Source organism: Anolis carolinensis, chromosome 2 (assembly GCF_035594765.1).
Source record: "Anolis carolinensis isolate JA03-04 chromosome 2, rAnoCar3.1.pri, whole genome shotgun sequence".
Classification (NCBI taxonomy): domain Eukaryota; kingdom Metazoa; phylum Chordata; class Lepidosauria; order Squamata; family Dactyloidae; genus Anolis; species Anolis carolinensis.
The window spans coordinates 75,414,118-75,662,088 of NC_085842.1; the positions used below are offsets into that span (position 1 = coordinate 75,414,118).

General features: G+C 39.3%; 1 protein-coding gene and 1 long non-coding RNA gene across 8 annotated transcripts in view; both read right to left on the reverse strand.

Moving 5' to 3' along the window:
• Nucleotides 1-10,718, reverse strand: part of LOC134296074 (uncharacterized) — a 19,630-nt gene extending 8,912 nt beyond the window's left edge. The window contains exon 1 of the long non-coding RNA XR_010002642.1: nt 9,915-10,718. This is a non-coding gene — a long non-coding RNA (uncharacterized LOC134296074). The remainder of the gene's footprint in view (nt 1-9,914) is intronic.
• A 76,965-nt stretch (nt 10,719-87,683) lies between these two features.
• slc6a1 (solute carrier family 6 member 1) lies at nt 87,684-206,658 on the reverse strand. 7 transcript variants are annotated; one of them, XM_062969995.1, is made up of 16 exons: nt 206,007-206,132; nt 153,141-153,297; nt 135,336-135,762; nt 133,605-133,736; nt 132,177-132,277; nt 105,037-105,146; nt 104,791-104,923; nt 103,483-103,617; nt 103,234-103,337; nt 101,491-101,615; nt 98,606-98,718; nt 95,640-95,771; nt 94,479-94,581; nt 93,049-93,149; nt 92,248-92,415; nt 87,684-90,103 (listed from the first exon to the last, which is right to left on the reverse strand). In XM_062969995.1, the coding sequence occupies exons 3-16, from the start codon at nt 135,571-135,573 to the stop codon at nt 89,999-90,001; spliced, it is 1,800 nt and encodes a 599-aa protein (XP_062826065.1). In that variant the 5' UTR covers nt 135,574-135,762; nt 153,141-153,297; nt 206,007-206,132; the 3' UTR covers nt 87,684-89,998. The 7 variants fall into 7 exon arrangements, with proteins under 7 accessions (XP_062826065.1, XP_062826066.1, XP_062826064.1 ...); XM_062969996.1 differs by lacking the exon at nt 206,007-206,132 and adding an exon at nt 159,416-159,527; XM_062969994.1 differs by lacking the exons at nt 153,141-153,297; nt 206,007-206,132 and adding an exon at nt 206,518-206,658.
• Between the last annotated feature and the right edge of the window lie 41,313 nt (nt 206,659-247,971).

A 247,971-nucleotide genomic window follows, 5' to 3' on the forward strand; every position in this document is an offset into this window, starting at 1 on the left:
GTTAAACAGGTTAATCAATGTGATTTCTTTGGTAGGGGGAGGGAAATAAAGAGGAACTTTCTGGAGATTCAGTTAGAAAGGAAGAACTGGGTTGGGGGAGGATGGGAAAGAAGAATATCAAAAATGGTGTTTAAATGGCATGGAGGGAAAAGGGAATAATTTATTTGCTTAGCAGATGATAAAGGCTTTCAACAATCAGAGCCCAAGTGTCCAGGCTTTTAAGGATAGGAATACAGGTGTCTCTGGGCCCTTCCACACAGTCATATAACCCAGGATATCAAGGCAGAAAATCCCACAATATCTGCTTTGAACTGAGAGAATCACCTCCTGTTTGAAAAGTCTAGATGTAACACTGTGATTCACCTCACTTGTTTGCACAGGAGGAAAATGTGTCTGGGGATGGAGACTCCTCTTTCCATGCCACCAACATATACACTTTGTTCTCTCTTGAAATTCCCCTCACCATTTCCAGGCCAATAATCATATTATGGACTTAATAATCCATGTGGAGAAAAATTCTAGGTTGAAGGAAGTCAACTTTAAATGGACAAAAAGACAACCTCCATGCCATTCTTTATATACCCCATGACCTGACCCAACTCTAATGTCTAAATAAATTAACCAATCTCAACTCAATTAATTGAAGTACTGAAATTATTAGTATTTTAGTAGAGATTTAATTTTCTGATTTAACTTTGTTGCAATCATTTTCATTTCTAATGTTCCAAGGCTCCAAAATTTTTCAAGTTTCTTCTATATAAATAAAAATGTAATGTCCGTTTGTGAGGACCTCATAGCTCCCAAACTATTTCACCAATTGCAACTAAATTTGAATACAACTTAGCATTTGAACTGATGAAGGTTTTAAGGTATTCAAATACCTACTATCACAAACCTGGCACACCTGAGACAGGTAAAACCATGCCCCTTAGCAACAGCTAATCAGTCTCCTCCTCCCTTAGCAACCATCAAAGCAGATGGCTCCTCCCCTTAGCAACAGCATTAGCAACAGCCAAGAAGTGTCCTCCCTTTAGCAACCATTATTTCAAGAGAACCCATACAGTGATGGGACTATAGCAGCAGGCCAAAAACTATCTACAGCCTTAGCTAATGCTAAGAAAGACCATTGGATAGAGCTGCTTGAGAACCTGGACATGTCCAAGAGTAGCCAAAAAGCCTGGCAATTGCTGAGACGCCTGGATAGTGACCCCCTGGTCAACCCTGGACTCGCGAACGTGACACCAGATCAGATAGCTCACCAGCTAATTCAGAATGGGAAAACCAACTGCAGCAGAGTAAAGATGAAAATCAACAGGGTGCCAGAACTTGAAACCCACCAGTTGTCTTCTCCTCTAAACCTGAAAGAACTCAGAGAAGCCATCAAGCGATGTAAGACTGGTAAAGCACCTGGCCTAGATGACCTGATGATGGAGCAAATCAAACACTTGGGGGCCAAAGCTGAAAACTGGCTTTTGAAATTCTACAATCAATGCCTGGCACACAAACAGATTCCCAGAGCATGGAGGAAAACTAAGATAATTGCCATCTTAAAACCTGGTAAAGATGCCTCCAATGCCAGGAACTACCGACCAATCTCCCTCTTATGTCATCTATATAAAGTCTATGAGAGGATGCTATTAAATCGACTAGGACCTGTTATCGAACCCAAGCTTATTGCACAACAAGCAGGTTTCAGACCAGGGAAAAACTGTACAGGTCAAATTCTTCATCTGACTGAGCATATCGAGGAAGGCTATGAGAAAGGCTGCATCAAGGGAACAGTCTTTGTGGACCTTACGGCAGCCTATGACACGGTGCAACATAGAAAAATTCTGCATAAAGTCTACCATATCACCCGGGACTTTGACTTTACAAAAACTGTCCAGACCCTCCTAGAAAACCGCAGCTTCTATGTGGAGTTTCAGGGCCAGAAAAGCAGATGGAGGAGGCAAAAGAATGGTTTACCCCAAGGCAGCGTTCTTGCACCAACCTTATTTAACATCTTCACAAACGATCAGCCACTACCACCACTCACAAAGAGCTTTATATATGCTGATGACCTTGGCCTTACAACACAAGCAAAAGATTTTGAAACAGTTGAAAAGCAACTCACCAATGCCTTGAAAGACCTCTCCAGCTACTACAAAGAGAACCACCTGAAGCCTAACCCTTCCAAGACACAAGTGTGTGCTTTCCACCTACGTAACCGCGAAGCCAACAGGAAACTGAAAGTTACTTGGGAAGGCCAAGAGCTCGAACACTGTTTCCATCCTAAATACCTTGGTGTCACCTTAGACCGAACACTAACATATAGGAAACACTGCACGAACACCAAGCACAAAGTAGCTGCACGCAATAACATCCTGCGGAAACTGACTGGCAGCGCATGGGGAGCAGACCCACAAGTAATAAGAACATCAGCCCTGGCCTTGTCTTTTTCAACTGCAGAGTATGCCTGTCCTGTTTGGCACAAGTCTGCCCATGCGAAGCAGGTGGACATAGCACTGAATGAAACATGCAGAATCATCACGGGATGCCTTAAACCTACACCTGTTGATAAACTCTACAAGTTAGCCGGCATTGCCCCTCCCGACGTGCGACGGGAAGTTGCTGCTAACGGTGAGAGAAAAAAGGTCGAACATTGTGAAAGCCACCCACTGCATGGCTATCACCCTCCTCCCACCAGACTCAAATCAAGGAAGGGCTTCATGAGAACCACCACTCCTCTTGATGTTCCTCCAGCAGCAGCAGCAAGGGTGTCTCTCTGGGCAGCTAAACCTGGCAATTCTAACTGGATGGCCCCCCAAGAGGGTCTTCCTCCAGGGGCAAACCAGGAATGGGCAACTTGGAAGTCCCTGAACAGACTCAGAAGTGGAGTGGGCAGATCAAAAGACAACTTGGCAAGGTGGCACTACCTGGAGGAATCCTCCACCTTGTGTGACTGTGGAGCTGAACAAACAACTCAGCATATGTATGCTTGCCCACAATGCCCTGCCTCATGTACGGAGGAGGAGTTGTTTAAAGCTACAGACAATGTGGTTGCTGTTGCCTGCTTTTGGTCCAAAACTATTTAGTTGCTTGTGATTTCTTTTCTTTTTTTATTTTATTTCCATTATTTGAAATGTATTTGCTGTACCAATGCTTTTGACACGAAATAAATAAAGCAACCAGGATGGGCGGGTGTCCAGCCACAAGGAACGGTTAAGCCCACCTCATCGCCACTCATTTCGGCTTGGTGAGTTACGTGAAGCTGAGGCTCTGTGGCCTAGTTATGGAAAAGAGGGATACTGAGAGTGAAAATCTTTTTCATGGGCTCCAGTGAGGTGAGTGAGAGACACCACTACTTATTATATTATAAATGTATTACATTATTATTACATTTTATTATTATACTTATTATATTATTATATTATAATATCATATTATAACAGTATCATAGTATAATATCATTACAATTGTATTACATTATTATATATTATTATAATTTTTTTAAATATATTGCACTATGCAACACTATGATTTTTGCTCCTAGGTTTATCAATGTCATTATTTCCTAGGGTTCTATCATAACAACATGGAAAAAGGTTTATTAAGCTGCAAAGAAAGTTGTTACTGTGGGACATCCTGCAGCACATTATATTATTAATTTATAATCATATTTTTATTGTCTTTTTTTTCCGTGTCAGGAGCGACTTGAGAAACTGCAAGTTGCTTCTGGTGTTAGAGAATTGGTTGTCCACAAGGATGTTGCCCAGGGTATGCCCAGATGTTGACAAATGAACATTAATATGTTTCATGTTCTAAAGTCACCAAACCAGACAATCTCCATATCTGCACAGACAATGGAACCATCAAAAATATTGCCTACCCACAAGCATTATGAAATCACATATATCTGAAACCTACTCTTTCTCTATCCTTTCTTTCCCATTGAACCAGACTGGGCTACAGCAACACGGCCACGGCAAATATTTTGTGTTGTTGCAGTGCCCATAACTATTGTGAATTCTACCATTTCAGCTTATTCCAGTTTTTGGCTTTGAATAATTTATCATTCACTTTAGAAAAAATGTTTTCCAAGTCATTGCAAAGGAATAGAATTTAATTATCCTTTTGAGCTCAGCTCCATATTCCGCAATGGACTCCCCTGTTTTTCTCATTGTATGATGGCATATAAAACACTCTACATTAATGTTCCGCTTTCAGGTGTAGTGTTCTGTTAAGATGTGTTATAGGGGCAAACTTCTGGCTTCTGAGGTTGCATCTGACATCTTAAGATGGCTTATGCTTTGTGGTCAAAGAGAGAAAATAAAATTGCTTTTTCTTGACCTCTGATGGGTCAAGGATCCTGTTTGCTGAAAAAGAGTTTCCTAGTTTCTCAATAGCTGACTACCAATCCTGGTTTTCTGAATCAAACTCCAATCTCACAGATAATGTCATGGTCAGGTTTTCCTGACACCCACCTTTTATAATACTTCTACTCCTCCACTTTACCATATAAATCAAAATGCTATTCACATTTATTGCAGTGCTAACAAATTTCCTACCAAATAAAACAAAATAAAAATTGAAGGTAGTGAGAAAAAATGCATAAGTGTGACGATTTACTCTAGTGCATAAGTATACATGACTCTTACTGTTGCAAGTATCTAAAACTTATTAAGTTGGAAAATTGGAAAACATATTTGTTGGCACTAAAAAGACAGCAAAAAGGGGTTCAGGTGAGCTTCCTCTGAAGAGAAAAGGGATGGAAAGAAATGTTATTGGACTTGACAGACTCAATGAAAGCAACGTTTTCCTTCCAGAGACTTGTTGCAAGAAAATATGAACTTCAACTTGGTCATAGTTTCCGAGAAATAAAGTGAGCACAAAACAGTGTATATATTGTCAAATGAGAATGTCTAAAATAAAGACAATTTAAAATAAAAACATGGACATATTTATTAGTAAAGGAAAATCTATACGCATTTGGTAAATTGTGCTAATACATTATAACTGTATAAATCTCAGTGCGGGGAGTAAACACAAAGTCTTACAGCTCAATATTAAAGGAAGGATGACAAAATAAAGAGCTTTGGAGAAAGATGGACTTTACAGCTTTGTAGATCTTTAGACAGGCTAATTGTTTTAGTTGCATATTATTGCATGACAAGGAGCTGGACTATATGGTTCTTGTGGACTTTTCCAACTTTAATATTTTGTGATTCTATGAAAATGAAGGAGAAGTTTGGAGAAATCCAACAAAACTGAGACTGAAATTTTCACATCCTTTGATGTACAACTCACAATTCAGATTTTGAAACGATTACTGAGATGGTGGAAACATCAATAAGGGACAATCTAAATATAACTGCAGTACATAATCAGGTTGGGAGCCCCTGGTGGTGCAGTGGGTTAAACCACTGAACTGCTGAACTTGCTGACTGAAAGGTTGGTAGTTCTAATGTGAGGAGCAGGGTGAGCTTCCCCTGTTAGCCCCAGCTTCTGCCACCCTAGTAGTTCAAAAACATGCAAATGTGAGTAGATCAATAGTTACCGCTCCAGACAGAAGGTAATAGTACTCCATGCAGTCATGTTGGCCACATGACCTTGGAGGCATCTACGGACAATGCTGGCTCATCAGCTTAGAAATGGAGATGAGCTCCAACCCCCAGAGCCAGACACGGCTAGACTTAATGTCAGGGGAAAAACTTTACCTTTAATCAGGTTCTTTTAGAAACAAAATTCTTTTAGGTTTCTAATCTAGTAAAATGGAAGCCACTAAGGATCTTTAATACTTAATATGGCAACACAGTTAAGGATAAAAACTGTTTGCTTAAGATGAAAGCCCATGCTAAATTTCAGTATTTCGGAAGATGCTGGTCTAATTGTCCATCATCATCTCAGTGGTCAGGAAAATCCTGAACTAATACAGTTAAATGTTGTGTTTCCCATAATTTTGATGTTGCTTTGTGTTTCAAATATTTGAAAATGTTGTATAAGTTGAGACATTGTTTTGTAGTCTGGTTTTCCAGTTTCAAAAGTTAATTCTAGACTAGGATGAGGGAAACTGAGCCTCAGAGTTTCTCTCTGTCATTTATTGAAGGAATTACCATATGAATTTCACTTTAGTGTAATTTGACCAATCACACACCTGGGAGATTTGAAGGAATTGCTAGGGGCAAGAATGAAGGCATTATACCCTAATAAGAATTCTACTTACCTAAATGAAATTTCCCTCCAGTTCCTAAATTCCTAGCACTGCAGAGGGCAAGACACTCAAAACCATGCACACCTTGCTCTTTGCATCCCCCTAGTTATTTTGCCTACTCCTTTTATTTGAGTGCATAGCTGTACCTCTAAATGATCAACACAAGTGTTAAATTACTGCAATGCTAGCAATGTGGATCTCAAATTTAATTGGAAGAGGAAATTCCTATTGGGGGCAATGCCCCCCCCCCCCCACATAGCTACACTGTGGTGTCCAACCACATCTTATTTATTTATTTATTTACTCATTTATATCTCACCCTTCTCACTCCGAAGGGGACTCAGAGCGGCTTACAAATAATATGTACATACAATAAGTTATATAGAATCATAGAATCATAGAATAGTAGAGTTGGAAGAGACCTCATGGGCCATCCAGTCCAACCGCATTCAAAGTACCCCGACAGATGGCCATCCAGCCTCTGTTTAAAAGCCTCCAAAGAAGGAGCCTCCACCATAGTCCGGGAGAGAGAGTTCCACTGTCGAACAGCCCTCACAGTGAGAAAGTCCTTTCCTGTAGTTTGAAGCCTAGTCTGCAGGGCAGCAGAAAACAAGCTTGCTCCCTCCTCCCTATGACTTCCCCTCACATATTTGTACATGGCTATCATGTCTCCTCTTAGCCTTCGCTTCTGCAGGCTAAACATGCCCAGTTCTTTAAGCTGCTCCTCATAGGACTTGTTCTCCAGACCTTTGATCATTTTAGTTACCCTCCTCTGGACGCATTCCAGCTTGTCAACATCTCCCTTCAATTGTGGTGCCCAGAATTGGACACAGTATTCCAGGTGTGGCCTGACCAAGGCAGAGTAGAGGGGAGCATGACTTCCCTGGATCTAGACACTATACTCCTATTGATGCAGGCCAAAATCCCGTTGGCTTTCTTAGCAGCCGCATCACATTGCTGGCTCATGTTTAACTTGTTGTCCACAAGGACTCAAAGATCTTTTTCACATGTACAGCTGTCTAGCCAGACGTCCCCCATTCTGTATCTTTGCATTCCATTTTTTCTGCCGAAGTGAAGTATCTTGCATTTGTCCCTGTTGAACTTCATTTTGTTAGTTTCGGCCCACCTCTCTAGTCTGTTAAGATCGTTTTGAATTCTGCTCCTGTCTTCTGGAGTGTTAGCTATCCCTCCCAGTTTGGTGTCATCTGCAAACTTGATGATCGTGCCTTCTAACCCTTCATCTAAGTCGTTAATAAAGATGTTAAACAGAACCGGGCCCGGGATGGAACCCTGTGGCACTCCACTTGTTATTTCTTTCCAAGATGAAGATGACGCATTGGTGAGCACCCTTTGGGTTCGTTCGCTTAGCCAATTACAGATCCACCTCACCGAAGTTTTGTCTAGCCCACATTTTACTAGTTTGTATGCCAGAAGGTCGTGGGGGACTTTGTTGAAGGCCTTACTGAAATCTAGGTACGCTACATCCACGGCATTCCTTGTATCGACCCAACTCGTAACTTTATCGAAAAAAGAGATCATATTAGTCTGGCATGACTTGTTTTTGGTAAATCCATGTTGACTATTAGCAATGACTGCATTTGTTTCTATTACCAGCATAGCACAACACCAGCAATACACATCACTATATTGTTCTACACGACCACATCACAACACTACTAGTAACATTACATGTAATATATAATATATAATACTGTAGAGCAGGGGTCCCCAAACTAAGACCCGGGGGCCGGATGCGGCCCTCTAAGGTAATTTACCTGGCCCCCGCCCTCATTTATAATATAATATTTTTATATCAGTTTTAATAATATAATATATTGTATATACATACAATATTGATAAGAATATTATCATTTTCTACAATATAATACTAACAATAATACCATATAATAATATTATGTTATATATTGCATATATATTACAGTATAGTGGTATAGTTCAATATAGTATAATGCTAATATTGTGCTATGCTAATAATATAATACATTGTATGTACATACAGCTGCTCTGAGTTCCCTTCGGGGTGAGAAGGGAATATAAATGTAGTAAATGAATAAATAAATAATTTTGGACTTAGGCTCGCCCAAAGTCTGAAATGACTTGAAGACACACAACAACAACAATCCTAATTAACCTGACTCTCTCATTGGCCAGAGGCAGGCCCACACTTCCTATTGAAATCCTGATAGGTTTATGTTGGTTAAAATTATTTTCATTTTTAAATATTGTTTTGTTCTTTCATTGTTATTATTGTTTTGCACTACAAATAAGACATGTGCATAGGAATTTGTTCATTTTTTCCCCCAAATGATAATTCGGCCCCTCAACAGTCTGAAGGATTGTGGACCGGCCCTCGGCTTAAGAAGTTTGAGGACCCCTGCTGTAGAGTCTTGCTTATCCAACCTTTGCTTATCCAACATTCTGTATTATCCAACGCAGTCTGCCTTTTAGAAGTCAGTGTTTTTGTAGTCAATGTTTTCAATACACTGTGATGTTTTGGTGCTAAATTCATAAATATAGTAATTACTACATAGTGTTACAGTGTATTGAACTGCTTTTTATGTCGATTTGTTGTAAAACAGGTTTTGGTGCTTAATTTGTAAAATCACAACGTGATATGACGTTTAATAGGCTTTTCCTTAATCCCTCCTTATTATCCAACATTTTTGCTTATCCAACGTTCTGCCGGCCCGTTTATGCTGGATAAGGGAGACTCTACTAGTAAATTGTATTATTATTAGAACCACACTGTATCACATTTATTTATTTATTTATTTCTCACATTTATATCCCGCCCTTCTCATCCGAAGGGACTCAGGGCGGCTCACAATAGTGGCAAAATTAGATGCCCATACAAATCAATATAAAAACAGTGCATAAAACAGTTAAAACTATTAAACTATCACATTGTAACAATATCATCAACAATGTCATTATTATATATCTTACATCACAATATCATACATCACAACCTGCACCCCAAGCAACACACACACAAAATGATAAAATATAAATATAATATATATGCCTCAGTTCTGGAAACAAAACTCTCTAATGATTAGAAGCTTTATTTAGAACAACGAGTCAGCAATAGGACATCATTTTTGTTAGGACCAATGGTTTTTGTCAATGGTTATTCAGCTGCCGATGGTTATTCAGCTTCTCTCCCATTTATTAGAAAATAAAAATACACAACTTTCCCAGAACTTTCATAACTCTTTCTCTAACCAGAAAGGCATGAGCAACTTTCAGTCTATGGCCAGAATGTGGCATATCTCATCATATAATATATAAAGCATGTACAAAGCATGGTTAAAAAGCATGGTAGGGCTTATGATACTGACATTAAATCAGACCTAAGCATTTTTAAAAGGTGTCCCTTCCTCCTCATCATTTAATGGCTGTCTGGACCCTCCAAGAGAGTTCTTTTAGAAAAGAAAGGGTGCCTAGTGTCACATATTTCCCTTGTAGGGATTTAATGGTACAATAGTTAATCTTTGCCTTTTTTAAATTTATGGATGAATAGGCTCTATTCCAAAAATTTCAAAGCAATGTGGCACTTCGAAGCTACTTTCTAATGGTCGGATATGCATCTCTAATAGCAGGGGCTGTGAAGAAAATCAGATTCCACTTATGGCACACATGCAGTTATCTCAACTGTGTCCAATTTCATTCGCTACTGCACGTGCGAGGTTGAAATACTTACAGTTGTATCTTATTTTTTGGCTGGGTGGGGGAAAAAACCCAATTCTCTCACAAGGAATATTTATGTCCTTTTCAATTCGTTTGTTGATTTCTCCTTTTAAAAATGCTCTTTCGAAGATCCTGGCCAGAAGCATATCTTGGCTAAGCAAGGGTAGAACTGTTTGCTTCAGTACAGAAGATGGAGATTTAATGTGGTATGAAAGACACTGGGCACCAAAGGGAAAAAAAGCTCTATTCTTGTCAGCATAATTTTGCCCTTGGAGTCTGTGTGTAAGAAGAGCGTAGATCATGTGAAGCAAATATGTTTCCTAGCAACTGGAAGTGAACAGACCTGTTTAGAAAAATGAAGGTTGGCAAAAGAGGGATTAAAATGCGTTGAGCCAAAAATTTTCCTGATATTCTGTTTTCATTTTAAAAACAAAGAAGTCCTCTTCCAAAACACACATTCTGAAAATGGATCATATTATAATTTGTTTAAGGAGAAAATTGATCTCAGTTTTTCTCACATCAGTAGCTGCAGGTGAAAATTATCCTCACAGATGCTGAAGAAGTCATGCAAATGGATAGAGGAATGAATATCTCTCTTATGGATCTCAAACAATTAATGTTACTGAGCAGGTAGCTCCTTATTTTCCCCTAGGAAAACTGCCACGTTTCTACTTTCTCCTCTAGAGGAGAGATAACTAGGTGGTAGTAGTTTTCTGAGAATAAAGCTTTTCTTTTTGTTTGCTGGGATGATGATGATGATGATGATGACGACGACGACGATGACGACGATGATGATGATGATTATTATCAATCTTTTAGAAGTATTTTCTGAAGGAGAGAAGGGGAGGAGAATAAGAAGCCAAAAGGGTGACTCTCTAAGCCCCCAAACACATGTGCACACCTCACCCACCTGTCCTCCAAGCCAGAGGCCAAGCCAAAAAAAAACCCCCTGAAGCCAGGATGCAACTGTGATACCGAATAGGGGAGGAGGAGCCATGATCGGCTCCCACATGGTCCTGTTCTGGACAGGAAAACGTGACAGGTAGGCTCTTGCAGCTATGGCCATTCAGCCAAGCCAAACAAGCCAGATTGGCCAAAGGGAACCAACCACTCCGAATCCATGCATAAGATTACTTAGATTACTGGATTATATGAATTTACACTGCCATATAATCCAGTTCAAAGCAGGTAATCTGGATTTTATATGGCAGTGTACTGAGCCTGAAATAAAGCTTTCTAACAAGGATTTTAAAACACAAGGCTTTTAGATAATCTGGACCCAAAGTGTGTGGGGCTTTACAACTCTTATCATTCACAATCAGTGGAGAGAGGTTAAGCTGTAATGCACAATTGATTGGTGAGTGAAAGAATCTGCAGAATCAAAGCAATTTTAATTATAAAATTATAGCTATGGACAGAGCATAATCAAGTTGGATCCTGTGCTGGGAGAAGGGTGGGATATAAATTAATAAGACAAAACCATTAAGACTGGTTTTCCAACTGAAAGTGGGTGCCTGAGTAGAGAGTTACTTGTAAGATAATCTCTATTGGACATCAGACAGAAAATTTAGGGTCTGATTTGGGCCAGATGACTTACAAATATCTCATATTAGGCATGTTTTATACAAAGGCAACCATGTATATATTCTCATCATTTCAGTGAAAGAAAATATAACAGTAGTTCCTGCAGAAATTCCAGAAACAAAAAGCGGACATCTTATTCATTAATTACAATGTTGTAGGTCTGCCTTATGGCATTATAGTCCCATTTTACAGCTATGGTGTGTGCAATGCCCAAAAGTCCATCGAAATCCTACCTTTTCAGCAGTGTACCTTCCCACTATGGCCATTTCTGTGTTGTTGGAGATGTATAAATGGACCCAACTCTCTTCCAATAGCAGGATAAACCTCCACTCATTTCTCCTATTTCCAGCAACATGCAAATGTTTGTGTGGTTGAAATAGTGCTACGCAGCTTAAAAGGTAAATGTGGGTGAGTTGGGAGATACAAATCTATTTCCCTAGCCATATCTTTAGAAGCAGGATCTCAGCCAGATATATTATTTTTGCAAATAAACTGTTACAGTAATCCTGGGTGCTTTTATCATCTGAACTATAAATCTTTCAGCTAGGGATATGTTTGACAGTGAATCCAATGTTGCAATCTGATTCTTTAAAGGCAACTGTGAGGACAGGATTTTTTTATTACACTTTATGTGGTTCCTTTTCACCATTGATTCTTGTTTCCATGACTCTTTATTCATTCACTTGCTTGCTTTGTTTTAATCTTCTGTAACCATCTTCTATAACTTTCCAACAAGCAGTGCTGCTAAAATCGTTCAGCCTTTATCAGAATCCAGCATTTGGAGAAGATTGCCAAAAAAATCTAATCCCTGATACCTCCCAGACCTGCTTTTACTCTTTTACAAGCCCTGTAGCCAATAGGTGGCACCATGGTTAATTCTCTCCCTCCAGGATTTTCCTCTCAGCTTTTCAAAAATATATGCAGCAAAACTTGAGGACACACTAAGGTCACTCCTTACACAGCAACAATAAAGTTTGTTCCCAAAGGCTTTAAAACTGCTTTGCAGATCTGACCCTGAAAGTACTGCTTATTTGAACATCCTACTGTTATTTTAATAACATATTTTTTAAACAATGAAAGTTAACAATTCTATTGAAAAGACTTTGCAAAATGGATTACTAATCTAAAGCTCCATTTCCATACTGATTTATCTGTGAACATGCCAAATGGAATAATAGATTCTCGAAGTTGGAAGACATCACAAGAGCCATCTAGTCCAACTCTCTGCCCTGTATAGCCTTGAAAGATGTCCATCCATTGTCTGTTCAAAGGCTTCCAAAGCAGAAGAGTCCACCACTCCTCCTCCAGGCAATCTATTCTACTATTGAACAGCTCGAGTTCTTCCTACTCTTTAGGTGGAATTTCTTTTCTTGTAATTTTAGTCAATTGATTCTCATTTTGATCCATCTTGCTCCTTGTTCAGTGTGACAGTCCTTCAGCTAGTTAAAGATGCTTATCATGTCATATCTCAGTCTTCTCTTTTCCAAGTAAAATATACTGAATTGTGGTGCCCAGAACTGGACAAAGTATGGCAGGTGAGTTCTGACCTATACAGAATAGAATGATACCATGGCTTCCCTCAATCTAGACATTATACTCCTAGTGCTGCAGGATAGTATCCAGATGGAGAGAAGTCATAGTGTCAAAGACAGAACGCCACAAGATAAAAGATAACAGAGTTTATTGGAGTTACAGAACCAAAAATGCCCGTAAAAGACAAGGGCTAGGCAAACACTGGCCTTAAAAGTAAAAAGAGACAAGAAAAACGTTCAAAAGATAAACTGAATTAAACCGGAGTTTAATTCGGACTAAATCAAAACAGCTTGCTTCAGCCTGGAATTAAACAAACAGAAGCTGGTGAACAAAAGGTTCAAAAGAATGCAACTAATTGGTAGCAGATGCTTCTCTGCTGCCAAAAACTATGTTTCAGTAACTTAGAGGTTACTCCTCCACACAGCAGGCAAGTTCCCAATACAAACACAGCAGACGAGGGTTGAAGCAGTCAGCGTAGTCCCAGTTCGTTTCGAAGGTCGTAAGGCAGATGCAGACGTTTGTAGTTCACCAGTTCCAACGACAGACACAGGTAGGAGAATCCGAGGCCGTAGTCAGTTCAGTCCGTAAATCCAGAGTAGCAGATGGCGTCCGTCAAGAAGACGACGGAAGGTCAAAGCTATTAAGATTAAGCAGAGGTTGCACAACAAAACCCCACACAATTCCTCCCGCCGTCTGAGCCCAATGTCCAGGATAACTTACGTAGTCAGCAAACGAATCACACCCGTCTTCAGGAAAACTTCCCACACAGATCCCAAGCGTTCGTCCAGATTACCTTGCCCAACGCAATTTGCTATTTCTCCCAAACCCCATTTTATGCCAGTTACAAGTCCTCATCGCTATCAGCTGTTCTCCTTAGCCCGGGCGTTTCCTCATCACTTTCCTCATCAGAACTGGAACACCTCTGACTACGCCCCACAGCATTCCCAGCTGTGGATCCCGTCCCATCCCTCCAGCTTGTCCACGGGTCTAATCCTGAAGGTCCCCAATCGCCTTCCATAGTATCATTGCCAGTGGCACCCAAATCCTCCCTTACCCGAGTCCATTCCATATCATCTTCTTCCGAGCTAACCACCTCTTCCTCCATTCTCTCAGTAAACCCCTCAAAAGAATCTTCGTCAGATGGTTCTGCAAAGATATCTCACAGCCGCTTCCTTTCTCGCTCCTCGAGAGTATCTGACTCTCGAGGAGTCTTACGCCCACGTCTCCCAGTAGTAGAGCCATGAGGCTCAACCATAACACTATCCCCTCTCACAAAGGCCTCCTCCTCCGAAGGCGGAGAGACGGCAGTGATGTCCTCCGCTACAGCACCACGACGACTGGAGGTATCTAACTTTAACAGAGAACGATGGAAAACTGGATGTATTTTAAAAGTAGAAGGTAAACGCAAACGAAAAGCTACGGAAGAAATCTTTTTAACAATAGGAAAGGGACCCAAATACCGAGGCGCAAACTTTCCCCCAGCCTGTTTAATGTACTTAGAAGCTAACCACACTAAATCCCCTTCTTCCAACTCTTCCCCTGCCTGCCTATGACGGTCGGCCTGAGTCTTTTGTGTTGCCTTGGCTTCCAATAGTAAACGACGGGCAACATCATGCAACGCAGCCATTTCAGAGGAACGGTACACCGGGTCAGAGGAAACTACATTGGTCGACGGCGCCACACCTCCCTGCGGATGAAAACCATACGTCAGTTCAAATGGGGTATGCTGACTAGACGTGTGCACAGCGTTGTTGTAGGCGAACTCAGCCACCGGTAGCCATTTTACCCAGGCAGTGGGTTGATCCAAACAAAAACAACGTAAATATTGTTCCAGCAACCCATTAACACTTTCCAATTGACCATCCGTTTGTGGATGAAACGCTGAGGAGACGTTCAATTTAGTACCTAAACACTCATGGAAGTGTCTCCAAAAGCGTGACACAAATTGTGGAGCCCTATCAGAAGTAATCACCTCAGGAGCTCCGTGCAAACGATAAATGTGTTTAGTAAACAATAAAGCCAACGTAGGGGCCGCCGGAATGGTCGAACAAGGAATAAAATGAGCCAGTTTAGAAAATAAATCCACCACCACCCAAATACATGTGTAACCCCCAGACTTAGGCAAATCAGAAATGAAATCCATGGAAATAATTTGCCATGGTCTCTCAGGAACAGGCAAAGACGACAACAACCCTCTAGGCCGCCCAACAGGCGTCTTACTCTGCTGGCAAACAGCGCAGCTATCACAAAAGCGAAGAATGTCTTGCCGCATCTTTGGCCACCAGTAGTTCCTGGTGATGAGCTGCACGGTCTTATATCTGCCAAAGTGCCCAGCCATGGGTTCGTCATGGTGGGCTCTAATAACCTCCAACCTGAGTGCCCCCACCGGTACATAGACCTGTCCCCTGCGTACCAATACTCCATTCTGATCTTGCAAGTGAGGCAGTATTGTACGATTCCCTGCTGACAACAGCATGAGTTGTTCTTGAGTCCACACATCTTCTTTCTGAGCCTCTATGATTTGATCATGCAACCCGATCTCACCTTCCACAACACATAAAGAGGTAGTAGGCAAAATGGTCTGGCATACTACCTGCTCGTTAGTCTTAAATTCAGGCTTGCGGGACAATGCGTCGGCCCGCAAGTTTGCCTTCCCTTCCACGAATTGAACTTTGAAATTAAACCTGGAGAAAAACAAAGCCCATCGGATTTGACGTTGGTTTAACTTCTTGGCCGTTTGCAAATGTTCTAGATTCTTGTGATCAGACCTGACCACGATTTGGTGCCGCGCCCCCTCTAGCCAGTGCCGCCACACCTCAAACGCCACCTTGATCGCCAATAATTCTTTCTCCCATATGGTATAGTTTTGCTCAAATGGTGTTAGTTGCCGAGAGTAAAATCCACAGGGACACAAAGTCCCTGATGAATCTCTTTGAGACAATACAGCCCCCAATGCGTAACTAGAAGCGTCTGCTTCTACTACGAACGGCTTGTCCACATCTGGATGTATTAGTATGTTGTCTGCCTGAAAGCTAGACTTTAATTGTAAAAACGCATCGTGAGCTTCCCGCCCCCACACAAATGGCTGTTTCTTACGCAGGAGCTGCGTCAAAGGCACTGTGAGCTTGGCAAAGTTTGGGATAAACTCCCGGTAGTAATTTGCGAAGCCTAAAAACCTCTGAACATCCTTTTTAGTCTTGAGCTCTTGCCATGAGTTGACTGCGTCAACTTTATGGGGATCCATTTTGAGTTCCCTTCCTGAAACTACATGACCTAGGAACTCAACTTCAGGTACATGAAAGACGCATTTAGAAGCCTTAGCGAAGAGCCCATTAGCCTGCAGACGATGTAGTACCTGCTTAACATGCTGACGATGTTCTCTTTCATCCTTAGAAAAAATTAAGATATCATCCAAATAAATCACCACAAATTGGTCAATTAAGTCTCTAAATACATCGTTTATGAACCTCTGGAAGACCGCAGGCGCATTGCAAAGTCCGAAAGGCATGACACGGAACTCGTGGCATCCGAAACACGTGTTAAATGCCGTCTTCCATTCATCACCTTCCCGTATTCTAATTAAGTTATACGCCCCCCGCAGGTCAAGCTTGGTAAAGACCTTAGCCCCTTGCACCCTCGATAGTAACTCCGAGATTAAAGGTAGCGGGTACCTATCCCGAATGGTGTGTTTGTTAAGGACCCGGTAATCACAAACCAACCTGAACTCTCCTGTCTTTTTGGCGACAAAGAACACAGGAGCAGCAGTTGGAGAACTAGATGGGCGAATAAACCCCTTAGCTAAGTTCTCATCGAGGAACTCTCTTAAAGCTTGCCTTTCTGGTACTGTCAAGGCGTACAACCTTCCTGCTGGCAATTTTGCACCCTCCGCTAGTCTAATGGCGCAATCGTATGGTCTATGCGGCGGTAGCTTATCCGCTTCATTTTTACAGAATACGTCTGAGAATTCCCCATACTCCGCAGGCACTCCCTCCATATCAGATTGAGTAGAGTTTAGAGTAAAACATTCCTGCCTGCTAAAAGTTATCTTACGCGTCACCCAATCCACTTGTGGATTTACTAAAGCCAGCCAATCCATTCCAAGGATCACATCGTATCTGGGTAAGCTCGTAATATCCCAAACAAACGTTCCCGTTACTCCCTGTACTTTCCACATTATTTCTGAGGTCTCATGATTAACCACCCCAGTCTCCAATAGTCTCCCATCCGCTCCTTCCACCCATACGTCGCATGCTTTACGCACTACAGGAATGCCATGCTTCCTGGCAAATTCAATATCTACATATGAGACCGTAGCCCCTGAGTCCAGCAGTGCCAAAGTAGAAACAAGTTCTTTTCCCCCAACAGATAACGAAATGGGTACAAACACATGTTTCTTTCCCTCAGTAGACTGCTTTAAAAGCCCTAATGCGTTGGACTCACGTCGCACTAGGGCTGGCCTTTTCCCGAAAGCTGGGAAGGTTTTACATTACAATTTTTGGCAAAATGCCCAGCATTCCCGCAATACAAACACAACCCCAGTTGTCTCCTACGATTTTTTTCTGTTATAGACAATTTCTTAAACACCCCGAGTTCCATAGGCTCGTCCCCCTTTACCACAGGTGCCTTAGATTCAGACATAGGTGGCGCACACATTGCTCTAGATTGTTTACGGGACTCGAACCTGGCGTCCAAACGCAACACTTTAGATATTAAGGCATCCCAATTTTCTGCCGGCTCCGAGCGTGCCAATTCGTCCTGGAGGTAATCATTTAAACCAGCAGTAAACATAAGCATAAATGCATTTTCCCCCCAGTCTAACTGATGCCGGTACGAATTAAACTTATTTAAATAATCCAACACAGTCCCCTTTCCCTGTTTCAACCGGTACAGAGCCCAACTAGCATTCTCCGTACGGAGGGGATCCCCAAAAGTATCAGTTAGTAGTTTTTTAAATTCTCTCAAATTGTCCTTGACTGGGTCATTTCCCAAAATTTAATTAGTGGCCCATTGTCCTGCAGGACCAGTCAACAAACTCAAAATAAATGCCACCTTGCTAGTGTCCGTAGGAAAAGCTTGTGCACTAAGCTGGGAAAAATAAAGCTCAATTTGTGCCAAAAAAGTTGGCAGTTTGCTCCTAGACCCATCAAAGTGTTCGGGAGTCATAACATGTCCTTTAACTGGCTGTGCCGCTTGCACAGCAATAAAAGCAGCTTGTAACTGATCAAAGCGAGCTTTTAACTCCTCCATCGTCTTCTTGACAGAAAAACTGTTTTAAGGGCGTTGGGCAATCTGTCAAAGACAGAACGCCACAAGATAAAAGATAACAGAGTTTATTGGAGTTACAGAACCAAAAATGCCCGTAAAAGACAAGGGCTAGTCAAACACTGGCCTTAAAAGTAAAAAGAGACAAGAAAAACGTTCAAAAGATAAACCGAATTAAACCGGAGTTTAATTCGGACTAAATCAAAACAGCTTGCTTCAGCCTGGAATTAAACAAACAGAAGCTGGTGAACAAAAGGTTCAAAAGAATGCAACTAATTGGCAGCAGATGCTTCTCTGCTGCCAAAAACTATGTTTGAGTAACTTAGAGGTTACTCCTCCACACAGCAGGCAAGTTCCCAATACAAACACAGCAGACGAGGGTTGAAGCAGTCAGCGTAGTCCCAGTTCGTTCCGAAGGTCGTAAGGCAGATGCAGACGTTTGTAGTTCACCAGTTCCAACGACAGACACAGGTAGGAGAATCCGAGGCCGTAGTCAGTTCAGTCCGTAAATCCAGAGTAGCAGATGGCGTCCGTCAAGAAGACGACGGAAGGTCAAAGCTATTAAGATTAAGCAGAGGTTGCACAACAAAACCCCACACAATTCCTCCCGCCGTCTGAGCCCAATGTCCAGGATAACTTACGTAGTCAGCAAACGAATCACACCCGTCTTCAGGAAAACTTCCCACACAGATCCCAAGCGTTCGTCCAGATTGTCACGACCCAGGCTACAGAGCACCAATAACCATACGCAGAGGCCAGATTCTATCTAATATCTTTATTAAGAAAATATATAAAGTTAGTAAAAGCAAATGTAAAAGTTAGTCCAGAAGCAGACCTTTCAGGAAAGGTCAAAATTAGTCCAAAGAAACAATGTCCAATATGAAATATTAAGGTCCAAAGTTGTAATCCAATAACCGAAACACTCACTTTGCCAGGCAAAGTGAGGGGAGATGACAAGGTCTTTTAGTCCATGAACTTGAGCAAAGCTAGGAAATAACTTGATACTTGAACAAGGCTTGAAACGTGGAACAAGGTAACGAGGAACAAGAACAAGGTCCGTGGAATAACTTGGTAAAATCCGTGAAACAAGGCAAGGGTTAGTCCTGGGAAACAAGGCAAGATCCGTAGGTAAACAAAGGCTGGAAATCAGGAGTGAAGGCTGGAAACAAGGCAAGGTTTGAGCAGGAACGAGGCTTGAATCGGAGCGCGCTGTCCAAACACAACTCGCTCCGGAGGCTGACGAATTGACTCCGCGAAGTTACTACGCGGGTAAAACACCTATATAGAGTCTAACTTTCCCGCCGAAGCAGTTCTCTGGGAACCAGAAACGAAAGCTAAACTCTGAGACCAGATGTCTGACTCCTTAAAGATTCTCACGAAAAGCAGACTTAATTGGGCACATTCTTAGCTGCTATCCTCGCACTCCTGCGCGAAGCTGCTTCTAAACTCCTCTGTTGTTTACAAAACTCATGGCGAGAGAACACGGGAGATGTAGGCTCAGGGTTTGTTTGACCTACTTCTGGGACACAACTTTCTTGCAGGTGCAAGGTTCCCAGATCTGCCTGGGAAAGATCTGGCTGAGAAGATTCCAGTTCTGACTGGGAAGGTAAAAAACCCAAGTTTTCTTCTTCATCAGGCATTACAATGTCATGAGCAGGACTACAAGGCCCATGAGTCATCACACTATCCCCCTCCTCAAGGCCCCTCCCAAACTGGGACTCTCTCCCCGAGGCGCGAGGTCGTGGCTTGGCGGGATAGGTCTGATGAAAGCGACGGGTTAGATCAGGAGCATGGACTGTGGAGGCGTCTTCCCAAGAGCGTTCCTCAGGGCCAAAACCCACCCAGTCAATGAGATATTGCAGGCGGCGGCGGTGAAAGCGAGAATCTAAAATGTCCTGAACCTCGAACTCGTCCTCCCCATCCACCAAAATAGGGACGGGGGCCGGCCGGTCTACATCTGGCCGCACACCATCCGCCGGAAGGAGCAGGGAGCGGTGAAACACTGGGTGAATGCGCATTGAACGTGGAAGTTGGAGTTTGAAAGTCACGGGGTTTAATTGCGCCACCACTGGATAGGGGCCAATGAAACGGGCATCTAACTTCCGGCAAGGGCGGTGGGAGGGCAAAAAGCGAGTGGACAGAAAAACCCGATCTCCTACCTTGATTTCGGGGCCCGGCTGGCGATGTTTGTCCGCGTGACGTTTATAGTCCTCCTTGGCTTGGTCCAGTTGCTGGAGCAAAAGTTGTTGCACCGCTGTGAGTTCCTGCAGCCAATCTTCTGCTGCGGGAACTTCTGAAGTTTCAATGATAGGGGGAAAGAAACGTGGATGGAAGCCGTAGTTTGCAAAGAACGGCGTTTCTTTTGTAGAAGCCTGGACTCCATTGTTGTAGGCAAATTCCGACAGTGGTAACAGAGAAGCCCAATTGTCCTGTTGGTAGTTTACATAACAGCGAAGGTACTGTTCCAAAGTGGCATTGGTGCGCTCCGTTTGCCCATCCGTTTGGGGATGATGAGCTGAAGATAAACGAGAGTCTATGCCCAATAGTTTTTGTAGTGCCTTCCAGAAACGAGAGGTGAATTGGGATCCACGGTCTGTGACCAAACTCTTGGGCAATCCATGTAGTCTGAAAACATGTTGGAGGAATAAATCTGCAGTCTCTTGGGCCGTGGGAAGGCCTTCACAGGGAATGAAATGGGCTAACTTGGTGAAAAGGTCCACCACCACTAGGATCGTGGTGAATCCACAGGAAGGTGGTAAGTCAGTGATAAAATCCGCAGAAATTATTTCCCATGGGCGAGATGGGTTAGGAAGGGGGTGTAGAAGCCCTGAGGGCTTCTCCCTTCTTATCTTGGAGCGCTGGCATACTGGGCAGGTGTTAACATATTTTTCCACATCCTTGCGGATCTTGGGCCACCAGAAATCTCTTAGGATCAAATGCATGGTTTTAAATAGTCCGAAATGCCCTGCTGGTTTGCAGTCATGACACAGACGTAGTACTTTTTCCCTGCCCGGTCCGGGTGGGATATAAACATGATTTCTATAGCAAAGCAGTCCATCTTTAAGCGAAAAGGGAAAGTGCAGACCTTGACGAAGTTGGTCCTGCGCCCAGGCATCTGCTTGCTGACTAGCCCTGATTTCTTGAGCACAGATGGGCCCTGGATTAGGGGGGGTTGAATCAATGGGAGTGGATTTGGTGTTCCCCACTGTGAGCGTGGCAAAGTTCTCGGGTTGTAGTAGTTGGGATTCAAAAGTCTCCTTGCGTCCTGCAGCGTATTCCGGTTTACGTGACAGGGCGTCTGCTTGCTTGGTTTGGGCTGGGGTCACATAATGAATCTGGAAGTTGAAACGTTCAAAGAATAAAGCCCAACGTTGCTGCCTTTGATTTAGCTTGCGGGCAGTTCTTAGATGTTCTAGATTCCGATGATCAGTGTGGACTTCAATGGGAAATTTGGCCCCTTCTAGCCAATGTCTCCAAGTTTCAAAAGCTGCCTTTATGGCTAATAGTTCTTTTTCCCAAATGGTATAGTTCCTCTCTGGTGCGGTTAGTTGACGAGAATAATAAGCACAAGGATGAAGGTGATCTCCCACCGGTTGTAGGAGCACAGCCCCAATTGCCACATCAGAGGCGTCCGCTTGCACCACAAAAAGGGTTTCAGGATCTGGATGCTGAAGGATTGGCTGGGATGTGAATAATTTCTTTAGTTGCTGGAACCCTTTCTCTGCTTGATCAGTCCAGCGGAAGGGCTGTTTTCCACGGATGCAGCTAGTGATTGGGTCAGACCAGCGGGCAAAATCTGGAATGAACTTACGGTAATAGTTCGCGAACCCCAAGAATCGCTGCACCTCCTTCTTGTTAGTTGGCGCCCGCCATTCCAATACTGCTGAAACCTTGGCTGGATCCATGGAGAGCCCTAGAGGCGAGATACGGTATCCAAGGAAATCTACCTCTTGTAGATCAAAAGCGCATTTTTCCAGCTTGGCATAAAGCCCATGATCCCGCAATCGTTGTAACACCATTTTGACGTGGTTCTCATGTTCTGATTGTGATCTAGAAAACACCAAAAAATCGTCCAGGTAGATTATCAAGAACCTATCTAGATAGTCCTGGAAAATGTCATTGACAAAATGCTGGAACGTTGCGGGAGCTCCGCATAATCCATAATTCATAACTCGGGACTCGAATAATCCGAATTTAGTCTGGAAGGCGGTCTTCCACTCGTCCCCTTCTCTGATGCGAACTAAGTTGTAAGCTCCCCGAAGATCCAGCTTGGTGTAAACCTTGGCTCCTCGAAGTCGGTCTAGTAGATCCGAGATTAAGGGCAGGGGATAGCTGTTCCGCTTGGTGATATTATTCAATGCTCTGTAGTCCACCACCAAGCGTAATTCCCCTGACTTCTTCTTCACAAACATCACTGGGGAGGCGGCTGGGGATTGAGAGGGTCTGATGAATCCCTTGCGAAGGTTTGTCTCTATGAATTCCCTGAGAGCTTCTTGCTCTGGTTCAGTCAGGGAGTAGAGATGCCCTCGCGGGATCGGGGCCCCCTCCACCAAGTCAATGGCACAGTCATAAGGTCTATGTGGGGGTAACCTTTCGGCTTCTTTTTCATTGAATACATCCCAATACTCGGAGTACTTCTTTGGCAAGGTGATAATGGGCTCGGTGTCTGTGGCATGGCAGACCTTGGCTACGAGGCAATGATTTTGGCAGTACTTTGAAGCAAACTGCAGTTCTCTGTTGGACCAGGAGATGCTTGGGTCGTGAAGTGTCAGCCATGGAATCCCCAAAATCACAGGGAAATGGGGAACCTCGGTAACAAAGAAGGAAATCTCTTCCATATGTTCCCTTATCCACATCCTGGTGGGTTCCGACCACTGGCTTACGGGGCCCGTCTTGAGAGGGCGGCCATCAATGGCTTGCACCACATGGGCATTCTTGAAGTCATGATATTGTAATCCCAGAGAGTCGGCATACTCTCTATCAATGAAATTGTTGGTAGCTCCTGAGTCTATCATGGCGTGGATCATGACGGGTCCCTTTTTTGCTGACCATAAGGTGACCACTAGAAGGAACAGGACCCCGGTTGGCGGCTCTTGAACGGGTTTCTTGACCGGGTTGGCGAGCCTCTCTACGCCCGGTCGTTGGCTTCCCCCGCCGGCTGTGTGCCAGCCGCCTCAGACGTCTTCGTCTCCGTGGAGGACGCCGCCGCAAGACGGGCGGCGGGCTTCCCTTTGGCTGGGCACTCTCTGGCGAAGTGGCCCCCATTCCCGCAATACCAGCAGAGATTTAGGCGTTGGCGGCGGGCCTTCTCGGCGGCATCTAATCTGGGACGCACATTGCCCAACTGCATCGGCACCTCCTCGCTCCCTCTGGGGTATGGGGATGGTGGTGGGGGTCTCCACACTGGACGCGGCTGAACGCTGGCGGGAGCGGGGGATTTTGCCCCAGCTCTACCGCTCTGGCCTCGGACCCACTGTTTTCTGTTGGCAATCATGACTTCAGCCCGTAAACATTGATCGATGAGTGCTTCCAGCGTTTGGGGAGGATCCACCTTGGAGATTTCCTCCAGCATTTCAATGTTGAGACCCTCCCGAAATTGTCCTCTGAGGGCAACATCGTTCCAGCCGGTGTTGTGGGCCAGCACTCGGAACTCGGCTATGTACTGAGACATGGGTCTGTCTCCTTGGAAGAGGCGGCGGAGTTTGTGCCCGGCGGCCTCCAAATTGTCCTCGATTCCCCAGGTCGCCTTAAGGTGGTCCAAGAAATGTTGCGCTGACCTTAGATGTGGGGAGGCTTGGTCGAACAGAGCCGTCGCCCAGTTAGCCGCTGGCCCGTCTAGGAGACTGTAAATCCACGCCACCTTGATGTCTTCCTGGGGAAACTCGGCATCACGGGCCTCTAGATAAGCTTGGCATTGGCGACGGAAAACATGAACCTTAGAAGCTTCTCCAGTAAACTTGGTTGGCAACGCCATGGCCGGAAGACGGATTCCGCGTTCCTTCAAACCCTTTATTTCCCCATCCTGTGCATTGAGCTTATCACGGATTCGGTCCACCTCATCCTTGTCGATGGTGTAGGTAATCGGCTGGCCGCTCGGCCCAGGTACGGTTCCGGTAGACATTCTGGCCGAGGTTAATTGGTGCTTAGGGTGGCGGAGTCAAACTGTCACGACCCAGGCTACAGAGCACCAATAACCATACGCAGAGGCCAGATTCTATCTAATATCTTTATTAAGAAAATATATAAAGTTAGTAAAAGCAAATGTAAAAGTTAGTCCAGAAGCAGACCTTTCAGGAAAGGTCAAAATTAGTCCAAAGAAACAATGTCCAATATGAAATATTAAGGTCCAAAGTTGTAATCCAATAACCGAAACACTCACTTTGCCAGGCAAAGTGAGGGGAGATGACAAGGTCTTTTAGTCCATGAACTTGAGCAAAGCTAGGAAATAACTTGATACTTGAACAAGGCTTGAAACGTGGAACAAGGTAACGAGGAACAAGAACAAGGTCCGTGGAATAACTTGGTAAAATCCGTGAAACAAGGCAAGGGTTAGTCCTGGGAAACAAGGCAAGATCCGTAGGTAAACAAAGGCTGGAAATCAGGAGTGAAGGCTGGAAACAAGGCAAGGTTTGAGCAGGAACGAGGCTTGAATCGGAGCGCGCTGTCCAAACACAACTCGCTCCGGAGGCTGACGAATTGACTCCGCGAAGTTACTACGCGGGTAAAACACCTATATAGAGTCTAACTTTCCCGCCGAAGCAGTTCTCTGGGAACCAGAAACGAAAGCTAAACTCTGAGACCAGATGTCTGACTCCTTAAAGATTCTCACGAAAAGCAGACTTAATTGGGCACATTCTTAGCTGCTATCCTCGCACTGCTGCGCGAAGCTGCTTCTAAACTCCTCTGTTGTTTACAAAACTCATGGCGAGAGAACACGGGAGATGTAGGCTCAGGGTTTGTTTGACCTACTTCTGGGACACAACTTTCTTGCAGGTGCAAGGTTCCCAGATCTGCCTGGGAAAGATCTGGCTGAGAAGATTCCAGTTCTGACTGGGAAGGTAAAAAACCCAAGTTTTCTTCTTCATCAGGCATTACAATGTCATGAGCAGGACTACAAGGCCCATGAGTCATCACACAGATTACCTTGCCCAACGCAATTTGCTATTGCTCCCAAACCCCATTTTATGCCAGTTACAAGTCCTCATCGCTATCAGCTGTTCTCCTTAGCCCGGGCGTTTCCTCATCACTTTCCTCATCAGAACTGGAACACCTCTGACTACGCCCCACAGCATTCCCAGCTGTGGATCCCGTCCCATCCCTCCAGCTTGTCCACGGGTCTAATCCTGAAGGTCCCCAATCGCCTTCCATAGTATCATTGCCAGTGGCACCCAAATCCTCCCTTACCCGAGTCCATTCCATATCATCTTCTTCCGAGCTAACCACCTCTTCCTCCATTCTCTCAGTAAACCCCTCAAAAGAATCTTCGTCAGATGGTTCTGCAAAGATATCTCGCAGCCGCTTCCTTTCTCGCTCCTCGAGAGTATCTGACTCTCGAGGAGTCTTACGCCCACGTCTCCCAGTAGTAGAGCCATGAGGCTCAACCATAACACATAGTTCCTCTCTATTCTGCTTTCGGCAGACCTCACCTGGAATACTGTGTCCAGTTCTGGGACAATTCAAGAAGGATATTGAGAAGTTGGAATGTGTTCAGAAAAGGCTTGCCTTTTTTTGTTTGTGCATCACATTGTTGACTTATGTTTAGGCTCCAGCTTGCTGGGATGTCTTATGTTCTCCAATAATTCTCAAAGTCTACTGCTAGCACAGCCCAACAAAATGTTTTTCTGTTGGGCTGTGCTATCTTGATGTCTTGGTTTTTAGGCCTGTTCCTGGGGTTATTTGAGGTGTTGATTCAGAAAATCTCATTGGATAGACCATATGAGCTCTAGTTTCTTAGATATGGTTATCATGATTTTCAATGAGTGAGCAGATGAAGACTGGTATATGGCATATGTTCTGTATCTCAAAAACTAGAACAGATAGGGGAAAACTGGTGCCATTTTTGGAATCAGCAGGTCAAATATACACCGAAACATTTGAAGCACCAAGATGTGTGTTAGCCAGACTCTGAGATTACATTGGCAAATTCCTTTAATACGCTTGGAGATGCTTTACTCTTGCCCTGTAGATTTCAGTTCATTAAGAGTAGATAGGTATTCCTTTACTATGTTTAATTATTCTGCACTATAGCCCCTTTACTGCATAATTTATTGTATTTTCACCAGTTAGGTAAAGGTAAAGGTTTCCCCTGACGTTAAGTCCAGTCATGTCTGACTCTGGGGGTTGGTGCTCATCTCCATTTCTAAGCCAAAAAGCTGGCGTTGTCCGTAGACACCTCCAAGGTCATGTGGCCGGCATGACTGCAGGGAGCGCCGTTACCTTCCCGCCGGAACGGTACCTATTGATCTACTCACATTGGCATGTTTTCGAACTGCTAGGTTGGCAGGAGCTGGAGCTAACAGCGGGCGCTCAAGCCGCTCCCGGGATTTGAACCTGGGACCTTTCGGTCTGCAAGTTCAGCAGCTCAGCGCTTTAACGCACTTCGCCACCGGGGCACTTTCCATTTTGGGTGATGACGGAGGCAAAGAAGATCTAAGACACTGATATTTTCTCTCTCCTTGTCAGCATTTCACAAAATTTTCTTGTTCTTCCTTTTGCTTTGAACATATAGAACCCACTAATATTGTTTTAACTTCTTGAGCTAGCCTGAACTTATTCTAAGTTTATGCACATTGTCCTATACACATTATTCTATAACATTGACTGCAATCTATTGGGAATTACACAGTTGGAAGATCTCCCTGAGACAATGGCAGTGTCACTTCATCTAACTCTTGTTCATACTGCAGGGGAAAAAAATCCCTGTAAGCTACTCCTGGATGCCTTTTACTTTGAAAACTTGATGGTGATGAAGTATTCCAATATGAAACAGGAAATAACATTGGAAGATGGGAGTCACAGGCTGGAAGACACTCAACCAGCTCTTCTAAAACTTAGTAAAGTGGAAGGGGTATAGATAGAGGAAGATCACATATGGATGGGCTGTCTCTATAGAGGCATCTTGAATTTGCAAAACTGTTGATAACCAGTTCTTATGGAAGCCTCTCATTCATAAAGCATTCCTGAGTCAAAATTGACTTGACAGCAAATAGCTATGTAGTGCTGCTTGGTTACTTCTGTCTATGTGGTACCATTGGCTCAGAAATAAAATACTTCTCAAAATATAAAGGAGATGTGTTCAATGCATTACATAACGGTAGTGTATACCTTAGAAACCAAAGTGTTCATCCAAGGAAGCAATAGAGAGGAGACCAGACCATTTCCAGACATGGATTTGGACAGCTTTGTATTCCAACCTGTTCCATCATACTATGGCATCGTCTCTGACCTGGGAAGCAAAAACAAAAACGTAAGTTGTGATACATGCAAGGTTTATGCAGATGATCTTGGATTTTTTTCAGGAAAAGATTTGCCAGCCTCCTTGGCAAATTGGCAGGACAGTGGGGCAATCCCAGTAGCCCATGCCCCGTCTCACCCGCAGTAACACTTCCACGTCCCATGTGGGAAACGTCACTGTGCAGCTTTCTCTCCCGCTGCCCCCGTTGTTTTGAATGGAACACTGGAAGCCTCCCATGTTCCGAGGGAAGTGTCCTACCTTACTGTCAAGATACTTCCTCCATGGATCCCCACTGGAAGTTGCTGTACATCATGTGATGTGTGGTTTGGGGCTCCAATGAAGAAACATCCTGACAGCGACCTAGGATGCTAAAATCATCTCATGTGATGTTGTATTTCAACACTGTTTTGGATTTCAGTATCCTACATCAGCCTTCATTTTCCTACATCCTAGGCTATGGAAAAGGAGGTCAAAGTAAGTTTGCTTGGCAGAACAACATAACTGATCACCAGCTGGATATAGAAAGCGTTGAGTTCACCATTTTGTGCTGGAGCAATTGGAAGAGTTGATTTCTTGACAATACTGACTACAATGCTCCATCATCTTTAGCAGATCAATTGACCTGCATGAAGCTACAAAACTAATGCTTGACATTTGAACAAATAACAATTGTAGCTGATGATCAGGTTGAGGAGTCCAGAAAGCTTTAGAAAGGAATTGATCACATCAGGGCTATTACTTGCAAAGGGCAGAACACAAGGTGATGGAAATTAGTCCTAAGATTGAGAACAGTTATTCTTTTCATACAAAAGTCAGTGGAGTCCTACTGAAAATTATTGTAGGAAATTCTTTCCTTTTTTTAAATATGTTCATTAGAAACTTTTAACCTGCATGAGGCTGTTCTGGGCATTTTCCACAGCCTTTCACAGTTTATAATAGCAGAACTGCTGTGAAAAATACTGGTGATTATTTTGTGAATGATTTAAAGACGTCAGCCCAAACAAGACTTAAGAAGATAAAGCTAGTCAATACATATAATTGCCTTTGAGCTGCAATGCTCTCAGCTAAAGCTGCATCTTTGCCACACTGAAAGAACAAACACTAGAAAAAAGGGGGTCAAGAAATGTCTATATTACTCCAGCCTCCATTTCTTGGTATGAAATACAGTCAGCTCTTCACATTAACTGGGGTTAGAGGAGCTGGACCCTTGAGAAAGTGACAAAATGCTTAAAAATGAGATTTTTAAAAGCTCAAAAGAATACTTTTGTAGGAATCTGTAGGTCTTCCAGCATTAATCTATGATTAACATCCACTGAAATTACACTGGAGAACCTCTAGAGATTCTTTGATTCCACTGGAAGCTGACCACAGAGTGATGTTGGAGGATCTGGAGGTTCTCAGAGGGGACACCTTTCTAAGGTTGGATTTACATTGCCCTATATCCCAGAATCTGATCCCAGATTATCTGATTATCCCAGATTACCTGGCAGTGAGACTCATATAATTCAGTTCAAAATAGATAATCTAGGATCAGATCGTAGGATACAGGGCAGTGCAGATCCATCCTATGATAGATAACTTTTTGCTAGCAATACCAGAACAAGCCAATATTGTCATTGTGAACTAATAAACATTGGCTGAACTATATCAAATTTGAAAATAAACTTCTGAAAATTGACATATTGATCCATTTTCTCCCATTTTTGGAAAGATGTTTCATATATTTCTGCTATTTAAAAAAGATTTAGATGAGTAATGTATTTCAGGTGCTTAGTTCAGTGTATTTAACTAAATAACCTCTCCTGGGCTGCCTGTCCTACAACCTGACAGAGATGTCATGAACTCAGGGTGTCTTTCTCTCTATACAACTGATGCCCAGTAAAGTAAGATGGGGAGGAGTTAGAAACACGGCGATAGCATCACATAACTAAGTAGCCACTGTGGATATAGAACAGTTACCTACATTTACTCATTTGTAACTATTCCGTATTTATAGTTGTTACTTAGTCATGATTGTGATACTATTGCCACTATCATAACTACTTTACTTATGGTGTATTAATTTAACTTGGGCTGTATGCATATTGCAGAATTAATATAGTTTAACACTACATGGCCTGCCATGGCTCAATGCTATGGAATGCTGGGTTTTATAGTTGTGTGTGATATACCCTTCACTGTCAAAGAATTGTGGTATCACAATCAACTACAAATTCCAGGATTCTATATGATAGAGCCATGGCTGTTAAAGTGGTGTCAAAGTGCTGTAATTCAGCAGTGTGGATATACTCATAGTATACTTAATTAAATAGCTTATACAGAATACTGACAGTATTTTATTCAAGCTTCTCAAGAAAAGGTTCAGAAATTACTAATAAGAAAGAGCAGCAATTTCAGAAATTAATAAGGTTTCCATGCCTCATTAAACTCCATGGGAGGAACCACTGGCAAAATTATGCTGCACAGTTTAATTTCTTCATTCTGAGCAAGAATTCTGCCAGTGCACTAATGTTTTTCAACAACCTCCCTTTGAGAATAATTGGAATTCAACAATTGGCTATCACCCCTTTCCTCTGTTAGTATTGGATGACATTTTCTACAATAGTAACCATTTGGAGAACACTTTGGCTGAGATCTAGCATTGCTGCTGCCAGGACCGGCCCAAGGTAATTTTCAAGTGTAAGCGAACAGAATTTTGCCCCCCCCCCCCCCGCCAAACTAATCACTGAAAAATAAAAGTGTTGGATAAGCGAAAATGTTGGATAATAAGGAGGGATTAAGGAAAAACCTATTAAACATCAAATTACATTATGATTTTAAAAATTAAGCACCAAAATATCATGTTTTACAACAAACTGACAGAAAAAGCAGTTCAATACATGGTAATCTTATGTAGGAATTACTATATTTGCGAATTTAGCACCAAACATTGAAATGGGATATAGGGCAGTGTGGACTCAGATAACCCAGTTCAAAGCAGATATTGTGGGTTATTCTGCTTTGATATTCTGGGTTATATGGCTGTGTGGAAGAGCTCTGAGGGTTCTTACGAATCCATAGGAATTAAAAGGCCACCAAAAGGGAATCTGGCCCCAGTTATTAAAAAAACCCTCTAAAATCAGGACAGTAAATAAAGAACAACACTCTGAAAACAGGGGAAATCCAGACAGGAAACAATCAGGGACAGCTAACACCTCCCAACCAAGGATGCCCCCAGGGAGGAAGCAACCAGGCTTTGAAACTGCTAGGCCATTACATGCTAATCAAGGTGGCCAATGGCAAAATCTACACCTGTCTCCAGCAGACAAGAGTTCTTCCTTTCTCCCATCCTGGACATAACAACAACAACAACAACAACAACAACAACAACAACAACAATGAATAATAGAAGTCTTATACAGTATATTCAGTTCCAGATATGTAACCTCACTTACATCGATTCCAACAGACCTCACAACCTCCGAGGATGCCTGTTATAGGTAGGGTTAACCATCAGGAAAGAAAGCTTCTGGAACATGGCCAGGCAGCCTAGAGATCTGGCCTCGAGGAGGAGGCGGGAGTGTACACACATGCGTGCATGCACGCATGCACGCACGTGGGAGGGGGAAGGTGAGACATGCCCCCTCCCAGCGGAGAGGGGAAAAAAGAAAAAAAAAGACAAAAAAGAAGCTGCTCATTAGGGGCACCCCCAAAGCATGGCGCCTTCGGCAACCACCTACTTCACCTAATGGTTGAACTGCTCCTGGCTGCTGCAAAGCATAAATAACTACCAGCAGATTTAGATTCTGCTTCCATTACATAACTCCTATATGGGATAGTACTGTAGTGCACTGTATCTGAATCGCTGCAACTTGGATATGGCTGACACACTTTTGCACAATTGCAATGCAAAAATTGATGCATGTTTATTTATTTATTTATTAGCGACATTTATATCCCACCCTTCTCACCCTGAAGGGGACTCAGGCGGTTTACAAGTATATATACATATATACATACAATATATTATACTATACGACTGTATTGCAATATTATTAGTAAAATTGCATGTAATATAAATATACAATTATAATAGTGAATTATAATTATTACATTGGTATATGTTGTATACATACATGTTGGTATGTGTTTTACCTGGGTCTCAGTGCACTCCACAGTTGGGCCTTATATAACTTTCAGAACAGTTTAGCTTAGTTCAACTTGGTTATGCACTTTCTTCTCTTTCAAAAGTATATTTCTCCTTAGCCTTCTAGCTGGATAACTTATAACTTATAGTCACTTTTTACCATAAATAATCTGACTGAAACTTAGTCTCAAAAGACTCTCTATCAGTTTCAAATGATTGAGGACTTAGACTCAAAATAGTCACTTTTTACTTCAATATATCAATGGAAGCTACAAACTTAAACACAGATCCTCTTTCCTCTAGCTCACCCAACTAGAGACTAAATAAACGTTAAATAATGTTCCCTCTTTTTCCTCTCAGCTAGTTCTGCCCCTTTTCTAGCTAGCCACTCTAAAATGGATACATTTCTACTGCATCCATGGTGATGCAATGACCAATCAAATGCAGCCAACTCCTGCCTGCTCTTGCCATATAACAACATCAATAAACATAGACAAAATTCCCATTATAATTACGTTTTCCGTTGCAATGTCGTTCTGGAGGGAGGAGCCGAGGTGGACAGTATAGAATGCTTTTTTCCATCATTATCTTTAGAACTGAGAAGGAAGAAATGGTAATTTATATCTTTTTTAACAATGTAAATTCAATAGAGTTACCTTTTGAATTGAGAGATATCTGTACATATAAATTGTAATACAGAATAATAGAAAATAAAGGAAATCCTGTTTAAGTATTTCACGTTAAAAAGTACTACTGTGAGAACAAACAGTAAAACAAGTAAAAGAAAGTGGGGGAGTAGAGAGTGTGAGAAGAATGTCCCCCATGTGTTGGAAAGGTAAACAGATAATTTGAAAAGAAAGCTGAACAAAGGAAAACATGTGATGGGGGTAAGAAAATCATTCATTTAATTTCCAAACGGGGCATTGCGAAGCTTAAGGGAAAAACAACGATCCTTAACACTTTACTTATTGTGTGGGATGAAGTCCAAAGTGTATCAAGTATCAGACCAAGGCTTTTGCTAGTGGAATCCTCTTAGCTGTTGACTCATGCATAATGGGACATCTTGGTCTCAGGCACTCCTCACCTGAATTCAGGTGAGAAAGACCAAGGCAAAGTGTGGGTGCATGGTATCATGGAGGCTAAATTTTAAGCAAGCACAATTTGTGACAGCACACACCTGATCACAGCACCCTTCTCTCAAGGAATAACCAACCTTCACTTACATTTTTCTGGCCTTGTGGCCAAAATAAGGTAGCCTCAATTGACAATGTTTTTTGAAATTGAAATATCTATCACACTTTGATAATTGTGGTTTTTTTCATGTATGATATATAATGTCTTCCCCTTTTTGCTTCAAATGCACGAACCCTTAAAAGCTTATAATACTTTCTGTGATGTTTGTAGTTTTTTGCTTTGACAACGTAAGCAGTATCTTGCTCTCTAAGGATGACAATTTGAATCTTTTTTTTTTAAAAAAAAACAATAATAACTATTGCAGTTTTCCAGAAACTTAAGATGAATTTATTTTCAATGGCAATGAAGCTCACATCTAGGCAAAGAGCTTGCAATGACCATAATAATTTCAAAGATTCTAGTTTCCAAACCCTTTATCCCAAAAACCTTGAACTTTATCTCTCGTTTCACATAAATGTCACACTTCTGAGTATGATTTTCTGATCCATCTTCTGATAAATCTCACATCTTGCAGTTTTATGTTATCTTTCACTGAACAACAACTTGGCTTCTGGATCATGAAACAGAATTCCTAAAAAGCACATAGGAGCTAATATCTGGTGTTAAAAGGGAAGTATTTTTCTCTGTCCTTTCTTCAAAAAGAAGGAAATATTGATTGACTCCGATCACATTCTCAGCCCTCTCGATTTCCCTTATCTTTCACTTTCCCCCTTATCTTCCTCTCATTTCTCACTGTTGGTCTTTCAGGATAAATTTCTCAAAACTCAAACTTCAGTGATTAAGATACAACAAGAGTCACAAACAGAAAGGAACAGGTCCTTGAATGAGGCAAACGTAATCCCGGTAAAGGAAAACCCTCTTTTCTGTTGTGCAATCCACCACATTAAAGTTTTAAGTGCATGTTGCACACATACACATTAAACTAATAGTTGTTCATGAATGAGAAAAGTCGCTTTGGAAGGAGCCAGTGGAAAATGGAAGAATTTAATGGAGAGATGCTTAATCTGTCATTTCTCCAGAGATTGCTGACTCAGATGAGAGTAGTGCAGTAAATCTGCTCTGGGTTATTCCCTGAACTTTAAAGGAGATATGCCAAGATGCTGAACCTTCTCAGACAGGCTCAACACCTTCCATAGCTCTTTTAAAATTGAGGGTAAAATGTCAGGAACAAATTCACCTCCTATTGATATTGAACTCACCAATCTCCACTGTGTGATGGGCTATATCATTCCAGCACTGTGAACCTAATCACCAATGGATCTGGACAAAACGTGGCACCATGACCAACAGAAAATACTGCAAGTGTTTGGAGGAAATTGACACTGGATGATGGAAGTTATAATTCATCCACAATCAAAGAGCACTGTGAACCAACTGACAATGGATCTGGACCAAACTTGGCTCCTATATCCAACACAACCAACTTTAAATACTGGCAGGGTTTTTTGTGGGGATTGACCCTGGATGATGGGATTTATCATTCACTCACAATCAAATGTCACTGTGAACCAGACTGGTGATGTATCTGAACCAAACCTAGCACATACAGTAGACCACCCTTCGCTTATTCAATGTTCTGTATTATCCAATGCAGTTTACGTACTGGCAGGGTTTTTTTGGGGGGGGGGGCAGTGACAGAGGACACTGGGAGTTTACCTATATGCAAAGTGCAGTTGGAATCCCACCAATTATGGATGTGTACCAAACTTGGCACACATGCACATCATGACCACATTTTGATGATAGTAGGATTTTTTGGCGGGGAGGGGGGAATTGAGCTTGGATGATAGGAGCTATAGTTCACGTACAATCAAAGAGGACCTGATGATGAATCTGGACCAAACTTGGCACACATACCCAACATGATGAATTTTAAATACTGTCAAACAAAGAGCACTGTGAAATGCGCCAATGATGGATCTGGATCAACCTTCGCACACATATCCATCATGACTAACTTTAATTATTGGTCAGGTTTTGAAGGCATTAACCCTGGATGATTGGAGTTATAGTTTACCCACACTCTTATGCATTTTCTAGCGGGTCTATTCATAAAATCCAAAACCAAATAATGACTATTTCTAATGTTTATCCTTCCAGAATACCTAATCTGGGCATTGGCAGGTACCTAAGCTAGTATACTTTAAAGATAAAGAGTTGCAAGAAGGGAGAGGATTCATAGAGGTTTTGTGGTTTCTCATTAACAACTAGCCCATGGACACCAGACTAGGACTAACTGTGATTTTCCCCACTAGGGCTAAGATTGTGCATCAAATACATAGTCACAATGTGTGGCTATGCTTTGTATTCTCATCTGACCAATGAAAGCCACTCATCAACAGAACACTATGCCATTGCTCTGAATGGCTGTCTTTTAAGGTGGGTTTCAGGTTTTTTTGTGATCATGGCAATAGTATCACAAAAACAAATGAAAATACAAAACAGTTATGATATCGTAACCTATGACATTATAATTGACTAACAGGATGCCAGCCATTTTATTTAAAATTACAGCACAGTGTACCTTCTGTGTGCTTGAAATCTGAAGTGGTAAAAGGGCTGAGTAGAGTTGCTTCAATTTGGAGAAGCATTGAATGGGGAAAATAATAGGCACACACTTTTGTAAAGCACGCACTTCGCTGCTGCACATCAGCTCTTCTTGACAGTTATGCATAGCTACACAATGTATCACTAAGCCGTTGATTTTTCAGATCTCAGTGCAGACTAGCCCTCCCCTATTTTCATGTTATGAGGATGGTAAGCAAGTAGGTACTTTATTAAAGACTATGATATAGCAGCTTAATGCATTGATGCATTAATCTGTTTTGACATTTCTTCAGCAGATTTTGGTGGATGCAGATACCTTTGACTGGGTCAGCATTCTGTCAGAAAAGCTAATCATTTTTGCAGGATTTGCATTTCTTCAGGGCTTATATACAGCTGACCCCTCTTAAAGTGCTCCATTTTCATGGAGGTGTGTGTGTATGTATCTCACAGAAACTGTAGGAAACAGGCTATTGAGCAAATTAATCACTGAAATAGGAACAGTTTGTGGATGAATCAGGGGACAAGAAGTGTGTGTGAAGTGGCAACTTCACCACAGCAACATGACTTTACATTGCCTATAGATCATCACTTCCTTTCTACTATCGTTGCACCCTCTTTATTCTGTTTCCCTTCGGCATCTGTATTTCCCTTATGATCCTCCTTCTCTTTCAACCAACTCACCTTTTCTATTTCCTCTTTTTCATTTACATCCCATCATTGTTACGCTTCCTTCCTTACTTTCTGATGTGAAAAGATAGCTTCCATTATCCATTGATTTTTTTTCTCTTGTTTCTCCTTTTCCTTTCTGGTTATCGCCTCTAAAATGCAATTCCTCAGAAACTGAGTCTTTCTTTCTAAAAATTCTTAAGCAAGAAAAGCTTGTAAGTATTGCGCTTTCTAGGCTGTTTATAAAAACATTAATCACCAAGTTTCCTGAGAAATAGAGTGAGCATATGACCTATTTAACTATCAGATAATTTCCCTCCACTTCAGAAATTGACAATGTGCCGCATGAAACACTATTACTTTTTTCTTACACAGACAAAAATACTGTACTCTAAAACAGGAAATGGGATCAGGAGCAATAATAGAGAGGAAACGATTTTATGCAGTTCACACCTGGTATTACCTTGTCCCAAGGACTTTCAGGGAAATAGTTTGTGCATGGAAACTGTTTCTTGCATAAAAACACTCCTCCCCCATTTCCAGAAAAATAAGGTGATGGTTGGCATCTCCTTCAGCAATTAGGTTGCCATAACTCTAATTTATGACATCACAATTCAATTTTACAGTTATTGTGCCAAGATTGTAATGACCCAAAGTTCTCCAAAATCCTGTCTTTTAAGAAGGCAGTTCTCCCAACTCAGCCACTTTCAAGTTGTCAGAACGAGGGAGGGTATGAAGGAATGACATGTTGAGCCCTCCTCATGTGTGGGTCTCTGCATGTGTGATGTAGTATGTCTGCCTGCAGAAAAAAGCCTGGATGCATCATCACTCCCCACTCCCACCCCTTGGAAATTGCAGCTTACCTGTCCGAACATATATATCTCTATGGACCATCTTGGAGTTTTAAATCATCTGGGGAGGTCCTGCTCTCAGTCCTGCCTCCTTTGCAAGCTTGACTGATGGGGACGAGAGACCGGTCCTTCTCAGTGGTGGCTCCTTGGCTATGGAACATCCTCCCCAATGAAATTAGATCAGCCCCCTCCCTCCTGGCCTTTAGAAAAAAAGTAAAAACCTGGTTATGGGACCAAGCTTTTGGGCAGTAAGCAATACAATGAATGATCAAGGATTATGTGTAATAGATAGGACATTTGGAACAGCCTGGACCATGATTGCTGGATTATGTGATTTTAAAGTTATATTGATATGTTTTAATTCTATGTTTTAATGTTATGATCTAATCAATTATTGTATACTACTATTGTTGTGTTAGGTCTCTGTATGTAAGGCATTTAATTTTGCCATAATTAAGTTGGAAACCACTTTGAGTCCCCACTGGGAGAGAAAAGCAGTTAACAAATGAAGCAAATGATGATGATGATGATGATATGGTAATTTGTGTAGGGAGACATAGTTACTAGATGTTGTCCCGTCTTTGTACCCCCATGTCCAAAATGTACCCTAAATTTTCATTTTGGATGTGCTCTGGGATTCAAAAGCAGCTGGGTTTGGTGTTTGATAACTCTGAGGAAAAACAGGTTGCTGGCAGTTAGTGGTTTGGTCAGTGCTGAAGATGCAGTGACTGCTCCCAAAGAATTAAATCAAATATCCATCTAATCTACTTTTCCAAAAGCATTTATTAAGTCATGGTCAGAGAGCAGGAGGGAGAAGAGTGTGGGGGCAGCAGGAATGAAGGCAGTAAGGCACTGGAAAAACATGCTGCTCAAAGCCATCACATTGTGTTTCTTTTCTCTTGTTCCCACTGAGGACCTCAGAAATAAAGATACATTCACCAGCATAATGCTGTAATACAGTTCTGGAAAAGGTTTTCAATAGTAAATGGTTGGAGCAAAAGTGTCAGTTCAGCACTCCTCTGCCCTATTGTTTGCCCCAGTTATATGATCTATCTATCTATCTATCTATCTATCTATCTATCTATCTATCTATCTATCTATCTGTGAAACTGGCATTGACATGATTCAAACTAGCTAACAGACCTGTCTGGCAAAACCCTGCCTAATCCATCCTTTGCCGTTAGTCCTTGATAGATGTGTTTGATGATAGACCCATCGTCCCGAGTCAGTGTGGCCATCATTACCCTTTCCACATTATCATCTCAATTGAACCCCATATTGTTCTGCATTTTCCTCTTTCAGTTCAGTTATGCCCTTTAAAAATCAAAATATGAGTCCACTTTTAATTTTAAGGAATATTTTGTAATACACATATCACAGTATGAAGAATTCCAATGATTCTTGGCAAACTGGACAAAACACTTTGTGCAGCAGTTTATCGTGAACTCAGTTGCTTGAGTGGATGGACTTGATGGATGGATATGAATTCAAGCATTTAAAATATGCATTTAGTGGCTGAGAAAAATGAGGACTGAACTGAAGCTATATGAAACTGTTGCCTGATGTCTCAGTTTTCACATAATGACATATCATTTAATTATACCCCTTGGTTGCTTCCCACTAATTGAACACCTCCCAGTGTGATGAATTTTACCTCCTCTTCTATCCCACCATGTCTTCCTCCCTAAATCTGCTATGAGATTATTTGAATGAATCTGAAAAATGCAGGTGTGAAGAAAGGAAGAGAAGCTAAATATCATATATGCAATGTTGGATTTAACCCGTTCTTAAATGTTGTATGCAAGACCCACACATTTATTTATTTATTTATTTATTTATTATTTACAGTATTTATATTCCGCCCTTCTCACCCTGAAGGGGACCCAGGGCGGATCACATTGCACACATAAATGCAAACATTCAATGCCATAACATAGAACAGAGACAAGACACAGGCCTCGAACTCATGACCTCTTGGTCAGAGTGATTTGTTGCAGCTGGCTTGCTTTCCAGCCTGCGCCACAGCCTTCCATCTATTCTACCCTTCCATCTTCTGATGCAGCTACAAAGAGGATATGAAGCACTTTTTTTTGTTATCTGGGTTTTGATGTTTTTCTGAGCTAGGAACTCTTGTTGTTAATAATTTGGGTTTATTGAAAGAAGCCAATATTATTAACCATGGGTTGAAGTTGGCTCATGTCCATAATCATAGTAAGCATCAACATGTTTTGTCTGGATTCTAACATAACAAAAATACTTTTGGTATTCTGTTAGGCAGTTATGATAGTATAAGCAATAATTATGACTTTGTAACTACTTTGCATTCACATTTGCTATTGTGGCACCATTTCCATGACTGCAAATGCTCCTGAAACCCACCTTAAAAGCTACTCAGCCAACCTGAGGGCTGGGTTCTGTGATGCTGGTGTGCATGCATGTGTGACTGGCAAACCATGATGTGAGAAGCAAAAGCAGGGACACTTGAGAAAACGAAGTAGGATTATATGCCTTTCATGTACATAGTGCCTAAGAGAAGAGTTTTGTGGATATCATGGAGGCATATGCAGGCAAACAACTACAGCCTCTGACCCTAAGTGTATAAGACCTGAGTAGAGTGGTTGAAGATAGGATGATTGTAAGGACTCTCATTCAAAATGTTGTCATACATTGAAGTTGACTTGATGGGAGTTAACAACAACAACAAATTTAAGGAAGGTTGAACATTTAAATAACCTGATTTTATACATGGCCAATTAAATTGTATACGTGTGTGGGGAGATGCCAGAAGGTTGTTTTCATTCCTAGTAATATGGGTTCACTGCTTTGAATACAGCCATTTGCCAAGGAAATGGAAGAAAGAAGAGAAACCTTTGCGATTAGATTGGCGGGTGATGGAAATGGTTAATTTCCACAACTTTAAATTTGTCCTTATGGGCTAATGCTGGTGTAACATAATGTGCTAAGGAATGGATGAAATGGGAGTTTTGCCACTGACTCTGAATAGGCTTTAGGCGGTGAAGCACCCACTCTTCCAGCAAACATATTTCTGGTGTTTTGTTTTTCAATACGCAGCTGGTGCCTAAGCTCTCAGATTTGTTCCAGCTGCAGTGCTCATGTGACATGGCTATTAGCTTGATTGGTAGGCAAAGCGAGATGTTTTAAGGACAGTTTAATGTGATAAATTATTGTGTTGCAGGCTGGGTTTAAAAATACTTTCGAGTGAAACAAACGTTTATAGAGCTCTGGAAAAGGCTGCTCTGTTAAGTAACCTCTTTCCCAGCTTTTTCTTTTAATGTCATGATCCCTGTTGGTTTCTAATAGCTCAAGAACACTCAAGAATACTGTTTTGTTTTATTTTTTTAAAAAAGAAATTGAAAATGCTATACCTGTATAAAAAGGAAAAACTAAAGGAAACCTGATCGCTTTCAAGGATCCTAAGTGCAACCTGACACATTCCTACAATAGGACATTAAAAGGCATAGGTAAAGATAAAGGTTTCCCCTGACGTTAAGTCCAGTCATGTCTGACTCTGGGGGTTGGCGCTCATCTCGAGTTTTAAGCCGAAGAGCCGGCGTTGTCTGTAGACACCTCCAAGGTCATGTGGCCGGCATGACTGCATGGAGCGCCGTTACCTTCCCGCCGGAGCGGTACTTATTGATCTACTCACATTGGCATGTTTTTGAACTGCTAGGTTGGCAGGAGCTGGAGATAACAGCAGCCACTCATGCCACTCCTGGGGTTTGAACCTGGGACCTTTCGGTCTCCAGCTCAGTGCTTTAATGCACTTCGCCACCAGGGCTCCCCTTAAAAGGCATGCTAGGTGTGATTTCTTGATCTTTGTAATAGGCTGGAACCAGAGGCGGTCCAACCATAAGGCGAAATAGGCATTTGCCTGTGGCGCCATCGTCCTGGGGGCACCATCGTCCTGGAAGGAGGGCACCACTCTCCACCTCCTTCTCTTTCGGGCCTTCCAGCGACCGCGCTGGGCCTTCCGGCCGGCGCAGACCCACCTTCGCACCACGCAAGCCCACCTTTGGGGCCTTCAGAGATTGTAAGGTCTGTAGGAACTTGGAAGCTAGGTATGTGGGGTTTATATATCTGTAGAAGGTCCAGGGTGGGAGAAAGAACTTTTCTTTGAAGCAGGTGTGAATGTTGTAATTAATCACCTTGATTAGCATTTAATGGCCCTGTGGCTTCAAGGCCTGGCTTCTTCTTGTCTGGGAGAATCTTCTTTTGGGAGGAGTTAGCTGTCCCTGATTGTTTACTGTCTGGATTTCTTCTGTTTTCAGAGTGTTGTTCTTTATTTATTGTCCTGATTTTAGAGGGTTTTTTTTTAATACTGAGGGCTATCTGGGTTATCTAAGTCCACACTGCCCTATATCCCTGTTCAATGTTTAGTGCTAAATTTGCAAATATAGTAATTCCTACATAACATTACCATGTATTGAACTGCTTTTTCTATTGATTTGTTGTAAAACATGATGTTTTGGTGGTTAATTTTTAAAATCATAATGTAATTTGATGTTTTATAGGCTTTTCCTTTATACTTCCTTATTATCCAACATTTTCGCTTATCCAACACTTTTATTTTTCAGTGATTGGTTTGGGGGGGGGGGGCGCCAAAATTCTGTTCGCCTACACTTGAAAAATACCTAGGGCCGGCTCTGGCTGGAACATGTGGCAGAGTGTGGACCTTCAGATGTTGCTCAACTGTAGCTCCTATCAGCCCCAGCCATTATACCCCATAATCGAATTGCTGTTCCTCTCAGGTTAGAAAGGCAGTTGGAATACCAGCTTCCTGAGTGTGAAAAGCCGTGGGAAAAATCACTTACACGGACTCTCAAATCTAATGGAATCTGAGAAAAACTGAATGTTCTTCTGTTTCTCTTTTACTAATCAGCAGCACTGCAGAGCTGATTTGGAAATCAGGGAACTTTTTTTCATGTCAAGAGTGACTTGAGAAACATCAGGGAACTGGTACTGGAGGATAAGGTGACTGTCATCCTGTCTGTGAATTACAATGGCATGTAAACCAGGGGTATGCCATTGCAGCTCGCTTTTTTATCATTGCAGAGGCTGGGATTCTGTTCAGAGCACACACCAAGCAAAATACCCTCCATGTGTTGTTGGAGAGCAGAGCAATGAGTGGAGACATATCTTGCTATTTCCCTCTACCATGGCCAGTTTATCACATCCTCTTTCTGATTCCCAGTCAGCGTCACACTACACCCTGGCACTCCTTCTGCTATTTGTATCATGATATACTCACTTTGCCTTTAGGCATCATCTCCCTCCTGTATCTCAGTCACCCCACTCACTCTCTGAGAACAAGGACATTTCTACATTGTTGTTCTGCTTACAGGGTGATGGTTCTTTTTTGGGGGGTGGGGGGCGTAGGGTAGCATATAGAGATGTAACTATGGAAATATATTAGCTATGTGATAGACATATGCATCCCAATGCAGGATCTTAAATGGTGCTTAATCCTTTGTATCTGATGATCTTTCTCTATATACATTCCCATTTATTTATTTACTTCATTTCTATCCTGCCTTTCTCCCTTGAGGGGACTCAAGGCGGAACCCTTCCACTTATGTAGATCTCTTGCTAAACAATTGAGCCAATCTCTACAGATTCATTGTGCTGTCATCATCCAGGGATTTTAGAACATGATTTCAGGCGATACATATTTTTAAAAAACTGGGCAGGCAGATGGGAGAATACCAGTTGTAAGCCTGGCTATATGGAGGTTACACAGAACATTGCTATTTCAGCTCCTCACTTGAATGGTGGAGGAAACAAAGGAAACTAGAACCCAACACAAGGAAGAAAAGGGGGAAAATAGGCAAAATTGGGAAATAGTGTTTGGAAATAGATTTGAATACAGTAGAAATATGGTTGAAAGTTTTTAGTAAGATCTTTTTCAATGAAATTTTTTTGTGTCTGGTGACTTTCCACTATATAAAAAACCCAAAATACAATTCTTAGTACTATTTAATCAATAGATCTTACTCAAAGTTTGACTAATAAAGTTCTCATTGATTCAGTGACTTATCTTAGTTGGACTAACAATTGCATTTAGACCCTACTCATATAAGCAAGGAAACACTTCTTAAATTGTAAAACAGGAATTGTATTCTTGTGCCCTAAAGAAAATATTTTGATGGAGAAAGCCTTAGTATTACAGAATGCATAAATACAGAAAAAGTCACGCCAATATACCTCTAGAAATGTACCTAACTGCAACATTTAGAAACAACTGGAAATATCATTATAAGCTTATTACCTCCAGATCACGAATATAACTGTAAATGTAAGGCAACTGTGTCTTGATGGTAGATGTAATGGATTTTGTCTACCTTACAAGGTTGGTAAGTGTCCCACCTTGCAAGACTGGTGTGCGGCCATTTTGTAAGCAGGGCTGATGGTGCAGCCATTTTGCAGGCCTTACTTGCAGAGGCTCAGGAGAGCAAAGGGGAGGAGCAGTCAAGTATCCATTACCATAAGTGCAGTCTGATTGGCTGAATGCAAATGAGAAGTTGCGTAGCAACTGGAGATGGGTGGAGCCAAAGTGACAGCTGAGCCAGGCAGCCAGAGAATTCTTTTTCAGTTAGAGTTTGAGTCAGTCAGTCAGTTAGGAGTTGGTCTTTGGGAATTCAGTCAGTTGGGAACTGTGTTTTTGATAAGGAAGCCTCTTTGAGGAATATAGTTAAAGTCTCCAGGAAAAGGGAGGGTTGAGAACTATATATTGTGAACTCTATAGTCTAGAGTATTGCTGTTTAAATCCCAGGAGAAGTGGATTTAAAAGTAAATTGTCGTGTTTGTGTTTCCTTGGTGAAGGAACATATTGAAACAGAAACCAACTTATATGAACATCCTTTGAAGAGAAAAGCATAAGCCTTTAATGAAACTGTTAAGCAACTCTGCTGTTCAATGTTAATGAAACCATTACACATATTTACTGTTCAAACTACAAATAAACAACAATTTCTCCTTATGTAAAGTGTCACATGTGTCTCTCTCAATATCCTAACCTAGAAGAGGCTCCTGAATAAAGCAGCATCGATAGAGGCAGCGAGTTCGAATCCTCTACATATTTGGTGGCAGCAGAAATAAAAGCCTTTGCAATTCTGGCAATTTGAAAAATCCTCTCTGTAATATATTGTTGAAACCCCCCAATCCTCCATAATAGAATACAATCTTTGTATGAAGAAAAGTCTTGGATTCAATCTATGGGATTTCCAGGTTGAGTTTTCCAAAGGATTACGTCTTTATTTCTGATTGTGAATGGACTTTGCATAACACTCTGCAGACCTGTTAACAATGCAGTAAATACTATTATAGTTAGATATAGATATTAAGTTACCTGTTATAAACCAGCTTTCATGTGCCTGTGACTTTTTCTGAGCCAAGTGGATTGCAGCTGAACAAAATTGCAACATGATTCTATAATAAACAATTCCAATCCTGATACTCCATTTCAATTAAAAGGGAAAACAACTGATGGCTAGGACTATTCTAACAGCAAGGCAGGAAACGATGATGGCAAAGCAATGTCACAGATCATTAGACATGCTAATAGGTTCATAAATGGATGAGCTTTGTTTGTTTATAAAGTTACTTTTAACTTCTCAACTGTATTCAAATGGATTAAAATATTATTCAATCCTGATCTTTAAAAGTTTAAACTATTAACATATTGAAAGGAACGTGTGTCATCCCATATTATTTAATCAAATTATATTTTCTAATTAACCTCTTTTAATTTGCAGATTTGTAAGCCATAGTTACATCATAAGACCTTTGTTGTTTTATCCTTATTTTCATAAATAAAGCAGTTGCACATGATCTGCATACTGCCAAATAATGAAATTTGATCAAACAGCTATTCTTTTGTAATGTGACTTTCTATTTTAATCCTGAATTGTAGCATTGATTTTGTTCCAATGGCTACACCTGATATAAAGTTGCCACATTCCTCTGTTCAAACAAAGCCAGGAGTGAAGAAATTAAGAAATTCAAACTTGAGTTGCTCTTCCATTCTACTGCCTCGGATAATACTTTTATGTTTGTATATGTTAGTTCTGTATTTTGCATTTTAATGTGTTGTACACCATGCAGAATTCTTTGGTTCTTGGAATTTGTAAATCATAAATCTTGCCTGTCATTTTTTGCAACAAAACCAGAAACTTTCTATGATCTGTCTTTGTTATTCCACCCTTTTGCTGACAGCTGATTCACAATACCTATAATGACAATGAGCTAGCTGGTAATTTAATTCAGTTTACACAAAGCTTACTACAAGGATTTGCTATTTGATCTCCTGTATATATTAGCTTTAGATGTTTGTGAAAAAGTGGTCTAAAATCTAGTTTGTCCTCTTTATGTGCTTCTTTTATTCCTGCTAATTTTAAAAATAACATCTGGACTCTGTTCAGCCTTTATGAAGGTGTAACTTAGAATCAATCCCTACATAGTCCTGTATTTAGGGGATACTTAGGGATGGTGAAAGTCCTCACATACAACACTGCGGATCAATGTGTATCTCTCCCCCCCCCCCCCCCCCATCTTTTGGAAAGCAGCTGGAATGATCTCTGGCATGAAAGGGATTTGCAGCAGGGATCTTGCTTCCTGTTCATCAGGGAAACAGATCCCCATCAATCGCAGCAGATGCTGACCAGTAAGTGGGGAGGTGGATCAGGGATTGTGAAGGGCATCACTTCATAGCACTATAACTATGGTGCTTTTCCACTCATAATGTCCAACAGGATTCCAGCCAATACTATTTAATTTAAAAAATATTTTTGTACATGAATTGATCAGGTTTTAACTCGTTTTCTAAATATGCTGAGGCAAGTTTTTAACAAGAAACAATCCCCCAAAACTGAGGGTATGGAAAAACCCAGCAGTGTTTCTAGAGGGGCGAGACTATTGATAACAATATTTCTCTGGGTGGATTATAGTTTTACTCACACTAGTGGTGCAAATTATCATTAGGAAGGGGAAAAATATCCAGACAAAGCTAACTCAAGGCTTTAAAGGCTACTTCAGCCTGGCAGAACACAACTGGCAACTTTCACCCAAAGGACTTTTTCATCCACCCTCCAAAAACTGTGGAACGACCTGCCGGAAGAGCTCCAACAGCTCTGAGAGCTAAATGAGCTGTCTGAATTTAAGACACAATTGAAGGCCCATCTCTTCTGACAGGCCTACCATACTTTTAATCATGAATTTTAAACTCACATCCTTTGTTTTAATCTTTGCTCTGTTTATTTTAATATGTATTTTATAGAAAGAATGTGTGTATTTTATAGAATGCTTACAATTATGTGTCTTTAACTATGTTGTAACCCACCTCAAGCCATGAGGAGAGGCGGGTAAGAAATATTATTATTACTAATATTATTATTATTGATACCAGTAAGATTAGATTTAAAGGAGGAAAGGGGATCTGAAATGTCCAGAGATGTAAATGGCATACATGTTTGTCATAACTACATCTCTTAAAACAAGATTTTTGATAGCAACTTCTGTTGCTATTCTGAGAGGCAATGCAGAAGAAAGCTGAGTTATTTGGACCTAGTATGGTATTCTTGGGTGTCTGTTGGATGGGTTTTCTCCCCCATGTTTTCATGTGTTTGGGAGGAACTTTCAATCTGGTTTGCAGGAGAGGAATATACTGTTTTGGGGGCTGGTGAGGGCTTCAGGGTCCTTGCTTTAGAAGAACATGTGCCTAGAGAGTATGAGGTCTGAGCAGCAGAGCTCAACTGAAAAGCATCAGAGAGATGACATCTAGTTAGAATCACTGTTGCTGGAAAACTTGGTTTTTAGGGTTACCAATCCTGAACCATGACAATAGATGATGTGATAATATTTTGTGAGGTCTAACATTACATATAAGAAAGCAATCTATCCGAGAGAGAGGGAGAGAGAGGGAGAGAGAGGGAGAGAGAGGGAAAGAAAGAAAGAAAGAAAGAAAGAAAGAAAGAAAGAAAGAAAGAAAGAAAGAAAGAAATTCATTATCTTGGGATCAAATTATTTCTAAGTAATGAGTACCTTATTTTAATTGCAACCACATTAGCATAAATTTGCAAAGCAATATCTGTTCATAAGTATTTCCGATAAGAGGCTGCTGAACAAATGCACATATGCTTTCATAGCCTCTTATGATGGCTTGCAAAGATGCATCTTGAAGGAAAAATCTAATTACAAATCAGTTTTCAATACATATGGTAAAATTTCAAAGTGAAAAAGAAGAGCCTGAATCCAGAGACGTTGTCTGCTAGGGACTCAGTTTGAAGCAGGATGTTCTGGATTTAATCCAATGTGACTGAGGTCCCATCTACACTATCATGCAGTTCAAACTGCATTATATGATCAGTGTACACTCATAATGCAGATTGAACTACATTGAACTGGATTATATTAGTCTACAGTCTGGGCCGGCCCAACATAGAGGCCATTGAAGTGCCCACTTTGGGCGCACGGTCCCCGGGGGCGCCGTCGAGGTTCCCCCCCCTGGCGGGGACCAGGGGCTCGCTCGCCGCCGAACAGGAAGGCCTGTTCGGTGACGAGCGAGCTCTCCCACTGCAGCCAGCCCAGGGTGAGTGGCGCGCGAGGTGGGGCCACATCTGGGCGGTGCTCCGCCTCCCACGTCGTGCAGCCATGCCACGCACCCTGGCTCTGCCTCCCACGCTGCGCAAGAGGTGGGGTCAGGGCGTGCTGCGTGGGAGGCGGGGCCAGGGTTGGCCCCCCCTCCTGCGCCACTCACCCTGGCCTGGCTGTCCTTGCCCTTGAAGGCCCAGCCAGCCTGGCTTGGTCTTCGCCGCAGCCTGGAAGGACTTTCCCACCGCTTCCTGGTCGGCTGGGACAGGCCACACTGTGCGAGAGGCGGGGTCAGGGCGCGTGATGTGGGAGGCGGGGCCAGGGCGGGGGAGGTGGGGCCAGGTCTGGCCACACCCCACCTCCCACGGCACATGGCCACACCTCCCGCGTAGGGGGGCACAAAGTTTTGTTTGGCTTAACATTTAAAATTACCTCGGGCCGGCTCTATCTACAGTGCCATACATTCTAGTTCAATGCAATTAATCTGCATTCTGAAACTGCATTATATGGCAGTGTAGATGGGACCTATCAACTTCTCCAAGCCCTTGAGACCCACATAGAAAGAAGTCATCAAGCAAACGAAATAGGAACACACAATCCCACACAGAAATAATGACGGAACTGTTTCACCTTACCTATTTGAAAATTATTAAACTTTAGTAAAGTGAGAATATTATAACAAAAGTCATTGTCCAGACCAAGCTACTGGTGATGCTAACCTACATTCTGTCAACTGGCTTCTAATCAACAGTAGGCTTTTGTTGTGTAGCATTTAAGGCCAGAAGACCAGATAAAAGTCCTTATTAATCTGGTAGAAAGCTGTGCTGACACAGACCACAAATATGGTGAAAAACTTGTTCTCTTTCCAAGGTCCCTTTCATATTAAAAAAAAGCTAACACTATGAGTCTGCTTCAACTATCATGACTATAGTCTATGGAATCTTGGGATTTGTAATTTGAGGAGGCAATAGAGGAGGCTCTCCAACTGACATTCTGATGGAAATATTACCATTGTGCATTTCCTCAAAGGAGAAAAGTCCACCAAGAAAGTCCTTTATATGGAGAGTGACTAACAGGCCAAAAATTGTCTTCACTTTTATTTGAAAACTGATATGTGCATTTAAGATGTCAGACTGAATAAGCATCATCCTGACCTTGACATTTGCAACATTCTCTTCTTCTTGGCAAACAAACAAGTTCTGTTTTGGCAGATTAAAGACACTATTCCTCTTTGACCAAATTTCTTACAGTATCTCCAGGTGAAAATGCCATTGTTTTGTTTCATGATTTAAATGCCTGGCTTCTGCAAATTGAAACCATATTATTTAAGCTATGTTCTCCAGGAAACGAAAATGTCAGTCCAAATCATAGAATAATAGAATCAAAGCATTGGAAGAAACCACCTGGGCCATCTAAACCAACCCCCTGTCATGCAGGAAAAGCACAATCAAAGTATCCCTGACAGATGGCCATCCAGCCTCTGTTAAAAAAGTTTCCAAAGAAGGAGCTTCCACCACACTCCAAGGCAGAGTGTTCTACTGCTGAACAGCTCTTACAGTCAAGAAGTTCTTCCTAATATTCAAGTGGAATCTCCTTTTTTGTAACTTGAACCCATTGCTCCGAGTCCTAGTTTCAAGGACAGAAGAAAATAAACCTGTTCCCGCTTCCTAATGACACCATTTCACATATTTATACATGGTGGCTATCATGTCTCTTCTCAACCTTCTCTTCTGCAGGCTAAACATACCCAATTCTTTAAGACACTCTTCATAGGGATGGTGTCCAGACCTTTGATCATTTTAGTTGCCCTCCTCTGAACATCTTCCAGCTTGTCAATATGTCATTTGAACTGTGGTGCCCGGGTTTGGACACAGTATCAAACCAAAGCAGAATACAAAGGCACAATGATTTCCTTTGATTTAGACACAATATTCCTTTGGCTTTTTTAGCTGCTGCATCACACTGTTGGCTCATGTTCAACTTGTCCACAAAGACTCCAAGATATTTCTCACATGGACTGTTGTCGAGCCAGGCATCACCCATTCTGTATCTTTACATTTCATTTTTTTCTGCCAAAGTGTAGTATCTTATATTTGCCCTTGTTGATATTCATTTTGTTAGTTTTGGCCCAGCTTTCTAATCTGTAAAGGTCATTTTGAATTCTGATCCTATCCTCTAGAGCAGGGGTCCCCAAACTAAGGCCCGGGGGCCGGATGCGGCCCTCCAAGGTCATTTACCTGGCCCCTGCCCTCAGTTTTATAATATAATATTTTATATCAGTTTTAATAATATAATACATTGTATATATATATGATATTGATAATAATCTTATGTTATACAATATAATACTAATAGTAATACCATATAATATTAATTATATGTTATATATTAGATATTATATAATAGTATAGTGGTATAGTTCAATATAGTAATATATAATGCTAATATTGTGTTATGCTAATAATATAATATATTGTATGTACATACAGCTGCTCTGAGTCCCCTTCGAGGTGAGAAGGGTGGGATATAAATGTAGTAAATAAATGCAGTAAATAAATAATTAATTTTAGACTTAGGCTCGGCCAAAGTCTGACATGACTTGAAGGCACACAACAACAACAACAATCCTAATTAACTTGACTATCTCATTGGCTAGTAGCTGGCCCACACTTTCCATTGAAATCCTAATAGGTTTATGTTGGTTAAAATTGTTTTCATTTTTAAATATTGTATTTGTATTGTTCTTTCGTTGTTGTTGCTGTTGTTGCACTACAAATAAGACATGTGCAGTATGCATAGGAATTTATCTGTATTTTTTTCAAATGATAATTCAGCCCCTCAACAGTCTGAAGGATTGTGGACCGGCCCTCTGCTTTAAAAGTTTGGGGACCCCTGCTCTAGAGTATTCGTTCTCCCTCCTAAATTTGGTGTCCTCTGCAAACTTGATACACACATGCAATAATAAGGATGTTGAACAGTACTGGGCCCAGGAACGAAGCCAGTAGTCACTTCTACATATACATCATACAAGATACAAAAACCAGTATAATAACAATTAACAACCATGTTTAAAATTCCAAACATTTAAAAACAATTAAACCAATACATAAAAACAATTTCAATTGTATTACTGTATATGCATGTATTTGACTAAGTTTCTGTGGGATCACTACTTGTGTATGTGTGTGCTAAGGGAAAAACACCTGGTCAATTACAACTCATAGTTGGGTAACTGGAGTAATCAAGGAGAACAAGCTTGAACCACTCCCTGAATGGGGTATAACTTGGGGAATGTTTGTAATGTTTTTGGGACTTACTGAATCCTGACTGAGAGTCTATTATGCTTGTCTCCTTGCACCATTGAAAAAATCTCCAAGAAGATGCATGAATTTAATGCAAAGAACTTTATGTGAGTTTTGTTGCTTCAAAGGGACTGAGTTATTTTGAAGCTGGAGGTTTTGTGTGTGTGTGTGTTTTTTTTTTTTTTTGAAGCTGCTTGTTTAATTTTTTCTCCTCGACTCTGCTACTTAAGAGTAAACTTTGTTTTTTCCATTTTCCTGGCTTGTTTCCTTTGCTCATTGTGGATGCACAAAAGGGCTGGATAAGTCTGGACAGGACTTGCATGCAGTTTGTTTTTCAACAAACCCATAACAAATTGCACCCTTGGGTGATTCTAGAGCCAATGGGTATAATATATAAAGTGAACAAGATGGCAATATGGGCCAGGGTAAAACTAACGTAATAAAATAGGAATAAGCCAGGGGGGAAGTGTGGCTGATAGCAAAGGAACCTGGACCAGGGTTACACCACTTCAGCCTACTATATAGCTATCAGATAAACTGAAAAACAAACAAAGATCAAGGAGCAGGAAAGGTGCAGGACAGAAGTCATGTAGTGGCCAGGGAGGCATCTAGGGATTACAGGATGATTGCTTCCAATATGTCTGGCTTCTCAGTAGCTATCGGTTTATTGAACACAGGCAATGATAACTTCAGGCAGGATTCTTGAATAATAAACCAAAATATAATAAAACAGAAACAAAGCTTGAAGATTGAGCTTAAACACACTGGAAATAAACTCTTTGATATAATATGAGGTAAAATCACTGAGATATGTCACTAGTAAATCAATATAATACAGAAGGCTGTAAGGTTGGTGCACAAGGTTATAAATCAATATACTTTTGGCTATGAGGTAAGTATAGAACTAAAAGCTATAAAGGCTATGAAGCGAGGTAAGCACTAGCTATGGTGGTAAATACAAGTTATGATATATACTATCTATACTATTGGTAAGTACGTGATATAGGTTGCCTGTTTGGTTTGCCAGGCCAAAATAAACCCAGACAATTCTCTGACCTAACTCTAAGAAGTTTTGGTCTGAAATGAAATTGGAGGGAAAAAAGACTTCTGAGATGAGTTCTCCGACAGCAGGGCTGAACTATCTTACCCAAACCTACAGGGGAGTTTTAAACTCCACCCCTAAAATAAGAGCAAATGGAACAGCAAACCATGAAAAGAGCAAAGGAGAGAAAAGCTAAGTAAGACATCAAACTAATCTAGACCCCAAGTTTCTATCTAATGGCTAAAAATAGTGTCTAGGGTTCAGATTAGTCATTTCCAAAAGCCTGTTGGAACCACCAAGTTTTCAAGTTCCTACGAAAAGATGTTATTGACGGAGCTAACCTTATCTCTTTGGGTAGGGCATTCCAGAGGCCTTCGCCACCGCTGAAAAGGTCCTCTCTCTCGTCCCCACTAGCCGTACTTGGGACAGTGGTGGGATCAAGAGGAGCACCTCACCAGGGGATCTAATGTCAAGGACAGAACGCCACAAGATTCAAGATAACAGAGTTTATTGGATTACAGAACTCAAAAATGCCCGTAAAATACAAGGGCCAGGCAGTATTAGCCTTTAGGAGCAAAAAGGGACAAGGAAAAACGTTCAAAAGATAAACCGGATTAAACCGGAGTTTAATCCGGGTAAAAACAAACTGCTTGCTTCAGCCTGGGGATAAACAAAACAAAAGCCGAGGAACAAAAGATACAAAAGAATGCAACTAATTGGCAGCAGATTCCTCTCTGCTGCCAACACTGTGCTTAGAGTAACTTGCGTCGCTCCCACACACACAGCAGACAGGATTTCCAACACGAACAGATCAGCCAAGGATTGTAGCAGTAGAGTAGACCCAGTTCCTTTCCGTAGATCAAAGCCAGAAGCAGACGTTTGTAGTTTCCAAGTCCAAGAAGGGGGAAGTCAAGCCGTGGTCAGTTCAGTCCGAGTTTTCAAAGCAGGAGATGGCGTCCGTCAAGAAGACGACGGAAGGTCAAGCTAATAAGAGTAAGCACAGGTTTGCACAAACAAATGCCCACACAATTCCTCCCGCCGTCTGACCCTGAATTCCAAAACAACTTACGTATCAGCACACGAAAACACACCAGTCTTCAGGAAAGCGTCCCACACAGATCCCAAGCGTTCGTCCAGATTACCTTGCCCAACGCAATTTGCAATTGCTCCCAAGCCCCATTTTATGCCAGTTACAAATCCTCATCACTGTCAGCTGTCCTCCTTAACCCGGGCGTTTCCTCATCACTTTCCTCATCAGAGCTGGAACACCTCTGACTACGCCCCACAGCATCTCCAGCTGTGGATCCCGTCCCATCCCTCCAGCTATACCATGGGTCTAATCCTGAAGGTCCCCATTCATCTTCTATCCCATCATGGCCAGTGGCACCCAATTCCTCCCTCACCCGAGTCCAATCCATCTCATCCTCCTCCGAGCTAACCAGCCCCTCCTCCATTCTCTCCGTAAACCCCTCAAAAGACTCTTCGTCAGATGGTGCTGCAAAAATGTCTCGCAGTCTTTTTCTTTCTCGCTCCTCGAGAGTATCTGACTCTCGAGGAGTCTTACGCCCACGTCTGTCAGTAACAGAGCCATGAGGCTCAATCATAACATCTAAGGGACCGCACTGGGGCATAGGGGGAGATGCGATTGCGAAGATAGGTGGGGCCCAAACTGTTAGAGATTTATAGGTCATAACCTGCACCTTGAATTGGGCCCGGCAGCTAATATGCAGCCAGTGGCATTCTTTTAGTAAGGGAGTTGTTCTGTCCCTGTAGCTAGTTCCTGTCAGGAGTCGGGCCGCGGCTCTTTAAACTAGCTGAAATTTCCGGACCGTCTTCAAGGGCAGCCCCACGTAGAGTGCATTAAAGTAATCCAGTTTCGATGTAACCAAGGAGTGGACCACCGTGGTAAAGTCAAGCTTCTCGAGGTATGGTCACAGCTGGTGCACTAGTTTTAACTGTGCAAAGGCCCTCCCGGCCACCGCTAACACCTGAGAATCAAGCGTCAGAGCTGAGTTCAGGAGGACCTGACAGCTGCAGACTTGCGCCCTCAGGGGGAGTGTAACCCCATCAAGCATAGGTTGCCACCCAATACCCCGATCAGCCCCACAACTGACCAGGAGGACCTCTGTCTTGTCTGGATTAAGTTTCAACTTGTTAACCCGCATCCAGTCCAACACAGCTGCCAGACACTGGTTTAAGGTCCGGGAGGCTTACTTGGAGTTTGGTGGAAAGGAGTAGCAGAGTTGGGTGTCATCTGCGTACAGATGGCACCCAACTCCAAAACTCCGGATGACCTCACCCAGTGGTTTCATGTAGATATTAAAAAGCAAAGGGGATAGAATGGAACCTTGCAGGATCCCACAGGTCAAAGGCCAGGGGTCCGAGCAGGTGTTCCCCAGCTTCACCAACTGCGAACGGCCCTCCAGGAAGGAGCGGAGCCACTGCAAAGCAATGCCCCCAATGCCCATTCCAGAGAGCCGCCCCAGAAGGATACCATGGTCGATGGTATCGAACGCTGCTGAGATATCCAGAAGAACCAACAGGGACACACTCTCCCTGTCTAGTTCTCTTCGGAGGTCATCCACCAGGGTGACCAAAGCCGTCTCCCTTCCATGGCCAGTAGGCTTGTCCGATCGATGGAAAAAATGTTTCAATTCTTGTTTCTAAAGTAGGGGGTGCCAGCTCTTCGATATAGAAATTATTTCTTAATTTTTCACCCAAAATTTTCGGATATTTCCGAAAATTCGTAATGTTTCTAAAATGTTTCTAAAATGGTGGACGCGCGTGCGCAATCGCCAAAAAACAGGAAACCGGGGGGGACTTTTCTGGGGGTCTCCTGCCCTCATTTCTTGAGCTATTCTCATCAAATTTGGTACAGTGGGAGAACACATTCCACACTCTTTGCTCAACAAATTGCAGAACGTTTCCTGTCTCCTATGATTTTTGGCGAATTTTCATAACTTTTTATAATACACTATTTTTCAATATTTGAAGAAACCTGTTCCTGGTTTGAAAGTCTTATTTCCTGTTCAATTGGGTTCTTATCACTGTAAAAGTCCCTCTTCTACTTGTGTAGACTTTGGATTAGAAATGCAGCACATGCCAAGCAATGCCTTGACAGGATTGGCAACGTCCTTTGGAAACTATAAATTGCCTTTGAACCTTTTGATCAATGGTGCCACTGGCTGACCTTGTGATTGCAAAAATGAAACTCTGGCTGAGGACTTTGGATTAGAAATGCAGCACATGCCAAGCAATGCCTTGACAGGATTGGCAACGTCCTTTGGAAACTATAAATTGCTGTGGACCCTCTATTGAATCAAATCAATGTCTGACTTTGTGATTGCAGAAATAAAACTCAGCCCAAGGCTTGGGAATAGAAATGGAGCGTGAGGGAAGCAATGCCTTGGCGGGTGCCCAACGTCCTTTGGAAACTATTTCTTCCAATGTACCCTTTAGGTTTGAAAACAATGTGTGTCTTTGTGATTGCTGCAATAACACTCAGCCCGGGGGCTTGGGATTACAAATGGAGCGGGAGGGAAGCAATGCACTTGCAGGAACGCAGACGTCCTTTGGAAACTATTATTTTCAAGTCCCCCCCCCTTTCAGGATTGCAAAGAAGGGCTGATGTGGTGATTGCTAAATTCCAAAAAAGAAAACAGAAAGGCAAAGGGACTCCCTCTGGAGTAGAAAAGTAAAGCACCCCAAGCTCTGCACTTGCAGGAACGCAGACGTCCTTTGGAAAATAAAAGTTCCCTAAAGCCACAGCAAGGACTCTGCCACAAGCCCCAAGCCAATTTGCCAAAAAAAAAAACACAACATCGAACCAGCAACAACAGACAGACACTCTACCCCCTATAGCCAGAACAGTCACTTAGCCCTCTCTCCCCCAAGCAAGCAAGCAGCTTCCCAGCACGCGCGAACCACCCTCTCTCCTCGGTATCCTAGCCCAGAATGGCTTGGCTCAGTTGGGATAGGGATTATTATAGAGATCCTCCACGTGGACGCGGAGGACGCTAGCCCCCACCTTTTTCAGCCATCGTGGAAGTCTCTGATTGGCCAGGGAGCGGTAGCCATGTTAGGCTGCGCTAGGCTCCCATTCATGTTGGGTTGCAGAAACAAAAAAAATTAATTTTTTTAAAAAAAAATATTTAAAAAAATTTGGAAGGAAAAAATTTAACAAAAATTTTAAGAAACAATTAGAGAATGGGCCAACGATGGTTTGAATTACATTGCCAGTTGTGCCCAGGGAAAACGTTTCAATACTCGTTTCAAAAAACGAGAACAATCCGAAATAATTACGAAACGAGAAACATAACGAAAATTTGGACAACCCTAATGGCCAGGCCTAAAACCAAACTGGGTCAGATCTAGATACTTGGTCTCAGCCAGGAACTCCTGAAGCTGCAATGTCACCACCTGCTCCAGAACCTTGCCCAAGAAAGGGAGATTAGAAATTGGCCGAATGTTGCTTAGTACTGAAGAATCTAGGGACACTTTCTTCAAACTAGGTCTTACTAATGCTTTTTAAAGACAAGATGGTATATGTCCCTGTTGTAAGGAAGCGTTAATAATAATAATAATAACAACAACAACAACAACAACAACAACAACAACAACAACAACAACAACAATAATAATAATTTATTTATACCCTGCCACCATCTCCCCACGGGGACTCGGGGCGGTTCACATGCGACAAGGCCCAACTAGCACAATTTACAAAAACAGCATAAATACATTTAACAATATACCAAAAAAAAAACACACAGTAAGACAGTAAAACAAGAGTTAATACAGCAGTAAATCAATCAACCACCAAGTACAATTCTCATGAACCATTCAGTCAACCCCTCCCCAGCAAGTTTGATTAGCCAAGATGGGCAAGGGTCTAGAGCACAGGTGGCTGATCTCTGAGCCCCAAAAGCCCTGTCAATGTCATTAGGGTGAACAAGTTGAAACGAATCCAACAAAATCGGACAGACAGGTACCTCAGTTACATCCTGTGGCACTGTACTAGAACTGGCATCTAAGTCAGAACGTATCCGAGCGACTTTATCTGCAAAATGATGGGTGAACTCGCCACATTGAGCCTTCGAGTGGTCAGCATTCCCCTCCTCCTGGTGGGGATGGAGGAGTTCCCTGACCACTTGAAACAACTCAGCTAGTCTATTATTTGCAGACGCAATGCGAGCAGTTGAGAAAGCCTTTCTGGCTGCCCCCATTGCCACGGAGTAGGCCTTATGAGATGCTCTAGCCCGTGTTCAATCAGATGTGCTTCCTCCAGTAGCACTCTAATCTCCATCTCACCTGCTTCATCACTGCCAGCTCCCCAGTAAACCAGGGAGCTGAGCTGGTTCTGTGCAGTGAGAAGAGACCTTCAGGGGTGATCGTGTCTATTGCCCTGGCCACCTCCAAATTATAGAAATCGACGAGGACATCAACAAGATCATCAGCCAGCATGACAGGAAACTCCCCAAGAGACATCAGGAATCCTTCTGGATCCATAAGTCTCCTGGGGCGGACAATCTTAATGGGTCCACCACCCCTGCAGAGGTCAGAGGCTATGGTGAGTCTAAAACTGATCAGATGATGGTCGATCCATGACAATGGAAGAATATTGAGCTCTTCCACACCAACATTTCCCTCGTCCGCATTAAAGACTAAGTCCACCGTGTGTCCTGCTACATGAGTGGGCCCAGATATCAATTAGGACAGTCCCATGGTTGTCATGGCAGCCATGAAATTCTGAGCTGCTCCAGAAAGGGTGGATTCTACGTGGATGTTGAAGTTTCCCCAGCACTATTAGCCATTGGGACTCCAACGCCAGGTCGGAAACCACCCCCACTAGTTCAGGCAGGGAGACTGCTGTGTCGTGGGCTAGTCGGTACACAAGCAGAATCCCCAAACTGTCCCGGTTCCCCACCTTCAGCAGGACACTCTCAGACCCAGAGATTTGACGAACGGGGCACCTAATTATGGAGATGGAATCTCGATAGACCACCGCAACCCTTCCTCCGCACCCCCTAGGTCTGACCTGCTGATGCACCCCGAAACCCATTGGACACAGCATGGTGAGTTTTACCCCCCCCCCCCAGCTCATCCAACCAGGTCTTGGTGATGCAAGCAAGGTCGGCATGTTCATCCAGGATCAAGTCCTGGATGGCAGCTGTTTTACCGTTTACTGACCTGACATTTAGCAGCAGGACCTTAAGTTCAGGGGGTCTGACATGATGGCTCTCCAACCTATATCGCCTATTGTTGCAATTACTCTGTTGAGCTTCTCCCTGAAATAGTATGTGCAATCGTTGTTTGGAAGGCTCAGCGGGGGAGATGGGGGTTGGGTGAATATTTATTTATTTATTTATTTACAGTATTTATATTTCGCCCTTCTCACCCCAAAGGGGACTCAGGGCGGATTACAATGAACACATATATGGCAAACATTCAATGCCAACAGACAAACATCATACATGTGATGTCTCATGGGCCTTGTAGTCCCGTTCCTAGTACTATTGTGGCAGACGAAGAGGAAAACATGGGATTTCCACCGGTTCAGCCAGAATCGGAGCCCCTGCACCTGGAGGATGTTTGCCCTCAAGAAGTCAGCCAAACAAGCCTTGGGCAGAATTCTCCCCCGTTTTCCCGAAAGGATAATTATAATAGAGATAGAGGAGCTAGGGAGGCTAATCGCCGGAGCGTCAGAATCGCAGCCAAACAATTAGCAGATTAGGTCTGCTTCCCTTGGGAAATTCTAAGGAGTCATGCATCTGGATGGAGTTGGGTTTCACTTCTAGTTCTCCAGGGAAAGTGTTCTTCTGGCGGGAAACGAGACCCTATTTAGGTGTTTTGCCGCAAGGGAAACCTTGCAGAGTCAACTCGTCAGCTTGAGGAGTGAGATCGTGTGTGGACTTCGTAACCCCAGTTCCTTGTTTTTCCGGACCAAGTTCCAAGCCTGCCTTGTTTCACGTTTCACCGCGGACCTCGCCACGGACCTTGTTCTTGCTTCTTGTTTGCCTCGTATCAAGTCTTGTCTAGCCAAGTATCAAGTTTGTTTTCCAGCCTTGTTGTCAAGCTTCAATGGACTAAAAGACCTTGTCATCTCCCCACACTATTGCTTGGCAAAGTGTGTGTTTCGGTTAATGGATTATAACTTTGGACTCTAATATCACATATTGGACATTATTTTCCTGGACTATATTTGACCTTTCCTGAAAGGTCTACTTCTGAACTATATTCTTCACTTGTTTTTATTGACTTTATATATTCCTTTAATAAAGATATTAGATAGAATCCGGCCTCTGCGCATGGTTATTGGTGTTCTGTAGCCTGGGTCTTGACAATACATTAGACAGACTCAGAGGCATTTTTAACATTTTTCCAGCTTCACGATTCCGGCCACAGGGGGAGCTGTTGCTTCACCGTCCAGTAGTGGCTGTACTTCCGCATTCCTTTCCTTGTGTTTTGCTGGCAGTTTTATGGTGTTGTAAATTAGCCTCCCGCATAAAGCGTCCCTAAATTTCCCTAATTGACAGGTGCAACTGTCTTTTGGGGCTGCATAGGTCAACAGCAAGCCGGGGCTATTAATGGTCGGAGGCTTAACTCGACCCGGGCTTCGAACTCATGACCTCTCGGTCAGTAGTGATTTATAGCAGCTGGTTACTAGCCAGCTGCGCCACAGCCCGGCCCCTTTCCTCAATTTCCAGGGGGAGGGTTTCCTTTTTGAGGGTGGGCTCATTGGAGCCATATCCTCTCTAAGGAGATCCTTTAGTATCAAAGAGGGCCAGTCAAGGGAGGTAATTGGCACACTTCCTGGTTGAACTTTGCAAGAGTGGAAAACCCCAAACAACCCTCTAAGTCTCTGTTGTGAACCTGAGGTACCACATTGGAAGATCCCTGCTTGAACTCCGGGATCTCAACTCGATAAGAAGCTCTCCTCAGTCCATCCAATAATGGATGAAGATCCAGGTCTTTAAAAATCCTTGTTACTCGGATTCCCCATCCCAATAAAATTGTTCTAAGGGAATATACCTCTCTTGTTATCGTGATGTCATCAACTAATAACCGAAGGGAATTGTGGTATCTATGGAGCCATATGGTTGAGTCAATTTTAATTTCTGTAAAAAGCCAACCAGAGAATTTGGGCTAGGGATAGCTTAACAGATTTAAAAGTATTCCATCTATTCCAAGTATTCCAATTTAGGTGGGTTTCTAGAATATCAAATACTAATTTATTGGGTTGCAAAGTTCTATGTTGTGTTTCAATTTCTTGATGACGATTTAGATGCCAGCTCACCCTCCTAGAGGGTTTGTGTTTGTTCTAGATGGTCCAACATATCCTTACCATCCTTAATTAATTTTTGACCCTGAGTTCTGTCAAAACCTCATTCTCCCAGAGTATTATTTTCCCCTCCCTCCTCACACCCATTTTGTACCCCCAAATCCCAAGTCTTCTCCTCTCCATTAGGTGACTGATCTTCCGTAGGGAGATATGAGGGTTCTCCCTCCTTCTCCCTGTACATATAAAATTTATTCATTGGATCAGCCGCAATTAAAGATAGTCCCGTAAACAAAAGGTCTAATTTCTTATTCAACGTCTCTAAATGTTAGAAGATGAGACACATAGACTGGCCCAGTAAGTCACATATGAGAGTTCGAAGTTCATAAAGTTGGAATACTTTTCCATAGTCCCCCAGTGATGTGTAAACAACGTCTCAATGACTTTAGATTATACCTAGTTCTCTCATTACTCTTCAGAGCTCTTCAATTAGATCTTCCAAGATGTTAATAAAAACAGGTAACAAGCTCTCTTTCTGATGGCCCAATAGGGTACAGCAATTCAGTAGAGGTCCGAACCACAAAAACAGACCTGTGGAAAACAACACGCAACACACTATTGTGCTTCGAACCAACCTCGTTAGCTGTACCAAATGTATACGTCTCAAACAACTGAGTGGAGAAGGGTCATAAAGACAATGAGGCAGTAGGGAAATTACAGTCTATCTTATTTCGAAGGGGTATAGATAATGGTGGCAGATGGTGATACCAACCTCCTTGTAGCTCCACGGTTGTTCTTCCTTAATCTCCCCCTCAGTCAGATGGTTCCGATTCAAGCCGCCCCCTGGTCCAGCAGGTCAGCAGTGGTGCTTTAATGTTTGAAGCGATAAGGAGGTGATGCTGGACGAGCTGTCATAGAGCTGGGTCTCCCGGTACGGCAAGGCAACAGCAGCAGCCGAGGGTAGACAGGCTGGTAAACTAGGCTGCCCCCGGTCTAGCGCGGCAGTAGTGATCACCTCCTGGGGGGCAGGGGAGGCAAGGAAAAGATGGTGGCTTCCCAGAGTCTAACTTACATCCGCCTCCCAAGACAGCACAATCGTGGTGTATGAAGGGGAGGGGCCAGAAAGGGCAGCTACCCTCCAAGCTAATCAGGGTCCGAGCAGCAGGAGAGTAAGCAGGCAAGGGTGGTGAGTGTCCAGCCAGCAGATGTTTTAAAGCCTCCTCATCCACTCTCTTCCCCTTCCTACCAGTGCATGGGGGAAGGGCAGCATGACAGGCTCATTCTCCTGAGCAAGCAGGCAAGTGTGGTGAACAGCAGGAAAGCAAGAAGGCAAGGGTATATGTATTGAATGTTTCATTATGTGTACACCGCTTTGAGTCTCACACGGGAGATAGAGTGGTATATAAATAAAGTTTTGTTGTTGTTTTTGTTCTTTCCAGGATGAAGAGGAACCATTGGTGAGCACCCTTTGGGTTCGGTCACTTAACCAATTACGGATCCACCTAATAGTAGCATTGCTTAGCCCAGATTTCACTAGTTTTCTTGCAAGAAGGTCATGGGGGACTTTGTTGAAGGCCTTACTGAAATCAAGATGTGCTACAGCCACAGCATTCCCTGCATACACCAAGCTTGTAATTCTATCAGAAAAAGAGATAGGATTAGTCTGGCATGACTTGTTTTTGAGAAATCCATGTTTCAGCATCAGCAACAGTAAATCCTTGTATTTCGCACAAAACCTTTGGCCTGTATTCCCTATCATCTAATGATTTTTTTCTGGCTATAGCCCTGTATGTGTGGTTGTGTTGGGAGGCTTTAGAGGCTGTATTGTAAGTGCAGCTATGTGGCTCACATGTGGAAACTACAATGCTATGCTGAACCATATAAGATTTTAGTCCATATGTGTTAGACCAAAAAACAGTCCTAGGCTGTCAAAAGGTAAAATTCTTATAATAAAAAATGAATTGTTTTCCAGGACAAAAATCCTACTTCTCTATAGTTTGAGATGGTGATTATACAACTATGAATAACAGTGTCCTGTTCAGTGTATTTGCTTTTTTTCCAGGAAGTATATCAGTTACTCAAGTAATCTTATGAGCAAACAACACATTATATGGAACTGCATGAAATGATTCCATGTTGATGTGTTTATTTCCTCAGTGAGGAGTGATCTCTAGGGTAGTGTTGACTGCTAATAGCTTTCCTTCTAGCCTTTTACCAATAAAAAATTCACATCATGGATTCCCTCAGGATTTCAGGTACATTTGTCACTGACTAGAGTGATTTTGAAATAGATATCTCCCTCCATGTACATCCAAGTAAGATTTGTCTTAATTATACTTGAGAACATCTTCAATAAGCATTTACCAGTCTCAGTGCAGAATAGAGACCAAATTACTTTTCTCTTCATTCATGTATCCGTTTTTATATACAGACGTTTCTCCAATATACATCATTATGTACCCAGTTTTTGAGCTATCGCTGATAGATAACTATGGGTTCAACCTATCCTATTAGTCTGGGAAGTCCAAATTTTCTCTAGATCATTCTCTTTTAAGTGCAACTTGTCATGCAGGATTGAGGAAATTTCATCTGCTGAAATTCAAGTATTATTATTCAAGGCACAAAAGACTTGGTGTCATCTGTACCTGGCCTTTTTTCCTTGTGCATAGATTGTAGACATAAAAGTTAAAAAATCTGATCAAAGAATAGATTACAGCAGAAAAAAAGGATGGCTTCACATTTAGCCCTCTTCACATTGGCTGATTTAAACTTTTTGTCTGGTTCTGTAACTTCATCTTACCATGAAAACCTTTTCAATAATGGTGCAAGAGTGGCCATAGAAAGGTTAAGATGCCACTTTAATGTGCTAAATTAAAATATGTCCATTTTCACGAGGAAGCCTGAGTTAGTTATGTAGTTGCCTTGGGGTGAAAGATGATGAAACGGTGGAGAATGTCACAGGGTCATTCTGAAAATTTAAGACTAGAGAAAGGTTAGGGATTGCTGGAAGGCACATAATTCAGGTCTACATTTATTTTACTGTCTTGTTTTGTTGTATCTTCTTTTATAGTGAATATGTTTTACCAAATATATTCCTCTGACATTTACTATATTTCAGAAATAAAAAAAATCAAAATATATAGAGCTGGATAAAGCAGTAAAGGGGATTATTTTTCTGTTGATCCTAAAACAAATATGAATACCTATCAGGCAGCAAGATAAATATCTTTTATTGAACCAATTTCATGATGAATAGAATGAATATGGATGTTTTTAAATTAAGCAAAACTTCTCCCCTCTCAAAGCAAAACATTTTTTTTTCCAAATACAAGATGATTAATTACATGTGCATAGAGTTTTAATCTATTTATGTGATATTGACTTACTGCATTTTTAAATATTACACAGACTCAGTAAGGCACATATAATTTCTCAGTCTTAAACATAGATGCACCTATTTTTCCCAACAAAACAAAAATACAATCCAAGGAGGAAAAAGTGGTCATGTGACATTCACAATCAACAGCCACAGAAGCTTTTCCTCTTCATCCTTGGAAGCTGTCAACAACCAAGAGTTGCTCCTACTGCTGCCTGGTACTTACTAATGGAGTGGACAAGGAAAGGATTTAGACCACAAAGTAGAGCTGGATCCAGTTACATGTGTGTCAGGAAATGAAGTTGTGCATATGGATGGAATGTGCCCTCCTTTTCCTTCCTCCATGAACCAAGAGCAGCTGTATTTTCATAGTCTGGATTGTCTCTCCCTTTGCTCACTAGTCAGCAATAGCAGCAGGCCTCACAGACAAACTGGGCTGTCTCTGTGTCAAGTTCATAAACTCCAATTAGTCCAAAACATTGCAACCAGATTAATCATAGGAACATCTAGGAGTTAGCATATCACATCTATATTAAAATCACTCCAATGGGTGCCAATCAGTTTCCAGGCAAAGTACAAAATGTTGGCTATAACCTTTAAAGCACTACATGATTTGGGGGCGGGTTACCTGTAGGATCACCTCCTCCTGTATTATCTGCCCTGCACATTTATGTCCTCTGTAAGTAAGTAAGTAAGTAACTTTATTTTTCTATCCCGCCACCTGTAGTGTCTCAGAGACCCCCAAGTCATGACCCCGTCGCTATTACGGAGCAGACCGAAGAAGAGATGGGGTTTCCGCCATTTCCACTTGATTCCGTCCCTTTCCAGGTGCCCACTGTGGACAGTTCTAGCCCACAGTTCACAAGAAAGGGCCTTGGCTCTCAGCTCGGTTCTCCAGAGAATGTTAGTTTTGACCGCCGGGTATTTTGGGAGGCTTCGCGCGCGGAAAAACAGATTTTGAGAAGGAGCACTCGTTTAGCAGAGAAAGCCAGCGTTAATTAGGCTGGTTCCCTTGAGAGTTTTCAGGGAGGACTGCATCTGGCAAAGTTGTTGACTTTGGTCATTTCCCTTGGGAAAGAGCTCGGACACCTGGCTGAGGAGGTGTCCCATAAAAGTTCTGGGCACCAAATAGATCTTGCGGTGTTCAACGTGTCAGTTGAGGGATTCACATCGACTCTAGTTCTGCAGCGCGCTACTCTCGAGTAGACCGGCTGCCTGTCGTCTTCCTGCCAAGCCTGGACAGCGATTCAGCTTTACCACGACTAACTTTGCCTAGCTTTGCATCCTATCCTCGGATTGAGCCCTGGAACTCTGGACAGATCTTGCCTTAATTCCCCACTCAAACAGCCTAAAGGTTTGAGTGTATTTTGGTTAATGGATTTAAAACTTTGAACTCTAATACTGGACATCTGCTTCCATATTACTGGACTATATTTGACATTTCCTGAAAGGTCTACTGCTGGACTATATACTCTGCTTATTTTTTGTTGTCTCCTTTATTTCCTTAATAAAGATATTAGATTGTTTATTGGCCTTCGTGCCTGATTCCCAGTGCTCACGCTGCCTGAGGTGTCACACCACCATCTCCCGGCTGGGACTTGGGGCGGCTAACATGGGACAAAGGCCCGAAAACAATAACCAAAGTACAACAATTAAAACATTACAAAGAGTAAAAACACAATAAAATGACATTATGCAGAACAATACATCAATCCATAAAAGCTCATTTAAAACATAAAATGAGTAACAATATAATAAAATAAGATGGATCACCAATTTGGTGGAGGGGGATAGCATGGAGGGACCATTTAAACTAAAGTGCAATAGTATGGTTATAAAGTGCTTTGGGGCAAGAGCACAAAGTGCAAACATATTTCTGTGGGATGCTTACTCCAACCAGCCAGGACCTGACTGGTGATCGTCACCAGAGGACTATCAGCTGCCCCAAGTCTGTGGAATATATTGCCAGAAAAGATTTGACAGCTAAATGAGCTGTCAGAATTTAAGACACTCTTTCAGCAGGTCTACCAAGTCAATTATAAACAATGAATGTTAACTTTATATTTTATTACGATAGGTGTGTTCCTCTTTGGTCTATGTATTTTAAAGGGATGGTGTTTTAATGGTGCGCTTTAACAATGTTGTGGCCCCCTTGAGCGGTGGGATGGGGAATAAATAAAAAAATATTTCGTTGTTATTATTATTATTATTATTATTATTATTACTACTACTACTACTACTACTACTACTACTACTACCAGCTGCCTGGAGGGAAGGTTATGGGATGCAAGGACAAGAGAATAGCTCCTGTGTCCACCCAAAAAGAACAGACACATCCATATGCTGCGCTTGGACACATGCATATCACTAAGAGAATTTTGGGCGTTGTCTGAAAACAACTGTATCACATCTAAATGGGGAGAAGAATATTTAAAAATGTTCAGAGAAATGATCAAAATGTTTTTTTGTTTTGTTTTGAGGAACATTGAAGTGAAAAAAATCTTTGCAATTTAAATCTTATTCTGTGCAAAATTCAGATATGATTTGTTTTGCACAAAAAACACTGTTTTCTGGGCAGGAATGAGGAAAACTGTTTTCAGGATTTATTCTATATAAAATTTACACATGATTTATATGCATAGAAAACAGCATTTTCTGCGCATAAACAGTGTTAAGACTTCAACTAACTACAGTCAGCCCTCCACATTTGCTAGGGTAAGGGATATGGGTCCTTCATGGAAGTGAAAAAATATGAATGAAGAAATTGCTGTTAGTAACATGAGATAACACTTCTCTAGGAATGTCTATATATTTCAACATGACTATGGTCATCTTCCACTGTAAACTGACCATAGAATTGCACTGGAGTACTGAGAGTTTCTTGTGGCGGTATTCTTTCTAGAAATCTCTAGGTCCTCCAGGTTGAGGAATCTGACCACAGAGTCATACTGGAGGCCTTAGAGATTCCTAGAGAGAATATTTTAATCAAATCTGTAAGCAAGTCTGCAAAAGTCAAAACTACATATGTGGATAGCTGTAGTACTTGCTGGTGATAATAGCAATCAATTGCATAGCACTAGATTGGAGAAGAATGAATTATTATAAAACAAATATTATACAAAGCAATTTTTCTAGTTGTTCCAAAAGAGAAGGAAAGTGAAGGAAAGAGAAGGAAATTCTGGGCATATATGCATATATTTATGCATAGAATTTTCATGAACGCAGAAGAAATAGATTACATGTTAGAGTCCTTATATCTAAATGTCTGTGTTAGCTTCATTATTATCCATTCAGAATTCTTAAATATTATTTCTAACCTTCTTTATTTCATTAACAAGACTGAGACTAGGATTTCCCTCTAATTAATCAGATCTTCTGGAAAAGCCACTTCATATCTCTGAGAGGAAGAGAGATACTGTAATGCAAATATGCCATGTTTAATCTTGTTTGTCACTGGCTTAAGACATTGCGGGTCAAAGTAGATGCCATGAGGAAAACATATTTTTGCTGGTTTCTCCTTTCTCAGTGACAGCTGTTTCAACAATCACATTTACATATTTTACCTGTGTTTACTTTCCAGTGACTAATAAAAAACATGCTAATGCAAGATAGGTATTTTGGATTGGAAAATTTGGAGTGTTGACAAGTAGTAAAAACAGATTTAGGAGACACAGGTGTATTTTACAAGTTGGGGGAGCACTTCTTTTAAAATTTACTAAGCATATGAGCCAGTGATCTTGAATTGACAGAAAAATAGTTTACTAAGAACATGGGGAAATTGATGTTAATTTGGTGGAATCAAGCTGTAATGTGGGTGAATCTAGTACATATTTCCTCTTAATGTACTCCACTAGATCCAGGCAAAGTAGCTTAAGATCTGAAAATGCCACCTCTGTAAAGCCAACTTTTATAGTCTGGTAGCAGCATATCCAAAGGGTTTCTGCGAAATGGAAGATCGTGGCACTGGGAACTAACATCTATGGTGCTCTTCCACTTGTGGGATACATGAAGAGCAGGCAGCAGGAGAGCTCCCTCAGGGTCCCTTGCAATTACTTTTCTCAGTGTGCCTTGTGACTGGAGGAGTGCTGTAGATGTCATTTCCCAGTCCCTCAATCTGCCAGGCTGAAAAGATAGAATATCAAATTCAGTTGTTAATGTCCTTAAACATGAATCCTCAGCAGTTACAAGAATGTAAGTCCAGCTAATGATCTTGTAAATCAGTGGTTCTCAACCTGTGGGTCCCCAGATGTCTTTGGTCTTCAACTCCCAGAAATCCTAACAGCTGGTAAACTGGCTGGGATTTCTGGGAGTTTATTTTATTTATTTATTACAGTATTTGTATCCCACCCTTTTCACCCAATAGGGGACTCAGGGCGGCTTACAGTAAAAGCACACATATAAAAATAATACAGTACATTTCAAATCAGTTAAAATTAAATTACTTAAGGCATTCATAAAAATACATATATAAATATACAATTGGTGCATTTCAAGTCTAAAAAAACCTGGGTCTGTTACTGAGTTCTAAAACACATAGTAGTAGTTGATGCTGCTATTTGAAGGCCTGGTCCCACAAGGCCAAAACTCCTGGGGACCCACAGGTTGAGAACTACTGTTGTAAATACTGAACAGGATGCAACATTAAGTACTCTTAACATTATAAAAATAAAATTTATGTGAATAATGAAGTCCTGCTAACTTTCATATAACATATCCATGCCTTGCCACAGGTTGTAATTTATACTAGCATGTTGCACTCCTGGACTACTCAAATGTCAGTCTTGGTATAAATATTTTAAATAAATATCTAGTTTATTGTAGTCAAGGAATCCATATTTGTTGTGGCCACTCTGTTTCCTGATCCAGTATCCTGAAAACCACCCCTAAAGTCAAGAAACTGTACCAACTGAAGAAGTTCTGAGTTTTGTGATCCACCTCTTCCTTCTCTAAGGTCCAGACCAATTGAGTAAGATCAGCTGCATCACCTTCTACTTTCATTCAACTCAAATGAAGAGAAACCCGGATCTACATTGATCTGGAAAAGAGTCAAAAGTTAAAGTACTACCCCTAGTTTTGTATTTTGGAAGAAGAAAAAGAAACAAAAATTAGTATAAAGACACATCTCAGAAAAAGTATACTTACCAGCAAAATCAGATGGCTTTATTTACACAGAAACGGGATGATGGGTAGCCATTTACAAGCAACTTTTGAAAATATAATACAACAGGATCATCATAATCACCACTGCCACTACTATGATTCTATAATGTTGTGTCTGCATTGTGTAACTTCACACATATATAGCTATGTAGCAGAGGCACTACGGAAACCCTATAATTGAGAAGGTACATGTCAGGACCCTGGCAAGATTGTCTTAATGCTCATTGGGCTCCACTGTTGTGAACTGACACTTGCTAGCTGTTTTAATGATGGACATCCAGAGCATCTGGTGGCATTGATGCCTTTTGCACATCAATCCCAATGTTCATCATCATCTGTGGTGCATTGGTTTCTACCTACAATAAAACAATTTGTAGTTGAAGTGAATCCTGGAAACATTCCCTGTCATACTAAGTGCTCTTCATTTAGGCTTATGAGACAAAATGGTTAGCAACATTTACATGGATTTGGAGCATCTTTCACAGCAAATAGAGGTACTATTGCTGAAGTAGTGCCATACCTATAATAATAAAGAACAGGGTGGAGTTCTAGGATTATTAATTTCCTGTTATTCACAAGAGTAGGCTAGCATGTCCAGATTTCATGCCATCTTCTGTTTTGGAGATTTAATCCATATATTCTTGTAGGACATTGAAAAACTGAAGTTTGTGGTCCTTAGCACAACGATGTTGTTAACAAATGAAGCCAATGAGTCCAACTCATGAATGGGCTAGTATGTTTCTATTGATGTTGTTGAACTGCAGTTCCCATTAGCCACACCCAGCATGGGAAGTTTGGCCAAATCTGGATGTAGGTGGACTACAACTGCTACAAATTAAGGTCAATTCCCCACAAGCTTCTTCAGTATTTCGTGTTGGCCATGGGGGTTCTGTGTGCCAAATGTGGTCCAAGTCCATTATCAGTAGGGGTCACAGTGCTCTGTCTTGTTGCAGAGTGGAGTTCAGCTTCCTGCATGTTGAGTCAGCTCCCAAAACCTCTTCAGTATGTTCCATTGCTGATCAATTCTGCTCTGTTTCTGTACACCATAGAAAGGAGTAGGAAAGAGTTATGGGAGAGGTAGTGGGTGGGCTCATGCAAATTCCCCACCAATGTTGAGAGTAAGAAACACAGGGATGTCTGTGGTGGAGGAAACACATAAAATCTAGGATGAAATTGTCCCTGTATAAAGCATTCACTTGGGTGGTGGGCAGTATTGTGTTTGTGGTGGACCTTGGCAGGGGTTGACGGTTTTTGTACATTTTCGCGGCACTCTCTATAACCTGCAATATCATTAGAGGGAAGGCCTTTGGTGGCTCCTGATTGGTGGGGACCATAGTTGTCTGGAGGTAGGAGCCTGTCTGTGGAAGTGGGAGACCCAGCCACATATAGATATAGTATATATATAGATATAGTAGTTGTTGCCAAAACATTTGATTATCCACTCCACATATCCATGTTAGTAATTTTGCCTACACTGGAATGTATCAATAATATATTTTTGTTATTAAACTTGGCATCAAATCTTTTTGTTGCAGCATTCTTCTATGTCCCAGTTATGGATTTCAAAGGCAAACTGATCACAGGGTTTTTTTTGGCAAAGATTTATTCAAAGGAGGTTTTCCAGCACCTTCCTCTGAAAATAAAAGACTGTGACTTGCCCAAGATCATACAGTTGGTCTCCATTGCCGAATGAGGATTTGAACCGTGGTCTCCAGGAGTCCTCACTGAACATCTTAACTACTATACCACACTGTCTCAATGCTGAATCTTAGCACAAAATAAACTTGAGAGCACTATGTTTTGTGTAAACTGCTACTCTTCCTTAGTATTTTGACTAATTTTGGTGGTTCAGTCAAGGAAAGTACATTCGACAGAGTGCAGCAAACAGTAATGACCTAGAAATAATTCTCCAGCAGAAACTGACACTTCTGTTTAACTCCAGATAGATAGTTATTGTTGTACTCATAGAAGATTTTTGTCAAAATACCACTGAGCCACTTTTTAGGATGATTATGTTCTCTCCTTGGAGGCAGTTATACTTAATCACTTTCTCTGGGGTCTGGCATGCAATTTGTCTTATAGGAATCAATAAGCCTGGGTTGCCAGGCAACAGAAAATGGCTGAAGCCAAGACAAAACAGCTTTCCAGGAATTTGTCAGGTTCAAAGCTTCCTTCCTATATATAGCCAGCTTTGCACCCTAAAAGGTGTATAAGAAAACGATTTTTTCTTCAGAATTCGTTTACTGGTTTCTGAACTCTATACTGCTTAAAAATCTAAATACTGTAGTAGCATTCCATTCACAATGAACTGATATGGTCTTAAATAACCTTTCGATTGAACTACTTCACATTGCTTGCCTCCACCTATGCATTTAATTTTACCACTAACCAAGATCTCTGATGCTGGGGGAAAATATATATTCAACTGTGAAGGCTGGTCATGGTTTACAACAGATTTGGGAATTTTGTGGCCCTCCAGATATTGTTAGAGTACAAGTTTTTCAATTACATTCTAGGGCTGTTTGTAGATTTTTAAAAATGGTTTTTTAAAAGACTTGTTTTAATGTACTCTCAAAATTTTATCTGTTGTGCATCACCTTGGGAACCCTTGTAGTATGCTAGGCAAAATATTAAAAAGCCTACATAAATAACAAGCTCCCATTAGCTCACATAGTCTGTGTTTAAGCCCAACAGTATCTGGAGGCCCCACACAATTAATATGGCTGGTTTATATTAGTACACATTTGTCACTCACAATCCTGCACCCCCTAAAATCTTAATCAATTGAAGGTGCTATTTGTTTCCTTATTTGAGAGAAGTGGGGAAAGCCTCAAATATCATGCACTACAGCAAAATTGTCTGTGGGCAGGCCTCCACTGAACCATAATACAGGGTGATCCAGTATGCAAAACAATGGATCAGTTCTGGGTATGATTACTCCCTCAGCCACTGCACAGGGACTGCTCTGCCCTCCGTGTTGCGGCAGTCTCTGTGTGCAACATATCACTTACCCTGTTTCCCCGAAAATAAGACAGGGTCTTATATTAATTTTTGCTCCCAAAGATGCACTAGGTCTTATTTTCAGGGGATGTCTTATTTTTCCATGAAGAAGAGCTCACATTTATTGTTGAACAACAAAATGAACATTTATTATATACTGTAAAGTAGTTGTCATCACAAACCAGCATAACAGACAAACTATGAATCCTATCAAGAATTTCTTGTTACTACCATTATTTACATGTGCAACAATCTATGGTACCTCTTGCAATTTAGGTTTCACAAGGTTTCCATGCTGATTTCTCTCTATTCTAGTTTCAACAAAGTCATGAATGATGAATAATATAATATACTATAATAATAATATGATAATATAATAATAATATAATTATATACAATATATTAATGAGATAATATAATATAGGATATAATAATAACAGAAAATGATAATAATATGGTATTAATAGGATAATATAATAATGGGATATAATAACAGAATAGCATAATAATATAATAATAATAGGATAATATAATAGAATAATAGAATGGAATAGAATGATATAAAATATATTAATAGGATAATATAAAATGGAATATAATAATAATAACAGAATATGCTAATAATAATAAAATAATAATATGATAATATAATAGAATAATAGTATAGAATATAATGATATAAAATATATTAATAGGGTAATATAAAATGGAATTTAATAATAACAGAATAATAATATAATAATATGAAAATATAATAGAATAATAATAGAATAATAATATAATGATATAATAATAATAATAGAAATATATAATATAATGATTTAAAATATATTAATAGGATAATATAATAATGGGATATAATAATAGTAACAGAATATGATGATAATAATATGGCAATAGAATAATAGTATAAAATAATCAGTTTCATGGCACAGGATAGGAAGATGAGAGGAGAATCCCAATGCATCCTGTACCTTTAAGGAGCAAAGCCTTGGGGAGGAGTGGAAAGCCCTCTTCCTTCCCACCCTCCCTTGCCCGGGCTCCAGGAGCCAATCAGAAGCCTCTGGGAAGCAAGGCAGCATGGCCAGGAGGGAGACGGAAGGAAGGAAGAAACGGCAGCAGCCACGGAAGGTTCTTCAAGCCTCGGCTGGGGGACAGGCAAGGAAAGGCCAGCCAGGGAGGGAGGGAGGGAGGCACAGAAAGCAAGCACTTTCCCTCCCTCCCTCCGGTGTATGAATGAGTGCTGCTTCTGCCCTGCAGCCATGCTTCCCAATGGAACTCTGCTGCAGCCTTAGTTGCTAGGTCTTACTTTCAGGGGAGGCCTTATATTTGGCAATCCCCCCAAAACCCTGCTAGGTCTTATTCTTTGGGGAGGTCTTATTTTCGGGGAAACACGGTACCTATCCTCTGTCATGTGCCGTGACATCAGCTAGAGTGATAAGCCACCAAGGGACAGGGGAAAGGAAGAAAGCCCCTCCCCCATCCTTTTGCAGTGCATCCTGTTGCCCTGACTGATGTTATGGCACACAGCAGTGGACAGATGGGACCTATGTTGCAGCCAGACTGCTGTGACAAAGAGGGCAGGGGTGACAGGGGGCTGTCATCCTGTGTCCGTGGGCTGGCTGATTCCAGAAGACGTGAGGTGGTTTGGAAACTCTCAACTGTTCCCACAGGCCCTAAGTTGGGGGATAGACCAAATTCTGTGCCAGAATTCATACTGTCCCCTGGCTTTGTCTAATGTGTGGCAATATCCTGGATTAGCCTCGTGTAAAGTTTACCCACAATGGGGCTGATTTACCTTAGTGGTTAGTGTAAGATGAGTTTAAAGACAAGTGCTTATATTCTACGTTGGATATTTAGTTACATATGTGTAAGTAAGTAATGTCACCTGGCTTGATTCTCCTTTTGAACCTAGCTTAGCAGTAGAAACTACATTAGGCAAAGGTGATCTTTTCAGTCTCTGATTGGGTTGCAAGGAGGGCGATGTTTCCACCACCCACTCCAATGAGTAAGGGACACTGTGATAAGAAATTGCATCAGTGGTCCCACTTCTGATTATCCCACCAGTGCTTACTGGTGGGAATGGGTTGGAAACATTATCCTGCTTGCACACTTATTGGCAGCTGAACAGCTGTCTTTAACTGGATGCAGCTATTGGATGTTAAGGCAGGTTGGAGGGCATTTATATAGTAAAGCTAGATAGCCTCACTTAATATGGAACAGTTATAGATCTGTAAATCTAGGTTAAATATACATTAATGCATTACAGAATGCCAGCCAGGATTCACAATAGTAATTTTGAAAGTCTTATCACTTCGCATTTGTGATTCGCCAAGATGTGCTGTAAAAAAATTCCATAGAGGGAAATCCACAAACAGAATAATAATAATAAAACTTTATTTATATCTCACCCTATCTCCCCGTGGGGACTCAGGGCGGTTTACAACAAGTTGCTGCAAACATTCAATGCCGTACAATACTGAACAGAGAATAGACTAACCAAAACCACCCAAATCCCACTGAAAACTGAATTTAATGTCATATGCCAAGCCTGCACAACTTGACAGTCACAAGGGGCCAAAATTAAATAGGCTAGGCATCTTTGGGATGCAGATAAGTTTTTAGTGCTTCACTCTGGGTTTGTGAGAGGGTGTCTTTCCCTCTAAGTAAGCAGTAAGTGAATTAGCTCCAATTTCCCCACCTCCCCTCAGCGTGGTGGTGAGTTGCCATCCTTTTCTGAGTTCCCTCTCTTGTTTACTTCTTTTATAGAAGTAAAAACTGCCAACTCTGAGCTGTTCATTTACCTCATTTGTGAGGGAGAAATTTAGCTTTGCTGTGAAGACCCCACAACAACTTCATGTTGAAGGCGTGTTTCTCCCTCAGAAGTGAGGGAATTGAATGACGGGGAGCTGGTGGTTTTTCCCACTGGAGGAGGAAGAGATGACAGAGGCAACCCAGTGTCAAAGAAAAAGGAAGAGTGGCCTAGCCAGGTTTCTCCCTCACAAGTAAACGGTGGAGAGTAGTGGTGGCCGTTTTGCCACCAGATGAGGAGACGACAGAGGCAAAGCGAAAGAAAGAGAAAGAACTGAGGCTTTTGTTCTTTATCACCTCCTTCTCCCTCTAAAATGACCAATCTAATGTTAAATTTTAACATAACCTGGAGCACAAGATTCCAACCTGCCTGAATAAAGGTTTGATATCCCTTACAGGGTTGTTGTGTGTTTTCCGGGCTGTATGGCCATGTTCCAGAAGTATTCTCTCCTGACGTTTCGCCCATATCTTTGGCAGGCATCCTCAGAGGTTGTGAGGTTGCCACTACTCCAACCTGAGTCCAACAATCTCCCCAGGCTGCATTTCCAACTGAAGACAGCACTTCTAGCATTCTGATTGGTGGTATCCCCTTTGTCACAGATTAATTTGGCAACTTTGATGCATACAGAAAGGAAACGTGTAGTGGTAAAAAATCTTGGCAGGTTCCGATTGCTACTCTGCTGTAGCACTGCATGTGACCTCCCTCTCTAAGGCTTTGGCTCACAATCCTCTGCCGGTTTGCACCAAATCCTTGTGAGGACCACATCTGGCACCCAGGTCGCATGTTATGCAGGCCTGCCCTATGCTGTTCTCTGAAATATAGAAAGCAGAATGATAATCTCATTTCTCTTTCTCTCTTTCCAGCAATCTGCAATTCAAACCTCTGGCAGAGGTTTTGAGGGAATACAATGATGTTGGTTTTGAAATGCTAAGTAGTAAGTACAACTTCAAATTGGGAATTTCAGTTAATCACTAGAACAGTGGTTCTAAACCTGTGTGTTCCCAGATGTTTTGGCCTTCAACTCCCAGAAATCCTAACAGCTGGTAAACTGGCTGGGATTTCTGGGAGTTGTAGACTAAAACACCTAGGGACCCACAGGGTGAGAACCATTGCACTAGAAGATTAATGATGTAAAACAATAAGAAATATGACATACTTTGTAAAAGTTTTGAAGCAATGTTGTAGCTTAGGGAACCTAAACTATATATGTCAGAACACACTTATGGGTGTGTCAAGATTTATAATTGTAATTATCCTGCCACCATAAAGTTTGTAAAGATGGGGAAGGAAATAGGCGACAGCCATGTTCTCGTTATCACAGTCTTATTGTTCTACTACAATAATAAAGTATTGGATTCTTTTTTTATGACAAAGAGTAGAAAGCTACGAATCTATGAAAAGTCAAATGGTGTAGTATGGAAACAGAAGCTTTTAAGAAAATAAAGGTTTTTGAGAAGATAATTTACACATAAGTATTCACACTACCTTATGCCTTATACGTACTTATGATTATATTGATGTAAAGAAAGCATAGGTATCCTGTTTATATAATGTCCTCACAGGGTACTCACTTTTATAATGACATCAATTATAACAAATGCGCACTGTTATAAGTCACACAAGAACATACATAAACACCTGTTTAGTCAATAACAGATTATATAAAGTCCGTATATGTTCACTATACTGATGCAGGTGGTATTCAAGAATTCAACAAAGGTGATAACGATGGTATCTTGTAGTTCAAGAGTAAACACAACAAGGTAATCCTAGGTACACAGTCCTTGTTTCTGTATCTCCTTCTTCAGGTGTTGTTCTTCCTTAGTATATTTTGAAAAGTACATAAAAGTCTCTAGTTTGTTGTGTGTCAATGGCTCTGCTGGGATTTCTCAGTACATCAGTACTCCTGTACTGTAAACATAGGAAAAGAAAAATCCAGAAATACAACTAGAAAACACCAAAATAGACATGCAAAAAGCACCCCCTATGATATATAACCATAATAATTACCTTGTTGTGTTTACTCTTGAACTACAAGATACCACCGTTATCACCTTTGTTGAACTCTTGAATACCACCTGCATCAGTCTAGTGAATATATATGGGCTTTATATCATCTATTATTGACTAAACAGGAGTTTATGTATGTTCTTATGTGACTTATAACAGTGCACATTTGTTATAATTGATGTCATTATAAAAGTGAGTACCCTGTGAGGACATTATATAAACAGGATACCTATGTTTTCTTTACATCAATATAATCATAAATACGTATAAGGCATAAGGTAGTGTGAATACCTATGTGTAAATTATCTTCTCAAAAACCTTTATTTTCTTAAAAACTTGTTTCTGTACTACACCATTTGACTTTTCAAAGAGTAGAAAGCCCCATTCTATCTGCTCTCTTGGCACCATACATAATTTTGCCAAGCTTCGTCATGTCTTTCCATATTTGCCTTTTTCTAATGTAAACAGTCTCAAGTTCTGGGTGGTGTAGTGACCTGAATGTTGAACTAGGACTTCAGGAGATGCAACTTGAGAATCCACTCAGCAATGGAAACCCACTGGGTGACCTTAGACAAATCATACTTTCTCAACCTGAGAAGGAGGCAAAACAAACTCTTTCTGAACAAATCTTGCCAAGAAAACCCTAACATAGTATCACCATAAGGTTTTCATAGGTTGAAAATACTACAAGGTACACAACAAGGACAACCATCTTTTCTCAAAGAAGAGTTAATCCCTTGTTGTCGAAGGCTTTCATGGCCGGAATCACTGGGTTGCTGTGAGTTTTCTGGGCTGTATGGCCATGTTCCAGAAGCATTAATTCCTGACATTTTGCCTACATCTATGGCAGGCATCCTCAGAGGTTAATCCCGCCTCAAATAAGTATGCTTACTTGGGAAGCAAAAGAGAGAGAATTCCAAACAAATTCTGAATAAGATTGGATGATTAATTTGTAAGATTTTAAGAAGAAAAGGAAAACATTATTATTTCCAAAAGCTTCTCATGTTTAGTTGCCTGTTAAACTTGTTGCCTATTTCTAGAATACCTTCACTCCAGGTTCCCCAGGTTTTATGGGTCTACCACGTTGCTAAGAAGCTATGCAGCTCAGGCTTTAGGTTAATAACTTATTTACATGCCAATAATTTTATTGCCAAGCAGGCTGAAATAATATGGTGAGTTATTTGTGAGTCATAAGATGACTATGGTGCTAAATGTGGCCCAAAGATGCCTCAGAGAAAGAGGACATAATAGATGAGGCACTGTCAGAAGAACTAAAAACTAATGCATTTTGCTAGCAATGGTATTTTGGGAATGCTCCAAAATCTTAATCACTTGTCATTAAATATTATATATGCTAGAACATATCTAGACTTGGCAAGTTACTAAACACATAAAATGTCTGTAGTTCCTTTAGATTTATACATGAGGGTATAGTTTTCCAAAGGGATATTTGTCTGAAATTTTATGTGTAAAATAAGATAATATAAAACAGTGCGATGTTACACTCAGGCTTGGAAAGTTACTGTTTACAATGAGTTAAAGTTATTGTACAATAGAGCCATAGCTGGAAGGGGCTGCAAAGGCCATCTAGTCCAATCCCCTGTCAGGCAGGAATACAGCACTTTCAAGAGGCAGTCATTCCAATTCCGCTCAAAGACCTCCCAAAAATAAGAGTTCACCACCCTCTGAGACAATCTTCTCCACCTTTAAAAAGAAAATTTCTTCCTTTTGTTTAGGTGGAATTCTATTCAATGTGCAACAGTAATCTGTGGTTTGTGTATCATCATCAGTCTTCAACTGGTTTCAGAATTTCCTATGTAATCACCTGCAAAGAAAACCACTTTCTTCTACACTGGTTTGAAGCTGCATTAAATGGTCAGTGTAGATAATATGAGATAATATTGGCAAAGTGAGATATAGGAACAAAATTGAATAATATATGGAGTGATAGCCTTCCTAGAAACAGATCAATGTTGCCCTTTTCCTAGCTTCCTCTTAGGGTGCTTCCACACTGCAGTTAAATGCGTGCTGAAGCTGGTTTTAAAAAATCCAGATTTTCCCAGTGGGGTGGCTACATGCCATCCCGGTAGTTACCCAAAAGGTGTGAGATGACAATGGGGACCCACCCCGGGTAGTCCCAGGACTACCCAGGGATGAGTCCCCACAGGCCCAATACCCCATTAGACCCAGGCCTTTCAGGATGCCCTGGATCTAATGGGGTATCTTATTAATTCTGGACAAAGCAGAGTTTACCTGCTTTGTCCCAAATTAATTAGCTTTTACCTGAGGCGTTGTTTGGATGCCTCAAGTAAAAGCACAACAGGCCCACATTTCTGGGCCTGTCTGGAAGGGCCCTTAGAAACTATTGGTTTTAGTAATCCCTTCTTGCAGATACAGATGAATTGGTGTTATGCTACAACAGAAATTTTAAGCACAATTCTGGGAGAGGAAGAGGGTAAATCCTATTAAACACAAAGGGACATGCATGCTTGTTACATCTAATAGGTGGAATGAGCTTTAGTTGTTACAAGCCTGAATGACAACTCAAAGGCTGCCATCCAACCCTAAAATCCATTTCAATGGGTCTCAACACTACCATGGTATAGATCATGGCCTTTCCTCCCCTCTTCTTCTTCTTTTTTGGCATTTTCTTTTTCTAATAAGCATTATTTTATTGATTTTGTTTTATTTATTTGCGAGATGCAGAGGAACTATACATCTTTAATCAGAGACATTTCAATGACTTTTTCATGATTTTCATTGTCCCACTTTTGACCACAGAGAAATCAATGTGATACGAGGCAAAGAACTGCTAACCACTGGAAGCTGCTCACATGATATGAATCTTTATGAAACCATTAATTTCATGATTATATTTTGTGACCTGCGGCAATTAAGATAGCCACCACAAACTCCATGGAGAAATATATGCTTACAGGATATTTGGCTCCAAATCAAAATCCTACTTCATAAATTTTCTTCACTTACAAGAACTTTGCTTTGGAAGAACTGTAACGTTTTCCTTTAGGGACAAATAAATTAGGTAATGTAAATTTAGCTATCTTGTTGTTATGTCATTGGCTTCTATCAGTTCAAGCACTTGTGTGTGTGTGCATATGAGTGTGCCTTCAAGATGCTTGTCAACTTATGACCTCATGATTTTGTAGTGGCTTTTTTGTTAAGGAAAAAGTATTTTTGCCAGTTTTTTTTCCTCTGAAATATAGCCATGACTTACAAGCTAATTTAAGCCTGTTCAAGCAAGCTCAAATGAAGGTAAATCAAATGGTTAGAAAAAGAAAGGAAGACTTAAGAGGAAATCAAAATGTGATATACATGTTCAAGTCCTCTTTTCATAAGCCTTCCAGATGATTTCTTATTTGGCATAATCACCCCTAATTGATTGACATAGTTAGAAACTTTGTGTGTACTCTGCCCAGATTCACAGAGTCCTTTGTAGAGTCCAAGAGAGCATATCTGAATCATTTTATGACTAAAGTCCTGGAGGCGAACATCCTTCTACTCAAACCAGAATCATCGCTATAAAAAGAGGCAAATAAAAAAGAAGCATGGAAGACAGAGGATTTATGAGGTGAAGAATTTATGTCTGGGCATGAGAAGATTTTGTTCTAAAACACTGGCTCATGAGAGCAAGCCTATAGCATGCAACAATGGCACTCTCTTGGGTGAACAAATGGGCCATTTATTGATCAGTGACATGTCCACCTACAGATGGGATGTTATCAAAAATGTAGTCATTAAGATAGCTTGCATCTAAGGCCCTATCTACACTGCCATATAATCCAGTTTCTCATGCCAGATTATCTGCTTTGAACTGGATTATATGGCAGTGTAGACTCATGTAATCCAGTTCAAAGCAGATAATCTGGGATCAAAAACTGTATTATATTGCAGTGTAGATCCAGCCTAAGATAGGTGAGCTAGAGCCAGATCCAGCTTTTCTTCTTTGCTCTCAAGTTACTTTGCTATTTTTTTTATTCACCAATTATATTTATTGTACGAGTTTGTAGGAGAAAGGAAAAAAAAATAGAAGGCAGGAGTTTTCTATAATATGAAAATCCCAGAAGTCATTCAAAGGAGATTCTTTTGACCTTCCTATGCATAACTGGCTGCTCTTAGAATGCTGAACAATTTTAGGAGAAGGTGGCAGCTACAAAGTTTTGTAAGCTATCTAATAAAAATCACCAACATTTTTATGTTGGGAAATGTATAATTATAGTAGTAGCCCACTCCATCCTCACATGCAGGTATACCAGAGGAATACATTAAATTTAGACTTTATTTGAAGGTTACAAGTAGTTTCACCCATGAATATTTGTGCATAATCAGCACAAATCCAACTTTTGAAGAATGGTAACGAAGATTCTATCTAATATTTGAAAGTTGGACCATCTGTAAACTGCAGATGGGTAGACGGTCTCGGGAAGTCTTGCTTTGTTCTCACAGAAAATGATTATATTCTGGAAATCCACATGATAGTTTCTTTATTTGAAGTAACATATGTTCAGTTACAGACACAATGAGTAGAAAAGCTTCCAACGGGTTAAAATCATTGATAAAATCATCCCTCCAAAGTAAATGCTACAGAGGCACAGCAAATTGAAAACAGCAAGAAAAGCAAAGCAGGGGTTTGCTAGCATCCGAAAGTGGGATGTAAATAATCTTATTAACTGGAAGTGCACTTAAATGATTTAGTATATTTATATATCCTGTTGCCTATTGCTTAAGTCATCTAACAATAGAATAGATTGCTTCCTTTCTACCTCCCCATTGGCTTGAAACTTTTTTTCAAAGTCAGAATACTGTTTGAAATATAAACTGAAGCAAAAAGAATATCCAAACTGATTCCCAGTCATCTTCATTGCATAATCATTGTTATTGCTGACACAGTTGGAGTCTGGAAACAGAGAGTTTTCTGAATCTCAGGGCAAAAGGTCAGCAGATGTTTGGTTGGGAGCCTTTCATTTGAAAACAGAAATACGATAAGAAAATTGTTTTCAAACTTTTTCCAAAATAATGTTTACATTCCCTGTAAAATTATATTGGGGTAATCTGTTGTCAACAGCTTTCAAGGCCGGAATCGCTAGTATATTGGGATATATTAGAAATCAGAAACATGTACCATTTGGGGAAAAAATATATTGTAATGTCCTTGTCTCTATCTATTTCTCTATCTATTATACAGACTCTCTGACTGAGATATCAACATTATTTTATGATTACTGCACAAGTGGCTGAACTAATGTTCCATATAAGTGAGAACATGAATCCCTTAAGGGAAGTCTTCTGATGCCATGGGAAATGAGTGACCTTCTTTGGATTTTCTTGTTCATTTGCTCTCACAATGTCTCAGTAGAGATGAAATCTCCTCTAGAAAAATATAGAAATGACATAATACAAACTAGACCCTATTCAGATGGGGTAGGGGCTAAAGTATACCCAACTAGAGCAAAGTTTCATCCCAACATTACTTAAATATACAAGCAACCTGTTTCACTGGAGCCACTTAAGATTGAATTAAATGACCAGTAAATTAATGGGATATGGGGAATTTAATGTGAAAGTCCACTCTAGGCAAGAAAAAAAGAGTCAAGAAAGGATTAATTCCAGTCACTGTCCAGCTCAGGCAAAGAATTTTTTAGAAAATATTTCTTATTGGATCTTTAGATTCAAAGTGGAGCTGGATTTAGATGTTCAAATGGAAATCTGAATGGAAATGGAAACTTTTAATGGTACCTGTTGTAAGTATGGTATTGTTTTATATCACGTGTTTAAGTTGGGTTGTTTTTGAATTATTATATAATGTTTTAGTTGATTATGTATTTGTATGTTGATGTATATGTATTGGTGTTTTTAAACTTTGTATGCTGCTTTGAGTCCCACCTATTGGAGAAAAGCAAGATAGAAATGAAATAATAATAATAATAATAATAATAATAATAATGACAAAGTAATGACAAAATAATGACAAATAATGACTGACAAAGTTCTGGAACACAACACACCAGATATCACAGTTGTGGAAAAGAAAAAGGTTTGGATCATTGATGTCGCCATCCCAGGTGACAGTCACATTGACGAAAAACAACAGGAAAAACTCAGCCGCTATCAGGACCTCAAGTTTGAACTTCAAAGACTCTGGCAGAAACCAGTACAGGTGGTCCAGGTGGTGATCAGCACATTGGGTGCCGTGCCAAAAGGCCACCCTACTGGGATCTGCACGCATCATCCGAAAATACATCACACAGTCCTAGACACTTGGGAAGTGTCCGACTTGTGATTTTGTGATATGAAATCCAGCATATCTGTCTTGTTTGCTGTGTCATAATAATAATAATAATAATAATAATAATAATAATAATAATAATAATAATAATAATAATAATCTGGTAAATCTACAATCTTGTGTAAATCCCAGAATGGGAAGCAGTGAGCTACAGAAAAGAGAAACTCTCTGTAAAAATCTCTTTATGTGAAAATGGGAAGAAATGTGTTATTTCTTGCTAGTTCAAAAAGCGGCTAAGACTGTAGTTTGGTGTCATAAATTGTTGGGTTTAAGCCTAGGTTGAGGACTGCTTGCAAAAAGTCTAGGACCTCTTTCACTCCTGTTGCGTGAGCTGTGGAATAAGATTCCCCTGAGTCCCACTGAGAAAACTTTCCAATTGGCCTCATATATCTCATTTACCATTTTCTCAGTATAATTTTCTCATAGGTAAGATCTCCATTCAATTGCCAACCCAGATCTAGGTATCTAACGGACCCTGACTGAGAAGGATGAAGACTGGGCTGAACCAGAATCAGAAATGGGTTTTGGATCACAAGTGCTAGGAGATAAGAGAACCAATTCCACTCCATTTTGACCAAAGAGGGTAAAGTATACTTTGAATATTTTCTTTGGTGGGACCAGCTCTATGGGCCCTACCTCAAAGAAGTCTGAAATGGCCTGATGCACTGCAAAGTTGTTTGACAGATTTTTGGAAACTAGTGACCTGAGAAAGCAATATCTGAGCTTTTGATTGAATTCTGTCATGATACTTTGCTTAGTGCCCTACTTCCATTGAAGAACTGGAGGAAGGGGTGATGAGGAATTTAGGGTGGCTTCCTCCCGCATATACATGCCTCCCTTCAAACTGTTTATTTGTGAAATGATCAGGAGAAATCAAGCAATCAAGAAATCAAGCAATGCTTTGGATACAGTGAGAACACAGGATTGGCTTGTTGACTTTACAGTCCCAGATACAGTGAGTGAGAACAATATGGTTACTAGCTCCTTGGAACCAGCTCAAAGGCACTAATGTGCAATCCAGTGTTGTTTAATAGAATAGAGTGTGGTGTTTAATTATGTGATGTACTAATGCTGTTTGAAACTGCATGATATGGTCAGTGTAAAGTCCTATAATGCAGTTTAACGGCATTGAACTGTATTATGTGAGTCTACACTGACCATATAATCCAGTTTCAAACGACGTTATATGGTAGTATAGATGGGGCCTAAAACAGAGGTGGGAATCTGTAGCCCATGAAGGATATCTGTATGCACTTCTGAAAATCTCCAGCTTCCAATCTCTTTGGAAAATACATTGAGAAAATGGAGATGCATCATCCTTGTCTAAAACTACCTTCTACCCATAACTTTAGGCTCAAAATGTAGTTTTGGAAAGCGTTGGTGCAGCCCATGAGGTTCTACGATGTGGGGAATAAGAAGGGCGCAGCTCCCTCTATAGCTGCTTATCACAGTTCTAAAGATGTAAAATATTAGCTGGTGCATTAAAATATATCTTTAATCATAATTTTTGAGAGTGAAAATATCTGCATTCATATTAATTGTAGAAAAACCCTGTCCTTAACTACCTCTTAGATTGTCCCAAAGAGCTTTATGGGCATTTGATTACCTCTCCTTTGGCATTCCAAAGCTTTATTCCTGATTGGAAGTGCTCAAAAGAGATTTTGGTAATTTTGGTCATTTTTTTTGCATTTTAGGTTATTTTGGTAAAACAAATTAATAAATGTGAGAAACTTAGAAAGAAGAAAAACTCAGTATGTTTTACATAAATAATAATGTTTTGTAAAAATGAATTTGTTACAATAAAGTTCTGAAATATAACAAATCTTTGGGTGGTTAGCCATGTTCTATTTGGGAATGCCCTTATGAGGATATAGGTCTTTACTACATCCCTAATATGAGCTCACTCAGTGAAGTATGGTAAGTGATCAATAAGTTCAGTTGTTAGGAGAGGAGTAAGGAAGAAAGCAATGTGTGAATCCACTTTCCTGCTTCCAAAGCTGATCACTATAATAAAAGTTAAATATGCTAATCTGTAAAGGCTGTATGTCTATTGGAAACCTGGTTGATGATTGTAATGAACTTGGTGCTCCTTTTTGCATGCAACACTTGTTTTTGGAAATGGGACTCTATGCAAAAGAAGGTGGCAAAGGTTAAATGTAATTTGTTATTTGGAAATGGAACATTTGAAAAAAGAGAAAAATTATCCTCAAAGTGGATCATGCAATTACATTATGTTTCTTAAAATATTAATACAAGGTTAGATTTTGCTCAACCCCACTAGTGAGATAAGGTTTGCATTGCTTCTGGCATAAATAATTAGTCCTATTTCAGGAACATTAGCATTCCATTTCATAATAATTTATGAAGAGTTTGAAGTGATTAGTAGATATTATAACATGTATTACAAGCATACGTAGAGCACATTTCCAGCTGGCTAACAGCGTATTTGGGAAAAAAAGAAAAGGAAAAAATTAAATACAATTAACATGCAAGCTATTGATAAATTGAATTCCATCTATACATCTATAATGGGAGAATGACTTAAGGCATCTCCTAATGATCCATAGCTTTGAATTAGTGGCAGATGATGTTTCCATATAAAGCATGAAAAATACAAAAGCACAGCATCTGTGCTGGTTAAAGTGAATGTGGACTTGGCTGCTTTCCTAGAATCACACATGCAGATAGAGATGCAATGAAGGAAGAACGGAAGATTGCAAGACCTTTTCTGCTCAGCAAGGAAAGAACAATGCCAATATTTAAAGATTACTTACTCCCCTATTCCCCTATTTTAAGACTATAAGTCTTTCAGACCAAAGTCACTACTCGATATTTTTAAGTTCCTTTTTCTTAAAGTCATGTTAATTGATAGTAGAGTTTTTTTCCAAACAAGATCTGAGGTATCAGCAAATGGTTCCCCATCCACCTTTTCTGATGTTGACACTCAGCCAACTGGGGATTATATCCATTTTAAAAAGATGTGGAAGGAGACATCTAGGGCAGTAGTTCTCAACCTGGGGTCCCCAGATGTTTTTACCTACAACTCCCAGAAATCCCAGCCAGTTTACCAGCTGATAGGATTTCTGGGCGTTGAAGGCCAAAAACATCTGGTAACCCCAGGCTGAGAACAACTGATCTAGTGCATCCTTGAGCCAAGACTCCATTCCAGTGTGCAACAACAGCTGCTCAGTGCAGATCTGATTGTCTGTGAAGGTGCAACCAGGCTTTTCTCCACTGCTCTTGAGCATCGAGAGAAGAAAGAGCAGCTTCCACTGGGGCGGAGGCTCTTCTTTCTTCCCCTAATGCTCATGTACAGCCAGTACAAACCCAGCTGCATCCCTGCAAGCCCACTGTACTTGGGGAAACAGAAGAACAGAGCGAAGAGCCTTTACTGCCTCACTTTTTCCTATTATTTTGCTGGTGGAAACTTAATGCCCCACCAGCACAATGTTGTATTGTAGCCATGGAATTTTCACTCATTTTCACCTGCATATGAAATTGTGGCATTTCTTTTCTCCACAAAGAACATGATTCAATTCTGTACGGCTTAGCACATCATAATATATAGTCATTCTATGTCTTGTATGGACTAGGAAGGATTAGAGAAGCCTATGTCCCTGTAGCCAGATGCAAAACAATTACAACATTGAAATCTATTTGGGTCCTCTATGCCTTAAATGAAAAAGCATCAACACTTGTATATAGAAAAATTAGGGACAAAGGGAACCCTGTAGTACATGCTTGCTGTTTTGTTTTTCACCTCTGTTTCCTAGATCTATGTAACTCAAAGTGTTTTGTTTCTTGCCTCCATGTAAAGATCACCTCCCCTTCTTCCCAGATGTCTTTGGTGTGTTTGATTCTCCTTTGTTTGAGAAGGAAGCACCATGAGGCTTCTCTGCCTCAAGTTGATTTAGACACATGCATTGGAGTCAGCATTAGGAACTCTTGTACCAAAGTTAGGTAACTCTCTTCTGTCTATCTACTCTTTCATTAGTGATGTATTACTATACTTGTAACAATAAAGTACGTTTTTACTTTTTTAAAACTTTACCAGAACATTCTTCATATTTCCTCTCCTGTTTCCTACCATAACCTTATACATAGCTCTGGCTATGCAGCACTTAGCTTTGCTAGATACCAAATATCTGTGTACTCTAGAGTTGTTAGTGTTACTTTGATTCTGCCTACTCCACAAGGAATGGCTGTAGGCAGGAAATTGGGCTTCATTTGTGGTACAGTAAGTCTAGAGGGAGGAATCATGTGATGTATAGGGAGGGAAAGAATGTCAAGCTCTGCAACAAGTGGACTAGGAAGAATTAGAGAAGCCTATATCCCTGTATGCAAGTGTAAGGAAATTGTACACCAACATGTGTCAAGATGTCAGCCAATGTGTGAAAACAAGCAGTCAGATATAAGCAGATGACTACTCAATAGATAGTAGCAGAATAAGATTGTGAATTTTGGCTGGGTGGGGGGCATCACATTACTTATCCAACTTGGAATGTCATGGGAAACCAGTTTCACAAACTAGATTGTCTCATCTGAAGCCCAGTGTACAGAATGAAATAAATGATGGAATATACAAGCTTTTCTCTAGTTTCTGCTCCAAAAATCAAAAGCTTGATTCACAACACATAAAATCTACCTAATTAAAGGATGAAATTTAAGCCACTTCATAGAATGTATAATATAATCTTTATTTTTTTCTAAGCTCTTGGAAAGTTACATAACAACCGTGCTTTAGTTAGGACACCATTTATAGACATTTAAAATGCATCTTAATTTATAAATATTTTACATTTGGTCCATAGAATGTTGCAGTTTTCTAAATTATACTGTACTCTCTCTTTTTTAAAACAGGCTCTATATATATTTTAGAATGTGTATATATTACATATATATTTTATATAGAGATAAATTTGCTTGGTGTTTAGAGAATAATTCATTATTGCAAAAATCATATATGATCATATATTCTTTCTTTTTTGAAGGGCAAATACTACAAAAAGATACAGCTATTCACAGTTTACACACAGTTCTACAACACTATTTTTGTGCTATATATGATAAGTTTGTGCAGAATTTTGCTAAATAGCAAATCTGTCTAACATCTGTCATAAGTGTTCTACAATCAAACATTGAATACTGCATTTTCCTTAGAACAACATGGGACTTGGTTACATAAACAATAAAGAGAAAGTTTGAATTTGTACGTTAAGTCTAATGGAGTTCACAGTTATAATGTATAATGAAGCATGTGAAGTATGACAAGTTCTCTTGTTCTTCTAAGCCCTGAAAATCTACAAGATGTTTGGATTTATTTGAGAGTTCATCTATAGACATTTAGCATGTATCATAGATTTCTGAATATTTTACAGTTGACCTACTGTATGAAACAGTTTAGAACCTACTAAACATTACTCTTTTTATGAGATTTTTTATTTGTTAGGTTGAAATATATGTATATATATATATTCTACAATAATGTGCTTGACATTCTGAGAATAATACCTTATTGCAAGAACATATGTTTGTCACCTTCAGACAAAAACAACAAAAAAACCCAACGTTTACAGTTAACAGGTTGTTCACAGAGAAGTTCTACACAAAGTGTGTGCTATCTAACATTGTACGTTGCACAAGGTTTTGCTGAAAAGCATGTTTCATTGCACAGTTCTGTCACAGTCATTTAAAATCAAATTATCACAGACCACTTTCCCCATGATTCTCACTCTCTTCTCTCATAGCTGCCAACAAGAATTGCCATTATGGACTCTTCAAGTTTGCAGTTTTCTACACAGGAAAAGCCCTATTAGCTAGAGACGCCTGTGTGGAAACTGCAGACCCGAGCCCAGCATGACACCATGTATGGCAAGACCGTTTCATCACATCACCATCTTTACCACAAAAAACACATCCCAAAGTAAGACCATAAAAATAAAATTCTTTCTTCAAAGTGCTTCATAACAGCTTTGCTAAACCAAAACTTTATTTTCGATAGACCTTCAACAGACTGACTAGAGCAGTGCCAATTTTAAAGCCCTAAATTTTATTCCTTGGGGGGCGTTTTGATCAAGAAGCAATTTGGTCCCGTTTCGGTGCTGAAGTATTACACCTGTTGGTGGTGCAACATAAAGGGAAACATAACCTGGCTTTAAATGAGAATGTGTACAGCTGTAAACATGGCAAACTTTAGAAGTGGCTTATCACAATTTGAAATAAGCACGTAGTCATATTACCATTTTTGTTTTGTTTTTAAAAAATGTCCAAATACTCTGGCAGGTACTTATTCTGAAAATAGTCTAAAAGACAAATAACTGTAAAATAATGTAACATATTAAATTCTAGAGGCCCAATAAATATAGGTAGTGGTGCAGTTTAGTCTGTGCTGTATATCTAGAAAGTGTTTGTTAATGGTAATTGTATAGGAATGATTTAAAATACTCTCGTAAGTAAGGAGAGGTTCAAGAAAGTTAGAAAAACCAACCCAAGAATGAAGTTGGTTAATACTTTTAGGGCAGTGTTTTCACTGTAAATTTTCTTTGTAAAAAATACTTTGCTGGTGAATACAAAACAGCATTCCAATTTAACTGTTCTCAGAAATAACAGTCTGGGATTCAAACAGTAAGAAAAATATTAATAAAAATCAGCTGCACAAAACTTTAAATTGTTGCACTAAAAGGTAGATTAAAAATGGCCTACATGTGTTGCCTATAAATCCCAAAGATAATCAACTCTTTGTGTGAGAGAATAAAAATGTTAACAGTCTATGGATTGCCAGAAAACACAAGCATTGTCAATAACTGAGCCCACAAAATGGTTTGATCATACCCACATTGCTTCCCTTATAGTGGTGATGGTCTTTTGTGCCACTAGAGGTAGGTAATTTTATTCTCAGACGTAAATTTGTGGTCGTTTTCAACCATGTTTCATTTGTGTATTTGTGTTTGCCCCCCAGAGGAAGGTTTGAATCATTTCCATGACCCAGGCATTATATGTATGCTTCTTTGTTTGCAGAGTTGCTCTGCTGGGCTTGTTCAGGTCCATTTTCAGGATGAGTAATGTCTTCACTTGGTTGAATCATTACTTGGATACGCTAAGTTTAATAGGAGAAAAAAGAAAGAATAGATCACATCATTTTTATTAGACCAAATATCTTTATATGATGCTCTTTAAATGTGTTATGTGTTTAGGAAAGGAAGAAAGAGAGGAGAAAAGAAATAAGGAAAGAGTCTGCAGTTTTCTTCATCTTCCATACAACATCAAAGAAGGCTTGGCATCGTAACTTCCTGCGTAAACTCAAAAATAAATTCCAAAACACTAATTTTGTCCAGCTATTCTTGTGAGTTGTGTGAAAACTAAGATTTGACCCATGATGTTGAGTAGAAATTATGGTGAAACTTTTTAATGTGATCTGTTTTCAGAACTTGTAAATGCTTGTTTCAGAGTAAAGGGAAGCAAAGGCTCCAAATTCCTTAGGTTAGAATGCAAATTCTAACTGAAGAAGAATTCCAGTTCTATGGAAACAGCCCTGGTTTATAAGTCAAATACCTGTTTAAATATGCCTGAGGGAGTGGGTGGTCTTCTCTCAGGTTTCCTAGGAACTTCTTCCTAATATTGAAGGGACTGGAGCAGATATCAGACACATGTTGGTTCAGTCAATTTTGCTCCTGCCAATCATTTTGAAATGCTTTCTGGGATGGCACATTCTCTAATATGTAGCAATGCCAGTTCCATTCATAAAGTTTTATTTTGGGCTTTCATGGATATTCTAAGATGGGATTGGCATTTTAATTATCCCTTATACTTCTATTAGTTTTGTGTGGGATATTAAAAAGCAACATCTTTGTTGTGGGCATTATCTTTGTTGCGCGCATCAGTACTCATTACCCCAAGCCTCTTCCTCAAGTCAAGGTATTACATGCCTAGGAGCAAAGATACCTGAAGTATGTGCCAGAGAAGCATTTCCTCTCTGGCATGCAGTGTATCTATACCAGTGCTTTTCAACCTGTGGGCCACAGCCTGGCAGTGGGCTGTGAGAACGAAAATCTGGTCTGTGAACCTCTTTCCTCTATTCATTTATTTCATTTCCGCTCCTTTCCACAGAGTTGACCATTGCATTGGATAGACCAAATCAGCTCTAGATTATTAAATATGTTTTTTTGTGAGTGAGCAGATGGTGACTACTGGATGGTGTATGTTCTGTATCAGAAACTAGAGCTGATGTGGTCTATCCAATGCAGTTTTCTGAATCAGCACCCCAAATAACAAAACCGAAACTAAAATTGACCTAAAACTGATTCGTAACCCTTTTGGTACTAATGTTGGAGAGTGGTCCCTGGTCAAAGTGGTCCCTGTTCAAGTGGGCCCTGATCAAAGTGGGCCCTGGTCAAATGGACCCTGGTCAAAAAATGTTGGGAACCACTGATCTATACTGTAGAATTAATGCAGCTTTATACCACATTATCTGCCATGGCTCAGTGCTATGGAATTTATAATTTGATGAGGCACTAGCATTCTTTGACAGAGAAAGCTAAACACCTTGTTAAATTACTACTTCCATGATTTCATAGCACTGAGCCATGGCAGGTAATGTGGTGTAAAGCAGTGTAAATGCACCCATGGCTGTAGGAATGAGAACAGCTGAATGGAGGGAAAGGGCTACAGAAACAAGGGACTAAAGAAAGGGAAAGATGGCTAATGAACAACAGTGAAGGTACCATGAGAGAAAAGAACAGAATGAAGAGATCTGTTTAGGATGAAAGAAAGTAGGTGAAAGTAATTTGGGAAGCCCACATATACAATTATAACCCTTCTTTCGAAGTGGGTAAATTATCTTGTTGTAAGTTCAGTTTACCATACTAAAATGTTATCTGAAAATTAGATCTAATCCTAACTACTTTCAAGAAGGCAACGGGAAAGGAAATGAGATGGAGAAGTCTGTAGAAAACTGTCAACACTGCAATACACTTTGAAGTCATGTGCAGATCTTTTATGGATTTTCTTTAAAAGAACATTCTCAGCTGGTAAGCTCTCAGGAAAGCAAATAGAATCATGGATTCTATGTATTTGATGATTGTTATTCTTCAGTTTGACAAAGTATGGGTTGCAACAACAACAAAAAGGGAGCAGTAGGTGACATTTCATTACACTTTAGATATATTCATGTTTACTTTTACACTGTAATTGAAGAACAAGAGCTTTTCCAGTTGTAGATATGATGTAATGTATATTGCTTACCTGTTTTAAGGAGCCTTTCAAGGTAAGGAACATGTATGCCATGTAACCTGGGATCAGCACCATCGATGAGAGAGCCATGAACCATCCGACTCCTTGGCCCCATTTGGGAAATACGTAATCTCCCAGAGTGAGAGGAGTCATTTGCACAGCGCTGAAGATAAATACTCCCTGTAAAATATATTTTGAAAGCTTGTTACTAGTTTGTTACAGTTTCTTTTAATAATTCTTCACTTGTACAAGAAAGCAAATGTTATACTTTTTAATCTCATCCACATAGACAATCTCTATCAGTATATATTTGTGCAGAGACCATTGTAGGTTTCAGCTACATTTTGTTATTATATCAATTAAGGGTTTCTTTGCAAAGTATATAAAATATTACATGTATAAGATGGATAGATAGTGTTATGGCTATCAATATGGCAGCAAATTAGAAAGGAAAGGAAAATAAGGTACAATTCCCCTTCTCTCATGTTGTCCTTTAACATTTTAGAAAAGTGTATGTGCAGATGCGGTATAGATAAGCACATCCCTGCACAAACTGTTGAGAGCCTCTACATGTCCCTAATGTTTTCTGTTTACAAAAGGATGTTTTAATGAGGTATGTTACTCTACTACTGTGTAAAGCACAAAAGAATCTGAATTTGAGTTTGAATGTCCTGTAATTTACTGTGAGAAAAATGAGGCAAGATATGAAAAAGTAAGTGAGCTCACTTTTTATCTCTCTAGCTAAACTGCATGCTACTTTATAATGTTATTAAATATATTTCATATTCCAAGGGAAATGTTTTTTTTTCTTACTGCCACAATGATTGGAGTAAAGAAAGACCAGCAGAGTTTCCACCAGATGCAGGGCCTGTACCCAACCATCTCCTGGATGTTATCATAAAATCTGTTTACACCTAAAGGAAAAGAAAAATACAAAAATAAAATGTGAGCTGAAGCCAATATTAAATGTAGGGAATACATAAAAACCCCTGTGTGTATATGTATGTCAGGCTTAAACAGATAAGCAAATCTATTCCAACATGTATCACAATCAAAGGCCAAAAGTTCTATTGTTTTGTCCTCACACAGTGAAAAGTTCGTAGTTGACTTGTTACTCGATAATGATCTTACTAATGAATAATAGCAAAACCAAGAGTTAGGGAGGAAGGAGGAGGATTTTCCTGTTGCAAAAATGGGGAGGGCAGGGAATTCTCTGGGTATCTCTCACCCAGGAATATAATTGAGCAGCATAAGAGCAGTAGACAGCTGTATTCATCCTTGTTGGAAACAGCCCTTATTCTCAAAATGAGATTTTTATATTATAGCATCTATCTGCCCAGTTAGGGATGGGCTCAATATGTAAAAAAAAAAAAAAAGATTCTGTCATCCAATCAGAGGTGAGATTTTACTGGTGCTTTTTCTGAGGCCACTTAGTGACTATCTTTGCGAGTATCTCTAAACATGGGCAGAAATTGCTCATTGCTTCGAAGAATTTATTTATTTATTTAAAACATTTATATTCCGCCCTTCTCACCCCGAAGGGGACTCAGGGCGGAGCACAACATATATACGGCAAACATTCAATGCCAGAACATAAAATAAATCATAAATATACATTAACACTAAAGTCAGTTATCTTCACATTAAAACCATTATTTAAAACCATCACAAATCAGCTGCACCGTATCCAGTCAGCAGGGTGAAATTTCCTATTGCTGCCGTTATAAGCAAAGAATGGCTTCCCCAATTAACAAAGTTTTTGAAAAGATAACATAGTAGCATTGTCTCACTAACCTTTCTATCGCTGATTAGCTTCAGGTCAACATGACAAACTCTTTACTTGATGTACAATCTTGTTACTTTCCGTGTTATAGTGTTACTGCTTACTGCAGTCTCTGTTGTAGCGAGCCCTTTCCTCAAAGGCTTAATTAGCATCAACACTGGTTGCATTTTAGTGCCAATTTTAAAACTGACTCTTTACCAATGCTTTCATGACTGAGTGAACATACATTTAGTGGGATATAGGATTTTTCTTTACATCCTGTAAATCCTGCCCCTACCAACCACACACAAACACTTTTTAAAACATCATTTTACATTGTGTTCAACCATATAATGTTATTTCCTTGTCTATATTCCACATAGAGATCTTTAAATTCAGAACAGGATATGATTATTTTAATGTTTTACTAAAAGAACACTACTTGTTTTAATAAATTTTAAGATACCAAAACACCACATACCATAGCACCAGGATATGGAGATACACTCAAAGAACACAAGAAATAACAGACTCATTCCACTTGCAGAATAGTAGTCAAAGAGCTTGAACACATACAGCCCGCCCTGCAATGTACAAGATGTGTTCAGTTCATCACATTTCTGATATTTATATCTTTCTTAAGTAATTGTAAAATTTTCTTCTTTTTTTCAGTCCTGAAGGTATATATTACTTAACATTACTTAAGCATTTATAGACTATTTGCCCTGAAGGAATTGAAACCTTTGGGACCAAGTAATTAATAAATTATTGACCTTTATAAATACGTAAACATGGCTCCTAATGTGTGGAAGATACCACAAATTCTCCCTTTACCGGCATAAAATCTCTGCCGGGGGCTCAGCAAACGCACATAAATAATGCAGTGCACATTTGGTATTTGGAGATGTTTAGTTCCAAGATCCCCCATGGATACCAAAATCCACTGATGTTCAAGTCCCACTATATGTATAATGGGTGAAGTAAAATAGTGTCCTTTATGGACAAAATCAAACATTGTTGTTGGGAATGCTTTAAAGTATTTTCATGCCATGGATCCAGAATCCATGGATAGAGAGAAGCAACTGTACAATTTTAAATGATGACACACCTTTCAATTTATGTAATAAAACACAACTGTCATTTCATGTATATAAAATGGTATTGTTTCTGAGCTTAGTGATTTTATGAAAGTTGTGGATCTGTGGATGGCATAACTGAGAACATCTCAGAGTTGGTGCTAAACATGGGATATTTAGTGACTATGAATTAATTGAATCAAAAAAGTGAAAGCCATGTAACATTCCTGCAACGTAGGTGTTATGCTCATGGGCATTATGCTAATCAAAAATCCATTAGTGCAGAAGTGGGAATCATTTAGCCCACCAGATGTTGCTTGACTACAAAAATTCCAGTAGCTAAAGTCAGCATAGCCAAAGCTAAGAAATTCTGGGGGATGTAAAACATCATTTGAAGGGATGCATAATTCCCATATCTGTGCTAGGGGATATTGACATGCAAAGATTTAGAAAAAGCTGGATTTCCCCTCTAAACCTCACCATCTTAAAATCATAATGCTAGAGAAAACTCTTATTGCTTAATGGGTAGAAACTAATTACAACAAGATACCAATACAATGTTTTACCTGAGTAATATTGGACAGTCCTATCAGATAGGAAACAACACACACAATGGCAATGAAGATTTCTCTTCGACTACGCAACAATCTTGGAAATTCATCCACTAGAGCTGTTATGAATCCTTCAACGGTACAGAACTGAAAGTGAAATTAGTTTACATATAAACCAACCCAATAACATTCAGTCCAGCTACACATACATTCATTATAACGCTTCTGGTGTTTTTTTACACTCAATAATTCTGTAGCTGTCATATATATGGACAATCTGTGCAGTTTTCATATACTTTAGAGGCAGGGAAGGTACAGTCTGTGGACCACATGAGACCCCAGAAGAATATTACAGACACAGGAGGGGCATTTTAAAACAGAAAATGATCGAGGATTTTACCTCCTAGATCCTGCCCCATGCTAAATTTCCCCTAAGAATGATGTTGAGGGTGGGGGCATTTAGCTTCTGGGGGTCCAGTTCAGTTCTCTTAACAAATTACAATTGCCCATCCCTTATATTTCATGTATAAAATGAACTAGATTTGTATTCCAGGTATACAATCCTGTTAAAACACTTGTAGACTTTAAGACATGCTTGATTAGTATATTAAAATATGTCACAAATAGAAACAATGGGAAGAGCATTATTTTCATCCAGCCTAATGAGCCACATACTTCTATCCCAACCATAATTAAAATAGCTGGGTCCTGCTGAGAACGCCTGCTAGCATTTAGGCTGACAGTAAAAATATTGATTCTGGTTAGCTTTTACTTGGCTTTAAACGTCTTTCCTTTTAACCCTGGTTTTATTTTGAATTATTTATAAATCTGTAAATTATTTAAATTGCTTTGGGGGCCCTTGCAAGGTATTAAATTGTTTTAACTGATTGAATTTATGCCTCAGGTTAGATATATAATAAATGGTTGACAAAGTTTATAAACTCTAATGAAACTACAAGAAACATCTGGAAAAGACTCTCTGGAGTTTTGAGGTCAGCAGTGTAGGGCTATGAATAGGCTATTGTTATTATATTTTCTTCCACCTAAATCTAAAGGATTTTTTTATAATCCATTTCCAATTAAATTGAGCCCCCAGTGGCACAATGGGTTAAAACCTTGTGCCGGCTGAACTGCTGACCGAAAAGTTGGTGGTTTGAATCCAGGGAGCGGTTTAAATCCAGGGAGCGGGGTGAGCTCCTGTCTGTCAGTTCCAGCTTCCCATGCGGGGACATGAGAGACTATTCCACAGGATGTTAAAACACCAAACATCCTGCCATTCCCTGGGCAAAGTCCTTGAAGATGGCCAATTTTCACCCAGAAGCGACTTGCAGTTTCTGAAGTCGCTCCTGACATGAAAAAAATTAAATTAAAGTGAAGAATATCAAAACTTTCCAAAGAAAAGGCTTTTCTATATAAAATAACAACAATTGTGCAGACAGATGTACTGGTAGAGCTTTGTGCTTGCTTTAGTGGAAGCTTATGTTTTTTCTTACAGTCAGATAAATATTTTGGTTCACATGCTGACAGTATTGAAAGTTTCATCTCTCTGGTGAGTGAGTGAGTGAGTGATCAATATGCCACTAAAAGTACTTTTTCTTTGTGGCTCTTTGTCATCAGATTATGACTGACCTACATTTCTGGTAGGCATTTGGAAGAATGTTAAGATTAGCAATGTGACAATAAGCGTTCCAGCGTGGTATAGGAGGGGGAAGGTTTGTACATTGCAGGAGACCACTTTCAGTGGTATGCCTGTGGTGACATTGGAGAGCAAATATTTTACATTATTATGTACTACCAATAGAGCAATTGGGCAGGGGGTGAAAGAAAGAGGCCACAATGCCCTCAGACATATTTAGTTTGCAAAAATATTAGGCTACTTTTCTCAGCTCTCCAAGTAGCCCTAAAGCCACAGTCAGTTAAGGATGTTTGACCCAATTAAATTCTCAGCAATTTCCCCAGAATAAATTATTAATGAGTTTTCCCCCTTCAAAAAAGAGTGTCAGGCTTCATGAAAGAATGAGCAAAATGTACGAGTATTGAACTTTATTTTCAATGCCATTATGTAATGCCACTGCTGTTGTTAATTTTAGTTTCCAATGTGTTTTCATCTCCCCTCTTCTCCCTCCTCCTTGGTTTGCTTCCTTTTTTTCTCTCCTCTCTGAGTTTCTGGCAAAATATCTCTCCCATCCCAGTCCTCTTTCTTTCTCCCTTCTCTTTGTCTTTCTGTCTGTCTATCATCTATCTCCTTGTCCCTCCTGCTCTAGTCCTCTCCATCTCCATGCCGGCAGCATGATCTTGGAGGTGTCTATGGACAACACCGGCTCTTTAGCTTAGAAATGGAGATGAGCACTAACCCCCAGAGTTGGACAAGACTAGACGTAATATCAGGGGAAAATCTTTACCTTTACCTTTTATGTTCCAATAAACCTAACAGGTCTTATTTCGAAACAGACATGTATTTGTTTCCATGTGTTTGTGTTTATTAGATGCTTTCCCTACCTCTTATATTCTATTTGTGAAACAGGGGAGAAGCCCAGTTTTTGGAGATTCCTGCAGAGACCATGACTTCAGAATGTGAACAAACCCAGAAGTTATGTTAGAAACCCACAAGTCAAGTTCTCTGCCAGAATCTCTCTTGGTAAGTTGAGGAAGTAGGAGAAGCAAGAAGTCGTGACTAGCTCACTGAACTGGCTGAGACTGAAAAAATGTTGAGGACTGCCAAGAGCTGTTTTTCCTCCTCCTCCTCTCTGGGAGGCAAGTGTACTTTTTCCTGTTTTAGGGCCTCCCAAAATACAAGATGGCATTAATTGCAAGACGCACCCAGTTTTTGAAACCACTAAAGAAGAAAAAAATTAATCATATAATTAGTGAGTTACTGTATATGATGAATCACTGACCTCTTGGTTTTGGTAAATGTGCTTTAAATAGCAGCAGCAGCAACAACAACAACAACAACAACAACAACAACACATCTATGTTACCTGACTGTCGATTCCAAGCATGAGCAACATGGAGAAGAAAAGTATTGCCCACAGTGGAGAAACAGGGAGTTGGGTCACAGCTTCTGGATAGGCTAAAAATGCAAGCCCAGGACCTGGTGATGGACAAAAAAGAATTCAAGAATTGTTGATGTTAAGAACAATGAAAGAGCTTATGGACTATTTTTGTTACTGATTTTTTAAATTATAATTTGTATATCGTATTTCAGAGTACAATAATATCAAAGGCGAAGAAGCTGGTAGTCAGGACTGAGAGCAGTATCTAGAAACATATAAACTAAAATCCAAGCCCATACCAAATTATATGATCTTCTTAATATTACAAATAATATAATAGTTTGAGAATTAGGTTCAACGAAGCAAAAGATGGAAAATGACATACAGGAAATTCAGAAAAAGAACTGTTCAAAATGAAAGCATTGCAGAATCCCATGACCTCATCAGACGGGGTAAATGTTGGTGATGTGGCAGCATGCACCGGTTCACCTTTGCTTTTGCCACGGAGCCTGCCGGTCCCATTCCATGACACACAGCTATTTCAGGTGGGGCTCCATGGTAAAACGGAAGTTGAGCTGGTGTTTAAATATAGAGGCAAGTTGTTATGGTTGAGCCTTATGGCTCCAATTCTGGGAGACGTGGTCGTAAGACTCCTCGAGAGTCAGACTCTCTTGAGGAGCGAGAGAGGAAACGGCTGCGGGACTTATTTGCAGAACCGACAGACGAAGATTCCTTTGAGGGTTTTACCGAGGGAATGGAGGAAGAGGTGGTTAGCTCAGAGGAGGATGACATGGAATGGACTCGTGTGAGGGAGGATTTGGGTGTTCCTGGTAATGATAGCATGGGAAGTGACTGGCGGGTTGCAGGATCAGACCCATGGACAAGTTGGAGGGATGGAACGGGATCCACAGCTGGGGATGCTGTGGGGCGTAGTCAAAGATGTTTTAGTTCTGATGAGGATGATGATGATGAGGCACCTGGAATTAGGGGAGCAGCTGATAGTGATGAGGAGTTGTAAACTGGCATAAAATGGGGTTTTGAATCCAGGGCTAATTGCGTTGGGCAAGGTAATCTGGACGAACGCTTGGGCTCTTGTTGGGAATTTCCTGAAGACGGGTGTGTTTCGTTTGCTGAATACGTAAGTTACCAAGGACATTGGGCATAGACGGCGGGAGGAACTGTGTGGGCTTTTGTTGTGCAACCTGTGTTTAATCTTATTAGCTTGGACCTCTGTCGTCTTCTTGACGGACATTATTTACCTACTCTGGATTGACGCTGGACTGACTGACTGACTGCGACCTTGGACTATCCTTTCTGTGGCTATCGGTGGAATTCGTGGAACCTTAGACGCCTGCACCTGGCTATCGACCTCGGACCGGATTGGGACCCCGCTGACCGCTGCAACCCTGATTGATGTGTTTGGACCCGGAGTTCGCCCGCTGCACGGAGGAGTAACAACTTAGTTACTCAACCACAGCTGCTGAGTAGCAGAGAGGAATCTGCTGCCAGTATTTATGTTTTATTGAGTCTTTGTTTACCAGCTTTTGTTTGTTTAAAGTGCCAGGCTGAAGTAAGCATTTTTGGTTTAACCCGGATTAAACTCCTGTTTAATCCGGTTAATCTTTTGAACCGTTTTTGAGTGACTTTTCATATTGAAGGCGAGTGTTTGCCTAGCCCTTTGTTTTTTACGAGCATTTTTTGGTTCTGTACCTTTAATAAACTGTGTTGAATCTTATCTGGTGGCGTTCTGTCTGTGACACAAGTGGAAAAGATCTTCTGCCATTTTGGTACTAATGGTGACCCATAATGCAACACTAGTGGCCTGAAAATATAAAATTTTCCTCTTTCCCATGAAAGTAGCTGAAATACTCCTCCATTTACATGAAAACACAAATGGCTCCATCCCATGAAAATATGTGTTATTGTGGTGTAGAACTTTGTCCTTGAACTAAAAAGTGTTGTCATGATGATGTGATAATAAGCAATTTTCATTCATCATTTTTTCCTTCTGGTTTACTACCCCTCCCTTCCTGTTTCCTCTTGCTTTATCTCTTTTGGATCTCTTGCCTCCCTTTATTGCTTTATTTGTATCTTTACTTTGGTGCTGTTTTTGTCATACTTCTCAGCATGCAATTCATCCAAAGAAGGGGAAGGTTTGAAAAGACTTTATGGTATAGCTTTACACTTTTTCTGATCATAGTATTTTTTGGAGAAAGCACCCTTACCCCCATAATTCCCCCATCTATTGGTTTTGTTTCTACACAGTAACACTGCTACAATTTGCACAATTTTTGTATGCCTACACTTATTCCATCCAGACCCTTTGCTTCCAGATCTCTTTAGTATAATATATGCTGATCTCTCTTTAGTGAGATCAGCAGGTAAACATGTATACTGGCATGAAAACATGTATTGGTAACTCACTTAAGCAAGTAAAAATAATCCTGTTTTCCTAGACAGCTCCTAGGAGAGAGTTTTCCACATATGTTTCCTATTACTCTCTCCATGTCAACTTTCAGACAACCTTTCTTTCCTTTTTCCATTAGCAAAGAAGTTTAGAAGGAAAAGAAGACAGTAGACAGAAACTGCAGGTCTTGGGGACAACAGAGTTAACATCAAAGTCAATTTCAAAGATTTTCTAAAGAAATTCGGGCCTACTGCTGCTGTTGTGAAACAAATCTGCTATAACTGTGAGAATAGTCAGTTCTTTGGCTTTCCCATTGAAAAGGATGGCTTCATTTCACTTTCAGGTGGCTGGACAGCAGGACAGCAAAATATTAGGCAAGAGTAACATTGTTCAGGAAATGTTTATGGCCCCAGCAACTATTTGCTGAGTCAAAATATACTGCAAGCATTAAAATGTACCGCACCTGATTTTGCAACTTCTTCGATAGGACGTTTGGTGACATAAGCCATAAATCCTACAATGGAGAATATCACAAAACCAGCAAACATACTCGTGCAAGAGTTTATGCAGCATACTATAATAGAATCCCTGAGAGAAGAGAGAGAGAGAGAAAAGGATAGTGACTGCATGAAATCAAGAGGTTTATCAATATTTTCACTGGCAGGGCAGTTTATTTAATGCATATAACATTACAGGCAATGATAACTGTTATGAATAACAACAGCAACAAATCAATATATTTAATCTGTAGTTAGTTCTTTGTCATTAGAAATACAAATTATTCCTCGGTCTGTCTCTTATTGCGTTTATTATATAAGATGCTACAGGGGAAAAGAGACTATTCCCACCACGTATTACAATGCTATGGGTGGATGAACAAGCTTCAGATTGCATTAACCTCTGTGCTGCAGTATATAGAGCTACCTTCTCTCCCTAGGCACTCTGAATTTGGAGAACCACCATGGAGCTTGCTCCTTTGACATTCCGAGTAGGGCTGTGCAGCTAATATCAAAGTGAATCACCATTACCCAAAAGTGCTCCTATTCTGGGTTCCCATTATGCTTCTAAGCCCTGCTTGCCCATGGTGCAAGCAGAGGTGACATATTTCACTTGGCATTGGTTGCATGAGCTGCAGCTCTGCTCTGGACCCAGGCCATGGCTAGAATGCAATTCATCCAAAGAAGGGGAAGGTTTGAGAAGACTTTATAATATAGATTTACTCTTTTTTCCCTCTCTGAAAACCTCCTCCTTCTGGTTGGCCAAATGCTGGGAAACTAAACTGGAATACTGTACTAATACAGAAATAGGAAAGGTAGAGGTGGGTGAGAGGAAGGGCAGACTGTGCAAAGCAGTGGAAGCCATAGGTCTCCATGTGTAGCTGTGAATCTATTCATGTTTTTCTTCCACTTCATAATACCCAATGAATTTTTAAGACTGTACTAACCTATGATATAGGATAGAAATCATTATTCCAACTAACTTCATTTTTTTTCTATTGAATGAAATGATGATTTCTATCTATATCATGCCTAGATAGGCTCTCTCCTTGAATAGTACAATTTTGAATCTCTTGTTAAACAATACAACTGTCACTCTGATTTTAATATGGAGAAGCCTTGATAGTGTCTTGTGCTCTATGTATAATTCGAGAGGATTCTTCCATTTTGGCTCTCTGCCTAGCAAATTATTATCACTTATTTTTTTACTTGTAGAAAGAGTGTTCCTCCACAAGAAATGGTAGGGCATAGTTCTCCATGTTTCTTACCACTGGCTAGGTCAGGGATCCTCAAACTTTTAAAGCAGAGGGCATTTCACAGTGCTGTAGACTGTTAGGGGGTTGAACTATAGTTTGAAAAAAACATAAACACATTTCTGTGCAAACTCCACATATTTTATTTGTAGTGCAAAAAACCATGAAAGAACAATACAATATTTAAAAAGAAGAACAATTTTAACTAACATGAACTTATCAGTATTTCAATGGGAAGTATGGCCCTGCTTTTGGCTAATGAGATAATCAAGTTAATTAAGATTGTTCTTGTGTGGCTTCACATAGTTTCAATCCTAAATCTAAAGTTTAGGGTGGGGCCAGGTAAATGGCCTTAGTTTAAGGACCCTTGGACTAGGCTGTTTAAGGCCAGTTATATCTGGAAGGCCACACAATTCCCATCCTTGTTTATACTGTGACAAATGTTTATTGTATTACCTGTAAACATTGTTGTTGAAAGGATTGTAACTTCCAAGAGCAATCAATGAACCAAGACCCAAACCATAGGAGAAAAAGATCTGTGTGGCAGCATCCAGCCAAACCTAATCATAAAGGATAGATACATTCCTGTAACCTTTTGATTTGTGGTTTCTAAAGATTTTCAAATGTGACAATATTGCTATCAATAAAAATTCATAAACATTACATAATAAAATTTTATGCAAGCTGCATAGCTTGAATGCTTACCTCGGAATCTGATAGCTTCTCAAATTTAGGAGTTATATAGAATAAAATGCCTTCTCTTGCTCCAGGCAATGTTACCCCACGGAAGAACAAGATAAGCAGCATGATATATGGATATGTGGCTGAGAAGTATACCACCTAATATAAAAAATAAGATGCTTAGTGTTTGAAACAAAGGCCATGCTTGATTTTCTTTGAGTCACTTTAGTATTGACTTAAGAAATACAGTAAGTAATAAATCAAATCTGCTGTTGTGAAGTCTGAAACACGATGGCATCCATATCTTCCTTCTTACATGTTAAGTGCACACCTTACAAATTCTCTGTTCAGTACCCTATATACTAATGTATAAGTCTTCAAATTTTAGTCAAAAAATCAACCTCAAAAATGGAGTCAACATATCTATGGCTCAGTGCTGAGTATACCATTCCCTTTTTTGAGTAGATGAAACCTTAGTCCAACCAGGGAGAACCTTTAAAAAAGTAGCAACTGCTTCTACTTTCTCCACTGCAACACCACTTCTGGCCTTTTTGAATGCCAGGGCAAGGAAATGGTAGTGGCAGCAGCCAGGAGTAGCTGGTCCTCTGAGGCAGCATTGCTGCTTTACGCTCTACATTTGCCTTATCCACGGGTCATATCAAATTCCATAATCTTGCCCCAACACTTGCCCTCAACTCATATTTGAGATCAACTTATACATAAGTACATAATAATATGTAATACTAAACTACATGCTCAGTTCTTGTCATCTTTATTTTCCCCCTCCCTTTTAATACCTACAATCCTAAGAATACTATCACCTTTTACTGCTCACTTAATTAAAGGTTTGATTTGCATTGTAAAAAAAGACAATGCAAACACATGCTAAGATCACTATAGTATAGCATAAATATCTGTATTATGCATCCTCTCAACGTAGCACAACTTATGGGGACTAATGGTCAATGCATATGGCACTTGCAACCCTTTTGCAGCTGCGATGTTCAAAGCAAGTACATAATGGCAATACATATTCACACATTACTTTGTATACTGTGTAACCATTTCAAATATGCAACTCTGCTTGCACCACTATTAGCTGGCTGCACATTATCCACAAAAACCGTTCCACATGTGTAGCACCACTTATATCCTGGATGTCAGCAACTTATTTAAATTTAATTATAAAGATATCCAAAGTATAAATAACAACTAAAAGTTGCTGTACCCAGTATATCCCTTTGGAAGATTAATTTATTTTAAATAAAGGCATTTTTAGAATACCGTGCTGATTCAGCATGCAATGTGTGGGTTTGTAAAATAAATTCTTACCTTTCCAGTCCATCCTACTCCTTTCCAGATGCAGAAATACACTAAAATCCAGGCAATTGCTAGAGTAATTGCTAATGGCCAGCGAATTTGTCCTGGTTTTTCCAGTCCATCTGTCATCTGGTGCATATTACGTCTGAAAACAAAGAGGGAATGTACAAAGTTACCTAATTTAACTGTTTAATTAAACAGATTAAGGAATTGAAAGTACATGTTCATAAGAATGAGAAAAAAATCTTTCTGGCTTACTCCCAGAATTCCAAAACAGCACTTGTCATGTTGGTAGTATTTGCTATACTGTAATTGGAGAAACAGTGGTCCGTGTTCCAGGGGTTATCACAGTGTCTCCATGGAAGATTCTAATTTAAAAGGTAGGGATGGGGGTGAGGGAAAGAAGAATAAAAACAATCAAAGTTTTAATAAGCCAGTATAACCTAAGGTATATTGGTTGTTCTTGAAATGACAACTGATGTAGAAATTAATTTTATTTTGTTTTTTCAATATATTTATTCTCCCTTAGGTATATGTCTGCCATGAGTTTGCTTTTTCAAGGAATATGGTTTTGCTGAGGAATGTCTGTTAAATAGTCTTTATTTTCTTTATACATTTATAGATCTAAAGAATATGGGTTTTTAATGGGCATAAAGGATGACTTCTGAGCTAATCTGTTCCCAGTATTTTGGAATTATCTTTTACCTCCAGAAAGCTATGTGGGCTTTGTTTCAGTTATATTCTTTTTATTGATAACTAGCTTGGGGACCCGGCAATGCCCGGGTTATTCATAGACGGCATTGAGTTGTTTCGGATATTTTGAATGGGCCCATTTGTGCAGATCTGTGGGTGATGGGGTTTTCAGTGGGAGACAATTTGGGTGAAGGTACTGCAAATCCCATAATCCTTTGTCCATCCTCGGCCAAACTGCTGCAGGGGGTAAAGTGTGTCATCTGGGATATGTGTGCTGAGTTTGGTTCAGTTCTGTCGTGTGTGGTAGTTGCAGTGATCTTGGGAAGTGAGTGAAGGTATTGTAAATCCCATCATCCATGGTCCGTTGTCCCCCAAACCACATCAAATGTAAAGTGGGTGAAAGGGAGTATGTGTGGCAAGTTTTGTCTTTATCAGTCATTGTTGTGGGTTGCTGTGGTCTCAGGAAGTGAGTGAAGGTACTGTAAATCCCATCATCCTTGGTCTGTTGACCTTCAAACTGCAGGAGGGTCATGTGGGGCATATGGGCCAAGCATGGTTATGAAGCGTCATTGGATAGAGTAACAATGGACAGCGGATGGGAAAACATTTGAAAGTACTGCAGATCCCATCATCCATGGTCCATCCTCCCCCACACCACACCAGGGTGTAAAGTGGGGCACATAGCATCAGTGTGCCAAAATTGGTGTAGTTGTTTCATTCATGCGCGTCTCAATGGTCTGTGGGAGGTGAATCAAGGGAAGGTACTGTAAATCCTATAATCCTTGGTCCATCCTCCTCCAATTGGCACCAGGATGTAAAGGGGGTCATGGGGGCTCTGTGTGTCAAATGTGGTCCAGATCCATCCCAGGTGGGCACCACAGTGGTCTGTGGGAGCTGAAGCATTTGAAACTACTGCAAATCCCATCATCCATTGTCCAGCCTGCACCAAATGGCATCAGGAGATAGAATGGGTCAAGGGGGTTATGTGTGCCAAGTTTAGTCCTAATCCGTCATTAGTTAGAGTAACAGTGGTCTGTCAGAGACAAAGTGTTTGAAAGTACTGCAAATCCCATAATCCTTGGTCCATCCTCCCCCAAACTGCTGCAGTGTGTGAAGTGTGTCATTTGGGATATGTGTGCCAAGTTTGGGTCTGTTCTGTGATTCGTGGCAGTTGCAGTGGACACTAGAAGTGGGTGAAGGTACTGGAAGTCCCATAATTCTTGGTCTGTCCTTCCCCAAACTGCCCCAGGACATAAAGGGAGTCATGGAAGTTCTGTGTGCCAAGTTTTGTCCAGTTCCGTGACTGGTGGGCATCGCAGTGGTCTGTGGAAGGCCAAGCAATTGAAAGTACTACAAATCCCATCCTCCATGGCCCATCATCCCCCAAATGGCACCAGGACATAAAATGGGTCATAGGGGTTATGTGTGCCAAGTTTGGGCCACGTCAGTGATTCCTGGTGGTCACAGTGGCCTGTGAAAGTGGTGGCCAATCAGAAAGCTGCCACATACTCGCAAACAAACATTGACTTTTATTATATACAGTAGAGTCTCACTTATCCAAGCCTCGCTTATCCAAGCCTCTGGATAATCCAAGCCATTTTTGTAGTCAATGTTTTCAATATATCGTGATATTTTGGTGCTAAATTTGTAAAGACAGTAATTACAACATAACATTACTGCGTATTGAACTGCTTTTACTGTCCAATTTGTTGTATAACATGATGTCTTGGTGCTTAATTTGTAAAATCATAACCTGATTTGATGTTTAATAGGCTTTTCCTTAATCCCTCCTTATTATCCAAGATATTCGCTTATCCAAGCTTCTGCCGGCCCGTTTAGCTTGGATAAGTGAGACTCTATTGTATATAGATATAGATTGTTATTCAGAAAAACACACCAAACCTACAATCAGACAGAAAAAGCAAGAATATAAACCATAAGACAAAAACAAAAGCAGCAAAGATACATTTTCTTAATATAATAAACACACTACTACATCCACTAGAGCCCCCCACCCAAACATTAATTACATATAAATCTATAGTACCTAATCTTAGAGCTTTACACTCTCTGCCTAGTGGTTTCATTGTTTAGATGTGTATACAACTGGAGTAAAGCAGTGCTAAATTCAATTACATAGGTCCTTTCCCCCAAAAAAGATGCACCTATATGGATTGTTGTTATTTGTCATGAAGTTGACCATGACTTATGATGATCTTATGAACAAGAGATCTTCAAGGTACCTTTTCATCGGCAGCCCTGCTCAGATATTGCAAGCTCAAGGGTGTGGTTTCTATGATTGACTAAATCTACCTGTAGTCTGGTCTCCTTTTCTTACTGACTTCCAGTTTATTGAGCATTATCTATTTTTCTAGTGACTCACACAGCCTCATGATGTATGATAGCTTCAGTTCAGTCATATTCACTTCTAGAAAGACATCTAATGATTTGAGACATTAGTCAATTGTTATTGTGTGACTACAAGTCATTTCTGACTTATGGCAATCCAAAGGTGACCCTATCATTGGCAGAATGTGTTCAGTTGGGACTTGCCTTTGCCTTCCTCTGAGGCAGAGAACATGACTAGCCCAAGCTCATCCAGTGGGTTTTCATGGTCGAACAAGGACTCCAACCCTGGTCTCCCGGTGTCTTAGTCCCAAACTCAAACCACTACATCACACTGGCTCTCTGTATTAGTCAATATTTTCTATTTAATGCTAGTCACTGAACAAAATAAAATACCCATTGATTTATATTTTCTATCAGGCTGGTAATTTGTGTACATGTCCTAAAAGTGACATAGGTTTGAGGGTACAGAGGAAAGACAACACTTCTGATTGAAATAATGTTGTATGCCAGTCCTTATTCTGGTTTTAGGAGTCAATATTATGGATATTCTGTTATTCTACATGCTACAATAATAGAAAACCTGAATAGTATAAATGGAATTTCTAGTAGTCAAGGAAACAATACAAGGTTCTGTAAAGTCCTTTTGTGTTGATACTCAGTTCTTATTCCCCAAAGGACTCAACAACACTTATGTCACATCCTTTTCTTCTGTTATCCTAGTACTTTCTGAAAATATACATACTGTATTTTAAAGTAAATCTCATGTCTTCTGATTATAATAACACAAATAAAATATATTTGAATTTCTGTGTAGGTGGAGGCTATATTGTTGTGTTCAGCAGTGTCTAGCAATGGCCCCAGGAGAAGAGGCATCAAATTCCAGCTCAGCCATAGACTCACCATGTAGCCTGCGCAAGTCATTAAACCTTAGGCTCAATTCCATATCTGTAAAAAGGGGACTATTCATGATAATTTCACAGGCTGTTTTGAAGAGAAATTGCAGATGACTGGAGACATTATTTATACCATTCACGTATAGTGTGAAAAGAATTAAATCTATTTGGTACCAATACACAAAACTAGCTCTGGCATCTATGAGTTATTTTACTGTTCTAGATGTTCTTTGCTTTCTTCCAGCTGGGTCATATAATTGTAATAGGTGCAATTAAATCAGCCATCACTGAATTCTTGCTCTGACACAGAGAAGCAGCAAAATCATCAATGCTCAGAGTAGACCACCTAGACCCATGGCTCATTCAGAGGGATTCTTGGAGGGCAAGGAAGTCTTGGACTTGCATCAGTTATGCTTTTTTAAAATGTTATACTTTTTTTTTTTTTAAAAGTGTATTTAATGGTGGTGTACAGATGCTGAGGCAGGGAGGAATCCTTTTTAATTATTATATATTTAACTATCCCACCATACAGTTACCACCAAAATGTAAAGATGTCTGGATGATGATTTTTTATATAACCGCTGCCACCACTTATGGAGATATCAGGCAGAGGATAATTTCTTCTTTTTAATCTTCTTATTTCTTTAGATGGTATCGTTGCTTAGTTTGAATATAGGTGTGACAGAGACTTAGATGGTTTAAAGAACAAAAACAAGTTTATTTCATGTACAAAGCTTGTGGTTGCAATAACTTCTTAAAGGCACTTAAATAACTGTTACAAATAGATGTTGAGGTGTTCTAACTTCCAAAATACTTTCTTCTCTCAGAACCCAACTATAAACCAATCACTTGGATCTACTGGGATTACTTCCCCTATTTCACAGCCTCTACAAATAACCCTAAACAAGTCACCCAACTTGCTTAGTCTGGCTCTACTAGAGGTCTGCCTCCCTGGTTTCCTTAATCCTGGAACCAGTCTATCTCCTGTGACTAAAAATCACAGACTGATATTTAAACTTCCCTGGTTTCCCTAAACCTGAAACCAGTCTGCCTCCTGTGACTCTCAGATCACAGACTGAGCTGGGTTTAAAACATTCCCTCCTTTTCTTTCCAAATGACGGTTGGCTCCGCCCCCGTTGCTATGGTAACCTGCCTCAGAATGCTGAGCTGGTTACCTTCCCCCATATATTGTCACTCTAATACTTACCCATTTTAAACTTAGCCAAACATGACTTCTAAAACAAATTCAAACAAACATGTCATCCATAAATCAAAACAAAACACACACTTCTTTACAGGTGGTAAAAGGGGTCACAAATTTAATCACAAAGATGTACTTGTGTGATCCTGCTGGAAGATTTGCATTATATCTAGAACAAATGTATAATAAAATAAATCCTAATAAGACATATGGGTAGAAGATGCTGAGTTTTCTCCTCTTCCTGGATCTTTTTACTAGAATACACCATATTAATAGGATGTTTTAAGAGGCTTGCAAGATGGGGATACTACCAGACAGTGTCAACATGCATGTGTTTTAAAAATGAAAATAAAAGGGTCTCAAAATTACAGAGTGCAACAGAGAAATGTGCAGGTGATTTTTCTGTTCTTTTGGTAAGTAGCAGCAGCAAATAAGTATTTCAGCAAACGGTTGCACCATTATGTAACACAGAGACATTACCATTTTTTCAGAAAAGAAAGATAATCTAACCCAAAAATGTAATTCACAAAATGACATGGGTATCAACAGAATTTTTCTGGTTCTTTCCAGTTTCATTATAAGGATTATCTGAACAAATGCAGGTGAGACATACAATATAATGATAATGATGGTAATTTATAACCCGCCTCTCCTATGGGCTCAAAGCAGGGTACAACATGGTTAAAACAGCGAGATGAAACAAAACACTATTAAATACATACAACAAATACATACAGGTAAAATGCAGATTAAAATTCACTGATAAAATGCAGGTAAAGTTAAAATTGATGTGGAAAGGCCTGCTGGAAGAGATAGGTTAAGTTGTGCCTTAAATTCTGATTGCTGGTTGAGCTGTCAAATCTCTTCTAGCAGGTCATTCCATAGTCGTTGGACAGGTGATGAAAAAGTCCTCTGGGTGATGGTCACCAGTTGGCTTCTGGCTGGATGGAGTAGACATCCCTCCAGAAGACTTAGGTTTCTAGGGTGGATTATACAGGAGAAGGTGATCCTGTAGGTAACCTGGACCCAAACCATGTAGGGCTTTAAAGATCAAAACCAACACTTAGTACTTTGCCCATAAACTAATTGGGAGAGTGACTGTAGTATAGATGTAATATGCTCACTCCTAGATGTTCCCAATCCCATAACCAATCTGGCTACTGTGATTTGAACTAATTGAAGTTTCTGAACTTAGTACAGAGGTAGCCAAATATAAAGCACATTACAGAAGTCACTAGCACATGCATTACCATCTTTAGGTCCTCCAACTCCAAGAAGGGGTGCAGTTGGTGTATCAGCTAAAGCTGATAGTAAACACTCCTGACAGTTGCATCTACCTGGGCTGACATTTGTTTGGATTCAGTTTCAATTTGCTTTTCTTCATCCAGGCCATTACCTCCTCCAAGCATTCATTTAGAAGAGACATGCTATTCTTAGGTAAGCGGTTTTTGAATGGGGAAATGCTCTAGTGAATTGAATCAAAAGCTAGTTCAGCATTTTGTCTCCACACTAGCCAACTAGATGTCTATGAACTGCCAATACAGAGAAGATTACAGTAGTATATTTATGTGCATTTTCTCCAGGAACTGGTTTTGACATGCATGCTTATTCAGACCCTAGCAGTAATATTTTGCCTTTATGATAATCTTCTTGTCTAAGAATTTCTGTAGTCATGATCTTCTTGACCACAACTATGTCTAATCCCTTATTAAAACCAGCCTGGTTGCAGACAGCACTATATCTTACAGAAACAAATAGTTCAACAAAATGTACATCATTTCGTTCAGAATTTAACCATGCAACTTTCTTGGATGGCCTCAAAGCAGCACTTCCTCACCCACTTTTCATGGCATAAATAATTCTCTTTCTCATTTTTCCTAACCTTAAAAACAATGCATATTGTATACTTTGCTCATAGTTGTTCCAACCCAGTCATTGTTTTCTGCACCTTTTCTAGATTTACATTTTTTTAAAAGGAAAGCACTCAAAAGTATAAACAGTACTACGTGTATAGTTTCATTCTATGAAGAAAAGACAATCACTCTTTCTGAATTAATTTGGATGCTCAGCCCTAAACAGTTCTGGCCCAGTTTACCTGTTCGAGTGCATTTTCCTCCATGAACCATCTAGGACAGTGGTTCTCAACCTGTGTGCCCCCAGATGTTCTGGCCTACAACTCCCAGAAATCCCAGTCAGTTCACCAGCTGTTAGGATTTTTGGGAGTTGAAGGCCAAAACATCTGGGGGCACACAGGTTGAGAACCACTAATCTAGAAGATTAAGATCTTTGGGGGAGGCTCTGCTCTTGGTCCTACCTCCTTTACAGGTGTGGTTGCTGGGGATGAGAGCAGGGCCTTCTCAGTGGTGGCCCCATGGCTTTGGAACTCCCCCCCCAGTGAAATTAGATGAGGACCCTTCCTCTTGGCCTTCAGAAAGAAAGCAAAGACATGGCTGTGAGACCAAGCCTTTGCTTAGTGAGCAGTGCAAGAAATGAATAGGGAATATGTGCAATTAACAATTGGAATGGCTTTGGATAATGATTCTGGATTATGTGATTTTAATGTTTATGCTAATATGTTTTAATTCAATGTTTTAATGTATAAATGTTGCCTATGTTTTATGGTTTTATATGGTCTTAATAGTTTTTATTTATAGTTACATGTTATTGTTTGATTTTCTTGTTCTGGTTTTTCACATGTATGCTCAGCATTGGATTTTGCCATGTTTCTGTTGGAAACCGCTTTATGTCCCCACAGGGGTGAAAAAGGTGGTATATAAATACAGCAAATAAATAAATAAATAAATAAATAAAAGTAATGATATCCTGACATAAAAGTAGCTTTAGGAAAATGACAATATAAACTTTGTGGAATATATGATACATATTTATTAAGACTATCTTTTGCATTTCCATATTAACACACTGTTTAATCTTTCCTTTTCCATTCTGAAATATAATATAGAAAAACATCAGCCCTGGTCCAAGGTCTTGCTTCTATGGAAGCATAATACTTCCTTCCTCTTTATATTGTAAAACATCTAATATGGGTCTTTCTCATGGAACCCTGACCTTATCTGCAGAGACACTATCAGCAAAACAGTTCTCCTCAAAAAGTATGAGGGGATTAGATTAGACAGTGCAATTTGATCTTTAAACTACATCAGTATATCTTTGGAACAATTATATACTATGCCAGTTTCACATTCTGAGTTATTTTGGGGAAGAAATTCTCATCAATAATAGATGAAGAGGAAATGCTTCTGAACTTAAAACCACAGGTAAGGGCCGATATGTCTGACCATCTTTCCTAATATGCCATCTGTTGTAGTAGGACTAGTTGTTGTAGTTATTATTATTATTATTATGCTTATTTATACCCTCCTTTTCTCTCCAACAAGGAGACTCAAATATTTTTGTAGAAATTTGTAGCTTTTCACAATCCTATCACATAAGAAAAAACTCCCCATCCCCCTGCATTTATGCCAACAAAGTTTTGATTTTTTTTGGTAATTTGGGCCAGTTAGTGTGGGGTTTGATACCATTTTGTTAATATTTTACATTGTGTTTCCTTAATCCTTAAGTGTTTAATTTCCCTAATTGCTCTTATCCAATTCTAATTTTCATTCTACTTATAATTTAATTCATCTTTCCATACCTCAATCAAAGTGTGTTTCATGTTGGGTGTGTGTGTGTGTGTGTGTGTGTGTGTGTGTGTGTGTGTGTGTGTATGTGTATATATATATATATATATATATATATATATATATATATATATATATATATCCCAATTCCTTTCTTCTTCTCAAATTTCCATTTTAAAATTTGGTCTAAGTCTGCTTCTGGGCTTTCCTTTCTTTACTATTCTGCTATCCCCTGGCTCATTTCATGCTATAATAGCCAGTTTCTTTCTCTGCACTTACTTTTTAACGCCTCTCAATTTTTGGGGGTCAATTAATAATTCTATACCAACCAACCTGTTCCTTTCCTTTGCCATATTTTGGCATCAACTGTACTACTAGTGTAGCACAAGTGTGGCAACTATTAAGTTTCATCCTGACAGCGATAAAAAAATTAGAAAGCCCAAAGTTCTCTGAGACTGATAGTGACTCGACCAAGGTGCCAAGATTGAAAAAAATCCCTAAAAATCAGTGGATGTGCAAATCTTTCTGAAACACTGGAGGAATGATGCTCTGGTTATGTTATGTCATTGTAGAGAAAGTCAAAGTAATAGCTCTTGTCATTTCTATTTTAAAAATATTATTTGTAAATCTATAAACATTTCCCAAAAATCAGTGGATGAGTGAAACATTCTGAAACCTGGGCAGCTTACAGTGTTAAATGTGTCTTACAAGCCTAGCAAGGTTCATTCTAATATCCATAAAATGACAGGAATAATAATGATTTTTTGGAATTTGGAATTTGAAACAAAATGGACCCCCTCAAGATAGTTTAGAAACACTTACAAAGCATATTAAATTTGTATTTTGAAACAAAACAGATTTTTGGCATTTCACACACCTCTATGATATTTTAAAAATCAGTAAAAATCTATAAAAACATAATGAAAGCCAAAAACCACAGCACCCCTTGAAATGATCTTGAAAACCATAATCTTTAAAAGAATAAAGAGATTTTAGCCTGCCACCAGAAGGATATTTTGGCTTCCCTGAGCAGAGAGCTCCAGAGTTGAGGGGCAGCCACTGAGAAGGAAGGCCTGCTCTCTCATTCCCACCAACCGAGCTTGAGATGGAGGTGGGACCGAGAGAAGGGCCTCTCCTGAAGATCTCAGGGCCCAGGCAGGTTTGTACAAGGAGATGCAATCAGCCAAACAGCCTGGACCTGAGCCATTGGTAGTATTGTTATCATTATCATTTTTATTTACATTCAGCCTTTCCCCATATTGAGTATCAAGACAACTTGAAACAGCTTAAAAATACACAAAAAATAGAAATAAAAATGGTTAAAAGCATAACAATGGAAAATAAAACAAATAAGCAGTATAACGCATTCTGAAAGGTCCAATTCTCCTGAGCAACCAGGAGGGTGCCAATCTAACTTCTGTAAAAGGGAGTTACAGAGCCTGGGAGCAGCCATTTAAAAAGCAATCACCTCTGTTCCTACCAGATAAACCTGTGAGAATATTGGGACAAAGAAAAGGAAATTTCTGGAAGATCTCAAATTATGGCCAGTCTATCTCTGTTTCAGTTGAAACACAAAACTCTTTGTTTGATTATAAAATAATATGAAGGATGCTGCCAATCTAAGTTCTACAGAAGGGAATTCTACAGAAGACCCTCACAGCATCCACTAAGAAATCTCTCTCCTTTATTTTCACCAGTTAAACCTGTGAAGGTGATGAGATAGAGAGAAGTACCTTTCTAGAAGATTTCAAACCATGGGCAGGCTCATATGAGACAACATGGGTTTTTTTTTAGATAACTTGGATTTTATCTTTATAGGGTACTTTGAATTGTTCCCATAAACACATCAACAGTTAGTGGAACTGCTGCAACAAGGGAGTGGTGTGCCTCTTGTAAGTTACCTACAGTGAGGGGGAGGTTTCCCTCTGTGGTAGATATCTTGTGCTGAACTTATCAATTTATGTACATACTACCATGACTAAGTTTTGGAGTGGCTTTGCACTTCTTGTGTACACATCTCATTATGAAGACAAATTATGTGAGCATGAGGCTCATTATGTACAGCATTTTATGTAGGAAACAGTGATGTCCCAGCAGGACCTGTATCACGAAGCAGAAATGTTCAAGTTTGTTAGTTGCTGCATGGTACTTCATGCAACAATAAAATAAGATTCCAAGAAATAATCTAAAATGTAAAATTAAAAGATAAAACATGTTTAATTCACTAATGTAAACATGTCATGTTCTCATCCCAGAAATACTCTGGAATTCTCAGTCATTTCCACTGTAATAATTAGAGATGTGCAAAATGGCTGAAATCCAATTAGTAATTCATTTTGGAGGTTCATATGACCCCTGTTTTAATTAGTAAAAATGTGGAGAAATACTGTTACAATTCGTAATCCAAATCTCCAACCCTTTGTAATTGCTTAGTTAAGATTTGTTCCATTAGCGACAATGGGGAAAATTGTGAGGCTTGTTTCTCATTTTATGGCTATCAGGATGAAACTGGATACACTTGTAGGCAACAAGTTTCAAAATGTTTTGGTCGTCCACTGATTTTTAGGAATTTTAAAAAGGTTTTACAAATAATCTTTTTAAAGCTACAAAAGGTCTCCCTAATGAGACAGCAATAAGCAGGGCATCAATCTTGCAAAGTTTCAGAAAGGTTAGTTCATCCACTGATTTTTAGGAATTTAAGAAGTTTTTTTCAATTAATAAATTCTTTTTTTAAAAAAAACTACAAGAGGTATCTACTCAAATTGTAGCACAGTGAGACAACATGAGCAGAGCAGATTCACAACAGTCTATCCACTCACTTTAAAGAAGTTTTTCAATTTATGCGCATGTGATTAACCTACACTAGGGCTATAATGCAAACAGCCCCGTTCTTCTGGCATAATCAAAATTCTGGAAAATGTAGTTTAAGATGGGATCTTTTGAATACTCTGCTACAGAGGTCAGAGCCTTTCCAAACAACATTTCCTGGAATTCTGCTCATACCAGAAGAACAGGCCTACAGTTTTAAGAGAACTGAGCAGAAGCTAAGGGCTTCCCTTCAGTTTGAGGAGGGAGTGGGAATTTGGAAAATTCTGAGAGTGCCTTGGACCACAAGAAGATCAAACCAGTCCATACTCAAGGAAATAATGCCAGATTGCTCACTGGAGGGAAGGATACTAGAGGCAAAGGTGAAGTATTTTGGCCACATAATGTGAAGACCGCTTGGAGAAGATCATGATGCTGGGGGAAATTGAAGGAAAAAGGAAGAGGGGCCGACCAAGCACACGATGGATGGATGGTATCCTTGAAGTGACTGGCTTATCCTTGAAGGAGCTGAGGGTGGCAACAGGGAGCTTTGGCATGGGCTGGTCCATGAGGTCACAAAGAGTTGAAAGTGACTGAATAAATAAACAACAAGCAAGACACACAGATGCTGAGGAGAGGCTGACAGTGAGGAGGAAGGGGCTACTAGGCCTCTCTCCCTCTGAATCGACAAATCTTTTACAAATCTCACAGAAAGTTTTAAAAGCTTGCACTTCAATTCATAAATGCTTTGGAGGGCTCCTTTCCAATTAGTAATTTGGAAGTTCGTATTTCCGAATTGTCTGAATATCTGAATTACGAAGTGGAGATCCAAAGCTTTGCACATCCCTAGCAATAATCAGTAATGTGGAATCAGTCTGACACAATGGCTACTTTATTAGACTACACTCAAGTCCATGGTATAAATGTTCAACTTAAGTGATTCAGCCTCTAATCCAATTTGAATACACATACATATTCCTATAGCATAAAGAACTAGTTTTCATAGGGTGAATAGCATCCAGGTATCTTTTGTCCTTCTATGTCCCAGATAGGATAAAATGTAAACAATTTTCAGGTGAGGGCTTCTTCTGTGTTATACCACTGACTGAAATGCACTGACTACTTTATTTTAGAATAATATCCAGGTTTTGGAACTGGCTGCCATTGTGGCCTGTTTTCAGTATCAAATCAAGACTACTGTTTAAACATGGTTTGGCAAAGGTTGATGATTTATTTTATGTTTCTTTACTGGTCTGATTATCATTGTGTGTTCTACCCTGCCTCGAGGATCCTTTAATTACAGAAATGTGAAAAACTCCAGAGATGTGGATAAAAAATTGATTGATAAAAGTCAGAGTAATATCCACAGCGAGAAATAATAATAATAATAATAATAATAATAACAACAACAACAACAACAGCTTTATTCTCCCCGAAGGCAAATCCAAACTAATTACTCATAGACTATACCAAATGCAATAGATAACAATGGAATGTCCATGGCATAAACTAGAATAAGGGTAGAAAAAATGTGCATACATGTAAGAACATTCAGATATAAGATTGTTAAAATTTCTCACAAAATTAGCCCTTTCACACAATGGAATATCCATTGGTATAAGCAGAAATGTAAAAAAAATGTATTCTATTTTTAAAATTTCAATTTAAAATACCCTTTCAACTTACAAAATTTCTCAGAAAACTAGCCATTTGACATCATTAAATCTCCCTTATGATCTATTGCCAATTCACTGAAGATTGTTGCTTCAATTTATTTTGAATGCATACATATACAATTTCATTTGATGACACCTATTGTCCTGCTCTTCACAAACCAGGTCAGCTATTGTAATTCTGAATTGGCTTTGCAACATGAAAGAAGAAAACCTCTCTGGTATGGGGCATACAGTAGGCAGCACATTAAACCCCCTACAAAATGACTGGTATTTACACAAAGATTTATTTATTTACTTACTTAATTTCCAACATTTATATCCCGCCCTTCTCACCTGAAGGGACTCACGGCGGCGTATACAATTGGCAACAATTCGATGCCTACACATAATTAAAACATAGCAATGAAGAACACTTCCGGTTGGCTGGTGATGGCGGCAGGCAGGTCCGACTGAGGCTCTGAGTCGGTCAACCGCTGCTGCGATCTGGTAGAGCACGTTTGCTCCCTCTCTCCTCGCGGTATGAGTTGGGGAGAGACGCTACAGCAACAGCAGCCTTAGAAACCCCAGCGCCCCTCACCCCTCAAGGGTGAGAGGCAGAGGGTTTGAGGCACAGCTGGGCTGGCGGATCGGCAATGGGAAGCAGGCTATAGTCTGCACGAGCTGCTAGCTACTGCCACGCCAAGGCAATAAAGACGAAGAAGGGGGGGAAGACCTAATACCCTCAGGAGGAAAGAACAAAAGCCAGTTCGACAAAAGCGACTAAGAGAACTGTGAGTGCTATCCTTAACTATATTGAAGATAAGGGGGAAAGAACTACCTAAAGGCCGGCTATAGGCTGGCAAGAGACACTGAAAGAAAGTCATTTGGAGAGGCAGCGGGAGAAGAAAATGCAGTTAAATTAGTGAAGAAGATCTGGGAATTGGGATAGATTCAACTGCAAACAGACGGGGTATTAAGAAAAGAAAAGAGGAACAAAGGGTCTCCGACCTTGAGCGCCATACTGTTTAGTCTATCCTAATCCTCTTCTTCCAAAACAACGAAAAGAGAACGCCCACTAAAAAGGTGGAGCCCAGAACTCTGGTGAAGCGGCAGAACTGAGTCACCACCGGAAGATATGGTAGCCCGGACGTAGATAGCTGTAAAAATAAAGAGGCGGGCAGGAAGGAACTGTGGCAGCTGGATCAGAGAGGCTAGCCATAGCAGAGAGTGTTACTGCCCTCTGCTGATGGATGAAAGAAAGTGCAAGCACAGAGAGGCTAGCCATAGCAGAGAGTGTTACTGCCCTCTGCTGACGGATGAAAGAAAGTGCAAGCACAGAGAGGCTAGCCATAGCAGAGAGTGTTACTGCCCTCTGCTGACGGATGAAAGAAAGTGCAAGCACAGATTCAAGAGGGAAAGGAAGGACAAGGGCAGGAAGAACAACGGAGCGCAGTGAGCCACTCTAACCCTCAACTCTGGAGATTCTTTTTTCTTTTTTTTCTTTTTCCTTTTTTTTTTTAAGAAAGAGAAAAGAGGGCTGGAAAGAAAAGAAGGCTGGAAGGAAGAGGAAATTGGAGAGAGTGTAAGGATCCAAGGAGCTGCAAGAACATTCCTGGGACTATCCAACCTCCCCCCCCCCTTTTTTTTTCTTCTTCTTCCCTGAACGGAGGCAAACAATGAACAATTCGGGAAGGATAATTAATTGAAACAAAAAACAAAAAGAAACCATCTAAAGAAGTTGCTAAATCCTTGGCAACCATTTGAATTAACTTTTTCTTTTTTGGATTTTATTTGATTTAGAAATACATATTTAGCGAACGTATTGATGTAATTAATTTCATAATTGATTCAATTTGCAGATAGGATGGGCCTCCTTTTCTTTTCTTTTCTTTTTTCTTTCTTCAGATTGAGATCAATATACCTATTAACTAATTTGAAGTATTGGCCGGCAATACTGAACAATTATCAAGATGTCCAGTATCAAACCGAGATCAGACAAAGATTCAAGAGAAATGAAGGACTACAAGTTTAATACTAGAAGATCGTCCATCCCAGAGGACAATTGTTGGAAAGACATTTTACGGGAGATCCATAAGATCTCTGAGAAACAGGATATACTCCAAAAAGAACTGCATTCCATAGCAGCAAAACAGGACTCCCAACAAAAAATGCTACAAGAGGAAATGTTAAACCTAAAGAAAGAGTTGCGTGAAGAGCTAGGCTCGATCAAAAAGGAAACTACCAAAAACTCAAATAATATAAATGAACTTAAAATAGAGAATAGAAAGCTGGACAAGATGAATTCCAAACTACAAATGAGAATCGATAACCTGGAGGAAAAAAACAAAATACTTGAAAAAGTACAGGAAAAAATGGAACACCAAACAATGGAGTTCCAATTAAGATATAGGAACGTACAGGAAGAGGCTGATGAAAACAGGATGGGTGATCACGCAGCTAACATCAAAAATACTGCAATGTACTGAACAGGAGGCATGCGGACAAATCGATAGGGTATATCGAATCCAAAATAGTTATACCAGGAAAAATAAAGCAATTAAAGACATAATAGTCCACTTTTTGAAAAAAAGTACTCGGGACGAGGTCCTGAGGAAAAGTGCCTCGAATCCAGTCACCTACAAGGAAAGGAGGGTGATCATTCTAAAAGAGTTTCCAAAAGTGGTACTTAAAAGGCGGAGGAAATACTTCTTTCTAACCGATGAATTGAAAAGACTCCAAATAAGATATAGGTGGGACAGATATGAAGGTTTGATGGCAACATATAAAGGTGAAAGAATTTGGGTTACATCAGAGGAAGAGGCAAAAGACTTTTATAAAATAATTAAAAGAGACATAAATAAAGAAACATCACCTCAACAATCGGGAGGAGGGAAATTTCCCAGAAACTCAAAGAAAAGGAGATTCGCCTCACCTAGAGAGGAGGAGTTAACAGTTGCTCAACTAGACCTGGCTGGGACCCTAGACCTGAATGAGGATTTGGAGGAAGAGTCATCGGAAGAAGAAGACAGGATCGAGGAGGATGAAGGAAACCTCAAAGATGAGTAATGTCAGTCTATCACTTAAATGCTTTTCAAACAATGTCAATGGGTTAAATTCTCCCATTAAGAGGAAAGTAATATTCAATAAACTAAAAAAGGAAAGATGTAGCATAATAGCCCTGCAGGAGACGCACATTTCCCAAAAATATAGCTATTTGTTAAAGAACGAAACTTTAGGGATGGAATTTATATCAGCTGACAAGGAAAAAAAAAGAGGGGTAGTAATTTATGTAGACCCAAAACTCAATGCGGCTGAACAATTTAAAGATACGGAAGGTAGAATGATCGCAGTAATGATAGATTCTATACTTGGAAAAATCCTTCTATGTAATGTTTATATGCCTAATGGCCCGAAGACAAAATTTGTTAAAGCATTAAGAGAAAATATTGAGAAAGTTGAATGTGATCAAATAGTTTTATTTGGAGATTTTAATAGGGTTTTGGACATACACAAAGATAAAACAAAACAAAAAACAAACAAAAAAATATCAGGGGCCCTTCCAAAAAACCTTCTTCTATTAAAAGAAGAATATGATTTGGTGGATGCGTGGAGAGAATGCAACCCAGAAGAAGCAGATTATACACATTATTCTAGTAGACATCAAACCTGGGCTAGAATTGATATGATCTGGGTCTCAAAATCAATTCTGCCTAAGATTAACAACATACAAATCCTTCCCAGGGAGGCATCAGACCACTGCCCAATTAGTATGCAGATTAATAAAGAACTGACTACAAAATATTGGAGACTAAATGAAAATTTATTGAGACAAGAAGAGGATATAAGTAAGATTAACAAGATGACGACCGAGTATTTCAGGTTCAATGATAATGGGGAGACCAGCCCGCAAATTGTCTGGGATGCTTACAAGGCGGTAGCAAGGGGTTTTTTGATTCAACTCAACTCTGGGAAAAAGAAAAAGAGAGAAGCAGAGGAGGAAAATCTGAAAAGAGAAATAATGAGGAGGGAAAAAGAACTGAAAAATAAGCCTAGAAATAAAAAATTAGTAAGAAGCTTAGAACTTCTAAAAAAACAAAAAAAGAGCCTGGAAATAGAGAACATGGCTAGACAATTAAAATGGGTTAAGCAAAACTCTTTCGAAAACGCAAACAAACCAGGGAGGTGGCTAGCTCGACTAATAAGAAAGAAGAAACAAAATCAACAAATAACGAAAATTAGAATACAAGATAGAATAACAACCATAGAGAAAGAGATAAAGGAAGCATTCAAGTTTTTCTATGAAAATTTGTATAAGGATGAAGGTATTAACCCCGAAAGAGTGATGGAGTATCTAGGTAAACAGAAACTAGAAAAGATATCAGAGGAACAAAGATTAAAACTCAATAAAGAAATTTCAGAAGAAGAAATCCTCAAAGTAATCAGAAAATTAGAAAGCAACAAAGCTCCAGGGCCTGATGGCTTTACAGGAGGATTTTATAAATTGGAACATAGTGAAGTAATTAGATATTTACGAAAATTAATGAATATAGCCTTACAAGAAGGAGTTGTCCCGGATTCATGGAAAGAAGCAAGGATTACAATGATCCCGAAAGAGGGATCAGATTTAACGGATGTTAAGAACTTCAGACCCATATCGCTATTAAATTCGGACTATAAAATCTTTACCAAAATTTTAGCAAACAGATTAAATGAATTTTTATCGGACTGGATAAGTGAAGAACAAACAGGGTTTTTGCCATCAAGAAATATTAAAGATAACGTACGCACAATAATTGATGCAATTGAATACTATGACCAAAACATTCAAAAAGAAGTAGGATTTTTAGCATTAGATGCCGAAAAGGCTTTTGATAATTTAAATTGGCAGTTTTTCAAATTAATGTTTCAGGAATTAGATATGGGCCTGCAATTCCAGAACGGGATCAATAGCATCTACAGCGACCAATGGGCTAGGATCATAATAAATGGGGATGTAACAGAGAAATTCAGAATTGAAAAAGGTACGAGACAGGGATGCCCGCTATCCCCTTTAATATTTATTTTTGCGCTAGAATTACTCCTTAAAGCGATCAATAGGGATGAGAAGTTACAAGGGATAAGAATTGATAAACAAAATTATAAATACAGGGCTTTTGCCGACGATGTTATATGTATTATTGAATATCCAAAACAGAATATACATAATTGGTTCGACAAAATTGGGGAATTTGGGAGGGTAGCAGGATTTAAGATTAACAAAAAGAAAACGATGATTCTCACTAAAAATATGTCCAAGGAAAAACAAAAGGAATTGAAAGACACTTCAGGACTAGAAATTCCATCTAAAATCAAATACTTGGGTATTTGGATCTCAGCCAAAAATAATCAACTATTAGACCTAAACTATACACTTAAATGGTCTGAAATCCAGCAAGACTTAAAGAAATGGACTAGCTTGAATCTCTCATTAATGGGAAGAATAGCAGCAATCAAAATGAATATTCTTCCCAGATTAATGTACCTATTCCAAAATATCCCGATTATTAGGAAACCCAAACTATTCAAAGATTGGCAGAAAGAAATAATGAAATTTATATGGAAAAATAAAAGACCCAGAATAAAGTATACCACAATGATATCCACAAAAAATACAGGAGGATTTGGTGTCCCTGACTTGAGATTATACCACGAAGCTAGTGCTTTGTATTGGATTAAAGACTGGATTAAATTGGAGGAAAAAAAATTATTAATTTTGGAAGGTCATGACCTAAGGAGAGGGTGGCATGGGTACCTCTGGTACGAAAAGTCAAAAATTTAAAAACAATTCGGAAATCACTACATTAGGTCAGCCCTGTTCAGAACTTGGGAAAAATATAAAAAATACTTTCACTCCAGAACTCCGATTTGGTTGTCACCATTAGAAGCCAACCACAGAAGGCTACTGGGCTGGTTAAAATGGCCCACATACAAAGAAATTTTGTTGGTTGAAACAGGGAATGTGGGAGCACCGAAACTAAAAGAGTTGGAGGAAATCCAAAGGATAAATAAGAATATAACATGGTATCACTATATCCAACTAAAAGAAGCCTACAAAAAAGATCTAATTATAGGATTCGATATGGAGCAAGGGTTTTGGGAAAAACTCCTTCAAATAGGAAAAAAAAATATTTCCATATTATATAACAAACTACTGAGCTGGATGACAGAATCAGAGATAATTACCAATTCTATGGTCCAGTGGGCTAGAAACATAGGAAGATCTATTTTAATACAGGAATGGGAATCAATTTGGCGAGTTAAAATGAAATACACCTATTCCACAGATCTGAAGGAAAATTGGTTGAAAACCATACATAGGTGGTATCTCACACCAAAAAAATTAGGACAAATGTATAAAAATGTTAATGCAAGCTGCTGGAGGTGTAGAGAACAAATAGGTTCATACATACATATGTGGTGGAGTTGCAAGAAAGTTAAAAAGTATTGGGAAATGATATTAGAGGAATGCAATAAAATTTTAGGAACACAATTCGAACTTAAACCCGAGCTTCTCCTACTAGGGCTATATGACCATCAGGATAATGTGGATTCTAATACAGATAAACTTTTCACCTTTTTCATCACGGCAGCAAGAATGGTAATCGCCAAGTACTGGAAATCCGAGAAACCATTGATGAAAGACTGGTGGGTTGACAAAGTGACTGATATAAAAGATATGGACAAATTAACCTTCTTATTAAAGAAGAAGGATGGCAGAAAAACAAAAGAGACGGACTGGTCCTGTTTGGAGGATTATTTAAAGAAATAAAGAGACTGTAAACAAGTGAAGGCAAAAACGACAGAAGAGTAGGAAGAGAGAAGCATGAAGACAGGAAGTCGCCACACTAACTGACGCCACACTATTCTCCCCTCTAACTGACCCGTACCTATCATACCTTAGATTCACCCAAACTCCCTTCTCCCTTCCCCTTCCTTCCTCCCCATTAGTCCTATCTACATACCCCTCCCTTATCAAAGTCAAAACCTTCTCTTTCCTTCCCTCACTTTCCACCCCCCCTTCCTCCCTCCTTTCCCTTTGTTTCTCCTTTCCCCCCATCCCCAATGTGTTTTGTTTTGTCAAAATTAATAAAAACTATTTTAAAAAAAACTTAAAAAAAAAACATAGCAATGAAAATCCAATTAAAATAATATAAAAATATAAAACATATGGTTAAAAATCCGTTCATTCAAAATCCTTGTGTTGTGGCTGTAAATAAGTCCTGGTCGTCTTTATCATTTAATCTTCGAAAGCCTGAGCACATAGCCATGTTTTCAGGGATTTTCTAAAACTCAAAAGGGTTGGGGCTTGTCGTACATCTCTGGGGAGGGTGTTCCACAACAGAGGAGCCATGACCGAAAAGGCCCTGTCCCTCGTTCCCACCAGCCGTGCTTGCGAGGCAGGCAGGACCGAGAGCAGGGCCTCACCAGATGACCTTAGGGATCTTCCTGGCTCATAGGGGGAGATAAGTTCGGACAAGTAGATTGGGCCAGAACCATTTAGGGCTTTACAGGTCAAAACCAGCACTTTGAATTGGGCTCGGTAGCATATCGGCAGCCAGTGGAGCTGGCTAAGTAGGGGGATGGTACGCTCCCTGTAAGTCGCCCCAGTTATTAATCTGGCTGCCGCCCGTTGTACTAGTTGGAGCTTCCGGGCCGTCTTCAAAGGCAACCCCACGTAGAGAGTGTTGCAGTAGTCCAAACGGGATGTAACCAGAGCATGGACCACCATGGCCAAGTCAGACCTCCCAAGGAACGGGCGCAGCTGGCCTATAGAGAGATGAAGGCATCTGCCATCCAAACTGACAGATAGCATCTGTTATAATTATAATTCTGTAAAGGCTTTCCTCAAAAGTGGATATGTAATACAGTAGTTGATTAACATCTTGGATGCAAGTGTATATTTAATGGTGGTAAACTACAGAGTAGTTATTAGTAGTAATCTATCTAGAGATTACTCCATTCAGTCATGCCGGCCACATGACCTTGGAGGTGTCTATGGACAACGCCGGCTCTTCGGCTTAGAAATGGAGATGAGCACCAACCCCCAGAGTCGAACATGACTGGACTTAATGTCAAAGGAAACCTTTACCTTTACCTATCTAGAGATAGATGAAATGCACTGAAATGAAACAATATTACCTTAGCCCCAGATCTTGGCTCCATAACAATTTTTGGGAACAATTTTCTTGCAAATATTTACTATCAGTGTCTATCAAATGGGCATCACCAGAGAAAAAGGATTTAAAGATCTATAATATGGTTCTGGAAACTATCAATTTAATCATATCAAGTGGTATCTGCCTTTCAAGGGTTGGGATTAGCTAGCCCTTGTGGTCTCTTCCTGCTCTATGTTTCTATGTTTCTAAGTATGTTCCAGTTAAATCTATGGTTTATATAAATAATTATACACTTTAATATGCTATACTGCACAACAGAATGGGTGTCCATTATTTTCTTCCATTGTTTAAGGCCTTTCCAAAAGACCAGTATTTTAGTGATTAAATAGTGAATAGATATTCAAATGCTCCTTACAATAAAGAAAATGAACGACCCACACTCATCATAAGTATATCAAGAGACGAGAACTCATTTGTCTACAGATATCAGAATTAGAACTTCATTTGATTCAAGGGTGAAGGGGGAAATACACTAATTTATCAACAAAGAAAATTAATAAGAAGGGTTCCAAAAACCTTGACAAACATTTATACCTCCTATACTATATTAAGTTAGTCCAAATCTGATCTGGATAGCATAGTTATATTTATTACTTAAGCAAACTAATATTTTATTAAAGGCAAGGTTCTCCCAGAGAAGGAACCTATTTACTGAATCAAAAGTTTATTAAATCAATAAAGGCTGCATACACATTTTACAGGGTTTTTGTGTAGATTTTTTTGAAGTGATGAAGGACAAAGCATTGACTTGGTGCTCCTCAGTCTTGTGAAATAGTACTTGTATGACACTATGTTAGTTTTCTTCCAAGCAATTTCTTTTGCAAAATGTTTTTGGAGTATAGTTGAAATATTTCCAAAATGTTTCACAGCTATGATGAAAAATAATGTTGTTCTGCAACTCTTGGGACCACTGTCATTATAATTTTAAATAGTCAATAGTTAGAGGACCAGTCTGTTTTTATGAGAGCTCTTGTATTAATAGGCTTTACAATTTAGCAGCACCAACCACAGATAGTTAGAAATAGTTTAATTTTCAGGTTATTTGTGGTTGTTTCTCTCTTTGATTTTGCTATGAGGGTTTTTTCATTTATTTCCTTTTCTTATTCTTTGTGTATGCTTTGCTTTAACCTTACTGAATGTACATAAAATTAGTAAAATTTCTTCAAAAAGGGAGTGATTTCAAATAACTTGTGGACTTACCATATTGCAACATGATGCTTTCTCTTTTAGTTAGTGCTGCAATATCATCACCACTTCCTCTGCTATCACTAGTTACAATCCAGGTAAAACCTGATTCATTGGATAGGGAGAGTAAAGGTAGGGGAATCCTCATCTGAAGTTTGCCCAAAGACCTTGCCTATTCGTAGTAAACAAAGCCTCCTCAGCAATGTTCCTCTTCTCTTGCCCAACTTTCATGGTCTTATTCAATTCCAACACCAACTGCCCCAATGCCTTCTAAGCCCTTCCAAAGAATACAGCTTTTGTTTCAGAAGATTTTTTACAGATTCTGTGTTGACACATGATAACTAGGTTGATTTTTCAGATGGCTATTGACCTTCTTCTTTGATACGTCTAGAAAGAATCTTTTCCCAATTCCTACATTCCTTTTACTATACAGATGGCGATACAATGCCTTTGTTTGTACTTCAGGCAGTGACTAAGAACAGTTGTAAAGAGACTACTTTGCAATCATTACTGTCAAAGATAATGTACATTTCAGTTAGTAAAAATGAGCCAATTTCCTTTCCGCATTCATTTGGCTAACCAGTGCAGTTCACTTTTCACCAACTGTGATTTCCACATGAATTGGGCACATTAGTAAGAACAGTTAAGGATAGAGCCAATTGGAAGACCATTTTCTGCTCTATTTTGTATAAGCAAATGTAAACATGAGACTAATAAACTGTCTATCATTCTAACACCTATATTTGAAAAGTAGGTAATATAAACCTTAGACTTCTCTTTAGGACTTTTATTTACATTTACCTTTGATGAAACAAAGCCTGAGATGACAATTCCTGTGCAGAATTCTCTCAATACAAAAGTTCATCCTCTCCCACATGAAATCAATTTTATGCTTGGATATTCTACTGATACATAAATTCTAATTTGGTTTATTCCAATCTTCATTACATGAAATATTATTATGGCTTGGGGGGGATCAATATTTAAATGTACAAATCTGTCAAAATCAAGGCAACTGAAAAGAGAAGCCTGGAAAAAACTAGTAAATCTATTTAAGTTCATAAGGTTAATATCTAATTCAGCTGAGACAGGCAATGCAAGTTCCTCTTCCCCAACCAACTCATAGCCTTTGGCTATTGGCATTTCTAATGTTTTCTAACACCCAACAAGGACACAGTTGGTCTCTAGCAACGATGTCTCCTAAATGGCAATAATACCAAACTTCTAGAGGGGGTTATAACATTTAAGGGTCCACTATTTTACTTTTCTGTCTAAGAAAGAATTTGAACACTAAAGTCCAATTGAGGAGTTTGTTTCTAAAAAGTACCAAATCCCCCCAAAATGAAAACTGAATTATTTCAAGCTCTCATGTGACTGTTTTACTTTTTGACAACTCATTTTTCAAACTATCTTGTTTATACAGGACAAGATCTTGTTGCAGTTGTTGAAGTTCTGAATTGGGAAGTATTGTGGAAATGCATTAGCTCCCTGTCCTCCAAACATCTCTGGGTAAAAACATTTCTGGTAGGGTGTTATAGAATAGAATTAATGTCATCGTGACATCACTGAGTCTTCAGAGTATCCTCTAGTATTAACTCTCATCCATTTTCCATCTCTATATTTGAAAAATGTGCTAGTGGAGCAAATGTTATTATACAAATGCTATCAAATCACATAACACAGAAATTTTAGCTTTTGCAACTGGATACTATTTGCTTGACTTGAGTTCCTTCATTAAAATGTGTTCATCAAGTGAAGATATCATAAGGCAAAAATTCCCTAACACAGTTAAGAGATCTACATTAGTCTCTACAATTGAATTATTGGAAAGCCAGTCTTCAATATCTGTCTTTAAAAATCAAAAACAAGGAAGCCATCTCTTTATATATCATTATTTCCAGGTCAAAACAAAGCATCGGAGTGAGGCATAGACCCATTTATCATGGTTTCAGAGTTTTCAATTTATGAAGATGCCTTGACTGCCCAACATTGCCTTGAGTATTCTCCTCATAGATAGTGTAACATTTATGGGTCCTTCCACACAGCCATATAACCCAGAATATGAAAGTAGAAAATCCACAATATCTGCTTTGAACTGGATTATCTGAGTCCACACTTCCATATAATCCAGTTCAATGTGTATTTTATACAGTTGTGTGGAAGGGTCTTATGTCTTTCCTAACCATGAAGGATACTATGATCTTCCTCTGTAAATAATCTCTCAGATCCTCTTTGTCCAAAGATCCCATTCAAATGCCTTCTTTTTCCATCTTTTTCTGAGTGAAAGCATATTCATCCAAATGGGCATAAACATTCCTTATTGTTCTTATGATTGAGGCATGCTTATATTATTATTGATGCCTTGAAGAAGTGATAATTGTCTCCTTGTCAAAAGCTTTATTAGACTTCACAAGTGATCTCAAATCCCAGCATCATAATTCCTTTCTTAGGCAGGAGATCTCTTGAAGTCAGCTGCAACAGCCATTGAATGGAGCTTTTTGTGTAAAAACCATGCAAGCCAGTGATGGATAATTGCACATACTTCTCCAGAATCACAGGTGGGGAGATGTCTCTCATTCATTACATCTTAGTTATATTAGCAATCTGTTTCCCCAGTTGCCCATGGATAAACTACCAAAAATACAAGAGATTTTAATTCTAAGCAGGATAGGTACACAAAAATATTCTACAAAACAGTTATTTCCAGGCTGAAAAGTTTATTTAATTTCTCAGTTTCTTTGTTCAATGCAATTCCTATGTTCATGAGATCTTAGGCATTTCAAAGGTACCAGACAGCTTCCTTAAAGGATAAAAAAGAGGGAGTAAAGTAGGATCGCTGACTTTTATTTTTGCATGTGCTTTTGTGGATACAAACCCACTTCTTTGGATACAGTATTGCCCTTCTTTCTTCCATCTCTTTATGTTGCAAGAGGGTAATACCTTTTTGAAAACTTCATTAAAAAACATGAAGCGATAGTATACCAGCAATTGAAACTTTAAGAAACAAAATATTTTGTTCCTCCTTCACAACTACTGTAAAAATATGAGTTATTTAAAATAAAGAGGCCTAAAATGTACAATTGCCAGTGTCATATTTGCAAAGGAATATGTCTAAACAGCTATTAAAATGAGAAAGATTCGGATTGAAAACCTACAGTTTCCTTACACAAGCTGCCTCAGAACTTCCTAATTCTCCCCTTTCAGCTATACAAATTCAAAAATCACACGTCCACTGATAGAAATAATACACTATCAGCTACATTATTTATTTCCTTCTCTCTTTGCTTCATATCCTTGCATCTATTAAGTCCTGAGCTCTACAAATACTTCCCTTTCTGGCTACTTTGAAGAATCAAGGGGCTACTGCCTTCTGAAGGCAAGAAAGTTCACCTATCCTGATGTAATTTCTGTGAAATTGTAGCCAAATGAGGAAAAAAACTAAACCAAACTAAAATCTTTAAATCTGTAGGTGTGAGTAAGCAAATGTTCTTTGAACAGTGTGTTTTAGAGATGCTCTCTGAAGTTTTAGTGACATAGTAAGAGCTCCTGATGGAGCCCCTGATGGCACAGTGGGTTAAACCGCTGAGCTGCTGAACTTGCTGACTGAAAGGTTGGTGGTTCAAATTCGGGGAGCGGGGTGAGATCCCTAGTTTCTGTTAACCTAGCAGTTCGAAAACATGCAAATGTGAGTAGATCAATAGGTACCACTCTGGCGGGAACGTAACTGCACTCCATGAAGTCATGCTAGCCACATAATCTTGGAGGAGTCTATGAACAACGCCAGCTCTTCGGCTTAGAAAAGGAGATCAGCAACAACCCCCACAGTTGGACACAACTAGACTTAATGTCAGAGGAAAACCTTTACCTTTACTTAGAGCTGATGAGGCATCTACACTCCCCTATAACCCCTGCAAGTCAGCAAGTCTGAGAGTTAGAATGAATTTCTTAGGATCTCATCCCATGGGTGGAGGGAAAGCAGGGAGAAAATTGAGGGAACCATCTTACTTCATTCCCTACTGCTGAAGTCCATCTTCTAAGATGGACAGCCACCCCACATCCTTTCCCCAGCTTTCCCTGTCTTCTCCCATTTTCCTCAGTTTTGAATTGGCTAGCACCTGACTCCTGTAGATGCATTCTGGGCTCTGTTTCCATGTGCTGCAGAAACAGAGTCCCAAGAGTCCCACCGGAAGTGCCCTTATGTCATGTAATGGCCTCCGAGGGGACTCCATTACAGAAGTGCATGGAAATGGAGCCCAGACTACGTGGGATGGGGTCCTTAATCTCCCTATCCTATTTTTCTTCATTAGCCTCTAGTTCTCTCCTTTTTTCTCCTTATCTGGGGTTTAGTCTCTCCTCCTCTAGGGCAGCTGACAGTCATGGTGATATTCACAGCAAGATCACTGCCATAAGTACAATGCAATATAAAATTATTGTTAAAAAACGATTACACAGAAATTGTGTATAATTTGAAGTTCACAATCAAAATGTATGTTATGTAAAAATACTACATTTCAAGAAGCCATAACTTTTGTGTGTGTGGGGCACTTGGGATAATATATGGCATATAAAGATCGCTTGTCTCTAGCCAATAAGATGGTGAGCAAGGGCACAGACTACTATATTAACTAGTCAAATGAAATCAAGCAAAATAAAATAGCTGGCCTTAAAAATCATGTATACTATGGCATTTTAAAGGTCTTCATTTAATCAAATTGAATTGAAAATATGATGTATAAAATGAGAGAAAGAAAATAACTTACTGTGGTAAAGGAGTTGTACAAGTAATATATTGCCCATGAAATTATCACAATGTAGTAAATATTAAGCCAGAAGGACAAGACTGCAGCAGCTAATCCTACACCTACAGGAAACAAAAATATGTCAGGATATTACAGATCACATATTTCTAGTTGCAAAATCATACTAGAAAGAATTTAGCCTAAAGGAGAACAAGAAATACTTCTCTTCTGAGCACTTATACTAGAATGAAAATAATTAGGCTGAGTACATCGATTGTTTTACTCATTCTTGAATAGCAAGGATCTCATGACCTTTAGTCTGGAATATTACTACAAAACTTGTTAATAACTCCTGAAAGTAAAATTACGCTCTTCATATAAGATTGTGTTGAAAGACATGGTTTCTTTGCCAGGGAACAATTGCAGGTAGGTTTATGGGAAAGATATTTAACAAGAAAGGCAGCTATGTTTACTGAAAACTACTAAACTCAGATTGCTGGAGAAAGGAAAGAAGATGGATAAAATGGTATTCAGTTACCAGATTAGTTTTATGTGGTTTAGAAAATTAGCTGACAGGTGGAAATTTGTCCATTGAGAAATAAATGCTGTGGATGTTGGATTGCAATATTGTCAAATATTGAAGGAATTAATATGGAACTATAGAGACTGTCCCACTTCCTGGTCAGCTGCAAAAACTGAATAGTTGAGAAGTCAACCCCTTCCTGTCTGACTTATATGCACACTTTCAAGGGGGAGCAGTAATAGCCCACAGGAACATTAGAAATACCATATACATGGCAATCTATTAACACATAATGAGTATGAAGGCAAAGTTATTATTAAACGGACAGTTTGCTTAGTCAAAAACACCAGACATCCTTGTTGAGAAGTTGATACTGTCTTCCCACAAATTCAGACAGATATGGAGTTGGAAAAATAGTGATGACTTCAATGTATTTTGACAGCTTGATATTTGTTTGAGGGATAAAAGTGCAAACATTGCAGCAACAAAGTGAAAATCTACAGCTATTCCTTCACAGATGTGCCAAATATATTTTGTCATATTTTATAAGTAGTAGTATTTTGATCAATTTGGAAATGTGCTAAAGTATGAAAGATGGGGGCATTATGACTGTAGCTGTAATGTTTGCACTCTGAAACTGCTGTTAATGCATGAGATGTGATAGTGTGTACATTACACTTATAGCTGAAATAATTTTTAAAATTAAAAAATCTTATTTTCTTTTGTTCCCTCAAGTTTTAAATAACAGATATTTAATCAGTAGTAACACTGATATCTCAACTTCATGATCATTTAAGTATTTTCATTATAAAACAGCTATAAATTTAATACAAACTTTAATTCTGTAGTGTAACCTTGAACTGCTAGTTGAGAAAAAAGACAGCAATAAATTAAATAATAATAATACAGCTAATTCAATACAGTACCTTTAAACATTGGAGCAAGCTTCCAAACTCCAAGACCTCCTATGGACGTGTATTGGCCAAGTGAACATTCCAAAAGAAACAGGGGAACTCCAGCAAAAATTAAAGTAAGGAAATATGGAATCAGGAATGCCCCTGAAAGGATACAGAAAAGGAACAATTTAAACAAAGAGTTTTTGTGATTTTACTAAGTGCAATGATGAGCATTGATTTCAATTTTCTCTTTAAATAAAGCAATCGTTTTAAAAAAAAAATTGCAATATTTGCTACCGTCACACATTTGCGGGACACTCTCCAAACTCTAAACTCTTACTATTGTCAGGAGTTGGAACTAAATTCAATGTTGTGCTAGAGTACTCTAACCCCATACTACTTTCTCCTTCTCTCCTCCTCAACTCATGCAACTCATGGAGGTCTAGCCTGCACCAAAATCTGCTTTGGAGAACTTCTCAGACCTCTATAGTAGATGTTGTCCTTTCAGAGCAGATTTATAAGGGCCTTATTGCCTTTTGTCTCCAAAATTCTGCTAATGGAACCTAGTAGTCCAAACTTAATCACTTTTTAGTTTCACTAATTTCTCTAGGACAAACCATTAACAGACTCCTTAGCTTCAGTAACATGGCTTGTTTCTCATTTGATACTATATGTTGTTGTTTACTGCTGTCATGTGGAATTTGATTTATGATGATCCTATGATAGAAAGACATGAGCTTATTAATATAACTATTTCAAGAGTTCTGCTATGTTTCTGTGATGTATGGCCCGAGTCACACATTGTACAGAGGATCTGTCATTCAGTGATACAGCACATGTTTTGCATGTAAGGTCTCAGATCCTATCCCTGGAAACTCTAAGAATTGGAAAAACCAATACTTGAAACAATGGAAAACCAGAACCAGTCAGCACCAATGACACTGGGTTAGCTGGACTAATTTCTGATTGAGTACATGGTAGTTTCCTAGGCTCTTGTGCACTGATACTGCATTTTTGTCTGGTTTTTCAATGCATGAGAGAAGATACATATTCACCAAGAATTATTATATTCAGTTTGCTACTGAACAGCCAGGTCTAAGCTAAACACAATAAAAGACTGTAGGCTTTTGAAATCAAATGAGACTTCCTTATTCTCATTGGCAGCTTTCTTCCAAAGGATAAAAGCAGATGTTCCCAAAGTAAACAACTGTGGTTATTTCAAAAAAGGCTGCCCGCCACAGCTGTTACCAGCGATAATGATATATAATTGTTTGAAGAATGAACCAAGGTAAATAGTAAGCGGATCAGTTCTCACTAAACTTTCTGGACTGCTCAAATTGTACTGGATGCTGGCAGAAGAGACTCAGCTTACTTCCCAAGGAATCTAAACAACTGGGTGGAGATATATATATATATATATATATATATATATATATATATGGATCAGGTCTGCAGTGCAGTAATGTTTTCAAATGTATTGGCTTTCCTTCATTGAAGTGACCACTTATTCTGATGAAGACATCCTGTGGCATACTGTCAATAATGCTCCAAACTGTAGATTGGCACAGATTTCAATCAAGGTATTGGCAGCAGTGTTCAAAAATGTTTAGCAAGTCTCTCTAAAGAGCATCTTCATAGCTTTCTAAGATCTATATTAGGAACTTTAGTCTGTCCTCATGTGTACCTTCTCTACTGCTGACATTGAGTGCTAATAGGAAGTCCTGAGTTATACTAAATAAGTTAATGAACCAAATTATATACCTCCTCCATTTTTTCCACAAAGGTAAGGGAATCTCCACACATTTCCTAAGCCAATAGCATAGCCGACACAGGACATAAGAAAGTCAAATCTCCCCTTCCAGGTGTCTCTGTCCGGAATGTCTCCTTTTGACTTCTGCACCTTCACTACCAATGTCTTAGGCTTGTCATTGGTGATTGAGGCATCACTGAGTTCTGTGGAGATTTGTCCATCAGCTACTTTTGTTCCATTTGTTGCCATGTCTCTAGGTTTAGACTGAGCGGCTCTCGCAGCTGGACGAGAAATGTCAGCACCAGTCCACGTGGACAGCAGCTTTGCGGCTCTTGACTGCCCAGTTAAAGATTGATGGGGTTGTCAAAATATCAGTAGAGATGGTGCTCCAAGTATTAAAATCCAAATAGGTATCTTGCAATAGGTGTCTTTATTAATCTGTAAAACAAGATTAGGAGACATTTATATTTGCTTGTCTAAAGATATTGCTTGCATGCAACAACATTCAAAGCCTTCAAGTAATTTGAATAGTCCTTCAATCTGCAACCTTGATTCAAAAACACCAAATGCAATTACATTTCTTATCTAACTACAGAAGCCCTTCTGGGAAATAATAAGAATTTACCTAATGGCCTCCATGAAAGAAATACATAGAGTAGGGAAAGGGATGCATGGAGCAGGGAATGCATAAACCTATACAGTACTTGTTTTCTTAAAGTTAAAAGTCTTTTAACTTTTAACTCCATTCATTATGAAGTGGGAGTGCCAGGAGAAGCAAAAAGAATGAAATAGAGATCAATTGAGGCACTTATTTAAAAATATTTTTGGTAAAGTATTACAGTCTTACTCATAACTAAAACACAGAAGATATTTTTCAGACGTTCACTGGCCCTTTAAACCAGGAAATATAACTTCATAGCCTGTGGGCTTAATCCAGCTCACCATTGTCTCCAGTCTGCTTCAGGTAGGTTTCCTGGTCAATCCTACCAAAAGTCCTATCATTTCAGAAAGGTAACAAGGCAGGAGAATGTTTGTAAATGCGTATATGTATTTGTTAGTTAATTAAGGTCAGATGTGATTTTATACACTGTATTGTAAATGAGCATTTAGGTCTTATAAAAGTTCTGTTGGAAGGTGGGAGAGACACTTGGAAAGTTAGAGATTAATTAAAATTAGAGGTTAATTAAAGGAGGGTTTTTGAGAAGATAGGTCTTTTTGACAGTGAGGATGCAGTCCAATTGGAGTGTGTTGATGCAGAGTTGAGGAGGTTATAGTAAGTTCAGTATTGTTTATTATTTCCAATGATGTTGGCTCACAAAGCTCCAACTTATGTTACCTGGCTTCACTACTACTTCAATTTCCACAGAATAGGAAATCTGACAGGGCCAATTCTCTCAAAAAGGAGCTACTATATGTATACATTTTACATGATTCTGAGACACTGTAAAAAGAGTCACCAATCGTTTATTCAGTTTCTATGATAGTCAGTGTAGGCAAAAATATTTCAATTTCCAAGTTAAGCTCTGGATTCGATCTCCCATCCAATCAGGCAGCCACCAAACCAATTAGTGTGAATTTTCCCACTTTAATAAATCAACAAACTTGGATCCAAACTGATTTTTTTATCATACCCTGAAAATGTTGCTACTACATATTTTACTAAGGTGACTGAAAATCTTAGCAGTGCATTAGACTTTGGCTCAAAACAGAAGTATGATAATCTTTTAAATCACATTATACATAAGTATGTCGAAGTACATCAGTGATTTTTCAAAATTGTTTTTGCTATGTACCATCAAGTTGTTTCTGACTTATGGAGGCCCTGTTATGGGGTTTTATTGGTAAGATTTGTACCGATGGGATTGCCTTTGCTTCCCTGTGAAGTTGAGAGAGTGACTTGCCCAAGGGGACTTCCATGGCCAAGTTTCTAGAACTCTGGCCTCCAGTGCTGAAGTACCATGCCACATTATAATATAACATCATAAATACAAAGCACAAGAATATCATTTCAATTTTTATTATTAAAAAATCTCTGGAAGATAGGAAACTATTTAGTATGATGAATGCAGTAATATTTGTTTAAAAACTAATGAAAACTTTAGTGATAAAATCCTAGCTAAATTGATCTCCCTCTACTCTTGAAGTGCAAAATTGTTCTCTTTCCTCTTCAGTTGCATCTTAGAGTAGAAATAGTACATTTGAACAAATAATCTTCAATTTGCTAACCCCAAATGTTAGCATGCTTGCATTTTGTTTCACAGATGTGTTCAGCCATCAACTATTTCAAAATTTGTGAATTTCTTTTTATAGTACAAGCTTTTAGCTATTGCTAGAACTATTTTACACAATGAAAACCACTTTATGCATAGAACCTAATGAAGCAAAACTTAGTAAAGACAAAATTATTAGGACAAGTTTAAATCATTTTGTGAGTCCCAGAAATTGTCTATAGTCTGGAGTATGATGACTTCTTTTGTACCTCATAATTCACACTTGATAAGTATTTCATTTTACTATTGTGAACTTTCATTTTGTTTTTTATGACAAACTCCCAACTCTATTAGCAAGTTTTATACATCTTTCATTAATTCCATTATATCGTTCCCAAGATAAAAATAATGAGCCAATGAAATTGAAAATAAAAAGGTGAAAGCTGAATTGATGATCAGTCTGGATTTTTAAGAATGTGCCAAGAATATCAGTTGCATTGTATCCATTTGGGTTTGTGAAGGATCATGGTCTAGAAATCAAAGCAGAATTCACTTTATCCTCTAGCACAGTGGTTCTTAACTTGGGGGTCCCTAGATTTTTTTGGCCTTCAACTCCCAGAAATCCTAACAGCTGGTAAACTGGCTGGGATTTCTGGGAGTTGAAGGCCAAAAACATCTGGGGACCCCAGGTTGAGAACCACTGCTCTAGCATTTACATGTTTTGCCACAAGTGGTGCTGATGTAATGCTATGGAACAATAACCACCTTAACTTGTCTGCAATGTCAGCTAATTTTAATGTCAAGAAAGAAAAATGAAAATAGAAAAAAAACTCCTTTTAAAAGAAAAACAACATAGTCATTTGAAGTTTGTTTATTTTTAAAAAAACTGAATGCAGATTTCAGAGTTGGGTTTTGTGCAGACAGTGGATAATCAAGAAATAGTCTTAGAAGAACCAGCCTGGTATAGTGGTTTAAGTATTGGATTATGATTCTGAAGACCAGGATTTCAAATCCACTTGTTGACCATGAGCAAGTCATATCCTTTATACTTCAGATGAAAGCAAGAGCAAAGCTCTTCTGAACAGATCTTGCCAAGAAAATTCCATGACAGGATGACCATAAGATGAAAATGATGCGAAGACATACAACAAAACAACTGTAAATATTAGTGTAATGTGTGTGATAATGGCACAGATGCAAGAATATCCAGCTTGAACATTAGAATAAACATGTGTTTTACAAATTGTATTGCCCTTGTTCTCAGGGACAATAATACATTATTTGTCTTCCCAAATTCAAATTAAGAACCGACATTCCAAATTTTAATTCAGAATATTGCATGTGCTGTTTTCTCTGGAATGCAGTCCCCTCTCCTGAACATCCATACACAGGTAATGAAACTCATTTCCATTTCCCAAAAAATACTGTAACACAATCCACAAGGAATGTACATTTTCTTGTCTGGGGGAACGATTAATGATGATCATAGAATAACACGATCAAAGCAGCCTGAAAGAGCTTAAACATTATTTTCTAGCACCACCTGCTGAAGGAAATAAAGAAGTGCTAATATGACATTTCTATTTTTGCAAAATATCCTAAAGGCATCAGATAGCCTGGTCTTAGCCCAGTCATAGCACATTTCTACATGGAACACTTTGAGAAAGAAGTCCTGGAAACAGCAACAAAGAAGCCCACTATATGGTTCAGATTTGTGGATGTGGCCATTTGGACCACAACAACATCATCCACCCAAACATTCAATTTATCATGAAGAAAGAAAACCAAGAAAATTTTGATTTCTATATGTTCTAGTCATCTGCAATCCAAATCAACAATTGGTTACACAGTTTAAATTCAAGCCCTGGTAGGCCATGCAAACCAAATCTGTGAACCCAATCTCCTCCAAGGTTAACCGAACCACCTAAACGGGGCTCTTCAGGCCAATGGGTATTCTACAAAAGACATCAGAAGAGCTGCAAGACCAAGAACAAGTCATGAGAGTAAAAACAAAAATCCATCTGGAGGAAAAGTGTTCTTACCATACATCAGGGGAACCACTGAACGCATAGGGAAGCTGATGAAGAAACACAACCTAGAAACAATCCACGGACTCACTAAGAAAATCCAATAAATGCTATGATCAGTAAAAGACAAGAGGGATCCTCACATCTCTGTGGTAGTCTCGTGTCAGACTCTGGGGGTTGGTACCCATCTCAATTTTTAAGCCGAAGAGTCAGCATTGCCCAAGGTCATGTGGCCGGCATGACAGCATGGAGTACCATTACCTTCCTACCGAAGCGGTACCTATTGATCTACCTACATTTGCATGTTTTCGAACTGCTAGGTTGGCAGAAGCTGGAGCCAACAGCAGGAGCTCATCTGCTCCCTGGATTTGAACCGCCGACCTTTCGGTCAGCAAGTTCAGCAGCTCAGTGGTTTTACTGCTGAGCCACAGGGGCTCCAATATGAACATTACAATGAAGCTATTTCACAGTAGGTGAAGGAATAGCAATAGTAAACCTTTTTCTGCATAAACAACAGGGTCCTGGCACCAAGAGACTACCACTTATTTATGATCTAAGGTTACTTTATTAAAGGTCAATAAGAGCAAAATGTAAATGCAATGCACTCGAGCTGAAATATTCAGAGTCTTCATCAAGTAGTCTATTGTGACATTATTATTCTGTTTCTTTCCTGATCTCATGAGAGCGAACAAAATAGTATGCAATGAAATGCATTTGGAGGGTAGCCTCAATATACTGGGAATATAGGAGCAATTTATCTAAAATAAAGAGCTGCAGGTATGAAACTATGATATTCAATTTGCTTCTGAACACCTCTGAAGTCTCACAAAAACTTTTTGGTGTGATTTTATTTTCAAATTTAAATCTGAGTGGTTTAGTTGAATAGAAGCAGTGTGAAAACAAAACATATGGAATTGTGTCTAGTTTCTCACTCAGAAATGGCATTGATACCTCAATTATGAAAAAAACCTACATTTCTTCCATTGCACATTTTGAGTCTGGGCTTTGAACAAAAATAGTGATTTTTTTGGAAGGGAAATTGAGGTTTTCCCAACAATTAGAATGAACAGAAATTTTATAGGTAATTTGGGCTTAACCCTATAGCATATTAACGTGTTAACCATAGACTTAGATTTCAACAAATAGCATGTAGATTAGTTCATTTTATTGATGTTTTAAAATCTGATGTATGCAGATTAAAATTGAGCTCCATTTCTAAAAAAAATTACACCAAACCAATTTATTTTCCTCCAAAAATGTATATTACATTCAAATATTCCAACTTTAGCTTGAAAAAAAATGCTAAGAATTGGTGGAAGGTGACTTGAAACAATAATGACCTTCAATTAGCATCATTTGAATTACATGCATGCTTCTCTATTAAATTTGAGTGTATTAACATTTTCATTTTTTTCCAGTAATTCTTTTCATTTGTATGCTACATTCCTAAAATAAAATTCTAAAGCAACCCCCATCTTTCTCCCTCTCACCCTCCACATATACTTAATTAAAAAACAATTTACAAGACTCCAAAACCACAGTACAAGCATGCCGCTGACAAAGAAGCTGCTTTTTACAAAGCCATTTTAGAAGTACTCCAGCTCCTTTCCTTGTCTTTGGTCTAGCTCAGGTATGGGCAAACTTCGGCCCTCCTCGTGTTTTGGACTTCAACTCCCACAATTCCTTTTTAAAATATATTTTAATTGAAGTTTTACCTTATAAGATAGAGTAAATTAACATCGAAAGTGTGAGAACATTTGATTGTGTAGAAAGTAGGAAAACTGAGATTAAAAAAGGATCAAAAAGGGAGAGAGAGAAAAAACCCAAAACCAAAAACAAAGCTAAAGTGTCCATATTTATATAAAAAAGAAAAAAAATCTGAATAGTGATATAAAAATGCAAAAGTACTTGGCAAAGAAACACACCAAAAAGCAAAAGCAAAAAAGCATTAGCACTGGCATTAAACACTTCGAATAAAATCACTAGGTTAGAAGTAGCTGACATTGGTAATGCTCTAACAAAGAAGTGCCAAAAACTGTTAAACTAAACTATCATTGTTGTTCCAGTACAACAGTTGGAAAATAAAATAATAGTAGTAGTAGTAGTAGTAGTAGTAGTAATAGTCAGGATTGCCAAGCAGTATGTCATCATTTGGTTAACAGAGAGATATAGAAGAATAATATAACATGCATTTATGATAAGTCTATATTTCATTAAGGCTAGTAATAAATCATGTTCTTACTCCTAGAATAGTATATTTTTGCTTTTTAGTACATTAAGAATATTTTTAATATATTTCCTTAGATGGTAGAATATAAATGCCTGTATTTCAGGCAGAATTATCCTATGGTCTGTTGTATCACTTTTTTATTTTAGGAATGTTCTTTTATTAAATAAAATAAAACATAATAAATTATAATATGCAGGCAGTGAGTCAGAGCATTTCTACAAATATATAGACTGGGATGTCTTAATGAAAATACCAGTGTTGAGTCCATCCTGTTCTGATTATACTACCTATTGTTCCAGAGGTCATCAATTAAACAGTCTAGCTCCCTGCTTTTCTAGTAAAGCTCTCCAGTAAGATATCCCAGAGATCTCTATGCTTATCAGATATTCCCAGGAATATAACAATTTCTCCATAAATATGCTCAGTTAGTTTTCTATTTTGCACAAGGTCCAGAATCCCTTGAAATCCCTGTTCACAAGCCACCAGTAGTTCTTTTGTTCTTCATCATGACTTTTTTTTTTACAGGAGGAAGTTAAACAAGTGGTGAAAATTAAAATTTATAATAGTCAAATTTGAAACCCCCACGTTGAAATAGTATTTCCTTCTAAAAACCTTTTGAAGGGCTCCCAGTCTTTCCTAAACTCGGAAGGGTCTTTTGACTGGAGATACCCTGTCAGAATGTCCATCTCAGCCACCTCCGTCACTTTCACGATCCAATCCTCCATTTCTGGTGTTTCCTCCAATTTCCAGGCTCGTGCATAAACTATTCTCGCAGCAGTTGTCATCAAAGTGAAGAGTTTATCATGTGGCTTCAGCAGTGATGTGTCTGTTATTCCTAGCAGGAATATTTCTGGGTGCATGGGTATTTTTAGCTTTAGTATTTTTTTCAGTAGTTTTATGGATCTCAATCCAAAAGTTTTTTGCCTTCTTACAAGTCGACCACATGTGGAAAAATGATCCTGTTGCTTGTTTACATTTCCAGCAAGTATTTTTTAATTGTGGCTGCGTTTTGGCTAATTTAACAGGTGTCACATAGGATTGATAAAACATTTTGTAGAAATTTTCTAGAGGGGAATAGCTTCTGAAAATTTTTATTTTTACTTTCTAGAGGTATTCCCATTCATCTAAGCTGATTGAGCAGCCAATTTTTTTGGCCCATTTTACCATACACTCCTTGATATATTCATCTTCTGTGTGTAATTTTAACAGGAGACTATAGAGCTTAGATAGTTGTTTATTTCTTGATTGAAGTATCTTATCAAGGTCTGTCTTTTCTTCTTCAAATCCTGTATGCACATTTTTTTGATATTGTTGGTGTATTTGTGCATATTCAAACCAGTTCATGTTGTAGCTCTGCTGGTTTATTTCTATCATTGATTTCAGTTGGAGGTTATCTTGTGTTTTCTTGAGTATTTCTGCATATGTTGGTCATCTTTTACTACCCTTTGAATTTCCACTTTGTTTGAAAGCTTCTTGGATCGAGGTCCATTGTGGTAATTTTGTGTAAATATTTTTTTATATTTGTTCCAAGTATTCATCAGAGTTTTCCTAATTGAGTGTTTATTAAAGTTTGAGTCTTCTGCCACTTTCCCATAAATTAAGTATGCATGTAAGGCAAATTTTAAACTATCTCCTTCCAGAGTTATGAGACTTTGATTGTCAAGATGGATCCATTCTCTTAACCAAATCAATATAGCTGCTTCCCTGTATAATTTTAGGTTTGGGAGAGCCAGTCCTCCTCTTTTTTTAGTGTCTTGTAAATTTTTCATCTTTATTCTCAGTTTCTTCCCTCTCCAAATAAATTTTGTAAGTTCAGCATTCCAATTTGTCATTTTTTCCCCTTTCTGGAACAAGAAGCATAAACTGGAATTTCATCATTGAACTATTAAAGAACCTAAGATATGGGGGGAAATTCATTAACGGAATAAAAGCCATATACACAGAACAAAGAGCCAAAATTAAAATTAATGGAGATATGACTGAAATGTTTCCAATACAGAGAGGTGTGAGACAGGGATGCCCCCTCTCACCATTATTATTCATACTCGCAATAGAAATCCTAGCAAGAAAACTACATCAAGATGATGACTTGATTGGTATAAAAGTGAAAAACCGAAAATATAAAATAAAGTTATTTGCAGATGACATTATTTTAATGTCAGAAGAACCGTGGAAAGAATTTCCCAAAATGATATGCCTGGTCAATCAATTTGGATCAGTTGCAGGTCTTTCAATCAATTTACGCAAAACAAAAATATTAGCGACAAAGTTAAACAATAAAGAAAAAGAAGAATTAAGTCAAGAAACAGGAACTGAAATAGCTCTCCAAGAAAAATATTTAGGAATAAACATAACAATGAATAACAAAGATCTGTATAAAAATAATTATGAAAAAACCTGGAATGAAATAAACAATGATCTGAAAAATGGATGAGTCTGGATATCTCTCTCCTAGGACGGTGTCACGACCCAGGCAGCAGAGCACCAATAACCATACACAGAGGCCAGAATCTATCTAATATCTTTATTAAGGAAATAAGTAAAGGCAATAAAAATAAGTGTAGAATATAGTTCAGAAGATGTCCTTTCAGGAAAGGTCAAATATAGTCCAGGAAAACAATGTCCAATATGAATTAGTAAGGTCCAAAGTTGTAATCCAGTAACCGAAACACTCACTTTGCCAAGCAGAGTGAGGGGAGATGACAAGGTCCTTTAATCCATGAAACGTAGGCAAGGCAAGGAAATAGCTTGATTCTTGGTACACAAAGCTTGATTCAAGGCAACAAGGAACAAGGAACAGGGACAAGATCCGTGGTAAATACTTGGCAAGGTCCGGGAAGCAAGGCAAGGTCCTGGAAGGCAAGGCTGAGTCCTAGGAAACAAGGCAAGGTCCGTGAAGCAAACAAGGCTGGGAACGTGAACGAAGGCTTGGAAACAGGAACGAGGCTTGGAAACGGGAGTAGCGCTGTCCACACACAACCTACTCCAGTAGCTGACGAATTGACTCCGCAAGATTCCTTCGGGGCAAGGAACCTAAATAGGGTCTCGTTTTCCCACCAAAGAACACTTCTCTGGGGAATCAGAACCGAAAGTCAATCTCTGTGTCCAGATGCATGACTCCCTAGAATTTCTCATGGAAGCAGTCTTAATCAGCTGAATGCCTGGCTGCGATTCTCAGGCTTCTGCGATTAGCCTGCTGAACTCCTTTTTGTTGTTGATAATAACTACGGCGAGAAAATGGGGGAGATTCTGACTCAGGGCTTGTTTGGCAGATTTCTGGAAGGCAAACCTCTTGCAGGTGCAAGGGCTCCAATTCAGGCTGGGAAAGTTCCAATTCTGGCTGAAATGGTGGAAAACCCAAGTTTTCCTCTTCATCTGTCACAACAGCGTTAGGAACGGGACTACATGGCCCATGAGTCATCACAGACGGATAGCTACAATAAAAATGAATATCTTAACTAGTGGCTGTTAGGAATTGTGGGAGCTGAAATCCAAAACACCTGGAGGGCCAAAGTTTGTCCATGCCTGAGCTAGCTAGAAGAGGGTGGTGGGTTTTGTTTGTTTGTTTGTTTGTTTTTTCAGGATTGATATTGAGAGAATAGTGAAAGAGGACTGGAAAGAGACTGACTATCAGTGTTGAACTACAGCAGCATGTCTGTAATAAATAACACAAATAAAGGTTGACTTGATAAATAATGGTATTCTATAGTCTAATTCAGTGGTTCTCAATCTGTGGGTCCCCAGGTGTTTTGTCCTACAACTCCCAGAAATCCCAGCCAGTTTACCAGCTGTTATGATTCAGTTGAAGGCCAAAACATCTGGGGACCCACAGGTTGAGAACCACTGGTCTAATTCATCTTGCTGTAACTGTGTGTGCTCATGCACAACAGGCAAAGTAAGAAGCTGCTTCTAGTAGAATAACTTACAAGCATTTGTGAAGCATTTTGAAAAAAATATAATTTCCCCTTCCAAAACAGAAATCACAAGTAAACTAAAAGCTTTTGAAAGAATAAAAAAATCCTGGAATACATTTTGGAAGTAGTTTTCAAGTGATCTCTAGAAATCTAAAAAAAAAAATTGTTTCCTTATACAAAGCTCATCTGGTCTGGTTGTTTCATCTCACATGCATATAGTGTTCGTTTGGAATAAAAGGTTTCCTCAAATGTATCGAACCTTTTGGGGAGGGGAAGGATTTGTATGTTTGGCATAAAAAAATCTTTCTCTATTTTTCCATGTTATTTCTATCTCTAATACCAGAGGAGTTTCTGTTAGAAAAGCAGGAACACATTAATATTGTTAACTGAAGTATACATGTGAATGAGACACTTGTCACACTACTGCCAAATCTCCAAACAACCTGTATGTATGAACATGTGTGTGCATGTAGTAAGAGGTAAACCTTTTTAAAATTTGCACATTTTAAAAAAAGAATAAAAATCTACACACATACACATATATTCTTTTGAACAATGCCTCCTACTATACAAGCATTACTTGTTCCCTATTATACTATTCCCTCCTCCCATTCATCACACTGCAGTGACCTCTAATCCTTTGGGTCAAAGAAACTCATATGCAACCCTGTTCCTCTTTCCCACTGAAACATTCTCCCGTTCTTCCTTTTAGCACAACAATCATTCAGGGCCCTTCCACTTAGCCATATGACCCAGAACATCAAGGGAGCTAATCCACAATATCTGCTTTTAACTGAGTTATCTGAGCTCACATCACTATCACATAAGTAACATACACTACAAGAATAGATTTAGACTCCTCTTCCTGTCCAAATACATCACAGAAGGAGTTCAAATGCATTTATTTTCATCTAACCTTTCTATGCTTTCCTAACCCATGAGATACAGTGGTTACATTTCACTATAAGACGGAGAGGTTAAATTGTAGTCATGTGCGCAGTCACCATTTCTGCCATTTAATCTGTGTTTCCGTACTGTTTCTTTCATTTGGATGGCACAATACAATACCCCCCCCCCCCATGAAAATAACTGCAAAATAAAAATAAAGTTTGAACAGTAACCGTTTGTGTGCCTCCTTTTCGTGAACACAGTTTAATCTTTTTTATTAATCCCCCAGCAAACAAGAAGTAAACCCTCATTTACTCTCCTCTTCCAGGAGGTGATCACTCTTCCTTATCTGCAAGTGGGAAGCCTCCTTAAAATGTCTTGGAGAGTGCATGCATGGCACCTCCTCCCTCATTCCCCTCCCGTTCCCATCATTTTTGGCAATTGCATGGTTTTGTGGTTGTGTGCAGAGTATCATTTAGCAGGAAGAAATGGTGCTCTGCCTGCCTCCCCCCTGCTGCTCCTCCTGGAGAAATTAAAGGGCTGGGCCAGCAAGGGAGGGGGGGGGAGATAGAATGTTTTTAAGGATATTTTATTTATAGATAGAAAAAATCAGGGATAACCCAAATGTTATAAAACTTAGTGAGCTAAGTGTGGTAGATGTGCCTTCCTTGTGTGGCGATTTTCTTCCCTCTAGCCCTAAAACTGAAGGGAAGGGGAAGGCTGTCCATGTTGGGCAATGGTCCGAATTTTTTTGTTCTTTCTGACCTGGAACAAAAAAACTCATTTGGAAATGTGCCCCTTTTTGGGCGAGGTGCTCGTAAACAATAACAGGGCCTTATGAATGAAACAAACAAACAAACAGATAGCGATTCCATACAAATGCACAAGACTATTAAATTGTTTTCACCTACAATACTTAAGGATAAGTACAGTTTATGTTTCTGAATATAAATGTAACTGCTATGAAACAGTAAATGGAAGCATTATCAGGCACTTCCACACAGCCATATAACCCAGAATATCAAGGCAGCTAACCTAAAATACCTGCTTTGAACTGGATTATCTGAGTCCACACTGCCATATAATCTAGTTCAATGTGGATTTTATACAGCTGTGTGGAAGGGGTAATCTTTCCACAGAAGCAAGAGAGAGAAGCAGGAGCACACAAGCTTCTGGTAGGTGGGATTCACTTATTTTGGTTTAGAGGTCTGAACATGTAGCTTTCACAGGTAGTGTTATCATGTCTGAACACAGCCAATCCATATGTAAAAACCGAGATGCTGGGATTTTGGTGTTCCCAAACCCCACCTTCCATTTTTTAATCCATTCAAAACTAAATCATTTAAATAGGAATGTCGAATGAACCTGAACACTCAACATACCAAAAAATGTATTTTACAAAAGAACTACCAAATGAACATATTTGGGACTTTAATGCCAATTATAAGAGAGAGAGAGAAATCATCTTGGAAAGGATGAATATCTTAAATTAGAAAAAGGAATACATTCTGTACCTTTGCATGTCTTGAGAACCATGAAAACTAGGCCTTTATTTCCTAAGGCTACATGAACGCTTTGTCTCTGACTGCCGTGATTCTCTCCAGCTCCTAGCAGAAATAAACCTCAGGCTTTACCGTCATGTCTCTCTACAGCAATTCAATTACTTAGGCTGCATCCACTCCCGTTGGCTGCTTTACTGCTACACGAGTGACTCTTTATATTAGCTGCAGCTGGGCTAGCTGGTGCCTAAAGGCATGGGCAGGAAGTAACAACTGCAAAAGGCTAGAGAGGCAAAGGGTCTACACATTTTGTACATATTAAAACCATGCTTCATTTGTCAGTAATATATCAATAGCTAATTAATTATGACTATAATGTATGTCTAAATAAGAATGGATATACAGCACTGTCACATGTATAGATGAAACACGGATTAGAATTCTTCCTTATATGAGTTATAGCTCATCACATATGGAGGGGACTAACTTAGAAATGGTGGATTCAGTCCCTTGCACAGCTTGGTTTCATTGAGAGTCCCATTGGGAACTCTCATACATGTTTTATAAGTGATATGGTCTCAGGAGTCTTCCTTGAATTTTGCAAAACTGGTTTTATTCCACTTTTTATTTACACTATTAACCAAATATGGGTACATTTTCTTATATTCTTTTTCAGTTTAAACATTTTCCTGGATCCATACTAGGAAACATGTTTTGTTTCCCCAGCTTTGTACCACTCCCAGCTCCATACAGGCCCTATCTCACCTGATACTCCCCACCCACCTCTCCTTTACTGAAACTAGCTAATCTGGGGAGAACCACCATGGTATAGTGATTTGATCATTGGACTATAACTGTGGAGAGCAGGGTTTAATGCTGACTTGGCATGGAAACTCACTGTCTGACCATAGCCAAATCATAACTCTCAGCCTCAGAAGGCGGCACAGGCATACTCCCTTTGAACAAACCTTACCAAGGAAACCCTGTGATAGATTTAGAAATGACTTGAATGTCCACAACAACAAAGGTTATCTGGGGGTGAGGGAAGGAGCTGAGAACCGCATTCTGTATCTTCATTGGCTTTTCATTTTTCTTTGCCTTCATGTGTTGAAGGGTAAACGTAATTTTTGGTGGGGTGAACTATTCTGACATTGAAAGTATATGAGGCCCCTTCCACTCAACTGAACAAAATCCCACATTATCTGCTTTGAATTGGGATAAATGGCAGTGTGGACTCGCATAACCCAGTTCAAAGCAGGTATTGTGGGTTATTCTGCTTTGATATTCTGAGTTATATGGCTGTGTGGAAGGGCCCCTTGGACTGTGACACAAGACTGGTGTGGAGTGTCACAGTCTCCAGAGCAGGTGGAAGGAAATGTTCTGTTGGAAACATGAGAAGGCTCACAATTTTTCTCAATTTGCAAAGAAGTTTCTTTCCCTGTTTCTGTATCAACAAAAGGCACTCTCAGGGTCCTTCCACAGAACCCTATATCCCAGAATATCAAGGCAGAAAATCCCACAATATCTGCTTTGAATTGGGTTATCTGGGTCCACACTTAGATAATGTGTGATTTTCTGCCTTGATATTCTGGGATATAAGGTGGTGTGGAAGGGCCCTCAGGAACTTACAGTCTAAAATCTGAGACAGGGGAAGAACTAACAGGAAGAAAGAAAAGCTGGGTAAATGTAAACTTGAAAAGTCATGTACATTTTGACACATTTTGTCCGTAAGGAAATATTAATGAGAATAATTACTCAGAAACACAGAGGATGATTGCATGTGAACTATTCAATAATGTTAAACAATAGAGTTAAATAAAGTGAACTAGGGGCCCTTCCACACAGCCATATTACCCAGAATATCAAGTCAGATAATCCACAATATCTGCTTTGAACTAGATATCTGAGTCCACACTGCCATATAATCCACTTCAATGTGTGGAAGGGGCCTAAAATTTTACAAAATACTCTGATACTATATTAGGGAATATTTTGCAAATGTTAAACAATTAAATATGCAACCAAAAAGTAAAATGACATCTCTAGTAATTTTCCTGATAACAGTATGAAACAAATGTTCAGTTGTCTCCTAATTGTATTCTGTGATCTGTGGTAGGAAGGTCCAAGCATCAGGGATGGCCAGAAACATTTTAGTGCTTGAGGAAAAGATGAAGAGAGGAGATTCCCTGCATTACAAACTCAGGAGGTATCTGAATTGCAAGATAAATCTTACTTCCACACTGGTGGCAGGTCATATACTGCTCTTAAGGACAGCAGGTTAGCATAGGGAGGAGACAAGGCCATATTACATGAGATTGCCAACTTTTGTCTTCAAATCCTTCTCACTGATTGGTAGTTCTCACCCCTCATCAGAAGCAGCTGTCTTTCTTTCAGGAATTTTCACAATTAAGGTTTGCAATAGCTTTGGACTTAATAAAGTAGTTTTGGATTTGAATAGGGTTACAGTAATTATAGAGGTCATATGCTTTTTGTTCTCATTATATCACACGTTAATAAATTTTACAGATGACAGGTTCAAACATCCATGTAAGCCCTTCACGAGCAAATAATTAATTTTTTTGTGTATCAGGAGCGACTTGAGAAACTGCAATCATTAATATAATTAATATAGTACCTATGTATAAACTACAGTGTTTCCCCAAAAATTAGACAGTGTCTTATATTAATTTTTGCTCCCAAAGATGTGCTAGGTCTTATTTTCAGGGGATGTCTTATTTTTCCATGAAGAAGAATTCACTTTTATTGTTTAACAAAAAAAAAGAACATTTATTATATACCGTACAGTAGATATCATCACAAACCAGCATAACCAGACAAACTGTGAATCCTATCAAGAATTTCTTGTTACTACCATTATTTTCATGTACAACAGTCTATGGTATGCACATTTACCAATCCTGCATGCTCTGGAGTTCTGTTCAGCGGGCATGCTTCCAAACAAAAACTTTGCTAGGTCTTACTTTCAGGGGAGGCCTTATATTTAGCAATTAAGCAAAATTTCTACTAGGTCTTATTTTCTGGGGATGTCTTATTTTCGGGGAAACAGGGTAGTTGGTTTGCATTTCCCTTCCAGCTATTCCAGCCCAACAATTGACTTAACCTAGGCAAGATCCAGAGTGCTAAAATTCTAGTAACACCTTATTCAGATTTAGTATATACACTACATGAAGTGAGAGTAGAATCAGTTTTCACTTTAGCACTTTCCCCACACTTGGGAATGTTTTCTTATTTCCTTTACTTACAGAAAAGGAGATGTATGTATATATGTATTTATTTTTGTTGCCTGGGACAGAAAGAAAACCAAGACTATTGTCAGCAGTAACTGCACATATACCTGGTTGTGGTTTGCAAACTATGTGTTGTCGAAGGCTTTCATAGCTGGAATCAGTGGGTTTCTGTGAGTTTTCTGGACTGTATGGCCATGTTCCAGAAGCATTCTCTCTTGACGTTTCACCCACATTTATATACATTGCACAGATATATAAACCCCACTTGCCTAGTTTCCAACGACCTCTGAGGATGCCTGCCATAGATGTGGGTGAAACGTCAGGAGGGAATGCTTCTGGAACATGGCCATACAGCCCAGAAAACTCACAGAAACCTAATTCTGTGACTCCTTTCCAAGAGAAATCTTATTGGTGATCTAGACAGCTGAATTTAAATGTGATGGGAAAAGCATTGAGTTGTTGACTCTTAAATTTATGCTTGTCATTGTATCTTTGCTGCCAGTGAGTGGGAGAAATACTCCAAAACACACAAAACCAAGTGTAATTATATTTTGTCACTATTTTGAATATATGTTTGTAACTGGAACCACTACAATCAACAACTGGTCTGTGGCTGTTGGGTCTCAATAATTACCAGCATTTTCAAGTCTACCTGAAGGTTTTATTGTGATGTAATTGGCCTTTGATATCTCTTCATTCCTCTCTATCCTTTTATCTGACACAGGTATGAAGGGCATTAATAGTTTTTACTAAATAATTAAATTGCATCAATAATTGTGTACCTTAAGAAGCCATAAGAAGGTGTAGTTGTAGATTGTGAAATGTTGTCTGGCTTTTAAAACAAACAGCAGTAAGAATTAGCCAAGAACACTCAAGGTATCTATTTTACTTTTCTATTGTGTAGAATAGGGTGTAAAACTGCACAGATTTATCAAGAAGACAGCTAAATGGATATTTTATGAGCATTGCATCATATTAAATGTCATAATTATCATGTTCATAGAAAGGAGAGTAATACATGCATCTGGATTTTTATTCAAAATGAAATGGTTTCAAAGCTTCAATGTACTTTCCTCAAGATATTTATGACTTTCTGGTTCAGCTTCATCTGACAGACTCCATTTCACTGAACAGAGCTCTCCCTGCAATTTCAGTTGTACATTTTTAGTTTATTATCCACGACTGAATTAGTGGCACACGCAGTTGTGAAATGTTCAAGGCCGCTACCTTTCTTGACAATGCCAGGGCAGGTTATGTGACAGCCGTACAATAACTATGCATGCATTTCTTTCATGAGGTGAAGGTAAAGCAGGAAGCATTCTTTCTTCCCAATTCTTTTAGGTGCTTGGTTAAAGCAGTTGACCAGTTTTTGCAAGATTCGCTCTGCAAAGACATTGCTTAGTTTATTTATATAGCCATTGGTGGCTTGCTGGTGGATGAGAAGGCATAGGCACCTTGGGTGCTGCCATGGGGTGGATCTTGGAAGCTGACTCACATGGGCACCCAGACACAGAACTGTTTGGTCAAAAGGGAACAGTGCCCAGAAGCACAATTAGGCTGCTCTGCTGGAAATATTAAAAACAGGGAAGGACAAAAGGTTCTGTTTCCGTCCTTCCTATGGATGGGAGAGATAAAGGTAGTTTAACCAGTCATAAAACAGCTGCTCATTCTTGGATGACCACCTACAGAAAAGAGGACATGACACACCAAGACACAACACCCTGTAGCCAAACAGCATGTTAGACAGCACTTCCAGATGTAACACAGCCGTGATAAATTAGACCACAGTATAGAGCATACCCTCTGGTGAGTACAAAGCACTCGGAGGCAACTTGCTGTCTTTCATGGCCGCAGGGATTCAGCAGCCTGCAGAGTCTGGTGGATGTAGAATGGGGACAGGCCTGCAGCAACGGAAGAGAACTGGCCTAGCAGTTGCCCTTTGGTCCAGTCTAGTTCTCTAGGAGAGCAAATAGAATGATAATATTAAGAAAAATGTTGTGTACTTAAAACTATATAAGACTCTTTTCTGATTATTCATGAATTTGGACTACAGTAGCAACAGGCATGTTCTCAAGGGGAGGAAATCTAAAGCCAATCTTAAAAGCTGTAGGATTTTCCTTTGTTCTGTGAAATTACCATTAGAAGTAAACAAAACATCCTTTCATCCTTCCTCAAGTTTCCCTTCCTTCCTTGTTTCTATATGCATCACATGCTTTTCAGAGAATGGGGACATAAGATGCAGTGTTGCTACATTGTCCAGAAGCATTGCAAATTGAATATTTCTGTTCACAATATATGTCATTAGAAAGGTACAGGAAATTGCAGGTGCAGTCTTTCTATGAATCTGAGTAGAATTCTATATACGTTGCAAATTATTTCCCCAATGAATATTAATCAGCTATACATGAAATCATAGAAATAACTTTGAATTTTAAATGCATATGAACTACTGATTGCAGTTTCTGGTTGCTGTATTCTAAGAAAGTTTCTTCCATTTATCAATTTAATTTACACATACATGAAAATATAACTTGCAAGGAAATGTGCAGATGTTGCTTTCTAATCTAGATGCTATGAACAGTGCCTTAAACATAAGCTGAGCCATCAGGCTAGCAAGTGCCTGCTAAGTGGTCCCAAAGTACACATATATACCATAATCTATCCAGCATCTGGGATGAAATGTATTTATAACGTGTCAGCAGACCCTTTGCAGAAGGCAACGGACGAAAGAATACCTATCAGAATTACAGTCTGAGGTTGCAGGAGATCCAAAGGATGAATTCGGGGAGGCATATGCATGTAATGTATGCACTTTACTGTGTTTCAGGAGTCTTCTTGAAATATCTTTGTGCATCTTGTGGACTATAAATGTATTGTATAGTATCAGTATAATTATATGACTTGAAAAAGCAAGTCAGCTGGCATAGGTATATTCTCAGACTGAAAAATACAGTGTCTTCTGAAATTAAAGGATAATTAATCAGTTAAATAGGAATGCCATGAAATTGGAATAATGATCTGTTTAACAAAGTGGTTCTCAACCTGTGGGTCCCCAGATATTTTGGCCTTCAACTCCCAGAAATCCTAACAGCTGGTAAACTGGCTGGGATTTCTGGGAGTTGTAGGCTAAAACACCTGGGCACCCACAGGTTGAGAACCACTGGTTTAACAGAATATACTTGGTAACTGCATTGTGCTTCAGGACTTTGAAAGGCTACATTGCCCTGCAATTCCCACCTCTAGAAAAATTCCCAGAAGATTCTAACAAAGCTCCGAAATGAAAGATAGTTTGGAAATTCTCCTTTACATGTTTTTAAATTCTTGGCACTTTTATTACAGTCAATAGTTTCACTGTAATCTATAAACCATAGGCTGTTTTTCTTCAGATATTTTTGCCTTCTCCTTTAGTTGACATATGCTTGCAATATGATCAATAGTTCTTCCTTTTTTAAATCCATTTTAGACATATGGTATATCTTATTCCATATATTATAAAAGTCTGCACTGAGCATACATGAAAGATTTCATGTACAACAGTCTATGGTTTCAGAGATATAGAATATATAGATTTCAATAGTTCAACGGTGACTACAATCCTTGATGTCCCTTTCTTCAGAACTGAAATGTCTATTGAGTACTTCTATTTTGTCAGACATTGTTTTCCTCTGTTCTACAACCTGATCCTGGTTTTTCAAAGAAAATTGAGCTTTTCTATCTTCTGTTTCCAATTTTGTTCTCTATTCGATTTCTATATTTGCCATATGGTTTTGAGACAGAAACAGCCTTTGTTGCCTTTGTGGATGACCTACACCAAGTGAGAAGAGTGAGATTCTATTGGTTCTCCTGGGTGTCTCCGGGCATTTGATACCATCAAGCACAATATCGTTCTTGTTGTCTGGCTGATTTGGGACTTGGAAGCATTGTTTTGCAGTGGTTCCAGTCTTTCTTGGCTGCACCTTCCCATAAGGTGCTGCTAGCCTTTTAGCCATTAGCTTATGGGGTCTCAAAGGACCAATACCATCTCCTATGCTTTTCAACATCTACATGAAGCCACTGGGAGAGATCATTTGGAGCTCCGAGGTTGGGTGTCATCATTATGAAGATAGGTACCCAGCTCTATCTCACCTTTACATCTAATTCCAGGGAAGCTGTGATAGTACTGAATCATTGTCTGGATGCAGTAAAGGAATGGGTGTGCAAAAATAGACTAAGGCTTAATCCAGATAAATTTATATCTATCTGGTCAGTAGGAAACCCAACCTGAGACTAGGACAACTACTTGTTTTGCATAGGGTTTCTCTCTATCTTTGAAAGGTTCATAACTTGGATGCAGTGCTGATTCTGAAAAGCCAGGCTGCCACAGTTCAAAACAAAGAAAGTTGTTTCCAAAGATCAACAGCTGAATATTAAAGGTAGGGGTTATGGAAATGGAACTAGTTTTGTTCTTATACTGTTTTCTGAAATACAAACTATCAGTTATAGAAAATGCTGTCCTGGCAAATGCCTCAGGTTAATGACTTGAAAAACAGCATAAAAATAAGCTTTCCTTTTGGGGAAGGAGCCCCGGTGGTGAAGTGTGTTAAAGCACTGAGCTGCTGAACTTGCAGACCGAAAGGTCTCAGGTTTTATTTATTTATTTATTTCTTATTTAAACTTATATGCTGCCACTCTCCTAGGGCTCGGGGCGGCTTACAAGAAAGACTAAAATCTAGCAATTTAAAAACATCTTTAAAATATCTTTTAAAAAATCAAAAAAAAAATCCCGGGAGCAGAGTGAGCGCCCGCTGTTGCTCCAGCTTCTGCCAACCTAGCAGTTCAAAAACATGCCAATGTGAGTAGATCAATAGGTACCACTCCGGCAGGAAGGTAACAGCGCTCCATGCAGTCATGCTGGCCACATGACCTTGGAGGTGTCTACGGACAACGCTGGCTCTTCGGCTTAGAAATGGAGATGAGCACCAACTCCCAGAGTCAGACATGACTGGACTTAACGTCAGGGGAAACCTTTACCTTTACCTTTACTTTTGGGGAAGAGAAAATACAGAAAAACACCAGGAACTGCACCTCTGTGATTTTCTCCTCTCTGGGACAGCTCCAATAGCTGTATGTAAAACGGCAGCGAATTTAAGACTTAGTCCTTAAAAATCAGTTTCATTTCTAATCAATTTCTGATTGGTGAGTTGTATTATATACATTTTAAGTAAAAAATAAATCATAAGGAAACTTTGCATCCCATGTTTTTTTTAAAGTATCATGTCAAAACATTATGTACATATTTAAAACAACATGAATACTTGCTTTAAATGGCACCTATAAGTGACACATGAACTGATGAGAACAGTGAAAAGCATCATCATTTCCACAGGTACCAGAATTAATATTATTATCTAACAGGCATTTAGGGACAATGCATGCATTACAGTATACTGTGATACAGTATTTCTGTGATACTCATCCCACATGTTATTGTTATTGTTGTGTGCTTTCAAGTCATTTTGGACTTATGGTAACTTGGCAAGATTTGTTCAGAGTATTTTGCCACAGGCTTCCTCTGAGGCTGAAAGTGTTAGACTTGCCCAAGGATACTCAGTGGGCTTCCATGGCCAAGCATGGATTTCGCCTCCAAGTCATAATCCAATGTTCAAATTACTATACCATGCTGGCTCTCCTCCCACATACCACATTAAGCTAAATATTGTAAAACAACCTAAGGTTATATTTCTTTACAGTGGAGTACCCTGTTCCACTCCCACTTCTGTTCTTCTCTCACACAATCACATACTGAGTTGTCTTCAGAAAGATTGACAGCCATGCACAACACTGTATGAAAGGCCAGGAAACCCTTTAGTTCCTTTACAGAAAAAAAAATCAGGGAATACATCCGCATAGAAAAGAAAAAAGAAATTTCATTGGAAAGCATTTCTGAACATCCCCAAGCAGGTTTACTCCACAGTTCTCTCAGATATATTTGTATCACACCATACCCTTTCCTTGAACTCTCTGCCCACCATGTTACCAAATTTATCCCTTCTGGCCCATTTCTATATTTAAGGATTTTTTAACAGAAAAACTAACTTCCCTTAGCTCCCTTTCATTCAACATTCCACTGCTTTTCAAAAATTGAACACAGGAGAGTGCAGATTCCAGTCCCGTTGCCCCATGTTTACATTAGTTATTATTCTGAGAGCATGTAAATGTTGAAGGAGACTTTGGATGTAAAAGTGACTAATAAGTACTCCCAATCTTGCCAAATTATCACATTACCCTCTTATAGCATGATTATTCCACTTCAACTGTCATGACAACATTGTATGGAATCCAGGGATTTTCAGTTGAAGAAGGATATCTAACCCAGAGAGCTCATTTTCTAAGGCAATGGTTCTCAACCTGTGGGTCCCCAGATATTTTGGCCTTCAACTCCCAGAAATCCTAACAGTTGGTAAACGGGCTGAAATTCCTGGGAGTTGTCGGTCAAAACACCTGGGGGACCCACAGGTTGAGAATCACTGTTCTAAGGGCACATCTACACTGACCACTTTGGCTGGTGTGGGGCTGGATCAGCAGCATGATGGCCAAACATTCCATTAAGCTGATCTGGGGAAATGTGAGGCAAGTCGGGGGATAATCTGAACTTTGACCCAGAATTGGGACTATGCCCTGACTTTGGGTCCATCTGAACAGTTGGGTCAGTTCCAGAACAGAAGCAGCTGCAGTGGCTCCCACTGCCATCCTGTTTCCTGGGATCAGGCAGTCATTTTATCTGACTGAAGAATGCTAGTTCACTCAGAAAAATTAAGCATTGGATCAACACTTAGAAAAAGCACTTTCTAGGGATGAAATTTACAGGAGCAACAAAATGTCTATGGCAAAGCATGAGAGATGGGATTTCTATGAACTCAGCAACTCTCTGTACAGCTTTCCCCACATGGATCTATAAATAAGGGGCATGCAGCCATGCACATTTTTAAAAAGAGCCAAAACGAAATAGACATAAGAAAAAAATTATTTCTAATAAGAACATTAACACTGAAAGCATGAGGGCAGGTACTACCCCTGACCATCACAGATGTCCAATATGTGATATGCAGCTACAAAGAAAACAAAAACACTTGGGTGCTGTAGTCCCAAAATTAACATTTCTAGGATAAGATTCCCATTATACTTTATCATATCTTTAAGAGATAGTAGTAACAGTGGCCTTACTCCAAATGCAATTATTCCAGGTTTGATATAGGTGCTAAAAGACAGCAAAGAGAACCATTCCAACTAGCCATTTTTCTTATGACTGTGAAATAAAATTCTTTATAATATATGCCTAATTATTTATGTGCAGCTGCGCTGTATTAACAGAACTGAGGCCAGTCTTGTAAGAACTGTATATGTAAACCCTGGGTATGCAGGTCGGCAAAGACAAACAATTGTTCATTAAAGTTCAGAGTGTGAAGAATTACAGGAAGACAATTATAGGAAGACAAAATTATATTTAGGAGAACAAGTTATTGCACAGTTCCAGCTGTTCAAAATTCCCTGGGTTCATTCCACTCTTAAATATATTATTGAGATTTCCTTTTGTTAAAATATTCTTAATCAGCAGAGATATAAGTGGCTGTCAAAGATTTTTAATGCATCATCTAGAACTCCAATGTCCTCAAGAAATGGGGCAACACCAACATTTTCTTATTTTCTTTGTTTATCTGACAAAGGAAATTGAGGGAAAAGTCTTGGGAGATGCACCTCAGTCTTCTGTATCCACCTACATTTCTGGAAGGATATTCTAAAGATATGGATATTTTAGATTTAAAGTTGTCTATTCAATCTCTGTAGAAGGTCCCAATTTCATTTAGAGTGCTTAGGAGGCTAAAACAAGATGTAGATGAAGTCATGATTTGTTTTGACTGATAATCACATCCCTTGAAGATTTCCAGAAATGACTATACATTTTTCTGTAAATAAAGAGTCTATAGTTTCTTGATAGATATACAACACCACTGAATTTTGAAAGGGAAGCTCTATTAGGTCTTGCACAATAGTTCATAGAACATTTCTGTCAGAGATGAAGAAGAGAAAACTTATACCTAATGTGGAGATGATGGTTCAAATCCTCACTCAGCCGTGGAAACCCACTGGCAACTTTGGAAACAATTGCACATGGAAACCTTGGCAAAGCCACCCACCTCTGAACAAATCCTGCCAAAGAAAACCTCAGGATTAGTTTGCTTAAGGGTAACCATAAATCGAAAATGACTTGAAGGAATCCATAAACAACAACAAATATCTGCTGCCTTGTCCAGTGAATGTGTTACTCAGAAACAAACTTTGTTTTCTGGGGGAAAATTTTAGCTCTCTATTTGCTTTTTTGAAATCATCTTAGTTGCAAGAATAGCACTATACCTTACACAATGCTATTCCTCTTCAATACATTGCAGAAAATAGTGAAAAACATGAACTATTGGAATCACTATCAATTAGTGTGTAGTATTCTGGGCTAATGTGATTCTTGAACATGTAAGAAGAGCCATGGTGGATCAGTACATGAACCTGTTCTCACAGTGGCCAACCTGTTACCTATTTCCCCAAGTAAGCCTTCCTCCTGTTCAGCACTGCACAGGCTGAACAATCCTTGCTATGGGCCTGGCACTGCACAAAGTCTTATTGTTTCTGGTGCAATATGGGATATATAGCAATTATTGCAGGATGTTGTCCAATCCCCCTTTTAAAGCGTTTTGAGTTATCACTTCACTATCGCTATCACTTCACTTCAACACTTCATCCATTCTATTGTTATGAGTCATGCAAATATATACTTCCTTTTATCTGTCTAGAATTTTACACTATTCAACTTCAGTGGATGAGTCCCTCAACTCTCTTAAAACTATAATCCTGGTTAGTTCTCTTTTTCAGTTGTATTGAAAATTTGTGAGTTTATATTTATCATCACAGATTCCCTTTTATCCTCAGCTGATTTCAAATGCTGTAAAGTGAATTCAGAATGAAGGTTCTTTGTTAATTCAGTGGGGCACAGGGTTGGAAAAGGCAGAATTTTGTCCTTCCCTGTAGACATGAGCAAAAGCAAACTGCTGCAGTCTCTCCTAGCAATATTGTTGTCTCCATTTTCATCTGTGAAATGTTAAAAGGTTTGTCCTGAATATTCCAGCCCTGTGGTAATTTTGGTTGTCAGCATTTTTATTTGCTATGCTGACTGATGCTATTCACTTTGTGGGAAGGAAGATGGTTTTTATGGGGATTTTCTACAGTTTTCTATGGGGTGAGACTAAGACAATAAATTAAATCATATGACAGTCTTGTATTAGATGTTTTGGAGGGAATTTGGGTGATTTCATTTGGTCGGAACACAAAGCAAGAAGAACTGAAAAGCAATTACATGTGACTGTTACCTTTTCAGCTACCAATTCAAGTTAAACCCAAAATTCTTTTTTCTTTTTCTTTTGATGCTCAGGCTTCAATCCAAACCTCTGGGTTTAAATGGGATTTCATTTTGAAATGAAAGCAGTTTAAATGGAAACACGAAATCTCCACCTCCTGCCAAATCAGGAATTTAAAACTGTGTGCAGCTGAAGTGTCTTGCAATCTCTAAGTTTCTGGCTTCAAGTGATAAGGACAAACAATCAGTAAGCTTGCTCTGAAGGTAAGAGATAAACTGAAGCATTGCCTTTCATCTCACTTCAAAAAGTAGGAGCTCAAGATAAGTTTTTATGTTTTGAAAGAGGTCAATAGGTGAAAAATGGCAGTCTTTTGCTTTGCATGCTGATTGAATTTCATTAATATGTTGACAAAGCAACACACATTTCTTTTTTCTCAAGTTATTTTTAACAGGACACTCCACAGAGCTTACAGCTGCTGCAATCTCCCTTCAAAGTAAGCTGCTCTAATAAATGGGTGTTCTAACAAAAATTTACATGACTGAATATAGCAGTTCCGAAACTCCTTCTCTGAAATAGCCTTGATCAAATGGACAATACTGTTGACATTAGAAACTCTAGTTTCAGAGGCTCTGCATCACGGAAAGCTTCTTCTCCTTCTGTTTGGTGTAATGGCAATTTTACTATTAAACTACAAATAAAATTTTGATGAACTGGCTATATAAGTGGCTGTCCACGTCACTAGTAATTCATATAGCTTGTGTTTTGAACTGCAGCCATGCAAAATGATATTTGTTTATTTATTTGAAGTACAGACTTTTGTCAGATTTCACTATCATGGTTACGTGAGGTTCTGTGACTAACTGCATTTCATTGGGTTGAAGAAAGATATGAGAATTGTAATACATATTTGACCTAAATTATGCAGTTAGAGTCATTATCCATGTCACTGTCGTCATCATCATCTGAACAAATGACCTATTTTAAAATCTTCCATCTGTATTATTTCTTTTTCCAAGGTGTCATGGTAGATTTTAAAGAACAAAGTAATTTTACTTTTCATTTTAATATTTGTATCCCCTCCATTCCAGTAAGCAAGCCTAACCCTGAATAGATGTCTAAACATCCATCTGAAATAATTAAGCAATGCCAGAAGAAAAAAAACTGTTCACTTCTTGATCTGGAAACAGAACATTGACAAATATGAAGACCCTGGAAATTTTTAAAGCATTTCTCCTATGTTAACTTGCACATAATTTGCCTATATCAAAAGCCACTCACATGATACAGCAACAAGCCATATGCAAACCATGCAACAACTTGTGGAAATAAAAACTGGAATAATAACACAATTCAAATGCATAGTTCCTCCTCCACAACCAGAGGAAGGTAAATCCCGTTATATTCAGAAGGAGAGAAATTATCTTTAAAATTATTCAACAGATGCAAAACTCTTTCCACCTTACATCATAATTTTAAAATTTCTTGAGGTTTGAACTATGGCAGATGTTTTACAATAATGGCAATTTTATAACTGTGGGATTGTTTCCAAAAATGATACTCCATTGCTGTTCAAGTGTCACAGATGGTACATCTCGAAGAGCCCCTATGGATCTTAATCCCAAGGAGAGGTAACCACAAGGTAAACCTTAAAGTGTGGACTTAAAGTTTCAAACAAGCATTTTCAGTGTTGTTTCGGGGAGAGCTGACAGCTGACGCTGGAACAAAGAGGGAATGCTCCAAGGATCTCATTACTTATTTCATCATGACTGATCTCCTATTTTAGATAGTTTTGAAGTCTTAAATGGAGGTCAGATAAGGGAAAAGCGAAAAAGGAAGAAGACCAGTAGCTTGCTATTCAGGATTTTATCTGAAGCTACTCTGTTACTTTGAAGTATCTGAAATGCACAGTGTCCATCAGCAGTGTCTTCTGGAATAACATGCCAATGTGTACTAGACTGGAGACATTTCAACAAAAAAAAAGAATCCTCAAATGTTTATTATCTGAAGATGCTTTAGAAAATCATGAGAAAATGGCTATCATATAACAAAATTTCCTAGAGCCTATTATACCACTTTATAATATAAAAGTTTTTATCCTATTGAAAATATTTCCGAATGTAAGCATCCTTGCTTGGCTAAAAAAAGAAGAGTAACCTATAGCTCTATGGCACTTTATTTTTATCTGTTAGGCAATTGTGTGATGGCAAAGGTCATCTTGCAACCTTTACATGGGCTGTATCCATGTATTTTGGATGAACTGGAAGTGATGTGATGTCACTTTCGGTTGCCATTTTTGGCACTTCTATATCTTTTTGGAAGGCCTTGGGGTTATTTAAATGGAAGTCATTTTTAGCAAACATTTCTTACAACTCAGGTTGGAGAAACAATACATGTTGGGGGCTGCCCATATGCATTGGGGGCCATGAGGGTGGTCTGCGGGCAGGGCTTTTCCTGATCCTTGCTCTAAAAACACAAGCCTATGCAGCAGAAGATAATCCAGGGATGTGGGCTATCTTAGAAGGATGTACATATCTCAACATCTCACAGAAAGTTTCTGTGACCTCTCCACTGAAGAAGGCATCTTTCCAGGGAGAAGTAAATGAGATTTTCATTGTTATTAAATTTGCAGGCATTCAAGAAAGGAAAATAGGAGCAATTGTTCAGGCTGCCTGCCTCTTACATACAAATACGTGTGGCTCATTATTTAGTACCAAAACATTGGAAATGTGTCTAACAAAAAGAGAGCCACAAGATCTTCCTTGAGATGGGCACAAAACTCAAGTTCTTCTCTGAAGACAATGCTGAGTTACCATAAGATCATGGGTTGCAGAACAACCAGGACAGAGGAGCTTGAGCAACTCCAAAGCAAGGCTTGAAGGCTGACCCTTTTGAAATGATCAGTGTGGTTGAGCTCCACAAATAACTAACAATCAGAAGTGTCCTACTTTACTGCCATGTCACTATAATAGGGTCTTAAATTTTGCCTATTTCTTGATATGTTTAAACAATTTCACACAATTCCATTTACTGCTTTCTCGTTGTCTTTATGGTAGTCAAATGTTAATTACTTCAGTTGGTGATGCAGGTTGAGTAACCTTATTCAAAATGCTGGGACCAGAATAATTTAGAATTGTTAATACCTGGTTTTTTTATATATATAAGTACATAATCAGATTATCTTGGAGATGGGCTGCTAGCCTAAACAGAAAATTCATTTATACTTCATATATACCTTACACACATAGTCTGAAGACAAACACAATCAGAAAAGCAAAGGTGTCACCATTTCAGTCACTCATTTGGACCCATATGGACAGTTGTATAAATTCCCAATTATTTTGTGATATATATAAACTGTATGTATATGTGTGTGTATGTGTGTTTGTGTGTGTGTGTGTGTACATACACATATATCAGTCATAGAAAAAATGTTCAAATACTATAGAAAGTGTAACACCTTTTCTTCCTTTCTTTGTCTAAAATATTTTGGTTTATTAAAATATATCATGCATTCAATGTTCAGTTCATGGAAGTTTAACATTTATTATATTCAGCCTGATAACATGATTCTGTTTAAGTGAAGATTTATTAAATGCTCCACTCTCTAGAAGGTACATTAGACTAGAGGATGACTATTGTTGAATATGAGAATAAAGTAAGCAACAAATTAGTATTTCAAAATACACAATTCATACATTTTAAAAAGCTGAACATTACATGGTGAGTTTGAGCAGAACTGAAATGGAAACTTGCATAATGTATTTTTCTCCCCTAACCTCTTTCTTCTACATGCCCTTATCTGGCATTTGAGAAATTCACATAGCAAATTGTTGAATGTATTTTTCAAAAAAGGGATTATTTTCCTCTCTCTCTGGGGGAGGATAGATGCTTCTGGTTGTTATGGTGCAGCACTTGTGAATGAACTAATCAGCATAATAAATTAGCCTGTGAAATAAATTTGTTTTATTCTCACTTTCAATACAGAAATGCCACGAAAATATAGTTTATATATAGGTAGCCATGTGTCCTCCTTTATAGAGAAGACTCCTCTATGTGAAAGCATCCTTTGTTGCTGGGGCCATCTGGTCCATGTCCAATTTAAAGATAAAGAACCATAGGAATGGAGAGCACATCCCCTAAAGTTGCCCGGCAACAATTAGCAACAAAACAGAAGTCCAAGCCAGCAGACACAAGGGTCACCTGGTCAAGTCTTTCCCACTATCATGAAATGGAGGGTATTTTAATTTCCACCATGGTAATTATTTCTAAATTTGCATCTATACATAGAAATTAGCACATGCCCATTAGCAGAAAATTGTGTCCTTTCTGGTGGTTAATTTCAATTTTTTTAAATGTACAAATAGCCAACATGTTGACACACTGCATCATTAGAGGTCTTCAGAATTTTTCCTGGCATAGGTTCCATGTAAATGATTCACCTGACGTTTCAGAGTTCCTACAACAATTCTGTAGAGAAAAAACTGGGCTTTGTGCATACAATATGAATTTCAGACACTTTTCTAAACAAGATGTTAACTATCAATTGTATTCCATATTTCTCATTTCTGTAATTCTTTACATACCACCTAAAATCCAGTAAACTGAATGAGTCTTACTTAGGAACAGACATGTATAGGGGTTACTTGTTTGTCAAATCAGTAGAATATATCACATTATTAATATCAATAGAAGAAGTATGGAAATGACTGCACAACTGTAGTCTAGACAAGAACTCATTTGTTAGCTTGACCATGAATAGACCTTCTTGGAAGTGCACTGGCTGAGGCAAGTATGATGGTTACAATTTGTACTGAACTCCAAGTAGAGTTGTGGATAAGATCTTTGTTTTAATTGGACAGAGATAATCAAGAGGTAGTGTGATGCCTCATGGGTCTTGTAGTCCCGCTCCTAGTGTCCCTGTGGCAGATGAGGATGAAAACATGGGGTTTTCTCCGGATCAACAACAGCCGGAATCCTTCCAGATGCCTGATGTTGATGTTCTTGCCCAAGAACCAATTAACACAGACCTTGAGCAGCTCTCACCTCCCTTCGCTAGGAGACAGTCCTTTGCTGCAGACAGGGGAGTGAAAGAGCGGGTTCGCAGGAGCTTAAGAATTGCAGCCAAACAAGACACTGATTAGCCATGTTTCCCCTGGGAAAATCCAGGGAGTCTCACATCTGGACAGTTGGGTTTCGTTTCTTGTTCTCTAGGGAAAGAGAACGCTGGACACCTGTTTGGCGGGAAAACAAGACCCAGTTAAAGGTGCCTGGCACGGTTGATTCCGTGCGGAGACAACAGAGCAGCTTCAGGAGTGAAATCGTGTTTGTGTGGACTTCGCAAAGTCCGCAAATCCAGTTTCCTTGCCTTGCTTATTCAAGTATTCAAGAATTGCCTTGCCTTGTTCATAGTCACGGACCTTGTTCCTAGAATCAAGTTTTGTTTCCAACCTTGTTGTGGATTTTACCTTGGACCTTGAAAGACCCTGGACAATTCCCCACACTATTGCTTGGCAATAGTGTGTGTTTCGGTTTATTGGATTTTATCTTTGGACTCTAATATCATTTATTGGACAAACTATTTCTGGACTATATTTGACCTCATTTGAAAGGTCTGCTTCTGGACTACATTTTCTACTTGTTTTTATTATTCTTATATATTTCCTTAATAAAGATATTAGATAGTTTATTGGCCTCCGTGTATGGTTCTTGGTGCTCTGCTGCCTTGAGTGTGACAGGTAGTGAATGTCACAGGTTATCTAATTAGCTGTGTGGGCCCAGGAAAGATTAAAAAGAGGCTGAGATAAAGCCTAAATGAAACCGCTTTAGGCAGTCTGCACCATCTGAAAACAACAATGTTTTAGCTTTACAGCAGCCTAGTATAAGTACAGTATTACAGTTTAGGAAACTTACATTTTGGACTATAACTTCCAGAATCGATTTGCAAGTTTCCATTAAAAATGTTTCCAAGCTCTGTGGAGAGCTGGGAGATAGAATCTTGATCACAGTTGTACAATGGGCTTGATTTCCACTGTCCACAAGCTAAGATATGCCCTTCGAGCCCTTCTCTCGCTCTCACCTCCCTCGCAGTCGCGGTTAGTGGGGACGAGAGACAGGGCCTTCTCCGTCGTGGCCCCCCGGCTTTGGAACTCTCTTCCTAGAGAGATCAGGCAGGCCTCTACCCTCCTCTCCTTTCGTAGGAGCTTAAAAACCTGGCTCTTCCAAAAGGCCTTTGATATCTAATTTGATGTTGGACTGATCCATCTGCCCATTTTATAATAGCCCCCATTTCGAGATGTTGCCAATGCTATTTTGCACTTTATTGTCCATTTCTACCGGCACATTCTGTTCTGGATTTTATGAATTAGTCTCCTGTTTTAATATTGTATGTTTTTTGTATGCTTCTTGCCGATTTTAACGATTGTTTTATTGCTATTGATGTTTTACTGGTATAATTGTTTTATAGTCATGTTACTGATATTGATTGTTTTATTGGGCTAGGCCCCATGTAAGCCGCCCCAAGTCCCTTCGGGGAGATGGGGCGGGGTATAAAAATAAAGTTGTTGTTGTTGTTGTTGTTGTTGTTGTTGTTATTATTATTATTATTATTATTATTATTATTATTATATAAAGTGAACTGAGAAGAGAACTGGGCCTTCTGAATGTGTTTTGTAGCAAATTTGAAATGTTAAGTCAGAAATCAAACAAAAAGTGTTAATGGTTAGGTAAGGTAAAGGTAAAGGTTTTCCCCTGACACTAAGTCTAGGCGTTGTCTGTAAATGTCTCCAAGGTCATGTGACAGTTATGTCTGCATGGAGTGCCATTACCTTCCTGTCAGAGCGGTACCTATTTATCTACTCACATTTGTATGTTTTTGAACTGTTAGGTTGGCAGAAGCTGGAGCTTACAGAGGGAGCCTGCTCCGCTCCCTGGATTCAAACCACCGACCTTTTGGTCAGCAAATTCGGCAGCTCAGTGGTTTAACTCACTGCGCCACCGGGGGCTCTTTGTGTTAATGGTTGGGTGTGTATATTTAAGAAGAGGATGCCACATGAAATAGCAAAGTGCCAAGCACTTTAGCACTTGTGACTTCATCACAAAGGCCGCCAGAATCGCCACGCATCATGGCAATTCTGGCAGTGCACATTGTGGAGTGTGGGAAACCTGTCACGACATGTCCCACATTACCCAACTCACCCAGTTCATCATCCCACAGTGGGAAGCGTTGACTACCGGCTTCCTCCATTGTTCCTGGTGGTGGCATGCTCCCCTTCACTTTAAGCACGGAGCCCTGTCGGAAGTAGTTGTGTGTCGAGTAATGGGAGCTGGCGGGCTCCATGCTTAAAGGGAAGGCAAAGTGGAGCATGTCGCCAAATTTACACTCGTCTGATGAGGTCGTTGGAGTGCATCACCTACATCTTCAAAATCAGACTGGACATGTATTAACAGTCAGCACAATTCTTTTAAAACTGCTGTGTTGGTTGCCTAATAAAGCCCTCTGAAATTCATGGAATCCACTGCCAACTTGAAGGTGCTTGCACATAATATGATTTCTATATTATGTTCCACTTCAAGAAAGCCAAGTGTAGAACATGTGACAGTTGTACAGGTTCAAGTCTGACACATAGATAACCATTTGAAGCACTTATAAGGAAGATATATGTGAGAAGTAAATCAGGATTCTAGGTAATCCTGCGTGTTTTCAAGGATTTATGTAATTTTAATGTATAAATTAGGTTGTTGAAATGAATAATCTCAAAAGGCCTGTAAAAACACTACTTTCTTTTCCTGATAAAATACAAACTGTATTCTTATGCAAGTTTGGAGGTGGGAGGACAATACACTAGTTTACTAGTAGGAAATGGGAAGACAGCCTCCACCCCTGCAAATATTTTTTCATTGGGTGGGGTTTACTACATCAATTTCAGCCTTGCATAGTTTGCCAATCCAGGGTCATGCTGGGGGCATGGGAAGATTGGACCTAATGGGTTCCAGGACCACCTCCTGGCATCTTCCTAGAACAATTCTTTGGGCCCTTTTCATTTTGAGGAACAAAGTTAGCAGTAATTCTGCTGGGGCACTCTGCTTTACCAATGTATGAAAGATTTTAAAATGGCTGAATAAATTGCATGAAACAAGGCATACAGTTTTAGTTGCTAAGCTGAAATTATTCCTCAAGAAAACTCAGGTTATACATTCACTAGAAGAATACACTGTTTGTGTATCCATTCTCAATTAACATTTATGCTCTTTAACTCATCAGTATTACTGTCTAATTAAAAAAGGAATTTCAATCTCGACCTGATCTTTCTATATATAAGAACATATCAGCATTTGTTATTTTTGTTTAATTCTGTCTCTTTATCCGTCTACCAAATCCTGAGAATGTATTAGATAACCCCCCCCCCCCCCCCGAAAAAAAAGACAGGAAAAAAAAACAGAACAGTATTTGTAAACGTTTTCCACACTCTAAAATGTCTGCCTACTGACATTGCCTTAATATCATTTTGGTATAATGTGTTAATATATAGGTGTCATAATGTGTTGGGTCTTTTTTTCTGTAGTGAAAATGCATTTGATTACTTATCTGGTTGCAATGCACCTACTGCTAAAGAAAGATATGTTTGCTTATTCTTAGTGACATGTAAGCAGGGGCTGGCAATTTAAAGAAAATAACCTCTTATTAGTCAAACAGGAGCTGTCTCAAATTAAAGCTTTTTGTATACATTTTAAATGCAACCAATAACAGTTTATCTGAAAAGGCAACCCATAACTCTGGATTAAATACAGGCTTGAAAGCTAGAGAGAAATAAAGTTAATGTGCCACTTTGAAAACTAAGTATATGATTTGAGACATATTTCTATTTGCCAATACAGATATCTTTTAACACTATAAAACTATAACACTATGATCTATTTTAACTTTCATGGCTACTCTGATATTATCCTGATATTTGCAGTTTAGGGACAGGCATTTAGAATTCTAGTGCCTCCCCAAACTACAACAACTATAATGATGATGATGATGATGATGATGATGATGATGATGATGATCATCATCATCATCATCATCATCATCTCCCCAAAGGGACTCGGGGCAGCTTACAAGTGGGACCAAGTCAATAACAACAGAGTAAAACAAGTAAAACCACATTAAAAACATAATAAACAAATAAAAATCTAATTAAACAACTAAAAGCAGTGGAATAAAAAAGCATCATTAAAACGAATCAGAGCAAACCTCAATAACCAGAACGAGGCATATGGTGGGCAAATCAGAAATTAGAGGGGACTGGGTATGGGCATTGTGCAAGAAGCAGATATAGGGCCAGGGTTGGGGGTAAAGTGCTGAGTTCAATCTGATGGTTGATTTAGGCTGGGCATTCATGGGCAGGGGCCTAACCATTATCAAATGCACATTGGAACATCCATGTTTTGAGGTCTCTGTGGAAAGTAGACAGAGTGGGTGATAGCCTAATCTCCCTGGGGAGGGAGTTCTAGAGCTGGGGCCACTACTGAGAAGGACCTCTCTCTCATCCCCACCAACCATGCTTGTGACAGTGGTGAGAGTGAGAGAAGGACCTCCCTAGCAGATCTTGGGGTCCATGCCAGTTCATAGGGGAAAATGCAGTCACGAAGATAGGCAGAACTTGAACTGTTTAGGGCTTTGTAGGTGATAACCTGCACTTTGAATTGTGAACAGAAACTTATCAGCAACCAGTGGAGCTGTTTTAAACCCTAGAATTTCATAGGTTACAGCTATGGCAAGTAAAATGTAATCATTATGGTATATCCTTTAGTTTGGCAGAGAGGAGAACCCTGCCCAGACTCCTTCATGTTCAATGTAAAAGGGCCCCATTTGTTGGATGAGGTTTAACTGAACTCCATGGTCTGGGTGGGGGGCAGACAGAACTGTAATGTTTTGTAGTATATAAAGGTATCTAAGCCAAATCTAATAGACATGTTTATTCCATTTGTAGAATAATGTTTGCGGAGAGACAGGACTCATTCTCTACCTTGAAAATCTGAATACCTGAACAAAGCGCTCATCTTTCCAACTCGAGATCCCACTCAAGTTGGAAAGGAGCCCACAAGGTCATCCCCCTCCTCCTGCCACAAAAGATTACACACACACACACACACCTCAAACCTCTGTCCCTAGGGAAACAGAAAGGGAGGATGGGAGGAAGAAAGAAAGAGAAAAAGGGAGAAGGAGAGGGAAAGCACATGCACTGTATACATAATATTGAGATAAAGCTCTATCATCTTAGCAACTGAAGATTAGGCTAAAAACTTCAGTCAGGCTATTTTAATGCCAAATACCTGGGCTGTGGGTGAGGACAAAATGTCGGAAGTATTCTTATTTATAGACTTGTGAATGTCTTCGTAATTGGGAAATCTCTCATACTACATTTTAGGACTACACATTTATACATTGATTTTTTTATTCAGTTATGTCATAGCAGCTTGGATATCTTAAAAGAATTCTGGTGTTTATAGCTGAATTAAGACAATTCACCATAATTAAGATAATTAAAAATACAGGTGCAATCTTATTCATTTTATTTATAGCCTCCCTTTCCCCTAATGTAGCACCCAAGGCAGCTTACAACATGGGTTAAAACAAAATACTGCTATGGTAATTTATAATAAAATATTTTAAATTAAATAAATCCTACTAAAATTCTAATTCAAAGCAGTTTAAAATATTTAAAATGCAGAAATGAAGATAAAAATAATCTGCATTAACAGTCTCTTCAATAAAATTTCAATAAAAATATATTTTTAAAAAAGTCTCTTCTGCAACTCCTAGTTAACAGCCAAAGACCTATACAGTTGGGGCCTTGATATCCCCTAGAGTTTGATTCTAGGAACCTTTATACCAAAATCTGTGGATGATCATGTTACATAATATATAATGGCATAGTAAAACAGCATCCCTTATATGAAATGGTTTGCTTTTTGGGGCTTTGAACTCTTGTGGGATGGAGTTCCACAATCTGGGGACAACCAGAGCAAGGACTTTCTCGTCCTCACCAATGTGACACTGGTTATTGCATGAAAACAAACAATTTTGACTGTTTCTATGTTTAAACCAATGCTATCCTTAATAAAAAGCCAGTTACAATGCAACAATAGTAAAAATTTCAAAATACAAAAATTATAAACTTGATTTGATAGAGTAGTCCCAGTATCATCTAACCTTCTCCCTGCCTAACACAACCCTGAGCTTCCTTGAAAATATTCAGGGGCTGAGATTTCAAGGTTTTCTCTGGTTTTACATTTAGCAGAATAAGTTTCCTGCTAAAGAAGTTTACCTTTTTTGGGAAAGAAAAGTACATCTAAAATTACTCCACCTCAGGCTACTAAGCTACAGTGAATGCTTTTATAAGTGGAAAAAATCACTAAATCCATGACCAGCTAAGACAGAATTTCCTATCAAACAGAAAAAGAAAAGAAGGCAAGAAAGAAAATGAAAAAACTTGACTCATAACAATGTTATGTGATCAGAGTGAAGAATATCTCCTTAGTTGTAGTCCCAGATTGGTTTCTTTTAGTAGACAAAGAACAGCCATTAGTATTGATAACTGGTCTACAAATAAGGTAGTTAAGTGTGCTTGTGGGCAAGCAAAGATGTGCAGCACCAAGGACAGTTCCAAGTGATCTCTAAAGATGATTGAAACTGAACTGGGGCCTCTTATACTGCCTCCAGGCTTCATCAAGTAGGAAAGGGGCAGCTCCTTGATCTGAAGTCTAGCCTATTGTGGTGTTGGAGTACTTTTGCATGGGGCCATAGAGCTTTGGAGGAGGGTGGTCAGGCCCTGTGCTGTGGTCAGGCCAAGGAAGTGGCACAGGCATGTGGAATAATGATCAGGAGTGTCAGTTCTAGAGTATCAGGCATTATCAGTTGACTTCTAGGTATCAGATGCAGACAAGTGAGGGAGAAAAAAAATTCGGTTACTTTTTTGCTAAATTGCTACAAGTTTTGAAAGTCAACGTTCTTTTTAAAGTTGACTTTCAAACTTGTAGCATTTTAGCAAAAAAAGAGTAACTGAATGTTTTTTTCTCCCTCACTTGTCTGCATCTGATATCTAGAAGTCAACCCATCATGCCTGATACTCTAGTGAGGGGTTGGAAAGATAAAACAAAAAGGACTCTGACGAATTGGTGTAAGTATATAGTTAATATGTTAAATGTGGAAATAACAAATTGCAAATGGATCAATATAGATAAAATTGAAAAGGTTACAATAATTAAGAGGATGTGGGAACCAGTTAGGAATTATTATGAGACTGTGCTAAGATGTGGAGTGGAAAAATTATGACTGAAATTGATATTTCAAATGTAACTTCTGTAGTTTGCTGTATAAATTGCATGTACAAGGAGGGGTGAGGAGGAGTGTTATAAAACAATAAAATAACAACAAAATTTTTTTAAAAACATTCTTTTTAAAGTTTCAAAGTTTCTGAAAGTATTTTTTAATTGGAAACCAAATATTTTAAGATTTTGTATTATACTTTGCAGGTTTCAACTATACTATGCATTGCTGCTATATCCAGCTAACAGATACGCAACCTTCCTTCATTTCATCTTCCATACTTCACCAGCCTGGCTGAGATCCTTTCTAGGGTAAAGTGTTTGGGTCACAATGCTGGAGTTACTTAGTGGAGCAGATCCTATTATAATGATTCACCGTGGCCTGTATCATCTGATCACTGTATTGATGGAACTATATTCATCAAAAGAACCCAAAGGGCAATATTTTCTTCTTCCTGCAACCTCCACTACCGCACTATATATCTCTAAAACTTCCTTCAGAGGGATGGCACACCCTTCAAAGGAAGATTTCAGGCAACTGAGAAGATGAGAGTAAAAAGAGAAAGGAAGGGGAAGACCTGTCATGCTAGCTAACATGAAGTAAGATTTGGAACTAAATGAAGCTGTTAGATGATAGAAAGACAGAGACAAAATAGAAAACACCGCTGTACTTAGCTGTAGCCAACACTAGCCCCCTTTGTAGTCTCTTGATAGCATTAACGTTAACACTATTGAAAGTATTGTTCAGGTGGAATGCTCCTACATAATGCAAGGAATTATACACTTCATTGCCATTTAATCAGCAAGCCTAATTAAGTCTCAGCACAAAATGTTTCCTGGGAAAGCAACTACATGTGGCTAATTGCAGCCGGATGGAATAGCAATTATAGATCTCTAGGCAAACAAGAAAAGTTTATAAAAATAAAGAATGCTTTCAAAGTTTTCTTCCCCAAACTTCAGGAATTACTCAAAATTGTCTTTACTTTACTGTGATTTCCATGTGGCTTTCCTATTTTAGTGATGAATTAAATGCATGTCATGCATTGAAGAAATTATCAAAAGGTTTGTTGTTTTTGTGTGCCTTCAAACCATGTGTCAACCTATGTACACCCTAAGGTCACTATATCACAGTTTTTTTCTGAGACTAAGAATATGTGACTTTTCCAAGGTTACCCAATGGGTTTTCATGGTTGAGGAGGGACTCAACTGCTGGGATCCAGTCATAGCACAATGTAGGTGTTCTTGATTACACTGTGATTATTTTCATTCTAATAAACCATGACACACAGAACATCACAATTATAAGTAGAATAGAATAAACTTCTTTACAGCTCTCTAGAAGTAGAATTTTACTTAATATTGAACCATTGCAATACTATTTAGATAGCATATTTTCAATTTAGCTTTATAATGAAACTGACCTAAAATATCTCCAACATGAATAAGATGAAAGCCATTTAAAGATCATGGACCATGATGATCTTCCAAAATTTTGAAATGAAAAACCATAGGCTATTAGAGAGTGACTGAAGACATTAGAGAGGAGTGTGTCCTGATCCTGATAGATATCCTGTAAGATATTCAACTCATGCCATAAAATTGGTCTGGAAGTCATCCATTTCACAGTAACAATGTGTAACAAATTATTTTCCATTTTTCAAATTATATTGCATCATAACCAGAGAGCATTCAGATAGGTAAGATTATGAATGTACTAAATATTGGAATGAATATAAAGAAGGGAAGCATGCCAAAGATATATTTCAGATGAAAAATATATTTTAGTAAGATCTATATAATCAAATTAACTTATTTCAATCTGACAGTGAAATGACTAATTTGAACGGAAGTTTAAAGAGATGTGGTTTCCCACCCCTCTCAATAGACTAAGGGAGGGTCCTTGCCACTGATCAGCTAATCTAAATTCCTTGAACATTATTAAAGCTTATTGGCATCTACTGCCAGGTAAGCATATATGTACTCTTAACTTAGCCTTACCAATGCCAGCATGTTTGGGTAGCATTTCCAGTTATCAGTCTATAGGAACAATATGGCTTAAAGGCAACATAGTTCATTTGGAAAAGCAGAGCACAAACACAGCAGAGAACTAAATTAGTAAATTAATAAGGTTAAAGTCTGATCCTGTCAGCTCCATGCTGCCCAGTAAGCAAACATGCTTGGGTGCAAATTAGCACCACAACATGTGGCATAATAAATCATACAAAACAATGTGATTGTGAGATCACAATAGCGTGAGCGAGTGCCACTTTACTAGCAGCACCCAGAACATAGATGTGAGATATTACATGGCATAGCAATAAGAGATTATTATATAATATGTGATATTGAAAATAAGCCATTTAGCCCAGCACAAAGCTATAGTACCTGATAACTGAATCATGAGGTGCCACAGCAGTTTCAATGACTGAACTAATAGTTGACTACATGTTTTATTCAGCAGGAAGAAGTGCGAAGGGGAGTCATTTCTGTGGTCACTCTGAGATGGATTCCTACTCCCAGAAAGCCACACTTCACCTTAAGTTGGTATCTTTTTGTCACTGTGTGAAACATCAACCATTTATTGAGCATCTTTTGTTTACTAGAGTCTATGTTTTTCCCTCTCACTACTGTGTTAAAAGACTTTATCTGCTCCTCTGCAATTTAACCAACTTGTTTTTACATATAGTTTGAATTTTTCTGCTCCTATTTTAATCCTTATTTTCACTGAAGTTATTATTTTAACTATCTTAATTATTTTAAGTATATTATGCTAATTTGCACCCAAGGATTAATTTTGTGATAAGATATCACTGGAATGAGCTAAATCTCCACGTTCCATTCATGGTTAAACAAGTGAATAGAATGAGGGATATTTTGAGAGGGATATTTAGCAGCATCTTAACTGTCGGTTAGGTGTTTACTTTAGCAAGTAGCATTAAATTAGAGTTATTGAGAAACATCACACTCCACAGGGACAGCTATAACAGAAGAACAATGAAGATTGAAGTGCTCTTAAGACTGACAGATTTATTATGTCATAAGCTTTCATGGACAGGAACCCATTTGATCAGGCACATGAAGGTGAGCACAAATATAACACAGTTGTTCATGGACACTGAAGCCACAATAAATCTGTCTAACTTTCATATGCCACAAAGGATAAATAAATATCTCATTTTTTCTAGCAGACTTTTTGTTGGAAGAGAGAGAGAGTATGCTGCTTCATATGAGTGGGAAATCTGAGTGTGGTGTTTGGAAGGGAGGGGGAAAGAGTGTAGGGGGAGAGAACATTAGTGTGTATATAATTGCCCTTGCCTAAATTTAAAAAGAGCAAATATCATGACAGCATCTGGGGCCCTCCAAGCTACAGAGATCTGGATCTTTGCCCACTAGTCTGGCCCTGCTGCAATAATGAAACAGATGACTGTCATGGTCCTTCTAAAGCCACAGCATTAGATGTCTAAAATGCCTTCCAAAAAGAAAAATACATTATTTTTGTTTAAGGCAAACTTCAGCAGGAGCCTGGAGGCTATAATAGGCAGAACGAAGGATCTGTGTAAGGCAGCAGTTTTGATAGTTGGTGGTTTGATGATCTTGCATGTTCTTGACAGGATCACACTCTGCCTGAAGGAGCAGGTTTCTAGCTTGATGAGGGCACTCCTGGATCCATTCCAGCCCTATTGCTATGTTCCAAGGCAAATGGCCTGGAATGCCTTTTACCAGCTTCACCTAGTTCACTATAAAACTGGGAAATTGTCCAAAAATTACAGATATAGCAAGTTAGACATAGACACACACATATACATACACACACACACACACACACACACACACACACACACACACACTGGTATGCTGGTTTCCTGTGATTTTTCTGGTTCATGTCAAAATGCTGGTTGTTGCCTCAAAAGTCTTGGAAAACCTATTTGAAAATAGGCCCTTTTGCAAAACCAGCAAACATATTTTCTGAATATTAACTTGAAAGGGGCACAGACAAGAAAGCCTTCTCTGCCTGTGGGACTGCCAACTTCAAAGGCTCTTGCTTATTTCTATTGAGAAGATTTGTAAGCTGTACTTTCCTATATAGCTTTTTAATGTATTTTACATCAATAAATCTTGGCCAGATTTATGTTACTGGCTTTGCTCTTAAAACAGCTAAAATGTTACTTTAAGAGACATCCAGTAAAGGTATCAATCATAAATGTTGGTGCAGGAATTTTTATCACTATAAAATGTTAGTTTAAAACCCACAATATGTAAACATTTAAGTGGCAATTGTTAAGACTTCCCTGGCAAGATTTCAGAAAGTACAGGTTCTAGCTAATAGCTCTATATGCAATTAATTGGTTTTATTGCTAAGATGGCACAGGATTGCAGCCTCAGGCGATAATCCTGTAGGTGACATATCATGGTACAGCAGACAGTTGAGACATTGTAGAAGGAGGTATCCAATGTATCCTTGTGCAGTGCCACCCCTTAAGAAATTGTAGATTTATTGTGTTAGGATATGCTACCATAACCAATTAGTGGTCATTAGAAAAGAGATTAACCATTGTCCTCCTTCACCTTCAGTACATCCTAGAATAGTTTCTTCAAAGTAGCAGCCTGTGGGTCACTGCTGGTCAGTGAACCATCAGCTGATTGTTTGCAATAAGGCTCCAAGAAAGAAAGAAACAGTTGTAGCGAATGGCTGCAAAGATAGTACAGTAGAGTCTCACTTATCCAACATAAACGGGCCGGCAGAATGTTGGATAAGCGAATATGTTGGATAATAAGGAGGCATTAAGGAAAAGCCTATTAAACATCAAATTAGGTTATGATTTTACAAATGAAGCACCAAAACATCATGTTGGACAACAAATTTGGCAGAAAAAGTAGTTCAATGTGCAGTAATGCTTTGTAGTAATTACTGTATTTATGAATTTAGCACCAAAATATCACGATATATTGAAAACATTGTCTACAAAAATGCGTTGGATAATCCGGAACGTTGGATAAGTGAGTGTTGGATAAGTGAGACTCTACTGTACCAGTAGTTGGTACAAGGTAAACATTTCCCGTACACCCTGGAAAGTTATCCTTAAAAAACTGCTACAGCATATCAAGAGTACTTGCTAGAGATTCAGAAAGGTGTCAGTCATCCCTTTCTTATGATGCACAACTATTGCCAGACATTACCAAGGTTTCCCTGACCTCAACGGATTAATAATTGGCTGCTGGGGTGCAATCTGGCAATATCAGGTGTTTGGGACTGGGCAGAGGTTTTTCTTTCACCAGAGTACTGCTGGATCTCGGAATGTTTAAGCTGAATGAAATTTAATTAGATTGGAAAATGAAACAGTTCCATTGTCATAACTCATAAGGTAAGTAGACTATATTAGTATGATGAAACAGTTATTGGTTCTGTCTTGGTTCCTCATTACTCTATGACCCCTGAACCTATGGTTTCACCTACCCGCACCCAACAAAATATGTCCTCTAGAAATTTGCTAGGTTCTCCAGGGGATTCTATGGTTTGCTTCTCCCAAAATTGTGCTGAAGGACCTAGCAAATTTCTAGAGATGATACTTCAAATCATCCAAAGTCTCTATAAGGAATTGTTAATTTCAGTAGGGTTTCCTATTATACTTTATTTTGTGTTGCAATGTAAGTTCGGTAACGTATTCTGTACTGTATATAATTCTTACTCTGGAATCTACTTTGGAACTACAAACTAACCACAGAACTATACCATCTGATCATTAGAGGGCAATCACATGAATGTATGTTTTATATATTTTAGAATAAATTGAGTCTTATCTAGGCATCAAAAGAAATTTTGTTGCACTTTGCAATTTTCACTAAAGCAGCATGTTCATACCCTTGAAGATTTGCTGTGAGAAAAGGTTCATTTTAGCCAAGTACTCAAATTGTTGTGAGGCTTGAATGGTGTTTCTGAGAAATAATTTGTGCGTATGACAAATGGCAAAAATATATGTAAATGAGAAGTGCTTAAGCCAGTGGGTAAAATTGTGTAGTATATACAATAAAGTACATGTTTATAATAAAAATATATATGCACTTTTTTGAAAATGCTTGAAAGTGTAGAAATTTCAGTGTGAGAAGAAACAAACCATTAAACAAATAAAGGAGGGGAAGAAAAGGAAGGTGGACTTTGGAGAAAGCAAATGAATCTGAGTTTTCTCCCATCTTTATTCTTGTCCACTGATTGTCCACATCATGGTTTCCTTTTCTTCAATTCTGCCAGTTTCTTTCCATATCAAATGATGGGTTTCTAGTTTTCCAGGACATTCAATATTATTTAGTTTCTTCCTTGAATATGATGCTAATGAATAAAATTCCAATTCTTGCTGCTTTGACATGGTGCAATGATATGTCCATAAGTACATTTTGAGTGCTGGAATGTAGCTCAGAGAAACAAACTTTGTATTTCAGAATTGCAATTCAAGAACATATATGATGCTTTTTCATAGAGAGAGAATTTCATACCACTTATCTATTCCTTTCAGGTTTAAATGCCTAGGGAACAATTTTTTTCACAGTAAACCTACTTTTATCACTTGTATTAGCCTCTAGCCTCTACACCAGTTATACATATAAATGTTTTGGGTTCAGAAAAAATAGAACCTCTCAACTTAGTAATGAAAAGAAGCTAAATAATAAGCAATAATAGAATTAACTATTGTGTCTCTAAAATTGTGGCATTTTTTAATGTTTTATTAATCAGGTAAACTATCAGTTTTATTTGAAACTACAAGATTAAAAACAACAGAGGTTTCTTACATACAAAGAAAATAACAAACAGCTTGAATCAGTGGCAGGAAATATTCTATTCTGTGCCTCACTCAAAGATGAGAGAGACAATGAAAGATTGCTCTCTAGTGGAAGTCCTCCCTTCAGTATCAGCTATCCAAGGTGCTGAACTTTAGCCCACAAACAAGCTCTGTTTCAGGATCACAATTCTTTCCCGGGTATCTCAAACCAAGTTTTTGAAGACTGAAAGTGGCATAAAAAGACAAAACCTTTCTTCTTTCATCTGTCACAACCTTAATTGTAAGTTAAGACAAAGGAACAAGGGAAGTTGCTTAGGGCAAAATTGGCTATTTTTTTTAAAAAAAAACCATGTGAACAGCAAAGCATCCTTCAAGTTGATTTTGACTTGCAGCAATTATATTAGAGAGTTTTATTGGCAAGATTTATTCTAAGGCAATTTGTCATCACTTTCCCCTGGAAGAATGTGATTTCCCAGGGTCACCATGGGGTTGAATGGAGATTCAAACTTTGGTCCCCCAGAGTCCTAGTTCAACACCCAAACCATTACACTAAAGTTCTGTCCCAATAGTCTCTGAGTTAATCCTTCAAGTCACAACATATGAATTGTTCTACACAACTGGTGCTAATGAAGATGGTAGAAGCTGGCTTTCTGAACTGCTCTATGATGTGTTATAAAAAACAGTGAAAACCATTTTGATTGGAGGCCACAAGAATCATTGTTGTTGTTTATTCATTCAGTCGCTTCTGATTCTTCGTGACCTCATGGACCAGCCCACACCAGAGCTCCCTGGTGGTCATCGCCACCCCCAGCTCCTTCAAGGTCAAGCCAGTCACTTCAAGGATACCATCCATCTTGCCCTTAGTCTGCCCCTCTTCCTTTTTCCTTCCATTTTCCCCAGCATCATTATCTTTTCCAAGTTTTCATACCTTTATAATATTTCAAAACTTAGAATTATTATTATTATTATTATTATTATTATTATTATTATTATTATTATTTTATTTCTACCCCTCCTTCCTTCCCATAGGAACTCAAGACGGCTTACAATAACATGACATAGCCCAATGAATTTAAAAACATGGCAAATTCAACCCCCAATTAAGAAAACAATAAAATATTTGTATCATGAATACAAGTTAAAGTACAGTTAAGATACAAAAAGAATAATTGTACAATTAAAATTAAATTTAAAACTAAAATGTCCTCCCCAACTCCTACTCACCACCTCCTTGGTGGTGTACTCCTTGTCCTCCCTCAAATGCCTGATGGCAAACAAATGTCTTAACTTTCTTGCAAAAGACCAGCAGGAACGAGGCCCTCCTGGTTTCTCTTGAAAAGGAGTTCCAGAGTCTGGGAGCAGCTACCATAAACAGCTTGTTCCTACCAAGCATGCTTGAGCAGGTGGTGGGGCAGAGAAAAAGCCCTTCCCAGAGGATCACAGATTTTTAACAGGTTCATAGATCCCAAAGCAAATTGGCATACAATTTCAGTAGAAATAAAGCTTTCTGGCATTATGCATGAAAGATACTTATAGTCACTGCTGCTAAATGCAAGCTGCATATTGGAATCATATACTATGAGGTGTCTGGAGAGGGCCAGAAGTAATGGAGCATAGTCCACCATACACAACCCTTGAGGCTCACATTCTAAATTTAAAGTCAGAACATAATTTTCCTATCTGGTACACTCTTCGATGAAACACTTCTTTGTAGGTTCAAATATAAGGGTTACACTAAATGGTATGTTAAATGCACTTTTGTTATCATACCTGAGAGGAAAAGTGTGTGACTGTGATCTGGGTCCAGGAAATGTTTCTCCACAGAAATATTACTTTTCTGCAGAAAATGTTGTTTTCTCAAAGAAAATATAATTTTCTGCACAAACAACCATGAGATAATTCTGTGCAGAATAAATTTAAAAGTGTAGGATTTGAAAACTGGTTTTTGAAACCTTTCTCACAGTATAAAGACTAAAATTACTTATTGCTTCCTTCAAAGGTTAGTGACATATTATATCCCTGGTAATGTGGTGATGTACCTCATGTTGTTGGAGACCGAAAGGTCCCAGGTTCAAACCCTGGGAGCTGCGGGAGCAGCCGCTGTTAGCTCCAGCTCCTGCCAACCTAGCAGTTCGAAAACATGCCAATGTGAGTAAATCAATAGGTACCGCTCCGGTGGGAAGGTAACGGCACTCCATGCAGTCATGCTGGTCACATGACCTTGGAGGTGTCTACGGACAATGCCGGCTCTTCGGCTTAGAAATGGAGATGAGCACCAACCCCCAGAGTCAGACATGACTGGACTTAACTTCAGGGGAAACCTTTACCTTTTTTTACCTCATGTTATAGATGGGGAGTTGTGGTCACTCATGAAGAATAAGACTAAAATGTATGAAAGTATTTTGTGCTGTTTGGATGAAGGTGACTGGTTCTGTAGTTAATTGTACAGTAGCTTATCCACCACTCGCTTATCCAACGTTCTGGATTATCCAACACATTTTTGTAGTCAATGTTTTCAATACATTGTGATATTTTGGTGCTAAATTCATAAATACAGTAATTACTACATAGCATTACTGCGTATTGAACTACTTTTTCTGTCTAATTTATTGTTAAAATTGATGTTTTGGTGCTTAATTTGTAAAATCATAACCTAATTTGATGTGTAACAGGCTTTTCCTTAATCCCTCCTTATTATCCAACATATTCGCTTATCCAACTTTCTGCCAGTCCGTTTATGTTGGATAAGTGAGACTCTACTGTACCTAGTTGTTACATTGCTTCAAATCTTACTCTGTTCCTTTTTTAAAGGATTATGTCCCCTCCCAGTACACTGCATCCCTTACTTGTCTTCATTCTGAAGAACTATTTTTATGAATATTGTAAACTAGCAGTGCAATTCTATATGAGTTCATTTAGAAACAACCTTCAGATTTAATATGACATACTCCACATAAGGGGAATTACTATTTACTGTTCTTAAATGAAATTTATAACCTGCTTGGAATACACATTTATGTAGAAAGCACACATAAATAAGACTGCACTAAACTGAGCTTTCAGGAGATGGATAGAATAAATGGGAATGTGGTAAATAACAGTTGTATACATTCCCCTCATTTGACAGTTTACTCTCATTAGGTTTAGGTTCCTATTTTGGAGGAATTATTATGAACACAAGGGAAACAGTGTGTTCTATTAGGAAGCTTTTTGGGTTAAGTTTACACTCTGTCATTGATGAAATATTATTAATTGACCCCCAAGGAAAGGCTGTTCTGTGGTTAACTATAGACAAGAGCCACAATGATTGATAAACATATTTGTCACATTTTTTAAAAAACCTTGAAACATCTTACAATTAAAGTTTACAAAAGCTATTGATAAAATAGCTTCTCTCAGAAAAACATCCAGGGACAATTAATTGACCAGTATTTAAAAATTAGTCAATCATATCCTATCAAAACAGAAGAAATCATGTGCTCTAAAATAATGGAAGAATCTATTCTAGAATTTATTCTAGGATTAAAGAATTATATGATTTCTCACAAAAGAAAAAATGAAAATATTATATAGCATGGATTATCAATTCCTTCCATTCAACTCAATGAAAAATATCTCCATAAAGATTGTATGTTTGCTTGTTTTTTAACAACACATAGAAAAAAAACTGCCTTCCTCCAACCTACTGATAATAAATAGGCAAGATGAAACTCTCACACACTAGGTATACATAAATGCTATCGGGATAGGAAGCCAAAATAAAGTTACAATATATGAATTGTTGATTGGCATCTAAATAAACCAGATGGTTTTCCAGCTGACAACCAAAGGTCTTAAGGAAGTAGAAAATAAGATTTAAAAATCTTAAATTATTTGTATATAAGAAATGGCATTTGAAATTACTGAAAGCTTTTGACTAAACAAAAATAATCATGCAAGTAATTATTAAAATAACAATGTCTTCAGTAACCAGCATCTCTAAATCTTTCCTCTTGTAAGAGCTTATCTTCACAAACAAGAAAACATAAATCAATGCTAGATTGAGAGAATACAACCTCCATTCCAGATATTGATATATGGACTCACAGATTCCAAAATGCCAGAAGTATATTCAAGTCCTCAAAAATAGTAAGCGGTTGTCTCCTCTAGAGAACTGGCAAGGGCAAGTGTTTCTTTTATCCTTCTCGTCATGGTTTGCAATGCATTGTAAAGCATGCTGTGAACTGGACAGTGTCCGACTTCCTACTTCCTGCTCGACTAGTGGCTGCCCTGGGAAACCATGAACCCCAGAACAGAATGGGGATAAACAGGCGCATTGTATGACTGTGACACTCCCTTGGTGAAGTTTTATTCTTAGGGCCATTCTCCATGTTACTCTTTCCAACACTTCCTTTTAATATGCAAGTCAAAAAGTGGTATAAAAGATGTGTGGAAATAAGACGTGAAAGGTATATCAAGGAATGCCTATTTATTTCCGTTGAACAACATTCAGAGGAGCATAAAACATGTCTAGGATGTTAAGCGGGCAAATCACATAATCCATTTGTTACTTTTTATATTTCTTTGGACATTTTCAGAGAAGTATATTTTAAAAAGTAATGTAGAAAGTCATTATTGTATAGCCACCATACCAAAAGATTGACTTAACAGTAATCAATCTTACATCTAAACATTATTATAAACATCTTTTGACAAATTCAGCACCAATATGAAAATTCAATAAGTGAGGTCAGGCTAGCTCAGTGGTACCTTGTTCCCTTTGAAATCAATGAGACAGGCTTGTCATCACAATGTTCTATTCTTTCAATAGAAACAAAGACCAGCTAACACCATCTAGCTCAAATACTGTACAGTATATTTATTTGCATTCACTATTAGTGAACTTTGTGTTTCAGGTGGGAATGACAAAAAAGTCATATTCTCACCTTCAGTCAAAACCGAAATGGCTTCTAAAGTTATGATGCCAGGGTAAGAGTAAATGGTGTTGTCTGTCTACATTTAGTAGTATGGAAAATGTAGCATCTAGTAAATATTGCAGCCCCCCACTCCAAAGAAGCACAGTTTCTGCAGCTACATGATTTTAGATTCTGGGCATAATACATAGTTTTACACAATCATCTGATACAAACAGCAACTATGTAACATACTTGACATCACATATTTAAAAAGAAATACCCGGAAAATGTACTGTTTCACATTTTAAAATCATATAAATAATAAAGTGGGTTTGTTGATATCTGCTGAGGTTTGGTTTCAGCTTTGACCCCCTTGTGCATACCCAAAATCTGTGGATGTTCAAGTCCCATTACATAAAATGGCATAGTAAAATGGTTTTAAGTATGTTTTTTAAATGTCAAGTCATAGATGGTTCAATCCATGGATACAAAGTTAGTGGATACAGAGAACTAGCTGTATTGCTATGAGGACCGCAAACTGTTGCCCTGATACACTTCTCTTCAAATAAAGAGAAATTAATCATAAAAAGAAGTGGATGTATATTTTGTAAAATTATGTTTTTTTATTTGATATTCCAATTGATAGAAGTAGTGATGGCAATCAACTTAGAGTAGGATAACAGGCATATAGAGTTCCAAAGCCAACATAACCGCGTAGCTATCTAATATTGGAGAGCACAACTAGGAATGCACTGTTCTATTCCTCTCCTATTTGCACAGTTGCCATGGGCAGCCAATTGGTCACTTTATGAGTAGAATAATCAACTGGATGTGCATTTGGGTTGTTCCAACATGGCCTTTTTATTCCATTATAGTCTTATCATGCAAATAATTTGAATCGCTAAATTTAGACAAATCCACTCATCAAGGTAATTATAGCATTTGCTTTTCACTGCTCAGGCTTTTAAAATGAAGCTTTAAATTCTGCACTTGTTTACTAGGAATATAAATGTTCATTCCTCTTGTTCCAACAGCAATCAAGGTGAATAAGCCATGTATTTGTTCCCATAGAATTAAAAAACAGTCAAGTCCTCCCTTTTTTATTTTCCTGCTTCTTTTTTCTTCTTCTTCTTTTTCTTCTTTGCCAACATTCTTTCTGTGTATGTTTTGCAACCCATTGCAAACTTGATGCAGATGACATAGGCAGCCATGCAAAATATCTGAAATAAGTGCAAATTAGAAGCCATTCAAGCACCTTTTGTTAGACTTTGCACAGACTTTTGCTTAGCTCTGCACATATTTTAGATTCTCTCTCTTTTTAAACACCTCTTGCTTTCTTATTCTCATCTCTGAAACTTTCATCTCTGAAATTTATTGCAGCATTAAGAAAATGGAATTAGTATTTTGTCGAGAATTATTGACATCACTTATGTTTTGTTATTTTTCTTGATACTTTGGTCAAGTTTTAAAATGGGACTTAAAAGAAGTAGATATCAATCTACAGGAGAATGCTTGTTCGGTTATTTATCTATAAACCCAGCAGAAAGCATGATCCTACACTGGCATAAAGCTCTGCTAAGTGCATCTTTGATTCTTCCCCCTGCTCCCATATAGCTAATCAGTAAACTGCTAGAGTGCCACCTCACGTCCATTCAGTGTCTGGGGAAGGACAAGAAGCCACTGGGCAGTGTTCTGCCATAGCTCTGCAGCCAGAAGCAAAAAGAGAACAACATCCTCCGGATCTCCTGAAGGTCTGGGAGGAGGGTGATTTATTTGTTTCCTGCTGCAGAAGAGCAGCTGGATTTTGCCTTGGTGCCCCTGCCTTCCCTTGAACACTAAATGGCCATGAAAGTACGCTACAGAAATAAATAGGTCAGCAGTGCAAATAGGAATGTCATTGACAAAGCAGGTATTTGATCCCTCCTTCCCCAACAATTTGCAAATGACACATCTCAGTTGTTACACTAGTTTCTTTCCATATATGTTACCAACAGTATTCAGGACAAAGAGTTCTGGAATGCACCAAAGTAACTCTTAAGCCAATGTCAGAGAATCCTGGGAAAACAGGAGTGTTTTTCAACAGGTTCCTGAATTTTGGCATTGCTGAGCACGGATTTGAGTCCATTTATTATTTCATGTAGAAACTGTTCTGAAAGCAGAACGATATGGGTACCAGGATGTGGTGAGGAGACTGCACTAGCCCCAGCCCCTCTAGCACTGCCACCATCAATTCCTGTTTGTTATTTAAATGAGAAGCATGAAAAAGAAGGCATCGTCTGCTCACAGAGGCTCTCCATGCAGTCCATAACTCTGATTTTCCAGCATTGTGAATTACATGGAGTGCTTCTGCATATAGGATGCCTCTCTTCTTCAAGCAATTTAATGCTATATGTAGAAGCAGGAGTGGGACTAAAATACTCTTCTGTCCTTGCATGTTTATTATCCCCACTTTTTGTAACATCTGAATAGGGTTTCTGGCACATTCATTCTGGCACAGTAACAGAAATTATGCATGCCTGACACTTGTTTGGGTTTTTTTGGCTCAATACCTTCACTCCTCGGTCCATGGCAAATGTGCCAAATACTGAGGAAAATTTCAAAACACCTTATTGTTCAGTGAAGTGGCTGATGCGGTGGTGAAAAGGGACTAATTCCTCTGCAAACAAAAGCAGATGCAAACTTTTCGATTGCTCTCCAATTTTGCAAACATTAAAAAAGCCATAATAATAACCCTAGGCATCTTGTTTTCTTATCAAAGGAATCCATTAACTTAGCTAGCTCTATTATTTACCTGATGATCAGAAATTTAGGATGGAGTGTGAAACACAACATGGCAGAAAACTCTTGGAATCAAAATGCAGTACAGATCTCGCTACTAGAGCACTTACATTATCTTGTATGGCACGTGCACAGTTACCAAGGCAACCAGTATCCTTCAACCAACTCTATTATTATGGCTATTACAGGCTTTTAGGCTCTCTGGTGTCCTAGCTATCACTATGAGCTGGTTTATACTAATAACCCTTCAGTGTGGATGCAAGTAGAAAAGCATAAAATACATGGGAGAAATACTGTTTTGCAGATAGACATTCAGCATTATAAGCCAGTGGCAGCTTGGGAAATTAATTTCTATCAGCTATAGGGAAGCAAATCATATATAACTATATTTATTAAGCCAAATAAATGTAGTGACAGTTTACGGCAGACCTTGAGTCCCTGTGATGAATAAGTGAATCTAATGGTCAAATGGGGCTTCAGTACTTGCTAATTTCATGAAAGACAAAACCTCTGCACATCTATTGCAGGGGGAAAATTAATTAGCTATTGATGAAACTATCAGATGTGGTTCTCCTAGAAGCAAATGATGAATATGACATTTTATAAAAATGAAGCCAGGAAATGACAGATACTGTACTACCTTTTCATGTTACCTCCCAAAGTTTGAGAGAGGAGGTTGGCATTATCATATTTAAAATAGTTAAAATTTGACTTCTGAAATCCATCTTTTAATGTCTGAGGAAAATCTTTTCCATCAATAACTGTCCATTTCGTCTTCTGTTACATTCAAGCATTTACATATCAAGGCACTACAGCAACCTCCTTATGCTCCATATGGTTTAACAGTAACTTTCTTTTATCTAACAACCAGGAAATTGCAGGCAGAAAATACAATGCATGTTGCATTTTATTTGTTATAAAAGAACTCCTCAATGAATTATCCATCAATCCTTAAGGTAAGAGAGGTGCTCTAGCACTTGAAATGCACTTTTTGTTTTGGGAGGTAAGAATACTTTAGTTCTATGTTTAATGAACCCCACACTTATACACTCCATAGAAACCCATCAATCCATTTAAGCTGAATTTCAAAAAATACAGCCTTACACAGCATTAGCTATTATCTAGAGCACTACCTTTTGCAAGACATGCAGATCAAACATGGACAAGGACACTCTGCTTACCCATGAAATTTCTTGCTTCAGTTTGCATTAAGAAAATGTTGAATTAGTGTTGAATCTGAGTCCTAGAACTGAAGAATGAACAGGTAACACATCTTCTGATGCTCTCTGAATTCTTTGCTTAGAGCTCATGTGTTTTCTAAATATCTCTGTAGCACTTCTCTGCCATGCACAGCTCTGGTTCAGCTTCCAATCAAGCAATTTGGTTTACGATTTAGTCCTAAGTGCCTTTTTCACCTTTTATAGAAACAGGATTCTGGGTTAACTGTTAATAGATTTGCTTCACAGAGGACATAGCCTTCAGTCCATAGTCCAAATTGAATGAAACAAAGTGGATGTGTTGTTGCACTCCCATAGAATAGGCAGCATCTACACAGGGCCCATAGAAAACTCCTTGCTTTTCCTCTAGGGAAAAAGGTGGATGGCATTTAGGAGAAAGTTTCTATAGCTTACTACATTCTGAAATAACTAGGGACTTCATCTCATGAATGGGAAGGGGGGAAAGTGGAAAGAACCTTCTTACTGTGTTCCCTACTATCTTTTCCCGTCTTCTGTGATGGCCAGCCATCCCATGTTCTTCCCCCTTCTTCTCTCTGTCTTTTGTCATTTTAAGCCATTTGAAGTCAGCTGCTACTCAGTTCCTGAAGATAAACTTAGAGCCCCATTTCTATGCACTGCAAAAACAGAGTCCCCCTGGAAGCGCATGGAATTGAGCCCTGTTCATGGAGTGAAGTCATGTGTCTAAGATCTGTATTGGACTATGGAAGCCAAAAGGATATTACTGTCTTGTCAACATGTTTGACCCTCATTGTTTTAGGGCAGTAGCATTAAAATCCTTTTTAAATACTTTTATCCCTGAAATGTGTAAGAGGGATAAAGCTCATACAGCTCATTCTGTTTAGTGACTAGATCCCTTATTCCCAAGTATATTTCAAACTGGGAAAAGACAGAAAAACGGCAAGACCAAGAAATATCCAAAAAAACCTTTGCCAATTCATTTGAATAGCACTCTGGCAATATCAAGGAATGAATCATAACAGCAATTATGCAGATAAATTCAAGTAAGGTTTATAGTAGTTCTGTAGTTATTCAGTGATATGCCATTGCATGAAGCTATAGAGAGAAATGAACGGAATTTAAGTTCAGTCCAAAGTGTACTCCAAAGTACACTCCCAGAACTTAGATAACAAATTTGGCAACAGTAATTTAAGATGTTAAATTTTAAATGTCTTATTTAATTTTAAATTAAAATTTAACTATATACACGTCTTTTTCAACTCTACTGAAGACCTGAAGCTCATACAGTTGCAAACATGTTTAGTTTTATAAAAGTAATTTTAATCATATTTTAATTTTTTTTAACTTTTGTATCCATGACACAAATATTTAATTGTTTTTTATTTATTTTTTGTAATACACACACACACACATCATACAGTGTTCCCTCACTACTTCATGGTTCACTTTTTGATCCCTTGCTGTTTCGTGGTTTTTTTGTGGTTCAAGGCAGTCTCAGAATACCTTGGACCTTAATGCTATTGAATCAAAAGTGGTATTTATCTATCAAACCAACCAATTAAACAACATAAGGCAACTCATGGAGGACTAGGCCATGGCAGCACCTGCCTTTCACACATGCACTCTCACCCCGCCCCCTCTTCGGGGAAGGCTTCACTGGCCTGGGAATTGCAGGTTTACAGCCTTCTCTGCCAAATTGCTGCCCTACTTGGCGGATATTCACTTATTGCAGGTGATCCTGGAACGTAACCCCCGAGATAAGTGAGGGAACACACACACACACACACACATATACCAGTTGTGTCATATCATTATTAAGTGCCTTGATTCCTTATGGAGAAAAAGGCAGTATTAAAATTAAATAAATAAATACAAGAAGAAAGGGGTTCACACTAGATCTGACCATACCAAGACAGAATCCTACTCTGATAAATATTTGTACAAATTCATTCTTAGAATCAGGTATGTTTATGATAATATCACTTCTATGTATAATGATTATATATCATGAAATAACATCATTTCATGTGTAATAGCTCATTTTATGCTTCTAAATAACACAGTTTATATGATAGAAAGTTACTACCTATGAGATGTGGTATGGACATTGGGTTGTGGGAAATTAACACTGATCTATGTGGCACCATGAAATAACCAAATGAGATACTAAATAAAACAACAACAACAACAACAACAACAACAACAACAACAACAACAACAGATATCTTTTATTTACATGGCCATGTTTTGCTCACAGTAATAGTAGAAGTGGACTTTTCTCTAATAAACATGTTAACCTACAAAAACAATTTGCCACTGCCAAATCATCCAAGTGCTAGCCTAATACCGTCTTCATCTGCCCTTATTTTCTTTTACCAATCACAGAAAAATCACCATCCCAATTCATTTATATTTTGACTTTGGGAGAGAGGTTCGTACTGCATTTTAAACATATAAATTGTGTTGTTTATCAAAACCAATATATTACAGAACATGGGCATACATTAGAATTTTTTGAGTTTGAAGCCTTCCTAACATATCTAGGAACCAGAACTGAATGTGTGTATTTGGAAGAAAGATTTTGCATTTCGTACAAGTATCTAAGGCCAGATGTATCCATTCAATAGAATAAATCAGAATAAGTGGATACCTGGAGTACTAGGTTTGCAGGAATAGTACATTTTAATGACTTAACGATGGAGAGAGTGAAAGAAAAAGAACATTTGAAAGTAGAAAGCTAGCACATGATGAAAAGTGGTGGGTCAGGCTCTTTTTACTGATGTGTTAGTTTTTATTGTAGGAAATGTTTATGTTGGAAGAAAATAACATCTTCTAACTGCACTCTGGAATGATACTGTCCACTTCTGGATGTAAGAATTCCATCACCCAGTTCACGTATATGGGTGGACGATCAACCCTAAAAGTATGTAGAGCAATATTGTGTTCCTTCCAATAGCTGCCTATTTCTATAGCCAATTTTTCTGGTGGTGTATTTTAGCATTTATTCTATGCTTTTTTTCTTACTGCACAAGAACATATTGAAGAGATATCCCTCCCCGATCCACCTGACAACATGTGTACTTTCATATAGATATGCAGAGTGCTATAGAAATTGATCAACAGCCCCACTGTACCTCCCAACTTTTTTGGTCCGGCAAGGGCAATCCTCATAGGTCTTGTGTCATCCAAAATTTCACCTGCTTTTAAAACATTCTCTTTCTTCTTCCAGCTTTTACCCTCTTTTCATCAGCTGACCTCAGTTGCAGAGGCTCAGTTCAAAGTGCAAAAGTAGCTTGCACTCAAATCAGAATTGAAAAAAATGTGTGTCATTATAAAATCTGGTGTTATAAAACAGAACTAGGACTAGTAAACACACAGCCATGGTACAAAATGAGTCCTGTATACAATAGCAATGCCTTAAGCAGGATACTTTGATCCAAAGCAGCAAATATCTCCATGAATGTATCCTCCTTGGACACAGATGAAGCAGTCAGAAAACAGGTCCCAATAGTAGGTAAAGGTAAAGATTTTCCACTGACATTAAGTCTAGTTGTGTCCAACTCGGGGTTCATTTCTAAGCTGAAGAACCAGTGATGTCTGTAGACATCTCCAAGGTCATGTGGCCGGCATGACTGCCGGAGCAGTATCTATTGATCTACCCACATTTGCAATAGTATACTATTAATATATGGTTAGAAAGACAGAGAAGTCCCATTAATTTTAAAAATTATTTTATGCCTTTCTTATACATGAAGATTTGTCTTGTATTAAAAATTCATATTTGTTGCCTGCACCAAAACCAGTTTCCTGATGTATATTTTATTTTCCTACTGCAAAAATGTGTCCAGCTGGTTATTAAAATATTGCTTGATATATAGGATTTACAGCTCGTTGTAATAATGGAATCACATCTCTGCAGAGACCTGCATTCTGTTAGCTATACAATCAGTCCCTGGGTTTTGAACAAGATAGGTTTTGTAGGTTCGTTCTTATGCTGAATATGCATGTAAGTCAAAACAGATACATTTGTATGTATGTCAGGGTACATCTACTTACTTACTTACTTACTTACATCTACACTGGAGAATGAATGCAACTCGACATCACTTCAATTGCCATGGCTCAATGCTATGATATCCTGGGGGCTGTAGATTTACAAGGTCTTTAACCTACTCTGGCTAAAAATGCTACTGCCTCACCAACTATGCAACCCAAGATTGCATAGCATTGGGCCATGACAATTGAGGTGGTGTCAAATTTCAATAATTCTGCAGCGTAAATGCACCCTAGAAGGGTTAGGTAGCAAAGGAGACAGACGCGAACCCAAGGGAATGGGGTGGGGGAGCCTGTTCGTATGGAGTCATATGTAAGTCAGATGTTCATCACTGGGGAACTACCTTTATGGTAAACTGAAGTACTTCAGTTGTTTTACATTCTTAACTTTTCACATTGTAATAATTTGGGTATTAAGCTACTATAGCCTTTTCATGAAGAAAAGGAATATTTCTGAAAATATAAGATCTAAATGAAAAGTCATGTGATTTGGAGGAAGGGGATTTCTAATTTCCTGGGCAGCCTGCCATGACATTCACCAGGCTTCTCTCCTATCCTCCAGAACCAATTTTCAGATGACACATTGTGGGTTGAGAAGAGAAAAAATAAGCAGAAATTGTTCTGTTTCAAATACAGAAGGATTTTGCAAGCAGAATTTTGTTCCCAGGTTTGGTCATTGGACTATATGGTCTTTGTGGTCTCTTTCAACTCTATGATTCTAAGATATTTAAGGTTTAGAACATAAATTAAGAAAAAATTTCATGACACACCTTTTCCAGATAGCTGGAAGCAGAACACATAAATAGGTGTATCTACACCGTAGAATTAATATGGTTTTGACACCACTTTAACTGCTATGGCTCAATGCTATGAAATCATGGGAATTTTACTTTTACAAGGTCATTAGCCTTCTCTGCCAAAAAACACTGCTTCTTCACCAAACTACAAATTCCTGAATTGCTTTGCATTGAGCCATGGTATTTGAGGTGGTGTCAAACTGCATTCTTTATATAGTGTAGATGAGCTCTACAATATGCAGCAGGTTTAAAAGCCCTAAAATAAATGGTGAATAGGAGTCTTACAAGTGGCGATCTCTGCTATAGAAAAAATATTCGTACGGGCACCTTTGCTGATGTCTCACTGTTTCTCTTCTCATCTATGAAATGTCATTGAGTATGATGTTAATATGGCCACAATTAACTAAACACTCCCCCCCCCCAACTTGGTGCCATGTTGACCAGGCTGTTTGCTTTCTGAAAAATTAGTTCTTATCTAACATGAACTTAAATGTCTTATTTAAAAATAGATATAGTAAGTCACTTCATATTTTGACCCTGTTTTTCAGCACCGTGTCTTGCCAAGGGTTTCTCTCAGTTTAAATCAATACATCCAGAGCTGGGCCTCATGAACATTTCTATACACATACTTGATTTTTATGTGAAAGAACAGAGAAAAGGAGAAATTGTGAAGGAGAAAATCCAGTCTCTGAACACAAGGGAAGGCTTTGAGTCTTTTTTGGTTTTGTCCCTGTTCCCAGTTGAGACTGAGAATCCCACTAAGGACCTTGAAGAAATGGCAACACCTCCACTTCCTTTATCTGTCAAACAAATCCGATTAAATGGGCAGCTGGACAAAGGGGAATTAATTTGTATTCCTAAAAAGGACACAGAGGAAAGCACATAGATTGTCAACCACCTTTAAGGGGGAATAGCATGTGGGTCAACCAGCTCCTCCTGAGTAGTCTACTCTTGAGAACACCGAACTATCTGATAATTATCAATTCAATTCATCACCTTTACAGGCTTTACATCAAAGGTAATATATTTTAATACACTAAAATAGTAAACATTGCATATATAATACTTGAACCATTCTAATGATAATCTATATTCAACATGTCAGAACTTACTGTAGAAACATTCCACTGTACACTTTGCTTGGAACAAACTGTAATGTATAATAATGGGAACATGGTAACTGAAAGGCTGTGATTGATAAGAAAATAAGACTATATAAGGTTATCAAAATGCATATTACTTCAGTGATCTTTCTAGCATCTCAAACTATTTAATTAACTGAAAGTTTATTTGGTATAAGCATCAAAATGTTTATAAACATTTATCTTGGCCCCATATTCATGAAATAACCTGTAAAAATATACTGAAATAGTGAAATCCTAATTTTAAACATTTTACTTATTACTTGCTAAGGGTCCCACTATATATCAATTGCAAGTTTTATTTGCCTCTAATGTGACATGATGAGAGCTGTAATCTAACAACATCTGTGGATCTGGATTTGCACAAATGACTGCAACAAATGACCTTTGCACAAATGGGATATCTTGAATGTAACAAAATGGAGTGACTTGGAATGTGTCCATAGGATTTTAGTCTTAAAATCTTGGAGAAGAAGAAATATTGAACAGTGTGCATTTGCTATAAATCAGGGATGGGCTATATGGGCCCTCCAGATGCTTTGGACTGCAATGTCCATCATCAAACATAAGCAATGGTAATGTATATAGCATTGCAAACCACTGGCAATGTTAGTTCTAGTATGTTTTGAGTAATCAGCATTTTATTCTATTTTAGTCTATTTAGCATTTTATTCTATTTTTTTTAAAAAGATAAGAGTCACTTCCTTTCAAAATAGTATGAAATGATATGTAACTATTGTGCAAAAATAAATATAATAATTCCTCTTTCTTGCTAACTTTATATGTTTTTAATGCCTTTTGTATTGTATTGTTGATGTGATGGCACTGTGTTGCCAATTTGTAAGCCGCCCTGAGTCCCCCAGGGGAGAAGGGCGGGGTAGAAATACCGGAAATAAATAAATAAATTCATGCTCAGGAAAATTTACTGTTTTATAATTAAATGTAATAGACTGTCAAAGAAAGGTCACTTGTGTGTCTCTGGCTTTTAAATTTCTTTCCCTCAACACTACACCTGTTTAATAATAATCAAGTAGCCATATATTTTATGACTTTAGTTAATGTCAAGTAGCAAAAGATAGAATACCTATCTTTTAAAAAGCTATTACATCAGTTTCAACACATTTTTATTTAACACATCAATGAAGATAATACACAATTTGCCAGGGCAAAAGTATAATAATTAGGCACTTATTTTGAAAATCTGTTATAAAGCATTTTACATGAACTTAACTGGGAATAAGTTATATTGATGAACTTATTATCCTGTCTATATATTGGAAAGATATATACTAAAACTATAAAAATTGTGGAGCCCCGGTGGCAAAGTGCGTTAAAGCACTGAGCTGCAGACCGAAAGGTCCCAGGTTCAAGCCCTGGGAGCGGCGGGAGCGGCCGCTGTTAACTCCAGCTCCTGCCAACCTAGCAGTTCGAAAACATGCCAATGTGAGTAGATCAATAGCGGGAAGGTAACGGTGTTCCATGCAGTCATGCCGGCCACATGACCTTGGAGGTGTCTACGGACAACGCCGGCTCCTCGGCTTAGAAATGGAGATGAGCACCACACCCCAGGGTCAGACATGACTGGACTTAACGTCAGGGGAAACCTTTACCTTTATAAAAATTGTATAATAATTTGTATATGTGGCTCTGCTGAATGTATATCCCAACAGAGAGAAAAATACACAAAATGGTGTTTTTGAATGTGTACATGAATTGATTTCTTGGTCTTCACCGAGTTTTAACTAGATTATATGTAGAGTTGCCAGGTGAACTAAAGGACAGAACTCCTATGTCTTCAAGGGTTGTGTAGACGATGGAATTTCAACAAGCAACACTGCTAGAATTTCGTCTTCTATACAGCAACTAAAGGACAAGGAGCCCCTTCCCTCATTTTGTCTGGTAAGCCTAATGATGTGGCATTTAGTCAATCTTGATGTAATTAAAGTTATGTCTTTCAATATTATCAAATCAATACATCTTTAAATATTTGTCTTCCCCTTCATAGTCTGCTCTTTGTTTTTAAATGTTACTCAAATGAATTGGAATATATATATTAAAATTTAAGGAATCAATTTTAAATTTACCAGATGTGGCAATGATATTTATTTTTTAACAAAACTCAACATGCTGAATAAATTTGTAAAACTAATTTTGCACTAAAAGAATTAAATAGAGATTTAGGGCTTAAACCTAATTGTAAATCCTAACAGAAGTACAAGTGGTGACTTATCCAGCAATTGGTTCAGTGGGCCTACTGTCATAGAGATTAGTTGGATTTAAATACAGTTCATCTGTACAGCCCAACAATGGCAACATAAATAAAAATTCCATATCCTACATATAAATGTATGCCTTCTTAGCACCTGAAACAATTAAAGAAGAAAACAACAGTCATTTATAGATATTGCAAGTATACTTATCCAAATAAACTAGTAATTCCCGAATAAAAATATATATAAATAAAACACAATACACAGAATATCATAAAATAATCTTTCATCTAAATAATGGGAGTTTTTATTCTTCCACTTCCACACTTCAGAACCATTAAATCTGTTCCCAAAGGTTCTTCCTTTGGGGAATTTGGATGTTTGTGAGTTGCATGAAAAAGCTAAAATTTGTCTACAAATGGTGTCACTTCTGATTATAGATGGACAGAACTCAATATGTTTTCCCACATCAGGCAGTTCTACTAAATGTTGGAATTATCATATGTAGTCGCCCAGAAATACTGGACTCAAATATATATGATGTTGGAAGAAACTGTTAAGGTCAAAATCATGATGAAATCAGAGTTTTATCTGTTGGAAATGCTGGACAATCAATTAGAAAGGAAACATAGAAGATTACTACTATATAGAACAATTGCAGTGAGAATAATCTATGAACAGAGATGGAAAAAACCTGTCATCCGAATGCAAGAAGAATGGCTGATGAAGATTTGTGAACTAGCTGAGATGGACAAACTGATGACACTGATTATGGAGAGATCCTTGACCAACTTTAAGAAAGATTGGGACTGGTTTAGCATTTTTGCAACAAATTACAGTTATTGGGTTTATGAATGAGAGGCATGTTATTAAAAGTAGATGTGTGTTTATATAATATTATGTAAAGGGAGTAGGGAAACAAGGAGTAAATATCAACAGAGGTTTGTAGAATAGTTCTAGCAGTTGTGTACCTAATATGTGTTTATTAGTGTAGGTATGTTTTAGGTTAGAGTTATTCTTTTAGATGTAACTGTGTTAGATGTAGTAGTTTTAGCTTTATATATTATAAACATTTTCTTTTTGTATTGTTTTTGTTCTTTCTAATTTTCCTTTATTTCTCAATAAAATTATTATTATTATTATTGACAATAATAATAACAATAACAGTAATAATATTTTCCCCACATCTATATCTATGCTATTTAGGTAACCAGTATTTGTGCAACACATAGAGTGCTATATAAAGAATACATATTATTTTTGAACATTTGAAAACCTATGAAAGCCAGTGCTTGTTAACAAGAATTGTATTTAAAGAAAACATCAAAAGGACCAGATTATAACCATGTTATCATAATATCCTGTCAATTTCAATGAGAATAACAACTAAATCAAAGTATAATACTATGCATGTTTACACTAAAGAATACTCTACTGAATTTGGCAGAACTTGCTCCTATGAATAGCATGGGTGGGCAAGGTATAGCCCATAAGCTTCAGGAGGCTCTTGGGATCCTGAAATACAGCCCATGGGATCCTAGAAGTCCCTTGCCTCCCATTTTTTAAAATTTTCAAACTGATATAGAGGTGATTTGTGCCCTCAGATTGTCCAAAATCTCCCACAACTGCCTTCAAAGGCAACAGTGTTCTCCTCACCTCTCATAATAGACCAAAAAGACCCCCCGCAAAATGGCAGCCAGAAGTGACATCACATCACTTTGGTCACACTGAAATTGACTGCAGTGGCCTGCCAGATGGGTGTAGCAATGAGAAACAGCCCCTGCTGCATTTTCAGTTGTATAGCATTACAGTCTTAAATGTGCAAAGTAATGTAGTCCCTTAAATAACCCTAGCTTCCTGATGATACTGACAGCCTTGCTACTAATAACTTTGTTATCAAGTTATGTAGCTTAACTGTGTATACATGGGGGAATGTATTAAGGCACTATCAATATGACAACTGTTAATCTTTTCAGTCCCTTTAAACATATTCAATATATATATATATATATATATATATATATATATATATATATATATGCTTTTTTTAAGGGGGGGGGGTATTCTTTTTCTTCTCAACTTTATTTTTTTTCCTTCTTTTTCCTGTACCTTCCTTATGTCTCTTCACCTACTTTCCCCTTCCCACCTCTCTGCACTGTCCCCAACAATTTTGTTTTCCTCGCTTTCGCTGTATTTACACTTATAAACCAATAAAAATTAATTAAAAAACATATTCAAAATATAAAATTGCAATAAACATGCCTTAATAGGATGGAGTTGAATGCCCTTACATTCATTACAAGGGAAAGCATTTCTAATTCAATGTGACCTTTCATGTGTAGCAGCATTTAAGTTTGCTTTTGATTTCAAATGAAAAACAAATATATCATTTATCCATTTTTTTTTAAAAAAATTAAGGGACACTTTTTAATTCTACAGTAGAGTCTCACTTATCCAAGCCTCGCTTATCCAAGCTTCTGGATAATCCAAGCCATTTTTGCAGTCAATGTTTTCAATATTTTGGTGCTAAATTCGTAAATACAGTAATTGCAACATAACATTACTGCGTATTGAAGTACTTTTTCTGTCAATTTTGTTGTATAACATGATATTTTGGCGCTTAATTTGTAAAATCATAACCTAATTTGATGTTTAATAGGCTTTTCCTTAATCCCTCCTTATTATCCAAGATATTCGCTTATCCAAGCTTCTGCCGGCCCGTTTAGCTTGGATAAGTGAGACTCTACTGTAATTTGAATTTGAATGCAGGCTACAGAAAAATTATAAATCAAGAATGCCTTGGACATCAGGTTTTATAAGCAAGTGTCCAGAATTTAGGTGACTTTTAATTTATTTTAAAATATTATTTTAGCAGCAACGTTGCTCGACTAACTAAAAATATGATGCAGTTTTTTGCTAGCTTTTCTTGACAAATTTAGTGAAGACAAATTTCACTGAAGAGAACATTTAAGACAGTTCAGACATTTTCCTTTAAAATGTACTGATTTAGGTTGTAATCTATCAGCTAAGAAAAGCTTAAATGGCTGAACATTTGCATGTATGTCTTCTTCAGAGTATTTAAAAGATTATATAATATAATAAGAGTGCACCTTGTCTGCAATCATTAGATCACTACAGTGCCACAAGACATTATTATCTCATCTTTGGTCTTCCTAAACCATGTTTGCAAGTGACCTTGTCTTTCCAAAAGGAATTTTGTCACAATAATGATTTTTCCCCTTTCCATTCTCCATTTAGTCATTTCCACTTTAAGACATGTCTACCAAATTAACAATAATTAAACATGCCTTCGATATTAACCATTCAGGAAAGATAATCAGTGATAGGCCACTAAGGCACAGTTATAGTACTGCCATTGGAATTTGCCTAAAATTCAGAAAGCCTATTCTAAATTCCAAACCCATCATTTGCATTGAAGTTGCATTTTCAGGTTGTGGGATAGATACATTTTGAAAAATCTAGTAACTGAAAGTGGGTAAAGTGGGGATTCTTTGAGAGAAAATCAAATAAATACGTCAATTAGGTGTTCACTCGACATTTTAAGAGGTATTTTAGACTGTATGATATAAAATGTTATGGCAATAAAACATTAGTTATTGAGTGGCTTGTACAAAAAGTTTGTTTTTTCCAGTGATTTACATGTAAGGACCTGTGTATCCAACACAGTAACATCATATAGAACTAAATATGTATCCAGTGCTTCTCTCTCTCTTATTTTGGAGAAGTACAACATATAACAAATTGAACAGCCTTATATCGAATATCTATATATTTATCAAGCAAAGATAATCTTAATAATTCAACTTCATATAAAACATTGTGCCAATATATCATGCCACTGATCGCTTCAAAAATATGAAATTGTTAAACCGGATTGTTTGCCTAAGGTAAAATGAATATGAACTCCACTCTCTTCTCTAGAAAACTGTGTATGATAGCTGTATCACTCATGTACCAGCTGTCAATGCAATCCTATGCATGTCTATTCAGTCATAAGCCTCATCAAATTCCATGGGACTTACTGCTAGACAAGTGTATACAGGAAAACATCATCAAATTGTAGTTTCTAGATTACTAGATTACTGAACCAAAGAACATCATAGAAATCTTAACAAAACTGTTAACAATTCTGTTCCAGTAATCGTGTCTTCAGTTGCATCTTTGTTTATAATCATTATTCACCTTGGCAGTTGCGCAGTCATATGATCAAATTAATAATAGTGACATTTTAATTAACTTTAACTCTTACTATTCTTATCTTCATCACCATCACTATTATTGTCACTGTCAATATCAGTCGGCCATCACAATCACTAAAAGAGTGTCACAAAACATAGTCAATAATTTTGAGGAAATGATTGAACTTTAGTCAGCAAAGTATTATACTTTGCTGACTAACCCAAGGAATAACAAGACCGGACACAAGAAACGTTTGTTGTCAAATAGCCTTTTCTTACTTATTCACCTTACAGAAAACTTTTATTGCCAGAATAGGTTGACAGTCCAGAACTGCTTTGGACAGCTTCCACTGGACTTGTGCTTTCCGTCTGCATTTCAGGTTGTCATCTCACTTTAGTGAAATGCTTCAACACAAGCCCCCATGAACTAAAATAAACTGATGGCGCAGAAACGTTTGGGTTACAGAACCTCACAACATAACCAAAGCGACTCTTTACTATGTGTCTATTCCAATGTACGGTGTCTCAGATATATACTTCATCCAACATCATTGTAAATAACAACCTTAAGTAATCATGGTACACATAGAATGCTGCAATTGTTCATGTTAAAAACTGCCGTATTGAAGAGCGGGATACATAATGGCACAACATTAATTATAACTGAAAAATTCAGCAAAACAGTTTCTGTGACCACTGCCTGCAGGAGGGGAGTTGTAGCACTGCCCCCTCATAATTTTTATGCCCCTCCTTTCAGCACGTTCAAATTGCAACATTTACAATAATTTCTTCATCAAGCACATTTGAGTAGATGAATGACTGATCACCATCTGTTTTGCTAAAACTACAGCAAAAGGCTCACGAAACATAAAAAATAAAAGGTATTTGAAAGAAACTGGAGAATGGCAAAAGCCAAATCAGTACCAACACTATGCAAACACATGAGCCTTTATGGAGTAAGAAAGAAACAACCAAAAATTGGGGGGGAATCATCGGAAAAATGGGGGACAGCAGGAAAAATTATGTTGTTTTGGAGCCAATGAATTATTTCTGTTGTACAAGTCATAGTGTCATTTCTCTTTGTATTCCAGGACAATCAAATTTTTCCATTCCAGGATAATCCAGAATGCGGCCATTATTTTAATATGGGAATGCCAAAGGAGTGTGTCAACAGCTCCAGTACACTCTAAACTTTGCAAGCTCACACAATATTCAAGAAAGACACATTTTAGTAAAAATTCTCTTGGTTTTTTGTGCTGTATTGTGCTGATTGAATTCTATATCCTCAGCACCAAATACGTTACTTTGTAGTAAGTATTACAGGTTTTACTTTCTTACTCCCAAGTAAAAATGTTTCAGATGCCTGCCCAAATTATTATAAAAATTAATCACACCCTTTTCCTGAACGATATTTATATATATCCAAAAGAAAACCAGTAATTTTTTTTATCCCACTAATAATTCAATACTCTCTCAACACTGCTCAAGCAGCTTCCAATTTGTATTTATTTAAAATGATTTCTCGGCATTCATAATACTCTGTTTTGATTAAGGTTTTTAAATTCTCTGAAAGCTATATATCTCTATCTATGTTGAAGATCATGCTACAATTACTCATTTAGGGACCACTGTGCCTTCTATTCTTAGATGTATGTGTGTACAGTATGTATATATATATATATATATATATATATATATATATATATATACATATACATACACACACACACACACACACACACACACATTGGATTCAGCTTTTTCCTTGAAATTTAGACCCATAGGACAGACAGTCCCTCCAAGGAAAGTGAAATCTTAAAGAGATGGGGCATATACTTCAGAACCCATTATTGTCCTATTTTGATGATCAATGAAGTGGAAGAATGTGATGACATCATTCTCTTTGAGGTTAGCAATTCATTGCTTCTGGCTATCAAAAGCCACCCAATAAAATGAAAAGAACACAGTGGGGAAAAGGTTATGTTCCAATTAATGTTATGATAAAGATTTCTTTTATTTTCTTATTCAAAGCTTTGAAGGATGTGTCATGGTCTATTTCAACATTTTTCAAATTCTTTCTCTAAGCATATTTTAAAATCAGAGGCATTGGCTGTGTATTTCAATTAATTCCAAAGGCAATTGATACAAACAGCAAATGATTCATATATCTCAGTCTAAGCAACTGAAACTATTTTGTCTATAATCCCACACATACTGTTTGTAAACCTCAGAGTTTAATAGGATTTAAAAACCCGACTGGGTTTAGGATCATATTTGCATTTATAAGAACTTTATCCTATACATTAATCTAATAATATAGTATAGCACAAACACAATCTGTTTAAAGTTAAGTACTTTATAGTCCTTACACTTACTATGGATAAAATATGGTTACGTTAAAACTCTTAAACTGAAATAAATAGAATTTCAGAATGATCTGCGTGGATCGTTTTGTTTGTTCGTTTGAAAATAGGCATCTAATGTCTTATAAAGGAGCTCAAATTATATATCCTTTCAATTATTCCTGAAACCAGAATAGTCTAGAATATATTTTCCCTTAAAAAAAAGATTTGTACGTGGAAAAGAAGTTTGCCTTGCTTTAACTGGTAGCTATTTCTGAACATCATAAATTGCACAGATTATATGCCCGCAATCTATTCCTGACCTGGTTTCCTTTAAAGTTCACTCACTCCAGTTGAGGATATTTAAATATATTCCAGTGCAGCAGAACAAAGAAAATAAGTAAGCAGACGTTATTACTAGTAAATACAATAAAAAACTAGTTAATGTATTATAAAATTGCTCTTTTATCAATCTAAATCTTAATTGAGTATCAGACATCACATATATTAATTTGAAACATCTCAATTCTTTACAGATGTTATTTTTTAAAAATTGGCAAAATTATATGTAATTATTTGTAAATTGCTGCTGGTTAGGAAACGTGTGTTCAAGGTGGAAATTTTAAAGAAAATGCCAATTTTTGTATTCTTCCTAGAACCTCTGCTTTGTTAATATATGTATAAATAGGGTTTCCCCCCTATAGATTATGCGCTATTTCATCTACAAACAGCGTATGTTCTGAATGGCTACTCATAAGTAAGTCCAACTGAATTCAGTTAAATGCATTCCAAAATACATGGGCAGAAGCATTATACTTCCATATACCGCAGTTGGCATAGGAATCCAAATTGCCTATTTTAATTAGACATCACAAATAAGCAAATAAAGCTAAGATGCAGCTTCTGTTCATACAATACCACCCACAGATGAGGGCTGTATATATTTTAAATTCATAACACTCAGTATTCTTATTTAATATTATCTGAACATTTTATTTATTCTGCAACATTGGCATCATCCATGAAGAAGTCTCGCAGCATGAATGAACAAATCACACACCACTTTGTTTGCAACTGCAAGGTGTCATTCATCGCTGTTTTGGTTGTAATTTCTGACTCATCACACAAAATGTTTAACATTCTTAGTATCCTACTTCAAAACAATTGGGCTGTGAGTAATGGCATTTCCATTGACTTCTCATCTCCTTCCCCCATCTCAGATTTAAACAGAAGTAACAGCATGCATTAAAATGAAGATGGGAAGGTGTCTAAATCATTGCTGGCTGTTAGAATGATTTACTGGCGGCTAGGCTTAGTTGATCTCTTTAGCATACCATTCTAGTACCAATTTTATGGTTTGCATAACACTGCCATTTTACTAATACACCATTCCAGACTGTCTACTTTGAGAGAATTGAAAGATTTCAAGTAACAGATTTTTAAAAACAAAAAACAAAAAAAACAAACATGTTTTATTTAGTAACATTCAGTGTGATCCTTGACTTGTTTACTGGGAAGTACATCCTAATGAGTTCTATTAGTTCCAAATAAATGTGGTGATCCATAAGTCCAATTTACAAGTCAAACAAACAAAAGATCTCTGTTTTTTCTGGGATGGGGGGTTGTGTGGACATAGTTCTGTCTACAGTGGACATCTTTCCATCTCCAAGTGAGCCCTCCACAGGTAAACTGAGGTTAGGCTAGAGTTCAGCACCTGAAAGAAATCTGCCTCTGGGGAGAACAGGGAACAGAAATGTCTCCTCTGCTGACATTAGGCAAAGGCTTGTTCAGTGACCTTCATTACCAAAGCTCTTGGCTTTGGAGCATCTCGAGCATTTTGTGGGGCTATTGATGTCATTGTGCTGGGAAGGCGACATGACAGAGGGCAAACAGAGGAGAAAATAGAAAGTGACCAGCGAACAGCGCTGAGAAGAGACCAGGCTTTGTGTACAGCTGGTAACACATTCTTCCCCCCACTTGTGCCTGGAAATGGGCAAACAACACAGAGCAAACAATCGTCTTTAACACAACGAAGCAACATCTGAATCAAGATCTCCCTTCTAGAGTTAAGCCAAGGCATTTCCCTCAGGACTGAGATCGGATGGAGTGCAAGGGCCAATGTGGAGTAGGTTTCTCTTGCCTCTGGTTATCAATATCACTTTCTTCTCCGTCTCCACAGGACACAACGACTTTGCAAAAGGCTCTAGGTCTTTTCAAAATACCGATGCAAATCAACGGGTTGGTATTCAGTTGACTTGTCCTCCCTCCCTCCCTCCCTCCCGCCAAAAAACAAACCCAAACCAAAACAACAACAACCCTATCCCCAGTCGCTTCTGTGCTCCAATATATTACACAACACCCAGGGAAGCCAGCGTGAAGTCTTTCTCCCAAGGTGGATGCTGGGCAGTGGGCACCCAAGTTGGACTGTCTCAAAGAGTTGGAGGGAAAGCGGCGGGAAGGGAGGCAGGGAGGCAGGCAGGCAGGCGGGCGGGCGGGCGGGCGGGCAGCGCCACAGGTAGCAGAGGCAGCAGGCGTCCCGGGGCTGAGGGAGAGGCGCAACCTTCCCTGCGCGCTTTGCCTTACCTGTCCGCCCCTTCCAGGGCTCCGGCGCCCACCTGGCCCTCCAGGAGGAAAAAGAAGGAGGAGAGGGAGAAGGAGAAGAGCGGCTCCGTCGCCGGCTTCCCAGCATTGCCGCCTCTCCGCTCCGCTCCGCCCCCCCTCCCCCTCCCCCTCCCCCGCCCTGGGCAGGCACCGAGGGGGCGCGCGCCTCTTGGCCTCCGTCAGGAAGGGAGCGGGAGGCAGCCCGCCAATGGGGCCACACCGAACAGGAGCCCCTTCGCAAGCAGAATGGCAGCGAAGGAGGAGGAGGAGGAAGGAGAAGAGGAGGCGCGTTTGGCCTGGGAGGATGCTCCCGTCGAGCCCCTGGTGCCCCTTGGCTGCAAGAGCCCCGCTTGCCCTGGCAGCGCCCTCCCCTTCCCCAAGCCCACTCGGACTTCGCCAGGCTGCAAAGCCCTCGCCCTTGGCGCCCTCCCTCCCCGGCCCACGCGCCCCTCTCCGGGCTCCTTCCCCGCTCTCTCCGCCCCGACCGACCGACCTGCTGCTGCTGCTCCTGCTGCTGCCGGGGTCCAAGGCAAGCGCTCCTTGCCGCCGCCGCCCCGCGCGCTCCTTCGCTTCTTTTCCCTCCTCGCGCCGGATTCGTGCTCCTTGACAGCTCGCCGCCCGCCCGCCCGCCCGCTGCTCACTCCCCCGCGACTCCCGGCTCTGGCCCCTTCGCCTCTCTCCCTGGGATCCACGCGGCGGCGGCGGCGGCGGCGGCGGCGCGCAGGACGAGTGGTGGCGAGCGCCCCGCCTCCCCCGCCCCCCCCCCCCCGCCGAGACCCACACCTGGCCCGGTGGCCCCGGATGCCCCTGGAAGCCCCGCCGCCCGCCACAGGCCCCTCCGCCCACGGGGCCCACCCGAGTGCAGGCGGCGCCAGGCGGAGGAAAGAGTCTGGAGCCTCCAGAGCCACGGGCCCTCTTGGAGGGGGGAGGGGAAGCCCCCAAAGGCGCCTCCAAGGAACCTCCCCGCCTCCTCTTTGGGGGAGAGGGACACCTTGGTCACGATAGGGCAGGCACGGGCAAACCTCGACCCTCCAGGTGTTTTGGACTTCAACGCCCACCTTTCCTAGTATCCTCCCCCTCCTCTTGTAAAGCAGGCTTGGGCAAACTTGGGCCCTCCAGGCGCTTTGGCTATTAGGAATAGTGGGAGTTGAAGTCCAAAACACCTGGAGGGCCCAAGTTTGCCCAAGCCTGTTCTGAAGTCAAACAGGGGAAACAGTGCCCACTGAGCACCTACAGGACTCCCCAAGGCCCAAGCAGGTTGATTGGCAGGCAGCTCTGGCCCTGTGGAGCAGGGAGGGGGAGCACCTCTCCAATGGTCTCACCTCCATTGACCCCTGGCAACAGGACCCCTGGGTTGAAGAGGCAGCTGTCGAAAGCAACTACCACCTATGACAGCATCCAGAGGGAATGCGCTCCCTGAGCTTGGCTTACACAGATGGATCACATTGGATAAAACCTGGGTTGGCAGATGGGGGCTGTAAATTATTTGAGCTTTATTCACCAGAGTTGTCTTTACAGCACCAGCAGGTGAGATCTGGGGAGAAGGGAAGTCCTTCTGTCCTCTCCACCTCTCTTCAGATTTATATATTTAAACCCAGTAGACTGTGAGAAGGGGTAGCTGGTGATAGCTTGACTGTCTGCTTTACCTGCCAGCCCCTTGCACCATATCCTATCCTTGTCTCTAAGGTTATGTTGGAGTTTCCTTGGCTTGTCGTCCTGGGGGAATTCAACCTCCATGTTGGTCTTGCTCAAATCCTCACACCCTTCAGGACAATCATGGGTCTAACTCAGATGTGGGCAAACTCCGGCCCTCCAGCCTGTAGGCTGTTAGGAATTCTGGGAATTGAAGTCCAAAACACCTGGAGGGCCGAAGTTTGCCCATGCCTGGTATAAGTCTATCCCAAATGGTATTTGGCCCCATTCATGATGCAGTGCACATTCTATATTGTATGTGATGATTCTCTTCTTAGTGTGGGGACAGCTCATTGCCTGGTATGTTTTAGACCTACTGGCATGTAGAGTTTCTGCAGGGATAGTACACCAATTAAGGGGGTTGAGGCTCTGTTTGAGTTGTGGAAAGAGAAAATAACCAGGCCAGCAGACCCAGTTGCTCCCAGTTTCCATTCCCTTAAATGGAAACAAACTTACTTGAGAGCTACTTTCATCATACTTTCATCTCATTCCACTAGGTTGGAATCATAGGAGGCTTTAATATGTGATGGTGTTGACAGCAAAATATTATTAGCTCCAGTGGTCAGGTGCCTGTGACATCTAAGTTTATGGAAAAATGAACAAAGATCCAACAACAGTTTACTGTGAATGTGTTTCTTGTCCATTCTGATTTGGATATCATAATGAATCCTATGGATGAAATTTGGTCCCTGATTTTCCAACAATAATGGATACTTTTCAATTCATGCATCCCATTCATGTGAAGGTGTGGGGTTCATCATGTGTGCCTTGGATCCTCACCATTCTTAGCTTTTAAAAGCAGGAGAAGTGTCTTCCTGAGTAAAAGTAGCAATAAACAAACACTTCTTTGTTACAACATAACTTGGGAAAGTTTCTGCCATGCCGAAATAAGTAGTTGTAAGACTTCAGATGAGTAAACACACACCATACTGTATGTTTTAAAATTTATACATACATCCAGAAGCACTGTTGAATTTTAATATCTACCAGGGTTGAATTTTAACCATAAGATTAGATGCTAGCTGTCATTTTTCTAGAAGATAAGCAATAATCTCTATAATCATCTTTATTCCATATTCATACACAAGCACATTTAAAAATGAGAAATAACAATGCAGTCATCTCTGTTTACTAAAAATGAGTCCCAGAATTTCAAGTGCAAAAGTGTGTGCATTTAACTTGGAGTAAAATCCATATGAATTTGCATAAGAGTGTACTCCATGCCTTATAATTCCCCGACTAATTTTTTCTTTAATGTGGTTACTTATAAGGATTTTTTAAATTACAACTTTTTTTAAAAAAAGCAATAGTAATACTCAAACATCACAATGATGATGATGATGATGATACCATCTTTTATTGCCTCAACAAATAAAGGACCAGACAACATGTAGGTTTAATTTGCTTGTCAAAGTAGCTATACAAATGGGACTATAATAATAATAATAATAATAATAATAATAATAATAATAATAATAATAATAATACTTTATTTATACCCCACCACCATCTCCCCAACGGGGACTCGGGGCGGCTTACATGGGGCCATGCTCAAAACAATACAATATAAACAGCATATAAAAAAACAACACATCACAACACAATAAGCAATACAATAAATAATAATATCCATTACAAAATAAATCAAGGAAACAATGAAAAACAAGGGCAGACCACATGAACATTAAGTTAAAACTCGGGGTGAGAGAGGCATAAGAATAAAAAACCACAGCAAACAGGGTCATAAGGAAGTGGGGTAATCTGGAGGATAGATATTAGAGGGAGCAACGAAAAAGAAATATGAAATCGTTACTCTCCAAAAGCACAACGGAAGAGCCATGTTTTCAAGTTTTTCTTGAAGGCTGCTAATGTGGGGGCTTGCCTAATCTCAATGGGCAGTGAGTTCCACAATCGGGGGGTCACAGTAGAAAAGGCCCTCTCCCTTGGCAGTACAAGGGCATTCTATTGTCAGAAACATGCCCTTCACAAATAAAAACCAGGACACATGGACAAAGTGTGGTCAAGATAGCAAAAAAGAATGAAAAAGAACGCCCAAGTTAGACTACAGCAGTTTGCTTTTTCCTAAGCTTACTGGGAAGATTCTGGCAACGGCTCTTCTTTTCCCCTCTTGTGTTGACATGAACAACTGAAAATGTGGAATGACATAAGATTAATTGGAATTGTACATGCCCAATTGGGATAGGTGGAAGATATGCAAGAGGAGTCAACTGCCATCATTATGATCAGTACGACTGATATGCACAACGTGCATGCCAACCCAATTGATCAACATGATGGCCATTAAGGAACACATCTGAAGTAAATTTCAATGTGTGGCCAGGATATAATCCAAAACTGTAGCATTTAAATAGTTTTGGCTGGGATTATTTAAGTCTTTAAAGGTTAAAAGCACGTTGAAGTTACCCCTCTGACAGTTGATATAAGCATCCTTGCTCCCAAAATGGAAGGTAGGGAACACTATTGCATAAAATAAAATAAAAACAAAGAATAGAAAATCCTTTTGTTTTATGGCATTCAGTTACCAACACTTAAGACATACCTGCATTTTCCTGATGATGCTGATGTAGAAATGGCTGTACCCATGAATCCAACATTTAATAACTATGACCTTGCAGCATTTAATCATTTTTGAAATTCACACAACACTAATGTTGGCAACATTATATTGTAAATTGGCAATATAGTTAGGAATGAAGTGATACATGTCTTGTTTAGCCATATGCTCATTTTAATTTTTTTATTTTCATGCCAAAGTGATACAAGGAAGGAAATCAATAAGAGAGATTTTTTTTTTCACTGACAGTTTTGTTACATTGAAGATATGTGTTATCTGAGTGAGCAGTCTAAAATAGGCTGCCATTTGGAGGCCTGGAGGGGGAAAAAGACAGTCACTGCATTAAGTGTAAAGCAAATATTAATACTTGCTCAGATAGGTGTTGGCACAGTTGATGCAATTACATTCACACCAGCTTTAATAACGTTCAATACAGTTGGCTGCAAAATCAGGATTTTAATATGGTTATCAACAACACTGGCACGGATATTCCCAGAATCTCGCTTCTAGAATCATCATAGACTAGTGTAGTCCATCAGGAACAAGACTTTTAGCCTGCTTTTACTTTGACTGTTTTAGGCTTTGCTAATCAAACACAAGCAACATAAGGCTAGAAACAACTAAGTGATCACTGGAAGCAGGCCAATTGTCATTGATCCCATTCCAGAGTTCAAAGGACTATGTTTATATATCCAGATAATAAAGCACGTATCATAGGTTTGTATATCATGTACTGTACTATATGACAATGAAATTCTTCTGAACCTGACAAGAGGCTGCATAGCCACCTTTCAGGAATACTTTGTGTGTTTCTCCCTGGCTGGGGGTTGAACTTTGTGGTCTCTTCCAGCTCTATGATTTTATAAAATACTGACAGGCAATGATTTAGATCCAGATTTTTATGATACACTTGGGAGCCCTTACGTGAACTTTTAAGTGGAGTTCCTGCTACGGAAAATTATAAGGGACATTTTCAAACTCAAGCAACACCGTCCCATTATTCCAGATAATTCCCTATTCTCCTGAAGCAGATTTAGGGTAAGCAATTGCAGTAGCAGGGAAATCATGAAAATCATTGTTTTCCAATTCAGCTAACAAAAAATCTCTGCTGGACCAAATTCTAAGACACCAAATTCTAAGACACTTGAGTTATCCTTTAGTAAGCCCACAATATGTTCTTAGAGTGGATACTCTGAAGTCAATATCATTTATCTTTAGGTGTGAATGTGTGGCTGCCAGAATTGTTCAAGATCTGATAAAAATGACATAACTATTAATGGGTTTTAATTGGTTTTAAGGATTTTAATTGTTTATTTTTAATACTGTTCATGTTTAATTCAATTTTAATGTTTTTATATTGTTAGGTTTTAATTGTCTTGTATTGGCTTTATTGTGAGCTGCTTTGAGTCTCTTTTTTAGAGAGTAAAAGTGGGATATAAAGAACAACAAGAAGAATGCTCCTTCATCCTTCCCATGTATTCCTTAGAGAATGATACTAAACTGCCTCCTGTCAGTCAGTAAGGTACAAAAGAACATGTATGGCTTCTCACAGAATTGAAACCTGATATGGTAATACCTTGTTTTGCAGTATTCCCTCTCAGTACCTTAAAATGAGTAAGAAAAAGCTACCCAAACATTTGATAGAAGATTCAAAAACCTCCCTTAAGCTCCAAGATTTATTCCTCTGAAAATGAGACACTAAGTTCTGAAGGAATCCATACTAAATAAATTTCAGTTATACTAATAAAAGATTATTTGGGAATTCTGTGTACCCCATATGTGTTTTGTGATTCTGGAAACGTTGGGCATATATGTGCCAATGTTTTTAGAGTTTTCGGTGTTTCTTTCTTGCTGTCTGAACATGTTTTACAAACTGTTTTCTAGTTGCTTTGGGGAAGGATTGATTTTAGTAAATATGCAATTTCTTCATCTTTTCTTCCAGCAGCAGAACTGTTCTATGCTGTAACAAAGAAGACACTTTCAAATGTGCATTATGGGATGTGGGGAGTTAAGTTATATTTATTCAGAATCAGTTTACTTTTCTTTCTCAGGTGTTCATCAAACCGTTTTCTGCTTTCCTTCAAAAGGTTTAAATTCTTCTCCATTTTTTATATCAAAGAAAACCAGATGATCATGATTGAAACTTTATTTGTGTTCTTGCTATTCTTTGTGTGCGTGTTCACTGTGTAGGCTAAATACACCTGCCCTTTTCGACAGAAAAAGAAATTATTGATTTGAATTAAGTGGATTTTCTTTAAGTTTATTTGTGTAGAGTTAATTGAGACACTCAATCCATTATCTTTTTTTTTAAGGAAAAATATATTAAGTTAACTTTGTTTTTCAGTAATCATAGTTGTATTACTATTCCCCTATATTTCAGTGTATGCACATTTCCTTTTCTTCTGAGGCTTCTTTGCTCCTATGAACTTTGGCTAAGTTTTTTTAAGGCAAGTAGTAAAGGGTCTTTTACATTAACCAAGCAGGCTTTTGCATGGAACCATAAAAACAGATCAATCTCCTATTCAAGCATAAGTAAAATGAAATAGTTGACCTGATAATAATAATAATAATAATAATAATAATAATAATAATAATCCCCCCCATCAGGTGCCGCCTTGTCGTTGGTGGGGGGGCTTAACTGCTTCTATGATGTTGAGAGCTGTGCTGGCGGTAGTGTAAACTATCAGCAGGTTCAACCAAGCCAGAGTGGTCTCAACTGAGAAGTAGAACTAAGTGCACCCAACCCATTTAAATATGGTAAAACAAACTCTAAAGAAGTCTATACTGGCTTGGTTGTCACCCAGGATAATAAGGACCGCGGTGAGTGCTACTCCTGGGCACCCGTTGACAAGTGGGCTACAGGAACCAGGATCCATTGCTGAGCAACCAGGGCATGGGCCTGTAGGGCAACTGGAAGCAGAACAACTACAGAAGCGGCAGAAATTCTCAATGCCACAGAGCTGAACTGTCATGAATCGCTATTACAGATCAGAACCACAAAATCGTGGATATCAAAAACGGATGTACCAGCTATGGAAGCTTGAATATTCAGATTCAGCTGTAACTGAACAGAGGCTTGCTGACCAGAGGAGATACATCACCCATGAAAAAGGTGCTCAGCGAAGTCGAACTTGAAGAAATAAACAGCAACTGTAAAACAGAAGAACAAACAACTGTGGAGACAACTGCAGTAGATCTAATGACTTCTGAGCCCACTGAACATATGAAGCCAAAAAAATGCAGGAATTCTTCAAGACGTTGAGCATGAAGAGTCTGTGGCCATTGCTTAAACTACACCTGGCACATTGACCATGAAGCAACAAGAACTTAAAGAAATTTTTTTTGACCCATGCTATATTGAAGGAAGGAAGGCAAAGACTGCCAACATTGAAGACAGTACCAAGAAAACATCTGGCACCTCTAATAAATGATGTGAATGCTGCACTCACAACTGTTGAGATAACAACAGTGGAAGAAACCAACCAGCTTGCATATAGCACAGCAGTTATTGTAACACAAGAACTGGGGATACAACAACTGAAACCAGCAAGAAAAAATGATTGGAAAACCAAAATGGAAAATAAGGCTGGAGTTAAAAATCAAGAGCCTACAATCAGATGCAAGCAATCTAAAAAACATGAAGAAGCAAAAACTGAAGAATGTCAAACTAAAGAATTACCTGATTAAAAAATATTGGCTGAACACAAGAAAAATTGAAGAAGCTCTTGAAATTGTGAAACAACAAATCACGGCAACAGCCAGAAAAATTGAGTGATATGAAGCTAGAGTCATCCAATACAAACAAAATCAACTCTTCCAATCTGATCAGAATCAGAATCATCAGGTGGCTGTGAAAAATCATCAGGCGGCTGTGAAAAATGAAAAACCAGAAAAAAAGCTACAAATGCATTCTGGAAAGATCTGTGGGAAACAGAAAAAGGTTACAACAAAAAAGCTGAGTAGATAAAAAACTTTGAAAATAAATTTTCAGAGAACAAAATGAGAACCTTGGAAATAACAACAGAAATGATAACTGAAAGAATGCAGAAAGTCAAAAACTGGGCATCACTTGGCAATAATCAACTGCATGAATTTTGGCTTAAATATCTGACTAGCCTTCACTCAAAAATGGCTGAACAATTCAATGAGATGCTGCAAACTGGAAACATCAGCAAATGGATAACAACTGGGAAGACATATTTGATACAGAAAGATCCAGCAAAAGGGACAATACCAGGAAACTACAGGCCAATAACATGCCTGCCTACAATGTTCAAACTGTTAACAGGCATAATAGCTGATCAAATCCAGGATTACTTGGAGGAAAATAACATCTTGCCAGTAGAACAAAAAGGTAATAAAAGAAGAAGTAGGGGCACGAAAGATCAGCTTCTGATTGACAAAATGATACTGGAGATTTGCAAAAGCTGCAAAACAAACCTCTATACAACTTTGATTACAAAAAAGCATTTGACTCACTGCCACATCATTGGATTATCAAATGTCTAGATGTCATCGGGGTTTGTGAAAATATTAGAAAGTTCACTGAAAATGCAATGAAACAATGGAAAACTGAGTTGTTTGTGGGCAACAAAAGCTATGGAACTGTTAACATCAGGAGAGGAATTTTCCAGGGCAACTCACTGTCATCACAGCTGTTCATCATTGCAATGGTCCTTCTGACAGTAATTCTACAGAAAACAAACCTGGGCTACCAAACAGCAAGAAATTCACCAACAATTTTCCACTTGCTGCACATGGATGATCTAAAGCTTTACAGAAAATCAGAAACAGAAATCCAATCACTGACCAACATAGAATCTTCAGCATTGACATGAATATAGAGTTTGGCCTAGACAAATGTGCCACAGTGGCATTCAAGAAAGGGAAAATTACTCACAGTGAGGGCATAGAGATGCCAAATGGACAAACCATAAAATGCAATCAGCCTGAAGCCTATAAATATCTGGGCATACTACAGTTGTACAATATCAAGCATGGGCATGTGAAAAATGTGGTCAGCAAAGAATATATCCAAAGAGTCAGAAAGATTTTGAAGAGCAAATTAAATGGCAGAAATACAATCAAGGCTATCAACACCTGGGCCATCCCTGTCATTAGATACACTTCTGGAACTGTGAACTGGACACAAGCAGAGCTAGATGATCTGGACAGAAAAACAAGAAAACTGATGACAATCCACTACTCATTTCACCAGTGTAGTGATGTCGACCGACTTTACCTGCTCAGAAAATCAGAAGGCAGGGGGCTTCTGCAAGTGAAACAAATGGTAGAAGAAGAGAAACATGCCCTGGCAGATTATGTGAAAGGCAGTCAAGAACCAGCATTGAGGGAAGTCAACAGTGGTAAACTGCTTCAAGTGCAAAAGACAAAGAGTGAATACCGTAAAAACACAATCCAGAGCAGAAGAGAAAACTAGCGAAAGAAGGCTCTCCATGGACAGTTCCTGGGAAAAATCGAGAGCCAAATTGACAAAGAAAAAACATGGCTGTGGCTCACAAATGGAACTTTGAAAAAGGAGATGGAGGGCCTGATTCTGGCAGCCCAAGAACAAGCCATTAGAACCAATGCCATCAAAGCCAAAATTGAAAAGTCGACGACAGATCCCAAATGTAGACTCTGCAAGGAAGCAGATGAAACAATAGATCACATCCTCAGCTGCTGCAGAAAGATTGCACAGACAGACTACAAGCAGAGGCATAACACCGTTGCTCAGATGATTCATTGGAACTTGTGCCACAAATACCATCTGCCTGTGACAAAGAACTGGTGGGATCACAAGCCAGACAAAGTTACAGAGAATGAGCATGTCAAGCTACTCTGGGACTTTTGAACTCAGACAGACAGGGTTTTGGAGCACAATACTCCTGACCTCACAATCGTGTTAAAAGACAACGTATGGATTGATGATGTTGCAATCCCAGGTGACAGCAGGACTGAAGAGAAATAACTAGAAAAGCTGGCACGATATGAGGATTTAAAGATCGAATTGCAAAGACTGTGGCACAAGCCAGTCAAGGTGGTCCCAGTGGTGATCGGCACACTGGGTGCAGTGCCTAAAGACCTTGACCTGCACTTGAACACAATCGGCACTGACAAAATTACCATCTGCCACCTTACTGGGATCTGCATACATTATTCGCCAATACATCACACAGCCCTAGACACTTGGGAAGTGTCCAACGTGTGATCCAATAGAACAGCCAGCAGAGTGTCTGCTGTGGACTCATCTTGTTGTGTTTCAAATAATAATAATAATAATAATAATAATAATAATAATAATAATAATAATAATAACAACAACAACAACAACAACAACAACAACAGATTTATTTCTTGCCCACCTCTCTTTATAGCTATAAAACAGGCATGGGCAAACTTCAGCCCTCCAGATGTTTTGGATTTCAGCTCCCACAATTCCTAACAGCTGGTAAGCTGGCTGGGATTTCTGGGAGTTGAAGTTCAAAAAACCTGGAGGACCGAACTTTGTCTATGCCTAATACAAGATATCGCTAAGGTAATATTTTGTCACTGGACATATTAGATGTTTCTCTCATTTAAAAAACTCAGTCTAGCATTATTTTTTCCAACTTGTTTTGTGTTCTTTGTTTTAGTCTCAAATTCACTAATTAATGGTATTAGTTCTGTTAATATAAGTATGGCAGCATTATTTCCCAGACTGTATCTTGAAAATTCCTTCTTTATTTACTTTAATGGATTCTTGTGTACATCATTTTGGAGTGCAGATGACACCCAACTCTACTACTCCTTTACACCCAAAGCCAAAGAAGCTGTCCTGGTCTTAAACCAGGGCCTGTCATCAGTATTGAGCTGGATGATGGCAAGCAAGTTGAAACTTAATTCAAGCAAGACAGACATGTTCCTGGTTGGAAGGCAGATCAGGGAGTAGTGATTCAGTCTGTGCTGGATGGGGTCACACTTTCCCTGAAGAAACAGACCCACAGTCTGGGGATACCCTTTGGCTTGGCATTGAATGGCTGTTCCTCGAGATACCAGATCTGGCCACAGTGGTACACGCCTTAGTCATAGCTCTTTTGGATTACTACCTGGGGCTTCCTTTGACGAGCATTCAGAAACTTCTAGTGGCTCAAAGAACTGCAGCCAGATTGCCAACTGGAACTGACTATAGAGAGTGCACATCCCCTGTTGCAACAACCCCGCTCCACTGGCTGCCAGTATGTTTCTAGTCACAATTCAAAGTGCTGGATATGTGATCTGCCAAATAGCCTGGAACTGTATGGCTAAGTTCCAGACTATTTGCCAGATCATATTTTTCAATATGAACTGAGCATTAGATTTGAGTAAATAGAGTAACTTTTTTTTCTTTTTTATGTGCAGAAATCAGCATTTTATGCAGAGAAATTAATACATCTGGTTTGAACTATTATTTGACATGGTTTTTTTTTTAGCAAAACAACCACGAGTGAATTTTGTACAGAATAAGTCCCAAATTGCAAATAGTTTTCAGAAATTGCATCATTGTCAAAATTTTTCTCACCATAGGAAGAATAGAGACTTAGTGAAGAATACATCTCCATCAAAATACTATTTTTTTCTGAATCCAAATTTGATTTTATTCAGTTCTTTCTATTCCTTGTTTCGATCAATACTGTATTTCTTCTCTAACCCCATCTGCCTTGTGTTCCCTTCATTCCCATATTTTTTAATAAGGATACTTTAATAAATTCCATGGTATTATTCCCTCTTCTGAGTTTTATAACTACTATCTTGTCTCTCGTGATGGTTCATCATTGGCTAGGGATTGAGTCTGGGTGATCTAGTACAAAGTAACTTTTCCCTGCTCTACTCTGAAAACAAATACAATGTGCTCTTGTAGGGTTGAATCGCATAAATAAACTGGTTGCCAAATTGTGGAGCAGCTGGTATTTCCAAAGGCAGCCCTACCTAGAGCACATTGTAGTAATTTAGTCCCAAGGTCACCAAAGGATGTGTCATGTTGCCCATATCTTGGCCATCCAGAAGTTACCAGTGGGGACATTGGAACAAATTAATTTTGATTTACAGAGTGCCCAGAAGCAATTTTGGAAGAACCCTCGGAGAAAGGAATCAAGACCTGTCCATCTGATCACATTGCAAATTAAATGAACTCGCACAGCCACAGTATTTCCAATACATTTCTAATCTGTATCCATGTTTTTTTCTCTTTCTGTTTTTTATACTGTAACATCACACACACCTTCTTTCTTTGCTTAAACACAGTTGTACTGCAGCAGCATAAAGCAAACCTTCACTTGGGGATTTTAGCATAACTTTTAATTTGGCTGATATAATGAAAGCAAGTATTTGGCCTGATTATATTTTTAAAGTGATTTTGGGATCCCTAGAGATAAGACACTATTTATTTTGTTATTAATTTCCTTGTGATTAAAAAATAGGGATGAATATGGGTCACTATTGAAGTTTGTCTTGCCACTTCCAAAGTAATAGAATACATAAATTATACTACTTTGAAAAGTTTCAGCAAATCATTTAAAAAACTCAGGAAATATATAGTTTTCTTATTAACAGCAGAGTATTTACACTGCCTCCTCCTTCAAATGTATAATTGTGGTAAGACTAAATAGAGGTTACATGTCTTTTATTTATTTATTCGTTTGAATAATGTTTATTCTGCTCTTCAGGCACATAAGACTCCCCGAGTGGCTTACAAAGATCAATAATAAGACAGTTCTTTCCTTCAGGCTTACAATCTAAAGGGCTCTTACAGAAAAGGAAATGGGGATAGGATGGGAAAGAAACAAGCACACTAACTAGCTTTTCATGATAACATTGTTTATAATGACCAGATGGAGCAGAAACTATTCAGAGAGGAGGAACAAAAACTGCAGATCTCTCAGCAGAACCAATGTAGTATCTCTGATGGATGGACTGCTGCTATATGATAGCTGATAGAATGAGAAGCACAGCAAATCTCTTCCCCCCCCCCCCACCACCACCCCCACCCACCCAATAGGACACATCTAATGACATGCTTATTTTCTAGTTGGTTATTCAGTCATTGAAGAGCTAGATGTGCAATGTTTTGAATGGCAATACTGATTGTTGGCTTGACTGTTTGGGGGTTTGTATAGGTGTTTTGTTTATTTTAGGGCATGTGGTTTAAGGGCGGGAAGTCTTCTGCTAAGTAAGCACTGAACTAGGTGTCAATCCTTAGAGCTCAGTCTTGGAAAAGAAAGAAACACATGAGCTTGTGTTTTGGGAGAGAACATGGTTGTTTGCCTATGCTGTTTGGAGATATGTCAGTATTTCTGTTTGTTTTTGGTTTTTGTGCTCTTCCTAAGGAGAGTCACTGACTTGGACAGAGGAAGAGTTAAATTGACTAGCTCTATAGAGCATCTACCTCAGTCTTTGGAGCGCAGCAAACAACAGTGTAAAGTCTATCAACTGCATCACCAGCCTTGCAGACGATTTAATTGTAACATGGGGTACATTGACCCTGAATAACTTCCTTGGCTCAATGCTACAGAATCCTGGGAGTTAGAAGGTCTTTAGCTTTCTCTGCCAAAGAATGTTGGTGCTTCACTAAAGTAAAACTCCCATGATTCCATAGCAAGGAGCCATGGTAGGTAAAGTGGTGTGAAATTGCATTAATTCTACAGTGTAGAATTATTGCTCCCCCATTAGGAGGATTTAATTTTAACCAACAGAAATGAACTGGTCAATTAAGTTGAAATACTGTAGTGGGATCCCTAGGTGACACCAACTACATTATCACCCTGGGCCTTTAATGTGGGTAGCCCCATTATTCTGGCATCTGCAAAATTCTGGGAAATGTTGTTTAGGGTGGGGCCTTTTGAAAGGTCCTTGCTTTCTCAAATTTCCCAGAATTCTTCAGGCTCCAGAAGAACGGGGCTGCTCGCATTAAAGTCCCAGTGTGATAAGGATGCATGTCCTCTTGTGATTTGTTCTATACAGGAGAAAGGAAGGCAAACATAGACATTCACTCTGGACTTCAAGAAATCTGATTTCAATAAGCTTGGGAAAATACTGGCTGAGGGCTCATGGTCAGAAATGCCCCAAAAGAAGGAAGTTCATGAAGTCTAGGAGTTCTTTAAACTAAGATATTGAAAACATAATTGCCAACAATCCCAATTATCCTGGGCGACGACCGAGCCAGTATAGACTTCGTTTTGGTTTGATTCTCCATAATGCTAATTGGTTAGATGCTCTTAGTTCTGCTCCTCAGCTGAGACCTCTCTGGCTTGGTTGGACCTGCCGGTAGTTACCCTACCACCAGCACAGATATTGTGGGACTTCCGAATCCAGACTGATAAAGTTCTGGAGCACAACACACCAGACATCACAGTTGTGGAAAAGAAAAAGATTTGGATCATTGATGTCGCCATACCAGGTGACAGTCTCATTGACGAAAAACAACAGGAGAAACTCAGCCGCTATCAGGACCTCAAGATTGAACTTCAAAGACTCTGGCAGAAACCAGTGCAGGTGGTCCTGGTGGTGATTGGCACATTGGGTGCCATGCCAAAAGATCTCAGCCGGCATTTGGAAACAATAGACATTGACAAAATTACGATCTGCCAACTGCAAAAGGCCACCCTACTGGGATCTGCACGCATCATCCGAAAATACATCACACAGTCCTAGACACTTGGGAAGTGTTCGACTTGTGATTTTGTGATACGAAATCCAGCTATCTATCTTGTTTGCTGTGTCATACAATATAATAATAATAATAATAATAATAATAATAATAATAATAATAATAATAATAATAATAATAATATTTTATTTGTATTCCGACTTTTCTCCTCGTGGGGATTCAGGGTGGATTCCTGCATACACAGCAGGAATAAAAGTGAAAAGTGTCTAAAGAAACCTGGGTGGATGTACAAAGAATTTTTAGGTGAGCTGAGATTTCAATTAGACATATATAGCAAATGGAAGAACAGAGAGCCATCAAAGAAGAGTAGAAATGAAAAGCCAGTGCTTGCAAGTAGAAAGGGGGAGGTAGTTATGTTCAGAGGAAAAGGAAGAACAAGGAAATGATGGCACCACTGTATAGGGAAGTGCTAATACAGGACAAGAAGAAGACTAAACTGTTTAATACCTTCTTTGCCTCAATCTCTCAAAAAGAAAACAGTGCTCTAATTGATTAAAATGGAATAAACCATGCAGTTAGGGGGCAATAGCCAATAATAGGTAAAGGAATACTTACTGTAGCTATTCTAAATGAACCTTCCAGGGCTGGAAGAGCTGCATTCAAAACTACTAAAAGAACTTGCATAATACTGTCAATAATCCTTTAGAATTATTGGAGAACACACAAGGTCCCAGCAGATTGAAGGAAGGTAAATGTCTCAATCTTCAAATAGGAATTGCTGACCAACCACTCAGTTTAATGTCAATACTGTACCAGGAAAGGTTCTAAAACAGTTCAGTCAGTCTTACATTTAGAAAGAAATATTGTGGATACTAAAAACAAGCATAGGTTTCTCAAAAGCAGACTAATCTTATCTTCCCTTTTGTAAATCAGGGAGTTCTGTGGATGAAATAGATATTGACTTCAATAGGGCTTTTGACAGTTCTCTATGATACTCTTGCTGACAAACTGGCGAACTGAGGGCTACACAGTGCTAGAATTAGGCAGATCTATAATTTTTTGATGGACCAAACTAAAGAGAGTTGCAGTTCATCCTGGACAAAAGTGACTAGTGGGGAGCATCAGGGTTCTGTCCTGTGCCCAGTGTGGTTTTACATCTTTGTAAAGGATATAGATGATACAAATCAAGGCATATTCATAAAATCTAATGATGATAACAAATTTGGTAGAACCAACTGCAATTTTTTATGTGGCCATCCCATATTCCCTGGGCTCAAGTGGCCCAGGGCTTTGGGACAGCACTCATGATTCATATCAGTCGCTTGTGTCAGTTGCACTGGTTGGAGTGATATAGAAATCAAAGCAGGGAGAGGAAGGGTGCTTCCTCCTCTGTCCCCTTCCCCTACCATGTCACTCTGGTGCCCTGGCTTACATCACTCCAGGCAATGACCTGATTCATGTCTGGCTGCCAGGACAAGAATAATAGGGGAGGGGATGGTAAGGATGGCCATCTGGATTCCCATGTTCAGGAGTCCTTCCAATCTCTTCAGCAGCTGGTGGGCTGGCAGTCAAATTCATCCCAAGGCTCATCTGGAATTCAACACTCCAAATCAGCCCTTGGATAAGTGATCAGTGTAGGTCTGCCCCCAGACGTCAGAACTGGGTTCCTGAGTTTTTCTGGATGGAGTTCAACTTTTTTTCATGTTAGGAGCGACTTGAGAAACCGCAAGTTGCTTCTGGTGTGAGATAATTGGCTGTCTGCAAGGGGACACCTGGATGTTTGATGTTTTACCATCCTTGTGGGAGGCTTCTCTCATGTCCCCGCATGGAGCTGGAGCTAATAGAGGGAGCTCATCTGCACTCTCCCCGGATTGGATTTGAACTGGAAACCTGAAGGTCAGCAACACAACCTTCAAGTCAGCAGTCTGCCAGCACAACCCATTGCGCCACCAAAGACTTTATATAAAAGAAGTAGAATAATAATTCCGAAACAATGAACGCCAGGTGGAACTAATCCAGTTGTATTTACAAATAAAATCTGGTTGGAGCAGCTAGTGTTGGACAGAATTTGGCTTCTGTATACTGAAATAGCAATTTTAATTTTGAAAAGAAGATTTAACTGCAAGATCAATTGGACATTCATATTTGGTCCTAAATGAATGTGGCACTGGATCTTAGCCATAGTGGACTGCACTCAAATCTGTTTCAACAAATAATTTAATGAGATCGTTATGACTATTTGAATAGCACAAGTGCATATTCATAGTGTTCCATCTTATTTTAACATCTCAGTCTTAAAACAATCATTACTGGATTGAAGCACACCCTCTCCTGTTGTTTTTGGTTTTACATTGACAGCATTTTGGCTGAAAATAGTTTGAAATATTATTTAGTCTGATTTACTTCTGGGGATGGGAGAACCAGTGGAATTACTATTGATGGAGTGCTTTAGAACTACCACCAACAATAGTGGAACTCAAATAAAATAGAAGTGTACATCTGAACAGCAGTTAATGGTGAATGTTATAGTAGAGCAGTGATTCCCAAAGAGGGCGCTACCGCCCCCTGGTGGACACTGCAGCGATCCAGAGGGGCAGTGATGGCACCTATTAAGACACGAAGGCAGGGCCAGGGGAGGGGAGGGGCTTCTTCCCAAGTGCCAGAGACAGGGCTGACCACCTGAGGCGCCTGTTAGGATACAGTGGGCAGAGCTAGAGGAGTGGGCGTGGCTTCTTTTCAAGAGCCTGAGACAGGGCTGAGCCTCTGTATCTCTCCTGAGAGGCCTTTTAGGACTAAAAGGCGGGGCTAGGGGTGGGGGCGGGGCCTCTTCCCAAGAGCGCGAGACAGGGCTGAGCCTCTGTATACCTCCCCTGAGGTGCTTGTTAGAACACGGGGGCAGGGTAGAGAGGTCCAGCCCCACTAGGCACTTGGGAAGAGGTCCCACCCCGTCCTCTAGACCCACCCCCTGTGTCCTGGCAGGCGCCGCAGGACAGGGATAGAAGCTCAGCCTTACCTCAGAGCTCGTAACTTTGCCCATCCCAGTCCTGGCTGCCCATTTGTGGCCCTGCCCACCTCCCCCTCCCAGCCCTGCATCTTGGACTAGGGGAGAGGCTCAGCCCCGCCCTCTTGAGCAGGAGCCACGCCCACCCCTCTAAGCCACACCCCCTTTCGAGGGGGTGCTGAGTATATTTTTTCTGGAAAGGGGGCGGTAGGCCAAATAAGTTTGGGAACCACTGTAGTAGAGCTATAAAGTTTACTATCAAGTCAATTTTAGCACAAAGGCCAAACAAGCAGCAACCCGAAGAAACCAAGGAAATGAATGTTTCTTGCTTGCATGGACCTGGCCTGGATGGCACCTATTCATGAAATATCCAGGTTTTAGTTGTGGAATGGGTAGGTTTTGCCATGTGGGATTACTTTTTTAAAAAAAAAACAGACCTATCGAGCATGGCTAAGCTTCCCTACAGAAATCTACTCTTAGGTATTCCAAGTATGCTTGTTTGTTTTCATTTCAGCCATATGCAACTTGGAAGAGAAAGCAAATTTTGTTTTTGAACAGCTGAGATTTAGAACCCCTTTCTCACCAATTACAGGGCACTGATATATCTACCAGAAGATTCTGGTCTTTCTGCCAGAGCAAGAAAGTAACAAAACACAAGCAACACAGCTACCTGCAGTGAATTCCTTTTCTAGATAATAAGAGTATAAATGAAGTTGCATTGCAAAAATTAAACATATGGAAGGAAATTTAGTCTAGATCAGTATGCAAAGGGATCTTGAAGCTCATTTGAGACTAACTGGGAGAAAGAAGTTGTTAGTATAAGTTTTCATAGACTTACATCTCTTCATCTCACACAGGAAGTGAAATGCCTGAGAACAATCCTTTGTAAATGGGCTGTTTGTGTGGATAGCGATAATATAGGTAAGGTAAAGGTTTCCCCTGACATTAAGTCCATTCATGTCTGACTCTGGGTGTTGGTGCTCATCTCCATTTCTAAGCCAAAGAGCCGGCGTTGTCCGTAGACACCTCCAAGGTCATGTGGCTGGCATGACTGCATGGAGCACTGTTACCTTCCCACCGGAGCGGTACCTATTGATCTACTCACATTGGCATGTTTTCGAACTGCTAGGTTGGCAGGAGCTGGAGCTAACAGCAGCCGCTCACGCCACTCCTGGGGTTTGAACCTGGGACCTTTCGGTCTCCAGCTCAGTGCTTTAACGCACTTCGCCACCGGGGCTCCTATACGTGCCTGTATTTGCATGCCTCACGGCCCTGTGGGAAAAGGTAAACATTTCAGGGATACAGAGATTGTTGTGTGTGGAGCTGTGCACCAAGATGCTGCATATGATAGCGGAAAGAGACAGAGGCTATTTAAGGCTTGACAACATCTTAACACACACTCTTTGGATTTCTGGTTTAAAGCCCACTGTCCTGCCTGCAATGCAATATGAATTTGGCTAATTGCTTTTGGGACTGGGTAGTATTTTTGCCCTTTTACCTGCCTTTTCTGTTTTTTGTTTTGTCTCCTCCATGCAATTTCTGGGGGCTTTGATAGGGCTAAAGGTGGTGCCTATGAATAGACATCAATGGCATGGGGGAGGAAAGATTCAATTTTGCAACCCTTTTGGTAATGGGCAGGGCTCTGGAGTAGCATCTTTTGGCCATCAGTATGATGGGAATACGTTTACTGTTGCGGGCAATCTGAGTGTCACTTAGAATCATAGAATCATAGAATCATAGAAGAGTAGAGTTGGAAGAGACCACATGGGCCATCCAGTCCAACCCCCTGCCAAGAAGCAGGAAATCGCATTCAAAGCACCCCCGACAGATGGCCATCCAGCCTCTGCTTAAAAGCCTCCAAAGAAGGAGCCTCCACCACGGCCCCGGGGAGAGAGTTCCACTGTCGAACAGCTCTCACAGTGAGGAAGTTCTTCCTGATGTTCAGGTGGAATCTCCTTTCCTGTAGTTTGAAGCCATTGTTCCGTGTCCTAGTCTGCAGGGCAGCAGAAAACAAGCTTGCTCCCTCCTCCCTATGACTTCCCTTCACATATTTGTACATGGCTATCATGTCTCCTCTCAGCCTTCTCTTCTGCAGGCTAAACATGCCCAGCTCTTTAAGCCGCTCCTCATAGGGCTTGTTCTCCAGACCCTTAATCATTTTAGTCGCCCTCCTCTGGACGCTTTCCAGCTTGTCAACATCTCCCTTCAACTGTGGTGCCCAAAATTGGACACAGTATTCCAGGTGTGGTCTGACCAAGGCAGAATAGAGGGGGAGCATAACTTCCCTGGATCTAGACGCTATTCCCCTATTGATGCAGGCCAGAATCCCATTGGCTTTTTTAGCAGCCGCATCACATTGTTGGCTCATGTTTAACTTGTTGTCCACAAGGACTCCAAGGTCTTTTTCGCACACACTGCTGTCAAGCCAGGCGTCCCCCATTCTGTATCTTTGATTTCCATTTTTTCTGCCGAAGTGAAGTATCTTGCATTTGTCCCTGTTGAACTTCATTTTGTTAGTTTTGGCCCATCTCTCTAGTCTGTCAAGATCGTTTTGAATTCTGCTCCTGTCTTCTGGAGTGTTAGCTATCCCTCCCAGTTTTGTGTCGTCTGCAAACTTGATGATCGTGCCTTCTAACCCTTCGTCTAAGTCGTTAATAAAGATGTTGAACAGAACCGGGCCCAGGATGGAGCCCTGCGGCACTCCACTTGTCACTTCTTTCCATGATGAAGACGACGCATTGGTGAGCACCCTTTGGGTTCGTTCGCTTAGCCAATTACAGATCCACCTAACCGTAGTTTTGTCTAGCCCACATTTTACTAGTTTGTTTGCCAGAAGGTCGTGGGGGACTTTGTCGAAGGCCTTACTGAAATCCAGGTACGCTACATCCACAGCATTCCCTGTATCGACCCAACTCGTAACTCTATCGAAAAAAGAGATCAGATTAGTCTGGCATGACTTGTTTTTGGTAAATCCGTGTTGACTATTAGCAATGACCGCATTTGTTTCTAAGTGTTCGCAGACCACTTCCTTAATGATCTTTTCCAGAATTTTGCCTGGTATTGATGTGAGGCTGACCGGACGGTAATTGTTTGGGTCGTTCTTTTTTCCCTTCTTGAAGATAGGGACCACATTCGCCCTCCTCCAATCTGCTGGGACTTCTCCCGTTCTCCAAGAACTCTCGAAGATAATTGCCAGTGGTTCTGAAATAACTTCCGCTAGTTCCTTCAGTACTCTTGGATGTAGCTGGTCTGGCCCTGGGGACTTGAATTCGTTTAGAGTGGCCAGGTGTTCCTGGACAACTTGTTTCCCTATTTGGGGTTGGATTTCCCCCAATCCTTCGTCCATTCCATGTTACTGAGGTTGAAGATGGCTTTCTTTTTGTGAGAAGACCGAGGCAAAGAAGGCATTAAGTAGTTCTGCCTTTTCCCTGTCCCCTGTCGCCATCACCCCATCTTCTCCTTGCAATGGCCCTATCGCCTCCTTTTTCTTCCTTTTTCTACCAACGTAAGCAAAAAAGCCTTTTTTGTTGTTTTTTATGTCCCTGGCAAGCCTGAGCTCATTTTGCGCTTTAGCCTTGCGAACCTTTTCCCTACAGGTGTTGGCTATGCGTTTGAATTCTTCTTTGGTGATTTCTCCCCTTTTCCACTTCTTGTGCATGTCACTTTTGAGCTTTAGCTCAGTTAGAAGTTCTTTGGACATCCATTCTGGCTTCTTTGCACTTGTCTTATTTTTCTTCTTTGTTGGCACTGTTTGCATTTGCGCCTTGAGTATTTCACTTTTGAAAAACTCCCATCCATCCTTAACTCCCTTGTTTTTTAATATCGGCGTCTATGGAATGCCGCTCAGTAATTCCTTCATTTTTTGGAAGTCAGCTCTCTTAAAGTCCAGAAAGCGTGTTTGACTTGTCTTAGTTTCAGCATTCCTTTGTATTGCAAACTGCAGGAGCACATGGTCACTTGCCCCTAAGGATCCAACCACTTCAACTGTATTGATCAGGTCTTCCACATTTGTTAAGATTAGATCAAGAGTTGCTGATCCCCTTGTTGCCTCTTCTACCTTCTGGACCATAAAATTATCTGCAAGGCAAGTGAGGAATTTGTTGGACTTTGTACTCTTGGTTGAGTTTGTTTTCCAGCAGATATCGGGATAATTGAAATCGCCCATGACTACTATATCTCTTCTTTGTGCCTGTTTGGTCAGCTGTTGACAGAAGGCTTCATCAAGTCCTTCATCCTGACTCGGAGGTCTGTAGTAGACACCCACGACAAGATCTTTTTGAGTCCCGGTTCCCTTGATTCTTATCCAGATGCTTTCAAGCTGGTTTCCCGGATTACAGTCTTGCATTTCTTCTGCAACGTAACTGTTTTTGACATATAAAGCTACCCCCCCTCCTCTCCCCTTTACTCCCCTCCCACTTACTGCTTTGTGTCTTTCAGAGATGAGCCCTGAAGGATATTCTGTTTTCTAGGGGCACATATACACTGACCCCTTTCAGTGAAGGAACCCTGGTTCAGCTCCATGGCAGGACCAGGACACTTTAATGCAGTCTTGATCTGTATTAACCAAAGTCACTAGATATTCTGAATTCTGGCTTAGAATGTTGAGTATCTTGTTACTTTGGGCCCATGTAAATTGTTGGGCCAATTCTGAGATGGAACTGGCCACAACTGTTTACATTGACATCTCATGGTTTACAGGCTCAAGTGATCCAGGACATGGGATGGCCCTTACTGCCTTCTCCTGTTCTCTATGTCATGGCAGTCTTCGGGTGCAATATGGGTCCTACTGGAGGGGGCAATTCCTAGCCGATGTCACTGCAGGCAACAAGTGTCTGGCAGAACTCATGTCACACCCACAGACTGCCATGATATGGAGCAAAAGAGGGGATGATAAAAGTGGCAGTTTGATGCCACTAAACTGGTCTCTGTGCTACTGGGTGGTCATGACTCCTTCCTGCTTCGACAACAGCTGGGGATGGCTGTGAAACCATCCCATAGTTAATCCAGTGTGCACAGGCCTACAGCATCAGTTCCAGGATGCCCCAGTTCCACTTATGTCCCATTTCCAGAGATGTCTACCAGATAACAAGTGAAATAGCAGAGAGGGAGTATGTACAGAAAGGGGAGAGATTGGATAAAATAAGAATGGCTAAAAATGAATAGCAGGAACAACGGTGCCACAGCCAAGATATTTTTTCTGCCTGTTGCAGAGCCCAGCTGGCATTGTGATGTAGAGATCAATGGGTCTTTCAAGTGAATTTCTACAAAATACCCTCATTTCCTACTTCTAAATTCAGTCTATATTGGTTTTCATGTAGAATTTTCCAACACGTGCATACAAATATTCTGCTAGAGGCAGCAATTTTTTAAAGTGTGCACTTTATTACTCTGTCCTGAAATATGCATATTTTGAGAAGATAATGTGTCCAGTCTGCTGAAAAGTAGCAACCAGGGAAATGCAAAGTGGTAGACCAATTTCAGACACATTTCTATAGTTATTTATTTCCCAGGAACTCCTGGGAATGTGGAGATAGCTTTCTGGGATGGATAGCAGACATATCCATCTCTTCTTTTCAAGAAGGAAGTTATATCAAGATGTAGCATTGTTTTATGTCACAATCTGTCTCGGGCACGTTGCTCAGAATAGCCAAGCAACTGCTTGGAGTCATAACATGGAGATGATGGTGGAGGAGGAGGGAGGATTAGAAATAATTGGAATAAAGTAGAGGCAAGGAGATCCTCTTATTAACAGTTTCTTTTATAGTTAACAATTGACCAGCTACCCAAAATAATCAATGTCATCATAAAATGCTTTCCAAGTGGTTTTCTGAATGCTTGCTATGGAGATAATTGGTGTATGCCTTTTGTAGATACCATGATGCAACATGTAAAGCTGCACCTGCTGATTTCTTTTAGCACTGCAAATATTAATCCAAATACACTGGCCAACACACATTTTGGTGCCTCAAATGTTAACCGTATTTCAATATGTATTTGACCTGCTGATTCCAAAAATGGCACCAGTTTCCCCCTTTCAGCTCTAATTTTTGAGATTGATGACGCATGCCATCTACCAGTCACCATCTGCTTGCCCATGGAAAACTATGATAATTACATCTAAGAAACTAGAGCTGATGTGGTCTATCCAGTGCAATTTTCTGGCTCAGCACTCCAAATAACTCCAGACACAGGCATAAAATCCAAGACACCAAGAAGTCGTTTTGTTATGCTGTGAATCTATCAAGAGAAAAATCCTAAATATAAATGTTGCCAAGAAGCAAGGAATGAAAGTACAAAACAGTATTGCTTTTTCTTCAAGGATTTTGATGGGATTGATCCAAGGTGTGAAATTATACAATGAATCAATTGAGAAAGTATATAGTATAGTTGGGTTTAAAATACTCAAACGATAAGGAATTAGCTATTGTTAAAGGTAGTGGGTTTTTTTTGCACACTTAGAGGAATGCAAAATTTCAGAACTCTATGTTAGTTTGCCTGTTATTTCAAAAAGCTTATGCATAGCATAATCATAGTATTAATGCTCACATACTACAACATCTCTGCTCTAGCATCACTTTAACATATCACCATTTTCTTCTTCTCTCACACACTTTTATTTGATCATGCACAGGTTATTTAAATAACTCTATGTTTATTAAACTTGCATCTTTCTTTGCTAGACACTCTGTGTGCATGTTCGCGTGACTAGTTGTCAATTTCCTTACTCTGATAGAGAGACCCACAACTACTTCTCACATTTTTCAACACATTTCTCAACATTTTAATAATTTTTCTGATTTTTCAAGGAATTGACTCTTTTCCCCCTCTAGGACGATGTGCTTTCTAATTCAGATATCTATTTTTAAATATAAATGTTTCCAGAATCTTGTAAATGCAAGCAAAGAGGATGCTCTTTTGGTCTGTCTGTAGTCACACAAGAAAGCACTAATAAACTTCACATAGCTCAGCTGAAATGACTAGATAAGAAAATTAATACAACAAAACATAGTTCCTTTCATTTAATTTTATTTAAATGTCAAAGTCAATTTATTTTATGCTGACTCATTTTTTTCAGTGTAACACTGTGTTTTGAAATGAAATTGCATAGCAATTTCTGCAAGATGAGAGAAGAGGAGCTGAGAATGAGGGAGCTGTGAAGGAAAGCTGAAAAGAAAAGAGCCAAGGATTTGATTTAAAAATTGCTGTTCTAAAAAGTGATTTTATTTACAAAGAAGGATTACATCAAGGAAAAATATTTTGGCTATCTTTTAACTCAAAACACTGCTCTTATGTCAAAGTGAAACCCAGTCTGAGCAACAGCTCTTAACTCAAAATGCTCACAACAGATGCCCCCACCTCAACATTTGTCACCCTATTGCCTCAAATTATATACCAAATGTTGTGAAGCATGTTTATCTGATGTGAGTGCAGCTGGTTTCTGCCCTTCCTGCTCCCAACTCTATAGGATTAGTGACTGAGCCAAGTAGCATGTAAGATAGGACTACACAATACCTGGCCAATGTCTTGAGTAGAGGACCTCTGGTTTTACTTCCTGAAAGATCTATAAAGGCCATGAGTACTGTGAGACTTGAGCTAGCCTTTTAACACATAGTAGGGTATGTCATGTTTTACTGTTTGGGAAACAACTTATTAAGCCAGAGGGTCTGAAAAAGCTTCTCACTGGGAGTCATGCTGGCTCCAGGGCCGGCCCCACTAATGCGGCAGCTGACGCCGCCGCCTCGGGCGCAGGCCCGGGGGGGCGCCGTCAGGCTGGGCGGGAGGCGGGGCACCGCCCTGACGGTGCCCCGCCTCCCGCCCAGTGCGCCCTGGCCCGTCTGGCCTGCTAGAAAAGGCCAGACGGGCGAGCGGGAGTAGCGTGGGAGGCGGGGCCAGCTCTGACGCCGCTCCCCCCCCCGCCCAGCGTGCCTTGGCCCTGCCTCCCACGCAGCGTGGGAGGCGGGGCCAAGGCACGCTGGGCGGGGGGGGGGAGCGGCGTCAGAGCTGGCCCCGCCTCCCACGCTACTCCCGCTCGCCCGTCTGGCCTTTTGTAGCAGGCCAGACTCAGCGGAGGTTTCTCCAGGCCGCGATTGCGGCCTGGAGGAACCTCCGCTGAGTCTGGCCTGCTACACAAGGCCAGACGGGCGAGCGGGGGTAACGTGGGAGGCGGGGCCAGCTCTGACGCCGCCCCCCCGCCCAGCGTGCCCTGGCCCCGCCTCCCACGTTGCGTGGGAGGCAGGGCCAAGGCACGCTGGGCGGGGGGGGGGGGAGCGGCGTCAGAGCTGGCCCCGCCTCCCACGTTACCCCCGCTCGCCCGTCTGGCCTTTTGTAGCAGGCCAGACTCAGCGGAGGTTCCTCCAGGCCGCAATCGCGGCCTGGAGAAACCTCCGCTGAGTCTGGCCTGCTACAAAAGGCCAGACGGGCGAGCGGGGGTAGCGTGGGAGGCGGGGCCAACTCTGGCCCCGCCCCCCCGCCCAGCGTGCCCTGGCCCCGCCTCCCACGCTGCGTGGGAGGCGGGGCCAGGGCACGGGGGGCGGGGCCAACTCTGGCCCCGCCCCCTCACTATTCGCCCTGGCCCCGCCTCCCACGCAGCGTGGGAGGCGGGGCCAGGGCACGCTGGGCGGGGCCAGGGCGCCGGTGGCGGGGGCGCTTTTCAGCACCCCCGCTTTACATCAAAAAATATCTCCGGCCGGCCCTGGCTGGCTCTAACAACAAACAAAAGAAGATATTGTTGTGTAGCAATGAAATGATTCAAAAGTGGGAAGAAAGGTAAATATGATTTAGTGGAAGACAGCTAGCTACTGGTAGTTGGGGAACTAAGCAACTCCACATAGAATAACAGATGACGGGTGAAACTTTGCAGTTTTCTGCAGTGTATTTCAGTGTGGTTTTCTAAGACTGCAAAGCTATAATGTCAAGAAGAAAAGAAAGTCATTGTCTGTTTTAAATTGCACCTGCCTCCAGTGGTGTTCCTCTTTGGATGCTAGCAAAAGGAACAGAAAAAAATCATTTGGGATTTCATACCCTATAATTTCCTTCAGATTGCATATTGAAGCACTTTGGGAAAGTAGTCTCCAGCTGTGATACCTTAATTCTGGGAGGCTGCATATATATATATATATATATATATATATATAGAGAGAGAGAGAGAGAGAGAGAGAGAGCAAAAAAGTGAAGTGCTCACAGTTTGGGAATGATGTTTTGGAAACAAAACCGGGTGGGAAAGAAATAGCAATACTCTTACTTCAACAGACTTTTATTAACTTTCTTCTGTATAAATTGGAACTACATCTAATCCTAAATCCTGTTGTTAGTCCCAATTAAAGCAAAGACTGAGTTAATGGAATTTACATGCTTAGAAGTGTAGTCTAGTCTAGTTGAAACCAATAGCTGAATTTAGACCCCTGGTGTTATGTTACAGGAGGGTGGGTTATAATTGAATATTACAAAAAACTAAAAGCAGTGTGGCAAAGGATCCAACTATCTGAATCTAATTTGTAAATTTATTTTGTAGCAGCCACAATGAGAAGCGGGTAAGAAATTAAATATATAAATAAATTCTATATCTGCCTAAAAGATCAGGTAGCAGAGGACTCTTACAAGTAAAACAAGCAGTCAAAGAAGAAGAACATGCCTTGGCAGAATATGTAAAGCAAAGTGAAGAACCTGCTTTAATTGAAGTCAAAAATCAGAAACTCCTCAAAGCCCAGCAGACAAAAAACCAGTACAAGAAAACTGCACTACAAACTAGAGCTCACAGCTGGCACAACAAAACATTGCATGGAAAGTTCATTGACAAAATTGAAGCAAAAGCTGATAAGACCTGGCTCTGGCTCACGAATGGGACACTGAAGAAGGAGACAGAAGGCCTGATCCTTGCAGCCCAGGAGCAAGCCATCAGAACAAATGCAATTAAGGCCAAGATCGAAAAATCAGCTGATGACCCAAAATGCAGACTGTGCAAGGAAACCGACGAAACCATTGATCATATCCTCAACTGCTGTAAGAAAATCGCACACACAGACTACAAGCAGAGACACAACTATGTGACCCAAATGATTCATTGGAACTTATGCCTCAAGTACCACCTCCCAGCAGTAAAAAAACTGGTGGAATCACAAACCTGCATAAGTACTGGAAAATGAACACGCAAAGATACTGTGGGACTTCCGAATCCAGACTGACAAAGTTCTGGAACACAACACACCAGGCATCACAGTTGTGGAAAAGAAAAAGATTTGGATCATTGATGTCGGCATACCAGGTGACAGTCACATTGACGAAAAACAACAGGAAAAAGTCAGCCGCTATCAGGACCTCAAGATTGAACTTCAAAGACTCTGGCAGAAACCAGTGCAGGTGGTCCCGGTGGTGATGGGCACACTGGGTGCCGTGCCAAAAGATCTCAGCTGGCATTTGGAAACAATAGACATTGACAAAATTACGATCTGCCAACTGCAAAAGGCCACCCTGCTGGGATCTGCACGCATCATCCGAAAATACACCACATAGTCCTAGACGCTTGGGAAGTGTTTGACTTGTGATTTTGTGATATGAAATCCAGCATATCTATCTTGTTTGCTGTGTCATACAATAAAATAATAATAATAATTAATAATTAATAATAATTGTTACAGAAGGTTTTTACTAGAAATTTCTTCTTTCCAACTATTCTCAAAAGTGCTACTGGATTCCTTTATGTCTTTCTGTGAATGTTTTGGTGCACACATATGACAGATGCATAAAGCCTCAGGTTGCCTTTTAATGTGCATGCTGCTGTTTTGCTTATTTGGGTCTATTGGTCACAGTCTGGGCCGTAGCCAGAAAAAAAAATCATGTTTTTTTTTATTTCAAGGGGGGGGGGGTTGAACCCCTAGCACCCCCCACCCCTGCTACAAACCTGTCAATATCTGCTTGAGATAGTGCCTGGAGGGACTCTTAATGTTTTGCATCTCATAGATTTAGCGTGGGGATTTGGTTAACCAGTTAAAATTCATGAGTAAACCAGGGTTTTTTTTATAACCTGAAAAATTTCGGGGGGGGGGGGTGTTGGACCCCTAATCCCCCCCCTCGCTACAGGCCTGGTCACAGTCTATTGGACAGATATGTTTTCTTCTAAACTAGTTTTCCTAAACACCCAAGAATCCACAACCAGAAGAACCAACACCAACCTGATTTTTAAAACAGTGGGAGTTGGCAAGAGTAATGAGGTTATGTTGATTTGGACTTTCAGTAAAATGTAATGGTATTTCACTGGAGTAGTGATGCTTAGTTTGGGAACAGCAGTTTTACAAGAATGTTTTCAAGTGTGAAATTTGGGAAGGCAAGGAAATGTTTCTCACACCTTAAGTCAAAATATGGTTGTTGTGATGGCGCAAGTGGCGCCATCTATATGGCAAACTGTAAGTTGCAAGGTTTGAATTGTTGTATCATGCCTGATTTTGCCTTTACCCTGTAAATGTAGTTGGATTGGTTATTTATATCTGTCAATCAATGTTGTTTGCACCAGTTATATTGCTTCCTCAGCTCAATTGTTTTGCTCCACCTCTTCCTGGAGTAGGACAGTGTTTCCTTTCTTATTCCACCAGCAAGCTCTCTATCAGATGGACGTGAGAGAGAGACTTGGCTCTAAAAGCCCTTGATTAAGTTACCTCTCAGCACCAATTCTGAGGTTCTTACCCTTGAGACTTATGCTTCATGTTCAGGGCCAACCTGAACGACATTGAGGAGTCTCAAGTGCCTTCAAATCAGTCCTTTGGCAACAGAGGAAGACTGTGTCTTCAAACATAGGCCATTTGGACTGAGGCTGAGTTTGCTTCGGCATTCACAGCCATTGAGAAAGAGGGACCTGGAAAAGCTTCTCAGCTACAGAGCTCCTTGGACTTAAAACAACCAAAGACGAATGTATATTTTCCTTTACCCCTTTGAAACTTCCAGATTATTGAGATAATCTTTTGTGAACAATAAAACCAGTTTTTGAGTCATCTACAGTGTTTTGGTCCTTGGGAGTTCCAGTTTCCCTAAAGGAGGGCAAGAAGCAATTCCCTGGGGAAAGATGTCACGTCTATGCCTCTTTTGCTAAGAGTTATAGCCCCAGGCGCAACGGCACAGTTGTTTTCACTATTGTTTGTTGACTGAATGTAGCAGAGAAACAAAACTGCTTCTTCACCAAAATAAATGTCATATAATAACAAAAGGAAACAGGAGTACCATATTTATAGATGTTCTTAAGAAACAAGAGCAGCTCTGTGCTTTTAGACCTTTTAAGATATTCTAATAATATAAAGGTCACTTCTGAGAGTTATATTGTGATCTCCTATAATTTACCCTTTTTTTTGGTTCTATCAGTATTACATGCAAATGTTTGCCACCTTTGAATGCTTCCATAGCAATATTCCATGTTTTTGTCATATCAACACACTCAGAATCAGCTGAGACATGAAGAGAACAATGGGAAAAATAATGTCAGTTCATTATAGCATTAGAGGAATCCTGGAGTTCTCACAAACAGATCTCAGCATAAAGGAGTATACCCACTTTGCCACCATCAAATGAGTGACACTACAAGTTCCATCTTTCCCAATCAGTACTGGGGGGTTGCAATACCTGAACTCCTATTCCTGCAGTGGCGATGATATGTTGCTTGAATATATAACACATGCTCATAGAAGTAATTCTAGCATCTGTACTGTAATCATATCATGAGACGACATAACTCACTAGAAAAAACAGCAATGCTTAACAAGACAGAAGGCAGTAGGAAAAGAGGAAGACTGCACTACAAGTGGATAGATTCAAGTTAAGGAGGCCACAACCTTGAGTGAGCTGGTAGTTGATAATGATCTCTCACCCATTGGATATGGTGAAGTTGTCCTGATGACAATTAACAACAAGAACATTTCAGTGATTCTGAAGTGACATCATTACTTCAGTGAATTGCCTCCCTTCGGATTAAGAAGAGAGACTGTAAGCATTAATTCTAAATTGGAACTTTATATGCAAAATGTTTAATTGGCTGATGAGGTAATTACTTAAATGGATGGAAGATACAGTAATATTAACATAGGAAATTTGATTTTTTTTGTCCCATCTTTTTTACTGGAGATGTGTTTGTCAAGAACCTAGGTGCTGACAAAAAGAAAATGGAGAAGATATGATGATGATGATGATGATGGAGAACTTGAGGTCTATACTGTCTGGCCAGAGGAATAACAATTTGCAAAATGTGGAATTTCAAGCTATAGTAACAGTTTTTGAGGTGGAAGATGATTGAGATGGCATTGTATTCTCAGAGAGGAAAGAGAAAGAATCATGCTTAAATGTGAAAGGGGATTTGGAAAAACCCGGTGAGCTATAGGGATTTAGTATTGAAGAGAAAAGTGTGGTTTGGAAGTCTGTTGAGAAGAAAGGTTTTACATTAGGGAAGATCTTGGAGGCTACAGTGATCTTGAAGGCTAGAAGAATTGTAAAAGGGGAGGATAACAGACAATGGGGGTCTGGGGGCTCATTCACTTTTGAGAGTACGGTGCTCAGGGAGCTGAAGAAGACATAGAAGTGGGTAGAATGCTCAAGATCAGAGGCGGTTCAACCACCAGGCCAACTAGGCAGTTGCCTGTGGCGCCATCTTGTTGGTGGCGCCATCGAGGCAACTCCTGTCTCCTGCGGCCTGCCTCTGCAAGGTATTGTAAAACATGATGTTTTAGTGCTTAATTTGTAAAATCTTAATGTAATTTGATGTTTAATAGGCTTTTCCTTAATCCCTCCTTATTATCAAACATTTTCGCTTATCCAATGCTTTCATTTTTCAGTGATTGGTTTGGGGGGGGGGCGCCAAAATTCTGTTTGCATACACTTGAAAAATACCTAGGGCCGGCTCTGCTCAAGATCAAGATGAACGGTGTCTATGGAATAATATACACATCTCAAGTTTATTTTCTTTTAGTTTGAGTGATTTATGTACAATTTTGCAATGGCAGACATTTGGGGAATAAAATCTCATCTTAAGTTTAAATAATTATAAAATATAAAAGCAAAGGTTTGGCTTTATTTGATTTTGGGATAACATGTATGTCATTTTCTATCTGATGTTGGATTTATCAAAATGTTTTATATAAGGGTGCTTCTTGGTTATATGAAATTAAAATAGATGGTTTGAAAAAGTGATAAGTTAGACATATATATAGAATAAGTCATATAAGAAGATTAATGGATTTCATATATAAACTTGGTTAGAAAAAGGTATTATTTGTGAGGTGCACTTAGATAATGTTGGAAGAAAAGTTTGTTAAAAAAAAGTTGGGAAGATTGTTTACTACAAAGAGGAAAAAATATAATTTGGGACTTTTTTATTGTGACAGATTGCCTGCTAAAAGAGATTGATTTAGAAAGTTAATATAATAATTTGATCGTGATAATGGTTAATAAGATTAATTGGGATGTTTGATAAAGATTACTAACAATTTATTGAGTTTTTCTAGAAAAATATGATATATATTGGTAAACTCTGAGTCGATTATTAGTTGGCATGTCCTATAGAGAAGAGGATAGTAAATTTATGTTGAGAGGTGTATGCTGAATATATTTTTAAATGACCTGAAAAGTAAATAGGAAGTTGTTTTTATCTTTGTATTTTTCTGTTGTTTTTGTTCTTTCTCTGCTTTTTCTGAGTGTTTTCTGATTTTCAGGGGAAGATACTAATGTATAAGTCTAGAAATTTTAGACAACAAATCAATCCAAAAACCCTGGGTCAACTTATTCATGGGTCAATATAAGAACTAAGGCTGTGTGATCAATTTTTAAAAGTCTCAAAAGTCATCACAAAATTAGGGAGTGCTGGCATTTCATTTCTAAAGTGTTTCTAAAGTATCATTAGTAAGAATTCTGTTACTATAACAATAGTAATGAAATTTTATTACTATTTCATTAAAGTATTTGCGTACGCAGGGAGGGGGCTTCCAGGACCCTTTTCTCCCTCATTTTAGAGCTATTGGGGTGAAAATTGCCACAGTGGTAGGGGCACCCTAACCCCCCCCCCCCCAAGTTTCAGAACGTTTCACTCATCTATTGATTTTGAGGGAATTTGTTTGGTTTTTATCAAAAAGCTTTTTAACAAAACAAACTACAAGAGCTATGTCCTGGAGTTTCTCTACAATTACACAGCATAACCAGTGCAGCATTCCCCTCAAGTTTCAGAAATATTCGCACATCCCCTGATTTTAGGGGAATTTTTAATCTTTTTTCAAGAAAGAAAATCTTTTTTATCTCCTATGGCTGGCTGGAATGGAGTGGGGTTGTCACTGTTAGCAAAGGTAAAATCCTTAGGTTGCAGAGTATTAAAAAATAAAGCTGCAGCAGAAACAAAAGCCCTGAAGTAATGTGGTCAAACTTAATTTAATACAGAAGCATAATGCAGGAACAAAACAAAACTCAAAGAGAAAAACACAGCAGAACAGGCAGAGTGCAAAGTGCAAAGAATATATATATAACAAACACAGCTCCACCTGTATCAAATTGACAAAGCATATTACCTGTTAAAGGTACATGAACAATATAATTTTGTAACATTATAATACTTTCAACACTCCTCCACAAAATTATATTAGTTCACATTTATAAATTCAATTTCTTACAGAACTCATTATGTTTTTCAAAAGAAAGAGGTTTAGTAAAAATGTCAGCAACATTTTCAACTGAAGGAATATAATTGAGAACAATTCTTTTGTCTTTAACAAATTGTTGTACATTTGAATATCTGACATTAATATATCTGGACCTTGTTTTCATATTTTGACAGTTACTCAAAGCGATACAGGTTTGAGAATCAACAAAAACTTGCATTGGCAATTCTAAATCAATGTTAAGACTTTTAATTAAAGATTCTAACCATTCTGCTGATGTCAAAGCGTCAGATAAAGCTGAGAACTCAGCTTCTCCAGTACTTAGTGCCACAATTTTCTGTCTTCTACTCTTCCAACACACTGGTGTATTTGCATATTTTATCACAAAACCAGTAATAGATTTATTTTCCTTTAAATTTGCAAAAGAACTATCACAATGTATTGTTAAAGACTCTTTATCATCTGGGCAAATTCTGAAAACTTTTCCAGCTGTTTGCTTTAAGTATCTCAGAATTCTTTTCACTCCTTCCCAGTCTGTATGTGAAGGATTTTGAATCCTTTGACTTAGAATACCAACAGCAAAAGAAATATCAGGCCTTGTGTTATTTGCAATATACAATAAAGAACCAATAACTGAACGATAAATGAAATTATTATCGAACACTTCTCCATCTACATGTTGTAAAAACTGAAGTGCCATGGGTGTATTAACAGTGTTTGCATTTTCCATTCTTGTTCTTCTCAAAAGATCATAAATCTTGTCAGTTTGGTTTAACTCAAAACCTCTTTCATTTCTAACAATATTTATGCCAAGATATTTATTAACATCTCCAAGATTTTTGATTTTCAATTCTTTGTTCAAACTCTGAAATACTTCCTGAATTTGTTCCTCAGAACCAATGCATAACACATCATCCACATATATTACAACAAACATTTGTGTGTCTCCACTTCCTTTTGAGTACAAACAAGGATCAAATTTGTTAGCAACAAAATCCAATTTTGTTAACACTTTGTCCAAATGTAAATTCCAGTTACGCGCACTCTGCTTGAGACCATAAAGACTTTTCTGAAGAAGATAAGACCCTTCAGGAAGGTCAGTTTCAAAACCTGGAATAGCAGATATATAAACTTTCTCCTCCAAGTTTGCATGAAGATATGCAGTGTTCACATCAAAATGTTTAACTTTTAAATTCCTATTGCTAGCAATTGCAAGGGATATTCTTAATGCTTCCCCAGACACTGTGGGGCTAAATATTTCATTAAAATTTTCTCCATATATCTGTTCAAAGCCTCTGGCAACTAATCTGGCCTTATACAAAAAACCACCATCCTTGGTTTGTTTACGTCTATAAACCCAACGACAACTTAGAACTTTTACATTGTCAGGTGTTTCAGACTTCACCATGACCTGCAAATCTTTCAAAGAATCAAATTCACTTTGCATTGCTTTTAACCAAAAATTTCTCTCAGTTTCATCTCTTTTCAACATCTCTTTATAACTATGAGGTTCAGACCAGTCATGTTCCTGTATTTTCACAGCTTCACAATGGTACCTCTTTGGAGGAATACCCTTGTTTTTCCTAGAACTGCGTCTAGGAATAGTCCTAGTACTATCTCCTCCATTAGTTTCATCACTCTCAGAACTACTAGAGCTAGTACTTTCTGAACTATAAACTTCAGCTTTTCTCTTTTGAGATTCACTTTGTTTAATCACAGGACTACTAACTTGTAACTGACTAGTAGTAGATTCTTGCTCCACTCGCACTTGTGTTCCCAACTGTGTATCTTGGGAAGTGCTTGGTTGTATATTTTGCTGTGCAGTCTGTTGTGACACTGATTGCACCTGTGTATTCGTTTGTGTAGCAGTCTGCTGTAAAACTTGTTGTGTAGTTGGCTGTGTGACTTGAGGTGTGTGCATTTGAGCAGTTTCAAAAGGCACAAACACTTCCTTATTTGAATGTATCCTTTCCCAACCACTATATTGTTGGAACTTCACATTTCTAGACACAATCACTCGATTGTCACCACACCAAAACCTCCAACCTTTTGATTCAGATGCAGGGCCAAGATATTTCAATTTCTTCCAGATAGCATCCTTTTTATGTCTTTGTTGAGAAGGAATTAAGACAAATGAGTCACTTCCAAAAACTCTGATTGAACTCAAATCAGGAATTTTCCCAAAAAACAATACATAAGGAATACTATTAACACTTCTACAAAACGAACGATTGAGCACATAAGTAGCGTTTGCCACGGCTTCAGCCCACAATCCATCAGATAAACTAGCATCTCTTAGCATTTTTCTAGCCACAACCTTTACAACGCCTATCCACCTTTCTGCAACCCCATTTTCACTGGGTGAGTAAGGATTTGTTAACCTGTGAACTATACCAAACTTTTTAAACAAATTCTGCATTTGTTTGGACATAAACTCAGCACCACGATCACTCTGAAAAGCTTTTACCGGGTACTTAGGAAACTGTGTCTGCATTAACTTCAGCCAAACAGAAAGTTTTTGAAAAACTTCACCTTTAGTCTTTAGAAAGAAGGTGAATTTCAGCCTTGAAAAATCATCTACCAAAATCAAAAAATATTTTGACCCTCCTACAGAAGTAGGGTGAGGACCAGATATGTCCATATGAACAAGCTCTAAGATCCTTTTTGAAACTCTAGTACTATATTTTGCAATAGGAGCTTTCTTAAGATTTTCTGATGCACAAATTTCACAATCTAGAAAATTCTTACATCCTTGAATAGGAATCTCACACAACTCAGCTGTCTGCCTTAGATACTGCCATGACAAATGACCCATTTTTCTATGAAATTCATGAATACATTTGCTATGTAATGGCCTGGGATTATCAGGTATCTGGTTAATGCAAGCAGACATATTAGCATTATCAGATGACTTTAAAATAAAAAAATCCCTTTTCTTGTATCAGTTTCACTTCGTTACCTTGAGGATCAACCAGCATAGACTTTTCTTTCTTTAAAGACACCTCAAAACCTTCATCCAAAAGTATGTTGGCACTGAGAATATTATACACAATTTCTTTTACATAGTACACATTCTCAAAAGTACATTTCAGACGATCAACATAAAGATCACCACAAGAAATTACTTGTACTTTTCTATCATCTGCCAAAGAAATAAAATGTATATCAGAGTCTCTCACATTTGATAACAGTTCCTTACACTTTACCAAATGTTGAGAACAGCCCGAGTCAATGATGAAAGAGTTCATGGTATCCATTTTAGAAGTCACCAGGAAAGCATGCTGAAAATCCTTTGAAGAACTAGGTCTCGCCACCTGCTTATTTTTCCATTGTCCTGGATTCTGCCAGCAATTCTTAGCATAATGCCCTTTCTTTTTGCATTTATAGCATACAACTTGTGATTTTGGCTTAGCAACACAAGCAGTGTCTTTACAAGCAGTGTCCTTAGAAACAGTTCCCAGATTCTTCTGTATAGAATCAACACTTCTCAATTGACGTTGAGCTTCAAATTCCATTATTTTCCCCGAAATAAACGGTATCGTGAGATCCGTGTCTGGAATTCCATGAAGAGAGTCAATAAATGCATAATAAGAGAGAGATAAAGACCCCATTAAAATTAATGCTTGTTGCTCAGGAGGAAAAATAATATCTCTTGCTCTCAATTCTGAAAAAAGAGCCACAACTTTTGTAATGTGAGATTGAACTGGAGTGCCTTCCTCATGTTTGAGGTTAAACAGCTGGCGCATAAGAATTATCTTTGAGCCACTTGATTGTCTTTGGAACATATCTTTAAACAAATTCCATGCAGTTTGTGCATGAGGAATATTATGAAGGTGGACCAACAAAGAATCCGTCACAGACAACTGAAGCAGCGCCAATGCTCTTTCATCTTGGTGTTGCTCAGCAGGAGTTAATTGAGCTGGCAAATTCTCAATTATTTTCCATAAATTCTGAGAAACCAGATAAGCTTTAAATCTTATACTCCAACTCAGCCAATTCTTATCATTCAGTCTCTCAAACGGGAGTGAACTCACTTGAACAGGCGGCAAGGCCATTGTGTTCTTTTACTTTAAAACTCCAAAGTTCCAGAAAAAGGGTTTCAGACCAGCCAGTCTTTACTCACTCCTCCATGAAATTACTTTGGAATACAAGCAGGGTCTGACTCACAGACTTTTAGTTTCTTCTTTCAGCTTCCAAAATATTTACTGAAGAGAAAAACCTTCCATGCAAGGCATAAAAGGAAAGCAACAAAAAATTGGCCCTAGTTGCACAAGCATGTAGAAGGCAAACCAAACAAACACTACACCATAGCAGGCTATAAATCTTCTTCATGCCTCCAGGTCTCTCCCAAGGTTCAACATTCAGCAGCAAACTGCCGCTTTAAACTTCGCTGCTCTTCAAAACAGCAGGAGCAAAAAAACTTTTCAAACCACATACTTCAAAATAAAACATCAGCACAAACACATTGGCTTTGTAGTTTTCTGGGCCCATAACCTGTTAGCAAAGGTAAAATCCTTAGGTTGCAGAGTATTAAAAAATAAAGCTGCAGCAGAAACAAAAGCCCTGAAGTAATGTGGTCAAACTTAATTTAATACAGAAGCATAATGCAGGAACAAAACAAAACTCAAAGAGAAAAACACAGCAGAACAGGCAGAGTGCAAAGTGCAAAGAATATATATATAACAAACACAGCTCCACCTGTATCAAATTGACAAAGCATATTACCTGTTAAAGGTACATGAACAATATAATTTTGTAACATTATAATACTTTCAACAGTCACAACAGCGCTAGAAAATGCTGTCAAGGCAAGTTGTGGCTAGATGAAAAAAAATTGTTGCGTGCTTTTTTGGCTCTATACGCACACAGTGCACATAGAGCAATATAACTCAGGCAGTAACCACCGAAGAGTCCCTAAAATGCTGCAAAAATATAAGTTGCAAGGCAAAAGGCATCCACTTCCCCATAATCCCCCCCAAAAGACAAGCCCCTGCTGCCAGTGCCTGTCTCAGTCTCTCTGCAGGGTGCAAAGCTTCTCTTTCCTTCTCTTTCCCCAGTGCAAAGAGTCAGCCTCAGCTACAGTAAGCTAATAGCCAGGGTCTGCCCTTGCCAAGTTATCCTCTCACTAATCTGTAGCACTTTGTCACCTACCTCAGTTGTGTTTTAATTATGTTATTAAGTTTGCTATTTTACCTGTATATGTAAATGTCTGTTTTTATAATTGCACATGTCTTTGTACATTTGATGTGTTTTATATTGTTACTGTTTTTATTTCGGTTCGACCCTTGTAAGCCGCCCCGAGTCCCTCCAGGGAGATGGAGGCGGGGTATAAAATCTATTATTATTATTATTATTATTATTATTATTATTATTATTATTATTATTATTATTATTATTATCCCTTCATTCAATCTATGAACTGCAGTAAGGTTGTTCTAACTGAAATAGTGCCCTGTCCAAAGGTATCCAATTGGCTTCACAACTGAACTGGTATTTGAGCATATGATATGTCTTGTTTTCAACTTGACGTGTTATGAGTATACTATTCTAAGGGAATATGCTTCATTCTTATATAACCCATGTTTTGGCAAACCGATACATTTTCACCAAGTACTGCTAGACATGAGGAGGAGAGATACAGGAGGAAGAGGCTGTACCACTAAGGCTAAGGAGGAGAAGCAGGAAGAGCAAAAAGTAATACAGGAAAAGCCACTTATTCCCCCCTCCCATTGTTAGTATAGCACACACTTGAACATACCATTTAAGAAAAGAATAGAAGCACATTCCATTCACAATGGCAATATGTTTTCTTGCTTCTGTTGAGAGGTTTTGCTTTGGAGTGGTGCTGGATTTCCAACTACTAAGGCAAGAAAAAATGTGTTTACAGTAATGTCAACCTGTTATTTCTATTGTCTTTAGAGGGCTTTGCATTAATTCCTGAAGAAGAAGAGATAATTGGGAAGTTGTGTTTAGCGGTGGGATGCTGTTTCTCTAGTGCTCTTCAAGCACTTGCAGTAAATGTGAGGTTGCTGAGAGTTGGCTCTTCTTGACAAACTCCAGCTGCCAAATGGCCTTGGGTGCTATTAATGTGCTTTGATGTTCAGTGAGGGTAGTGGGAGGAAAGAGACCTACCTAACCTTTTGTTCTGGTTACATTTCTCCAATGCTATGTAGTTTCGTTTTGCATGAATAATCTGGCCCCAACATTCCTTAGCTTTGTGGTTCTTCTGCCCCCAGCAGAGCTCTTCTTAACTCTATTAAGTTCTCAGGGGGTCATGGGTTGGGGGGAGGAGGGATGGAAGAAGAAATTAAGAAAGTCATATCACAAAAGTGGAGTTTTGTTCCATCTTCTCTGTCTCCACCCATATTCTGTAGATCAGACTAACTGTCTAATTCTACTTAAAGAAATCAAGTTGCTTTAAAGAAAGCACATGCCATTTCACACGTTCCCTTTCATGACAAAGATATTAATGCTTTTGGAAGGTTTAATCTCTAATCATGACAATAGCTACTCTAAGCCATTTATCCACACACACAAAAAACAGATGCCTAAATTACTTTTTGTTGACTATTTTTGTTGTAGTAATAGATGGACTTTACATTTAAACAGATGGAAGTAAGGTGCATTACTGGTGAAATATCAAAGTAAAGGTATGATTGTTGATAGTCTCTACATTGGATGAAAAGTGAACAAATGCAAAAGGCTGCAAAATCTTCCAGATGTCAATCCAGCTCCAGCTGTGACCTGCTTGTGACCAAGCTGGCTAATTAACGTCAGCCACATTTGTTCAAAGATTTTTTAAAAAATCCCTTTACTAGTAGTAGCAGGTATTAAAGTTTATGAGGATTGAAAGGCAGGCTTTCTAGTGCTTTGTAAATCAAGCTTGAAACAGATGCATAATGTGTCAGAAGATCAGAGAACTGGAGGCTAAAGTCCCAAATATGCATCAGTCAAAACTGAGGATATTCTAGTATCTTTGCATATGCCATAACTGATCTTGCCATTTTTCACCTATTATATTATCTCCAACACTGGGCGTTCCTCTTTCACTGTATTGTAAATGGCAAATCATTCCTTTATTGCACAACAGATTGGCCCATCTTTCTAGTTAACAGTTAAAACGGATTGCAACGTAAGTTTTCACATTAGGCAATTCTTTCATACAACCAACCAAACTATTGGCAGTCTCCACAAGTAAATACATCCAGTTTAGCTTCTACCGATCTCTTTCAATACAACATAACAGCCTTAATACTCTCTACTAGTCATGTGCATTCAGGGCAAAATTTGATCCATTTCCTGTCCTGGCTTTCAGTGAGGGCCCCTATCCATGTCGATTGCACCTCCCGAAATAAGGAGGGCAGATATTTGTTCTTCTTTCTTTCTTTGGTGTCAAAAGATCTGTTTTCTTTTGGCCCATTATTTGGGGGGGGGCGTTCAACCGCAGGCCCAAAGCACCCAGACCTACGGGAGCAGGCTTTTGGCCTATGCACCTGGGCCTCAAAGACTCTGCAGCCAAGTGCCAAGTAAGGAGTGCTACTTACTCGGGGCTCAGCTGCAGGCCCTGTGAGGCCCGGACACATAGACCCAAAGCCTGCACCTATAGGCCCAAAGTGCCGGGTTGCCTGCAGCCCGGAGCTTTGGGCCTATGTAGATCTAAAAAGCAGGCTTGGAGACAATATCAACTCCCGCCTACCTTTTGTATCAAGTTGATTTTTGTTTCAGGAGCGGCCTTTCCATTCCGTGCCATTTGAATGGATGGTACGAAATGGAAACACAAATCAAACAGATAAGACAAATTTCAGGCCCATGTCTACTCTCTACCCTTGGAAAAACAAGAACCTTGTTGTGCAGTGATCGCAAGCCCATTTTCATTTAGGGCCATGTCAGCCTTATGGTTGCCTTCAGAGGACCGTTGAATCCATGGATGGAGAATCTGTGGATACAGAGGGCCAACCACAATTATTTTACATAACGGTTGGTGCTCTTTAGTTTTTACCCTATTTGGCTCTCATCACTTTGGATTATCTGTCATGCAAACTGGAGATAATGGGAATTGCAGCCCAATGGCACTTGTGGCTCTGTGGTTGGGGAAAGATTAAAGGACATTTTAAAGTCAGGCATCATATCCACAAGCCTTGCATCTAAGTTAAAACCCCACTATCCTGATTAAACAGAACAAACTGCAGCCTTCCAGATGTTACTGTATCATAATTCCCATCAACTCTAGTCTTGATGAATAATGATGAGAAATACAGGAGCTGTATTCCAGCATCTGGAGGGTCAAATATTCAGTATTCAGCCTGTGGGCCTTGAGTTTAACACATGTGGTGTTGTATCTTTCTAATGCTGACCTGTCCACCTTACTAAAACTGGAGAGAGATCCTGGCAAATCCAGGTATGCAGAGTGCTTTTCTAGAGTTGGATCTCACTAAATTTCC

What these genes read in the sequence shown, in the direction of transcription:
- slc6a1 (XM_062969994.1), bottom strand. Translation starts at nt 135,573, where the DNA reads ATGGCAACAAATGGAACAAAAGTAGCTGATGGACAAATCTCCACAGAA. An exon ending in CGAAGAAGTTGCAAAATCAG is followed by an intron (nt 98,719 to 101,490) that starts GTGCGGTACATT and finishes GTCCATCACCAG; the next exon opens with GTCCTGGGCTTGCATTTTTA. An exon ending in TTACTCCAATCATTGTGGCA is followed by an intron (nt 92,416 to 93,048) that starts GTAAGAAAAAAA and finishes TATATTTTACAG; the next exon opens with GGAGTATTTATCTTCAGCGC.